The sequence below is a fragment of the Astatotilapia calliptera genome, chromosome 14 (genome assembly GCF_964374335.1).
Source record: "Astatotilapia calliptera chromosome 14, fAstCal68.1, whole genome shotgun sequence".
Classification (NCBI taxonomy): Eukaryota; Metazoa; Chordata; class Actinopteri; order Cichliformes; family Cichlidae; genus Astatotilapia; species Astatotilapia calliptera.
Genome location: NC_137435.1, coordinates 21,938,111 through 22,219,630, shown reverse-complemented (window position 1 = coordinate 22,219,630; position 281,520 = coordinate 21,938,111). Strand labels below are relative to the sequence as shown.

The 281,520-nt window shown below is 39.8% G+C and overlaps 3 protein-coding genes across 8 annotated transcripts; 1 reads left to right on the top strand and 2 right to left on the bottom strand.

The window, feature by feature from the left end:
- Positions 1–46,555: 46,555 nt before the first annotated feature.
- LOC113037023 (uncharacterized) lies at positions 46,556–56,371 on the bottom strand. 2 transcript variants are annotated; one of them, XM_026193725.2, is made up of 8 exons: positions 54,768–56,371; positions 51,941–51,969; positions 51,206–51,276; positions 49,977–50,270; positions 49,455–49,751; positions 48,272–48,379; positions 48,119–48,162; positions 46,556–47,931 (listed from the first exon to the last, which is right to left on the bottom strand). In XM_026193725.2, exons 1-7 carry the CDS (start codon positions 54,771–54,773, stop codon positions 48,119–48,121), a joined length of 849 nt encoding a protein of 282 aa, XP_026049510.1. In that variant the 5' UTR covers positions 54,774–56,371; the 3' UTR covers positions 46,556–47,931. The 2 variants fall into 2 exon arrangements, with proteins under 2 accessions (XP_026049510.1, XP_026049509.1); XM_026193724.2 differs by having other exon boundaries at positions 48,123–48,162; positions 54,768–55,241.
- A 4,605-nt stretch (positions 56,372–60,976) lies between these two features.
- Positions 60,977–187,399, top strand: dync2h1 (dynein cytoplasmic 2 heavy chain 1). 4 transcript variants are annotated; one of them, XM_080289270.1, is made up of 97 exons: positions 60,977–61,093; positions 62,025–62,228; positions 62,805–62,978; positions 63,108–63,246; positions 63,460–63,578; positions 63,916–64,060; positions 64,434–64,579; positions 64,997–65,083; positions 65,719–65,853; positions 67,302–67,415; positions 67,518–67,629; positions 68,080–68,204; positions 69,499–69,674; positions 69,944–70,139; positions 71,221–71,316; positions 71,684–71,845; positions 71,988–72,086; positions 72,356–72,495; positions 72,786–73,014; positions 73,724–73,851; positions 74,351–74,466; positions 74,776–74,903; positions 75,188–75,337; positions 75,450–75,655; positions 75,848–76,003; positions 76,125–76,239; positions 76,961–77,131; positions 77,671–77,829; positions 79,965–80,038; positions 80,247–80,396; positions 80,798–80,930; positions 81,024–81,141; positions 81,316–81,428; positions 81,626–81,739; positions 81,857–81,998; positions 86,434–86,639; positions 87,588–87,770; positions 87,986–88,168; positions 88,472–88,695; positions 88,967–89,082; positions 92,376–92,575; positions 92,687–92,818; positions 93,020–93,152; positions 93,413–93,620; positions 93,722–93,851; positions 94,114–94,269; positions 94,433–94,692; positions 95,619–95,865; positions 96,007–96,158; positions 96,309–96,453; positions 97,637–97,739; positions 99,494–99,658; positions 108,609–108,733; positions 109,167–109,415; positions 109,795–109,903; positions 110,620–110,733; positions 111,291–111,433; positions 111,775–111,856; positions 112,804–112,967; positions 113,439–113,576; positions 114,730–114,843; positions 114,994–115,154; positions 115,579–115,702; positions 115,874–115,995; positions 116,299–116,385; positions 116,904–117,030; positions 118,062–118,203; positions 120,697–120,806; positions 121,113–121,133; positions 122,117–122,215; positions 122,897–123,020; positions 125,774–125,937; positions 126,130–126,249; positions 133,933–134,067; positions 134,955–135,098; positions 138,412–138,501; positions 141,623–141,688; positions 141,802–141,852; positions 141,933–141,986; positions 142,263–142,394; positions 143,797–143,869; positions 147,793–147,953; positions 148,395–148,520; positions 152,691–152,801; positions 154,149–154,218; positions 155,413–155,498; positions 159,713–159,788; positions 160,013–160,233; positions 161,015–161,119; positions 166,718–166,834; positions 169,068–169,175; positions 169,716–169,817; positions 177,886–177,975; positions 183,542–183,651; positions 183,818–183,899; positions 184,985–185,101; positions 186,721–187,399. In XM_080289270.1, exons 2-97 carry the CDS (start codon positions 62,046–62,048, stop codon positions 186,880–186,882), a joined length of 12,921 nt encoding a protein of 4,306 aa, XP_080145396.1. In that variant the 5' UTR covers positions 60,977–61,093; positions 62,025–62,045; the 3' UTR covers positions 186,883–187,399. The 4 variants fall into 4 exon arrangements, with proteins under 4 accessions (XP_080145396.1, XP_080145397.1, XP_080145395.1 ...); XM_080289271.1 differs by lacking the exon at positions 60,977–61,093 and adding an exon at positions 61,159–61,397 and having other exon boundaries at positions 99,512–99,658; XM_080289269.1 differs by lacking the exon at positions 60,977–61,093 and adding an exon at positions 61,159–61,397.
- A 39,652-nt stretch (positions 187,400–227,051) lies between these two features.
- Positions 227,052–280,309, bottom strand: pdgfd (platelet derived growth factor d). Of its 2 annotated transcripts, none has more exons than XM_026192987.2 (7): positions 280,054–280,309; positions 248,609–248,819; positions 245,537–245,714; positions 238,199–238,258; positions 236,440–236,656; positions 230,578–230,795; positions 227,052–227,539 (listed from the first exon to the last, which is right to left on the bottom strand). In XM_026192987.2, the coding sequence occupies exons 1-7, from the start codon at positions 280,169–280,171 to the stop codon at positions 227,405–227,407; spliced, it is 1,137 nt and encodes a 378-aa protein (XP_026048772.1). In that variant the 5' UTR covers positions 280,172–280,309; the 3' UTR covers positions 227,052–227,404. The 2 variants fall into 2 exon arrangements, with proteins under 2 accessions (XP_026048772.1, XP_026048774.1); XM_026192989.2 differs by having other exon boundaries at positions 248,609–248,798.
- Positions 280,310–281,520: the final 1,211 nt, after the last annotated feature.

The window sequence follows — 281,520 nt, the reverse complement described above, 5'->3', positions numbered from 1 at the left end:
GTTGCATTCAGAAGATCTCACCCACTCAAGACAAGGGTTGTGATTCTACCAAATACGCCATAGTTTGTTTCAGAAGCATCCCAGAGGCAGCTTCCTGCTCCAAATCCCTAAAACTAGGTTTATATTTTATGGAAGTCAAGCTGCTCAGAGCAGATGAGGAGGGCAGGTAATACGGTCAATTATCCCAGGAAAACACCACGTACGCAACAAGAGCGCCACTTCTGCACCTGGTAAGAAACCGAGCAAACGAAGAAACACAACTGCATTTGAGTCTCGGCGTCATGGACATGCACTGGGAGTATTACCAGGGATATCCTCATCTCAAGTGTTTCCTGACTAGCCCTGACAGTGTATGACTATAGTTTACTTGATGTACCTACAGTCTTTTCCTAACCCTAACCGCACTGTATTTTCTGCAAATATTATAGAGCTCTGAACGTAAAAAAAAAATCTTTGACCATAATCTGGGGTTTTTCCACAACCATCTATTATCAACACTCGTATCGGATGTCAGGGCTTGCTGGAAAAGTATGATAATGATCTCTCAAATCTGATTTGCAATCAGATTTTACACCGATCTCTTCCTCCATGAAGTGTAGCTTTAGTTTACCCCAAATGAGCTCCACTAGTTGAAAGATTTTTATTAAAGGCAGAATCAGAGCTGTTGGAGAAGTTGACGGGATCCTCAAAGAAGCCAGGAGAAACGCCTGCTTGAAAACTGCACTTTTCAGCTCAATTTCAACAACTAACCCAATCCAAGTTTCTCACCTTCAGTACTGAGTGAGGCGGTCTAGACATTACAAAATGCTAAAACATATTTAGCATTTTGTACTTTGAAGGAGACATCCAATTATCTCTGTAACAATGGGAACATTTATTTTTTAAAAATGAGCACAATTAGAAAAGGGTCAAAGGGACCAGCTTGAGTGTGTGCTGAACAAGCTCTGTTTGTATTCTAAGAGCCCCGCCTCCTATCTCGACAACATGTGGAAGTAATATCAGCACAAATGTGTTTCTCATTAAAGCAGCATCAGCAGCGCGTATGAACATGGTCAGGATACACAGACAAATTAGCCCATTTCCCCCAACATGCACATGCATGCCTAAACACACACACAGCACACACACAACAGCACATGCACCCATGCATTGACACCTAAACACATGCAAGCACATACACTTTTTTATGAGCACATGCCTGCCTAATAAGCACTCAGCAAAAAAGCAACATAATGACTTTAGCTGTGTGTTGCTTAGTGTTCTGTGTTTCCTTGTAGAAGACAAACTAATTAAGCTGCTGAAAAAGTGTAGGAATGTGCTTACAGTTTTTTACAGACGCTAGGACACATTTCTCAATACTTAGGTCACGTTTGCAAAACTCCTCACACAGTGAGCACAACAGAAGTCTATGTGGGCTAAACTGAGGACCAGTTATCATTGTTTTGGCACAAAATGCATCCAATGACTACATCTCTCAAATTTCATGAATCATCTTCTCACTCAGACACAACAACTGCCAAAAACCTTTGTACGTACAGGACATTTTGCATGTGCTTACATACTGTTTTCAAAACTGTTAAACTTATGGCCAAAACAATAACACAATGCAAAACTTGAAAAGACAGCAAAATCCAACAGCAATATTTTATTGAAACATATTTCAAATCTAAAAATGCAGTTTAACCAGCCACAGCTGATTCTCATTGTAGATGAACATCTACACAGGTGTTACTCCTTCAATTTTTCAACTCCTTCAATTCTGGCAGCCAGAAGATTCTTTCCTAGGTGTATTGCCCTAGATGACTTAAGATGTGATGTGGATGAGAACCTGTGGCCAAATGGAGGAGACCGAGTAGATTAGCATTACTATTGTATGTGTATCAGTGGATGGTGTGTATACAAATTCTTGTATTTTGGGATTACTTAGTGCAAAAAAATAAAAATACATAAACATAAATACATGATGTCTGATTCATTCCAGTAACATATATTGAAATTATAAACAGAGATGTGTCCTTGTTTTACACAAGAAAACACTGTGTAATGCTACATGTTGTTAGTGTTTTTTAGGTCATTGTTTTGTGGGTGACAAAGTGTGTTTGTCGGCTGTCAACCTTTGCTAGTGTTCTGGAAGAATGAGTTTATTTGAGACCTGAATAAAGTGTTTTGGTAGTTGTAGTGCATTTTGAATGTGAAATGAACTGCTTTGCCAAGCTGACGGTCAGTTAGGAGGATTGTGTGAAGTGTTTTGCAAAAGTGACCTAAGTATTGAGACATGTGTCCTAGCGTCTGTAAAAAACTGTAATTATGTGCTGTTTGTCTACGTGTGTCTGTCAGTGGGGTCATGTAGAACCAGGCATAGCAAGCTTGGTATAAGAAAGATTATGAAAATCAGACTGTTTCAGCTCCACTTATTTCCCCATTGGGTGTGTGGATGAATCTACAGTATGTGTGTGTTGCATTTAAACGGAAGGGATTGGCTTCCTGTGTTCTGATTGGACAAAGTCTGAGGAAAGCCCCCTCTGGTCTCAGTCTCATTCACTGTTGTCACACTTTTCCTCCATAAAAGTGGCTATAAATATTACATGATTTATACTTGTACGTGGACAGAAAGTGCAGTGTGTGTGTGTGTGTGCGTGTGTGTGTGCGTGTGTGTGTGTGTGTGTGTGTGTGTAGGTCAGCGAGAGAGAGAGAGAGAGAGAGGGTGTGTTTAGATTCATAACTTTTATTACCTGTTCTTAAAACCTGGAATCTCAGTATAGTAACATTTTATGGTTTTCACATAAAATATGTATATGTTGATACATTTGGTGAAATAATCAGACATATACCATATATGTGTTTATCTATAATTGAACTTGGCTCACTCACTCACTCACTCACTCACTGTGGGCCCTGTCAGAGTCATTGTTGATCCTGGTCCTGCTCTGGGTGAGGGATGTTTGGATATCCTCTGAATAATAGCGAGAGACGAAAGCTTGGGCGGACACTGTAAGTATGTCTGGCGTGGTATTTTTTTGGAAGTACATTTGTACTCTTGCTGAGATGAAATCTTGGCCAGAGCTGCGAAAACAGAAAGACAAAAAAGATTAATGACTGACTAAATGTCCATTTTAGGTAGTGAGACTTTTGAAATCTTAGAGGGGGAAAAAGAAAATAGGCAGACCTGCAAATTGATTCATTTTTTCATATTGTCTTTCCTGGGAGACATTCAAGAAGAATGGAATGAATTCTCATTTTTATACCCAAATTTGATCCGACACATTGAACATAAAACCACTAAAAACTCATTTTTCTTTTTAGGAATGCCTGAAAATTTCAGCATTTTTTGTAGAATAGTATGGAGTGTGTACGGATAGCAAAAAAGCTTGCACATACTGGTGGATTATCAGGGCAACATAAAAAAAATGATTTTGGTAATTTCAAAAAATGCTAAATCAGGGTGTAAAACTTTACATTTATAGGTGGTTTTATGAATTTGTTAAGCTCAATTGTTCCATAAAGCATATGTGAATGTCAGAGGATTGGATGTTCGGTGTCAGATATGTGTGGGGGAAAAAAGAGGTTTCTGAAAGTATTTCACAATCACAGCATCCTAAGAATGAAAGTAAGGCTACAAATCACATAGAAATACCGACTGGAACAGTGTGATCAAAAGGCTTAAGGAGCCTGCCTGTAAAGATCAACAACAGAGACAACCTTTCCCGTTAGAGGTCATCTTCTAGGGTACGTCCAGATCGGCCTTAGCACTGCTGCAAAAATATATTACCACTTGGAAGATTCATTAAGAGCACTCCCACTTAGCCTCTCCAATGGACTCCTTCCTCGAAGGGAAGACCGTGAATTTTGTTTATTCAGACAGCACTGCAGAACTCTTACACTGAAATTTGTATACATATGAATGTATACAGGATCAAAAAAACCGAGACAAACAAGAAAACTCTGCAGTAATTTTGAAAGTTATCTGAGTGCTCACTATAATGCCATTGTAGTTGCTCAGTGAAGCTTGGGGAGGAAACCGGTTGAACCTGCTGCAGACGGACTCTGAGAAAGATGAGAGTGTGAAAGAAAAGTGAATATAGAGAGAAAGTTTAAAATGGCCAAATGTTACCCAGCTAGGTGCCTTTTCATAGCATCTAGTAATAGCTAAAAATAGTTTGAAAGTGACCGCCATGCCAACGTTATGATGTTCTTGTTAAACTCAACACAGCAAATGGGACCAACTAAGCTAACCCCAAACCCTCGGCCCCTCAACACTCAGGGTATAAAATGATGACATCACGATGAGCTGTATGGTGGCTTTCCAACATGCTAAGTTTGGCGTGCAACAAACGAGAGAGAATTTAAACATACAGAAACATTTGCAGCTTTAAATACTAGTCTATGTATTTGATGCTCTATTCACAGCCATGTAGTGACCAAATTAGCCCTATTTTTTTCAAAAAACAAAAAAACAGCTGCATTTAATTCTTTCAATCTGATATTTCTCTCTTTGACTGTCTTCATTCTACATTGTGTACGATTCAATTTTTTTTGCTGTGGTGTTTCTGCCGTGTACTGATGAAGTAAAACTTTTTCGCTGGTGTATAAATCCTGAGGCTGTTGTTTGCTGCACTTTTTTTTCTCCATGTTTAATTACCTGTGGACCAGCATGAAAAAATGAGGTGTTCAGGGCTTAACAGAAGCTTAAATTAGAAGAAAATACAAAATGTCACAGCCATCTTTCATCCAATTATTTTGTACTTACTGGGGCAATAAAATTATTTCAGGTTTGTTCACAAGTCAAGATGTTGATACTAAGCCAGGGAAAACAGTTGTGCAATACCTGCTGTGGCTCTCACTTTTTCCAAGTCTGATCGAAGGATCCCGCTGATGTCATTCGGGCTTGGAGGCAGTTTAATAGAAAACCTATGCTGCAAATGGGAGTTGTGGAGTTCATGTCAACAAGAAGACAGCACTGGTTCCATTATCCAAAATACAAATATGATTCATTTCTTTGATCGGTACATGCAACTACAAGAGAGGATACTGACCTAGCATTATTTCACTGGAGCTTCTTATAGTGTCTGCTTATGAAAGAAACCGTAAAGTACAATCAAATGCAAAGTCCTCCATTGCAGCACCATCCTCTGCAGATGTGTTTTGCAGATATTGTCTACAAGGTTGACCTTTACTCTGGAAAACCTCCCAGTTTTCCTTCTCAGAGTTGACTTTACAAATCAAAAAAAGTAGAATTAATCATTTGACCAGTGACGGGAAATGCATGTGAGCAGTTTGACAAAACACAAATGCACACATGCAAATACACACGTGCACACACTTAGCAGGGGCTTTATGGTTGGAGCAGGGGCGCTGGCTTATATATTCAGTCTGCCTGTTTTCCTAATCTTTGATAGTCCCCTGACGCAGGTCTAAGCCTCGTCACTGTATTGGTTCAAAAGGGGTATTAATCACATTTGGGAAACGTGCCCAAATCCTCTTTCCTTCCTCTTCTATTGTTTTGGTCTCCTTCTTTATCTGTTGCTTGTCTTCCTCTTCTGGATTTTGTCTTCTCTTGTCTGAAACGCTTCACTATCAGCCTCTACTGCCTCGTCCAGTTTTTCCGTATCCCAGGCCTTCATGTTTGTAAGCGTGTGTTTGCGTGTAATGTGTGAGCACACATAAGTCTACGCCCCCTCCTCTTCGGGCAGTGTCTTGTACTAAATACAATGCTAAACTCGCAACAATGACACTTTACCCTGCTTCTCTTATAGCCTTCTTATAGCAGGTGGACGGGTGTGTGTGAACAGAAACCGGAGACTGAATTGTATACCTTATGGTCACATTTGTAGAAGCAGAAGTAGAACAAGATCGACAAGCTCATGAGAAAAACAAACTGAAGGAAGTGGCTGATGAATATGACAGAGCTCAATAATTGTAAATGAGTACACCAAAATAGAGGAGGGGAGGTGGGTTTTATAGCCCCATCTGTCTAACTGAGTTAATGATCAAACAGATACTGGAGCTGAGTCTCACTTTAAGTCTCCCCCTCTGTCTAACGAGACAGGGGCACTCAGCCCAGACTAATGCAGCTTTTCTTCTTCCTCTTCCTCAGTCTGTTGCTTAATTAGTGGCCAAAGAGAGAGAGAGTGGGGGTGGACTGAATGAAGAAAGAATAGAGAAAGAGATTAAGAGAGCGATAACCTAACTTGTCACGGCTCCACCATTTCTTTGGCCCTGTCCATCAATTCTCACATCTTGTTTTCCTGTACACGACCACAACTTTCACTCTCTTCCTCTGCAGGAACCAGAAGTTTAGGTGGGAAAAAACAATGAGATAGTTTCTTGTAACCAGGAAAAAGTCTGCTTTCACACACAGCACCATGAATAGGGCTTGGCCAATACACAGTTTTAAAGTAAAATAGACATACATGAATACGTTTGCTCTGACAATGGCATTTCTTATTTACGTATGCACTCATTCAAATCATGTGTGACGTTGTGTCAATTACAGATGAGCCTTCTCTTTTGTTAAAAGAAGGATGCTGTTAAATGCCTCAGACTGCTGGTATAGTTCAGTCTGTACACAACTCCACTCGCCCATCAGCTCCGAGTGACAAAAACCTTGTCTTGCTTACTGCAAAGGAAGCAGATATGATTAGCCATTTCAGTTAAATAGCAGGGGAACTATGGAATTATTGGACATTCAAATCACTTGTTTTCAACCGTTTCCCCATTGTGTTCAGCAGGACGTAGCGATAGCAAAACAGCTGGAAGCACTGACGGTGAAAACCTGTGGGGATGTGATTGTTTCCCACAAAGAAACAAGCGGGAATCATTAGGAAATTGATGAGCAGAATCGATAATCCCTTTGATATCAATAAAAAATCAATTCCCTTTTCTGCTCGAGAGGACTTGGAGAGCTTGGCTTGATGATAATTGGGCTAAAATTACTCCACAGCAAGTCATCTGAGTCGGGTCGATTATGTTGTGAGTGGTGGAGCAGGAGGATAAAATGCGAGTCAGCTTTGACTTGGATGTACCTGGGGTAGGGTTTGAGGATGTGGGATTGCAACAATCTAGGTGGAGAATTGTCTGGATTTGGGTGCAGTCTGGGCATTTTAAGAAATCACTGTGCACAGTGGTGACTCCATGGTAGTTCTAACTGAAAGGCAATCCTGGCTTAGGTTGAAAAACACTTTTGTTATAGAAATATCTGCTGTAAAATGACAAAAATTGTCTTTTTTGTTCATTGAGGGGAATTATCTTAAAGGCACTGATTTCGCTAGTGCAGTTGGGTCCAGTAAGTGTTTAAAAAGAAGAAAAAAGTGATCTTTTCTATGGTGAGAGCCAATAGAAATGGATAAAAGAGTAAATCATTTTGGGTAAACTATGATCTCATGATCCAGTCTGCTCCATTCACCCCTTCTCCATCCTTCATCCTCCGATCTCTTTCTCCCCCTACTTTTCCGCTCTGCAGGATATCAATTGGTCAGACCACCTGTTGCTGTTGGCGACGGGGCCCTGACAGGAGAATGTGATTGGACGGCGAGGTCGTTAACCTCTGTGGTGAACCCTGGCAGGAGGGGGTGACGAGGACACACACTGCCATAATAAACACAAACACGTATACGCAGACGATCCCACTGACATGCACAAATACCCCCACACACCAAAATTATACACACCCCAAGGAAACCCAAACAAACACACACACATTTAAAAGCACTTTCCCCTCTCCCTCCCCCGTTCATCCTCCTCCCTTCCTCTGAAGGAGTATTTAGTAAAACAGCGATTGGCTCTATTGAGGACCAGTCTCTTTTCTCCTCTTCTCTTTGTCCTCAGCTGATTGGCAATTTGTCTGGAGATGAATCAGTTTGCTGGTTTCACAGGAGAGGCTGAATGGAATAAATTCCTAAAAGGCAAAGAATTAGAGAGCTAGTTAAGAGAGAGGGGGTAGGACAGAAAGGAGAGGGGAGTTGGGGAATGAGAGAGACATCGAGTGAACTAGAGGAAAAGTGAAAAGGGTGAATGAGAGTGCTGATTTAAATGGTGTATATAGCACTCCAAAGAATTAGAGCAGAGACAGAGTGCTTCGGGCAATTAAAACGGCTCGCTGCACCTCTGGTCCTGTTGTCATGGGTGGAGGGTCCTTTGTAAACCTCAGTGCTCAAACTATGGCTCCAAGGTCTCTGAAAACAAATGATTTTATCTAAACTCTTGAACGACTGTTGGTGGGACTTTTTTTCTTAACTGTAACATTATGTCAAAGCTAGATGGCTTAAACAGAAAGTTACAGTATTGTGCAAAAATCTTGAGTTACTCCTCATTTATACGATGCTAGGAAACTAGGAAAAAGGTGGGTGAGAAAAAGATCTATTGAAACGAGTGCAAATGTACATGGAAATACAGTATAAAGCAGCTTCTGTACAATTCTAATGAATTCAAAGTCACTATTTCACTTTTATTTTTTTGGCACAGTCCTTGAACTCTTTTAGAAAAGCTTTCTAATTATTTCTCTCAGCAGTCGTCAGGAATAGTTATTCAGGTTTCCTGAAGGACACTCAAAGCTTTTCTTTGGATGCTGGCTGCCTTTCGTTCAGTGTTCTGTCAAGATGATCCCACACTGCTTCAATAATGTTGAAGGCCAGGCTCTGGGGAGGCCAGTCCTTGACTGATACTGTTCCACTGTGTGTTTTTCTATTCAGGTATACTTTTACTTACTTGCCAGCCTGTTTGGGATCATTGTCATGCAAAAACAATGAAGCTGCTGCCAGTCAGGTGCTTTTCAGATGGGATTGCATGGTGGATAATTATCTGACAGTACTTTTCTTCAGTCATATTTACATCAATTTTAACAAGATCCCCGATACCACTTTGCGAAGAAGCATTTTAAAATAGTTTCTTCTCCTGATTTAGTTGCCTTTTTATGTTTAAATGATTCATAGATCAGTGTTAAGTTGCAAACAAACAAAACAAAAATATTCCTTTGAAAATGGTGAGGACAGGACTAAACTGAAAATAAGAAAATGTCTCATAGACCATCAGAAAGCCGGAAGAACTATTGTTCAAGACCACTATAAAAATTACAAAGTCTCCTTAGAAGCAAAACATGAAGAAACAAGGAACTGCACAGGAAGAGTACATTCTGGAAATGTTAAAATTACCAGTACCTTTCCAGCACCAAAGGATTTCTGAGGCATTTTGAAGCTGAAAAGCATCAGAGACCGCAAGTAAGAGAAAAAAAAAGCAAAAACTAATGGCGTATTAGTTAGTGACAATGCTGGATGTGTAAATATAAAACTTCTAACTCTGTTATCACATAACTGATGAAATGAGAAACATGTGCAGTGTAATTTAACATCTAAACAACCTTTCCAGTTGTCCAGTAAATGAATCATCAGCAGATGTCTCATAACTGTGTCTTCATCTTATGTGGAGCCATGGAGCCATGGAGAGGTGGGACACATCCAGGCAGCTATGGTCGTTTTCTTCGTAAAAAAAATGTAACTGGAAAGTAACGTGTAGCCAGCATGTGATTGTAGCTGGAAACAAACCACATGTCAACATGTCAACATCACAAAAGAAAATCCACAATTACACAAGTTATGTTTTTAATTTATAGCCATATTGCAAGGTTCAAATAAAACTTCACAAATGCTTGACTGTCACAATAAGCTACCGACAAATAGTCACACTCATACTCCCATGCACACAGACACAGACACACAAACACTTCCGTTGGGATGTCCCCTATTCTGTTATTTTGGCACAGTTGACAATATAAACCTTCCTAACAGACAAAGGCTCTTCCTGAAAGGCTGTATATGATATCCTCTATCTCTGTTTTACTCACATGCACTCTCACACACACACACACACACAACAGCATAAATGGACGGAGGCATAGATTTCCGCTGGGATGTCGTCTTCTTCTTTGTTTTGCGACAGTTGACACTGCCAAACTTCCCAAGAGACAGTTGCTTTAAGGCTGGACATTACATCATGACACACAAACACGTACAGCAACATTATACTGTACTCATGCACCCACACGACCATGGGTGTTTGAACAGAGTGTGATGTTCAAACTCTCTGTCACTTTGTTTTAATACTGCACAAATGACGTGATACATTTCCTGAAACCTTTCATATTTTCTCATAAGTGTAAACAGAAAACACGACGTGAAACTGGCCCAACCAGTCTCTTGAAATTTGTTTTATTCATGGACGTGGTTTTCAGATCATACAAACATACAGATGAAATTAAAAAATAAATATTTCTGAGGCTTTCTGACACTCAGCCATGTCTTAAAGAAAAGATTTGCTGTTTATAATTTTTAAAAAGCATTTTAAAATTTAAAAAATACCCAAAAATCTGTTGCAGTCACAAACATCCATCCATCCATTCGCTACCGCTTATCCTTTTCAGGGTCGCGGGAGCCAATCCCAGCTGTCATAGGGCGAGAGGCGGGGTACACCCTGGACAGGTCGCCAGTCTGTCGCAGGGCTAACACACAAGGACAGACAACCATTCATACTCACATTCACTCACAGATTCACACCTAGTGGCAATTTGGATTATCCAATTAACCTATCCCCACAAGCTGCATGTCTTTGGATGGTGGGAGGAAGCCGGAGTACCCGGAGGGAACCCACGCAGACACGAGGAGAACATGCAAACTCCACACAGAAAGACCCCGGCCTGATGGTGGAATTGAACTCAGGACCTTCTTGCTGTGTGGCAACAGTGCTAACCACCGTGCCCCCATGCTGCCCCCAGTCACAAACATATTTCAGGCATTTTTCACTATAAAGATAGAATGTGATACAGTAAAAATACAGTACTGCAAAGACACAATGTATATCACAACTGATTCTGCATCACCTCTTGTTGCTACACAGGATCTGACCCCATGTTTGATCCTCCCTTTAAAGAGTAACATTATACAATTTACTTTTGGTAGAGCATAGATGTTAGCCTTTATTTTATCTGAGCCTTCTCATTGTGGGGGCCACAGATAAGTAACAGATGTACTCTGTTTTACTCTAGTTTCTACTGATGTTGATGGCATTCAAGAAATTTTAGATCATTTCTCATCTGCTGCAACTCTGTTTGTGAATGTCTCAAAAACAAACTTGCACCCAACCCTGAGAAGAACCATCCACCTGACATACTGCTCACTGGGGCAGTGCAGTCACCTACACCAACTCATCAAACATTGAAGGTGAGAGGAGAATCCTTTCAGCAGCAAAAAGCTTTAGTACATTACATAAATGACTCATGACATCAGAATGGAAAGAAAAATCAAAGTGTATAGCGTGTTTGTTCTTCCACTGTCAACCAGTAAGCTAGCCAGAACTCAACTCAGACACCTGCAGCATGTACAGCAAATAAAGCGGGAAAAGAAAATGCCACATGTTGAAGTGCTTAAATGAGCCGGGACAGTCAGTGTGTTATCCCTTAACACAGCTTCTCAGCTGCGATGGACTGGCTATGTCAGGCCTGTTCTCTACAGAGAGTTCAGCCATGGACAAAGGAAACCAGAGTAACAGAAACTCCACCTTAAAGATTTCCATCATGTGAAGAATGCTGCGATAAATGACGACACCTGTGAGGAGGATGCCTTAGACTGAAATAAATGGTCAATTCAGGCAACCGAAGAAAAGCCACATACAGAGAATGTCAAAGCACTTCCTACCAGCAAAATCAGCACATAGACGCAACCGCTGTGGAAGATACTATTGATCTGTGGGTCTTGTGGACCACAAAAGTTCCTGCCAAAAAATTATATCTCCACACTGTCATCATCGAAAGTGGACTGCTGACGTGGTTGATTAGGAGACTGCGAATGAGTGTGTGCATTTTTCCAGTGAGATACCAAGAAAACAACTCAATCACTGCAGAAAAAAGATAAATGGACTGATACTTACATGCTTTTCTGCTATGACGGACCACTCAGAGCAATTTTCACTACGAGTGTGTTTCACACACGTAGGTTTTTGTAAGCACCTTGTCTAACATTGACACACACTCTCACGGATTCAGGGTTTAGTATCGTGCCAAAGGACACTTTGACATGCAGCCTAGAGGAGCCAGGAATCAAACCTCCAACTGTCCGATTGTTAAGCAACCCACTCTACCCCCTGAGCCACAGCTGCTTCAAAAAAAAAAGCAAAGCACTCACTCATCAAATCTTTATGTATGTATGTAACCCCCCGTGTGGAGAGATATGTGCATGTTTTAACGTTCACACAGAGGATCATCTCAAACCGACAGGTACAGTTCTGTCTCTTTTTGGCAACTCACACAACACCTACTGTCTAACTTTTAGGACACCTGAGAGTTAAGTGTTGAAACTCTAACTACACGTTTCTCCATTGTGGAATTTGATGTTTTTTTTCTGGGGCTCTTTTCTTTGTCTGTGTCTACATAGGAGTGGTAGTAATTGCACAGGTACATTTTTCAGATGTCTGCCAGTAGACCACCTCATTGGGGCTGTCAGCACATACAAGGCATGAAAACATACAGCAAGAATGAGTAAGGATGAGGGAGGAAGGAGAGGACAACAAAATTAGATGGGTACAGTGGCAGGAGAGCAGTACAAAAGGAAAAAGGTCAAGGAAAATACGGAGAAAGATGGAGAGGTGAGATGGACAAGCGACAGACAGCATGGAAGCATAAAAAAGAAGAAAGGGGGAAGAAGAGAGAGAGAAAGGAGAAAGGAAAGACGAGAGAAATAGACAGGGTGATTTAATGGAAACACACTGCTGTCATCAAGGCTAAAGCCCAAGAGATATTATACACATCCCTCATTATATATGGATTAAGCAAAGACAGACACATGGACACACACACACACAGTGCCCACACATATAACGCTTATAGCTGCACACAAAAATGTGCTCAAAAAGTCAAGCACACACATGGAAATGTTCTCATGGTCAAATTGTGATAGCCTGTCCCGATTTTGTTAACCTCTACCCTCTCTGCCTCTGAGGCATGTTTCCTAAAATGGTCAACTGAGCCTATGGAGTTACCCTCCTGTATGGAAAAAAAATCAGCACTTGGAAATCTCATCATTGCTTATCTGTGTTTGTTCAAGACCCTTTAAGGGCCTAGGCTAAGTGATGGTCTTATTATTTTAATTTTGCCTCATGCAGAAAGAAGCACTTCGTAGAGCTTTCAGATTCAAACATACAAAGTCGTGACTCATTGGTTGCCGAGTACATGAAACCGAAGAATGCATGTACAGACAGTCAAAACAAAGTCAGGCAGACAAATAGTCTGGCAAGCACCCAGCATCCCAAAGAACCAGAGAGCCGACAGCCGACAAAATCCCCGCAGTGAGCTATTCATACTAGACATGCATAACAGTATAGGCTAGGAAGTGTGTCACGTAACTTATTTTTCATTTGAGTATCTTCTTTGGTCTGAAGTTGGGTTTTTGGTGCTGGTTGTTGGACACTGGAACGTTATTTGTAAAAATGGGATCAGTTACTCATTAAAAAAAAATTAGTGGGTTTAATGGTATGGGTTAAATCAAAAACCGAAACTCATCTTTCTCTCTTTCTCTCTCATGTCTGATGTCAAAAATACTAACGAACAGACATTAATGGTTGATTCCTCACAGGCCCTTTGAAGGCAGAAAGTCCTCCCAGGTGTCCAGCAGGCATACGTGTAACAGTGAAGTTGCAAAGAGTAGAGGTAGTGAGTGACTTTAAATGTATGAGGTCAACAGACAGATGGACAAAAAGACAGGACGCCAAGCTAAAAATGGCAAATCTGATGATACCAAGAGTTTCATCAGGAGTAACCAGGATGGACATCAGAGGAACAGCTCAGGCTGAGCAGTTTGGAGGCAAAGTTAGAGAGGGTGGGCTGAGATGGTTTGGACATGTGTGGAGGAGGGATAGTGGATATACTGGACAAAGAATACAGAACATGGAGCTCACAGGCAGGAGGAAAAGAGGAAGCCCACAGAGAAGATTCATGGATGTAGTGAAGGATGACATGCAGAGGCTAGTGTGACAGAGGGATAGGGTGAACTGGGGGCAGACGATAGAAGACGATATTGCCACAGATAAGATAAAACACGGATGTAGCTTCCAGGTCCAAAAAAACAAAAAAACAATGCAGAAGCGCTTTGGTTCTTTGATTCTCCTCAAAGAACATAGATGGTGATAGTTGTGATTGCAAAAAGACTTCCAGTCCTACAACTTGACCTCTGTAAACACTTTCCTGCTAAACTTATGAGCTCAGTAGTTTAAATCAGGGTATATTGAATTAGATTTACAAGATTTTGTAAATCTTGGTCATATTGTGGTTTAAAATGGAGGATTATTCCTGATATGCTCATTGGACAATGACATATGAGTGACAATTCTTTAGCCAATAAGCAAGTGGTTTCACAGCCAACCCTCCTTAGTCACATCTGGTTTTGTCGAAACCAAAATAGTGACGGTGAAAAATGCTCAAATCTTTCATGGAAGCTCTGTCCATCTTTTATGGACATCATGTATATAGACTTGCAGGCAGGCTGATCTTACTATTTCAAAGTGTGGGCTGAGTTGGACTCCTGTGCTGCCGTGCCAGGGTAACACTGGTAGTCTGCCCAGTCCAAACTAAAAATTAGTTATCCACATAACCCCATGATGAGTGAGCTCTGGAGATCCTTATAGATGGATTTTGTTACCTTTTGGCAGAACAAGTTTAGCTGTCCTGTTGTCAGCCTTTCAGCTGCTAAGCAAACTGCACTGGCTGTGGTTTTATATTTGTCTTAAAGAAAGGTGAATAGTTTAAATCTAGGGCCTAAGAAAACATTGATTCATGTTTTTATTGCAGTATTTAAGATTTGTGGACATTATATCCCAAAACAGGGTCCAAAAATCAGTCCTAATTTTGAGGAACATCGCCCGTGCCAAAAATATAGGATTGTGTAACTGAAGTAAAGAACTATTTTCAGCAACAAGAAAAACATCACAGGTCTGTTTTTCAGTAAAAACATGACAACACAGAAATAACTGAGTCTGCCTGAATCCACAGAAAAAGTTCTTCAAGATGTTTGGAACCACCTGTCTGCCAAGTTCCTTGAAAACGGTGATCAAGTGGAGAAGAAATAGGGGGGGGGGAAGGAACATTTATAGTCAAATCAGGTTTAGATTTTTGAGTTTGCAGCTCTCTAAATCAGGGGTGTCAAACATAAGGCCCTGGGGCCAGAATTGGCCCGGCAACGACGCCACTTTGGCCCACTGGACAGCTTTGGGAAATATGAAGAATTGCATAAATTTCTGATCTTTTTGCTGTATTTTTATAATTTTTACAGCTTGTCCTGCTGATAAATAAAGATAAAGACCTCCTCCATAGTCATTTAAATACACCAATGTAGTTAAGAAACAGATAAACAGTTAAATGACAGAAAAGTTCCTGTTTTTCATTGCCTGGTATCAGTGTTGGGTAAGTTACTTTAAAATAGTAACTTAGTTACATTACTAGTTACTTCTCTCAAAAGTAACTCAGTTACTTCAAGTTACTCGTTACTTTCAAAGTAACTAGTTACTAGAGAAAGTAACTTTGGTTTTACTCAGAATTGTCTTGTTAATGTGTTTCTTCCATAACTTTGCCAGTCTTCTAGCTTGCTTACTCGCCACAGTGCACTGTGCCACCTACCAACAGAAAGGAAAAGATAATGTGCATATTTCCACGAGAGGAATCCCACGCCTGGACCGTCATTGACTGCTGCCATGATTCTAGCCTACGTCACAGCGTCATGTGCGTCTTTTACATCCAACACAAAAACTGCAGTCGTGGTGCTTTCGATTGTACTCAGAACTCGGAAATTCTGCCTTCTGAATAGGAAGATGTAGGTACCACCAGACTGCAGATGAGCTGCATACAGGGCTGGACTGGGACAGAAAATCGTCCCAGGCATTTTGACTAGAGACCGGCCCACCATTATAGGAAAAATCATAAAGCCTTTGAATGAAAACAAACACTGTTGTGACAGTGATGTGCACTGTTCTGATGGTATATATGCATCAATCTATCAATCGTTTGTTGTAAGATTCAGATAATTATTTAATAAAAGCGAGACATTTTAAATGAGAATAAGAAAGAAAAGTATTTCTTTGTGCCCCCCTCTCCCTGTTAATGCCCTACCTGGCCCCCCTGGCAACACTTTGCTAGACCCGCCCCTGCACAGTTACCAGCTGTCAGCTACTTAGAAAAGGATCCTGGTGTTATTTGTCTCTCAGAAACAGTTCATAACTTCAACTCATCCATGTCACCTAAAAGGTAAACCTGTTTCTCCAGCACCTGTTCAGCTCTGATGACTCAGTAAGGACATCTCCTGGTTTCATCTTCATGTTTCCCTCTCACCAGATAACCAAACCATATCATGACCAGCAGCTTTTTTACAGCTGTGGCTCCAGCAAACATCAGCTGATACTAGAAATTAATATTAAATTCTAACAACAGCTGATCAAGCTTAAACGTGCTGCTGTTGTTTAGCGCGACATCCGCTGGTTTCCTCTTTCTGGCGCAAAGTGGGCGATAAACACACAAGAGAGACGATCAGCTGATCATTGATCAGTTTCATGATTGAAGTAGAAACAGGAGAGAGAGAGAATGAGAGAAGAAGAGGCAGCTGTGCAGCAAAGACACAGAATAACTCCAGCTTTGTGTCTTTTTCATTGTAGCTGAAGTCCGGGACAAACTGTGTTTCTTTTCACCTCAATAAGAAACGCGTAATATTTTCTCTGAATACCAGGCGGGACGGTTGGCAACTCTAATAACTTATGAACAAAATAAGGTTCAACATCATTAACTTCATAGCACCACCCAGCTGTATAGAAACTCCGTCATGCTAGCTAGCACGCAGTACGGAAAAAGTCAGAATAACGAAAATAAACTCCACCTAAACTTGGTTCATATCTGACCCAGAGAGACTGCAGGTCATAACTTCTTACCTGAAGTTCAGTTCACACTTGGACCGGCGGCCGCCTCGGGTCTCTTTTCCTTCTGCGTCCCCTTTCCTTCATCCACCTGCTGGCCTCCACCACTTGCTAATGTTACTGAATCTGTGGAAGCTCCGCGATGCCACCACACGAAGTAACGAGTAACGACCCTATCTAAATCCCAGTAACGACTAACGCGTTCCTGGTTTTGGCATAATAACTAGTTACCGTGCTCGTTACCACAATAATAACGTAGTTACTGTAACGCATTACTTAATAACGCGTTAGTCCCAACACTGCCTGGTATGGACATTTTAGTTGAAAAAAAGACAATTTTCATCAACCAACAATAACTTTGTTTTATAAATGAACGACGGTCGGGGCAGTGATGTACCAGAGGTTTTTACTGTCATTTAAAACATTTAACACGTATGCTGTTGAACTTGAACTTCTCTATCTTATGTTAAGATATCTCAGGAATTAAATGTGTAGTTACACGTTTTTTAAGTGGAGTTTCACTTATCCGACACAATTAAGATTCAATGTAAAGTCCCTGCTCTAAATGAACAAATATATAAATATAACCCAGATTATTATGCTTTCTTTTTTAAATCCAGTCTTACTTTTAATGCCTGTACATGCACTGATGTTCCTGACAGTGTGGTGGCAAGAAGTTGGCATCTTACCAACTCAGGTTTAGTGGCACAAAAAGTGAAGCAGTGCTGCAAATAACTGATATTATGTTTAAAAAGTGTTTTGAATTCAAATGTTTCAGAGAAGGAACATGGTATGCAAGCACAGCTCGCTTTTGGCTTAATCTTTATAACTAATAAGAGCCAAAAAGTAAATGTGGGTATAACTCAGCAATTTAAAACTTTAAATGGTCATTAAATGCTGGATGGGTGCAGATGCTAGGTGCAAACAAAGAAACATTTTAAAAGTAAATTGTATATGTGTGGATGTGTCCTGAGTGTTTCCTCTCTCCTCTCATGTTTGCCCTTTGTCGTGTTTCCACCGTGTCTTTGCTGTGTGGGGAGCAGTCAGATCAGATCATCTCTTTCACTGGCTCTTCTCCTGTTTTTCACATTATCATCCATTATCCATCTCTCCTCCGCTCTTTTCATTCCCTTTGTCATGTGTGCCCGACTCCCCCTTTCTGTCTCAGAGAAACTCTCTCAGATTCTGCAGCGCAACAGCATCTCCCATGTGCACAGTTGCTCCATCTCCTTTTTGCATCCACCTTTTTACTACCTTGCTTTGTTTCTTCCTCCCGCTCACACAGACACACTTAGACGTATGATATCCCTCTCTCTGCCTCTTGCCCCTCTGTAGGAAACAATGCACAGGAATGGGCGTGCAGAGTGTGGAGGGGGGGTAAAGTTGCTTTTCAGAGATGTCAGGGACATCCTGTTACGCACACACACACACACACACACACACACACACACACACACACACACACACACACACACACAAAGAGGATGTCGGCCGGACAATGGATAGGTCTCAGGAGTCTTAGTGTGGAACGGAGGCCTTACCATACTTTCCACTCCTTATTCCCTGCTCTGTGTTTAAAGATCTTTTTCCACCATATTCCATCTTAAAGCATACATATTCTCTATGTCTTCAACGCCATACTGTCTGTCTACCATCAATAAAAGTAACAAAGAAGCAGATTTCTGCTACATGCTCATATGTGCGGGTGTGTGTTTGAATACAGGGCAGGTGTACGAGTGTGTGAATGAGTCTTTGTGCAAGCCAGGTAGGCAAGTAAAGCTGAGACAGAGTCAGAAGTGCAGCCATGGGGTGAAGAGTTCAGACAGAGAGTAAGTAAAAAAGCAAAGGGACAGAAAAAAGAGGAAAAATACAAAAACAGTAGAAATGTTTCTGAAAGGTTCGAATGAACATGTTTGTCAGACCATGTGAAAGACATCGGTCTGGACTTTCATAACATTCAGAAGTGGAACGAGGGGATGTTTACTCAAGACGTGAAAATCAAAACAACTGCTGCTGCTGCTCAGTGTCTTTTTGTACATTTTTTAAATGAAACTGCTGTTATTGAATTTGCTCTTCCACTAATTACAAAGAATCCTCACCGAGTTTCTGACTGACTTTGCTGCAGATGAAATTCAATCACATGAAAATTTACTGACTGATTGTAAATCAGGGAAAAGTGAATCTGTACATCAATACATAACTTCACATGTCTGTGTGAAGTTGCGTATTGAAACGTTCCTTTCAGTGACTGACTGTCTCACTATAGTTTAATGAAACACTGTATTTGTTCTCACCCCCAACCAGTCGTTGGAGATGAGCCTGGTGCTGTTTAACACAGGGTCTTTACCTTACAATATAAAGCACCTTGAGTTGTGATTTGTAAATAACATTTAATTGAATTGAATGTAACTTTTTGTTCCTTGATATTAACACTATATGCAGAATAGAACATTTTTATTAGCAACAAGAGACATGCCTATTTTTACCGGTTGATCTTGGTTGTAATTTTCAGTGTTTGTTATATTTGGAAAAAACAAACATTTTCCTTCAATACCCCACAAAAAATGTTCTTTTAATATGGCTCAAGAATGCACATTAAATATCATGTGGGCATTACTGGTTGGGGAAAGTGTGGGAAATTTCAGGGACATTTTTCCTATTTTTTCTTCCCTAAAATGTATTTTTACTCTCACAGCGCTCCACAGATGCGGTTCTTTTTTTTTTCACCACGTTTCCCATTTTTGTCTTTATGTTTTCCCGGGGCACTGAGATAATGGTGGAAACTTAGTGTGAGAGTCATCTAAGCACATGCTACCAAAACACATGATTATTAGGTTTTGTTGGCTTTTTTTTTTTTTTTCAGATCTAACGCTATGCGCGACAGTATGAGCCACGGATGAATGGAGCAGAGAGATGGGTGAGGAGAATGCAGAGAAAGAGCGTGGAAGAGCAAAAGAGAGCTCGAGAAGGAGCTGTGCCCAGTGCTATTGTCCTGTCTGTCAGTCGCTGGAGGGAAAGAACAAAGAAAACTGGTCGGCTGTGGCGTATCACATGTCTGCCTCACTCTTTCTGACTCTTTGCTCTGTTATTCACTCGCACTCTCAGTATTCACTCCAGGAGATGTGTGACTTCTCTGCATTTGTCCTGTCTTCCAACCTCCCCTCCACAATTCTTCTTCTTTTAGCCTAATCATCTCTCCTGCTGTCTCACTTTGTTTACCCCCTCCGAGATATAAACGTTCTCCTCAGAGGCAGGTGGGGTCAGAGCAGGTGGAAGGCAGGACTATAGGTAGGCACAGGAAGAAAAGAATGAGGAATGGTGGGGGGAGGAGACCCCGGACTACAGCACAGGAAAGGAGGTCGCTGCAAGGCCAGTACATCCCACACCTGTCCCTTGGTGCCAGGGAGGGGCAAATAGGAAGATTGGGGAGATGGAGAGGGACACACCTGTCCCATGAGGAGCTCACCTTTTGGAGAAATGACTGAAAGAGCTGAAAAGAGAAGAAAGGGAAAATGTAGAAAAACACACTCGTCCCCTGACTTTTGATGGGGGATGAGAAAAGCTGTGTGCTATTTGCAACAAAGGAGATAAAAAACAGAAGAGCATAGATGCTGGACAACAAAATTAGTCACTGGTAGCTCTTCACACACATTTTATTTCTCTGCCTTGGTCCACAGACCATCCTGATGATTCTCCCTGTTGTTTACTTCTACCATCTGGTTCCAAGATGGCATCTATATTCATTGGCCACCCAGCACCGTAACATGGAAAAAGTTAAATAATGAAATGTTTAACCAAATGGATCTATTGTTATGGTAACAAATCGGTGCTTGGAGAGACATGTGCTGGACTACTGCTAATTTCCATGACATAACAAACATTCTGCCTCAGCTTTCGGAAGTATAATGGCAAACTGGCCTCTTCTCTTCTCTTCTCACACTAAAAAAAATCTTTGTGGGAGATTTTTTCCCCTGTAAAGTTGAGGGAACATTTGTAGCTTCCAGAAACAGTCCAATAAAAACAGACCTCTGCCTCACTTTCTGTCATCTCTTGCTCCCTTGCTCATTTTCACTCTCTCTCTCTTTCTATTTTCTTTCAGCCCCATATTTCTATCGCAACTTGTCATCCCTTCAAAAAAAAAAAGATCATACCATTCTTGCCTCTCTTATTATGTTGAAACAGGATCACGCTGCTCCAATGTCAAGAAGTTGTACGACTGCTAGTGTGTTCTCATGCCTGGTGTTTATTCACCAAATAAAGATACCTCATAAAGGGAGTTACAAATACAATGAAAATGAAAAAGAATGTGGGACCTTGGCCCACACATTTCCAGTGGCCTTAAAGCTTGATTTGTAGTGCTAGGTTAAATCTACACTGCTGCCATGCCAGAACCATAAACCTTAAACTGCAGTCTACGTCAGCGCCTGATGTGCACCTTTCCAGAAAAGTAACTGTGCGTTACACCGATGCAGCCTACAACAAGTGTAACAAGTCCACCTTGTTAGCTATATGCTTTGTAAGCATGTGATCGCAGACAAATGCAGTTAATATGAGAAATATATAACCATCCCCTCAATGATGGTTTGAAAAACATTAAACTGGTTTTCCCTGTGCAGCCCTAAATCACATGCTGGCACCCAGTCATCATGTAGTAACTCCTGTTACAGGCTCTGTTGTCAAGGCAACATGAACGTGAACAACAGCATATTTACAAATAAGTGTCCTTACTATTATTCCTGACTATTCATACTTCTATCATGCTGCTTGATGCTTCACTTGCCCTGTTTGAGGCCATGTGAAGACAAGTCCTCAGCTTCACTGCTTTTTATTGGATATTTTATTACCTGGCAAAGGAACAAGAGCTGAACATTAGCCACTTAGATAACACTGCTGTATTTGCGGTGATGTTATCATCAGTTTGCACCTGCCCTATAAGTACTGTGGAAAAGATAAAGAATAAAAGGTGGTGGTACACAGTTTTGTTGTAGTCATCGACTGCTCAGATGCCCACATTTAAACTCAAAATGCCACAGATGTGATGATAACACAAACATGGCATCACTTAAGAAGCACAGGCTGGTTTAATGTGAGCTGTTTGAGGATTACTACTTTCCTATCTGGTCTTTCTTTGAGGATCACAGCATTTCTTTGTCATGTTAATCCAGTAATTCCCTGCACTCGCTTACTGGGGCTAGATCAGAGGGTACAGCTGGGGACACCTACCTCCGAGTTGATTACTTAGGCCTCTTGTTCAGCTGACATTACACGTGTTTGATGACAAAGGGACCCACATCCCAGAGAGGCTTTAACTGGTTCATGTGTACCTCCCCAGTCATCTCTCACTTTTTCCCTTCATCGTGTCGCGTGCGATTGATAATCAGGCTTCTTCACTCAATGGTTAGAGTCATTCTTCTGAAAACCTGTTAAGATTTCGAAGAATCTTCCTGAGGGACACAAGACAAACAAAAGCGCTAATATGTCACAATGTGTTACATAATGTTTTCTAAATGTGTTTTCATATTGAACTTCTGATGCTTTCTATCAGTGGAAATTAAGATTGATATTCACATTAAGCTTCAGAGGGGAAACCCGTCTAACCTAATTATGTGAGTTTATTATGTCATGCATGACTCCACTTTAATATACAGCATGAGTGTCGAAAATCACTGGCAAACTAGTCATAGCACAATGTACCTTACCTTTTTCTTATTGACCTGCTCATTCCCTCTATCTTTTGTACAGATTACTTAGCTCTGATGAGCGTACACTGCTCTGCTTTAAAAACAAACTGATCTATCAAATAGTTGACTGATCCCAAAGAGGATGAGAGAAGTGAATTTGTTCAAGGAAAAAGAAACTTTTTTTTCATCATCATCATCATCTCTTTTTTTCTGTTCCTTGTCTTCTCCACACCTTCCTCTTTTCTTTTTCTTTAACCGCTTGTCAGTGAGGCATTTTCTCAGTTTCTTTAGCGTTTCTGTTGAACCGAACTCTTCCTTGTAAGGCCTCACTGGTTGTCTGCCACTTTATTTCAGGGGAATCGGTTTGTTTTCTCATGAGTGAGTGGAAAAAAAGGCAGATCTGGTTACAAACTACTTCAAAAAGCCCCACACACAGTACATGGAACGTAGGACATTTGAGTTTTTGTTCACTTTTCAAAACATGGGATGATTATCACATGCTTAATCCACATGGTTTGGGGGGGGGGGGGGGGGGGGTTGAGCTCCTGGACAGATATCATGTCATTGTTATTCACAGAGAATCCAGAAGTGTGCTCACTTTGTAATCACTCCTAAACCACTATATGTTACCAAATCTCTATTAAATCTATATGTGGGTTAAGCTACAATATTATTTTCATAACAAATCGGCTGTAACATTATGATTTCTTATTTTGAGACTTTAGGATCTCCTAGCAGATTTTAGCTCTAATGCAGAATACTAAAACTACCCTATTAGGTTACCAACGCTAGTTTCCATTGTTACTGCCCGTATACTCCCTCATACCACAGCTAAGTAGTGCCAGGCCTGTGGTAAACCCCGAGGAGAGAACAGATTTACAGAGAGAGGTTGGGTAAGGATATTGATTACAGTATATCTTTTTATTTTACCCAAATCAGGAACAAAGACGACAACGGTTTGTTGTTTTTGACACTGCAGGTTTTTCTTTTGGTATGTCTATTACTTTTAAGTGTCATACTTTTAAACATAAGGGAAAGCAAGTTATGCATAAATAAGTATACATGGTTTTATGCTGGCTGATAACATCGCCCCACTGACTCTTTGTTGACAGGAAGCATTCTAGCTTTAACCTTTCACTCCTGCCACTGACCAGATATAATCTTTTGACCCCTCGCACTTTCTTCTTCCTCTTTCCATTTGTTCTGCCACAAAATAGACAATGTGAAAGAAAATTTCCCAGCTGGTGAGAGAAGAATGTATTTGTGTTTTGTTTTTTCTTCTAAAACATTAAATTTATACCATATTCCTCATCAGTTAATAATTATTTCTCTCTATCTAGACAGACTGATAGCTGCTTTACACACATGTCTGGTAATGGTGTCAACTGCCATAAAACATAAAACAGAGCTTTGTTTAAACAGTGTGTGCCCTTCATGTGTGAGTATAGTTTGTTGTTTGCATACACTCATAACTGGAAGCAAGAAGCTTGGATGATTTGTGGGTAGTCAGTTATTTGTGAGTTTCTTGGTGTGTGTTGTCAAAAACTCTGACAGCACTTAATAGGGGGTTTAAGAGGGATTTGGGTCAGAGACGAGGAGATGCTAAAATCAGGTGTAACAGCGCAGCATGTGGAAAAGACTCACTTAGAAGTTAAGTCACATAATAATTTATTTGGTAAGCTCCAGCAGATTTTTCTTTGTGTACAGACTGTTATCAGTTGACTTGTGCTGCTACTCAAATATTCACTGCTCTTAAAAAGAAGGAATGAGCTGATGTTACACAAAATATATGGATGATTTCTAATCTTTAGAGAGTATAAAGCTAGTGTAAAAGGTAAAATGGGTGAAACAACCTTATCATTATAAATACTTTAAAAAAAATGTATGTCTGCTACTCTTAATGTAATCTATCAACAGCACCCTACATGCAACCAGTCTATTATAGTGCATCACTGTAAACTTTACCACAAGACTGCAAACTAACCAGATGAGCCTGCACTGATCTGCCTGGTATTTTCATGCAATGTACTAAATACAAGACATTTCCAAAAACACAATTTAAATAAATGTAAATATATGTGTGTTTACGATGATGTGCAGGGATGATGTTTGACTCCTATTTTGACATCTTAATTTATATGACGGACTGTTCAGAACTCCAAGGCGCTCTCTTTTCAAATATTATTCAAAATGCCTTGATGGTCATGTTTGACCTCGAAAACTCCGATGCATTTCGATGTACAAGTTTTCATCCAGGAGTTAAACACAGTTTCTGAAAACTCTAGATGTTTTCTAGTGGTGTTCCAATAATAACAATCCTCTAGCTAACAGTGGAATATACCACCAGTGGTGCCCACCAAAGGAGGAAACTTTGAAACCTTGACAGGTGAAGGAGTCCAAAGGCATTTTGAATCATATTCAAAATGAGAGCGCTTTGGAGTTCTTTGATTATTAAATCTATATCCATCCAAAGAGCACCTGAAACCAAAACAATTTAAATCCAAGAAGTGCTTCGTCTCTGTTGAGACTGTTCTGCTAGCTTCTGTCTAGTAACTCGGCCCCCACATCCACACACCATCTGCATGGAAACCTTTTCCTCCCAGACAATGGACATAACGTTAGTGCAGATAGGATTGTGGGGAGAGCTTGATTGCTTGACCTATCATGAGATGATGGCCCTTCCATATATCTGACTGACTATTAACACTGTTTTGGCCTGCCTAAAGTTGGTATGGATGTTTGCTACCCACCAGTACCCACCCAGGATTTTAGAGTTAGGGTGTTTTCAAGTGTTTTCAAGCTGTGTTTAACTTAATCAGTGTCACTGATGCCTGATCTGTACAGTTTGTGGAAGAGCAGCCATATAACTAAATATGACTTACTGTCAGTGGAAACAAAAATATAGTAATCCTGGCTAAAAATAATATTTTGGAAATATAATTTTAGAAGAAAAATGTTTCCAACCAGTCTGCAGCACAGAGAACCAAATCATTCTTATATACAAAACAACATTCATCTAAGTTTATCAGAGAAATATGATGGAAAATATGGATGTTTCTGCTCTCCCTTCCTTTCTCTCAGTGGATAAAAGCTAAGACTTAGATAGTTAATACAGAAGAGTCCAGGGTCAGTCTGTCTTTATCTAATTCATCCTCTATGTGTGTGAGTTTGTGTGCATGCCCAAATGAGAAACACTTTATCACAGAGTCGAAATAGCTCACTGTGTGTGAGCACACGGGGTGTATTAGTGTTCCAATTATTTCTGCTGGGAGTGATTAGGCTTCGAGTCTACAGGAATCCAGGGGTCATATAGGTTACCACTCCATACTCCCCTATCCCACGCACAAATACGCACGCACACACACACGCTTATACAAACATTCCTTTCCCCATAACTCAAAGTTTTACCTTTCAAACTGCATTTTCAAATAGTCACTGCAACTCTCAAGATCTAAGAAAAACAAAAGCACGAGGATTAGAGTGGCTACTGTTTCCCTAGCAGCTAATCCTCAGCCCACACTGTGGCAACATTCGGGGGAGGTGGTCTGTTGAGGGGTCAGTGGGCAGGTCAGCAGGTCATGGTCCTGTTTGAGGTGAAGCTATGGGAGAGGATGATTGAAGCACTGACATGAAGGGACTTAAATATACAGCAAAGGGAGAGTGGGGGTGGGTGGGGGCTCTTTTTTTTCTTAACAGAAGAAAAAAGCGTGGGGTAACCCTTACAATTTAATGTTCCTCACTGTACCTCCTGGAGAGAAGACAAACTACTTACTTTGAGATAAGTTAGGTGGAGACAGGGCATGGGGGGGGGGGGGGGGGGTAAAGAAAGACACAAAGACAGATTCAAATGGATGAGAGGAGTGAGAAGGATGTGACGGTGGATAAGGACAAATAAAAGAAGAACAGAATGGCTGACCTTTCGATTACACTGTGGTGCTTTTAAAAAGATCAGAGTGACCAAAACCTGAGATTACAACTTTAACTGCCACTCTGGCCCTGCTTACGTGCCAGCACCTTTTGATTCATAGATTTCTTCTATCTTCTTTCTTGTGTTTCTTTCTCCTTATGCACTCAAACTGACTTGCTTTCAGGTACCTGTGTGTTCACGTGAAGGAGGACAGGTTGTGCAGCAGCTGACTGAGATGACAGCATGCTCTGCATTTATGTGTGGTGAAGATACAGTGGGGAAAAATGATTTGATCTCCTGTTGAATTTGTAAGTTTGCTCACAAAGAAATGACTCTAGTTTTTATAGTAGTTTCATTTTAATGGAGAGAGAGAGAGATGTATCGACCAAGAATTTAAAAAAAAAACACTACACATAAAAGTTATGAATTAATTTGCATGTTAGTGAATGAAATAAGCATTTGATCCTAAAGCAAGAAAAACCTTTGTTGCCAAGCACAGCCATAAGACATTTCTTGTAGATGTCACAAGGTTCTCATACACCTCAGGAGGGATTTTGGCCCACTCCTCTTTACCGAAACTCTTTAAATCCTTTAGTTTCTTGGCTTGCAGCTTTAGCTCCTTCCACAAAGTTTTCATAACATTGTGTTTTGGTGACTGGCTAAGCCACTCCATGACTTCATTGTGTGACTTTTCTTTGTATTTTGTATTTTGGGCCGTTGTCATGCTGGAAGACCCATCCACGTCCCATCTTCAGTGTTCTGGCTGAGATTTTATGGCACACGACCCCCATAATTGGACTTTGTGGTGAAGTCATCCAGTACCCTTAGTAGAAAAACAGTCTCGAAGCATAATGTTTCCACTTCCTTGCTTGACTGTGAGGACGGGTTCTTTGGGTCACACTCTGACCCACAGCACTTTCTCCCAAACATTCTCTGAATCATTTAGATGTTTACTGACAAACTTAAGGCGGGTCTGTACATGTGCATGACAAAGTACAACTGCAACAAAAACGTACATTTAATACAGCAGGGTTAAGACCTCTATCAACTTAAAGTTATGTTATTGGTTTGTTTCTTTATAATTTCAAGTATCGATGGTGTTGTGGTAAGAATTAGTACTGTTCGGCTAAGTGAAATGGAGAAAAAAACGGTATATATACACATGCACTAAAGCCTGGGAGCCTCTTAAAAGTAGCGGTGTGATGAGACAGCAATTGAAAATCCAGGTTCTTATGACTACACAATTGTCCTTGGAACATTGCTGAGTGCACACATATATTCATGTCTGTGGAAGCCAAAAACAAGTAAAGTCATGGTTGCCTTGACTGATGTCATGGTTGCAGTGGGAGTGGTGCCTGCTGACTTTAAAAGAGTTTTGTCCTCTAATCTCTGGGCTATCTGGAGCAATTCAGGGCAACGAATGTTAAAAAAAATATTACCTTAGCTTCCATAGAGACGAGTTAAAAATAAAATCAGTGTTGGCTAAGAAGCGAGGCATAAAATCATCATTCTTGTTCTGTGTTCAAACACAATGTGTCAAGTTATAAATTATAGCCTCCACTTTGAAAAGATCGTCTACTCACGTATCTCATGTCTGTTTGCTTCCACCAGGTGTTGATGATGTACAGCTGTTTTTTTTTTAAAGGCATGAGACAACAATGACTTGTTCGCTGCCTGTTTACTTTAAAGTACACTGCAGGGGTGTTTTAAAAACATGTAAAAACAAAAAATCAGGCTTTTAGTAACAGAAAATGGCCATTAACTAAGCTTTGCTGTATATATATATACACATACTTGATTTTTAAAGCTGAGAAACGTTGCCATACCAAATGTTTAGCATCTTGTATTTCTATGCAACCTTTGGATGAGTTTCCAGCATGAAGTCATAATGATCTGGCCGTGGAGTGAGAGCATTTAAGGGTAGAAGTGTGAACATGTCTCGCCACACACCAGTGGTTAGATTCAAAGACACGGGGTTATAAAATTACAACCTCGTCTGTTTAGCGCATGCAACAACTGTTGCCAGGAAGAACACACACTTAAACTCACACACACGCTCACACAATAAAAACAGTGCAGTTTGATATGTGGTACTAGGTCAGTCCAATCCAAGTTGTATAGTTAGGTCCATGAGTATTTATATAATGATACTACACCACAACAGTAGGTTTTAAATCAGGAATCAAAATGTGATTAAAGTATCAACTGTAAGCTTTAATTGAAGGGAGTTAACAAAAACTTTGCACTAACTTTTTAGGAATTACAGCCATTTTTTATACCTATATAAAAGAAAAAGGATCAAATTCAACCAATAAACAAATTAGCTGTATAATATTTAAACCCTTATTTAAAGACATGTTCATATAAATGCTTAATGCTTCGCATAGATCATTTTCATAGAAATTCATTACCTCTTGGTAATTTTCACATTTTCTTGCTTGAATCATATTTTTGATATATCTTTGTCCCTCCATCACTCTACTGCCATTTTTTGTTTCTGAGTAATATTTGTCTCTTCAAAGTAAGAAAAAAGTTTGATATCATGTTTGAATCCAGAATCACATGCAAAACCAAAATGGAATTTGGTTATTTATTTAAAAAGTGTCTCTTTTTTTTAAAACATGATTGCTTTTCCTCTGCCTCCAAAATAAAATCAAATATTCCAAGTATGACAGACAGACTTTTTTTTTTTTAATTATGTCTTAACAAAATGCAAGTATTGTCAAGAAAGACTGGAGGAATCTTGTCTGGCCATGGATTCAGCTAAGTGACAGCAGAAGTAAGATGAGGTTGTTTTGGGTGTTGTAATCCAACTTTTGGCTGAGGCCCAGTGCTCACCTAACCAAAGTGCCTGGGAGGTGTGAAAGATCAGATGCTTTTATTGGCTAATATTTCACTTAGATACAGGAAAATGTAAGTAATGACTAATACCTTTATACATAAACAAATTTATATAAAAACAAGCTTAAAATGTTCACACGAAGCACACTATTCAAGCCTGGGTGAGAGTGAGTAGATAAAGGAGATGGAGGAGAAAAGACAGGAGCCTCCCACACATTACCTGGAGGCATATTCCCCCTCCTCCCTTTAATTCATTCTGTCATCCACCCTCTCTCCCTGCCTTGTGGCTTTGAGTAGTTGTCACTTTGCCTGTCACATTAGAAAGACAAGAGGGAGGATAAGTAATATAATACATGAAAGCTAATACTGGTGTAGGTCATAGCAGTTTATCAAGTGTCTGTCATCCTGAACGGCAGCTGCTAAAGAAAAAATCCTGTGATTAAAGCTCTTCATGGTGTTGAAGGGAAAATCCTTCACATTAGAGAAATATGCATGCTATTGCTCCCCATCCCTGTATATACTGTTACTTAAATATAAAACAGCTTACCTCACTCCAGTCTCACTGTCAGATATTTCAAAATTTCACAGGAGATGCATCACAAAATGTTATAATATGTATATTACTGGAATAGCAATCAAAGATAATTCCAGTTTACAAAGTAGGTAAGATGTGGTGTCAAAGTCTGCTATTTTTTAAAATTAATTAATTGTGGTAACTAATCATGGATGTGGTGTCATTGCTAAATCTAGGGACATTTGATGCTAAAATAACACAGGCTGACTATACCCAGCACTTTAGCAAAACATGAAACCCCTTTTTAATACCCAGCAATGCTACTGCACAGCAAAACAGTGTCTGCAAACAACTACCATAAGTTAAAGGAAAGTGCTAATTAGCTTTGCTTAGCAACAAGCAGCACCGATCAGTCAAACTCAGCCTAAAAGTAACAACTCTCCACCAGCCTAGAGCTCTAATGAGAAATCGTGCTTTGGGTCATTTTAATTTTGATGTATAGTGTAATTGTAAAGTTTGAGCTAGATTAAACGTGCTGTTGGTGTTTCAGCTGTTTTGCTTCAAATAAATAATAAAAAGTGATTAATCGAACCCGACTGCATATAGTTCATCACTAGAAATCTTTGAAGTGAACTGCACAGACTGGTTTCATTCAGCAAAGCGATTTGATATTTTGATATTTTGTTGTAGACTGCTCACACTTATCTGCAATAATGCTTCAATTTCAAATCATTGTTCTTAAGTTGATCCAGGACGTTTAAATGTAATCTGTTACAACAGTAAGTACTTTATCATTCATTCTCATTTCCTCTTACATTTTTAGTTTTATGATCTTTTCTGTTGCTGTAGGATTCCCGGACCTAAGCAAATAGCTCAGGGATTATTCACATTCATCCTGCTGTGACCCGATAGTTTCTATATTTAACAGTGTTGAAAGAAACTTAAGATTAAAAACAAAAACTTATCAAAAGAAGTAGACTGCGAGCTTTTACAGCTAATAACACAAATGTGGTTTATAAATGGGGCCGATGACTGTGTGTGCAGGATAAAAGCAAAAAGAAAAAAGAGAAAGTGAGGGGAGTGAATAAAGAAAGAAACTGGTAGAGGTAGAGAAAGATGAGAGCAGTGGCAAGTCATCTGTGGTTCCCATGGTCCAGAGAATGAGCTGCTTGTGCTCACATGGTTGAATGTGTGTGTGCCATTAGAGTCCCCCCAGAGCGCTGAGACCAAAGGGGTCTCACTGTGACACCTATTATCCCCCGAAACATGACACACCACCAGGGAGGGAGACAAAAACAGAAAAGGCGCTTGAGCCCACATTTCACTTGTGTTATAGCGACTGCTTGCTTGAGCGCGTGTATGCAACTAAACACGCGTGTGCGTTTAAATGTTTCTGCATTTAGCAGCATCTGCTCCGTGTGTTAATGCGCACACATGCTGGCAGAAACTGTGACTGCACACAGACTGAGTTTATGTCTGTGTATGAACTCCCCGTGTGTATATTTCTGTGGTAGATGGTGAAATGCAGCAGATCACTGAACTGTGCCAGGTGTTTGCCTTGGCCACACTTCTAAGGCCCTGACACACATTTTACATAGTCCACGGGGGGAATGTTGTAAGGCTTTGGGGGGCTGTTGGTTTTGTATGCAGAATGAGCACAGTTTAAAGGAAAGGAATGAATTATTTTCCCTTTCCACTAATTTAACTCACATGATTATACTTAGGTCATGGAACTATTGTAAATGTCTTGATGCATTCTCAATGATCCAGGAAAGTAAATCTCCAAAAGTTGATTCTGTTCATCTGGACATCCAGATGACTTCTTCAGTCTCAGCTGACTGCAGGTTTCCCCAAATCTTATAAATAGTACATTTGCATAATGACTGAAACCAGCCCACTGAGGAACAATGGGCTGGGAGGTCAGTCCCTTAATCTCCCACAAAACGCTACGTCCAGATGAACAGAATCAACTTTTGAAGAACTATTGTAAATGTCTTTTCCTTTCACTTTCAATTAGATTTGGTAATCCTCTTGCATTTAGTTTAAGGTGGATTTTTTTCCATGAGAAGTCTCTGAACAGGACATATTGCACAATGAGACGAGGATAGGAGCAGCAGACACAATGTGAAAATGCTAAAAACAAAAACAACAACAACAACAAAAAAGAGGCAACTCCTAGAATGGCCACTTGGAACAAGCAAGATATTCATGGTAAAATTCCCAAATTCAGGCTAAAAACATATTTAGAACCAAGTACAACACAATTTGGGGTTTTTTTTTTTATCTAATGTCCCCCTTTTCATAGCTGTACTCATATGTTTATATATTATCAAAGTTAAAAGTTACAGTTTGGTAGCTGCTTGATAGCTAGTAGCCTGTTTGCTAGTCCTGATGCTTTTTTTGCTATTGGTTGTGCTGTTGTCTGTACAACAAGCCATGTTATTTGTCAGATAATAGCTAGCTGACATTGCTAACATGAATTATTATAGCACCACTGATATAGTACTAATGCTATTATGTACATAGCAGGAATTGTTATTTGTCAGATAACAGTTGTCTAACATTGCTAATGTTAGCTGATGACCTAGCTGTTTCTCCAAACGTGAACAAGTCAAGACTGAAGCACTAATAATGTAAAAATTCATTTCTCAGAGCCCATAAAAGTTATACTTGGCAAATGCATTACTAACCACAAAAATCTGCATACAGCTAAATTATGGTGTGCTATTAACCATGTATGTAATGTTTGCATATGAAAGAACTTATTATTAGACTTAATTAAGTCTATTCAAGCCATGTTTGTGCTTACTTGTGCTCACACCAGTGGGCCTGTCATTAGCTTTGATTGTGTATGTGTTATTTTATGATAGTACTGCAATTTCTGTCTGCAGTGCAAATGAAGTGCAACAAATTGCCTTTTATGGTCACATTATGTTCATTAGCAAAATATCTTACCAAGAAACAGTTTGTCAGTAACTAATAAAAAAATAATAGAGCTTTCTTTGAACAACTTTTACTGCAAAAAATTGCTTCTAAATAAATAGTCACCATAAAAATTGACCCCAAGCTGGCAGAAAATAAGAAAGCATAATACTAATGTTTGACTGAATTGGCCCTTTCACATACATTGTGTAAAATATAGACCATTTTACTTATAACCACATACATGATATCATTAAACCACTACCTGTAGCTGACTTGTCTTCTTCGTGATGCGCAGAGAATCCAGAAAGAAGTAATCAGAGAACACTGCATCCATCACCCAGTTTGTCCAGTTTTGTTATGCTTACTTAACACAAGCAGAATAACGCATTTACAGGACAATATTTATTATACTTATGATCACAAGCAAATTATTGTCTTAGTTCAATTCTCAATACAGAACATGTTAAAGAACAAAATGTGAATTTGCTGTGAATGCATCTGTCTGTCTGCAAACTGCTCTCACTCAATCAGGAAGTGAATGACCAAACTTGGCGCACAGGTACATCTTAGGCCTCTGAAGGTTTTATCTGTGTCACATATGATTTCATCGTGTTACCCAGCAAACCCCTACCAACAAATGGCATTTTGTTAGCAGTTCAACACCTTATAAAAGCATCATTTCGCCTTAATTTAACAACATTAAAATCTAACATTATCTATATAAAATATTATGATGTCATCACATTGCCCAGCATAGCCCGGAGACCAAAGTGACATTTATGAAGCAGAGCAGGACATGGGCATGGATATGTACTATAAATGCTTGAATGTAGATATAGATGAATGTAATGTGGATTAAAAGGAAGATTGGTTTAAGGCGATGCTGAGTATGGAGCAGTGTTTCTTTCATAGCATTTTGGGATGCATATGCAATAACTGTTCCCACCTCCACACTCCAGCCACAAGGCTCTGAAGTTGAAAACACACCCCGTGTTGCTTAAAGGCTTGTGTGTGTGTTTGGGTGGGGTACGGTGGTTGTACAGTAGATATAAGTGGAGGCTGATTGGAGGGGGTCGACTTCAGACATTTTAAACCCTGGCTCCTCTCTTTCTATGGGCCCTATCAGGTTTCCAAAAAGGCTGCCAGCAACAAAGCAATAGAGAGCCAGAAAAGAGATGGTTCACAAGTCAGAGGGGTGTAGAGTGGTTGCAGGGGTCAGCATAAAGGGGGGTAAAGTAGGTCTGGAGGGAGAGAGAAGAGGAGAAGGGGGGGAGAAAACAAGCAGAAATGGGGCGCAGTAGGAGGCGGGAACATATTTGAAAAAAAAAAGTGAGGATGTGTAAAATCCTAACAGCGCATAAAGTTAAACTAGAATAAGGAATCGACAAATGAAAGGTAGAAATAGGTTGAAGAAGGCAGAGAGCTAAAAAAAGAAAAGAAGAAAGGTTAGAAATAAAAGAAATTGTGTCCCTTTTTTGAAAGTCAAAGTGCTGCCTGTTCATCCATTTCTTTCCCCCTCTTATTTTTCCTCTGAAGCCATCAAAATAATGGATTGTCACGCTAAATAGCCGGATACAAGAGGGCACAGGGGTTGCCTGAATGGGGGAGAGTTGGGAAGGAGGGGTAATTGTAGGAGGCCAAGAGAGGAGGGTAGTCTGGATAGACAGGGGGCGGACAGACTGATGCATTGGGAATGCTTCAAAGTCAATTTATTCGCTATTAAGGAGCGCAGCCAAAAACAACATGAAAGACGATAATCATTCTGATTCTGAGATTAGGTTTTCATCAGTTTTGCTTTCCAGCTTTGGTTTTGTGGAAAAAAATGTATCAGGCTATTTTATTTCCTTTTTTTCTGATCGACGATTATGAATTTTTGATAAAGTATTTTTCTCGAGTTTGGCTCAGACATTTGTCATGCAGCACTCTCACTACATTAGAGGCACAAGGTTTTTACAAAACACAGAGACAGTCTTTGGTTTCTATCAGAATTCTACACTTTGTTCTTATGGATACAGCTTGAATAATTTTTCAATATTTTAATCTAAAAATGTGTTTTGACTGTTGCAGATAGTCAGCAGACTTTCTTGGAGCGAATCATTTTTAAAGGATTTATAAACGTTCTGGGTAAGATAGGCTTTGAATGCACAAGATAAAATTTAGTCCATCTGTAGCAACTGAATGTCTGCATATACGAGACAAACCCTCTACCCCACCTTCTTTATTATCTATTATGCGTACATTTCCATTGATTTTCTGCAGGGTGTCCTTATCTATTGTAACACTGCCTGTTATTTGACATTTTGGCTATTTGGGAACTTCTGTTAGCCAAAAATAAATCCCCCGTCCACAAAAAGATCACGTGGTCATAAGAAATTGGTCTCTATTGTCTTCCAGATGTTTCCAAATGCTATCCAGAAACCAAAGACAATATGGTGCTACAAAAAGATATATTTTTCCAGAATAATATTCTGGTGTCAGTTGTGCATTTTTTTTTTCTATATTTTAATTTTATTTATTTATTTAATTATTGGTTCTGCTTTTGCTAGACTTTGTATGGAGTTCTATTCTTTTCACCTTTGATATTACTTGCTTGTGTTTTTTTCCTTCTTTTAAAATCATGAATCACAGGGGTTCTTTGATTTATATTTGATGTATCTCAATATTGCAAAAATCAAGACATCTCAGTTCTGTTTAGTCTCCCCAATACAGTATGGCGTGCATGAGTGTTTTGACATACAGGTTTAGCTGTATAAAGCATAAAGGGAACATGAAAAAGATTGTTTATAAAAATGGTGACATACTGTAAAAGGCTTTAGGTGAGATCGTGTCAATAACACAAAAGATCTAAAGGGGCTATTAAAGTGTGAGATAAGAGAAAAAGTGTTTATTTTGCATCTGGATGGTTTCTGGAGGTTCCTGAAAGTCAATTTGCATTAAATCCATATACGGTGCTGCACCAAAAATTTCATTTTGATTGCTTCAACCGCTAGCAGGTTGCCTCAGTCACCCATAGTTTGCACAGAAGATAGCAACTCGGCTAAAAACAATAGAAGCTAATGGAGACCTTTAAAGTAAAATTTGCACCAACGTTTTCTGTTTCCAATTTACTTTTCACTTTTTAAGTTTTGCTCCAACAGAGTGAAATGGTAAGAGTTTGCAGATAAATTGGGATCTTTCATGCAAACAAAGGGGTGCCTGCAGCAACCTGCTTGTAATCAAAGCAATCACAAGAGTTTTAGTGTAGCACCCTCTTTCCAACTGATTTCACCCAGTGCCAGTGAGCAACCAGTCAAAGTTGGGATCGGGAAACACTCATTTTCCGTCACGACTGGTGGTTTCCAGATGGTCAATAAGTGCTCTTTAGGTCTGTGTCCCGTAGGCTTTAGTTGATTAACTTTTGTTGTTTCGGTTGGTTGTTGGTCAACACAGGAAGGGACGACATTCACGCAGTCAGTCAAAGGCTTTAAGACAGTACTTACATATGTCAGTCATGAGGTTGAGGTTGCATGTTCTCCATGTGTCTGTGTGGGTTTCCTCTGGCATATGTAGAGCATGAACATGGATATTAGGTGGGATGCAAAATGAGAATAGTGCTTAAATATTCAGACGAAAGTCCTTTGTGAATTTATTTGAGAAAAAGGCTGACTGTGTCTTACAGTGTAGTGTCTTTTGAGTGGCCAGTATGAATAGAACACCTCTATATAAATGCCAGGCCATTCCATTCTGTAAAAACAGTATATTTAAATTCATATCATAAACATGCAATGACTGATTGAGTAATCAACTTGGAATAACAAATACTCAACTAGGAAAAACTTTGGATTTGCACAGCCCAGCTACTTTATCAGAGCCCTTTGGCACACTCATCTGAGCGTAATGTCTGCCTACAAATTCATCTTACTCCCAGGGTTCTTTTTTTACATTGTGTTCTTCACATTTGATTTTTTCAGCTTGTGAACACTCAATCAACAGAATAAAAGAGCCAACAACAGAATTTCAACTTGTCAGCATCCTAGCCAGAACGTTAATGGTACCATAATGCTGCAAATAAAAAAATGCTGTGTCCTTCCTAAAAAAAAAATAATTGTGGTTTTCTGCTCTTTCATGCAAATACAGCATTTTATTCTATACCTTTAATAACTTACTAACTTGCATGGATGCATCAGGGGGAATTTAGGGTTCAGACACATCCTTGGGCAAGACCAGGGTGCATCGACATGAGCGAGATCGAATCTGCGTAGATGACCCGTTCTCCCTCGTGAGCCATCCTAAATACATGTACTGAGAGCTGAGAACACTTTGGGCTATTCAGTTTCTACCTTTACTTTTGGAGACTTGTTAATGTTCACAGATGTGGGTGGAAAATTCTCACAGGAACAGTTTAAAGAAAAAAAATTGATTTAAAGGAGACACAAATTACCAACGTTCCCCGCTCTCTCGTTATAAATTCTCTCACAATCTTCCTCCTCATCCTCAGGGCTCCTGATTTCCCCTGGTCTGTTTGCATATAACATGCTTTTGATTTACACCCAGTCCCCTGTGAATGTGAGTGCGGGCCTGTGTGCTCGATGTTTGTTTTTCCTCCGGCCTCGCAGTGAATGCTTGCATGTTTGGGTGCATTTATCTCTATGAATGTACATTTCTCAGCTATTCTCTGGGTTGTGAAACAGGAAGGTGAGCCTGACCACGTCCCATGGTGACGTGCTTTAACAATGTGTATTCTGCTTCCAGAAATTTGTCTCATTGGAGCAGTTGGGAGAGTTGGCCGAACATGCAGTGCATCCTCCCCCGATGCTCTGTTCTGCTATGAGAAAGATGAGATGCTGCAATACCTTTATAATGGATTGATGGTGCCTGCGGGTCTTTCAGTGATTTGAACTACAACCAAACATGGTCTCTGTGCAGACTTTCAAATGAAGATACTCCTTTTTTTTCTGGGCATTTATTCAAACGAGCATTGATTTTTCTATGTAAGGCTATGAAGCAGACCGAAGTCCTCATCAAGCAAAGGTTAGCTCTGACAAAGACCATGTGTGGTTAAAACTCAGCGCTGAAGAATCCACAGAAGAAGTATTAATCTACAGAGAATCTAGGGAGAGCGATCTTTCCCTTTGCCCCAAAACTCTTATCAAGTTTAACACCTGGTGACTTGTTGGTTCACAAAATTTATTGTTGTTTTTCACAGATTTGGATCCCGCTGAGCTTCATCTTTTTAGGGCACGCACACTTACACGAAAAAGCGGGATTTTTACGATCACACTTCAAAAGCGTTTTAGTATTTTCAGCTGTCTTCTTGTGTTTGATATCAAAAACATGGTCCACTCAGACTTAAGAATGGCTGAGAGTGATGCTTTTGCTTATTTATTATATTTGTGTTCATTTTTATGTCTCGAGGCAAGAGTTTGAGTATTATTCAAACAAGAGAATTGGCTTGCCCTTCTCGGAAGTCTTTATAGAGCTTGTTCTGAACCAAAAATTGATAGTAAACCATAGTTTTAAAAAAAACTTATAAGCATTCGCTTTAATGTTGCACGTTTACTGTTCCTTGCAGCAGGAAGGAACGGCTGAGTAAAAAGACTAGAGCTGAGAGTTAGATTTTACTGTGCTACTCTGCAACATTAAAAGTGTTTTGTACTTAACTGCAAATGTTGGCGACTTTATTCGCTATGTCAAGTACAATCGTGACATGGAGAATTGAGAGAGAGAGAAAAAAGAAAGGATCGGGGCTGAACTTTGCAAGCACTAAATATAACAAGAGCATGGGGGTTTTAAAGAAGCTGCCTCCAGCCATGCATGCTTCCTCTTCCTCTGCTCTCTCACTCTCTTGAAGATATCATCAGACCACCAAGACTAAACCTATCAGAGCATCTAGTAAATGTGTAAATCCAATAAAGGAGATAAAAAAAAAAAACATTTTTACAAGTATGTCCTAAAACTGAGAGAAAAGAGTTCCTCCTGGTGGCTATTTTAGGACAAGCACAGATATAGTGCAGGTGTGTGTGTTAAGAAGGATAAGCACCAGACTGTTTATAGACCAAGCTGTTTAAATTAGGTTCTGGTCTTTTATGGATGAAATCTTCAGGAAACATGTGACTATTTAAAACACTAGCTGTGCCAATCTGACAAACTCTCATGCTGCATAGCATGGCTTAAATGTTGTATAACTAATAGCAAAAAATGTATGTAATTGTCAAGTATATTTAGGTACATAATTCTGTGCTTTTGTGTGAGAAAGCGCAATTTTTACTACCACAAAAAGTGGCAAAAAGACACTTTGATGAGCAATGTTTGGACTTAATTATGCCATGACAATGTCTCCAATTGCACCAATATATGTCTATATGTGTTTATTCAATGTGAAAAACCAAACAAGAAATAGGACTTATTTTCTGAAGATTAGAGCAAGTTGTTTTTGTTACAAGGACACTTGTATGGTGGGATTCTCAGAGTCATCTCCCCCAGACGATGTCCTTGCCTTACAAGGTTTCCCGCATCCACAATTCCATAAACCACATAAAGATCCGAGTATCTCTTTCTACAATCACTGCACCGTCTTGTAAAACTTGTTCTCAAAGTAAAGAAACACCACACTCCATTAAAAACATCTGATGAGGAAGATTAAAACAACGAATCTGCAGATAAATATTTTATACTATTTACGTCCTCTACTATATGTTATTAGCTCAAATCTAACCAATTCAAACTCCTCATGTTCATTGTTCATAAAAGAAATCCATACATGCACAAATTAGAGCTCAAAGTTCTTTTTGAGCTTGAGAAACCACAATCACCCCTCTCAACACTCACATGAGTGCACACAGACTTCCCCCTTGGGTATTTGCATACATGCGCATGAGCCTTTTCACACGATAAATGCAAGCAGTGGCAAACAAAAGTATGGGTGCAAATGCATTAGGGCAGTCATGCAAACAAAGGCTTGTGCACTGCAAACAAGTGCACATTCCCTGTCAGTCTGTTAGACGAACGTTCTCCCTTGGCCTCCCCCTTGGACATAAGTACACACACAGCAAGGGAGTGTTTGTGCAAACTCTGTCCTCTCTGGTCTATTTCTGAGGCGATGAGAAAATGATCAAAGCTATGTGACCAGACTCCAGGAATGACCTTCTAACTGTCTCAGGTGTCAATTATTGCACACATACTGCACGCACACCTTCGTTCACTAAGACAAACGTACATGCAAGACAGATGCAAGCTCATGCACAGGGCTTCAATCTGATAAACTCTTCTAACATATGGAAACAAAATTCTCTGGTGGGTGCGTTTTTTGTTTTTTTTTCCACATTAGTGTCTGTACACCATGTCCCTCCTCAAATCCCTCAACATGTCTGGGATGTAGAGATAAATTTAAGATGAGGTTGTTGCAGGGACCCTTTGGTGTCAAGTATCCCCTGCTTGCAGAGCATTTTTCTTCGCATCTTTCTTCACTTTCAGTTGCTAATTATGTCCCCTTTAGCCCATGTAACACAAAAGCATACTTTTTTAAAACGGTAAAAGACAGCTTTCTCCCTCCTTAACTTATCACTAAGCAGTAAAAGTTAATTGCATAGTAGCTATAGAACACTGCCATCAACTGTGTTGCCTTCATATAGATTCTTGCTCCCAGAAGAGATGAAACTTCACCCAGCAACAGAAAGGGGAAAACACTTGCTGTGAAAAGAGGGTGAAGGGGGGTATGACTGAAGAAAATATGTTGTTGGCAGAGCACAGCTTAGTCAATATTATGCAGCAACAGCTACTGCCATGGTGCCATGATGAAGGGATGGCATACATCCATGCACTTCACACGCACAAAAACACACACCAAACAGCAATCATCTATGTAAAACTATAACCGACATATTAGGATTTCCCTATAAGTAAATTCGGCTCATCTACTAGCTTCTGGTCAACTGATTTGATAAAAAAAATACTAGCTCTATTTTTTTGTTTTTGTTTTTGTTTGAGGGTTGTTTTTTTTGGGGGGGGGTTTAGATTTTTCATAATTAAAGACTGGTTAAAAAGTTGAGTATGGAATGCGGTACATTTCTTACCCTCATTGGCTGCCATCTTGGCTATGTAGCTAGTTCATCATTTCAACTTGATAAGGTACCAAGAACAAAACAATAACACACATTTTTCAGGTTGTGCTAGTTTTCGTTTTACTCATATTAATAAAGGCAAGAACAAGCCAATACTCAATACACAGCTTATGGCTGCGCAGTTGTTGTATGCACTACAGAGCAATCCACAACACACATTACTAATACTTCTGGTAGTCTTTGATGTTCAGCTTTTGCAGAAACATGAAGCTGCCAAGTATCTGCAGCCAACTGGGCATCCCACCAGCCATTCCTTGATACTAGTTGCTCACTGGTCTCTCACACTATCTCCCCTCATAGAGTCTTCCCACAAGAGTGATCACCTGTCTGAGTGTTTCAGGCCGCAAACCAGTGTCTACTCCACACCTACCCTAGACAGATAGATGGCTACATAGATAGATAGGTAATATAGTCTTCTCTCTATATGTTTGCATGCATGAGTGTGCGAATGTAAAGGTCAAATCTTAAGCAGTACTATAAATATTCAAAGGAGATGTGACTCTAGTCAATGTCTGCTCAAATTTCGCTTATGCACACACACACACACTCACACACTCACACACGCTCATACATATACACACAAATGCACACTGCTTTAGATATTGGGTTATTGCCTAGTTAAAAAAGCCCTCGCCAAGAGCTCCATTGGTGGATCATCATTACAGAGGGGTGTTAATAGTTCTATTGAGCTAGAAGCCAACTATTTCTCACAATACTTCACGTTCTTTCAAATCTCTGATGATAACTAATGGCTCAACCAAACCAGGCCCACACATTTGCACCAGCAATGCTTTTATCCTCCGACTAAGAAATATCTTCATTAATGCACACTCAAATAGCCCGTACTGGATTCCAGCAGTTTCAGAAACCTGCCACTAGAATTTTCAAAATGCAGAATGAGATTCTTTACTCACAAATATGGACAAAAAAAATATGGACATTCTCATTTAATGAAACACTAAAAAAAAGTTTTTCAGTTTACGAATTTGGCTTAAAAGTGACAGATTGTTGTCCGGGTCACAATTTTCCTCATCTATTTCTCTATCTCCTCCTTGCTTTCTCCTTTTATGTTAGTGTTATTTTCCCTCTCTCAGGCACCAGCCCATGGGTCACAAAGCACAGAGGTGATAAATGCTTCCAGGTCACCTCTCCTGTCTCTGGAGGTCAGAGAGAGAGGGTTTCTGCAGTGACAGCAACATGATCAGTCAGCCTCAGCACCAGAGCTGAACCTCCTGACCTGCTTGGTCCCTCACTGCGACCGCTCCAACAGCCTCGTTATGTTTCTTCTCTGAGCACCATCTACAAAACATATCTAACTTAGGGTTCTCGATGTGGAGCCCATTTCCCTCAGTGGCTCTCAGTAAGGTTGTGTGCAGGCAGCACTGAATGAAAAAGAAACTGCCGTATATTTCCTGTAGCTAGTGTAAAGAAATGTTTGCTTCATGATGCGCCAGATGTTTTTAGTTGGTGGTTTCAGTTTCGTGTGGCTTGTTGAAATGTGCAAGGCCTTCCCTTAAAAGGATGTTGTGTGGATGTCAGTATATGTTGCTCTTAAACCTGTATATACCTTTCAGCATTGATGGTGCCTTTCCAGATATGCCAGCTGCTAATTCCATAGGCACTAATGCACCACTGTACCATCAGAGGTGCAGGCGTTTGGACTGTTAACAAACTGGATGGTGCCTCCTCCCTTTAGTTTCCATGTGTTCCAAAAAGAATTTCAGATTTCATTCATCTGACCACAGAACAGTTTTCTACCTTGCCTTAGTCCATTTGAAATTAGCAGAGACGTGGACTGACAGCCTAACCTCAAGAAATGAACAGATTGCCGAACCTCTACCCATGTTGAAAACCTGCCTCTCTAAGATGCTCTTTTTATACCCAATCACGTTAATGACTTGTTGACCATTAACCCGATCAGTTGTGAGATGTTCCTCCAGCTGTTTCTTTTTAGTACCACTTACCTTTCCAGCCTTGTGTTACTCCAGTTCCAACTATTTTTGTTGAGGTTTGTTATTGGCATCAAATTCAAAATGAGCTCATATTTTTATGAACGTGAAGTGTCATTTTAAACCTTTGAAATGTTTTCCATCTTCTATTGGAACTGGGGTTTAAATTGGCAAGTAAAAATATAAACTAAAAGTAACACTTGTAAACATAAGACAGAAGACCTAAACAGACCACAGACTGAGTGACTAACTAGTAGGTCCTTTATAGGCATGATGGGAAATGAGAGCCATTGGTACAGCCTACAGCCTCAAATGTATGTCGGCTTGTTTATTTAAAAAGCCGACACCAAAAAAAGTGCAAGGCTAGAATGAAACAGCTGGTCTTTTAGTAAAGGGACAGACATTAAGTCACCAACTTATTAGTGTTTTGTGACAGTTTATTTACATCAGCAATATCTGCAAACATACAAACATTTTCTTGTCCAATCAGAATACTCGATTTCTGGTATTACTTGACAATACCTACAAATTGCTGTAGTATTTTGGGCACATTTATGAGCACATTACGATTACTGATACTCCAATGCAATTCTAAAGTACATTTTAAAAGTACAGTTTTGAGCTGAGTTAAGCTGTCTACATTATTCTACGTTGTTTGCCTTGCTACACTGCACTCTCTGTGTATTTAGCAAACATTACCAATCCTCCTCAAGCTGATCAGCTCCCCTCTCCTGCTGTGAATTGATGCCTTTGTGCTCCAGCTCCCTCCACTAAAACTAATCTAGTTGACTTTCATAACTAGTATAATCTGATTATAAGTCCCACACAGAACAATGTGGCAGAGGTCACAAACCACTTGCTGAGAAATGCCACAGGCCTGTGTTCTGACTGAGAGCATTCTCCATTAAGCAGTAGATTACACGCTCTGCTGCGTCACTGGAAAAACACAAAAGTCTGCTTAGATTCTTTATGATGATCATAACTCCTCTCTTTGCCCTGACTCCTAATGTGTCTATAAAGACTTGTGCTTTATAAACAAAGGGAAAACTGGATAGTTTTGCTTTCCTTGTAGGCTAGCGTGTAGTACTATTAAGTGGTTTTTGTTCATTAAACAGAACAATGGAGAAGGGAATAAACTTTTTCCTATATACACCAAGACATTTTGTTTTCTAATTGTTGTCTATTCGGTGGTTAGTTTTACCATAAAATAGTAATTTCACTTCATACTGAACTTAAGTACCTCATATTCTTTTTCAGTACTTCAGATTGACTAATGTTTATGTTTAAACCAACTCTGACATGTGGTGTGTTTCTCTTACAATCACCAGAGAGGAAGGTCCTCCCTGGTTTGTTTGGGTTAGGCAGCAGAGGAATGAGAGGAGGGAGGACAGAGATGGGGCGGAGTGGGAGGTGAGGGGATGATGACAGGGGAAAGGGGGTGTGAGTGAGCGGGGACAATGCTCTGAATTTTAAAAAGGGGAAAAGAAAAACATGGGTGAGAAAGGGAGTGGAGGCTTGGCGAAGAGAAAGGAGAAAGGGTTGGTAAAGGAAAGAGAAGAGAAAGGTGGTAGTAGGAGAGAATGGGACAAGTGGGAGGGGGTGAGATGGCAGAGGAAAGGATGTTTCTGGGAGGATGGGAGTAGAAGAGGAAAGACTGGAGAAAGGGAAGAGTTGAGTCTTTGCAAAGAGTGAATAAAAAATGAAGGAATGGAAGGAAAAAATTGGGAAAGTTAGTGGGGAGAAAATGGAAAACAGGAGGAGGAAGGCACGGACCTTGGGGTTACATTCCTGAAGTGCAACGAGCCTGGTGCTGCTCTGCTGCGCAATGTAAACACAGGGCAGAGACGTGGACTGACAGCCTGTCACAGTGACTCATGATGAGAGAAAGTGAGAGAAAATCTGCTTCTGGAGAAATGAGAACGATAATGGGAGCAATAAAATGTAAAAAATACTGCCTGCCACTAGTACTACCCCCCAGCCTCCTGGCAGTAGTATCTTTAGGTGGGACAAATTCAGTGAAAAAAGGAATAAAGCACCTGGTGCTGTAGCAGCAGAAGACCACACCAAATGCCACTCTTATCAACCGATAACAACAAACTGTGGCTCAGCAAAATTGGCCAACAGAAGATTGGTCAAAAATGTTGGCTGGTATGATGAGTCTCAATTTCTGCTGCAACCGTTGGATGGCAGAGTCTGAAACTGTTATAAACAAAATGAAAGCATGGATCCATCCTGCCGTGTACAAACAAAGTGCTGTAATGTTGTGAAGAATAATTTCTTGGCACACTTTGGGCCTGTTAGTACCAACTGAGAATCACTGCTGACCTTCTGTATATATGTGCGAACACAGCGTACCCATCTCCTGACGTCTGCTCCAGCAGGAGAAAATGCACTCACAAAGCTGAATCATCTCAAACTGGTTTCTTTAAGATGACAGTGAGATCACTCTACTCAAATGACTTCAATAGTCAATAGATCACAATCAAATAGAGCATCTTCCAGGCAGTGTGATGATAGATTCACATCATAGATAGCATCTGATAAAGCTACAGAAGCTGTGTGATGCTACCATGTCATAACAGACCAAAAATCTCAGAGGAATGTTTGGAGCACTTTGCTGAAACTTTGCCATCAAAAATTAAGGAATTCCTGAGGGCTCAAGGGGGTCCAATGTGGTACTAGCAAGGTGTAACTTATAAAATGGCCACTAAGTATATAGTACTGTGTAAAGGTTTTAGGCAGGTGAGAAAAAATGATGCAAACAAAGAATGCTTTTAAAACGGCAGTATTAATCATTTATTTTCATCAATCAACAAAATGAAGTGAATGAACCAAAGTGAAATCTAAATTAAATCAGTATTTGGTATGACCAGCATCCATTCTTCTAGGTACACTTGCACACAGTTTTTGAAGAAACTCGGCTGGTGGTTGTTTCAAGCATCTTGGAGAACTAACCACTGATCTTCTGTGGATGTAGGCTTCCTCACATCCTTCTGTCTCTTCATGTAATCCCAGACACACTCGATGATGTGGGGGGCACACGATCACTTCCATTACTTCCTGTTCTTCTTCATGCTGAAGATAGTTCTTAATGACTTTGGCTGTATGATTGGGGTTGTCATCCTGCTGCAGAATAAATTTGGGGCCAATAAACAATCATTTATATTTCTGAAAGTGTTCTTTGTTTGCAGCGTTTTCTCCCTCCCGCACCTGCCTAAAACTTTTGCACAGCGCTGTAGGTACAAACTTGGTGTATATACAAAAAGACAGTTCAGTGTGACGTGTACACCATATTCACTTGCATCTCCTCTCTCAAAGACTTAATAGTGAGGGAATTACCCTATTTATGGCATGTCCAGTCTACTCTACAACACCTTTCTTGTACTGGGAAGGAAAGTGCAGACACTGATATAATTACACATTAAACACTGTTTCCTTCTTAGGCAGAAGGAAGTTAACTTTGTTTCACAGGCTATCTTAAGACAAGTGTGCTTGGGATCATGAGGTATTTCAGTAACATCCAAATGCACTTGTACACATAAACCTGAAAAAACAATCATATACGTGAGCAAGAGTCAGCTCAATTTTGTGGTGCTCGTACTACATCTAGTGGCAGTTTGACTACATTGCAGCTGAAGGTGAACTTGGAGGTTTAAAGCTGCGTGTGGTGTAGTGAAGTGCGAGTGTAACTCTTCCCACAACTTCAGTTAAATTACATAACTTTTATTGGTTGAAAAGGGACACAGACAGAATTTGAAACTCTAAAAACAAAAAGAAAAGATAAATTAGGCACCGAACAAGAGTGTTTCAAGCAAATTTAGGAAATGAAAACACCCTTTAGAGAATTTTTGGTAATTCCAGGGAATGGGGAATAACAGACAGGCTCCTCTTACCAAAAACTGTAAATAGCACAAACATTTTACCGATAAATATCTTCAAGGAAGTAAAAGTTAGACTGAAATAAATATTATGCTTAATAGCATACAAAAGGTTACATGTGATAACCTGAGAACAGTCACCTGAGAAAACGTCAGAATTGTGGAGAAGACCGCAATATCCCCCATTAGGGAACGTTTAACGGCCATTTAAATAAAATACAGAAAAAACACATTTCCCTTGTATTGAACATTGCACCTTACAAGGAAATCTGAAAATACTGGAACTTACTGCACAATACACAAAATTTGCTTAAAATTACAAGTTAATCTGCACAAAATGTTCTGAATTCCAGCTTTTCTTCATCCACATTTTTTCCAGTACATGTCAGTTATTATTTCTGACCCCAATGTAGTACTATTCTATTAAAAAATAAACAAAAACAAAAAAAATCAACACTAAGATGACTGAACTTTTCTTTTTTGTTTATTAAAATAAAAAAAATATATAGTATTTACACTGTTGTTTAAAAATCTAGGGAAAAAAACATTAAAAATTGGCTACAGAAGAAATGTACAGGAGGGGATTTTAAAGTGCAGCAATGACAGTATTTTCTTTTTTTTAAATGACTCATAGTCCACAAGTGACCATTGTAGCGAGTGTGCCAGGTTCTTCCCGCAGTGGTTGGTGTAACAACAAAGTACACATATACATAGTATACAAATACAAACATACATATGTATAATTCTTCTAACTTCTTGTTTTTCGTCTATCGTCACACGGCGTCAGGAGGTATTTCTGTCACAGTTTTCCAGTATTCGACAACAACCTAACCGCACACCGCTGATAAAGTCTGTTTTTTTGCTTTTACATAGTGAAGTCAGCCATTCTCACTTTACTGACGCACTTTGCTTCACCAGTAAAAGAACAAGATATGATACTTCCTCAAACGCTAAAAGTCACAAGTGTTGAGTGTGAAATGTTAATAGCATGTAGTTCCTGGTGATGGGTCACTCACTCTTGGCGAGGCCTGGTGAGGTTATTCCTATTTTGCGTGGAACCAGCTGATCACAGTGTGTAATTGACACAGAGGAGACGATATCTGTCCCTCTAGATCCTTGAACGTGGGTTTAATGTTGTCCTTCACTGGTTCACCCCTCAAGCAGCTTCTTTTTCTCCATTTTTTTCACAAAGTGATATTTCCACCCTGGATTAAATAAAACACAGAAGGAAATAATTAGGCAGAAGGAAAAAACAAGGAAAGCGAAAGCACTATCTGTTCTAATCTACAAGCAGAAATCAAAAGTACAATTTTGATTTCTATGAAAAGTTACACAGATTACTGTGTAATCAAAGTATTATGACTACACTATTATAGACAATTAAACACTTACTTACGCCTCATTTGTATTTACTCTCTCTAGCCTCATACTGCCTCCTGAAAAACAACACAGAGCCTGCCATGAGTTTCTGCACATTTTGAGTTATTCATTCTCTTATTTTCATGTCCCTGCAGTTTTACACATGTGTGCAATTTCTGTGCTCACCTGTCCGTCTTCTCCAGCACAAAACACCTGCAATCATGACCACCACCACCAGTATACAAATGGCTGTCATAATTACTATATCAGTGCTGCGTTGATCCTGATGAGCACCTATCAATGAGAACAAATGTATCAGAATCAAGATTATTACAAAGAACCCCACATGACAAGTATTATGAAATACAGAAAAAAAGAGTTATTATATTTAATTACCCTGAAGAACTAAAACAAAAAAGTGAACTGAACTAAAAACAAGGCATGTCTGCCTTTTCTTTTCCATGCTGGGGAACTTAAAGGTCAACTTAAACTATTTCATGAAAATGAACTGCCGAATGTTTTAACTGAATCGTTTTCCTTAAATCTGAATTAAACTGAATTCATTTCACAGAACTAACATAAGTACAAACCCCACTGTATGATTAAACTGTATGATTCTTGATTCAGGAAAACGTTTATAGCACACTCTTAGCATATGCAGAAAAGACTCGTTAATCTTTCTTTTTACATTGGGCACAGCAGTAATACTACACTACTACTGCTGTCAGTGCTGATATTGTGATGTTATCAACCCAGCAACCACAATGTATTCACAGTGTCACAGCTTCACTATTTTAACATGAAGGTAAATTAAAAACCACCAAGCAACTGATCAGAAAAGAAAAGGGAACAATCATTATAATTTAATATGTCAAAACATGACATATAGTAAAACTGCAAAGCTCTAAAAAACCTGGAACTTCCCCCACGCACCCACTCTGTTGTTGTATTAATAAACATATAGTAGGCTCAAACAAATTTTACATTTCCATAATACCTCAGTTTAAGAATAAATACAGCACGTAATTTTTATCACGTCAGTCTCAGCAGTAATTTGAGTTTGATTCTGCAGGAAATGCTTTGCTATTCAGTCACTTTCATTCGTCTTGCTGAAAAATGTAATCTAGTAGCCTCACATAAGTTTTAAAAATCTCAAAAATCACAAAAACTCAACCTAAACTGTTCTGTGTCAGCCACACAAATGCTGACAGAATAAGAGGATGTTGCTATGAAATAAAACAATAAAGGGGATATATGCCAAGAGATTTCCACTGGCTTTCAAACTTCCCAAAACTTGTCCAGTAGCTAATTGTGGGAACTACTTTGATAAAGAAATAATTGTCTTTTCTAAGATGAACAGGCTACTCACAGACTGAGAACTCATCCGAAGTGACGTCACCCACGGAGCAGCTGAACTTTATCTCCCCGTTCGAGCAGTTATAACTCACAGCGGTGGTAATGTTATACAGAAATGTACTTGGATTTGGGGAAGAGACAGACTTCACATGTTGCCATATCTGCCTGATGGTCTCATTAGTGCTGGTAACTATAGCCTGAACTATCATGCTGGATTCTGGGTATCCATTATTTGATGTACACGTTGTCTGGCAATTCTGGGTTTCCTCGCTGCAGACTGGAGGACTGAATAAAGGCCTGCTGTACTTTGCTAGAAGAAAGACACAAGGAAAGTGATATCAGCCTGGTGTTTCCAACATGTACAAAGGGACTGGCGTATATATGAATATAAACAAAGAAAACAGCTGTTTTCTTTGTTTATATTTATATTACATGCACATACTTTACACTATTGTAACGCTTCATCTTAAAGGTCTATTCACACTGACAGTCATATAAAAATGAACTTCATGAGATGAATTGAAGACATAAATACCTGTGACACTGAGGGTTATTGAGTCTTCATTAATATGCTGCTCGTCTTTGTACCGAATGTGACATTTGTATTCCCCACTGTGTGAGACCTTTAGGTTATCCATGAACACAGATGAAGTGTTGCGATCAAACTTTGTGTTGTTCCACGTTGCTGGTACTTTTTTAGATTCATAATAACCATTAACAAAGACGTTGTCTCTTTGGAGGTAAAGTAAGTCAATGTTCTTTACTGATTTACCAGAGCAGTGAAAAGTCACATTTCCACCGACCTCCCCTTTGAGAATAGCAGCACCTCCTGTTAAAAAAAAACAAAAAACACAAAAACAAAAAAGGAACAGGGATGAAGTTTTAGGGCATATATCTTTTATTAAAGAAAATATCTAAAGGGAGAAATGAATGCAAACAGTTTCTATTTTAGGGCAGACATGTGTTTCCATGCGGTTTTGTTTAAGCTCCTGCAGAGTTCCGCTGCATGACGCGGTAGGCTAATTTCACTTCTTCATAAGCCCCTTTGTCTTTCCTTTTTGTGCAGAATACACGGAGAGAACTTTTTTGTTTTTCCTGTTTTGAAGTGTGAGTGTTTTTGACTGATTATCTACCAACTCGTAAGAAAACATCTCTGGCTTTAGCTTCCAGATATTCAGATTTTTCTACTAATTGCATTTTCCAGCAGTTCTGGGCTGGACTGGTAGCTGGAAACTGAACAGGGGGCATTAAAGGGACTAAGACAGGAAAGCTATAATATTCTGAAGGAAGACATAGAAAATAGTTTGGAAAATGGGGTTCCTTGCTTTCTTGGTGAGAGTCAGATGAGAAGAAATAGTCAACACTCGTGTTTATACACTAAATTTGAAGCTAAACCCAAAAACCCATTAGCTTAGCTTGTGTTAGCATAGGGTGCTGCTGTAATGGCTGGTCCAGTCATGTGGATGGCAGCTTCCTATTCATTACAAAGATGTGCGAATAGCATTGATCTACATATTCACCTTTTACAAAGAAAGGAAATCTCCTAAAAAGTTTAACTTCTTCATAAGACCACTCCATCAAACTAAGAAAAAATTAAAGTTATGTAAATCTGAGTTGGGGGAGCACACGTTTTGCTTTCTTTCCTTAGCTAGTGATGTGCAACCAAGCATAATACTGTCATATCACACATTCTTATTCATGTAATAAACAACTGGTTTCTATGTTTAACCACAATGAACGAGTGCTGCTGGCAGAACTGCTCACCTGTGACAGTGAAGGGCCAAGTCAGTGTCAGAACAAGAGATAGCAGCAGATCAAGGGAAAACCTTTGAGTTCTAGGAACACAGAAAATGGTGAATCATTAAAGTGGCACGTGGAGATAAAGAATCACACACACTTTTTTTTGCATCAGTGCCTAAAGATGGCTGAGATAGCTGACAGTAACAACAACCAGGAAATAAGTGAGACAGTTCAGTAAACAACATCTGTGGCCAAGCAATGATCGTAAAACACAGATAATGAACTTGGGCCAGATTTGCTCTCTTCTGTCACCAACTTCTTGAAGCTAAAATGATCACTTCTCTTTTCAGTTCAAGTAACAACACAAGCGCACACATGAGATCAGTGGGAAGGCTACAAACTCATGTCTGGATCCATAAGCTTTCACATTAACCTTACACTGATGCCCATAACTAGCTAATATAAATAATTAATAATATAATATTTAAGTAACAGGAGATATATAGGAGGAAACTGCTTTTAAAATTAGAACACCAGAAAATTACATTCCAAAATTTACTTCCTAGTAATCCTTTTGGGCCTTACTTACTGTAAGTCTTACAAGTCCAGTCACAACAGTGGCACATGGATATGTATCAGAGCAACAGTTAATAACAGGAACATGTGACTGGGTGTTAAAATATCAAAAGTGCCCTAACCACACGCTGCCTTGTGCTGAAATCATGATAGGAATGAATAGAAAATCGAAGCATTACTTACAGGAAACGATACCGGCTCCAGGTGGACGCCTGTTAGAAAGACAAACTGGTTAATCACTGAAATGAAATGTAGTGTGAGATGCCATCAAGTGGCACATGTACACCTGAACACTCAAAAATAACTTGCATGCAGTGATTTCTCACCATTTACATTTGTCAGGAGAATGATAGTTTTGTCTTAAAATATCATTAATGCTACACAGGGGCGATATCAAACACCCAGTCCCGAAACCCACCCAATCCTACCCTTTCAGTGAACTAGAATCTTATTTGAAACATTTGACTGGCTCTTTACAGTCATGTTTTGGGGGAAAACAGGCTGTCTCATCCTGAAAGAACACACCCAAATGGTTTTCAGTATACAAGAAGCAAAAGGAAAGTCCCAGTCAGTATAAGAGAGGGCTTGTTCTAAAAGGGTGTATTCCTGTACCTGCTAGGAGAAAACAACATTCTAGTTTTCTTTTACTACGCATTTGGTATCATAGGAACCAAATGCTAACCACATAAGCACATAGCTTATTACATATCCTCCCCTGTCTTATATAAATTTGGAAAAATAAAAAATGAAATATAATAAACAAATAGATCAGTTTGTTTCGTCCAACAAGAAGCACAGACTTTATTTGTTTTTGATGAACTAGTTTCACTTGAAATTGTTTCTAAAACTATTCATGAGGAAGTGATCTTTTTTTTATGTGACTTTGCTGGCAGTGATCAGAAATCTCAGGAAATTCCCACTTGGAAAATCAAATCGGGATTGTTTCAGTTGTAGGATATGGTGTAGTAGGATAAAGCACAAAAAAAAAAATCACATATGCTTCTCTCCACATTGTCAGTAAATATCTAAAGTGAAGGTGTTTTAAAGAGGCTGACCAGTGGAAACACCCCTACCCTTCACGAGTGGCCATTTAGCAGCAGTGACTGTCATAAGTTGAAACAAAAACAGAGGGAAATCCCAAAGGTCAAGTAACTGCATGGTGTATTTGGTTTCAGGAATACTGATACAAAATGAACTGTGGAAGTGATACTAATGCAGATGGATTTCTTTTTTTTAAATCAAGGACTCAAATTAAGTGACAATTTTATCCAACTCTGATGTGGCCATTGGGGGAGGGTGGTTACATTTCCCTAATGAGACATGTGAGAGTAAGCTGTGAATAGCATTTTGTTTGATATAATGTTACATAAAATAATTTACAGATCTTTGATGTTAAAACAACAGGGCACACCTCCAAACTCTAATGCAAATTACAGTACTTACAAGTATATTTAAAAATAGAATTTCTGATTCTGTGTTGCAAATCAATCTGTGAATGTATTTTGTTTTCCTTTTTTCATTATTGTATTTGCAACTTCTGCTTTATCACTACACTGCTGTGCAAACTGAACAGCATTAATCAGCAAGGCTTTGCAGTACATGGGAATTCCCCTGACGTAATGATTGGAGAGAACACTCATTCTGCTGAGCTATTCTCATACACACATACTCTCCTCTAAACCCCTTTTGTCTTACAAATTAAAAACCTCACACCTGGTTCACACAATCAGCTGAATTCATCCAAATGGAGTTTCACGACTCATCTTCTTTTTAGATTTTTTAATCTAAATGATACTAAACAACAAGCCAGACTGTAAAGGATTCTGTGGAGTGCCTCTGTTTGTCTTCTAATGCTGACACTTTCTGCATTTGACCTTTGTTTTTCCCAGAGACAGCCAAAACACAAAAGTTACTTTCTCTTTCCTTTCTCATTCTCTTAATTATTTGGGTTCATGCATGGTGGACACACTGTTTCATACTAAAGTCGTTTTCCTAGAAAGGCTGTACAGTCACACAGACATTCAGTCGTGCTGAAAAAATATCTACATATAACAATTTAAGATAAGATAAGATAACTCTTTATTGTCATTGCACAGTCATACATAGTACAGTAGTACAATGAATTGGATTTCGATATATGTATATGAATGTCTATCTGTTTATCTGTGTTAAACGCTCAGGATTTTTTTCTCTGCTTTCTCTTTGAGAGCACATCTATACTAGTCGTTACCATTACCGTCACAATTTATACTCCAGAGCTTAAACACATTTCCTGAGAAGCATTCATCCCTCTATACAGCCATCCATTTTCTTCCGGTTATCAGCTGGTTACAAAGAGTTGTATTAGCAGTATATTTTTTCTGTCCTTGATGCAGTTTCCACTTTACCATGCCATTTTTGTTCTTTTCCATCCATCCAGCTATCCACCTATCTTTCACTTTTCCGGGGGACAGGTCGCGGGGGCAGCAGCCCTAAGAGGACGCCGAGACCTCCCTCTTTCCCCAGCCACCTCCTCCAGTTTATCCGGGGGAAGACCGGGGCGTTCCCAGGCCAGCCGAGAGTTTCTGTCCTGGGTCTACCCTTGAGCCCCTCTCGGACGGCTGAACTCCTCACCGTATCTCTAAGGGAGAAGCCACCCTCCTTTCGAAGAAAGCCTATTTTTGCCATTGTATCCGTGATCTCAGTATTAGTTTCAGTTGAACACTTAAAGTTTTAACTTGTATAAGGATTCAGCTCAAGCTACAACCGAACTGTTAATTTGTTCACTGCTCCTGAGGCAAGCTAGAATAAAGCAATGTAAACACCGAGACCCTGACACACATGCCTGCACACTCCGCTTCTCTGTCACTTTCACATAGCCTCGATTGTTTACACAGCAGCTTACATTATTGAGTGACTCACATTATTATTATCATCTAGCATAAGCATGAACGATGATGGTAGCCCGAATCAATTCAAACACTGTTTAAGTATGTGACATTATCAAACTTCAAATGACGCAAACACTCACCATCATGCCGCCGTGCTCTCTGTGTTAAAATGAATCGCTAAATCAATGTAAATTCTTCAACTAGTCTGGTATGCTGAGGGGGCGGGGGGAGGAGGAGCCACATCTCAGTTCCTTTTTCATATGCTAGTAACAACTGATAGCAGTTGTTACTAGCATAAAGGCTAAAGGCATGATCACTGACTGTTTTGAAAATGTAGTTAACGATAACTAGAAAATCTAAATCAAATCGTTGCCTCTTTCACTTGGCAAAATCAACAAGCCTTATAAAGAATTACACAGCTGTGAAGATTTTGATTGTGTGTGTGTGGGTGTGTGTGTGTCTGTGCGTGCCTGCTTTTTTATGTGGTAATACAATCAGCCTAAAACACTTCCGTATGCATCAATTTCTGGCTCATCTGAACATGTGACAGAAATTCTTCTGAAGAAATCCCAAATAGTTCTCCTGGTAACAGACTGTATAAATGAGAAATAAAGAAACTAAAGAGCAAAGTTAACCTTAGTTTATTAGCCCTTTTAAGGTATTGTTCTGGCATCGACTTTATCTGCTCCACTACATGCCAGGAACTAGAGATGGCACGATACCACTTTTTTATGTCCGATACCGATACCGATATCATAAATTTGGATATCTGCCGATACCGATATGAATCCGATATAGTGTTTTTTAATCAACAAAACTGTTTTTTAAAATATCTTGCTGCATTTTGCAAGTCTGCAAGTTCATACTTAAGTTTAAAACAACAACTACACTAAAGCTATTTTGTTATACCTGCATACAAAAAAAATATTTCATAGTTCAGCAATACTGATCAATCTAATAAACTTAGACCTACACCATCCTCCCTATTCTGGTATTTTAAAGAGTACTTAGCGTAAATATTAAGCAACCTAACTAATAGGGTTCCAACTCCCAGCAACAACAAAAATAAATAAATAAAAAATAGGGAACCACCCCTCACGCGCCACCTCATGATGCTTAATCGACGTAATCAACCTTAATTTGATGCAGTGTGAAAAAAAAATGCACAGAAATCAATTATTTTTCAAGAAATATTAAATAGATTCAACATCTTTCTTCAACAAAATTGCAGACTGCACAGATGGTACCTTCCCAAAGGAAAAAGCACTATAGCTTACTAGGGTATTAGACTTAATAGTCACTATATACAGTAATTGACTTCTATTCATTTTACATCAAATTAAAACTTTGTGTGTCAGATAATTATTTATTAAAAGCTAGACATTTTAAATGAGAATAAGAAAGAAAAGTATGTCTTTGTGCCCCCTTTTCCCTGTTAATGCCCTATCAGCCCCCCTGGCTAAACTTTGCTAGATCCGCCCCTGCACAGTTACGTCAGCTGTAGAAAAAGATCCTGGTGTAGAAAGTAATATTAAATAAATTCTAACAACAGCTGATCAAGCTTAAACGTGCTGCTGTTGTTCAGCCGCTGGTTTCCTCTTTCTGGTGCAAAGTGGGCCAAAAACAAAGATGGACTCACGACAGAAAAGCCGATCAGCTGATCATTTAAGCAGCCGGAGAGCTAGAGGCAGTCGCTCGTTAAGCTTAACGCAGGAATGCTTTACAAACATTCAGAGATGGACTTACACACTTGCTTTACTTCTCTCGGGGATAACTTTGTCGGAGATGAAATGCCGGGTTGCTAGCAAAGCTCCAAATGCTATCCAGACCACAGGTCCCGCATGCCACAGCCGCTCTATCACGTGATGCATACTGCTCCGACATGCTAACGTTCTGAGGTGAGTTACGGCCTGTTGCAAGTTTTGTGAGGTGCTTTCGTGATATTTAATGGATCGGATTACATTTTTTATTTTTCTCCGATCCAGTCATTTAGGTCAGTATCGGACCGATACCGATACGTAATATCGGATCGGTCCATCTCTACCAGGAACATCAGTGCGCTTCAGTCACATTTCACCAAATGTAGGAAAAGGATATTTTCTTTCAGGTTGCACAGTAACACAGACATAAGCAAGCACCCCAGTTTTATTGTTGTAACACAATAAAAAAAATCACATTTTTAAAAAAGGCTTTAGATGAAACACCATGCAATATTCATTATTCATTATGATTTTCATTTTGAATCTTAGCTAACATGTGTAACTTTGTTTGACAGACTACAGTGAATGTTTCATTGTGCCACCTATGTGACTATGTACTTGGAAACCTATGTACTTGACATTCGCTAAAACTGGTTAACGCACACAAACACAAAGACTGTGGCTTTCTGTGTGGCCAAGTTATGGACTTTCTCTGTGGCTTTTGACGTTTTATTACAGGCAGTGACCTGTGAGTGTACAGTACACGCCCACCTCTGATTTTTCATATCATCTCTTTGACTAACCACAAAGTGTTTCACATTGACATTATGTTTTTTTGAATTCTTGCCAACTTTTCTAGAACTTCTTTTGTTTTTCTTGTTAAATAATTACAATGTGTCTGATGACACAATTATTAGTTGATTATTTCCCCATATATGACATTTCCAGGTGGACAATTTTCTCATTTCTAGTGTATTAGAAAGGTTATTGTTTAATTTAACATGTAAATGATAAAGATTTACACACAAAGCATTTCCCTTCAAGTGACCTTTAGCTCAATAAAAATTTTGTTCATACGAAATTATTTGGGATGTTTCTTGTAAAAGTTCTGTTTTCCTTTGCATTGACCTTTTCAAAACACGTTGGTTAGAGTGGCCTCGGTTAAAAGGGGGAGTGTCTAGCTGCGAGGAATAGGGGGAATACCCAAGATGGGCCGGCAATTTCTCACGAGGCCATGAGGTCACTGACACACCCATTTAGAGAAAAGAATTCTCCACAGCACCTGGCAAATATACTCGGATTTAATAACGAAACAATGTGGAAAAGATTTATCAGATAATGTGGGAATTTTTTAATGTATCCAGGGAAAATTTAAGAAACTGCAGTATTGTTTGTAAATGACTCATCCTTATGCTTTTCATTTAACATTTAGATGACAAACCTTTAATGAAAAGGAATATTATTTAATGCACATAAAATACAAAATACATTTTTCTTACAACTTTCATATCAAGATCTTCTACATACTACCTTGAAACTTTGTCTTACTTGCTTGGTGAAAAAGAAACGTGCTGGCAATGAGCACTATGTGGGAGGAAAGGCTCTAAGATTTGAAACAAGACATTAAACAAATCAGCTCGTACCATGTGTGAAACTCCCCTCACACCAAGCAAAGGCTGAATATCTCTGTTAAAATAATTTTACAGGCGTCCCTGCATAAAGCTGCATGTTTATGGCAACAGTATAAGCCATTTAAATGTGCTTATACTGCCTAAAAAAATGATGACCACGATTTACACATTTCTACCAGTCCAAGTCAGATCATCTAATTCCATCTCACCCCATCTCTAGCATCCTCGTCTGTCACACCAACCTCCATCACTAAATCCATTAATCTTTTATGTGGCATTCTTTTTTTCTTCTCCTGCCTGGCAGCTCAATATTCAGCATCCTTTATCCAATATATCGACTTTCCCTCCTCTGCACCTGTCCAAACCATCTCAGCCTTGCCTCTCTAACCAGACCGCTCAGCCCGAGCTGTCCCACTGATATACTCATTTCTAATCCTGTACATTCAGTTCATTCACAATGAAAATGAAAAACAATTTCAATTCTGCCACCTTCAGCTCTGCCTCTTGTCTTTTTGTAAGTGCCACCTCTCCGAACCAAACGTCACAGCAGGTCTCACTGCCCTCTTGTAAACCTTCTCTTTCACTCTTGCTGCTATCCTTCTGTCACAAATCACCCCTGACACTCATCTCCAGCCACACCCTGTCTGCACTCACTTTTTCACCCGTCTTGTGCACTGGATGGCTGACCCCAGGTATTTAAACTCATCTACTTTTGCTATTTTGATCCACCTTTCCACCTGTCTCTCTCTCATTCACATACATGTAATCAGCCTTGCTTCTACTGACTTTCATTTGTCTTCTCTCCAGCACATGCCTCCCCCTCTCCAGATTCTCTTCCACCTGCTCCCTATTCTCACTACGTATAACGATGTCATCTGCAAACATCATAGTTCACAAAGACCCCTGCTTGATCTCATCTGACCTCATACACTACTAATCAAATGTTTGGACACACCTTCTCATTTAATGTTTTTTTCTTTATTTTTACTACTTTCTACATTGTAGATGCATACTGATGATATCAGATAATGAAGATAATATATGAAGCAAGATATATGGAATTATGCAGCAAAGAAAAAAAAGATAACTCTAAAAATGTCTTATATGTTAGATTCTTGACAGTAACCACCCTTTGCTTTGTTGACGATACTGCAAACCCTTGCCCTTCTCTCAATGAGCTTCATGATGTAGTCATCTAAAATGGTTTTCACTTCACAGGTGGGCCTTGTCAGGGTTCATTTGTGGAATTTCTTGCCTTCTTAATGGGCTTGGGACCATCATTTGTGTTGTGCAGAAGTGATCTAATGAGTCCAAATTTGAGATCTTTGGTTCCATCCACCATGTCTTTGTGCAACGCAGAAAAGATGAACAGATGATCTCTATATGCATGGTTCCCACCATGAAGCATGGAGGAGCAGGTGTGGGGGTTCTTTGCTGGTAGCACTGTTGGAGATTTATTCAAAATTGAGGAACACTGAACCAGCATGGCTAACACAGCATCCTGCAGTAACATGCCATCCCATCCGCTTTGTGTTCAGTTGGACCATCATTTATTTTTCAACAGGACAATGACCCCAAACACACCAGGCTGTGTAAGGGCTATTTGACCAAGAAGGAGAGTGATGGAGTGCTGCGCCAGATAGTCTGACCTCCACATTCACCTGACCTAAACCTGATCGAGATGGTTTGGGATGAGATGGACCACAGAGTGAAGGCAAAAGGGTCAACAAGTGCTCAGCATCTCTGGGAACTCCCTCAAAACTGTTGGAAAACCATTTCAGGTGACTACCTCATGAAGCTCATCGAGAGAATGCCAGTACTCAAAGCTGCAATCAAAGCAAAGGGTGGCGGTTTTGAAGAATCTAAAATATAAAACATGTTTTGAGTTATTTCACACTTTTTTGGTTTACTACAAAATTCAGTATTCATTCATTCATAGTTTTGATGCCTTTAGTGAGAATCTATAATGTAAATAGCCATGAGAATAAAGAAAAAACATTAAATTAGAAGGTGTGTCCAAACTTTTGACTGGTAGTGTATGTCAACCTGTCCATCATTACTACAAACAAGAAAGGGCTCAGAGCTGCCCTTGATGTAGTCCCATCCCCACTTTAAACCAATGTGTCACTTATATTGTGGCACTCACCACTATCTCTCTGTCCTCATATATGTCCTGTACCACACTCACATATTTCTTTGTCATTCTTGACATCCTCATATAGTATCACAGTTCCTCTCTTGCCACCCTGATTCATCAGTCCCACTTTAGGGTCTTTGCACGTGCTGTATTAGTAACTGAGTGATTGAAGACTGAACACAAAATTGACTTGAACTCGTATAACGGAAAAGATTGCTTTAGACAGTGATTTGAGAAATGTGTGACCACAGATTTGATTGTCAGTGTTACTAGCTTCTCAGCATTAAAGATAAGTTTGCAATTTTGTAACATACTTACTTTCATATATAACAATATCTTCATTCATGATGTAAATGCGCAACGCGATATGAGCACAGTGTGTGCCAAATGAATCAACGCAGAGTCAGTGAAAGAAACGAAACTACTTACAGAAGGGAATCCCTATTTGTGAAGTGGTTTTTGCCATGTTTACAAGTATGAGTTCCTTATCCAAGACCGAAAATGGTCAGTCTAGGATGAGTAATTTATGTCTGGCAGGGAATCTTTGTCTTAAAGAAGAAGCTAACCACATTAGATAAAACAATACTGATTCAGTTAACACAGCTTACTTACATTGTTCTTAAATTAAATTGTGTGAAAATGAAAGCACACAGCAAACGTGGAGGGGGGGGGGGGGGCAGCATACACCTAACGTCTACAATGTCCCACTTTCTTTACTAAATAAGATAAACAAACGCGTCATTATTGTTTTGAATCCTTTGCAACATTATTCTTACACAGAAGCATGCTTATTTAAGGTTTCTTACCTCAGCAACTCACACTGGCTCACAGTAGGCTACCTGACCATTTCCTAATGCTAATATAAAACCTACACTTTTTCTGCCCTCGCGGTTTCGCTCAGTTCGCTTCACGGATTGATAAGATCTTTTAGTTTGAAAATCTAAATCTGCTTTCGTAGCTTCCGGAATGTCGCCGTTGAAACAGTAGCCGAATCGCAAGTATATACTACTCTACTATTAAAGTAACAAGGCAATAAATACTATTGCATTCTAACATTTCTATGTGGTAAAACAAAGCAAAACAAACATTTAATTTAATGTGGCCGCATACGTAAATGCCGCATAAAAACTACGTAGGAATAGCTGTGTCACGTGAAACAAAATCTCGTCGTTGTTACCTGGCAACGACACTAGCATTGACGAACTCCCTTACAAACTGAGAGGGGCAATTTTGCTAAAACTTCAAACCATGGATTAAGCATTCAGAAGCTTTCGGAGTTTGGTTTCTTTTCGAGACATAACGGTATGAAACCAGATATTCTGTAGCTTGACTGTGCGCCGAAAGTGAGCCAGCGAACTGATGCACTGCACTTTAATCTACACAGGCAAGGCTAGTGTTAGCTATTAGCTGATGGTTTACTCTGCCCGTGGCCATTCCTTTGCCACAACCTGGTACTGCTGCTTTCCAGGCATAAGTCTGATTTTAAACAAAACGAAAAAAGCTAGTGGTTTGATGTGCTAACGATGTTTCAGCGCAAAAACAGCTACTAATTTAGCAGGGATGTCAGCACTGGGTCAGTTCAGCGACTCTAAATACTACCCAATAACCTCTAGCTGGACACTGAACCAGTGAATGTAAAAGGTTTCGTGGGTTTACCAACGGTAGGCTGTTCAAATAGAAATTTAGTTTGATAGTATTTGATATTAAGGCATATTTCTTGCTGGATAAAACAGCAAAAAGGCGAGATTATCCTGAATAACCATGTATATCAAAGCCGCTCGTTATGGTTACTTTTAATTATTGTTATTTTTTTATTTAGTCTCAAGATCTATGCTTGATAAGCAATACAATTGTGTTTACTCTTTAAAGACGCATTCCTTTACAATTATTTATCCCTACATTTGGATGTCTTTGCTTTCTTGCTGCCAGTATTTTAGTTCCAGCAGAAAGATGCCACATGGTTCAGATGATGTCCGCAAGAAGTTTATTCTGACCACAACTGGAAACTTCTATGGATTAAAGCCATCATCATCACTGACTGACAGCCCAGAGCTCAATAACTTCTTAGATGATGGAAATGAATTTGTCTTATCTGTCAGCAGACATGACAATGACCTTCGCTTATCAAATAAGGTAAGTTTTCTTTAAAAAAAAAAAAAGTTATTAAAAGGGTCACATTACACATCGATAGTTGTTGAACTGATGCAGTGTTTAAATCTATAACATCTTTCAATCTAATCCATATTTAAAAATGAATTATCAATAAATATATTAATGCAATTAATATTTATATCTCTAAATATCAACTTAACAAAGAAATTGATTTGGGTTTGTTTTTTTTTATACATGATTCACTTTCTCCAACTTATCTGGGTGTTCATCAAAGAGGCAGCAGAAGTAGAGATGTTAGACATCCCTCTCTAGATGGTTTGATTAGTCTGCCTGTCAGTGTCCTGCTCCACTCTCCCCTCACTTGTGAACAACATCCGATATACTTGAACTTCTCCACTTGAGGCAGAAACTAATTTCCAACCTAGGGTGGGCACCTTTTTCTGGCTCTGAACTGTGGTCTCTCACACAGAGGTGCTAATTGGAGGGGCAAATAACAAAATGTTATTTGACGTTCTGTACAGTTACCTTCCATGTGTTGACTTGACGGTTTAGTGCCTTTTTAATAAAAAACAACAACAACTCCATCCTTTGACACAGATTGAAGCTGTGGGGGAGACTAGAGAGAATGTGCTGGTGTTCTTCAAGCTGCGTCCCACAGTGATCACAGAAGATAACCTTCATCACAGCCTTCTGGTTTCATCCATGCTGGAGTCTCCCATTAACACCCTCTATCAGGCTGTCAGACAGGTTTTCGCACCTGTACTGCTAAAGGTGAGTCTGTCCCTGTGCATTGAGAGGTTCCAGATATGTTACATGAAAAATCATTATCTGTAGTTAGACTAAGAAAGAAAGTTTTTTTTTCTTTTTGTTTTTTTTAAACTTTCCTTTTGTTCTCTCAAGGATGAGCGTTGGCGTTCTGCATTTGACCCTAAACTGGCTGGCCTCCTGAGTGAGCTGGAGCTGGGTCTGGGTTCAGTAGTTCGCCAGTCTGGGACACAACCTTCTGCCAAGAAGGGTTGCACAGAGGAAGATGTCTTGGGTATGCGCACATATTGTTTGCAGAGTATATTTTAGCAGAAAGGGTGTTAATGAATGGTTATGGTAGTTTTTTAAATTGTTGGATTTTGGAGCGATGTAATCATATGCATAATGAGTGGTAAAACGTCTTGCGAGTATGTGTATATCATTTTGTATATCACTGATTACGTTATGACTTTTAGACATTGTACATCATATTTCTTACACTCTGCAGGCATCCTGACTCCCAGCGATGAGTTCCAGTACTGGGCAGATCTCTCAGAGTCTGCAGAGAAGAGTAGTTTGAGAGAAAGATCTCAACATTTCACTGAGCACTTCAAACCAATACAAAAGGTATGAATGCATGTATCAAGACTTACTCATTTAAAAAATGAATACAAATAAAAATGAATACATTTATATGATGCTAAATATAGTTTTTGTACAAAGGGGGGAAGGTAATTAAACTATGAGATGAGAACTGTATTCTGTTACTGTACTAAGCAATAATTCTATAAATAAGCTGGTAAAGCAATGTTATTTACAATATGACAAATTTAGACATTTAAAATCTTTAAAGCTTAGCACTATATAAGTGCTGTTTTCAACAGTAATTTGTTACTATTACATAGCTGTTAACACACCGAGAGGAAACTAAAAATGATCACTGATCTCTTTGTGTTGCCACCAGGAATACGATGGTCTCGATAGCCTGTCTATGTCTGATGTTATGGATCTGGTGGAACAGAGCAGGGACGCTCTGGATGACATTTGGAGGCAGACTGATTACGACCCTTACCCAGAGACACGCATGGTCCGCCTCATGGATGTCATCGGTAGGACTCTCAGACACACACAAACCAAAAAGGGGAAATGAGAGAAAATATTTGCCAATGACAGTACTTACTTACTCCTTATATTACAAAGTAATAATTGGCCATATTTTGGGAACTGAAACAAATGTCCTTTTTTGTACTTGCTACGCACTGCAATTACGTACTTTATGCTAAAAATAAAATGCTTACATGCTTTAGATTGCAGTGACGTACTATCGAGGTCTCTGGGTTTTGGATAATATGTTGCCAAATATACCTGTTATGTGCCTGTGAAATCTTTTTTAAATTGTTGGGTTTTTTTTAATATGCATATGCATGTAGCAACTGTATTCTTAATCTTCTTTTTGCATTTCTTTATATCTACCTGTACAAGGCGGGGCCCTGGGGAGATTTGTCCAGAGGAAGCTGAGTGGTCTTAAAATCTTTGAGGAACCATTTGTATTAGTGAGAGAGAACCTGAGAACGGGTTTTGCCATCTGTGAACAGTGGGTTGTAGCCTGTGAGCATTTAACTGGACAGGTATGGGAAGCTTCAGAAAATGAGAAAAAATAACAGTGCATTTGGAAAATATTCACAGGGCTTCACTTGTTCTACATTTTGTCACGTTACACATTTTTAATAAATCAGCTAAAATTTCACAGAAACCTTTTTCACTTTGTCATTATGGGGTGTTGTCTGTGAAATCTTCTGGTGAAAACTGAACTTAATCAAGTTTAAAATAATGATGTAACGTGACAAAAAATGGAACAAGTGAAGCGCTGTGAATACTCTCCAAATGTACTGTATGGTGTAAGAAATATATTTTCTTCAAGCTGGAAATAGTGTGTAAAATTTGACAGATACTGTTTCTTCATTTTGTGAATTAAAAGCCAGATGAAGATGATTTGTGTTCAGTCCCGGAAACCTGTTAAATTATTTTTGTTATTTTTTCCTCAGGTGTGGAAGAGACATGCCCCCCACCCCTGGAAGGGAAACAAACACTCCCCGGAAACCCTGCAGTGCCTCGCAAACAGATTGAATGAAGTAAACTGTGGCTCTGTTCCAGAACACTTCTTGTTTACTTTAATGAGAACAGGCAGAATTTTTGTTTTGTTTTGCTTGTTCTTGCACAACCTCTTTGTTGTTTGCTTTGAATACAGCGATTAAATGAAACTTACAGACACACTTTTAATAATCAGTTTCCTTCTTGCTACTTTTTTAGACGTCACATTTAGGTGGAATTTTCCCTCGCATGTTTTCTACTGAAGAACAGAACACAAAAAAGTGTAATATAAGACCAGTAAAAGAGATTGGCCCTTAAAATAAATAGATAAATAGAAAAAAATTGTTTTGGAGCTCTTGTTAAAATACATTCAGGCCTAAGTTTTGTCATTTCATAAGTTGTCAGTCTCTTATAAAGAAGACCTGTTATTAAATAGAGTATTTGATTATTTTTGTTTTTAATTTCAGAAAGGTTTTATTAATTGAAACACATGTAGCCACTATTTCCTCTTCTTTTTTTCTGACAACTATATTTTATCTGCCCTGTTTTCCATGGATGGAACATGGATGTTTGTTACTCTACACTAAGAAGTCACAAGTCATATTGTTGACTCTTGTGAGAATGGATATTGGACACTGATGTGCACACTGTACACTTTTCTGTTTATGTTTTCCAGGTTGTGACTCTACGTGTGGTTCATGAGAAGCTGCTGTGTTTGCTACCAGGAGCGAAGCAACAGGCTCTGACTGTAGAGCGTGTTTTCGAACCATTCTCTGGGCTCAACCCTCTGCATTACAACCCTTATACAGAGGTTCGATATAAAGAACTTCACGTGTCTGTGTATCTTGTTTCTGTCATCTATATGCAACTGTTGTGGATTGTGGTAGACCGAGTGGTAGCAGTTCAAGTGAATCATTGGTATTTATCACTTCTGAAGAATCACAGTTTAAACCACATTTACCACTGAATAGGCTCTGTGTGGCAGAGACGTGCTACCAGATGGCTGGGAAAGTACAGCTGAACTGGTGATAGAAACCAAATTCCAGGAAGATATTTAGTGTGTTCAGAACCAAAGAAGGAAGATAAAGACACTAGGTGGTGGAATGAGGAAGCACAGGAAAGTATTCAAAGAAAGAGGTTGTCCAACAAAAGTCAAGTCAAGTGGCTTTATTGTCATTCCAGCCATGTGCAGTGGTACAATACACAGTGAAACGAGACAACGTTCCTCCAAGACCCTGGTGCTACATATGACATATAACAGACAATCAACAGAGGATTACATAAAGTGCAATGGGCATAAATTGAAAAAACAAAACAAAAAAACAAACAAAGACAGTCCAACACCCAACAGAACAGGATGATACAGACACAAAACAGTGCAGACACAACAGTGCAATAGAAATGTGCAAAAGATTAAGTATTGTGCAAAAAGTCACTTGGTTCATGAAGGTGTGCGTGTGTGTATGAGATTCTGCAGATAAGTGATTGGTAGTGATGTGTATGAAGGTATGTGTGTGTGTGTGTGTCAGTCCAGTCACTGAGTGTTCAGGAGTCTGACGACCTGGCGGAAGAAACGGTTTCGCAGTCTGGCAGTGAGGGCCTGAATGCTACGGTACCTGTTGCCAAAAGGCAGCAGGGTGAAAAGTGTATGTGACGGGTGTGTGGGGTCCTCCACAATGCCGGTGGCGTTGCAGATGCAGCGGTTACGATAAGTGTCTGTGATGGAGGGAAGAGAGGCTCCAATGATCTTTTCAGCTGTTCTCACTATCCGTTGTAGGGTAGTGCGATCCAATTTTGTGCAGTTATCATACTAGACAGTGATGCAGCTGCTCAGGACGCTCTCAATAGTCCCTCTGTAGAAGGTGGTGAGAATGGATGGTGGGAGATGGGCTTTTCTCAGCTTCCACAGGAAGTAGAGATCCTAGAAAAATTGGGATTGTCAAGAAGAAGAAGAATAGTAGACAGGTAAATGAAAAAGCTTATAGTGAATTGTATGTAAGGCTGGGTGCTAAGGAAGATTAGATTGGCTTGAAAGGATGTGCAGCAGGTTAGGATGGTTAAAGATGGAGCTGTGAATGTATTTAAAAGTGACAGGAGTGTGTTAAGAAGATGAAAAGAGTACTTTGAGAAGCTGATCAATGAAGGAAATTACAGTGACAGGAATAGATAGAGAAGGAATGATCATCATCAGTGATCATGAAGTGCAGAGGATTAATAATAGCAATCAGTGCTTACTCTGATTTTTTTGTGCTTTTATAGCCTCTTTGGAGAGCAGCAGTGGCTCAGTTTGAGCGTCTAATGGCTCCATCAGAGCAGGAGGTTGCTGGCAGACTGAAGAGCTATATAGCTGATGTACAGGACAACCCACAACAGGTAGTGAAACATCACACTTCAGCTCAGATTGTGAAATATTGTGTGGGTGTGTGCTGATGAGTTAACTTACTGGATTTGCCTGAGTGTGTATTTATTTCCCAGCTATTACAGGTATTTCTGAAACATAAGGAGCTTATAAGACGTCCCACCATCCGCAAAGAACTGCAGTCAGAGAGAGAGACCCTACTGGCGAGATTACTAGACGACAACAAGGGTACATAGTACACACACACACATACATACATACATACATACATATTTTTCTCAGTTTTTGACTTTACAGTGATTTGTCTAAACACTGGAGGATAATACAAACACCTTGAATAAATCCTGTTTATGCATGCTGTATATTTATGTGACAGTGAATGCTGAATTAATGTTGTTTTAACAATGTTATTGTCCATAACAGCTGATTTTATTGTGTAAGGCTGGGAGAAAGAAATTTAGAAAGGATTTTGTTTGAATAGAGCAATAAAATTCTATAGATGTTAGAGTGAATGTCCTGAGAGCAGTATGGTGAGTGTCTAGGAATGCTGGTATTAGTTCAGTGTTATATGTTAAATAATATGTCTAATATGTCTTCTCTCTTTTGGGAAACTAGGTGGTAATACATTGTCACTTCTGATTTCTGACCCCCCCTCTTCTTCTCTTTTGGTTTTCTCAGGTCTGAAAACTGACTTTGAGACACGCTGCCATGGAAGTCCTGGTGACAAGTCTGGCCCTCTTATTGGCCGAAACCTCCCTGAGGTGGTCAACAAAATAGTTTGGGTGCGGCAGCTCCTACACAAGGTGACTGGTTCATTTACAGCTGCCAGAATGGCGATGTAGAGTATGGCACCAACATGTGAGCACACCTCTCCTAACCCTACCTTACTGGCCAAATAGCACCAAACCCAGGCTTCTCCACAGCAACCCAGACTGTCAGTGGCAGCTCATAGATTTACCTGACATTAAAAAAAACTCTCAGTCAACTTTATTGTTATGACACGACATTAATGTCAAAAATTATTGCTACTGGAACTTTTATGGCCCTACACTGTAAATGCCAACAAAATGTAAGATTTACATGAGGTACTGTGTTTAAGCTGGTGATGTACCACTTACTTTTGCTTTAATGATGAACAATTTCTTGTTCATTTACTTTTCTGCATTCATAGTTCAATCAAAATTTTCAACCTCGCTGGATGAAATGCTGCCTCCACTGTTTTTTTACAGATTACTGTAGACACTTACTGCTATATCTACCTCCTGGCCTCCTCCTTACATACTGATGACAATGAAAAGCAATGTGAAGCAGCATTTTCAAATTTGGATTAATTGCTCCATAAGACCTGCCACTGATTTTCAGTCTAATTTTGTGTAATGAGGCATATTTCGGCTGTTTCTTCCTGTTCCCCTTTTGACAGCCACCCTTTCACTGAAACCGTTTCTGATGAGCCTTCAGAAGTCATTTGGGTCATTTGATAGTCCAGATGCATATCTCAGTTCCTGTGTCAGCTCTTTGCTGGATTTTTTCGTATTTGTTAAAGACAAGGCTTTCAGATACTGTTGATGTGCTGTAGATAATTTTAGGCCTCAACTTCTTGAATTTCCTAAAATATTCAAGTCCTCAAATTGCCCAGTTTCCTCAAAATGCCCAAAGATAGCAAATAAAGTTTTCTCCCATATGTAGACACAATGCTGGCTTATATATTTAGTTAGGTGCCTTTTTTTATGCTGGAATAAGTCATAGGTCAGTGTTAGGAGCTTAAAAACATAAAAAAAACCTTTGAAAATGGTCAGGTACAAGGAGTGGACTGAAAATGAGTGAAAAAGCAGCTAATCTTTAAAGAAAAACTTTGGAAAAACTTCAGAAAGTCTGAAGAACAATTGCTCAAGACCACTTTAAAACATTTTGAGACAGTCTCATTCTTGAAAGCAAGATATAAATAAATGTAGAGTGCTCAAGACTTTTGTACAGTGCTATAAAACAACTGTTACATTTGCAGTTTTTTTTTGTTTCTAATATGTCAAATACAAAATAATTTCTGTGACAGTCAAAAGAAAATGTATTTTATTTTCATGTCTTTCATTCTTACAATAGGTGGAAGACTCTGTCCGCCTAGCTGAGGCTCTGCTTTCAGATCTCTCTGGGTTCAAAGGGTTCCTGCATTTCTGTGATGACCTGCTGGAGATTCTGAGGGCCTATGAACAAGAGCAGTTTGAGGACTGGTCAAGAGATATACTTTCTGAGCTGACTGACCCAAAGTCAGGGATCAGGTCTGTAATATTTTGACCTTAGGTTACAAAATCCTAGAAATGAAAGTGTAAAGAAGAACTTCAGTTGAAGCATCACAGAAGAGTATGTTGGTCATTAATATACAAGTTTGAAAGAGGCATGCAATTCTACAATGTTATTAAATCCTTTTGCAATTGTATGCTGTTTTTTTGTATTTTTTATTTAATCATTTAAAATACCCAGAGTGGAACGAATATTGGCTTGAATGGATGTTATATTTTGCACTTCTCTATTCTCACACCCTGTATAGTCTTCAGGCCAGTAACCGTGTGATGGAGCTGGACCATGATGATGGCAGACTCAAGATTCAGTACTCAGACAGACTAGTCAGTCTGCTCAGGGAGGTCAGGCAGCTCTCTGCCCTGGGCTTTTCCATCCCAGCCAAAATACAACTGGCTGCTAATACTGCAGATAAATTCTACAGACAAGCCATTGTCCTAAAACAGGTGAGAGCGGAAGCTAAGACATGCAATATTTTTTCTTTCCTAATTTATTTATATACATTCAGTTGCCACTTCAGTTGTTACGTGCAGGAAGTCCTGAGTTACATCCTGGGTTTGCCCATTGCCCAAAAAAGGTGCTCTGTTGGATTGAGATCTGGTAATCGTGGAGGCCATTTGAGTACAGTTTATAAAGTGCCTAATCACAACAGCAGTTGCCTCAAGGCACTTTATGTTGTAAGGTAAAAACCCCCCACAACAATCAGGTCAGGTGACCCCAAATGAGCAAGCACTTTGGTGACAGTGGGAAGGAAGAATTCCCTTTTAATAGGAAAAAACCTCCGGCAGAACCGGCTATGGCATTTAAATGATGATCAGTATTTAATATGGAGCCTAAGTGTGGCAAGAACATATCCTTCAGACCATCACACCACTACACCAGCACCACGGGCCTGAACCACTGATATAAAGCAGGATAGAGCCATGTTTTCATGTTGTTTACACCAAATACTGACTCTGTCATCTGGATGTTGCAGCAGAAATTGAGATTCATCAGACCAGGGAATGCTTTTTCTAATCTTCTATTGTCCAGTCTTGTTGAACCCATGAGAATTTTAGTTTCAGTTTCCTGCTACTACCTGACAGGAATGGCATGCAGAATGCTCTTCTGTTAGTAAAGCCCAATATAGCAATAAGGTTTGGTGTGATTTGTGTTCAGAGATACTCTTCTGCATACCTTGGTGGTAACAAATAGTTATTTGAGTTCCTGTTGCCTTCCTGAATTAGTCTGACAAGGTCTTTTTAGTTTGCTTGCTGGTGTTTTCTCTCTTTTAGACCAGTCTCTGTAAACCCTAGAGATGGTTGTGAAGGAAAATCCCAGCAGATCAGCAGTTTCTGAAACGCTCAGATTCAGACTTAGACTAAATTCATTGAGTTGGTGCCATGTGATTGGCTGATTAGATATTTTTGTTAAAGAGCAGTTGAGCATGTATTCCTAACATAGTAGCCAGGGTATATCTGTGTATATCTTTATGAATATCTATTGCTTTTTTTATGCTCGTACTGTTACATATTACCGTTTTCATAGGTTGCTCATTTCTACAACACCATTGACCAGCAGATGATTCCCTCTCAGAGACCTATGATGTTAAATCTTGCCCTGGCCTTTGAGCATGTCATTAAGGTACAGCACACATTTGAAAGTATTGTTTTATAATACTAATTGTACTCATTCTCTTTTCTATGTGTAATGTTATAAGAGTCAAAGTTGATGAGTTGCCAGTACCTTATATATATATATATATATATATATATATATATATATATATATATATATATATATATATGTGTGTGTATATATATATATATATGTGTGTGTATATATATATATATATATATATATATATATATATATATGTGTATATATATATATATATATATATATATATATATATATATTATATATGGTGAACTTTGTTCACCTTGAAAATTTGCCTGCCATCAATTTTGTGTCTTGACGTGGAGATAATCGGTCTGCTTGTCTTTGTAAGAATCCTCGTTCTCAGTCAAAGACAACAGGAAGTAAGCTGCAGATCACCTGGGACAACCCCAAAGAGTTAGAAGTCTACATTGGCAAGCTGCAGGCTGCTGCTGAAAAACTCTCCACCGAAAACAGGAAGTTACGAAAATGGCACACTGACTTCATTGAGAAGGTGCTAGCAGAGACACAGTATTTAAATTTTTGGCCTTTAGTACAGTTCTTTGCAACAACACTTCCCCACTCAAATTGGAATAAGCAGCAAAAGTCTTACTATTCTCTTTGTTCTTCTCCATATCTGTGGGTACATTTTTTAGGTCGTGACACTGATGAATGTTGACCTACTGAGACATCAGCAGCGATGGAAGGATGGTCTTCAGGAGCTTCGTGCTGGTTTTGCCACTCTGGAGGCTCAGGTATTGACTGGAGATGTCTTGGATGGAATGTGTCGCAGATGTTTTGCCTAATAGGATTTTTATTTTGTGCATAAAATATTTTTTTACAAATAGTTGCGTTGATTTGGCTATAATAGTAAATAAAAAAAATTAAAATACGGAAGTAAATATGTCTCCATGTTTTCAGCATGAAAACATTCTTATTTCAGGATAAATCATTCTGGATAAATAGTTAAAATATTTTTTGTATAGGAAATAAAAAGTGTGTGTGTGTGCGTTTGTGTCTGTAGGGCTTCAGGTCTGATGACATGCGGGCATGGCGTCAGCACTGGAACCATCAGCTGTACAAAGCTCTTGAACACCAGTATCAGACTGGGCTGGAAGCACTGAACAAGAACTTGCCAGAAATACACATTGATCTCACTTTCAAGTCAGTGCCCAAAATTTCACTTGTCCAGGTTTTGCTTTCTCTCTCTGCCCTCTAACTCTTGTCATCTTTTTTCCCTTCTCTGCATTTTCTCTGCATCTGCATTTTCAACTTCTCTTGTCAATAACAGCAACTACTGACTTTTCCCCACACCTCTCACTTCTCACCCTTGGTCATATCAACAGTTTTCTCTAACTCTCTATCACTTCCTCTTTCTTCTAAAAGGGTATCATCGATTAATGTGGATTTAAGAGTAAACCGTGGAATCGTTTTAATCCTGTTCTTGTTAACAGGCAGGGCCGCTTACAGTTCTCGCCACCATTTGAGGAGGTGCGTGCACGCTATTTTAGAGAAATGAAGCGTTTCATCTCGATCCCAAACCAGTTCCGAGGGGTCAGCACCCAGGGGGAGGAGCTCATCTTCAACATCATGATTGACAGGAATGCGTCTGGGTTCCTCACAATTTTCAGCAAGGCTGAGGACCTCTTTAGTCGCCTGGAAGCTATACAACACAAGTTCAAGGTGTTTTGACTTTTATAATTACTCTGAGAGTGATTTGTTATTAACTTTCCTTTAAGAGAGCCTCTGTATAGTGTTTTATGTACAAAAAAGAAAATTTGCATGTTGTGTAACTCTTTGACACCTGGACCGGATTTGAGGCTGGTCAAATTCGGACTCGAGATTTAATAACTTCCGATCAGTTATTTGGCTCAGCACTTAAATCTTTAGTATTATCATCATCATGGTTCTGACTTGATTTTAGTTTCTTTCAGTAGCGTACCATTTTATATATGTACGTATATTTAAAATAATGAAACACTTGTCACAAGTTTCTCACTGAAGCACTGCACTGAGGAATAACTGTATTGCTGTCTTTGAAAGAATGAAACCTGGATCAGTCATTGTTCTCTTTTTTTTTTTTTTTGTACTGAAGCGCTGTTGTTTCACTGCTGTGTTCCCCTGCATACTACCATGACAGAACAGTTTATTGTCTTTTCCCTTTAGTCTGCGATCATGCATGTATAAATTGCAGGGGGAAGCCCTCCGCCCGCACCAGACTTCTCTTTTATCTCATCTTCTCTTTACTTCTCTTTTTATTTAGTCATCTATGTCTTGATGGATGATATCGTTACTGTCACCTTTAACATAGACACCTTTAAAAATAGGAAATATGCACTGCACCCCGCCTCACTGTGATCCTGTGTGCGTGTGTGTGTGTGCGTGAGTGCAGGAGTGGGTGGTGTTGGGACAGACTGATTTAGAGAAGTTGATCGAGAAGCATTTGAGTTCTGTGCAGGACTGGGAAAGAAATTTCAAAGCCCTGAAAGCCAAGGGAAAAGAGTCAGAACGTTTACCCAGGTACACATCACGTATTAACTAATGTAATTAAACCTGGTGAAATGAAAATGATATTTATGCTTACACATAGGGACAGTAAACATTGCAAAAAGTGTATAGACTGTATTGTTATATACTGTTTATATAACTAGGTCATTCACAGATTGTTTTGATATCTTAAGTGATTTTGTTTGTTACAAGTTAATTGTTAATCGAGTCCTCTGAAGTGTTTTTCTCTGTAACAGCTTGGGAAGGTTTGTTTAATCATACCAGCAAAGATCACACATCAAATTCATAACTTTTAGAAAATGATGCACTCCAGAAAAGCCCAAGGCATTATGTTCTGTTCTCTACTAAGAATTTGTCTCACTGTCTGAGTCAGTGACCTGCTTTATCCATTTATAGTTTTACTTATTATATTTCTTTATTGGGTACAGTTTGTGCAGTTAAAAGTGACCTTACACCACAAATGTAACACTTAACAACTGCATTTCTGTCACTGGCCTCCGTTCTTTGTCAGTCAGGAGAAAGTGGACTGTATCACCGTCAACTGTGAGCCTGTAAAAGCCGCCATAGATGACCTGATTCAGAGGCTGTTTGACATGCTGCTCCTCTCACTTAGGAAATCTATACAAGGTAAACACAGACACCTTGATTTTCCTTGTTTTTTCCAGTATGTAATGTTTGTGGCAGAACGAAAACACTCTAGCCAAGCCCCCACTTTGTTTCTCTCTTTGCATCAATAAATGCTTTTATATAAAAGACATTAAGTGTATCTCACCAATGAAAAAACATTGTTTTATTTCTCTTTCTCAATTTTGTGTCTGTGTTTTGAAAATTTGTTTTCCATTTCTTCAGCTCTAAGATATCCCCTTTGCTCTCACTTTCCCTTTCCTTTTCTGTTTTCCTTTTTTGAAAGTATATTCTCTTCCTTCTTGCTTGCAGGCCACACACAAGCAATAGAAACTTTTGTGACAGAATCAATGGACGCCTTGTCCACTCGACCAGAGAGTATGGAGGAAATTGGTGCGGCTAGTGCCAAATATAACCAGATACTTGCCCGCAAACCTGAAGTAAGACACAAGCACTCCTAAACCCAGCTCGTTAGGGTTTTTTGTAAATTTCTTCCTTCCTTGTTTGTGGGTAATTTTAGAATTCAAGGTTAACTTTCATACACCTAGTAAAACATTTTGCTCCCTGTCAAAGAAATAAAAGCTTTGTCTTCCTTAATGCATTTTACAGTATGTCTCGTCATATTTCTGATTGATTTATAGCATTGGTCCTATAAGTCCACAAGGAACCGTCTAAAATTTAACCATGTCATTTGAAACAAACTGTGCTTCATGTCTATACACAGATTCTACCTCAGTTCCAATTTGCTGAGGAGAAGAACCGCTTGCTACGTGCGGTGGCTGGAGCTGGGCTGGACTCTCTCTCTTCACTCAGGGCCAAGTGGGACAAGCTGGAGCTTGTCATGGAGAGCCACCAGCTAATGGTCAAAGACCAGGTGACATATACTCATACAGACACACTTAGATCAGGTTATTGCTCCAACTGGTTTTTCAGATCCTATTTTCCTCAGAATGACTCCTTCTTTTTCATGCATGGTACTCTCTTAGGTGGAGGTGATGCGAAGTTATGCGGCCAGTCGTATCGATGTTTACAGGGCAGATCTGGAGCGGTTTAAGGCACGCTGGGACCAGCTAAAACCTAAAGATGAGATGCTTGAGACTGGTGATCATGCTGCCCTGCTTGTATGTCTTCAGACAATCAGGGACAAACAGCAAGAGTTTGAGGAGCTAGAGCTTGTGCGCACTAAGCTGCTGTACGTTTATTTTCATTCAGGTTTATTCACTAAGAGATTTAGAATGTTTAAAGTATTTGGGATTTTTATTTCCTTTATCGTGTGCCACATGAAAAACTTGTACAAGATCATTTTCAGTTATGACTCTGGTGTGAAGAGATCGCATTTAGTTCAATTACGGCCAAAAGTCTGACTCTCCTGTGCTCTCCTCAGTGAAGACTGTGCCTATTTCAATCTGGAGACTCCGTCTTTCTCTGTGGCCGAAGAGACAAAAAGAGACATGGAGGAATGCAGCCAAATGTGGGGTCTGTATGAGGAGTGGCACCAAGGGTTCTCAGAGAAGGCCCAGGAAGACTGGATATCATTCAGGTAGAGGGGGGTCATGTTTAGGGCTCATATCTAAACTTTTACGTAGAGTACTGATTATGTTTTTAATCAGTACTATGTGTTTAGTCATGTAATTGTGTGTGTTTTTTCTTTTAATTTACAGGAGTAAAACATATGTATTTGAGGAGTTTTTGTTTACTTGGCAAGAAAGACTAAGAAAACTAGAGCAACCCACTGTGATGTCTGTTAAACTACAAGGGGAAGTCGACAAATACAAGGTATATACTAGTACAGTTCAAGTAATAATATGTCGCTGCCTTCTTTTCGTATTCAATTCAAGTCTTCTTATCTGAAATATGTGTGTATGCTTTGGCTGAGTCAGATATCCAGAAAACTTATTCTGGTTCTTGTTGGCGTTTACTCAGAAAATGTCACAGCAATTAGCTGCTACATTTTCATATACAGTTTGTTTAAGTGGAAACATGACTTAAAAATGTACACAGTTCCATCCTTTCTCCTCGTTTCTCCTTTTTGAGGCAGGGTACACCCTGGACAGGTCGCCAGTCTGTTGCAGGACTAACACATAGACACAGACAACCATTCCCACTCACATTCACACCTATGGGCAGTTTAGAGTTTCCATTTAACCTATCCCCACTAACTGCATGTCTTTGGACTGTGGGAGAAAGCCAGAATACCCGGAGAGAACCCACGCAAATGAGGGGTGAACATGCAAACTCCACACAGAAAGCCCCAGCCTGATGGTGGAATTGAAATCAGGGAACAGTAAGTGCTGCCCTGTCGTACCACCATGCCACCCCCGAGCGGGAATCCCAGCAAAGGTGGGATGTTCCCTCGGGGGCTGTGACGTCTCATTTGAATCTACACGGCTGTGAGGGAAATCTTTAATCTGACTTTATAAGTGATCTAATTACAAATCTTGTTTTGTTTTCTTGTTTTTTGTTTTTGTTTCCTTTTCTTTTTCGTCTCAATATCTAGAACATGATTCCAGTGCTGAAGTATGTACGTGGGGACCACCTGTCTCAGGACCACTGGTTGGACATGTTCCGTTTACTAGGCCTCCCAAGAGGGATGACTTTAGAGAGACTTACCTTTAGTGATCTTCTTGCTGTGGCAAATACCATCATAGAGAAAGCAATGGAGCTCAAGGTCTGTACAAACACACTTTTGAAATTGTATATAAATGTCTTTTTTAGCGCCCTAATCTTTAGGGAATCAGAACTCAGTAATTTTCAGTAATGGCATGATAAAGATCGTAACTGATATCTATAAAGCTGCTTTGGCCTGCATTTGTATATTTGGATTGGCCCGAGTTTCGCCTTAATCATGTGTCGTGCAACATGTAGTATACATGGGGTAACGAGAAGCGATTAACACCTCACGACCAGCTCCCGATCAAGAAAATCGCAAGAAAATCAAACCTGTTTGAAATCCTGAGGGTATTAAAGCAACCTCTCACACGGTGCACGCACAAACACAGAAATGGAAGTGAAAAAGTCAGTACATCACGACTCGAAGCTGAGAAATGTTAGTCTTCCAGGTTTTTTAGAAAAAGTTGGCATGTTGGCAGATTTCAGTGATGTGTTGGAAATGTAATGAGGCAAACGGGCGGTCCAGACGCAAAACCCAATATGACTGATGCAGAGGCGTGTGTTTTTTGTGTGTGCATGTGGTGCACATTGATATAGGATCTGAACAGTCGTGCTCAGGCGGAGGTGACGATCAGAGAAGCTCTGAGGGAGCTGGATTTGTGGGGAGCTGCAGCTACCTTCACCCTCACTGAGTACACAGACAGCAGTGGGCGCACTCTCACCCTCATCAAGGACTGGAAGGATATTGTCAACCAGGTAGATGTGGAGCACACATAAAAAAAAGACATCAAGTCAGCTGTTGTGTACAAATATAAAATGCAGATTTGGTTCACAATGCCACACTGAATCTCTGAAGTTTGACTAGGAAAGTAAATTGAGTTTTTTTTTAATTGGTTAGAGTTGACCATAAATCATTTTATGAAAAATAGTCACATCTCCTGGATGGACCTTGCACCCCTCCCTGGTTGTCTGGTTCTCTTTTATGGCCCTCAAAAATCATGTTGTATATGGTGACCCAGAATTGAAAGCAGGTTGTCTGCTATTCAGAAGGTCCATGTTTCGATCCTCAGTTCCTGCAACGCTAAATTTAAGTGCCTTTAGGCAAGATCCTGAATCATCAGTACCATTTGATGCCTCCATCTAAGTTTGCAGGTGTTACATTAAAAATGCGAGTGTAAAAAGGTACTGTATAAATTGTAGTTCATTTATTGTGAACTAAACTAGGAGAAGGTTGAACACAGAGATCTAATGTAGTTAGATCAGGTGCAGTTAGCCTATAAGAAATTGCTGGGCAGCACAGTGCTTGAGATAGTTCAGAGAAATAAGCTAGAAATTAGCTACTTACTTATAGTAAAAAGAATACAAATCGAGATTAAAACCCCTGAAATGTATCCACTTGTTGAAATTCACTAAAGAAGCACTTGTTTGCTAAGATGGAAATGATGGCCAAATAGGAAACTTTAGACATTTTGAACATTCAAGTGGCTAATGAGATTTTTCTGTTTAATGACTCCAGAGGGACAAACAGGCAAATCTTGGCACTTGCATCCCTTTTTGAGAAACAGCTTCAGTTATCTGCTGCGCTCATTCATCCTCATCTTGCTTTACATTTGTCCTGCTGTAGTTAATCTTTTGCCTGTCTAGATTGGATTGTTTTAGATGTTCTATATTGTTGACTATTGAATCTGCGATGGCCTCTAGATATAATTGAGCTTCATTATATCCTTGGATAGGGTGGGCGTGAGTGAGGGCGACTTTTACGAACTATGCACCTCAGCACTTGGCACTCTGACACTTTGTGGCTGAGTTTCAGTGGTTTCTGGAAACTTCCACTTTGTAGTAATGCCACTTATTGTGAAATATTTACAAGGGTAGAAATTTCACAAGCTGACTTGTTGCATCAGTGCCACACTTGAATCCAATGAACTCTTTAGAACAGGGGTCTCAAACCAAAATGGGCTGTGGGCCACTGCTGGCACTGTCATCTCATTGGAGGTCCACTTTAGTGTTCAAGTAATACAAAAACAAACAAACAAACAAACACAAAAACACCCACAAATATTTCCAGAAATATAGTGTTTTGCTAGTTTTCTTTAAATGTCAAATATTGTATAACAAGACAAATCTGCAAATGTGAACGTAATTTTTTTTCCTCACTCTTAACTGAGGCCTTTCAACTGCTACTACTTTGAACTATCAAATAAACAAATTGTTACTGTCTTTCTGATCAAACGCGTGGCAGCACTTCTACTCTAATTTTGTTTGTATTTAACAAAATAAAAATGCAGACGTAAGTGTACACATTAGTTTTTGACTTCTAGTGAAAATTGTTTTCTTTACAAATAACTCTCTCACTGAACCAACACAGCCAATCCCTCAACATGTTTGTACTCTCTGCTCATATTGTTTTCATATTAAATCATTTTTTGCTTTTTAAAGAACTTATTTCAACATTGCATTCAGCAACAAACAAATCATGCCTACAAAAAAAGTTCAATATGTAATTGCATTACATTTCTTCACGTCAAGTAGGAGTGACGTGGGCCACAAGTGGCCCCCGGGCCGAAATTTTGAGACCCCTGCTTTAGAATGACCCATACATAAGGTTTGTAGAGGCTTACCAAGATAGAACCCATTGTGTCTGATTGTGAAACAGTGTTATTGTTTTTAAAAAATTTTTTTTTATATAATTAGTACTTGCTTCTTTAAATGTTGCTGTCCATATTTACATGCAAATGTTGTTTCAGTACATCAGTGAAATGTTATGTCAGGCAGTTCAAATAAAAGAGCATACTTGACTCAATTGTTAGGGAGACATAGTTGACACTAAATGCCTAAATGACATCTTATGTATTAGGTATTACGTTTTCACCATTTCTCTGTCTATCTAGGTGGGAGATAATCGCTGTCTGCTGCAGTCGCTAAAAGATTCCCCTTATTACCGCAGCTTCCAGGACAAGGTCAGGTCAAGGTCTTTAAATCTATGAATAAACTTTAAGTGCTTAATTTTTTTTATGTATGGAAAAAGTACTTTTCACATACCTTTCTCAGCTTGTATTGGTACATGCAGTTTTTAAAAAACAAATTTGGTTCATTTATATATTAACATTTAATCCCTGATGAAGAAACTGTGACAAAGGTTTGAGTATTTACTCCACGTATATCCAGGTCAGTCTGTGGGAAGTTCGTCTGTCCGACTTGGATGAGTATCTGCTCAGTCTGAATGCCATCCAGAGGCGCTGGGTTTATTTGGAGCCCATTTTTGGACGAGGAGCATTGCCCCGAGAGGAAGCTCGCTTCAAACGAGTTGATGAAGACTTCAGGTACAGTGTGTGCAGCTCTGTGTAATAACACAAATGAAGCGTTTGCCCATTTAGGCACAATGGTGGCTAACACTGATACTTCACAGCAAGAACGTTCCTGATTTGGACCTTTCCTTCTGGTGTTTGAATGTGCGCACTCACTACGAGTGCATGAGTTTTCTTTGGGTAGTCTAGCTTCCTCTGACAGTTGAAAGACCTCCATGTTTGCAATGTATAGAATAAAACACTATTTGACTGTGTGGTTAAATGTGGCTTGTAGTCTGACGCACTTTGAGTGTTCAGTAAGATTAGAAAACCACTATATACTACATGTGATAATATACCATAAACTACATGTGGCTTCTCTTTTGCTGACAAATAGAAACTGGCATAACTGAACATCTTCTCGCTCCGTGTCTTAGGTCTATAATGTCAGACATCCAGAGAGACAACAGAGTTGTTTCTCTGAGTTCGAGGGCTGGCATCAGAAACTCCCTCGTCACCATACTGGACCAACTACAGCGCTGCCAAAAGTCACTCAATGAGTTCCTGGAGGTGAATACGCACGTGTGAGAAGACATTTGCTTTCTTTCACATGGGTTTCAAATATCACCACTACCTAAATGTGGTTTTGTGTCTGCATCACAGGAGAAACGGTCTGCCTTCCCACGGTTCTATTTCATTGGGGATGATGATCTGTTAGAAATTCTTGGGCAGGCAACCAACCCTAGTGTCATCCAGTCACACCTAAAAAAACTCTTTGCAGGTCAGAGACATGTGTGTTCTTACATTCTGTTGTTGCTGATGATCGTTTGCATTTATCTGCTGTCGCTCTGTCTTCTGCCTGTTTTCCCCCTTTTGTTATATTTGTTCATATTGTTTGAATCATAACGGTTGTATTGGATAGTGAAGGTAGTCTGCATATATATTCCCTTTGCAGGCATCCACAGTGTTGTGTTTGATGAGCAATGCCAGCACATTGTCGCCATGTGTTCTTTGGAGGGAGAAATTGTGCCACTCAGAAATATTGTACACATTTACAGCCTTGTGGAGGTAAAGCTATGAATGTATATAAATGGATAAATAGTATTATCATTGTTGGAGGTCTAAGGAGGTACTTGTAGTATGTTTATCCTTTTTAAAAATGTATTCAAAGCAACACAAATGTGTATTCATTTTAAACGTTTTATATGCTTTTTCTTTGAACCTTCCTTTGTGGTTCTGCATAAACAGTTTTCCTTCGTTTCTAGGTGTGGTTAAGTGAGCTGTCTGTGGAAATGAAGGAGACCCTAAAGCACTTGCTGTATGAATGTGTGTCAGCAGCAAAGAAAGGGGAAGTGGACCCCTCTCGTTATCCATCACAGGTGCACACACTCATTTATACAACTGCTTTTTAAAAATATTCTTTAAAGCTTGTGATGTAAAAGAAAATACGTTTTTTTTCTCCCCAGCATTAAACAATGTTGCATTTTTTCGTGTAGATCCTGTGTCTGGCTGAGCAAATCCAATTTACTGAAGATGTGGAAAGAGCTATAAAAGAACAAAATTTGCATCAGTTGGAGTTGGAGCTTAACAGCAAATTAGAAGTCTATACCACAGTGGACACCAGCTCTGATAACACAGGTAGGGAACACATTCGTGTTTAAGCATCGGGGAAGATAAAGTATGTGTGCCCATTCAGACAGGTGTAACGTTTCCCTGGACGGCATGAAATTCTGCACACGTGATATGGATTTTATTTAACATATACGTTTAGCTTAGTGTGTGCATACAAGGATTAAAAAAACTTACAGTTAAAAGCAATTTATAACCAACATTAATGAATAAACATCAAATCTGTGATTATTACAACCAGCCAGTTTCTTTCTTCTTCTTCTTATTTCCACTCCTCCCTTTAGGGATGGCCATAACAAGTCATCTTAGGCTACGTTCACACTGCAGGCGAAAGCGCATCAAATCCGATTTTTTTGACCCTATGCGACCCATATCCGATCATGGTATGACAGTGTGAACGGCACAAATCCGATATTTTCAAATCCGATCTGGGTCACTTTCGTATGTGGTACTGAATCCGAAACATATCCGATGTTCCAGAAAGCGACTGCTGTGTGAATGGTCAAGTCGCATTAAATCCGTCTTTTACGTCACTGACACAAGACAGACACCAATTATCAGCGCCAGAGAAGCGCCTGATAATACATCGCGAACGCTTCCTGGCCATCCGGTGAAACTGCTGGGAAGACAACGTTGGAGAAACGTTAACATTTGATTTGGACTGCATAATCTGCAGATTCTGACAGAAATGTGCAACTATCATTTGAAGCACCGCTCCTCTAAAACAGCAATAAGGATCATTATTAGGTTATTTACATTATTATGTAAATAACAAAATAACTTATAGCAAAAATTGGGAAACGTAAAGTCCGAAGTCTTTATTAAGGGCCATCAGTCAAACAATATTGTTTGCTCTGGGTCTAAACAGAGCGCGTTGTGTGTGACATCTTCTTTTGCGCATGCGGGCCGCTTTGAGCGTTCACACTAGAGAGCGTTTGCTGTCGCATTTTATTTGTAGTGTGAACGAGCAGACAAAAAAATCGGATTTGATCAAAAAATCGGAATTGAGCATTAAGACCTGCAGTGTGAACGTAGCCTTACTCTCACTCTATCCGTAGTATCTTCTTCTGTCACACAAACCCTCTGCAGGCCCTCCTTTACTTCATGCCTGAACCTTTTATGTGGACTTCCTCTTTTCTTTTTGCCTGGTAGCTGTCTTCAACGTCCTTTGCCCAACATATCCACTACCTCTCTTTTGCTCATGTCCAAAACAGTCTCAGCCTTGCATCTCTGACTTCATCTCCTATCCCAGCTGACACAGGGCGAGAGGTTGGGTACATGCTGGACAGGTTGCCAGTCTGTCACAGGGCTAACACATAGAGACCGACAACCATTCACACTGTCATTCACATCTGAAGCATATTAAAGCCAATCACCAACTAACCTAACCCTACTAACATGCCTGTCTTTGGAGTGCTTGAGGAAGCCGTAGTATCTGGACAGAACCCACACAGACACGAGGAGAACAAGCAAACTCCACACAGAAAGGCCCTGGCCAGATCCAGGACCATCTTACTGTTCGGCTTTGAGGCAACAGTAATCACCATGTCACTGTGTTCACTAGTGTTTCTACAGTTTTTCTTCCTCTAATCCAAGTATTCAGCTAAACGTAGATGCTAGCTTTAACATTATATATAAAGTGATACAATATAACTGATATATAATAGCAGGGCTACTTGAGTGGAGTCCTATGACCCCTAGTGGCCATATTGGCAATTAGAATTGCCAATATTGACTGGTTACGATCTCTGACATAAGGGTAATGCACAGAAAGACAGAAGAAGTTGTGATAAACAGGAACTACACAATGTTTTTTCCCCAAGAGGTCTTAAAATATTCACGTCTTTGCCCCACACTTGATGTGTGATTTTTCTCTCTCTCTCTGTGGTTATTTCTACAGCAAATTTCACAACCCTTATTTTAGTTTTTGACCTTTCTGTGAGAGTCCAGATAAACAATTGCTACTTAATATGTGTACTTAATCTACATCAGATACTGATCCAAATCTCAGGCTTGGTTGAATCTGTTGGGATTATGAGATGAGTGGGAAATTAATTCCAAATGAGTGTATCACTCATAGTCTCCTAGGAAGCTGCAAAGGGGCAGTAGTACGCTTTAAATCTGTAGGCAACATATCTGACAGGCGAATTTAATGACCCGGGGATGAATATATGGCTGCATAAAGCATAACAGCCGACTTTTGCCTCAGAACTCAAATCTGCTTTACTTTTAGATTTAAACAAGTTACTCATTCATGAGATGAAAGCGCCAACAGTACCGACATTTCACAGGACATTGGCGTTCTGGGAAATGGTCAAATTCCAAATCTCTTCTGTCATTTTCTTCATGCTTAACTTCAGCGTGTGGGCTAAATTTGTAGTTGTAGAATACCTTTTATTTTAGTACAGCACTGGATTATATTATATGGAAATATTATATTCTTACATGCACACCTTTTCCATTTATGCCTGTAGCAGTTATTTCCATGATAATACATTATTAAATTACTGGCTTCTGTGTAAAAAACCAAAATATATGGCAATGTTTCTTAGAGATTTCATTAGATAGGACTGACACGCCTAGGTGGTGATGTACTGTAATATTGCAAGTGCTGTTTCTTTTAGCTGTTAAAGAAAAAAAAGGCGGCTTTGGAGTACGTAATTCACTTCTTGTGTCAGGATGGTGCCGGGGGAAGTTTTCATTTTGTCTTCTACTGAAAATGACAAGCTGTATCAAATTGGGGGCTTTTGATAGCTGAAAAGGTTATTATGACTAAACCAGTGTAAAGGCTGCAAAGGCTCATTTTGGACTATTTTGAGTGGTCGTGTCGCTTATTAGTTTTAACTTAACTAATAATGTCTTACTTTTGCTCGTTTATGATTCATTTTGAGAGGAAATGATGGATGCAGGACACCGTTGTGAAAAGGGGTTAAAAAGGGTAAAATCCCTATGTGATGTGCTTTCTTTTAACACCAGTTTGTCTCAAGTGGTTATAAAGTGCTGGGACTGATTAAAGCAGCAAAAGTAATGGCAAGAAAGACAATCTAATTACCCAGTCTGCCTAAAATGTCCATAAATGGTAAATGGCCTGTATTTGTATAGTGCTTTTCTAGTCCCTAAGGACCCCAAAGTGCTTTACACAACCAGTCATCCACCCATTCACACACACATTCACACACTGGTGATGGCAAGCTACATTGTAGCCACAGCCACCCTGGGGCGCGCTGACAGAGGCGAGGCTGCCGGACACTGGCGCCACCGGGCCCTCTGACCACCACCAGTAGGCAACGGGTGAAGTGTCTTGCCCAAGGACACAGCAACTGAGACTGTCCAAGCCGGGGCTCGAACCGGAAACCTTCCGATTACAAGGTGAACTCCCAACTCTTCAGCCATGATCGCCTCATAAACTCCACAGGAAGTGAGGAGCCATTTGTTGGTGAGGCAAGACAGGATACATTTGGCAGGATACATTTGGCATACATTTGCTGAAGTAATTTGTATGCATCTCTAGCTAGGCTGACACTATTGATGCATACATGTCAACAAGACTATAAAAGATGCCTAAAAGGTGGCTTGAAGTGGTAAAAAGGAGTGTAGCCATAATTGATTTTGGGGGGTTGCTAGGCAAAAAAAATACACATATAAACAGACCCAGAAGCACCAGTGCTCTCTCTGGGCCTTTGTTCGGACTGAGGGAAAGCAGAAAATATTCCTGTGGTCTGACAGGTCAAATTTTAAAACTCTTAGAAATCCTCCAGGCTAAACAGAAAGGCCATCACTCACTTGTTGTAAGCACACAGTACAAAAGCCAGCATCCTCGATGGTATCAATGCGCATTAGTGCACAGGGCACGGGCAACTTGCCCATACTGAGAGGCCCTTTTAATACTGAATGACATGTATGTGGTTTCTTTGGCCTTTAAAAGAACATTTACTGCTTTCCAGCAATGTCTTTTTGGGGAGAAGGCCTTGCTTATTTCTGTTATATAAGCTCAAATGCTATTTTTTAATACAAATTACAATCCCCTGAAGTCAAGAACTGACACCTGTTTGGAATGATCACCGCTTTACCAAAAGAAAGAGAGAGAAATCCCATATCAAGCAAGAATGTAAAATTCAGGGTTACAGCTGCTGGTCTAATCAGTTCCATAAAACTTGAACAGTGATGAACTAAAGAGGTAATGCAGCACTGTTTTTAATGTTTAAATGTGTTGCCTGAGTCATACTGAAAAAAATCATATTGTTCATTTCAGAATTTCTCAGTTCTACACTGTGGTTTATTCAAATTCAATACACTATTGTAACAAATATTAACTATTTCCTGGCCTGGTTAAATCCAGCACCCTGCATTTACAGATACAATGCTCTTTTATGTCAGAAATGTGTTATTTGTGTACTTTTACAGGTTCTGACACCCTAAAATTTATGCATGTCTCCTTGTACAGAGTCTAGTGTCCTGCAATTGAAGCTGAAGGCCTTGATCCTGGATATTATCCACAACATCAGTGTGGTGAAGCAACTTAACCAGGCAGGAGTTACCACTACTGACGCCTGGGCCTGGAAGAAGCAGCTTCGGTTCTATATGGGGCCGGACCAATGCTGCCACATACATATGGTGGATGCACAATTCAGCTATACCTATGAATACCAGGTGTGATATAGTGCAAACGTGTTGTATATGCGTTCCTCTTTTCAATTACACAAATGGAACAAACCAAAACATTCAGTGATGTTTCCTGCACTCCAATTAATCTTTACTTGACATTTTGTTTTTCTAATTAAGAATATTAAACCACAGGAAATTAAATCTGCTTTCTTAGCATTCATTTTACAGCACATTGACTTGCAAGGGAGGAAAGCAGCAGACATTTTCAACAGCAAGTTGTGCCATCTGTATTAGTCTATTTTTACAGATGATAAATGACTGACATCATGTCTAATTTTATAACCATAACAAAAATTATTATATTCATGTGTAACAACCAAAAAAAGGAAACCAAATATCTAAATCTAGCCGAGGGTTTAATATTCAGGTGAAGCCCTATAACATTTTGTTCATTCTGTAGCTACTTTCAGTATGACCCAGGTAAGGTAGTATTAGGAGAACATGCATTTTCTTAATCCCAGTTTATATCAGTAATAATTACACTATAGGCAGGAGTTTGGGGGCTGGATCAGCTTTATCACAAGCTATTGTTAAACAGTTTTTGCAGTGTGGCAGGCTGCAGTATCCCGCTTATGGGAGCTGTTGTGTAGGTGTTAATCAATGTATTTGAACCTATTTTTTTTTACCTTTGGGGGGCACTGTTTATGCAGGGATAAGGAGCACGTGTAATACAGTGCCTTCTTGCATTTCCACTCTACAGTTTTTTACAACCACATCCAGACTCCCGTTTACTTTTCTTTTCTTTGCCCGTCCATCATTCATTTGTCACGTCTATCCTTTTCCATTCATTTCCTTTATTTTTTTGACAAGTTTGTTTCAGTCTCCATCGTGTCCCTTCACCCATATCTCTGATGCTGTCTGGCCACCATCACTTTCCTTTGCTGTCTTTATTCCTAATTTTAATCTTTAATCTTATCTCTTACTGCCTCCCAGGGGAATGTGGCTAAGCTGGTGCACACTCCACTGACTGATAAATGCTACCTGACTCTGACCCAGGCAATGAAGATGGGGCTCGGGGGGAATCCTTATGGGCCAGCCGGCACAGGCAAGACTGAGTCCGTCAAAGCCTTAGGAGGGCTGTTTGGACGTCAAGTGCTGGTGTTCAACTGTGACGAGGTGTATAGATGCTTCTGTGAAAAGCAAAAAATATATACAAAGCGAAAGCTACAACTAAAGACGTGGATACAATATATCCATGAATCACATATGTGCAGTAGTAGACACACACATACACTAACCTTTTGATTAGTCCACACACATGCACAAACAAAGTAGGATTGCAAATTGAGTACAAATGACAACGACTGCTTTTTTTTTGGTCTGTTTTCCAGGGTATCGATGTGAAGTCAATGGGACGGATCTTTGTGGGGTTGGTGAAGTGTGGAGCATGGGGCTGCTTTGACGAGTTTAACCGTTTAGAGGAAGCAGTACTGTCTGCAGTTTCCATGCAGATTCAGGCCATTCAAGACTCTCTCAAACACCATAAGAACACATCCGATCTGCTAGGGAAGGAGGTCAGAAAATAAACAAATGCAGACAAAAACAATAATGCTGAACACCAGGTCATTCTGATTTCTCAAGCCCACCTCAGTAATTTATGACACTTTCTCATGATATACAATTATTTTTTCTATTTTTTTTAACTGTCTTTCAGTCAAATCAGTCCCACAGTAAATTATTTATGTTTTCATATATGGCGTAAAAACTGGATTTGTCATAATTCAAGAAGGAACTGCTTAAACTTTACTAATGCCAGTTTTAAAAAATCATACCGGTAATATTGAGAAGAACATGTTCTTCCTTTCTTCATCCTCTAGGTGGAATTGGACCCTAATTCTGGAGTCTTTATCACATTAAATCCGGCAGGAAAAGGCTATGGAGGCAGACAGAAACTTCCAGACAACCTAAAGCAACTGTTCAGGCCTGTGGCCATGAGCAGGCCAGACAATGAGCTCATTGCTGAAGTCATCCTCTACTCCGAGGGCTTCAAAAATGGAGAAATACTGGGATGCAAACTGGTAGCAATCTTCAACCTGGCAAGGTAGAATTAAGTCATTTTTGGTTTGGATTAGGGTCAAATTGACATGCAATGTGCTTCACCTGTGTAGTTTGATGTCTGTGTTGTGTGTGATTTTTGTGTTTCACGTGTTATTATTAGACGGACTTTCCGTTTTAGCATTAATAGTATGCAGTTGCTTGATTTTTGTGGATAAATTACCCTTTCTGCTTCCCACCACTGACTGTTACAGACAATGCTACCGCCAACTGCGAGTGTGTGATGTGTAAAAATGTGCCTTTATTTCTTTCTCCAGAGAGTTGTTGACTCCTCAGCAACACTATGACTGGGGTTTGCGAGCTCTAAAGACAGTGCTGAAGGCCTGCGGCGGTCTCCTGCAGCAACACAGAAGGAATCGCAACAAAGAAAAGAGTAAGACCCCCTCTGGGTGTTTTTCCTTTTTTTTAATATAGATTATTTCTGTGAGGCATTTTTATTTTTTCTTCTCCAATATTGTGTCAAGAAAGTTTTGAGGGGGTGCCAGTATAGCTCACTGGGTTGAGCAGGCAACTCATATGCCACAAGGTTATTCCAGAGACCACGGTTTGATTTTGTACCGGGCCAATTGCTACATCCCTTCCCCCTGCTCTCCCCAACCTTTCTTGTCCACCTTCAGCCTGTCACATCATTACAATGGCTAAAAAGGCCAAAAATGTATTTTAAAAGAAAGTTAGGAGGAAATGGGTTCATTTTTGACTCAAAATCAAACTCTTTGCCAAGTACAAAGGGTCAAAACTTTAACAATGCAAAGTACTAGGATTTTTATAAAATACACTGTGTTTTATTCGGGTTTATAATTACACATTAATGGCAGACTTTCATTATATTCAAGCAGCACCTGATGACTTGATTAATGATTTATTTCTGTCTGAAGCAGAGGTTGTGCTAATTTGTGAAATCATTTGGTGGGGTGAGAATGAAATCTATACTTAAGAGGGAGCTGCACATAATCTGATAAATTGTCTTAAGCCACTTTAGTCAACACTGATTGAGACTACAAGTCTGAAAGTTATGGGCTGCATATTTGTTTAGCCAATTTACACATTCTTTATGCTAGTCCTACAGAGGAGTTACAGTGATGTATTGTACTTAACAAAAATAGGCATAATTAGAAAGAACATCCCTCTGGGTAGAGTTTTGAAAGTCTACTGTTGTATTCAAGACATTTCTCATCTGGAGGCTGAATTTAAACAAACAGACACACTTTTTTAGGTGTTCTTGGCTGTTGCTGTTTCTCCAGCTAACGAACTTTTTGCTATGGGCTCCTCTCACTTCCCCTGTGGGCAGCTGCTGCACAGATGCTTCAAAGCTGCCCTGGCTAATGATGACCTTGAGAGCTAAACAAAAGGCCTTAAGTTACCTCGATGCCTCATACTGGGACCACTGGTCTGTTGTTGGCAGAGGGAAACATTATGATGTGTGGTTTTCACACTCCTGACAAGATTTCCAATGAGAAATTAAAGTCAACATTTCATCCCCTGGTGTGTCACTCAGCTGGATCCAAGGGATTAGCAGTGACTTGGGGGTAATTGTGATTGGGTAAAGTTGGGCCATTTAATTAACATAAAAAGCAGCTATGTGTAAAACTTCTGCTCCTTGATGGTGAACACATATAGTATGGGATATCATCGCCTCTGTCAGTGCGCCCCAGGGTGGCTGTGGCTACAATGTAGCTTGCATATCACCAGTGTGTGAATGTGTGTGTGAATGGGTGGATGACTGGATATGTAAAGCGCTTTGGGGTCCTTAGGGACTAGTAAAGCGCTATATAAATACAGGCCATTTACCAGGCCAGGCCATCGTATCCCCTCATGGTATATGTCAAGAACAGAGTGCAGGTCCTCAGATTATTATTATTATTATTATTATTATTTTTTAATATCAGTTGTTCACCCTAACTCTGGGGTACACCCAGAACCTATAGGAGAAATTATATTTTCCGTATGGGAATACTTTGGGGTACAAGATCCCTCAGGAGTAACTGAGGGATCTCAAAGTGTCGAGTCTCACTGAGTGAGAGGATGTCTGGTTAGCCTGCTGCCACTGTAACATGACTTCATATAAGCAAAAGAGGATGGATAGATGTTAAAAAATATATAGTTCAATCCATTGTGTTTATTGGAGACCGGACTCTTGTCCTGGTGAAGGATCATTCAACACATCATAAATAAATATATCTCAAAGGCAAAGTAAGCGTAACTGTGCTGTCATGTAACATCCAAACCACGCTTTTAATATCATCTGATTGTTTTAATCGACTAAAGTTAAAGGAGCCCAAAAGACTATTGACACTTTTAATAATAATAACACCCTTTGTCAGACTGACATATTTGGCTCATTGGGGTTATTGAAAAAGAATCCACAAGTAAACTTGTCAAAGTTTTAGCCTCTTTAGACTTCTTAACTTCTTCATCCACCACAGAAGTAGATGAACCTGTAACAGAAATCTCGACGCAGTCTCTGATAATAAAAAAAAAAAAGTAGCAACTTTTCTAAGTCTGGTTGAAAATCTACTTTTTGGAAGTGCTGAAACTGCTATACTGATAGCAACCTTTGGACCTGAGGGATAGAAAGTTTTCGAGTTGACGTAAAGCATCGGAAGATAAGGTTACAGTTAAAAATTTGACTGGTCTGGAGATGCTTATCCTTTGCTCAACAGAGATACAATAAAAGTGCTTGGCTTATCTGTGCCTCTTTGTGTGGATATCTATTGAATGCAGCCGGATAAACACCACGAGTATACTTAAACAGAAAGCTTTAGTGTCCAGCTCTTTTTCTGTGCACATGCTGCGCTTGCCCTCTAAATATTCTAGTACGGACATGCCATGAATTGACATTTAGCTCAAGCACTTTCCCTAAAAACTTTTCTTCCCTCGGGTTTTTCACTTGTCTGTACTTTTGTCCTTCTGCATTCTCTCGTCCTCAAAACACTTTGCCAGAGCGTTGTTGTTTACCTCTTCAGCATTTCTTCCTCAGTTCCTGCTCCCTCCTCTAACCTCTTGTTAGCGCTCTCTTTCTCTGATACCTGGCTGTCGATGTTGCTCTCGTCCCGCTCGTTCGCAATCGGTGCCCTCTTTTTCTCACCCCAAAGGTCCCCTTCATGCCTCTTGTTTTCAATAACCTCCCACACTTCTACCTTGGTTTTACTCACCCTTTCCCAGATTCTATCATTCTTTCCTTTAAATCTTTCTCTTCCTCCAGCACCCACCTTTTATCTGTCCAGCACACAAACACACACACACAGATTCACAGACACATTGTGTGAACCTCTTGTCTGTCGATGAGTCCCTGAGGTTTTTCCTTGTGTTTGTCTCTGTATGTAGTCTGGCCAAGTGCGCTTCTCTGCAGAAAGACAAGAGATCAAAAGTATTGACAGTGTCTTAAATCGTGACAAGTTTTGGTAATTAGCACATTTTTCACTGGGGACATTTGCAAGAGCAAACCAATACTAAACTTTCCTCCCCTTGTTTTTATATCATTTTCTATTTTTTTTTCTTTTCATTCAGCATATTGCCTTTTTCATAGTTTATAGCTGTTTTATAGTGTTAACCATACTCTTATTCAAGTATTTTTTATGCTTATCCCTGTTTTGGATTGAAATTAAATTTATATTAATTTCTTTTCTTTCTCTAACTCATTTTCTCTCTCTGTCCATCTACTTGCAGTTGAAGAGAGTAGTATGGTAGTGCAGGCCTTAAGACTGAACACAATGTCCAAGCTGACCTTTGCCGATTGCTCTCGGTTTGATGCTCTGGTGAGAGATGTCTTCTCTGGGGTTGATTTCACTGACGTGGAGGACCAGATACTAACACATGCACTGGAACAAGTTTATAAGGAGGCACAGCTTGAACTTATACCCAGCCAGGTGTGTATATGAAGAATTCTAATAAACACTATGTGAACTGACGTTGTTTGTTAGAAAGATGGTATAAGAAAATCAGAGATAGTTAAATGGAGTAATTGTTGTCATTTATAGCTAAAGAAGGCATTGGAGCTAAATGAACAGCTAAGACAACGTATGGGCGTAGTTGTTGTCGGGCCAAGCGGAGCAGGCAAGTCCACACTGTGGAGGATGCTCAGGGAGGCTCTCGGCAAGACAGGAAAAGTGGTGAGTAGAGGGAGAACCTCCCCTCTTGAATTTAATGCTGTAACTGGAAAAAGTGATGTAATACAAGTCCTCTAAAATTACATTATGCACTGTCTGAGTTCCAGTGTTATTTAGCATATAAAAGAATCTAAAAAGCGACATTTTCAAAATTAAAGAAATTCTGCCTTGAGTTCTTGCCAATTCACTTTTTTTGTTTGGTAGGTGAAGCAGTACACAATGAATCCTAAGGCCATGCCCAGACAACAGTTGTTGGGACATATAGACATGGACACCAGAGAGTGGTCTGATGGCGTCCTCACCCACAGTGCCAGGAACGTGGTCAAAGAATCTCAGGGTAATAAGAGAGGGACACTGCTGGTTTGTGATTAACCAGACGTTTGACATTATTGCCCACTGAAACTGGAAAAGTGTTTGGCCATCACCAGAATCATCCAATTTCAAAGTGCTTTAATTCTGCAATGTTAAGCACTTGTGAACAAGTTTTGTATGTAAAACTTTTGAAATCAGATGATTCTTTCAGACACACCCCGTATCGTGATTAATATCCTGAATGCATGCGTTGTAAACATATGCATGTATATTTGTGTTTTCTAGAGGTGAACTCTTGGATCGTATGTGATGGCGACATTGATCCTGAGTGGATTGAGAGTCTGAATTCTGTCCTTGATGATAATCGACTGTTAACCATGCCCAGTGGCGAACGCATCCAGTTTGGACCTAATGTTAACTTCCTGTTTGAGACTCATGACCTCAGCTGTGCCTCACCAGCTACCATATCCCGCATGGGCATGATCTTTCTCAGGTCAGTCAGCCTATGCAGAAAGAGTTTTAAGCATTTATTTCTACCAAATTCCACCTTTTCAGTACTTGTCTCACTGGCATTTTACTTCCTCATATCTAAAGTGATGAGGACATTGATGTGGGTGCCTTGGTGAAGTCGTGGTTAAAGGGTCAGCCAGAAGAGTGTCACAATAATCTTGAAAACTGGCTGGGCGATTACTTCCAAAGATCTCTGGACTGGGTCCTCAAGCAGGTCAGCGTCCCACTGCTACACAGTGCATGAAAAGCAGTCACATCTTTTCATATATTTAATTGGTAACATTATGAAAGTGCAATCAAGTAACTGAAATGACTTGTGACCTTTCAGCTCAATGAACAGATCAATTTAGTATTTCCTTCTAATTTACATAATCCTTACAGACTGGATTTTTCTTTTGCTCAACCGGTTTATTTGAAAATCGTAAAAGATCTTTGATCCTTACATCTGTATGCTGTTCTTTCTCTCTCCTCATCAGAATGACTTTGTGGTGGAAACTAGTTTAGTGGGCACAGTGTTCAATTGCCTGTCTCACCTCAATGCTGTGAAGGAGAGGGGCCAGTTCATCGTTGGTCTACTGAGAGGTATGGGAGGAAACCTCAACCTCAAAACACGACAGGAGTTTGCCAAAGAGGTGAGGACCTCATTTTGTTCTCGTTTGGTATCAATAGAGGTTGAATTCAAGAACAGTTTTATGTTTGGATTTAAATTGTATTCATGTCTTAATTATAACTGCTGAAAATTATAAGGATGGATAACTTGCTAATGTTTGTCTTTATGTCTTTTCACTCCTGTAGTTGCTGAGCTGGGCCAGGGAAAGCCCACCAGACCCCAGAAAACCATTGGATACTTACTATAACACTGACAGTGGTCATCTAGCAAGTTACATGTTCCAGCGTCCTGAGGGTCTCACGCTGGAGCAGTTCTCTCATACACACATGCTACCTGTGATTGAGACTCCAGGCATGCAGAGAGGTCTGCAGGGATTCTCTCCTTGGCTCACCACACAGCACAGGCAGCCCTTCATGGTCGTAGGGCCAGAGGGTTGTGGAAAGGGGTAATTACTTCTGGATCCATATACAAAAACACATTAAAAACCATTTAGCCCTTCACAAAGCCATGATTGCTGAACAACTGTTACATTACCTTCCATTATCCTGACTTAAGATCAAATGGCATTCTGCGGAAGCAATTCACAAAGGGTATTTTTTTATTCTATCCTCATGTTAGCCTTTAGTACAAAAATCACTGGTGAGGTCAGAGTGTGCAGTGTGGTTTGTGAGACAGAGGCACTCAAATAGGAATACTCAGAATGACACAATCACATAATCAACAGTGAAATCAAAGCTGCTTTTATTCAAGACTTGACCTTTCTTGTAAAGGCACTGAAAGCTCAGAATAAAGATCAAATCTTTGGGTGTGTGTGTGCGTGCTGTTTGTGCTTGGGATTGTGTACGTGTACACATCAAGTTCTGAACTGCCCCACAAGTAATTGTGTCCCTCCCCTGGGTATAAAAGAGCAAGGGTCCCTCAGTTTGCCTTTTACACTCCACTTTTGTATCTCTCAGTCTTTTCTTTTCTCATCCTCATGCCCTGCCTCACTTTGTCTGAAACGTTACGGTGCCAGTAAGGCACGGGATTTGTCAACTTAGTCTTCTGATAAAAGTACAGATTTTCTGATAATGACTGTGCATGCCCATGAACACGTCATATTTACTTTCTTTAATTTGCCTTTGAGTCAAAGGTAAACAATTTTCTTGACGTCCCAAAAATTTATTTTTTTGATTAATGTGGCAGTAACACAGATTTCATCCTCTTATCCTTTCTTGCTGTCCTTAGATCAGCTTAAAAATGGGTGAAGCTGAACTGTTTAAAACATTTAAGCATATGGATGAACTGTTGCCATCCTCTGCGCTCATGTCTCACCTCACGTACTTTGAGTTCTTGTGTGTTTCCTGACCTTATTCTGTTCGTCCTGTTCAGCATGCTCCTGCGCTACGCCTTCTCTCGGCTGCGTTCCACCCAAGTTGCTGTGGTTCACTGCAGCGCCCAGACATCATCACGCCACGTCCTACAGAAACTGAGCCAGACGTGCCTGTTGCTCAGCTCTAACACTGGTCGAGTTTTCAGACCCAAGGACTGCGAGAACTTGGTCCTTTATTTAAAAGACATCAACCTACCCAAACCGGACAAGTGGGGGACCAGCAACCTCACTGCCTTCCTCCAGCAGGTAAAAAGACAGATAAATTAAAAAGTCAGTCAATGGCTGGATGTGTTGGAAACAGTTTTGATACAAGTGCCCACTCTCAGAAACTTAGACTGTTTCATGTCCACCACCAAGCATCACAATATATATTAACCTTTCTTTCAGGTGTTGACCTATAAGGGGTTCTATGATGAAAATCTGGAGTGGGTCAGTCTTGAGAACATACAAGTGGTGGCTTCCATGTCCACAGGAGGTGCTGTTGGGACACATTCACTCACAACCCGCTTCTCTTCTATAGTACGCATCTGCACAATAGAGTAAGTACAAAACAAGCAACATATAAGTAAATACCAGTAAAACATCACTTTGTCATTGTTCCCATCTCTCTCCGTTTCTCTGCTTGGGCTCCTTCAAACTTGACAGTGATTCATTCTTGTTATCCTACTGTTTACTTTACCTGACTTTAGTTATCCAGACAGGGAGCAGCTGCAGACTATCTACTCAGCTTACCTGCAGCCAGTTCTCCAGCACAGCCTGGGCAGCCAGGCAGCCTGGGCCAGCACAGGGAAAACACACCAGCTGGCTGGGTCTCTTGTGCAGCTCTATGAACAGGTATTGCATTTCACAGGGTGTTCATTCAAGTTTATAACCAGGTTTGTAAAAACACAGTTTTCCTGAGATGCAAAGAGCATAAAAAAGGCACAAAGAAATCTGAGTAATTCCAGATTAAAACAGTCTCTATGTGATGCAAAATCACACTGTCCAAGTCCTTGTATTTTCACAGATATCCATTTTTAACTAATGGGTGTTAGCCAAGTTCTCTCCAGTCTTTTCAAAAGCACATTAGGTTTTCACATAATTCGTGCCGGTTTTATTACAGGTACAGGCATTACATTGTAGAGACTTGTGCATAAGATAACTTGACACTCAGAAATGTGTCCAGATGAATGCTGAGATTTTGCTTTCATGATGTTAGAAAATATCAGTTAAAGAAATCTGTTGTGTTGTTATTCGCCTTCACAGTAGCTTCTTACTGTTTTATTGCAGCCACAAATGTCAGATATTCTCAGCAATTGTGACATCTTCAAGTTATTATGCATTTGTGTACGCACTTAGGGGGGAATGTTTGTTCTGTTGCTATTTTGATATTGCTCTTCACGCCATTGGATTATTAGGATTATAAATGCAGCGTAGTGATAAATGTGGAGATTCAGGTGCTTATTTTTAATCGTGTCATCTTTTTGCATATCTAGTTTGCGGTAGATAGAAATGTGTAATGAAAAGAGGTTTTATCTGTATCTATAGATATTTACTCACAGCCACTTTATTAAGTCAAAGTCAAAGTTTGTTTATATAGCACAATTAAAAGACTAGTGTACATCAAAGTGCTTCACAATAAAACGGCAATGCGGGCAGAACAAAGAACCTTTGAGATGATTTGAGCTTTGTGGCATGGTGCTTTATCCTGCTGGAAGCAGCCATCAGAAGACACATACATTGTGGTAATAAAGCATGTGTACAAGGTCAACAAAGAAAATATCCCCCACATCGTTACACCACTACCATTAATAGAAAAAAACGATGGATCTGTTCTATGTTCAAAATCAATTAAGTCATTTTTCTCCCTGTTCTGATGCTCGGTTTGAAGTTCAGTATATGCCTAAATGCATCAATTTGCTGCCATGTGGTTTTTTGTGTTAACAATCAGTTAATTAAGTTGATTAATAAACTGTCTGCTGAGTGTATAATAATATAATATAATAACCCCTTTCTGTATTTTCTTCTTTCCTGTTAGGTAAAAGCCAAGTTCACAGTGGATGACCACAGCCATTATGTGTTTACACCTTGTATTCTCACAGAATGGGTTCTCAGCCTGCTGCGGTATGACCTCACTGCAGGTAACTAAAATCAAACCAAAAATAGATCGATATAAATATGTATGTGTTTTAGAAAACAGAGTAAGATTTATGAGGTTAAAATTTTTCAAATAACACGGCCCAGCCTTCTCTAAGTTAAAAACTTAGGGGACTATTTTGAGCGACTAGTCACTACACATACAAAAGCAGAAGGTTGAATTTAATGACCCACTACTAATTTCTTAGTTTATTCATATTGCTGAGTAACATTAATAATTCCATTTTAATGCCAGAATAATACAAAAAAATACAGCCCCACAGAGTTAGTTACTCGTCTGTGTTCTTTCAGCTCAGAGCCACCGTTTCTGTCTCTCACCTTTTTCCTTCTTTCTGTCGGCCTCTCTCTGATTCCTCTCTTCTCTTTCCCCAGTCCCTTTCTGCCACTCGTCTGTCTCTCACTCTTTCATCATCCTCTCCCTTTGCTGTCCTTTCATCTCTCCTTCTGTCACTCTTTCTCTCCTTCTGCAATGTGTTCCTGCTGTGATAGTGAGTCCAATCATTTATTTTAATTAAACACGTCAGCAGAGAAACTTCCCTTTTCCTGTCCTCATCAGTTTTTACTTTCTTTTTTTCTTTCTGAATTCTCTGCCCGGTTTGCTGCTTACCTTCTTTTTGGTATGTAAAAAAAAAATCCTTATTCTTTATATTTCTTCTGTGGCTGCGGTGAATTTGAGCTTGAATAAAGTCCTTTAGGCAGTGTTATCTGTGCTTCCTAGTTTTATTTGATGTGTTTTAGAGGTGATGGGTTGATACTGAGACTGGATACTGTCACAGATGCTGACATATCACTTTTACAATTTCACTAAAACATCAGTGTAAAAATGCCAAAAAAATAACATATCTTTGAGGCCATTTAAGAACATCTGTTGCCGTTATGTAGAGTATCCACAAGAGAGCACTGACAAGTTTTAGATGGATGCAGCTCGTGGAGCCCATTCTGTATATACTCAGAAATTTACAAATTATAAATTAGAATTGCTTTTTGTTTGTTTTTGTGGTCATTGCTTTTTTTATTAAACAACCAATATTGTTAATTATTCATATTAACAAATATCAATATCAGTGTTTGCCTTAAAACTCCAAAATAAGCGAGGATTTATTTGCCTTACTGCTGGTGGCGGAATCATTATAAAGTGGATTTTGGAAATCAAAAGTCATGGGAATAAAAAAAAATGCAGGAAAAATTTACATTTATTTTTTTTTCCTGTAATGGTTTTTAGAATTTAAATTGCTAGGAAAACCCCAGAGACAGAACTGTGTCTGTGTTTGTCATGTTTCAGTATTTTCAGGCACCGTTGAAACCAGTGTTCCATAGTATCACAAATCTGGCTTGTCCCTCCAGTTTTCAGCAAGTAGCACTCTGCTGTTTCGTGGGGAAATTTATTACATATGTGTGATCCAGGGAGGTGATTTTGTCATACTGAGCATTGTCAAAAACAGCCCTTTGACTCATATTAAATCCTGAGTAATAGTGTGATTATTATGAAACTAAATGCCAGGTTTAGGCAGACTAAAATTTGGATTGTATATTTAACGTATACATTTAGCTAACACCTGGTATGAGATCACCTAAATATTTAAATTATCGGGGAAGGGGGGGGGTCTCTAAAAAAATGAATAAATCTTAATTTTGTGTAAATGTGTAAAGGTCTTTTTTTAACTATATTCTGTTAAGTCTTAATTCATATATGTGTGTGTGTGTGTGTGTGTGTGTGTATCTCACTTGTTCCCTTTAGCTCAATCTAATGTGACAGACAGCGTGTTGGAGGTGGTAGCATACGAGGCCAGGAGGCTCTTCAGAGACCGACTAGTTTCCTCCAAAGACCTTCACACCTTTGATAACATCCTCTCCTCCATCATACGAGGGGACTGGAGCTCTGATGCTCTAGATAACATGACTGGTATGGGATGGCTGTGCTCTTACTTCTAAGTCATAAGCCAAATATTAGGTCTGACCATGAAAGACTATTACTGAACGAGGCTTTTAAGCAGTTAATGTCAATATTACTGGCTGGGCATGTCTGAATGAAAGCAGTATATGATTAGAGCCCTTTTTGACAGCTCTGCATATATATTTACACGTGGCAATATCTCTGTTAATGGTCTGTTTTGAATACTAAACTAGTAATGATTTTAATTATTGATTTTTTTTCCATTTGCTTTGCTTGCTTTCAGTGTGTCAACAGAGCCAACTCTGTGCCTAGTAGTATGTCTTATTCACTGATTGATAAAGTTCTGAGATTTCTTCTGGATAATACCAGAAGGTCATCTAGTGTTGTCCATGTTGTACACAAGCTTTACTTTGGACGCTGTGATATCAAAAAGATTAGAGTAAAAGATAAACCCCGACACTTCTGTTCCCTGAAGGAGAGGAACAAGGTACAGTACAACACATAAGTATGGGATATCACCCCCTTGCGTGTCCTGGCTGAAGAAACCTTTGTTCACGCCTTTAAAGCAGATGACGTGTGATGACATGCGCAAGGCCCTAGTAGATGAGGCCCTAGCGCTCTGAATTGTCGCTATCACACTAGGTGGCAAACCCTTAGCAATCAAGGCAAGGCAAGTTTATTTGTATAGCACAATTCAACAACAAGGTGATTCAAAGTGCTTTACAGAGACATTAGAAACAAGAACAAATAAAAAGCATGATTTAAAATTGATTAAAACAAGCAAATAAACTAACTAACTAATTAACAAACAAACAAACAAACAACAGTATATAAAATCAAAACAGATAAAATCAGAACAGTAGATAAAATCAGTAGTTAAATGTAAGTTTTGAAATTTAAGCTTAAAGTGTGGATTTGGTGCTTTATTCAAATGCAGCTGAGAACAGGTGAGTCTTCAACCTGGATTTAAATAAACTGAGTGTTTCAGCTGATCTGAGGCTTTCTGGGAGTTTGTTCCAGATATAAGGAGCATAAAAGCTGAATGCAGCTTCTCCGTGTCTGGTTCTGACTCTGGGAACTGATAAAAGACCGGATCCAGATGACCTGAGGGATCTGGATGGTTCATACTGGGTCAGGAGGTCATTGATGTATTTTGGTCCTAAACCATTCAGAGCTTTATAGGCCAGCATCAGAACTTTAAAGTCTATCCTCTGACGGACAGGCAGCCAGTGTAAAGACCTCAGAGCTGGACTGATGTGGTCCACTTTTTTGGTCTTAGTGAGGACTCGAGCAGCAGAGTTCTGAATGAGCTGTAGTTGTCTGACTGATTTTTTAGGTAGACCTGTAAAGATGCTGTTACAGTAATCAAGCCTACTAAAGATGAATGCATGGACTAGTTTTTCCAGGTCCTGTTGAGACATCAGATCTTTTATCCTTGATATATTCTTGAGGTGATAGTAAGCTGACTTTGTTATTGTCTTAATGTGTTTTTCTAAGTTTAGGTCTGCATCCATCACTACACCCAAATTTCTCGCCTGGTTTGTGGTTTTTAGATGTATAGATTGAAGTTCTCTGGTGACCTGTAATCGTTTTTCTTTGGCACCAAAGACTATTACCTCAGTTTTGTTTTTGTTTAGCTGGAGAAAATTGTGGCACAACCAGTCATTGATTTCCTCAATGCATTTACCAAGAGCCTGTACAGGGCCTCGGTCTCCTGGTGACATTGTGATATATATTTGTGTGTCATCTGCATAGCTGTGATAGTTTATTTTGTTGTTGTTTATAATCTGTGCCAGTGGGAGCATGTAAATGTTAAACAGAGGGGGTCCCAAGATGGAACCTTGGGGAACTCCACATGTGATACTTGTCTGCTCAGATGTGAAGTTACCTATTGATACAAAGTATTTCCTGTTTTCTACGTATGTTTTGAACCAGTTTAGTACAGTTCCTGAAAGACCTGTCCAGTTCTCCAGTCGTTTGAGTAATATGTTGTGGTCAACTGTATCAAATGCTGCACTGAGATCCAGTAAAACTAGGACTGACATTTTTCCACTGTCTGTATTCAGACATATGTCATTAAACACTTTGGTCAGAGCGGTTTCAGTGCTGTGGTTCTGTCTAAAACCTGACTGGAAGGCATCGTAGCAATTATTCTGTTTTAAGAAGTAACTGAGCTGTTGAGAAACTGCTTTTTCAATGATCTTACTTAAAAACGGGAGATTTGAGATCGGCCTGTAGTTGTTCATTTGTGTCTTGTCAAGATTGTCCTTTTTCAGTATAGGTTTGATTACAGCAGTTTTTAGTGATTCTGGAAACACACCTGATAATAAAGAAAAGTTGACGATCTGTAACAGGTCTGACTCTAAAGTCTTTGAGACCTTTTTGAAAAAACTTGTTGGCAGGACATCTAAACAGCAGGAGGAGGAGTTCAGTTGACCTAAGATGTCCTCCAGGTCTTTGCTGTTAATAGGTTGAAACTGTTTCATGGTGTTTAAACAGTTTTTTGGTGGACACAGTACATATCCTGGATCTGCTGTTGATGTACCAATTGCTTGTCTAATTTTTTAGATTTTTTCAGTGAAGAATTTGGCAAAGTCATTGCAGGCCATGGTCGAATGAAGTTCAGCTGCCACTGACACAGGAGGGTTTGTTAGCCTGTCAACTGTAGAAAATAAGACCCGAGCATTATGGCTGTTTTTAGTGATGATGTCAGAGAAGTAGGACCTCCTTGCATTCCTCAGTTGTAAATTATAATTGTGAAGTTTCTCTTTATAAATGTCATAATGAACCTGGAGGTTTGTTTTTCTCCATCTGCGCTCAGCTTTCCTACACTCTCTTTTTTCATTTTTCACCAGTGTGGAGTTTCTCCATGGAGACTTTTTCCTTCCAGAGATAACCTTCACCTTAATGGGAGCAATAGTGTCCATTACATTTAACATGTTAGCATTGAAGCTATTGACGAGCTCATTGACTGACCCTCTGGACAGGTCAGGTGTTAATGGGAAGACCTGGTTAAAGATCTCACTACTGTGTTCAGTTATACACTGTTTTGTGATCACTGTTGTTGATATATTTGTGTGGGCTGAGATTTTACTTTCAAAGAAAACACAGTAATGATCAGACAGGCCCACATCAGACACAGTAACCTTTGAAATGCTCAGGCCTTTGGAGATCAGTAGGTCAAGAGTGTGTCCTCTATTATGTGTGGCCTCTGTTACATGCTGAGTCAGCCCAAAGTTGCCCAGAGTGTTAATCAGGTCTTTAGTCCCTTTGTCCTGAGGGTTGTCCACATGAATGTTAAAATCCCCAGCAATAATTACACAGTCAAAATCAACACAGATCACAGACAGCAGTTCACTGAGGTCATTAAAAAAGTCTGTGCAGTATTTGGGAGGCCTGTAAACATTAAGAAACACAACTTTGGATGGGGCCTTCAGCTGTAAAGCCACATATTCAAAAGACTGAAAACTTCCAGGAGATAGCTGCTTACATTGAAATGATTCATTAAATAAGACAGCAACCCCTCCTCCTCTCCTGCTCGCCCTGACCTCACTGATAAAACTTTAGTTAGGAGGGGTCGTCTCGATGAGAACAGCTCCACTGTTACTTTGGTCCAACCAAGTTTCAGTTAAAAACATAAAATCAAGGCTGTGCTCAGTGATTAAATCATTAATTAAAAATGTTTTCCCAGCTAGAGATCTAATGTTTAATAAAGCCAACTTAAGTGTTTTAGAGGTATTACTTGTCCCCTCGTGTTTGGGAGCAGTCTGTGGCACACAAGGTATGTTTACTATGTTTAAAGATCTTTTAGAGTGCAGCTCTCTGTGTTTTGACCAGGCCACATGTCTCCTGTCACCTAAAAGTACAGAAATTTTAAAACCTTCTAGTAAACAGGGTCCCAGCTTCTCCTGGGAAAAGTCATCACTGCCATAATCCTCACAGCCCGGACCCTTCACACATCACGCATCAGACTGCGGAGACAGGGCATGAAGAGGAACTAAGGGGGGCGAGGCTGGGCAATGTGACTTCGATTGCTCTGTTGAGGGTGGGGCTCGATGGCGAACCTTTGGCCGCTCTGGTGGGGGGTTTATGGGGGACAAAAAGGGATTGGGACGGGGGGTAGATCTGAGCCCAGCATTGACCCGCTCCATCATCTCCTCAGTGAATTTCAGGTGTGGGGAGGAGGGAGAAAGGGAGGGGGAGGAGGGTGATGGCCTGTCAGGGGTTTGGGGGACTGGGGAAGGTCGTGGTCCCTTGTCCTGGTCGTTGGTGTTGTTGAGAGAGTTGGAGGCAAATAGGGACCCCTCTTCTTGCCTTAGATGTCTCTCCTTTCTGAGGCTCTTCCTCAGATGCCATGGATGTCTCTCCTTTCTGAGGCTCTTCCCGGGTGGGGGCAAATGGAGCTCCTCCTCAAGGTTTCTGCTGGGCTTTGTCTGTTCTTGGAGTACTGTTTGTTCCTCTTTATGAGATAACTCCTTGTTTATCTCAGCCTTGGCACCAAGCACGGATGGATGACGTATGGAATAAAACAAGTTGGAGGTGAACAGTTTCACCCCTGACTTGTTAAAATTAAATCCATTTGCTTTGAACAGATGCCTGCGTTCCCAAAAAATATTAAAGTTGTCGATAAAATGCACTGAGTGGTCAGCACATGCTGATATAAGCCATTTATTCAGTGTAAACAACCTGCTGAATCTCTCGTCTCCTCCTCTGACCGGCGGTACAGGTCCACTGATGAATACAGCTGCATTCAGAGAGTTTACAGTATTTAATAATCCAGTAAAGTCCCGTTTCAGAACCTCCGACTGTTGTTTGGACACATCGTTTGACCCTGTATGCAGAACAATGTTTGTCACAGTTGGATATTCATCTGCAATTTGAAGAATTCTCTCCTTCAGGTTGTTGACCATATCGTTAGGAAAGCAGAGGACTTTAGTGTTCTTACCGCACATCCTTTGTACATCCTTTACGGCAGAGTCACCCACAATCAGAGTTTCAGGCCTAGCCTTTAGCTTTCCCTGTGGCCTTTCACTTTTCAACAGATTTTCAGACCTTATTTCGCTGCTTTTAGATGGATGGTTGTCCGATATAGATCCAGGGTCCTTTGATAGTGGAGCAAATCTGTTCTGCAGTTTCACATTCAGTTGTTTTGGAGGTTTGTTGTTAACCTTCCTATTCACGGTTGTCCAGTCCTGTTTCCTCCCGTATACAGGGGTAGAAGAGCTTCTCTGTCTCGTAGGAAGTGAAGGCCAGTCGGTTTCAGAGATTTCAGCTCGCTGTGCCCTGCCTGTGATACGTCCTCCCCCTTCCAGGAGACATGATTTATGTCTTGGTTTTGCACCAAGACAGTCTAAGGGGGGATTATCACTTGAGGATTTATAATAGTGCACAGAGTCTACTTTCTTGGTCATGTTATCTGTGCTCCTTAGCTGTGTACTAGCTTGCTCATCGCCATTGTTTTGAATCAAAGGCAAGGTTGTTTCATTTCCACACAGTCCATTTACCTCCACGTTTACTTCTAAGCGATGAATTTTTGTCTCCAGTACTGCAATCTTCTGCAGGAGGCTGTGGTAGTCATCTGTGGAGAGGGAAGGCATCTTGTTGCTAGTTAGCCTAGCGGTTAGCACCTTTCCAGGCTATTGAGGCTGCTCGGTGCCCAGACGCTGTAATCAGGCTTCAGCTGTGTCTAGGCCACAGACACACGGAGCGCTGTGGACAAGGTAACCATAAAATGTTGCTGTTTCTGTTAAGAACACTCTAGTCCTAATGATCTACAAGTGTCCAGAAGTTATCGCAGGTAAGCTCACACGGAAAAAAGGGAAAAAATCAGCATAAAAATCAATAAAAATCAATATAAGAAGCAAAGCATTCAAGAGCAAAGAGATGAAGCGTCCACACTCACAAAGGGGAGGAGCCTTTGTGAGTCAAGTTTAACCTCTCAGCAGGTAAGCATGAAGGCGCCACAGATCTGGGCGCGGATGAAACACTTCTCCTCCCGCCTGAGAGAGGAGATCCCTGCGGAGAGGAAGCTGCCAAGGACTCGCTGCTAGCAGGCTGATTATCTCTGCATACCACGACCTTGTGGGCCACCAAGGGGCCACTAGAAGCAGAGAGAGAGTGACTGCCGACGCACTCTCTCTAGAACTGGAGATATCATTTCCACTGGGGGAAATGCATACAGGAGCACATCTGGCCATTGGTGCGCTAGTGCGTCCATGCCCAAGGGTGCATCGTGGTCGATTATGGAGAAGAACAGGGGGCAGTGAGTATTTACCCTGGAGGTAAAAAGATCTATTTGCGCCTTGCCAAATAGATCCCAAATCTGAGCCACTATTAAAGGGTGTAACCTCCATTCTATCACCAGAGAGAATGGAGGACCCCCCCCCATGGAGAGAAGGTCTGGCCCCAGGTTCAGGTGGCCCTTAGAGACACAGCTCTAAGTGGTTGATGTGCAGCTCGTGCTGGGCTGCGGACCAGATCCCTCTCACTGATGCACCCTCACACAGCTCTCCACACCCTCTTAGGGAAGCATCTGAGGACACCATTTTGCAAAACAACACCCTCCCAATCCAAGAGCCCTGATGCAGCAGCCCGGGCTCCCTCCAAGGACGGAGAGCTAGCATGCAAGATGCGGTTACCGTCAGCCTGCTCCGGAGGTGACGCAATGCAAACAGGCGGTGAGAGAGCGTCCAGTGTTGAAACGCTCTCATCTTTAACTGTCCAAGTGGCACTATGGCGATCATAGATGACATCATGCCCAACAAATGTAATATCGTCTGGAAACGCAGTCTGTGTCCCAGCTGAAACTGAGCGAGGCAGCGATTAAACCAGCCACTCTGTTCTCAGACAAACGTGCTGGAAAGTGAGCATATTTCCAAACCGAGGAAAGAAATCAGCTGACTCGGGGTTAGCGAGCTCTTTTGAAAGTTCACAGAGAACCCCAGAGTCTGAATGTGTGACAGAACCAGCGACAGCTGTGTCTCCGCCTGCTCTCTGGAGCAAGCTATGAGAGCCCAGTCGCCTAGGTAGGCTAAGATGCGGATGCCTCTCTCTCTGAGGGGCGGTAGCGTTGCCTCGGCACATTTCGTAAAGGTGCGAAGAGCGAGCGACAGCCCGAACGGCAGCACTAGGTATTCGTAGGCTATGCCCTCGAATGCAAACCTCAGAAACTGCCTGTGTTTCGGGTGTATAACCACATGAAAATAAGCATCTGTTAGATCGATTGTTGCAAACCAATCTCCCGGGCCGACTGCATTCAAGAATTGTCTGAGTGTTAGCATCTTGAACCTGTACGTCCGTAGATATGTGTTCAAGACTCGCAGGTCAAGGATGGGACGAAGCCCTCCACCTTTTTTTGGAACAACAAAATAACGGCTGTACCAGATTTTGTCTGTCTCCGAAGTGGGGACCACTCGTATTGCTCTTTTCTGCAATAGCGCCTTTATTTCGTCTCTGAGTATCATGGCCGCCTCTGTGTCGACAGTCGTGTTTACGAGTCTCCGGAAACGAGACAGTTTGACCCGGAACCGGTAACCCATGGCAAAGGTTCGCAGCACCCACAGAGAGGGGGCGCAAGCGCGCCACTGAGGGAAGTGAGCAGCCAGCCGGCTGACCTGCAGCACTGACGGCGGGGCGTTGTTGCCCCTCAGTGTGTCTGCAGGGGACTGCACCACCTGCCTGACCTGGCTCATTCTGCCTGCAGGCTGAGCATTTGTGATTGTTTGAGAATAAACAACACTCTTTATTGACTGTAACATGGAAACATGTACATTCACACATTTTGTTGGATGCACCTTTTCTGGGGCACAACAATGAAAAACAGCAGGAACACTTGATGTGGTCACCTGAACATTTAACACACCTGAACAGGGAGTTACAACCTGAGGCATTTTGTGTGCAGGGGGTTTGTGCTTGGGAGAGTCAGAGTGTTAGGACATCGACTGGATAATCCTCGTCTTCAGACTCAGAAAGGAGAGGGTCATGCCGTGCGACAGCCAAGCGTCCCAGCACTTTTTCCACAAACATCACCCATCTTTCCAGGGTCAAGCGCCCGAGCTGGCGACAAAACGCACAGGCTTTGGGCTCCGTCAACGCTCTCCTAGTGTGGACGACCCCCAGGCAGACAGGGTAGGCATCGTGCTGTTTGCTGTCGTGCAAAGAGAAACCGCATCCCTCAGGAGGGACCATGCACATGTCATCACACGTCATCTGCCCTGAAGGTGTGAATAAAGGTTTCTTCAGCCAGGACACGCGAGGGCGTGATATCCATATCCATATCCATACTTATGTGTTGTACCGAGTGAATCGACTGAAAGGGAACCAGCTCACTGTGTTAGCAATAATACTATGTATTGTGTTTAATAATGTGCTTTACAGCAGTCTGGAAATCTGTGAAAAGATGTAGCTTTTGCTAGCTTTTGTCATAAAAATAGCACTGAAAACCCTTATAGAGAAAACTGGCTCGGTTACAAAGAGGCAGACAAATCTAATCTAAATCTTTAATCTAATCAGCTTGTAGATTGCCTTGTATCCCCAGTGAGGAATGCCTCTCCCAGACTGTGGCCACCTGGAAAACAGGGATTGCAAAAACAAAAATTTCTTGTGCACAAGTTGCTTATAAAGGCACAAACTACATTCGAGAATACAATTTGATGTCTGTTTGTTTGTCAACAACATTGTGCAACAATTACCCACCCTCATTTTAGGAAATCTGGTGAAGATGTGAATCATGGGCAAAGTAAAAACCCATCAAAGCTGATTGCAGATCTGGATCACTTTCTTTGAACTGACAAAATGGGCCATTTAGCCCTGATGGTGGATGCACTCTCTGCACTTCTGTGTTTCATACACAGTTGATTGCTAGTACAACACTGTCTATGCTGCACTTTTATTTTTTCTTAGACAACCTCCATGTAATTTAACATGTCCACTAATAGTCTGTTATTTTGTCTGTTTGCAGATGGTTTCTATGTGACATGGGGAGCGTCTGAGGGGGCTGTGATCACTCCTGGCCAGTCTCTGCCTCCTCATGGCAAACAACTGGGACGCCTGGACTCTACTGATTTAAAACAAGTTATACAGAAGGTACGCAGTAAGAGACTGTTGTTAGACTTGTTGGATTAACTGTGGACAGAAAGATGTGTCTACACAGTGTTACAGCAACTATAGGGATTTTCTCTTTATTCTTCTTAGCTAAAACACTGATATGGTCCTTATGTGCAAATGCGCTAATACAATAAATCATCAGTATATCAATAGCATTTTAGACAGGATAATCTGCACTAGTGTCATATTTTGCTAAAAAAGCTTAAACTTTTTACCTAATTTAAAGTAAAAGAAATGGTACTGCCACTTTGCTTTAGTAAATTTATAAACTTCTGTTTTTGTGCTTCTTTTTTCATCGTCATGTCTAACTCTGTGTTTGCATTTCTTTGTCTTTGTTTTCTTATTTTCACTTCACTGTGTTTGCTGCTGTGTACCTCCTTCACCTGTGTGTCTGTTCCTCGTTTTCCTCTAGGGAGTCGTGCTGTACAGTCGAGATAACAGGGAGCTGGATCTTCTCCTGTTCTGGGAAGTGTGCGACTTTGTGTCCAGGGTAGATCGGGTCCTAAGCAGACCTGGTGGGTCTCTGCTTTTGGCAGGGCGCAGCGGAGTGGGTCGGCACACAGCCACGTGCCTAGTGTCACACATGCACGGATACACGTTGTTTACTCCAAAAATCTCCCGTGGTTACACCCTGAAGCATTTCAACAGTGATCTCAAGACGGTAAGTGGATTTCCTTTATTAGATTTTATCTCTTTATCTGGTTCACATTATACTTTAATAAATTGCATTTGCAAAATGCTCTTAGAGATAATCACACGTTACACACTAATCCTGCAGGCTATATGGTTCCTATTCTGAAGAACTCCCTGTTGAGCATTTGTGTGTTTTTTTCAGATTGAGTGACACCTATAATTACCATTAAAAGTGAATAGTTACTGATAAAAGAATTGTCTGTCGTTTTAGTTGATTTTTATGCATTAAATCAGTACCCATTATCATATGTTGACAGATGTCTCACTTTGCGGAGGTTTAAGCATAGACTATGTAATCTCAGCTGATGGCACTATATAATATATTTGTGTGGATACTGTGTGATTAGGTGATGCAGCTGGCAGGTCTGGAGGGCCAACAGGTGGTTTTACTATTAGAGGACTATCAGTTTGTCCACCCAGCTTTCTTAGAGATGGTGAACAGCCTGCTGTCATCAGGTATGTGTTGTGTTTATTTATGCTTTTGCCTTATTTTTTTATTTATAGAAACGTGAGTTATTGGGACTCAAGAAATTGTAGCTTCATTTAAGAGTTAATGTTTAAACTGCGATTGTCACACTGCAAATCTTAAACAGTATTTGCAATATATAGCTGGACTATGGTTTTAGATGGGTTTATGTTCTGATAGAAGAAATTATTTTGACCTTTGGGTTTAGTCAGACCAGAATTTTCTTCCTGCTCACAGACTTCATGCTAGGCTAACCATCCAACCATCCCCCACTCCAGCTTCACTCTGAGCAGACAGATCTGAGTGGTTATTGGGTGATATTGTTCATCTTGCGTACAAAGTCTTGTCAAATGACTTTCAGCTCTAATTCAAGGGGTTTACCAAAAGTATTTCATTTACTGTTCAGGAATCATTTTCAGAGTCTCAAAAGTAACTGGGCAAACTACCAAAACTTTAAATATGAGCATTGTTTTTAATGTTCAGTTTCATCTGAAAAAGTGTGCCTTGTTGGGTTGAGATCAGGTAATCATTGAACATGTTCAATGATTACCTGACACACATTTCTTTCTTCTTCTTGCAAGAAGAAGAAAGAAATGTGTGTCTCCTAAAATTATAAACTATATATGAGATGTGCATTTGAATATGGATCATACACTCAAGAATTTTCTCTGTTGTAGTTCTAATGTATCCTGGGGACATTTTTCAGGTGAAGTTCCAGGTCTATATACCCCTGAGGAACTGGAGCCACTCCTCTCGTCACTGAAAGATGGTGCTTCCCAGGATGGATTCACCGGACCTCTCTACAACTATTTCTCTCACAGTCAGTATTGTGGTTTTATTGACAGCATGGTCCCTCTGTCTTTCTGTTGTTCATTGTTCCTTCATTAGGGCCTCTTCTCACTGTAAACCTCTATTATATGTGACATTTAGTTACAGAGATTGTTTTTTCTGTTTTTCTCCTTGATTATATCCGACTGTGTTCTTCTGCTTCATTGCTGCGCACTGTTGTTGGTACTGTATAAATGCTGCAATGTCACAGAGGTTGCTGCTTGTGAATCAAATCAATAACCATTATTGGCAAAGTAAAACCACTAAAGAGCTTACTCCTCACCTTTTCTCTCCAACTCTGCCAGATACAAGTTAATAAAGATGCTATTATGAATATGAATATTCTTTATTGTCATTGTCACAAGTACAATGAAATTGAAAGATGTCTCCGGTCAGTGCAACATCACGAAAGATAAATACTTAAAAACTATAATATATATTGGTATTATTAGTGATAATACCAATGCCTGTCATTGTCCCACACCGTGTCCACCTTTCATCAAAGTTTCCCGATGAATTCCCTTCACCACTGTCTCACATCCCACTCAGGAATCCAGCAGAACCTCCACATTGTTCTGATCATGGACTCCTCCAACCCTAACTTCACCATCAACTGTGAGAGCAACCCAGCTTTTTACCGCAAGTGCTCTGTCCAGTGGATGGAAGGATGGTCTGAAAGCAGCATGAAAAAGGTTAATATCAGAACAGCAAGATCAAAATGGGCATTAAATCATCAGCTGTTAATAAAGCTCACGCTAAGTGTTGCTTATGAGATTAGCAATGCACATTCCTTCCAACCTTTAAAGACAGACCTGTGTAATTCTGCTCTACTAATGTCTGTTGACCTAATACAGCAGCCCTAATAATGAATTGGTTTTCTCTCATTGTTGGAATTTTAAAATTGAAAACTTTTTTTTTTTTACTTTACAGGTTATTTTTAAAAATCAAGGTGTTGCGGTCATATTTGTGCACACACCAGTTCTTTTATAGTCACATTTGCAAATCTGGTAAACCTAAATGTGTTGCTTGTCAGATACCTGAGCTGTTGTTGGCAAAAACTGAGCAGGGAGGGGAGGAGACCGAAAGAGAAAAGGGCAGCAAGAGGAAAAGCTCAGGTAAGCACATGAACATTAAGTCACAGTTCATGAATGATTGATGATCTCTGGACTTAAAATGTTGTCAGATAGCTGATAAATGCCAATGCAGAATTGTATACACGCGAAGCTATCACCTTCACAATGTGAGTGACTTTGAAATAGGAGTGATGACAAAGTGCATTTGAGCCATTTTATAGTTGTTCATGCTGTTGGCATGATTAATCACATTGAAAAACGAAAAAATTAGAACTGGTCAATGTTGTTTAAACAAATAAATAGATAATCAGTCTCGTATTTATTTTCTATTTATCTACAGTGTAATAGTACTCACAGACTGCACAACACTTTGTTGAATCACCTTTGGCAGCAATCAAGTCTTTTTGAGTATGATGCTATAAGCTGGCGCATCTATTTTTGGGCAGTTTTTCCCGTTCTTTGTTGTAAAACCTCTCAAGCTCCATCAGGTGGATAGGGAGGGTGTGTCGATGCATAGCCAGTTTCAGATCTCTCCAGAGATGTTCAGTCGGGTTTCGGTGTCTGATTCCCTTCAGACATGAGACTCTGCATTCAGGCCAAAGAGTTCAATCTTTGTTTTGTCAGACCAGAGAGTTTTGTTTCTATGGTCTGAGAGTCTTTCAGGCAAACTCCAGGTGGGCTATCCTCTTACTGAGGAGGGGCTTCCATCTGAACTGTCTACCATAAAGGCTTTTATTGTTATTATTGTTATTATTATTATTGTTATTATTATTATTTATTTGTTTGTTTATTTTATTTTACTCATATTTCCATTTAGTCACTACCATGTGATAAATTAAGATGAATTATCTTATTTTATTAATAGTAGTAGTATCATAAGCTTATAATACTTAGACATATTTAATGGCTCTATATTTTTAGTGTAATCAGAATGACTTTATATCAACTTTTTCTCTTTGTGCATCTTTTTTTTCACCTGTGACTCTCAGGAGGGTCTGGGCAGGGGGATCTGTGCCGATTGTTCTTGATGGTCCATGAGTCATGCCGCGAACACGGTGCAACACCGAGCAAGTACATGGCCTTTCTGCATGTTTACACCGCATTATACAGTCGGAAGCAAAAGCAGCTTACTACAAGACAGCAGCATCTGCAGGTAAAATTGCAAATCTACCCTGTGATACAGAATTATAAGTAGTATGAGTTTTACTACTTCCGTAAGAAGCAACTTATTTTTGGAACAACTGATGAGAATTGTTTATCCTAGACTTGAAAATCGATAGATCTACACATAAAATAGCTCTTGATTTGACTTTTAGTGACGATAAGGGTTTTAAAAGAGCCTTGCGGTGAAAACGACACACAGCAAATAAAAGACATGGATTAGAGAAGTTATTTGGTTTTTGGAACTGTATCCAGCCCTGATAGATGAGCTTGTGCCCAGCATTCATCCTGTGTAGTATTTTATTTAAAGTTTTACTGCAGTTTTACACACTGATATGAGAAAGTACAATTACAAAGCAACCGTAAATGTTGTTGGTAAACATTGCACACACAAATTCCATTGAATCTTTAAGAGGAAACAAGTTTGACATTACTTGTAAAGTAATACATGTTATGTCTACAGGCAGGCGTTTCTAAGCTGAATGAAGCTAAAACATTGGTTGATGAACTAAAGAGGCGGGCTGCAGAGCAGAGCGAACTGCTGAGGACTAAACAACAGGAGGCAGATTCTGCCCTGCAGGAAATCACAACCTCCATGCAGGTGTGTATGTCTGTGCTGCTGGTGCATTGTCCGCTAGTGACTGTGTATTGGGATGGGTGGATGTGGGTATACGTGTGTGGCTCAGGACAGTAGTCCTGCAGGGTTTCATGTCTTTTCTAACTTATATCTATTCTATGTCTATCTATCCAACTTCTCTCCTCTCTTCTCTTCTCTGGCTTTCTTTTTCATCTGCATTGCATTATACAAAAAACTTTCTGCCTTTCCCATGGCAATATCCTCCCTGCTGTGAAGACACTATTTATTTAGTTTGTGTACGTATGTGTATTTGTTTGTTTTGTGACTTTCCTTTCATTCTCATCTCCTGATACCCCCATTTCCATTTCCTCCTGCTGGGTCTGTCTCGAGGATGGATGGTTGGATAGATGTGTGGAGGGGGAAAAGGAGATGAACCTTGTTCATTAGTTATGATATCCTTCTATCTTTCACTCTGTGGGGATTGGGTTTGTTGAGTTAGAGGGCGGGAGGAAGAAAGGAGATGAGAAACAAAAATAAGAAAGAAAAAGAAATAACTGTCAGAGGAGTCAGTTTTGCAGAGTGATAATTAAGAACTAGACTCATCCCTTTGGTCTGTAGTAGCTATGTCGCCTGTGGGGATGGAGACAGCAGGGAGAGAAGCGAGGAACACTGGAACAACGATGGGAAGAGTGTAAACAAAATAGATGGAAGACTGACTGAGGCTTGGCAAAGATGGAAATATTAAGAGAGCCGTTAAGGAAGAATGAAAATAAGGTTTGGAGCAGAAAAGGGGAATATATGTGGCATATAGCAAGACCTGGAGCCTTGACTATGGAAGAATTATAGGGATGGGAAAAAAAGCCAATGTTGGGATTAGCTTTAGATGAAAATGTGATGTGATAAAACTTTCAGGTTTGAAGAGGTCAGAGAGAGGACCTGTTGGAAAATGATGCGGCCAAACATTTGTCCTCACTGCTTTTTCATCATCAGTGTCACAATATTCCTAAAAAAATCCTATAAATGTAAAATACAATACAGATGATTATATAGAAATCATATATTCAGCTGCTTACTTTCAATCCTGATTAAGCCTTTTTCCCCTAACTTCAGTACATGCTAAAAGCCTGTTTTTTAATCTAGTGTACTGAACATTTTCCTTATTTTTTGGATTTTCCAGAATGCCAGTGACCAGAAGGCAGAGATGGAAAAATTGAAAGGGAAAATGGCTCAAGAAGTGTCCAAAATTGAAGAGAGAAAAGCCAAAATCGACGACGAGCTGAAAGAAGTACAGGTAAGTGGTTTGTTGCCTGTTTTTGTGAGCATGCCCATTTCTGTAAGTTACGAGAAAACATCCCCCCTTTTCAAGGCTTGCAATCCCCATTGTGCTTATCCTTCACGTACTTGTGCATCTCTCGCTGCCTTTTCCCCTGCTGCCCTCTAGCCTTTGGTAGATGAAGCAAAGCGTGCAGTTGGAAACATCAAGCCTGAAGCGCTGTCTGAGATCCGCTCCCTCCGCATGCCTCCCGATGTCATCAGAGACATCCTGGAGGGGGTACTGAGGCTGATGGGCATCTTTGACACCTCCTGGGTCAGCATGAAGAGGTGAGAGAAAAGAGATAGGAAGAACGTGTAAAGGGATGGATAGGAAGATGAAGAGTTACCCTGTTGGGAGTAATTAAATTGATGAGGATCTTCGACACCTCTCGGGTTAGCAAAAAGAGGCATTAGGAGGTGATGAGGTGTTAGAGAATGGGTGGGAAACGAGGAAGAAAAGGGAAGGATAAACAAAGCCTTTCTGCACTGCTAATGAGCGAGTGTAGGTTGTGTGCGTATATTTGGGCGGGGTGGTGCTGGGGGTGGGGGGGGCAACTGTTCATGCTTAATTAAGGAAAAAAAGGCTCATATTTTAGGCTTGAATTAACATTAAACTATCTGCTTTATGGGTTAATTTGATCTCTTTCTGATGATTTCATCTGTGTTTGGCTTTAATGTTGAACTCACACATGAAAACTCCTCTCTTCTCTAGCTTTCTAGCTAAACGTGGTGTGAGGGAGGACATAGCTACATTTGAAGCCAGGAACATCACTCCTGAGATTCGCCAGAGTGTGGAAGAGCTACTCAACAGGAACAGGGCTTCTTTCGACCCTAAGGTCTGCCTACCATAGTAGCAGAATCAGAATTAGATGTACTGTTGGAGGTTGTTATTACAGCTTGATTGTTTTTTTTGTTGTTGTTGTTGTTGGTTTGTTAGTGTGTTTGTCTTCTAAAGAAGTTATTATGGCTGTTTCACTGATTTGTAATGCTACTGTTGTTTCATTCAGAATGCAAAGCGTGCAAGTGCAGCAGCTGCTCCTCTGGCTGCCTGGGTCAAAGCCAATGTCCAATACTCCCGCGTCCTAGAGAGGATAGAGCCACTGGAAAGAGAACAGGCTGGACTTTTGGAGTAGGAAAACACACAAACACAACTCTATAAAAGACCGAAAATGCTTTCAACCTGTAAAACGCTGTATGTTTAAACAAAACAAAAAACAAGAAAGTTGAAGTTCTTGATTAAAAAAATTAAAAAGTTGCTAAGTTTTGTGAAGTAATTTTGATCTAGATTGTATTATTTTAAACAAACTTGTGATCACTGACTTCATCTAATTCTACTCAACTCTAACTCACGCTCAGTTTCTCGATGCTACACATGCAATAAATGATACATAAAGTAAGTCAATAAATCAATGCGTGTGTTGTATGTGTCCAGAAACCTGAGGAAGACTGAGAGTAGGAAGAATAAACTAGAAGACCAGCTCAGCACTGTTGGAGCCAAAGTCAATGAGTTGAAAGAGAAGTATGCATCCTTCCTTCACCAATTAATCCTTCTATACTGTGTAGTTTGGGTTTTGCTTCTGGTTTTTGCGTGCTGTTGTCTTAAATTGAGATTAGGGTTGTAGTTTCTTTTAATCTTGAACTGTTGATTTGTTGATGCGATGATGAGCCACCTAAAAATGAACAACAACAGCAACAAACATGGGCAGACATTTACCAGCATCAGTGTTTACGACATCAGAGCACAACAAAGGGTCGAACTTCACACTTTACATTAGTGTCACTGAGCTCCCTGCGCTCTGTCCTCTTTAGTCTTCAGTTTTCCTCCTCCTCATCCATGTTCAATCATACAATACAATCATCTTATAACTGAAAGATGTCCTACTTTCACTACACTCATTTTCTATATGACTCTACCTGCTGTAAATGTCATAGAGGAAGCCTCACCTGTTATATTTACAGTGCATCTTATCGTCTTGGGTAAATATTACAATACATCTGCTTTCGGTTGGCTTTTCTTTCTCCTTACTTTCTCTGCAGGTTTCAGTGTCACACTGCAGAGGCAGCTAAGTTGGAGGCCGATGTGTCAAAAGCTCAGGACACGATCACTGCTGCCCAGCAGCTTATATCACAACTGGACGGAGAACACACACGCTGGAATGCACAGGTAGTTTGATGTATGGCTGTGATGATATATGTATTGGTGGGGGAGGTTATACACATTTACTCAAAAAGAGGCTCATTTGCCATGTAAGAGCAACAGGAGCCGTGAGTGTCTAAGAGCTCGTGGGTGTGTGTGTGTGTATGACAGGGGGGATGGATCCCGGTGTCTTGGGTCCCTTCTGGCTGTTTTTACTCCTCTCCACAGCATCTGTCTGCACCTTAATTAAAACACTCAATCTCTTCCTGACACGCTCGCTCGTACACACACCCTCAGTCCCACCGTCTCCCTCAAGGACTACACCAGAGAGCCAGTTTGCTCTCCACTCACGTATTACCATATACTTTCACGTGTACACACATACACTCACTTCAACGCTGTACAGTAGCTGTAGGTCACTATACATCAATACTTCTAAGCTGTTTTAGTGTTTCTCAGGAAGGGAAAACCAATGAGTCAGGTGTACACAGCTACAGTGTAAGTGAAACAGATGCAAGTTTTTAAGTAGGATGTATTAATGCAGTAGACTAGAGATCTCAAGGTCATGAAAACTTGCAACCTCAGATGTGGATATAAGTGGGGAAAAGGGTTAGCAATTAAGCCTGATGTTTAAGTATTTTACAGAGATGTGCGGGTGCGCCCGTGTTCCCCTGACATGCTATTAAAATACCTCAAAGGAATCCTGATGAACCTGGAAGTCTTTACAGCTGTGTCAGTAAAATCGGTGCAGAACAGCAAGTGTGTTCCAGGTCCTGCACTTGTGGGTTAGCATTTTTTCGTCTAGTTAAACATTTTATGTGGTCATTTGGTATTTATAACTGTGTTTAGTATTAAAGAGTCATTAGGAAGAAAACCAAACAAAAACCAAACATGTTTTGCACTGAGCCATATTAGCAACATATGAGCAATGTACCAACTTCAGTTCTCTCCTTGCTCCACCTTCTTTTCTCACATCCACGCCTTTTCTCCCGATACTGCCCGTCACTCTAATGTGATTAGTTTTTATACTTTGTTCACCTACCTGTATTTTGTCCTAGATGTCCGAGATAAAGAATGAGTTGGATACGCTCCCTGTTAGAGCCTTGCTTGCGGCAGCCTTCATCACCTACCTGTCTGCAGCTTCGGAAGACCGTAGACGACAGTGTCTGGACTCGTGGATGGCTCACTCTGGACTACAGAGTAAATATATCACTAGTTCTTTTACCACACTAGCAACAGCATATGGCAAGTCCTGTCCCAAGCAGCCTACTCAGACACCGCTGCCCACACACAACATAACGGACTCTACTGTTACAACATGGAACATACAGACGTTACAGCTCCAGGGTCTTCTCGAAGAGCTTGTTTGCCATTTAACTAAATAAATGGTAATTTTAATTTTAATTTATAATGATGTTATGTTTTAATCCCAGGCTCAGAAAGCATCACAGTACTTGATAATCCTGTTTTGTGACTTTGTGTTTTTTAATGATATGATACTACATCAATAATCAATACCCCAGTAACTGATCTCCACTTCATATTTGAACTATAATGACTTCATATTTGAACTATAATGACTTCATATTTGAACTATAATGACACTCCCGAAACATCAGCTTCTGTTCTATGGGAAGCAGGGAAAGCTGTGATGAGAGGTAAAATAATTTCTTTCTCATCACATAAAAAGAAAAAAGAAAACAAAAATATTCAGGAATTAGAAAAAAACATCAAATCACTAGAAGAAGCCTACGCGTCCCACCAAGATCAGGAAACATTGAACAAAATACGCAAAACAAAACTAGAATTAAATGAGATAATTGATAAAAAAACAAAATTCTTAGTACAAAGACTACGCCTACAAAATTATGAACATGGTAATAAATCCGGTCAATTTCTAGCAAACCAGCTAAAAATAAATAAAGAAAAAACAACTATATGTGCTGTTCAAGATTCATCTGGGAACACATTATATGAACCGATACAAATAAACAACATTTTCAGGGATTTCTATAAAACGTTGTATTCACCACAAATAAACCCATCTAAAAAAGAAATTGATCAGTTTTTGGACAACATAACTCTTCCAAAATTATTGGACACTCAAGCAATGGCACTGGATTCACCACTGACACCAGGTGAACTCCAGGAAGCCCTGATAAGTATGCACAATAATAAGGCTCCAGGTCCAGATGGCTTTCCTGCAGAATTCTACAAAGAATTCTGGTCGATTCTAGCACCAGTTTTCTACAGAACGTTGTTGGAAATTAAAGAAAAGGGCAGACTTCCATCAAATATGAATTCTGCAAACATTAATCTCCTGCTAAAACCAGGCAAAGACCCTGTATATCCCTCAAGCTATCGTCCAATATCCCTTATAAATGTAGACCTTAAAATAATCTGCAAAGCTCTCTCAAAGAGACTGGAGAAAATAACCCCCCTCTTAATTCATCCTGACCAAACTGGTTTCATAAAAGGTAGGCACTCATCAACAAATACACGTAGATTACTTAATTTGATAGACTACTCATACAGTAAAAACCTAGAAACTACAATATTCTCTTTAGACGCAGAAAAAGCATTTGACAGAGTTAACTGGAAATTTCTATTTGCAACTTTACACAAATTTGGTTTTGGATCCTCTTTCATAAACTGGTTAAAAATATTATATAATTCCCCAACAGCTTGTGTTAGAACAAATGACCAGACATCCTCCAGCTTCTGTCTCTTGAGGGGCACCAGGCAGGGATGCCCACTCTCCCCTTCACTATTTGCAATTTTTATTGAACCACTAGCAGCAGCAATTAGACAGAATTCAGTAATTAAGGGCATAAAATGCAAGAACGTGGAACATAAAATCAGCCTTTATGCGGATGATGTGTTACTCTTTCTCCAAAATTCACAAACCAATATCTCTGGGGTGATTGAATTGATAAACTCTTTTGCAAGAATATCAGATTACTCAATTAACTGGTCAAAATCTACAGTCCTACCGATTAATTGCTCCTTCCATAATTCCTCTTCTACACCACTGCAATCGGGAAATATAAAATATTTAGGTATTAATGTTTCTCCCAAGCTTGCAGATCTAACTAAATTAAACCATATCCCACTTTTAAAGAAGGTAGAAGATGATCTGGCTAGATGGAAATGTCTACCCATATCACTCATGGGAAGGGTTGCCGCTATAAAAATGATGGTCTTACCAAAAATAAATTATTTATTCTCAATGATCCCAACTAAACCGCCACAAGATTGGTTCAGATCTCTAGATTCATGTATATCGAAATTGCTTTGGAAAAATAAACCCCCACGTATAAGCTTAAAAACACTACAAAAGACCAAGGATAAAGGAGGACTAGAACTGCCTAACTTTCAGCACTACTTCTTAGCCAACAGGCTTCAGTTTATCTCAGGTAATTTTAATTTTAATTTATAATGATGTTATGTTTTAATCCCAGGCTCAGAAAGCATCACAGTACTTGATAATCCTGTTTTGTGACTTTGTGTTTTTTAATGATATGATACTACATCAATAATCAATACCCCAGTAACTGATCTCCTCTTACGTTAATATAAATGCATTGAAATTGTACATGAAAAGCACTAATTATTATCTCAGTGATATTTAAACTGAGGTATGGTGACAATAAATACAAATAAAGACACAAGCCTTTTTGTTGCTTGTTTCAGAGTTTGACTTGCGATCATTCCTGTGCTCGGAGAGTGAACAGTTGATCTGGAAGAGTCAAGGGCTGCCATCAGATGATCTCTCAATGGAGAATGCACTGGTTATACTGCAGGTTAGACTAATATTTCAAATCTGCATCTACAACGTGACACAGGGATTTACTAAATATAAACACTAATTTCAGTCTCTTTTTGCCTACTTTATATAAGGATGTTATTAATACTATTTATGCATTGGCTTGCTTATTTCACATCACTGTATAAAATATTTAAAAAGACATTAAAGTACAATACAAACCCAGCATTAACATGATAAAACAAGTCTAGCTGTACCGAAAGTTGTGTCCTTGTTGCCATACGTCTGTGCTCCATTTGGTTGTATCGTGTTTGTGTGTTGTTTTTATCATCGCCACCACCAGATCAATGCACTCAAGTTGAAGGTAAGAAGTCCATCATTCATCCTCGTAGCTGTTTCCTACATAGCTAGTTTATTTATTTAGTGTTTCTTTGTCTCTCTGTTTCTCTTTTGCTTTTGTGTTTGCCTTGAAACTAGTGAGAAAGAGATGTGCTGTCACTTTATTAGGTACACCTAGAGAGTACCAGGTTGGACACCTTTTGCCTTCAGAACTGTCTTAATTCTTCGTGGCATAGATCTCGCACATCCCAGACGTGCACTATTGGACTGGGATGGTGACTGTGGAGTCCATTTCAGTCATGTGAACTCATTGTTATGTTCAAGAAACATAACAATGAGACAGTTTGAGATTATTTGACTTTTCTGACATGGCACATTGAGTTCATGCCATGTGGTTAGAAATTTGCATTAAGGAGCAGATGGACAGGTGTACCCAATAAAGTGTCTAGGGAGTATATGTACGCATACACTCTCGCAAAAATGACATAGATCATATAAAATTTTGGGGGTTCTTGGAGACATCAAATGGTCCGCTCTCTCGCTGAATGTGCCGTAACTACTTGTGGGCAAATTGTCAGTGGTTCCATGTACAAGACTTGTAGATGATTTGCCTCAGAACTGATTTGTCAGGCTCATGAGCATTCACAACCATTTTTTTCCTAAAGGCATTAGAGATCTTTTTATATTGCTGCACACTTCAGCTGGTACAAGAACAGTGGACCCTATCCGGATAGAGATTTCAAAAACACTGGTTTCAGCTTTCACTGTATAAACAAACTGTAATCCTTGGTGTGTATGTGAGAGGGAGTAAGAAAGACGGCGAGAGAAAGACTCCTGTGCCTGATATAGGAAGGTGGTAAGTATGATAGCACTGTGACGGGGCTAAACCATATGCATACACACATGCAGTGCACATCATTTTCTAGGTGAGTTGTGTGCTTTATAAGTAAAACTATCCTAAAACAACGTCAGCTGAAATGTCCTGCTTTCTCCTCATTTCTGACTCAGAGTGTTGCGTGTCCATTCCTGATCGACCCATCATCCCGAGCTACAGAGTGGCTATGTACACATCTCAAACAGCACAGATTAGAGGTTATCAACCAGCAGGTAACAACACACAATCAGTAACGTGTCGTGGAATGGAGGGTCATTAATCTGTTAGATTTTGCAAAATCCTGTGCACACACTGGTGATGTGCTTTGTTTAATTCAGTTAACCCTCATTCTAACCCGTTCTTTCTTCTTTTTCTAAATTTTCCGTTAGACATTCTTGACTGATCAGTTTCTTCTTGTCTAATGAATCCAAGTTTCTCTTCTTTACTAGAATATCTTAATCATTTAGAAGCAAGCCTTAACCATACTTTGATCGGTCCAGGTAATGATTTTAGCAAAAAGTTATGATGATTACATTAAGTAACACTGGTGTCCATTACTTATCACTTAACTGTTACATATTAATTACTGCATTAGTGTCATCAGGTACACTGAAAACACTCATTTAATTATTTATTTTTTGTATATGTATTTAAATTGGTTGGTTTTTGCTTAATAACTTGTTAAAACTCTCTAGATGCTCTAGATGTAAATGCTTTGTTTAGAAAGAAAATATAAGATTTATTCATCTTCCAACTGTAATTTTTTTTCTTTTTTTTCTTTTTTAATCGTAATCGTACTACAACTATAATTACTCTTCCATCCACCAGATACACGAGAGAACTGTGTTACCATCCACCTCTAGAATTTAATGTAATCTCTTAGTACTGGGTGTCTGTGTGGCTTCTCTCTATAGGATAATAACTTCATGACATCCCTAGAGCTGGCAGTCAGATTTGGAAAAACCCTTATCATCCAAGAGATGGATGGAGTTGAACCTGTGCTCTATCCGCTGCTGAGGAGAGACCTAATAGCACAGGGTACTCACACATTCTCACAAGCACAAACACCAATTTCATACAAAGTTGGGCTGAAGAACTCTTTTGGGCATAATTCAGAGGCTTAAGCAACCTCAGGTTGCTGACTACTCACCTCTATCCAGGGGCTACTTTTCTGCAGCGTAGTGAAATCCCATTCTGAGGGATATTGCCTCAAAGTTTAATTAACCAATCCTGACTAGTGCATTGGGCCATCACAGTACTTCTTCTCACTCTCAAAAGCCTTACTCTGTAAAATATTAAGTAAATCAAATGGTTAAACATTGACTATTCATGTTTTATTTTATATTCAGACAAGACCTTTCCACAATACAGTCACAGTAAAGGGAAAGTTAAAAGAACTCAGCCAAAATGCAGAAGCACCCCTCATTTCTCTATAATTTACTTCAAAGTTGCCAGACTTCTAATATGTTTTAATTGGTCTTCAGTGTTTTAGTTTTGGACATGGTTTTTTTCCACTCATTTTCAGGCCTTCTATCTTACCATTGTTTTTTGTTTGTTCGGTTGCTTAACACTGTCCTGTGAATTGTTTACAGATGACTTGATACGGAACCAATTAGAAGCCTGATGCAAAAACACATCATTTGTTTACATTTCTTTATAAAATGTCTATGTCTGCCTTTATGAAATTAATCTATGAAAAATGGAAAAGATAAAATAGTTTTACAGGTATAAAAAATAATATTTTTCTGCTAAAAAAGGTGATTATTGAAGAGCTATTTGCTGAAAACATGGCATATATCAATATGGTGTAGACTTTGTCCTTAAACAATTTGAGGAAACTACAAAGCTGGTCACAAAAGATGAAGTGGCAGGCTTTAAAAAAACAGCCTACAGCAGATGAGCAGTATCATAAAGTCATGTCATCAAGAAATAGAAAAAAGTATCCGGCAAAGACCTGACACAGGACCTCAGAGATGCATCTGGCCCTTCAGTCAATTCATCTACTGTTCACTGAAGCATCAGCAGAAATGGTCCCATTGGAACGGTGGCAATTAAGAAGCCATTCTCAAGGAAGGCAAAAGGGGAGAAAAGGCTGAGCTATGCTGAATTACTCAAGAGCTGGACAGAAATCAGTGGTAACAGCTCTATAAAACACGGTGGAGGCTCTGTCATGGTTTGGGGCTGAATTTCAGCCAGTGGTGTTGTGGATCTTATCAAAGCGGATGGATTTACAAACATAGAAAAGTACCGTCAGATCTTGATCCCCCTCAATTCCTGTGGAAGCAGTTGTAGTTTGTTTAAATTTGTATGTTGCCAGCTGTAAAACCTGCTAAGGATCAGATTGTTTTTACTATGTCCCCATACATAAAACCTTAGAATTTAAATAGTGTGTACTTAATTTTTTACCAAACTGTAGATAATGATTGAAAGCCAATAGATTCAAATTAGTGTCTCAAGCCTTACATTTTGATAGTGAGTCTTGATGTCAGTGATATTAATAACTTATTAATAACTTGCTCCTGACTTACTTTTTTTTTCAACAAACGCCTGTGAAACTTTGTACCATGTCCATTATTTTGAGTGTTAGTTATATTTGAAAGAATTAATGAGCATACTGTGGGCGAGCATTACAAATGAAAAAGAAAAGTGTGAACGAAGGAGACGGTGGATAAATAACAATAAGTGAAAAAAGAAAACAGGTTTGCTGCATTATCACACTGTGGTACATAAGAAGTAATTGCTTTCCGTGTGTCACTTCTCATTATTTGTACAATCACAGAAATGGACCTTTCAGGTAAAGTGTGGTAGTTTCTCAGTAGCAGCTCACTTATTGATTTTCCTTGAATTACCTAGTCTTTGTTCCTTGCCTTTTTGGAAAGGCAAGAGAAACAGCAAAGAGAAAGAGCACATTAGACTTTTCAGTTTTGAGGGTTTTTTCTGTATGCATGAGAATAAGATGCTGTAGAACCCTGGTGTTGTCTCATTTAGTGTCCATAGGTTTATGCAAATCTCACACATGAGAAACATGCATTCACTAGACATAAATATCTCTTATTTTACACAAGGACTAGCCTGTATGTACATAATATGATATTAAAATCCATCCATCCACCCATTTTCTTCAGTTTAAGCCTAATGAATTCTATGTAGTAAAAATATCACCAATTAATAGTCTCAAAATCTCAAAATGGTAGTTATTTTATCCACTTAATTTTCTCAAATACTTTGCAGCTGTTGGATATTAAAATTGTCCATAGAAAAAAAACATGCAGTGCAGTCCTTTGGTCATTCCATTTTATGGATGAATACTCTTTGAAATTGTCTTACAAAATTGGACAAAAAAAAGCCCCCAAATACAGCGTGTATTCATAGACGACTGGTTTTTGAAGCGTCTTCTATAGCCAGTAATACTTTAGTTTCTCCTTTTAGTTAGTTGCATTCCAATCACATATATAAAAAACAGAGGTTGAAAACATACCTGTAAAAATGATGTGTGATTCATAAGGCTCTGAATCATCCAGGGAGAGGCGGTTCGCTATTTGAAGCAGAATTGGAAAGAGCGGGGGCAGAGACAGTATGTGAAAGGGCAAGTTATCCACTTAAAAGTAGTGTTGAACAAGAAAGATTAAAGTGCTGAGACAAAAAATTTGACAGTTCTGCACTGCGGACATCTAGACGACAGAAGGGGAAGAAAGTAGAGGGAGAAAAGTAAAAGGACGGAAGGTAGGATAAAGTTAAAAGTTGATGTGAAACAAGGTACCTTGTTAAGAGACACATTTGCACATGTGCAGGTCCTAGATATGTGGTCCAGATAGGAGACAAGGTTATTGATTACAATGAGGACTTCCGTCTCTTCCTGGCAACACGGAATCCCAGTCCCTTCATCCCTCCTGATGCCGTCTCAGTGGTTACTGAGGTCAACTTCACAACAACTAGGGCAGGCTTGCGGGGACAGGTAACCCATTCAACCAGCACACAAATACAAATGCATATAAAATGTACAATGCCAGTAATTTAAAATGTACCTATTGAGCATAATCATGTCCAATAATAACTTTAAAGTTAATAACACAAATACATGGGATATATACTTGATGTGGCCATACAGTGTGCCCACTGGCTCTTTATTTGTGTGTCTGTATGTTAGTTGCTAGCCTTGACCATCCAGCAAGAAAAGCCAGAGCTGGAGACTGAGAAAACAAGGCTACTACAACAAGAGGAAGACAAGAAGATACAGCTGGCTCAGCTGGAAGAATCATTATTGGAGGTACTCATGCTAACATATACTGTGAGGGAAATATAGACAAGGATTCTACAGGGTGGGCCATTTATATGGATACACCGTAATAACATGGGAATGGTTGGTGATATTAAAGTCCTGTTTGCGGCATATTAGTATATGTGAGGGGGCAAACTCCTCAAGATGGGTGGTGACCATGGTGGCCATTTAGAAGTCGGCCATCTTGGATACAACTTTTGTTTTTTCAATAGGAAGAGGGCCATGTGACACATCAAACTTATTGGTAATGTTGTGGTGGACCACTAGAGGGCTCCACTCACACCCAGTGTTGAGGAAGTGTGTTGCTGTGTTTTGTGGCACGATGTGTTCAGTTGATGTTGGAGAGGAATAAAGAAGGAGTGAGAACTGAGAGCTCTGTGTTGTCCATACTTACCTCCACATTGGTGACCCCTGACTCGAGCATGCTACGGGCCGAAGATAACACAGACTCCGCTTTGGATGCGTCAGCGGCCGCCGGTCCTCCGCCTCCGGTTGCAGCTGTGGCGCTGAAACTGCCACTAGCTCTGTACCTATTTTAGGTGCTGATTTTCTGTGTGCTCATGGACTGCTTGTCGATGTTGCTAACAGACGTTTAATTGATGCTCTCTCGTTTTCTTCGCTACCCTGTTTTACTCGGGCCGCCGAGCCCCTGATTTGGGCTAATGTAGTGACCTCCGGGGATGCTTTTCAGCGTTTGCTTTTAGAGTTTCCATAGCTGTCTGTCCCTAATTTCTCTAGCACAGTAACGAAACACGGGGTGGAGCATTATATTCCCACGGTCCCACGGTGTTCGCATGTGCGCGCCGCCTCGACCCTGCGACACTGTCCATCACTCGGGAAGAGTTTGTAGCCATGGAGCGCCTTGGCATTGTACAGCGTTCAAACAGTGTATTGGCCTCTCCGCTTCACATGGTGAACCCAAATCGGATGGTCGGTGGCGGCCATGCGGAGATTTCCGCCGTTTAAATAATGCCACGGAGAATGACCGTTACCCCATTCCCCACATTCAGGATTTTTCGGCCAATCTCGCCGGAACCTCGATTTTTTTCTAAAATTGACTTGGTGCGGGGGTATCACCAGGTTCCCGTGCGCGCCGAAGACGTTCCTAAAACCGCTGTCATTACCCCCTTCGGCTTGTTCGAGTTTTTGCGCATGCCGTTTGGCCTGAAAGGTGCCGCCCACTTTCAGCGGCTGATGGACTCCGTTTTGCGCGGGCTGCCGTTCGTTTTTATTTACCTGGATGATATTGGTGGCCAGCTGCTCAGCGAGCCAGCACGAGTCCCATCTGCGCCAGGTTTTCCAGCGTTTGGCAGCGCACGGCCTGATCATCAACCCTTCCAAGTGCCAGTTTGGGTTGCCTGTTCTGGATTTCCTCGGGCACCGCATTTCCGTTGAAGGTGTGGTTCCATTGCCCGACAGAGTCCGGGCCATTTCGGCTTTTCCGCGTCCCACATCGGTTAAAGCGTTGCAGGAGTTCTTGGAGATGATAAATTTTTACAACCGCTTTCTTCCCAGAGCTGCCCACCTGCTCTATGCTGCCTTAAAAGGTAAAACAGACAAAGATCCCGTTGACTGGCTGCCGAACGCGTCCAGGTGTTTTCCGCAGCCAAGTCTGCGCTGGCTGACGCCGCCCTTCTGGCCCACGCCGCCCTGCTGGCCCACCCATTTCCGTCGGCGGAGATCGCGTTGACCACCGACGCGTCTGACGTGGCAGTGGGTGCCGTGTTGGAACAGCGGGTTTCAGGTCTCTGGCAACCGCTCGCCTTTTTCAGTCGTACGCTCCGGGATGCCGAACACAAGTACAGTGTTTTCGACAGGAAGTTGCTGGCCCTGCACCTCGCGACACGACATTTTCGTTTTTTCCTCAAGGGTCGCAACTTTACTGCATACGTCTACCACAAACCTTTGACGTTTGCCATGTCCAAGGTCTTTGACCCATGGAGCGCACGCCAGCAGCGGCAGTTGGCGGCCATTTCAGAGTTTACCACAGACATTCAGCATGTGGCTGGTAAGTCCAATCACGTCGCTGACTGTCTCTCACGCGTGTTGGTTTCTCCGGTGTATGTCGGCGTGGACTACGCTGCCATGAGCAACATGCTGACCCGGACATCCTTGCCCTTCAGTCAACAAAAACTGGCCACGTGCTGGAGGACACCCCTGTGTGGGACGGCGGTCCGCACCTGCTTTGCGACGTTTCCTTTTTTTTTTTTTTTTTTTTTTTTTTGTCTGTCCCATTTGGTTCTTTAGCCATCAGAATTGTTGTCTGAAGACCAACAAGGATACCCAATGGATTTATTTTGCCAAATGGATCATCGTGGCATTGCCGTATTGGTCCATTTGATGGACCTTTGTTTTTATTATTTATTTTATTTTATTTTCAGTTGTTACAGATGGGACAGACATGAGTGAGGGATAGGAAAGGGAGAAAGAAAGAGGAAGGAAAAGAAAAACAGAAGGGGAGAGGGACAGTGAGAAAGGGGGGAGAAAAAAAATCTCCTGGATCACCTGTTGAGAGAAAAAGAATAGAAAACAAGCAAAAAAACCCCAAAGCAACATACTAAACACAACACCATCGCATTAATCTAGCTAAGTGTAAACAGCAGTAAATACTAAATATTCAATGTTGCTGTGCAGCACGCAGGACAGACAGCGCACAATGTGCTTTGAAGTAGCAGCCAAGAAAGGTGTAATTTAAGTCTACAAACAGTGAACACCCGTGTGCACACCTGTGTGGATCAGCGTGCTTGTATTCAAATGGTTTCCACATGTAATGGTCTGCAAAAGGATGTAGAGAGCCATAGCCCCGTCCCCCAGGGCATGAAGCAGGCATGGAGGAGATCCAGGCCCCAGACATCCAGAGGCCCAAAACCCCCCCCCCAAAAAAAAAACATCCAGAGGCCCCAGAGTGCGAGAGCCCAAGGAGGACCACTGGAGGGGCATCCGTGCCACCCTCATGGGAAGGGCTGAGGATCCCCAGACGAGGCGTCACCCAGTAGCCACCGAGCAGAAGCTAGAGGGGGCTGCATCGGTGTGTCCACCGGCTCTGCCAGCAGCCAGCTGTGCCAGAGTGAACCGAGCCGCAGGCCCAGAGGCTGGAGGCCCGAGGGCCCCCCGCACCCCGGAGGAGGCCTGACCGAGCAACAGCCGCCAGGCCCCGCCAGGTAGCCACCGGGAGTGAGCTGGTACATACCTGAGCGCCCAGCCCCGGACACCAAGAACCACCAATGCACCGACCCCTGAGGGCATCAGTCACCGGCAGGGAGTGTGGTGAGGGGAGATAGGCCTTGGAGGGCCTGGGAGTTCCCAGAGAGGTGGAGTCTAAGACCCAACCTCACATATAGACACAGACAAACAGGCACACACAGACACAAACATGCATTCCCACCCTCATGCACACATATACAAACACTCAGCACTCACCCAACGTAAGGATTGACATAAATGGACATGTACACACAATCACACTCCCCAAACATACTCTATACCCTGGGTCCAGGTACCCTCGCCCCCAGAGGGGGAAACAGAACCCAGACCCAAGAGATGTTACCCTTCCCCCCGGGGTGGAGGCAAGCAGACCGTCCCAGGCTCCGCAGCAGCAGGGAGGCCAATCGGACAGCCAACATCTCCTCCCAGCCCCCCCGCCCCGATGGCTAGCAGAGAACGGGGGTGTGTGAAGCTTTGCGACGTTTCCACCGGCCACCCCCGACCAGTGGTTCCCCTTTCATGGCGTCGTCGTGTTTTTGACTTGGTGCATGCCCTCTCTCATCCTGGTGTCCGGGCCTCGGTCAAGCTGGTCAGCGCCAGGTTTGTTTGGCCGGACCTTCGCAAAACGGTGAAAGAATGGGCGGCGGCTTGTATCCCATGCCAACGCTCGAAAATCCACCGGCACACGCAGGCACCCCTCGAACCTTTCCGTGTCCCCGATAGGCATTTCGATCACGTTCATGTGGACCTGGTTGGTCCCTTGCCGCAGTCACAGGGTTTCACGCACCTTATGACTGTGGTGGACCGCACGACCAGGTGGCCGGAGGCGGTACCCCTGGCGTCCACGACAGCGGTGACGGTGGCCAGAGCATTTTTGCCCCCGTGTTTCGATACCTCTGTGTTGCCTTCAGATGACCCCAAAGATAAAAGTCTAAGGGGGTCAGATCAGGAGACCTTGGGGGTCATTCAACTGGCCCACGACGACCAATCGACTTTCCAGGAAACTGTTCATCTAGGAATGCTCGGACCTGGCACCCATAATGTGGTGGTGCACCATCTTGCTGGAAAAACTCAGGGAACGTACCAGCTTCAGTGCACAAAAGAGGGAAACACATCATCATGTAGAAATTTCAAATATCCAGTGGCCTTGAGGTTTCCATTGATGAAGAATAGACCCACTGTCGTTGTACCCCATGTACCACACCAAACCATCACTTTTGTTGTTCCAACAGTCTTGGAGGGATCCATCCAATGTGGGTTAGTGTCAGACCAATAGCGGTGGTTTTGTTTGTTAACTTCACCATTCACATTCAAGTTTGCCTCATCACTGAACAAAATCTTCTGCGTGAACTGAGGTTCCTGTTCCAATTTTTGTTTTGCCTATTTTGCAAATTCTGTGCGTCGATCTGGGTCATCCTCGTTGAGATGCTGCAGTAGCTGGAGTTTGTAAGGGTGCCATTTGTGAGTAGCTAATATCTGCCGAAGGTTCGACTAATTTCACTCTCCAGTGACGTGCGACGAGTGCCACGCTGTGGGCTCTTGCTTTGATCCCCTCCTCATGTGTTAACCCCTTCGACATGTCAATCGCTGTGAACAAAGAAAAACTTGTCAATAACTCATGAAAGAATAAAGTTACGTTGAAACCAAGCACACCATTGTTTTTCTTGTGACATTACCAATAAGTTTGATGTGTCACATGGCCCTCTTCCTATTGAAAAAACAAAAGTTGTATCCAAGATGGCCAACTTCTAAATGGCCACCATGGTCACCACCCATCTTGAGGATTTTTCCCCCTCACATGAACTAATGTGCCACAAACAGGACTTTAATATCACCAACCATTCCCATGTTATTACGGTGTATCCATATAAATGGTCCACCCTGTACATAATGGAGTACAAAGCTATAGGTTGTTGAGTTCATAGTATTTGGATGTTGGCAAAAACATCCTCCTAGCTGTTCTGATATTTATAATTTATTTTAGTTTGGCCATTGAATATTTCCTAAAAAAAGAAGTAATATTTGAAAAAAAAATCACCCGAATAGAAGATAAAAGTCTACATTCAAATCATGTGTTGATTGCTTCGCACCAAATCTGCTTTGGCGGTGTGCAGAAGCAAATTCAGAATTATGTCAGAGCCCAAATACCTGCGGACCTGAATGTGGAGATGATGATTTCATGTTGGTGAAACCTCATTTTCTTCCAGTGTGAATGCTCAGTTTTCTCTGCACTGCAGATCTTGTTTTTGCTCCCACCCACTGATGAGGACTAAGCCTGAGGAGGGTATGGTAGACAAAATAGAACGGTGTGTACAGACTGAGCAGGAGGAATTGCTGCTGTCGCGATCAGTTTCCCTCCCCTGAACGCTGACGCATATGTCTGATGGAGCACTTCATCATAACCAGAAGCTGTTATTGCTGAGTACTGAAGTTTAGTTCAATGAATCTGTGAAAATTGACTGACCAAATGGAAAACTTTGGATACAATGTATCCACTGGAGGGGCTGCTTTCTGATGATTTAGCCTCTGTAACTAGTGATATCTTAATCATCAGTAACTGGGCCAGTTATTCTGTATTCTCGTCATTGCAGATAAATATGAACACAACAATTACTGACAACACAGCGTGTTCATTTTGTTCTCAACACAGATAATTTAAATAGCTACAGCCAAAGCCCATTCAAACCTTCTTCTGTCCAACTACTTGAACTGCATAAAGACTAAAAGCAGAAAACAAACCTTCTATCATCATCATCATCATCATCCCATCATAGTTTAAAAAACTGAAAATATCCATTGAGGAGAATGGGCAGTCTGCTTTGAGTTGACATAAAAGCAACAGTAACTCAAATAACTACTAGGCTGAATGCTCATCGCTCTTCTTCAACATTGCTAATTTGGCAGCATTATACCTGCTGCTTGTGTTAGATTTGTGCCTCACTGCTACACCATTTATTGAAATTGGCACAGGTACTCTATCCTGCAGGCATGTTTGGTCCCTCTAAGCCAGGAGGATGGCCATGACAGATGTCCACTGTGTCTTGGCATTGAATATCTCAGGCAGGCTCTGACAGATGATGTTTGCATCAACTCCAGCTGTATGCCATTAACTGAGAGGACCACGAGGCTGGCCTGGTTTGACAATACTTTACTGAGGCTGACTTGCCTTTTTCAGGGGTGTCTGCATGTAGCTCCCCTTTACCTACTCAACACCACAAGCTTGCTCAAGGCCATGCTGCTACTGATAATATCTCGAGATGAAGCCCTCAGTCCCAATAAGCATTACTTGCGGCCACAGGTTAGAATCCCTGATAATCTCCTTACCACAAGTTATACTATAGCGACTTACATGGGGCATATTGGGAACTCTTCTTCCCATGTGGTTTCAGCTCTGTCCCAGACTCTCCACGCTGCTGTGGCTGATGTCTTGACAGTGGTACCACAAAGCTCAAATCACCTAATCCTGGTTTCTAGAACATGACAGTGTACTGAAATGGCCTCCACAGTCACCAGATCACATTACAAGAGAGCACGTTGATGTGGTGGAACAGGAGATTCAATGAGCAACCATCAAATCTACAGCAACTGTTTGATGCTGTCACGTCACATGGATCAAAATCTCAGATGAATGGTTTCAGCAGCTTGTTGAATCTGTCCCATGTGGTGTACCTAATAAAGTGGCTAGAGTGTGTTCATAAAGACTGCTGGTTTAAGAAGATGTAGCCATAAGAGGGGGTGAGCATTGTGTGGACATGTCATTTTACACATATTGTAATGACAGTATAGAGCAAAACATCAAATTCTTCCTGGCCAAGTGCTTCATTCCAATGAAGATTCCTTCATTTCTTTACTTTCACACAACAGCTCAACAAAAGCTTCATGCATACAGTATACAGTCAGAGAAACGTGCACACATCAGCGATGGACATTGTGGAATTCACCCTAATGATCTTTTTTTTTTTTGTCTAAGGGAAATCTGTTCACACACACACACACACACACACACGCACACACACACACACACGCACACACACACACACACACACACACACACACACACACACACACACACACACACACACACACACACACACACACACATACCAAGATGTCAGTGCTTCAGTGGTACTAGACATATAATTATTCTTGAATTGTAGGAGCATATTTGACTTGACATTTCCATGCTCTGCTGCTTTCTCATCTATTGTATTTGAATTTATTTGAATACATTTTATCACTTGGTTTCAGAGAATAGATTCCACAGGATTTAGTGGAAGACTCTTGACACCCAATGAATGCTTAAATACAACAAAATAAATAAAAACCCCACATGATGCAAACAACTTGTCTTTTCCTTGCAACTTTTATCAGATCAAAGATTTTATCCAATTGAACTCTCTCTATGTAATTTAAATTTCTCCTTATTTCCTGCTGATCTTTTGCAACTTGTCCTTTTTTGGTTGTCAGACCTTGGCTACAGCTCAGGGGAATATTCTGGAGAACAGGGAGCTAATAGACAGCCTAAACCAGACCAAAGCAAGCAGCGCCCTAATCCAGGAGTCACTACTGGAATCACATAGGCTGCAGGCTTCCTTGGACCAGGTATTTCAACCACACACACACACACAACCCATGAAAATCCTATATACTAAATACATTTTTGGGGTTCAGTTTTAAAAGGAGTAACACTTTGGGAATCAACAGTATGAGTTATGTTGGCCTTCTACACGGATGTCATACCTTGATGTTTGTGAGGCAAACTCTGACTCTTCATAGTTCAAATGGCTGTAAGTGAAAATCGAAAAGACTGTAACTTCTAATCTTTGACAGATGACTCCTGAAAGCTTCGCTAGCTGAGATATGTTCTACTTTCCAATAAATGATTTGAGACCCTGTAAAACAGTTGCTAATTAATTATTAAAACAAGATATTTAGGTAGATGTAACATGCTGTCAATTTCACAGAATGTGTACCTAAACAAGTAAGCCAAATGTATATTAAATGTAATAAAATGAGCAATATAATGCTGCAGGCATCGGACTGCACATATGTAAAAGTGTAGGCACATTGTAAATGCATTATATACTCATCCTCTAGGGTGCAGTGTTATACCAGAACTGATTTTGCACTTTACTCTTTTTTCTTTTTTTTTTATGTGTGTGTGTATTTTATTATTTCTCCCCGGGTCCCATGCACATGCACCTCTTTTTTTCTCTCACAGCTCCTTTCTCATTACAAGTCATTGAGTCCATCCTAATTTATCCCTCTATTCTTCCATTTTGATTGAAATAAACACCTGTAATTGCTTTTTCGCGCATGTTATGTTTTCTGCATGTCAGTGCAATTTTCTGTCTTCATCCATCCATCTGTTGTAACTCCACAACATATGTGGTCCTTCTTTCACTGTTTCCTTGTTTTGTCCCTTATTTCTTTTTGACATTGTTTTCTCTCTCTCTCTCTCTTTCTGTTTTTCTTTGCTTTTACTTTAGGAACGGGATGCCTACCTGCCTCTTGCAGAGAGTGCTAGCAAGATGTATTTTGTTATCACAGACCTGTCAAAGATCAACAACATGTACCGCTTCAGCCTCGCCTCTTTTCTGCGCCTCTTCCAAAGAGCTCTTCAGGCCAAGAAGGTAACTAAATACTTTTAGCTCTAACTTTAGCTAACTTTAGCTCTAACCCTTTATTGTTACTGCACAGTCATACTTTGTACAATAGTACAATGGAATTGGAGTACTGTCCCACACTGGCGGTAAAAGAAATACAAGCAGATCACCATACATAAATAATACATACATACAATACAACAAATAAAAAATATGTATACAGAAATGTATACAATGCAGCAAGAAATTCCTCACAGCTCTTACAGTACTCACTCATGTTTTAAGACACTTTTAATAATTGTGTTTAATAAACTCTTGAGGTGAAATCAGCATCAACAAAACATCTCCTTGTGACTAAACAAAAATTAGTTCAACGGATTAAAAAAAGGTTAATACCCACACTTCCAAATAGTCTCACAATCAGGGCGTAAAATTAAACTGTTTAAAATAACAGTTGACTGTTTTCAGTGTGTGTTCATGTGTTTTCAGTCGTGGCATTGTGTATTATTGGATATATGGACAATCCGTGGCTTTTTATTAATATACCAGCTAATTGATGCTTAGGCAGTTTAGTGTAGTTGATGTTTCAGTGGAGATGGACCATGTGTGTATGGATGAAATAGTATAAGTTCAGCTTCAAAGAATAGCTTTGGACATTTTGGATAATGCATTTATTTAATTTCTGGCAAAGAGTTGAGTGAGAAAGTTGACACCTCCTCTTTTCTGTCAACTAAATATGAAACTATCACCAACAGCTCATCAGCTTAGCTTAACATAGAGACTGGAAACTGTCCTAGCCCGACTCTGTCCAGCAGTAAAAAAAAAAAAAAAAACCCTCTAAACTGCTCGCTAATTAACAAGTTTTTTTTAACAGAGGGTCTCTGTGGTTGCCTGGCAACTGCTCATACACAATAGATATATATGCACACAGCTATTGGGCAGAGCTATGCACAATGCTAGCTCTGTTCAAGCGATAGCCTAAACCTCTAAATTAGCAAAGTGGCCTGGGAAGAAACGTAGAAGGAAATTTCATAAAAGCCTGTTCACTTTTTTCCAATATATAATAACAGTTCTGCTCAGTGCATTGTGTGCTCTGACCAGATAGTTCTGCTTCTTTCTTCAGTTGGCCTTTTACCTTTCGACTAGTCAGCCTCATACGTTGCCCAGGCGGTTGTTGGGCAAGTCTAATGACGTAACAACCACTAAGAGCAGAGCAACTCTTCGATTGTTCTGATCAGGCACGCACCCTCAAAGATGGAAAAAAAAAAAAAAGCGTCGCATCATTACAGATCTTCTGGGAAAGGCTGGTTCTGTGACATAGAAATTCATTTACAAACTGTTATCGGGAAAGAGACTATACGGGAAGGTCTAATTTTCTTAATTTCCATCACAGCTCAATTTACATTGATGGTAAAAAAAAAGTGGTACTTATGTAATGCATTTCTACTCAGTTGAGCACTCAAAGCACTTTCTTACTGCAAGTCTCATTGACCCAATCACACACACATTCATACAGCGCTTTTATCTACGCTTTGTAGTATTTACACACATCAGAGGGCAACTTGGGGTTCAGTAATTTGCCCAAAGGCACCAATCAGACTGGAGGACTCTGGGATCCATCCACTGTTCATCTGATAGGTAGACCCCCCAGTGTTTCATACATTAAAAAAAAACTGCTTTGCAAACTTATTCACAATAATATAAACTGCTGTTTTTGGCATGTCCAGAGTAAAGCAGTTTTGCTACTGCTTATTTTTTTTAATACATTTATTGCTCATCAGTACAAGCATGAGTGCAAGACAATATGTTTACACTGAAGCAGACTGCAAAAGATATATGGTGTCTGTAGTTATTTAAGAATATTTTGTCTAGCTCAGTTTAGTTTTGATAAATTCAGCTTAATTTACTTTGTTACATTTTTTGAAGGATCATTTTTGTGTTCTTCTGCAACCGAGTATTTCAGCCTGACCTGTACAGCTGGAGCACATCGTGCATGTATCACACTGCTGTTTCCCATCTGAGCCCTAAGCACTGTCTGATAACCAGAGTGCACACATGCATGTGCACACACATGCACACCAACACACATAGAGTGGGTTGAGAGACTGAACACTAACTCTCCCAAATCCTGTGTGGGTTGTTAGAGCCAGTGCTGCCATCCAAGAATGTCACCAGGCAGCAGCTGGTCACTACTCTTACATGTTTCTACGTATGAGTGTGTATGTTGTCTTACAGTCAGCAGTATAGTCAGAATAGTGCACTGATTCATGGACTCTCTATCTTTGCATCCATTGGTTTGTGTGTTGAATAAGCAAGTTTAATTTGTCACAAAGTGCAGATGGCTTCTGAAATCTAACAAGAGAATTTTGCCCTCTCATGGCTGACAGACACACTTCTCTGTAGATTCACACAGTCACACTTTAACAAGCATACCCATGTGGAAAAGAAACAGGAAAGACTTGTGTTATATTTTAAAAAAAGAGTTTTTTTTCAAATATAACTATATAACAGAAAAAAAAATGTCACACACACCTTGAGTGGAAGCAGGTTACGAAGCCTAGATTCGCTTTTGCAAAGGTTTAAAACAGCAGAGATTCAGATAGGAGAGGCAGAAGGACACATACATGGAAAGAAAAACAGATGGGGCAGAGTCCATAAGATAAGATAAGATAAGATAAGATAAGATAACCTTTATTAGTCCCACACGTGGGAAATTTGTTTTGTCACAGCAGGAAGTGGACAGTGCAAAAGTTATGAGGCAAAAATTAGAATACAATAAGAATAAATACAGTACACAACTGTACAGAATAGAATAAAATAAAATACTATATACAGTAGAATAAAATAAAATAAATATACAATAAGATAAAAATAGAATACAAATACAAATACTATATACAACTGAGTAAAAATACAACGATGACAGAAAGGATTATTATTATAATAAGTCCATCTGGATTTTTTTTTTAATTATTTATTTATTTGTACTATTTCCATTTGTTTCTTTTGTGTCTTTCTCTATATGTGTTATTATCATGGTGTAATTGCTGCACATGCACTCCAGAATAGCCTTGAGACAATTGGGTTCCTCTGATATGACAGAAAAAAAGAACACACTAAAATAAAAATGCTGTTTTCAATTATTCTACTTTTGGTAGTACATCTAGGACACAGTTATTTATTATAAAATACAGTTACAGACACTTTTCCTGCTTGGTATTAATAAAAACTTACTTTATGACACGACATCATTTTGTAACATGAGTTTGTCCTCTTTAATGTCCAGTGTCTTCTTCTTCAGCTCATTTATGTCTGTGTGTTTGTTTGTTTTACATTTTAGGAAGAAGAGAATACTGATGCCAGGATTGCGGCATTAGGAGCCAACTTGAAGAATATGGTTTATGAGTATGTCTGTCGGTCTCTTTTCAAGGTAAAGCACATATTTATACAGAACTACAAAGCAAACGTTGTTCGGATAATTTATTTGGGTAATTTTGGTGATTTGTATGTTATCAGTGGGTAATATATAAAACAAATGGACATGGTCATGTGGGCTGTGGCATTTAAATGATGCTCTGTTGGTACTAAGGTGTTAAAATACTAAAATTAATTAATTAATATATTATGATGCCATTTGACCTCCTTTAGCTATTTAATGTTTTCATGGTTTTTACAAAATATGCTCAAAGAAGATGGATGGATAGATAGACAGCTAACAGGTGGTCATAAAATATTAAATATATATTGTGTGATGACTTGCTTAGTTTTTTTACTTACTGAAATCTAGTTAAATTCCACTGTAGAATGAATTGACTTTATGAACAGATTATGAATGTGGGTTTGTATTCTAGTTCTATTATTCTGAATGTGAGAATTTAGATACATCTCTTGACTTGGACAAGGCACTAGTTTCACTTGTAGTAGCATATATGACATATAGTCAAGGTTTTACAGTCTACCCGGGGTCTTTACCTGCTATTATTCTAGTATATACTATACTAGTAAGAGACTTTTATGGTTTTAGACTCTTTCAGCTTCATTTCTTTCTGACTTAGAGCACACACTACAAAAACATGTATACACACAGATTGACACATGCACACAGAAATGTGGCACATTTTTGTGCTTTGTGTAATCAGTCATTTTACTCTTCAACTTTGTGTGTGCACAGCTGTACAGTATCCACTGCTGCAGCACTTCAGTAGACGGGCTTGAACTTTGCAGCTTGGGGTAAATCACTTAGACATGGATGAAGAGATGAAGCATAGAGAGGGTTGGACAGAGGTCATGGCTGTTTAGATGTCTGGTCTAAACCTGAAAAATTAACTTTGCTACACGTCAAGCTGGGTCATCATCTGGTTGGTAAAAGTACAGAATATAGTAGGTGACAAGCAGAGATGTGTTAGGAAGGTTTTTGAAGATGTGGACTATGTAAAAATGCTTCATTTTCTTTTTTGATTTATTTAGGTTATTTACAGGTGGGGCGTGTGGATGTGTTGTGTCTAACAAAACACTTGCATCTGATACAAAACAAAGTGAAACTCAGTCACAATAGTCCTGTAATTACCAGGAAGCTCTCAGGAAAGTAAACCTGTGATATCCTGCCATATCTTGGTGGGGACATGTAATTGATATAATGCTTTCCCTAGCCGCTTCCCCTAATCCTTGGCCCTTAACCATAACCTAATTGCTTTTTGTCCCTATAAGGGCTGTTGGTCCCGATAAAAATAGTAACATTCCAATTTTTGGTCCCCACAAAGATATGTAAACATGGTACACAGATGCACGCACACACACACATACCAGGCTCTGGTTACCTAGGTAACATTCTAATTTATTTACAACCTGTCAAATATCAACTAAGATTATCCTTCATGCTGCTCTCTTACTGGTAGTCGCTTCAATCTCTCACCTCAAAGTTAAGAAAAGTTTACTTTGTGTTGCTCAGTGCTGTCCATAGGTCACAAGCATTTCTATTGTCTCTGGTTGCCACTGCCAGCCACTTCCTGTGTGGATGCCCCTTTGGGAGCGACAAATGAATAAATAACAACTACTTGGTCCTGACAAAACAAAGCGCTGTATAATATAATTTCTTCACTATAACTCTGGTTTTGTTGCCAGTGGTGCTTAGTTTATGGGGCGATCGTGGCTCAAGAATTTGGAGTTCGTCTTGTAATCGAAAGGTTGCCGGTTCGAGCCCCGGCTCGGACAGTCTTGGTCGTTGTGTCCTTGGGCACTTCACCTGTTGCCTACTGGTGGTGCTCTTCCTTTGTCCAACCCTCAGAGGGCCCGGTGGCGCCAGTGTCCGGCAGCCTTGCCTCTGTCAGTGCGCCCCAGGGTGGCTGTGGCTGCAATGTACCTTGCCATCACCAGTGTGTGTGAATGGGTGGATGACTGGATGTGTAAAGCGCTTTGGGGTCCTTGGACTAATAAAGTGCTATACAAATACAGGCCATTTACCATTTAGTTTAAAATGCACCCAAATTAATTTATAAATAGATTCTGGAGCCCTGTGTGCACCTCCTCTTTTGCTACCATGCGTTAGATAATCATCCAATAAATACACCCAAATGATGAATAGCTGTTCTCTGACAGACTACAATCTTTGCATCTGATAGCAGTGACATCAGCTTCTATGAATAACCCGGCTGAATTGATTAACACATTTAACCTCTTTTTGCCCACTTTATAGAGCATTGAGACTTATTACGGACAAGCATGCTAATTCTAATGTGGTTGCCCTTGCCAGCTGTTAAGTGCATGAAATTAGATTAACATAAATATGTGTGGCGGTCACAGAAGCAATGTGGGTGTATTCCACTGTGAATGTTATTAGGTGCATTGTGTGTTTGTTTATTGAGTACTGTGGTACTGTTACATGCAAATGATGAGAATTCAGTAGAATCAATAGATTTATATAATGCCAGTTATGGGCCATTTATACCACCACAGACGTAAGATGTGAGCTATATTAGAAAGTCGTGACTCATTGAAGTCTTACATTAAGCATGTTCGAAATGAAAGAACTTCTTGAGAGTTACTGGTGCAACTAAGTTACTATAATTACTTTGTTTCAAACTGGTTTATTTTTTTTAATTTTACATGTATTTTTACTATTTGCCTTTATGTACGTACAGAATATATTTCAGTGTTATTTTTTCACTTTTATCATAGAGGGCTTTAAACTTGTTAAAAATTGTCCTATTTTACTTTAAAAGAAGGTGATTGTGCATCCTTCATCTAGTGTGTACTACAGTGGCATGAAAAAGCATTCGCCCCCTTCCTGATTTCATATTTAAAATTTAAATATTAGACAAAAATAACACAAGGGGGAACTTGAAACTTGAAACCTGAAAAATAACAATTTGTACTTTGAAGGCTCATTTCGTCGGTTTTGAAGCATTTGGCTGAATCTGAGCAGAAAGTATAGCCCTGTACATGTCAGAACTCAACTTTTATCACTAGTGATAAATAACCCCTTTTTTTCCCACCCTTTCTCTCTCTCTCTTTCTCTCCTTTTCTATCACTTCCTTTCATTACATCTGTGGCAGGCTGACCAGTTGATGTTTGCTATACACTTTGTGAAAGGCATGTACCCCGAACTCTTCCTCGAGAACGTGAGTCATTTTGTTTGTTCATTTTTAGGATTTTATTACCTATTCCAATGACAATCGATTGCTATGCTTTTTAGCTTTCAATGTGTTAATCTGAACTCTTCTGCTTGTTGTAGGAATGGGATGTCTTTACTGGGTCCATCGTAGGAGAAATGTTTAAGAAAGAGGTAAGAATTCAACTTTTTCTTGTAACAACAAGAAGACCACATATTTTTCTGTCTATCTAACGTCTCCCCTGTCTTGGTAGGAGTTCCCTTCTTGGATTGATCAGGAGAGGCACGGAGCAGTGGCCATTTTAAAAGTAAATGCACTGATATTGAAAATAGCAAACAAAGCATACATGCTCAGCTCGGATAGAAATGGATTTTCTTTTAAAAGTTCCATGTTAACATCATCTACCGTCTGCCGCAATATGTAGCACAGACATAACAGTAGAATATTGCCTCCTGACATGAAAAATGCATTTTTAAAGGTGTTTAAATAGATTGCCAGTGAACCAGTCCTTACCAAGCTAAAGATTGGATCTATTCATCTTACATCTCTCACCCTTTTAACTTTTGCCCCCTCTCTTTTGCAGGCTACGTTCCCGGCTCTCTACCAGACCCTCTGTTTAAGTGACTCAGACCTTTGGCTGTCCTTCTTGCAGAGCTCGCACTGTGAACAAGAAATCCCATCTTCCATTGCCAAGAAGATTACTCCCTTCCAACAGGTCAGCTTTCAATCAACTTCTTTAGCTGTGAGCCACAGAATCATTGAACACCCGCATTTGTTGGTTCAAGATGAACCTTTCAGCATAGGTCACTCCTGTTTCTGCTTAGAAACTGATTGCTGTTACAACAACAGACAGCCTGCTATTTTAAACATTTTTATTTACCCTCCAGATATAATTTGTATCTACTTCTTCTTATTTTGATAGTTATTATCATAATTACTTAAAAGGATAATATGTACAAATACATAATATTATGGTACAGAAGTTATGTATGTATATTAACTTGGCTATAGATGTAATTGTTTGTGTAATCGATTTTTGCTTTTGCATACATACAGTACATTTAAGATCTAGGTTACATAAACCTAGGACCCCAGAAAAATGTGTATTAGGTTGGCAGGTTTTTATTGAAGGTTGCTGACTGTCAACAAATGTCACAAAGTGATTGCTACACCAAAAGCTGCCTTGTGAATGCTTTGGTCACTAGCAGATTGCCGAGCTCTCCCATAGTTTGCATGAAAAATGCTGACTTGTCTGTAAACACTTGCCAAATGCCAGTTGATCACCAGAAAACTAAAAAAGGCCAGTGGGAACTTCAAAGTAAAAGGTGTGATTCACTGCTAAAACCAACATGTTTTAACAGATACAGCTATTACTGTGAAAGCAAATAGTTTCCATTTCAAGCTTGCGACACACTTTTCACAATTTAACTGTTACTTGAATATAGTTGCTGAGCACTTGCAGACAAGTTGCGATCTTGCATGCAAACTACAGGCAACTTCCAGCACCAATCACAGGGAAATGTTCAGTGCAGCACCTTTATACCTTTTTATGACCAATTTCCCTTTGCAACTACCCAAAACCTCAGACAACCGCTCACCAACCAGTTGGGGAATACAAATTACTCCTTGCAACCAGTGGCTGCCAGCAGGTTGCCAACCCTCTCTGGGCCTGTGTGACTGTAGCCAAAGTGATTGGGCAGCTTCAGATGAGGACCTCGCCCTCTAATTTCTTTTAGTATAATAAAAAAATTCTTCAATCTTTCTTTGTTTAATCCATGGTCAAATAGAAAGAAAAAAAACACCATTCCCCACCTGGTTCCAGATTGAATAAAAAAAATTACCCATTCTCAAGACAAAGAAAGACACTGGAAGCCACTTATCTGTAAAGTCAAATACATGCATTACATGCAGGTGACATACTCGTTTGCATATATATTTCATTCTAAAATATATTAAAAAGAAGATCTCAAACCCTCACCCTGTGAGTCAGACTGTGGATCTATGAATAATTTAGGGAATTACTTTTTAATACCTGACTCTTTGGAATATGTCGCATACTGCTTTGACATAAGGTTTTTGTTTTATCGGTTTGTGGGGATTTTTTTGTTTTTTTCCAGCTGTTATTGGTTCAGGCTGTCAGACCAGACCGGCTGCAGAGTGCCATGACTTGTTTTGCATCTCAAACCCTAGGTAAGTGTTTCAGATTACTACTGTGTGTTCTTTTCATATTTGCTGTGCACCTGAATATACATAAAAAATAGGTTCCCAGTTAAAAACAACAAATTCACAGTGTCTTTCATCTTTAGTGATGCTTACAAGATTTCTTTTTTGCCCTAATTAGTCAGACCAAGATCATTAAAATAAATACACCAACACTCTTTATTCTCTTCTTATGCAAAATATAATGCAGATGTTGAAAGTAAACAAACCAAAATGTGACTGAAATGATAAACTGAAGCACATTGAAATTTATTGTGATTGCTGTGAATAATGAGATATAAACATATGAAGATGTCCTCTTTTATTCCTTTCAGTAAAGTATTTTTCTGCTTTCACTCCACTATATAGAAAGGTGCTTTGTTTTTCAAGTGCACCTTCTGCTTTCACACTCTACTCAAACAAAATATTCTCAGACAAGGCTTTTATTCAGGACTTCTAAGCCGTATTTTCCCACTTGCCATCAATGGTGTGATTTTTATAGTTTTTCACAATAGTCCTTCGCATCCTCTCTTTATTTGTCTTTCATCATTGCAAGAATGTCACTGTCCTTAAGTAAATGCCACACGCACACATGCACACAAATCTCTGTCTGTGCTCTTTTTTCATCTCTCTCTCTCCTACTGACACAGACGCATCCAAAATATCTTTGTAACTCTTGTTTTGCGTCATGTTTTCTAACACGAGGATAGCCAATACCTTAGTTTCAGACCAAAACGTCAGCCAAAACAACCAAAACTATACTTGAATTCTCTGTTTGACCTGTGAAACCACACAGTGGAAATATTGCACTTAAGCAGTGTGATCTCTGGGTACAGCTTTGCTCGCTCTTTGAGGAATTCACTAGATTGTTGAATTTAAGGTCAGAGTTATGCACTGTCCTTGTGCTTATCTGTCAAAGTTTCCATCGATGACCCCCATGTCAAGTCTGAAGCACTCGTCCCTGTAGTTTGCTTTCTTAACCAAATATCTATCATAACAGAATGTCTGCTTGGTTGTGCAAACATTTCCAAGTCACCTTTGCACCGGTGCATTAAACTATCAAGGAATGGATGTGGACCCCTGTGGGTTTTCCATTTTCTGGCATTGTTGTTAATTGCAGATAAAAATTTTACACTGACAATAAAATCATTTGAATTCATTTCATTTTGTTGTCAGTTCCATATGATCAGAATGCAGTGAATGTCAAACATTTCCAAAATAATTTCCTAACTGAAATGTATACTCATTTGCCACTTTGTTAGGTACACGTATTAAGCTATAATCAGTCAATCATATGGCAGCAATTTGCATTTAGGCAAATTGCTGTATGATCACGACGACCTGCTGAAGTTTAAACTGGTCATCAAAATTGTGAGATCCAAGCCTTGAAGGTAGAGGTCAGACTTGAATGGCAAGACTGCTACAAGCTAAAGGAAACCAACAGTAATTCAGATGACCACTTGCTCCAACCAGGTTATGCAGTAGAACATCACTGAATGCATAACACATCAGTCCTTGATGCAGATGGACTAGAATAACATAAGACCACACTGCGTACCACTCCTGTCAGCTAAGACCTGCAAACTGAGGCTGCAATTTTCACAGGATCCCTTAAATTGGACAGAAGAAGATTGGAAAACCCTGCTGGTCTGAGTAGATTTGATTTCTGCTGCGTTATTTGGATGTAGGACCAGTAATCAATATGAAAGCATGGATGCATCCTGCCTTAAATCGGCAAGCTGGTGGTGTAATGGTGTGGGAAATATTTTCATGGAAAACTTTGGGCCTCTTACTAATTGATTAATTGAGTATTGTTGCTGACCACAGCCATCCCTTTATGACCACATTGTTCCCATCTTCTGATGGTTTCTTTCAACAGCTCAAATAATCTCAAACTGCTTTCTTTGAAATGTAGTGGAACGGCAGATTCTCATCATGGATGAGCAGCTGGCAAATCTGCAGCAACTATGTGACCAAATTCTCAAAAGAATGTTGTTAAATCTTTGCCATTAATAATTAAGGCAGTTCTGAAGGCAATACTTGCAAAGTGTACCTAATAAAGGGTCCGGTGTGTGTATGTATTTTCCATCTCTCTGTCTTAGTGGTGTTATTTTCTGTTGTGGACTGAGCTTATTTCTCAAACACAAGTATCACATCTGTGTATCTATTTTTATACATAGGTAGACTTTTAAAAAAAATCACTATACAGAGTTCATCTGCACAATCCTTACACGCGCAGTAACCCACTGATAACAGTGTACTGCGTGTACAATGGATGAGGTGGATAATAGTGCATGTATATTTGAAAGAGCTTGAGCGACAGACAGATGAAAAAGAAACAGAAGAGAAGAAGATTTTGTGTCTATGTGTATGTGTTTTTGGCAGTAAATCAGTATGCTAATGAGGCATGGTCTGTAATCCTCTTACAGCTAATCTCACTCAATCCCTCCAGTCCAGGCCTGGGCACTGCTCTCACACACCCAGGCATGCCTGAGTGAATACAACAGACACACACACATAGAGACTCGGTGCTTGCTCATACAACTTCTCAAAACACACAAAACCTCTTTCACAAAAATAGTGACTTTGACAGAAAGATAATGAAATTTTTATAGAAAGACTTGAATGCTCATAATGCCAAGGATTGTATGTGAGCACCGTTCTTTCACAGTCGCTCAGTGTTTCCTCAACAGCACTGTTTGAACCACAGAGAGACCAGTACTGTCCTTTTCCAGGCTCATCTTAGCCCTGTTTTTTGATAGCATGTTGTAAAGGCCAAGGTGAACTTTGCTATTCAGACGGAGGATGCTGGTCTGCAGCATGAATACTGATTACCTGCGCACGTCAAAGGTAGTTGTGTATGTAATTGTGCAGGCCCACGTTCTGCCAATTCTCCCTTACTTTGCAGAGAGACATCACAAGCCATGTGGTCGGAGAACTGTTTTTCTTAGTGTTGCCATAGCGATGCGGCAAAAGGTCACTCGGCGATGTTCTCCACTAAGACCTTGTGTATGTGCATGCATGTGTACTTCAGTGCAGCAGATTGCATTTGGCAGCAGACACCAAAAGAATGTTCAGGATGGGGCAGCTGCGCCAACCAGAGAAGACAGCACTGTGCGTGTGTGTGTCTGTTTGTGTGCGCACGCTCGTATCTGAAAGCAATATCTGCTGATACTTGCACAAAAAACATCACAGAGGAATTTCTAACACAGCCACTCGTGCTCGGCGCGCCTGGATCATTGCATGTGTGTCACTATTAACCCATATCTGATATGTGATTCAATATATTACAGCGGGATTAGAGTTTAAGTATTCTCAATAAGGGGTTGCACACCACACGCACACACACACACACTGATATAGTAAGAGCTTGGCTTCTCAACACCAGGGGGCTGAAAAGGTGTTCTTCTCTGTGTGGTGAATTGTGCTGCATACCTAGTACTCAATATGCATAGCACATCACCCTCCTAAACTTTCTCTCTCTGTCTTTCATAGTGTCTTCCTCTTATTCCCCATCTCCCTTTCTCCATTACCTCCTTCTTTCCACTTTCCCTCATCCTTCCCTTTTTTCTTTTTTACCCCAGACCTCTCTTCACATCACCACCCCTTTAGGTGCTGTCTTCCCCTCCTTCTCTCTGTCTCCCTGTCTATCTCATCTATGTCTCCTTCTAACCCATCTGCCCTCACCAAATACCGCTTTGCTGCTATGTACTAGCATTTCCCTCTATTTCTTCTTTCCTGCTGTGTTCAGCCCTTGCTCTATACATTGCTAGTATCCTCCCTGCACAATATATCCACTTACTCTGACTCTGAGTACCGTATCAAATTTGAACGTAATGTTGACACACATTTTACAGATCCTTTTTCTGACTCTTTTTGTCATCTTCCTACTCCCTTTTTCCTCCTCTGTGCAGCTATGAAAGAGCTCTCACCCCCTCCTCTGAATCTGCGGCGTCTCTACACCGAGACAATGGAATGGGAGCCAGTGTTGATCATCATCTCTCCAGGGGCAGACCCTTCCCAGGAGCTCGCAGAACTAGCAGCCGAAACTGTTGGCAGGGACAATTATCATGAGGTAGCGAATAACAGTATAAAATGGTAGAAGTCGCAGCAGATTATCAAGTGCAGGTGGATTTTTTCTTATCATAACAGCAAGATCACAACTATAGAATCTAGCCCATTCAATTTAGTCTAGCCTGGAATCTAGTAATATACTACACACCTTAAAGGGGAAAACAGAAGGTGCTACAAAATGTCCTGTTGCTAAATAGTTGTTGACATATGTTTATTTGGCATATAAGTCTGAGAAAAGATGCTCTTACACAACTGAAGTAATACAATGTGGTTATTATCACAATTTAAAAGCTGAAACTCAGTGATAATCTCACTTGAATCAGATATGTGCCTAACTTGTGAGTTATTACAGTGTAGTAATCAAGTTTCATACCAATTTCTCTGTTTCTCTCTCACCCCTCCATCTCTCCCCCCACTTCTCCTGCTCTCCCTCTCTGTGTAGATCTCCATGGGTCAGGGGCAGGCTGATGTAGCCTTAGCTACACTCAGAGAATGCTCCCGAAATGGAGACTGGCTTTGCCTGAAAAACCTTCACCTTGTCACCGCATGGCTTCCCCTCCTGGAAAAAGTGAGTACTCTGTCTCAGTGAGTTTTTGTCTGTGTTAGTGCCAGAGGATCAGCCGTTAGCTTTTATCTGTGTTCATGCGTCTGAGTGAGGTTTTTTTTTTGTATTTTGAACTATTTTTTGGGTTAATAATGGTTGAACAATAGAACCTGAAAAGGGGTCAGTTAGTTAGTCTGAATAGATTATTTATTCATGGATATGAACTTGTGTCAGTCAACAGCTGGACTTTATTAACTAGCTCTGCATTAATGTAAAATTATATTACATTACATCAACGTGTGTGTGTGTGTGTGTGTGTGTGTGTGTGTGTGTGTGTGTGTGTGTGTGTGTGTGAGGGGGGTGGCGGGGGGGTTCACTCCAGCTTGTAAGTGTTTATCTGTAATGTTACAAAACTGCTACATACAAAAACAAAGCCAAGAACACATTCTGCTGGTTGCCCAAATTTCCATATCTAAAATTACCTTCTGTCCTTTGTCTACACATACACATTTTGTATTCTGCTATTCTGCCTGCCCACAATAGACTCTTTGGTGTTGTTTATGCCGCTGTGTTTCTACATTTGTCTCTCTGGACATTTACGTGTGTGTGTCTATGTGTATATGTGTTTGGATCTTGCTTTAAGTATGTGTGGATTATCATGTTGTGATGTCTTGTATATTTTAATTTCAGGGAAGATGGGCTTTCATCTTACAATAAATAGGATTCTTTTGTGTCTTGCAAATTTTTGGTTGTTTCTTTATTTTATTTTTTCCCGGGGTTCAGTTTCATTTTTTTGTTGCTGTAGCAGGCCACATCTGTCAGATGCCAAAAAAAAAAGCGATAATGGGAAGCAAAGCCCAAAGCAGACAGTTTCAAAGTTTAGCTGGTTTATTGACTCAAGGAGAGAAGATGTCATCGTGCAGAGATCCAAAAGACTGAGCAGGTTAGTCACTGGGAGAGGAGTAATTTGTAAGTCTGGGAATGATTGGTTTTAGTTATAGGAGGTTGGGCAGGCAGGCAGGTGAGTTGAGACATAGACTTCTTCAGTGAAGTTGAACAGACCTGCTCGACGGAAACAGGCGAGTTGCACTGAGTGGGGAGCCACTCTTTGGCCACTGGGGAAGTACTGAAAAGCAGGAAAACAAGAATATTACACTAGAAAATCTGCGAGAATGCTGGAGAGCCATAAAAAAGCCCGATTACCACTCTGAAGAGGCACACAACCTGGTGTCCTTAAGTAGTGGTTGTTGATAACAGTGTCGAGCAACAGGTGACCAAACCGAAGAGTGGGAATCTGAGTCTCCTCCTGCCTAACCCAACGGGGACAGTGCAGGATGATAACGGTACCATATCGAGAGGAACCACTTCATGCTGTGATTACCCCCCGTGTCTGTGTTTGTTTGTGCATAGCCCTCACCTGTATATGTGTGCCTGTGTGCGTGCCTTGGAGATAGCCAAGAGATCCCACGTGTCAGCTCTGCGCCCCCCTCCCTGAGTGTGACTTAAACCATGGCTTATTACAGCTCTCCTCTACTTCTTCTCCTAATATTTCACTTTGCATTTATCTGCTTGTTTTTCTATTTGTTTCCAACTCTATAACCCAGCCATCTTCTCACCAGGTTTTCACACCCCTCCCTAAATTTTACAAGTATAACTCTTTCTTTCCGTCTCTCCCTTTCTCTCGCTGTTTCATTGTTTCCCTCTTTGCGCAGCTACCGATGTAGTTGGGGCCTCAGCACTCGAGCTTGAAATGAAAAGCTGACGCAATGTGAGGAACGAGGGAGGCAAGGAGCGTAGGAAAGAATGGAGAAACTGAGGATGAAAATAGAAAAAAAAACAGGGAAAATGAACTGAACCGCAACATTCTAACAAGAGAGGGGGTGTGTTTTAGTATACGCTTCAGTTTCTGTAGCTTCGTCCTTTTGCTTACCGTTTCTCCCGCTCTATGTTTTCCAGCTTCTTTTTCTTGCCCATCTGTCTCTCTGGTGTTTCCTTTCTTCACTAAAGCAGTTGGCCATTTAAAGAGATGGAAATAGAGGTGGAGAGACTGCAGAGAAGAGTGGTCAGTGTTCATAATCTGAGTTGGCAGGGCAGATGTCCTCTCATTGCTGTCTACTCATATTCTTCCACTTGTGCTATTTTCTGTCTCATTTTTTACATCAGTCACTCCATCTGTCTACTTATGGATCCTTCCCTCACTCTTGCAATCAATTTGCTTCTGTCTGTATTATTCCAGTATGAGGAAACAATGGCAAAATTTGATCCACACTTTTTATGATAAATCAGATACCGCCAGTGATGTGTTTCAGAATATCTGCTGTGATGTAATTAGTAACTGATCGAAATATGATATCTGTGTCTTTACAAGGATAATTCTTATCACTGGTGTGCTGATTCAGAGCCTATTTAGTTTATCTATTTGTGCATGAGTGGTTTGGCTTTCACACTCTGGACAGTGTGGATATATTCCAACAAAGAGAGATTTTGATTTGTGAATACTAAAATAGATTTATGCTCTCCACACATCTACACATTTTCTTTTCTTCGTTGTTTTCTTCTTGGTCGTACACCATCCTGCAACGCTATAATCTGTTGCAGTGGAATTCTGATTGACGACGCTTCAGACAGACATATGCGTAGACACACTTACGCAATACACACCCACATACAATGGGGGACATCAAGTATTTCTTCAAGGGACATCAGTTCTTGTGGTCTTTGATTTTTTTGGGGATCATGTGAGCTGTCATGAGGATGACTTGAGCTCTAAATGATGCAGAAACACATTGATTACAGTTTGACTGTATGTGTGTGTGTGTCTGTGCTTGTATGAGATCAGATGACACAAGACCCTAAGGTGCCAGCAGGCTATTTTTAACCATGAGTCTTTGAGAAAAATAGAAAGAGATGGGGAAGGAATGTAAAGGGGAGACGTGAAAGAAAGAAAGCTAGAAATTGAGAGAGTAATGGAGTCAGGAGAAAAAAAGATGCTGAAAGAAGAAAAAGAAAAGTGAATGTGAAGTGAATGGGTTTGTCATTGTGGAGAATTTATCACAGTGCAATGATTCTAAAAGAGAAACAATTACATAAAAAGACAGACGGAAAACATGAAAGGATGAAATGTATTTACTTGAAGTATACTGCTCAAAAGTCTAGTTTAATTAGTATAATTTCCCTACATGGAGCACCTTGCAAAAGTCTTGAGGCACCTCTCATTTCTTTATATTTTGCTAGGAAAATAAGTGCAGTGATTTCTTGAAATTTGCAAACATACAATATAAAAGGTCAGTATTTGGTATGACCACCTTTATTCTGTAACACAACCTGAACTATTTTAGGCAGGCTTTCTTGTAATTTCTTTAAGTAGTCTTCAGGAATAGTTCTCCAGGCTTCTTGAAGGACATTCAAAGCTCTTCTTTGGATGTTGGCTTCCTGTTGTTCCGCTCTGTCAAGATCATTCCATACTGCTTCAATAATCTTAAATTCTGAACTCTTGGGAGGCCAATCCGTGTGTGATAATGTACCAGTGTGTGTTTTTCTATCCAGCTACGATGCATCTCCAAGCTCCTGGGTCAGATCTTTGCTTATTTTTTTTCAGATTTCTTAAGGACATAACTTTCAGATCCTATCTGTGTGCTGTAGATGTAGATCTTTTAGGCCAACCATCACTTCTCTGGTCCTCTACTCCTCTCTTTTTATTTATTTATTAATCTTGGCACACCATACCAAACTGTTTAATGACACACAGCACACCAGGCTGGTATATGCCAAGTTTTCAGCTAATAGCTCTTTTGGAATCACAGTGTTTATACAAAAATACAATTTTTATGCCTGTCAAACTGTGTTTTAGGCACTTTTCAAATATTCAGCCAAAGAAATTGAAAGTAATGAGTTTTTTCAACAACATTTTGTGCCTAAAGATACAATTTAACATTGGTTCTGTGCTAAGTTATTTTTTGCATAGACACAACACTGGCGCATTTCTTGAGTTTGGTGCCGTTTTTAGACTCTTGCACTCGTTTCATCATGTCAACCACTGAGTAAGGTTTATAGTTTGAAATATTTAAGATTTGCACAGATATGTGGGTTGGGAAGCAGTGGTGCTGGATGCATGTCATAAAACTCAGATTTCAGCATTGATTTATTGGTATATATATTAATCTATTTAATGTGCACACTCTTTTTCCTCTATAGGAGCTAAATGTGCTACGGCCCAAAGCAGGCTTCCGTCTTTGGCTGACAGCAGAAGTTCACCCCAGATTTCCCCCCATTCTGCTGCAGTCCAGCCTTAAGATCACTTATGAGGTATACACACACGCACACAAATACACATCCAATACCATAAGTTTGGTGTTTTAACCCACTGCACAAATTAGAGCTGTTCCAACACATTTTTGCAGGCATTCTGTACACATGCTTACATATCCTTATACTTATTACCACTTTTTATACAGTATCTCAAATCATCCTTGGAAACAGAATTTATCTATCTGTATCTCCCCTACTCCATATAATACGCCAGGAGATACAGAAGCCTGAAGTTTGTGTGTTAGTGACGCTGCTTTAGTGCTCTGTGTGTTTCTGATTCGAGTTGTGCTCATGGGGTTAGCTGCTTCAGCAGCCAAGCATGCTGCATGAACTTCCTGTCTGTTTCCCTATTTTCATCTTTTCTTTTTCTTCACAAACACTTGGAAAAATCTGTTAGTTTACATGTGTTTATACACATTATAACACAGTCTGGCTTACTGCAATACAAAATGTCTCGGCTCCAGGATAAGTGTTAACATTAATATCTGAAGCTATAAACTGATATATGTATGTAATATTTATTTAAATGGGTTAACTGGTTGATTTGTGCTACACCTAAACAAATATATCTAATCTACTGATTTGGCAACTTATCCAGTACATTGATCAACTTTGGCAAATTCTGTGTACGCCTTACTGGCAGTGTGCATTGTGAAACCCCCCAGATGGTGTACAAGATCTTCAGCTAAGCTGTTTATGTTTGAACAAAGTCGATGTATACTGATTGGTTTTAACTCAAATGGGCCATATTGTTGGCAGAGGAATGAAATGTTCAGAGAACTGTTTAGAGGAACAATATGTGTTGGATCATGTGGCAGATGCTTCAGCTAAATTATACCAAAACATTTATATAATTTATATTCAGTAGTTATGTGCACATGTAGTAGTTCTGTGTATAGTCTAATCTGTTCTTGCAAGAGTACCAAAGTACTCTGTGTCAAGAAGCTTCTGTTCCAGTCCTTCCTGTGGTTAATTATATGTTCAACACTGTCGAACTAAAGAATTATTTTTATATTTAATTTAGCTCTTCCTTTTTTAAATAAGTCAGTTGATGGGCTACAAATAACTTACCTTACAGTTAATAAGTGCAGAAAGGATTTTCAGCCTTCCTGCTATGATTTTTTTTCAGTGTCTCGCAGTTGTCATACTTTGCCAGATTTTTGCTACGGTCATAAGTATTTTGTGTATGAATGCATTTGTTCAAAATATTTATGTGTTTGGAGCTTAGGATGTTTTTTTATGTTTGCAATTTTAGCTTTGAATTTACATGTGAATAATGTGCAGGATTAACACCTTTCACACTTTCACTTTTCCTCCTCCAACATCTTTCTTTCACAATTCCAGGATCCTCCTGGATTAAAGAAGAATTTGCTGAGGACATATGAGTCCTGGACTCCAGAGCAGATCAGTAAAGGTTGTCTCTCGTCTCTGAAATTGATACGTCAGAGTAGAATATACATCTCTGAACTCATCATGTGTCAGCCTTTTGAGATAGCTGACAAGTAGACCTGATGCTTACAGTGGGGCAAAAAAGTATTTAGTCAGCCACCGATTGTGCAAGTTCCCCCACTTAAAATGATGACAGAGGTCAGTAATTTGCACCAGAGGTACACTTCAACTGTGAGAGACAGAATGTGAAAAAAAATCCATGAATTCACATGGTAGGATTTGTAAAGAATTTATTCGTAAATTAGGGTGGAAAATAAGTATTTGGTCACCTCAAACAAGGAAAATCTCTGGCTCTCACAGACCTGTAACGTCTTCTGTAAGAAGCTTTTCTGTCCCCCACTCGTTACCTGTATGAATGGCACCTGTTTGAACTCATCATCTGTATAAAAGACACCTGTCCACAGCCTCAAACAGTCAGACTCCAAACTCCGCCATGGCCAAGACCAAAGAGCTTTCGAAGGACACCAGGAAAAGTATTGTAGACCTGCACCAGACTGGGAAGAGTGAATCTACAATAGGCAAGCAGCTTGGTGTGAAAAAATCAACTGTGGGAGCAATCATCAGAAAATGGAAGACATACAAGACCACTGATAATCTCCCTCGATCTGGAGCTCCACGCAAGATGTCATCCCGTGGGGTCAAAATGATCATGAGAACGGTGAGCAAAGATCCCAGAACCACACGGGGGGACCTGGTGAATGACCTATAGTAAACGTTTGACCTGTTATTGCCAACAAAGGTTATGTTACAAAGTATTGAGTTGTATTTTTGTTATTGACCAAATACTTATTTTCCACCCTGATTTACGGATAAATTCTTTACAAATCCTACCATGTGGATTCATGGATTTTTTTTTTTCACATTCTGTCTCTCACAGTTGAAGTGTACCTCTGGTGCAAATTACTGACCTCTGTCATCATTTTAGGTGGGGGAACTTGCACAATCGGTGGCTGACTAAATACTTTTTTGCCCCACTGTATATTATAAATAATCTGTCTTGTAAAATGACAGTTCACTTTCTTTGATTATAATATAAGTACGTGTTCTTGCACTAGTATAATCACTGTTTGTGATATCACTGCCTATTAGCTTTAGCAGCTTGTCATGTGAACCAGAATCACAGCTTCTGTGTTGTGACGTCGTGACTGATTGTGTGCAGGAGGTATTCTGGCCAGAGCCCAGTCTCTTTTCTGTCTGGGTTGGTTCCATGCCGTCTGTCAAGAGAGACGAAACTACATCCCACAGGTAAAATACTTAACATAATCATAGTTCTTAGTGCTTAATCGTCATGTGAGTGAGTACTCCAACCTTGTCATTGTTACTACGCACACAGCACATTTTCAAATTCCAAATCATTTGAAAATGATTTGTCCCTCTGATGAGAGAGGGTGTCTAACCCATTTAATCAAGGTGTACAAAATGATTAAACAACTTTAAAGAGGCTCTTCTGTTCAGAACTGAATGAGAACTGAAACATCTAAACAAACTTGAAGAAGTTGAGTTACCTTCTTTTTTTCAAGCTTTTAAGGACTACCATTACCTGGATGACTGAGAACCTACTCAGACACTGGACAATTAAAAATATTTGTTGTGAATAGTCAACATGGTTCTAAACTATATAAAATATAATTAACCTGATAGATGGGCCTGTAGCCGGATTAACGATTGATAAAGGATGTCACATTAGAGGGGTGGTGAAAGGTTGCTGCTATGAGTTTCTAAAATTTAGGATGACCAAAATTCATTCCCAGACCTATCAGTATCTGGAAAATACCTTTTTCAAATAGTGGTTTAAGATTAAGCCCAGTATTCAAGGAAGGCATGAAATGATGGTTAATTTAAGACAGACTTCAAACAACAAGAAATACGAAATATGTTAATATAATTAATACCTATTAAAGCAATAATAAAAAACATGAACAGATCAATTACAAATTATAAAAGAGAAAAAAGAAATGCAACATAGCAATAAAAATAATCTTTGAACACATTTTTATGTAGAAATGTTTTTCAAGAAGGGATTTAAAGCAAGTCACTGACTCTGCAAGCTTTATCTCTGCAGGCAGGTGGTTCCTAAGATGAAGGGTCACCTTTAGATTAAATCCTTGACTTTGGGACAGCCAGAAGGTACCCACCTGAGGGTCCAAGGCTCCAAACCAGCTTATATTGAATCAGCATCATTGCTGTGTAGTTCTTGGGCACAATAAATCAGTAAAATCTTGAAATCAATTGTAAAACATACAGAGATGCCATCTGTGGGACAAGGATTTTACATTAGATTCCAAAATGCATGTTCAGTGGGTTTGTAGTATTGAAGAGTATACAGTGGGAGAAATAACTACCTGATTCCCTGCTGAATATGTAGGTTTGAACATGAATGAACATTTAAAAATTGTAAACCTGAAATTAATGTGAAATAAAAACCTACAAAAAAAAAGAAATAAACAGAAAAAAGCATGACAGCTCTGTTAGGCAAACACACAAACTGAGTCTCTCTGTGTGTGTGGGTGTGTGCATGGCTGTGTGCATGTACCCATGCATGTGTAAATGTTTACATCCAGCCAATATAAGCCTTTGTAGTAACCCAGTCTGCTGGCCAACACACTGAGTTTGGTCAATAAACCCCACACTGGTGAGGCACCTGATGCTTGTCATGCATACTGCTTATAGAGCAATGTGTGTGCTATTTCTAATATAAAAGACAGTGAAGTATGGAATACTTTTGATGTTGGTGGCCAGTCGAAAGGAAATTAAATTGTCTCAACTCTGTCTTGACTCATGGCACATAGTGGAAGTAGAGCTTTTTTAGTCCATGCGAGTTCAGAATGTGTAACGTATATAAAAGCATTTAAGCAGTATTGAAGTAGGAACACGTGCTGGATTTGAGTCCTTTGAGGTGCTCTTGGAAATGGTCATCCAGGCTCCCAAAAGAAATCCAGATAAAGGCTGGAAAGCACAAATGCCCAAACTTGAGATTTTTAGGTTAAAAATGACCATGGCATGAGAATAAAGGCATCTGATATGTTATTTAAAAGCAAGTGCTTAGAGGTATTTATCAGTATTTTATTGTTTAATTTCTGTAATCACCATTTCTATAGATAAAATCTGGCTGTTTATTTTCTCAGTTTCGGGCATTGATGTATTGAGGTCATTCCATATCACTTCATCAAATCCCTCCAAATGACGATCTCTGATTTGACTGAAAACATCTTAAGGAATGATACACTTATTAATGATAATTATACAAAATTTCAGAGCCTCAGGCCAAAAATAGGAAAATGAGAGAGAATGCCATGCCAAATTTTGGATGTAATATTAATAGAAACTTGCATTTTGTAAAAACATTCTGGGAATGTCACACTGAAGATGGATGGAAGAATGTTTTATCTCATAATCAAGCTTTAATATCTGTTAAATAATTTACCTGATGTTGACTGTGTTTTTTTAATGTTATGCACCTTGTCTATGAGAAGCTGTAAGTAAAAAAAAAAAAAAAAAAAAAAAAAAAAAAAAAAAAATCTGCCCACCCAGCCTACCCACAACAATCAGGTTTCCACAGGCCTTCAAATCTGCTGTCAGAGACTGGATATGGAAATATTCTGTAGACTTAAAGCATCCATCTTTATATGTTAACCTGAGACACTCCTGAGAGTCCATATTCATACAATCACGTACCCTAAAATATTTGAAGGACCTAGCTCAAGGAGTTTTTTTAGATATTAGAATTTTAAAATGCCAAAATCCCAAAACAGCTTTAAAACGTGTGTAAAAACACCAATAACAATTTTTTAATCAACAACTCCAAAAATGTATTTAATTCTTGTTTTTATATTTCATGTATTAAATCAGAGTTGAAGGTTTAAAATGTCTGCATGAATGCAGAAATAACCCATAAAAATAGCTTTCGTAAAGTGACAGTCTGACATTCACTGCTACCTCACACAGCTTCAGGTGTGCGGGGGAGAGAAAGTAAGCATGTTCTTGCTCTTTTCTTAATGCAGCATTGTGACTTTTGTACCCTTTTGACGTGTACAGCTGAGTACAACATTATAAAAGAAAAAACCGAAGGTGTGTATTATTATGCTTGTTCCTTTCAAATCCTAACGAAACGAGATTCACTGGAAATCAGTCTTGGCTGATTCTTACCTTTCCTTGTTTCCTCGTGTGTCCTTATGAACCAATCAACTAAAAAAAAAAAGCTTCTTAACTTTAGAAGTGCTGGTTTGTTTGACATTAAGCAATCTGAGTACATTCTAATGAAATATAAAGATAAAAAGAGACTTCAACAAATTTAAGATGTCATTTATGTGTCAGTATATGGTACTTGATGCATTTCTCAAATTTAGGACCAATCATAGAATACCTCGTCTGCCAGCATTCCCCTTTATTTAAAATCCATTTTCCTTTCCGGCCCCCGATATTTGTTTTAGCCTGTCTGCAGTTTTCTTGTCTCTCTTTTGCTGTTTTTATCTCTCTCATTCTCCTTCTTGCTCAGTCACTGAATCTCTGGTAAGTGTTTTCATTTGAGATGGTAATGTTGTTTCTCATCCAAGAACATGATCACCTAATTACTGAAACAGTCGCAGCGCCTCTTGTCCACTCCACCATCACTCATTTTCTTCTTGCTTCATCTACTGTTCTTCTTCCCCATCTCATTTATTCTCTTGTTTTCATCCTCTTTACATGCCACTGCAAAAAATATTTCTTTTAAAAAGACAAAGGCAGTAGAATTAAAATGAAGCAAAGCGGACAGGCTTCTATTTCCAAGGTTGTGTATATTCCTAATGAAAGGGAATCTGTAAAGTTGCGTCTGTGTGTGTGTGTGTGTGTGTGTGTATGAATGATTAACATTTGGCCAAAGGACAACAAGCTGACTGGTTAGCTATGTCTGGTAAATTACTGATTTTATAGCACACCATCTGAAGTGCTTACAGTCAGTAAGCACAAATATAACCCATACATTAAATTAAACAGTGGCTCAATAAGCAGCATTTTCTTAATACAAAAGCCTACAAACTTGTGAATGTTGACACTTATACTGTAAGCGAATTTATTAGGCCCTGCGAAACGTGTCCCACAAAAGTCTTTGAACGCACATTCAGGCACACAATTGCTGGACAAACAACATACACTTAATCACTGAAAGATGCCCACACAGTTTTCCTCCACCTCTCACCTCATCCACCTACAGTGGGCAGTTTACAACAGGTGATTAAGTGAAGTGATGTAATCAAATTAAAAAAATAAAAATGTTTTTTCATTTGTTTTTGTTTTTACAGAAATGGTCAGTGCTGTGAAAATGTGTGTTTTATCGACTTATTAAACTTTGTACTTTCAGTTCCATCTGGATTTTAAATTTCGATGGAGTTTTGGATCTAAATAAAGTCCAGAGGTTTTTTGTCACTTTTCATTTGTCATTTCTGTACTGACTTGTACGCTTATCTCTGATTTATCTGCAGGGCTGGACAAAGTTCTATGAGTTTTCCTTGTCAGACCTTCGTGCTGGCTTTGAGATTATCGACAGGCTTTTTGAAGGTAGGACGCTGATGAAATGTGTAAATTCAGCAGAAAGCTCTGCATTTTTGTCTGCACATGATAATCTCTTGTTTCTTTGATTGCCTTTTATGACAGTGTTTCTTTGACGACCAATTATGAAAGAGCATACCCTGGGCAATTCAGCATTCGCATCTCTGTGTTATTTACCTTCTGTGTGGACCCTGCTTTTTATTTGTGTATTTATATGTCTCGATATCTCTAAGGTGGTAAACAATTTCAGTGGGAGTTTGTCCATGGTCTGTTGGAGAATGCTATCTATGGGGGACGTATTGACAACCCGTCTGACCTCCGCATCTTGCGCTCCTACCTTGAGCAGTTCTTTTCTGCACGTCTCCTTTCATCCTCCCACTCTGCTGGACAGAGAAAAAGCAGAGGAGGATTCTTTCCACCTCAGATAAGCCTCCCAAACTCTTGTGCCATATTGGTAGGTTTTTGGGAACACTCATCATGTAACACCTAGTTGTACATATACTTTTTATTAAGATATATACGTGCATTAGAAATATATGCATCTTTAAGCTTAAGGTGAAAGTTTATATAGTTTGTTTACATCTTCATGAGCCCACGTCCAGTGACAAAGAAGCAAAAACGGTTGATTAGATTCACTAGCTGGGGTTTGTGTTTAACTTCTGTCTGGTGTTAGCTTCATTTTCGCTTGGTTTATAAAGTAGCCACTACAAATAAATGTCAGCAATAACTCTCAAGTAAGTGGTTATGTGGTTCTGTTTTTCTGCTGCTCTGCTTTCTGTTTATATTTTCTTTTCCAGAAGTTAGTTCATTCCACAGAATCACTGAGAGGTCATTTGTTTAAAAAAACAATCAATATAGAAATCTATCATTTGAATTGACAGTCTATTGCTAGAATTTAGCATTTAGCAGTGAGTGATGAGGGAGATCAGTTTAGTAATTTAGGCTTTTAAAGCCCTATTCAAGGCAAATATTTGTTGTTAAAAAACCTGCATCAAACTGTTACAAACAACACACCCTAATGAGCTCAGTATTGCATTATTAATCCCATACACCCACACAGAAATCTAACAAGCATGCCACAAGATTTTACTTTTCAATTTGATATCGTTGCTTAGAAATGGAAAAATGTATTTTGTCTTAAAGCCATGATATAAATTGGCAGAATGCTTTCATTTTCTCTCTCTTTATATGGGTGTGTCAATGTGTGACCTGTATGGGTCTGCGTGTCTTCCCAGGACTACCGCAGAGTAATAGAGAATCTCCCAGAGGATGACAGGCCAGCATTCTTTGGTCTGCCTGCCAACATAGCGAGATCCTCCCAGAGAATCGTCAGCTCCCAGGTGCACCCACACACAGCAGTCTGCCTATTCACACAAGCACATGTGCTCATATCGCCTGCAGCTCACATCAGTCTTGCATGTATACAGATGAAAAATGAAAAAAAAATCAACTCAAATTGTCTTAGTGAGGTGTTGGGTCAACATGTGTCACTAGAGCAGCTTCAGTGCGCCTTGGCACTGATCCCATAAGTCAGTGGAACTCCACTGGAGGGATGGAGCAGCAATCCTGGCAGTGCTGGCGTAGACTCCACATGATAAGCCATGTTATCTCAGCGTGATTTGACAGTGTTCCAAAGAGCTCCTTGTGATGTCAGGAATACTTGGCTTTTTCCACTTTTTCAAGTGCCGCCATAGATGTACAGTTGAGGTCAGGTGACTGTCAAAAAGTCACAATCATTGAAGTCAGTCCTCCTCTTTGATCTTCAAGCAGAAGGTGCAAAGCTTTGAGGTTAGGGTCTTTATTCTGCTGCAGCATATATCCTTCTCCACAGAGAAGCTGAGCAGAAGGTGTAACACAGTTTGGAAAAATAGAGTTCAGGGCAGTCTGGTTAAAGATACCCCTTCTCTTACTGCTAACTGTTGGGCGTTTGTTTCATGTCTGTTTTCCAATCATCCAATGACAAATACCGCCTTTGCCCACTGGCTAGGGTTTTTAGTTGATTTAAATATTTTATCACCATGAATCATATGATTGCCCGTTCGCCCTGGTGAATTATAGCAGATGTTTTAATCTATTCTACATGTATTTTAACAGAATTTTACCAGTATTCGGGTGGACAAATATGCTCGCTTTATTCACATGTATGTTTATTATTATTGCAACATTCCAAAACAATGACAACGAATGAGAATATTCTCCAGAAAAGACTCAAAAGTACCGCATGCTCATAAAAAATGCCCAGTACACTTAAGCACATACCGTACTCTCATGTAATGTAACTACCTGCAAGCTGTAAGTACTCATTTAGCTATGGTTGTTGAAAGTTTGTGGGGATAGGTTAATTGGATAATCCAAATTGCCACTAGGTTTGAATGTGCGAGTGAATGTGAGTGCAAATGGTTGTCTGTCCCTATGTGTTGGCCCTGCGACAGACTGGCGAACTGTCCAGGGTGTACCCCGCCTCTCGCCCTATGACAGCTGGGATAGGCTCCAGCACCCCCCGCGACCCTGAAAAGGATAAGCGGAAGCGAATGGATGGATGGATGTTGAAAGTTTGTTGCATGTAGAATTACGTAGATGTCTCATTTAAAACTTATCAAGCATAGTCTGCTTTTGGCCTAGGAGACGAGGGATCTGGGTATTTGAGACTCAATGTACTACGGCGCTAACTTTCACATTGACAGTAAATACAAAAACTTTTGTTCTCGTCAAGGCAACAAGTCATTGACAATTAAAAATGTTTAATATTTGGTTAATAGTTAGTTTGTAAACACTATCAGGATGTCATTAGAAGTTGCAGCTGACATTTATAAAACTGTTTATACATTCATTACACAGTATTTATTAAACATTAAAATAAATGAACCCTGGATATTATAAAGTTGAAACTTGTATTTATGATACTATATAATTCAGTTTAAAGAATGTATGCGTTTGTTGGTGGTATGGCAGTGATAAAATCAACTGTGAACCATCTGTTTAGTTTTGATACCATATTAATATGACTTATAATTAATAAAATATTTTTCTTACATAAACTAATTGCACAAATAATAACATTGATAATATTTTTTTCCTAATTTTGTAAACCATAATTTCATTCATTTCAATATCATGTCTCATGCAAATCTCAAAATAACATTTTTCACAATATGATGATTTTTGCATGTAGTTATCATTTTAAGGAACATTTGATAACATCAGAAAGTTGACGTTTATCATCCGAACAAGTGTATGGCAATATTTTATATATTTTGCATCAGATAAGATTGATGTGTATCTGTGTTAGCTCTTGCGTTGAGCTATATAAGCAAACTCTGCAAAAGCTGCACTCAATCTGTTTTGTTCATTTACGACAATAAACCGAAGCAACTTGAGGGTTTCTAATAACATTTCAGCCGTAAATACATTTACCACTACTTCACAGATATTGAGTCTGACAGTTTGTATAGATGATTGTAGCTGATTAAAATGGATGTTGGTGTTTTTCAGCCTATGGAGCTTTGAGCAAAATCTGCATAGTAAGTTGAATCTGCCAAGTACTTTCTTCCTTTATAGAGGATGGAAAACCCTGGTGTGTATGTGTGAATGTGTTTAATGGTTTATGGTCACTGCAGATTCTGATGTAATACAGTGTAACACAGTCTCACATAAACACACAATATGTTTTATTTCAGTGTGTGTGTGTGTTAGTGTGAGTTTGAGGGAGATGAAAATCTTAAAAGACAGAAGCAGGATATAGACTGAAGGTTGCATGGCTGCATTGTTCACTGACTGTGAACATATCATTTGAATTTTGCAATATTCACATCTAATAATACAAACTATATAGTCTATGTAATATATGAATCTGTGTGTAGTGTTTGGATAGAACCTGTCTTTGGTGTTTACTTTACACATTCAGGTAATTATTTTTTTCAGGCTGAGACTTATTGATTTTTATTCTTTTACAGATTTTCTGTGAAGCAGAAAAATATGTTTTGATTTGATTCTGCCACTTGTGATATTGTGCAAATGTCGAAATGGTAGAAAGGTTGACCTATAATACATGTGAAGGAAGCTGCATAAGAGCCAGTTGTCTTTGAGGAACTGGCCTGGACTTTGGCCAGATGCTACAAAATCTATAAGAGGAAGCAAAATCCAAGATCTTTTTAACCCTAAAGGAAAGATGAAATAGTATAAATGTGACACACACACCACAATTAAACCTTGCTTGTTGCATGCACTAGAGGAAGAGTTGTTTTTTTTTACAATAGCATGTTTGTTATCATTGTCGTTTGTGCAGAAAAGAACATGTATATGTTTTTCCATTGTTTTCCATTCAAGCCTGGTATCGTTGTTAAGAATTCATTTTTGAAAATAAAGATGCTTTAGTGTAAATTGGATGAGTAACCAAAACATGAGCACATATAAGGGTTCATTTATTTTAAAGAACCAAATCATTGTTTTCGTAAGAAACATGCTGATAGAACCAAAGCAAGAATGAAATGAAAATGGAATACGTGACATTGCGATGACATTACAATGAGCTCGTTTTGCTGCGTTTTTCTGTTTGTACAAGGTATGATCTTTTTAAAATCTTGCTCATCCTACATTCAAGATCATGTTCTGGGACATATCCAGAGAGCTTTCAGCTATTTTTAGATTGCTACTGCCACTTCCTGCTTTATGCCCTCTGTGATTTTACCACTGACATCAAACTTAGAGCTAGCATCATCTTCTTGTTAAAACTGACCCAAATTTCATGTGAAGGATCGTCACTGACTGTGACCAAGCGGTTTTCTGTTGAAGATTTTGCAGTTTCCAAGCTCAAAGGCAGCATTCAGTTGACCCCCAGGATGAGACTGTCAGTGTAAAGATCTACTGTATCGTCCTGAGGAGTCTGAAGGAGAACATTCAGATGATCTTATCTTGTGCCCCTTAGAGTCCACTGAAAATACTGAAGATTTTAGGTCAGTGTCTGAGATGATGACCTTCAATGTGAGATTGGCCACATTTACATCAGGTAGAGTCTCAGTCACACAGATCCGGAGATGGTCAACATTGCATTAGGGACAAATGTCTATTCCCTGACCAGTTGGCGACTGGTTGCTGGCTGTCACTAGGAGAGATTTGCTGCACCAAAGTTCTCCTCATAATTGCTTTGACCGATAGCGTAATTCTGTGGTCGCTGGTGGTTTGCATTGAAGATCTCTACTGATACAGATACTGATTTCTCAGAAGATTTTTACACTTTGCATATCTTGTGATTTTAAGTGATTCCACACTGTCGGAGTTTACAAGCAAAAGATCCATTCATTCCAGGAGATGACCCAAATCCTTCTGGACTCGGATGAGTAAGGACATCCAGCATTTAAAAGAAAAAAAACAACAACTGTCAAATCAAACATGTGGAACTTCCCACTGTGGCGAAACCTTGTGAATAAGTGAACAGCTGAAAGTAGCTGCTGCTCCTTTTTTTGTGTCTTCTGATTGTAATTATCCTCAGTTCAACCACACGCAACCTTTACAGATTGTAAGGACAATCCCCATGTGGGTTTTAATACAATTAAATTCACTCATAGCGTGGTCTCCTGATCACTGGAACCACCAACCTAGTTTAATTCATACGACTCCCACAAGACCACTTATGTGAGTCTGTTACTGTGTCTCTTTCTCTACCTATCTCCCCCATATGTCATTGTCTCCCATCCTGGTGTCATTTGTCACTGTCACTTTCATCTTCTCTCTTTTTCTCTCCCTTTTCCCCAAAATGTGTCCCTTCTTTACTCTCACTGTATTTGAGTTCTGCTGTTAACCACATACACTAAAGAGGTCCTGGGGAAAAGTCTGCAGATTTTGTGGAAACCATTAAATATAAATGTCTAATCTTACCAATTACCTGACACGGGTTTGAAATGTCTTTACAAAAGGCTTGAGGTATGATTTCCTGCATTCATAGTTTTTATGCACAATGTCAAAGATAAGCACTTTGGATAAAACTAGCATGTGAAAATGTATCATTGTGCCATTACAACTACAATAACAGAAAAAAAAGACATTAAATGCAGAGAGATTTATTTCTCCAAATCTTGCATATACATATAGAAGCTCTCTCGTATACTGCTTCTGTTCATTTCTGATTATATATTTAGATATAATGACATCTGTGCCTTCTGTGGCATCTGTGATTTTCACTCTGTTATGCTCAATTTATCAATCAGCTTGACTTATTAACAACCCTAAACTAGAATACTGTTATACTGAAATAATGTGAAAAACTGAGTAAATTGACTGCATGAAGTTGTGTAATGTCCAGTAACTTTTTATCCCCAGACAATTATGGCAGAAATTTCAGCTTATTAAAATCTTGGTTATCTTAATATATTTAAATTACTATTTGAATCACCTTATATTTGATATCAACCTCCTTCATATTGCTGTCAATTCAATTTTAGATTAGGATTTTTTTAATCCTACCTTCATCTCCCTCTTTGATGTACTCGAACAGACATGTGTGCAAATGCACATATATACCCTTTTCCTCCTGAGCAGAGAAGATAAAACAAATGTTAGTAAAGCGTTCTCCTGGACCAAATGAAAGTCATTTATCAGACAAGCTGCTTTACTTGTAACGCAGACATAAGTGGAAACTTGCACTATCACAAAACACACACACAGACACACTGAGTCTAGATAAAAGTACTGTCCAAGATTCTAATCCTGAAGCTAAGCTTGGCTGATTAGGTATGTAAGGAGGCGTGTTTATGGTTCTCTTTTCTTCTTCTTTTTTTCAACATTACAGGGCCTGAAACAGTGTTTTGGGTTTTACATATGGGAGTCAAAATTCATGTGCCTACTTCAAATTATATGGGTGGTGTTTTAAAAAAATAGGCCGTTTATTCTTACAGGAGCACATGCAGCATACCACTGACTCTTTGTGTTTTAATTGTTTACAGGTAATTTCTCAACTGCGCATCCTGAGTCGCTCAGTCGCAACAGGTTCAAAGTTTGACAGGGAGCTCTGGTCAAATGGACTGTCACCTATCCTGAACTTATGGAAGAAACTCAACCAGGTTAGCTGTCTTTACCATTTCATATTGACTTTTTATTGACCCATTACTTTTTGTTGCCCTTTTCCTGCAAACCAAATTGGAAAGCTGCATCTGTAGCTTTTAAAGGACTTCATTTGCCTTGATTTAGTTAACTTTAAAAAGTCAAACCGTACTAATACTGCAGCATTTCTACTGTCACTGCACATCAACAACAACTAGTTGTAATATCAGAAATGGGTGGAGGTCCAAAGTGCATGACTCTGAGGCAAATTAAATAAAAAAAGGAAAACTATTGAATGATCAAAAATTGGAGAAACACACAGTCCAGTTGGCAACAAAAAAGAACAATACGTAGATATACAGGAAGTAAATGGAGAAGGGGAGAGGCAAGGCTATATGCACAGACAGGGCAGATTGTTCACATTTGAATACAATCAAAACAGGTCAACATGAGGGTCACAGCAGAGGGAAAGACCCAAAAGCAGGAAGTAAAGCCACGGTGAGACAACTAACCTTCCAAGTAAAACAGCATTACCACAAAGACAATTAAAATAACTGAAGCATGAAGACTAACATTAAACATGAAGACAGGGGACAGGGAATACAGAAGGCAGGGGGGTAATGGAAAAACTAGGAACACAAAGGGACTTAACAAAACCAACAGACAACAAGGGTCGTGACACCTAATTAAAAGTTGTGGGAAGTAATCGGATATTACTAGTGCTGTCAAAGGCTGTCACACACAGTGGCTTGCTTGGCCAAGAAGTACTGCTGTGTGCAGTTGCTTGGAGACTGGCACGTTTTCAAATTAAAAGGACATCTGCCTCCACCTTTAACAATTTAGTCACCGTGTATCAGTCTCCTCTCTCTGCCTCTCATGCTGTCAAGCACACATGCTTACTGTCTCCTCTCTCATTTACACTTATGTCTCCTCTCTTTCTGTCTCTCTTCTTGCTCTTTCAGTCTCTTGTAGATGGAGTTGTTTTGTACTTACTGAAAGGAAAATGGTTAACTGTGTTAATTGTTGCCATTATGTCACCAGCAAGCTTTCCATAGATCACAATCAACCTCTGGCTGCTTTCAATTAACTATCCCTTTGTCATCAACCAACCTTGTTGTTTGACCCTCAGTGGATCTGAACTTCCCAGTGTGCCATTTAAATGCACGTACTTGCACGTGTGCATTGGTTGTGTGTGCAAACCTTTATGGTTTGTGGAAAATATGTGAGAGGTGTGTGTGTGTGGAAATGTACAGACACATTTATTTTTGGCAAATCATTATGTAGTCTGGAAAGACATGGGCAGAGCATGATACAGCAGAGACTGTTTATTTGGCTTTTTAGTTACATTTTTAAATGGAAACAATAGCTTAGCTCTAGTCAATCTGAATCCCGTCCAACCAGCTTTTTTCTTCATTGTCTGTCTTCATCCCTTGGTCCTGCTATCCTTCTCTTCCTCTCTTTTTTTGCCTCTTTCTCTAACTGAGTTGTTGCAAGGAAAGCGAAATAGAATCCAGGTATAGAGTGTGATGGTTCTAATAGATTACAACAAAATCCAAGCTTTTCTATTTTTTATTTGTATATTTTTTGTAACCTATTTGTATACTGTATGGTATACTTTGTATACAGAACACAAAGTGTTTATCTAATGTAAACAAGTGCTCAACCTCCACCCCTGTGTTTGCACTGTGTGGAGCAAGAAAATAAATTCTGTTTAGTAATATGATGTTACTGTAGGAATTTAGTATATGCATATATACAATGATCCATATGGAAATCCATAGATAATATTTTACCATTGTACTGTATAAGGGGGGAAAGATAGCATGCTAATGTAGCAGGAGTTCCTAAAGTGAACATACATCTTACTCTGAGTATTATGTAGACAATACATGTTGCAAATGAAATGAGAAATCAACATTAAGTTCCATACACTGAACTAGAACACATTAAAAGCCCCTCAGAAAGTCTTATGAACTCTACTGGGTGGAACCATCCCCTCATTCTGTTTCGATGATTGTGGTACAGAGCACTGTCATTTCACGTCAGTGCAATTTATATACAGTTAACTACAGATGAGAGCATTGTAATCTTGAAAGAGAGCACTCGTCAGAAAGAAATATTTTTTTCATAGGATGAAGGTGATCACGTTGAACAACTTCACATTGATGTACAGTGATCATTTCTGTATTGGAACAAGTAGACTCAAATAGCTATAGCTCTCTCATAGTTTCTCTCATGTCTCTCATCTATCAGGGCTCTACACTAATCCACCAGAAGGTGGACCCACCTACAGAGAGTCAGAAATCACCAGTCCTTTCATTCATTTCTCTGGAACAGTTCAATGCCATCCGCTTGGTCCAGGTGGGTAAAAACATTAGAAATGATAGCTACATTCAAAATGGGCTACCACATAATTACAGTATCCGAATACTTTTTTTTTTTTGGGGGGGTTAGGTAGTGGTACCCACCGTGTTTAATTCAACATGGAGTAAAAGACTGAGACTTGTATGTAAATAAAGCTTGCTTTGTTTCTTCTGAAAAAACTGATTAAGATTAAAAGCCATGGAGATGCATAAGCTAATTTCCCTTCATTGATTGTTTAAGTATGTTACTTATCTCATGGAATAGTTTTATTCATTTCTAGACACTCACAGTTATCTGTTTGTTGGGGGGGTTAAATGAACCAAGGCAATCAGTGGAAGCAGGCTTGATCACTACCTGCATCCAATAGCCATTTGCCTCATTATGAAACATACAGTTGTGGTCAGGATCATGTGAATGAATGTCATGGTATTTTGGGGCTTGAGTGTACAGCATATATCTTTAATGAGTTTGATGACTTTAATGATTGTATTTTTTTGCACAGTATGTACTGTATGTAAACTGTAAGTGTCATCACAGAGTATACACCAGTCTCTGGCCGCACTGAGCAAGGTCATCCGAGGGACTCAACTGTTAACTCCAGAAGTCCAGAAACTGGCCACTGCCCTACTAAATCAAGAGGTAAGACAGGCAAAAGACAGAGAAACTCAACCCTAACACTCTATGTGCTATTTTATGCTTTTGAGTACATGTGTTATCTAGAGTTTTTTTAATGTTTCTCATGATGATTTATTAAATGGGGCTTAGTGCAATAAATGTGGAATACAATTGAAAATAAAATGGAAGGCCTTACCCTGATAGTATTACAAATGCACACAGAGTCCCAAATGCTGTATGCAATGCATCTTTTAACTCACATTTATCTTAAATCTTTCTACAATGCTGCTGAAGGTTTCTAACTCTTACCATAAAATACACAGTTAGCTCTGTCTTCAGTGACAGTGACAATGTAAAGTAAAGCTTTCTTTTTACCATATTGTTTTAGAGGGGGACTGCAATTCTTTTTATTCTGTGGTGAAATGAAGGCCACAGGGACAGGCCCATACACAGTATACAGAGCTGACATGTAGACATGTAGCAAACACAATATGTATCCTTGTATGTCCTCAGGCTGAGTTGGGGACAAAGGGGATATTATGAGGTAGAAAAGAAGAGACACATCCAACCTTTCACTCCTTCTGTGTGTAATCTCCAGAGAGAAGCCTTGGGCATAATTCCTGTTTCGCTGCTTGCCTTCTCTCTCTTTTTGTATTAATCAGCAGGTTTTTTTAGTCGTATCTCCGTTGCCCTCTCGACCAGCTCCAGTCTTTATCTGTCACATTTTCCAATCTTTGATTTCCTTACATTTTCTCTATCTTGCTAGCTTTTTCTTTTAATATGCAGTTATGGTAAAAGTAAAGTGCACCCTCTGTCTATTCTAAGGTTTTTATATTATCAGGACATAATAAAAAATCATGTGGTTCTTACCAGGCAAATTAGGAAAATGCAACTTCAGATAAACAACAGCAATACAACAATACAAAGGATTTGACTGTCAACTCAATGACTTCAATATGCACAGGTCCTGTGGCTTCAGAACAAGCCAAAATTATCGCCCTTCTGTCACCATTCTTGACAGTTAGTGTTTGTGCCGATATACTGTGTATGATTTTCTCCAAACAAAATTATGGCCAAACATCTCGACTTTGGTCTCATTTATTCAAAGAACAACAGATAATATTCTGAAACCTATAGAATCTATGATCCAACCCTTTTGCAGTTTCTCTGAGCATTGCACGGTGTGATTTTTGTGGGAAGTTGCTGAGATGTTCACTGATGGGAAGATTGGCAGCAATTTTGAATGTTTTCCACTTGTGAATAATCTTTATCAATAAATAGACTTTAAAATCTTTTGAATTGCCTTATAACTCTTCCTAGATTGATGGGCAACAACAAAAGCTTCTTTTAACATGCTCCAGACCAGCAAACTGCCACAACCTTTGCTTTTATAGAGGTGTTCGTTAGGGATGGGTATCGTTTAGGTTTTATCCGATACCGGTGCCAAACCGGTACTTTTGAAACGGTGCCGGTGCTCAAACAGTGCTCAAACCGGTGCTTAAAGAATGGAGAACACAAAATTGGTCCAAAAACCTCTCATGTTCAGCTGTTTTTTGTAAAAAGATAACAATGTTAGCCTTTTCTGCAGCTATGGGGCATATACAGTATCACTCTGGAAGCAGTGCTTAAACAATGGAAAAAACACAAACTTTGTTCAAAACCTCTCATGTTTAACTGTTTTCCACTTTTTCTTTGGTCATTTTAGCCTTTTTGGCCAGGGTGAAGGGAGTATCTGCCATCAAACAAGAAGACAGCCGCATGTAGCTATGATGATGTTTGCTAGTTCACCTTACATGCATTAATGTAATAACGTGGTTAGCCTACTCAACGTAAATTAGCTACTCACGCAGAGAAGAACGGCTGCTGCCACCATCATCCGTCATCATTTCTGCTACACTGGCAGGGCTAGGGGCCAGGACTCTCCTCTTCGTGTTTTTGGGGGATGTTGCATAACAGGCAACCCACCCGCAGTAGATGTGCTCGGTGTGAGGTCTCGCAGCAAGCTATCAAATACGGTGCATTTCTGGGCTTTTAAAAAAAACGCTATGCGTCGCCAGGTGTTTCATCGGATTTGAGGTGTTACCTCCTTTGACAGTATCACAGTATCAGCTTAAAGCACTTGTTGCAGGCTGCTGAGTTTGCATATTTTGCTGTGAAGTACAGCCAGACTTTTGACCGCTTCGCCTTGGACATTTTTAATCTGTAGCTCTGCTCTAAAAGAACGTACGTACCTGGGCCCGCCTACTATCCTCGGAAACGTAAAATGATTGGCTAGAAGTGTATCACAGCTCAGGAAAAAAAAGCACCGAAATAAAGCACCGAAATGTGCGCTGCTTTTCGGTCTGGTTACTACCGTTTATGTCAGAACTGGTGCCATCATGGCACCGGACACCGGTACCCATCCCTAGTGTTCGTACTTGCTGATGACCACTATGCATTGGTTTATTACCACCTTGCTGGTACTGACCCTCTTAATTGCTATTGAAACAAGAAGGGTCTACTTCGTTTTCCACACGTCTTCTACATTTTGGGTAGTTTGTTTGTTTTAATAAATGTCACTGTGTAATGTGTAATGCTTTGTAGTTCATCTCAGGTTATGTGTACCTTATAAGACCTACTAAAGACTGGACTTTTTATCATGTTCTGATATTTAAAATCTATTCCGAATTTCAAAATAATAAAATATGTTAGTGGTTTAAAAATATATGTAATTACAATTAAGTCAGTTATCAATGGGAACTGTACAAATGTATAAAATAAAACAAAGCCATTTGTTTTATAATTTATAATTATATCTCTAATATACATCTAATTTATATCTCAATTATAATTCGGTATCACAAAAAACCCCAAAACACTGTCCATCAGCTTTTAGCACACTATGGTCTAAATAAAAACTTTTTTTTTAAAGTCTGATTTCCACTTTTAAGTGTTTAACCTTTAACATTATTTACATTGTTTTCCTAAAAGATCATACCTTGTCGTCCATTTTAACTGACCTATGTAACTCCTCAGTGCTGTATATGAAACAGATGCAATCACAGTTTTTACACAAGTTTTATAAGAGTTCTGTTCAGCCTATTCTGAGCCTTTTCCTTTATGGCCTGTCTAAAGATTTAATTTCTGTAATATGCATAATCAAGATACTGTGTTTTACCTTTTTGTTAAAGACAGAAATGCATTTTGTTAGCTGTATAGATCAGGAGAATTTTTTCAGTGTCATAACTTTTTATCATAGCTTTTTTCTTTTTTTATATTAAAAAAAGATCATTAAATTTGACCCACAATATTGTTTGAAGCTCTCTGATGTGAAGCTTCTCCCAGAGAGGGAGCATTGCTTGACAATTAAATCAGAGTTTTGCCAAAAAAGATATTGCCTAGAGTATAAAAAGGTTGTTGAACCATAGAAAAAGCAGCAGCAGCTGTTATGTTTCTCGGCATACATCGAATTTACTGGCAGCTAAATTTTTTAACAAACACCTGATGACTTCTGTGACCCTAGCTGGCAGTATTTTTACATCACTGACAAGAAGCCCCTGAGTGAATTGGCCTAAATGCGATTCTCCCTGCAATGCTACAGTACGTGACTATAATATTTGGTTCTAACATTATTTTAAACCTCAGTATTTTAAAGAAACTTTATCACTGTCCAAGCAGTAAGTAATTACGTATGTACAGCTTCAGTTATTTATGACTATATAAAGCCAAGGTTTCCAGGGGGGCAAACTAAACAGACAATGATATTCTTCCCTCACACCAAAAGTTCAAGGCAGTTGGCTGTCCTCCATGTGCCTGACTGAGGAGTTTTTCTGTCTCACTGTGGCCAGGTTTGGTGCTGAGAAAATCACTGTTTTGGGGGGGGTTGTTTGTTTGTTTTTCTTTTCTTTTTGTTAAAGTTCTTATGTTGCGACTGGGCACTACTACTACTACAAATGTCACTGAAAATTGAACCAAACAGAAGCATTTTTACACAAGCAGAAAATTAAAATATGAGATCAGATATAGCACTGGTAAAATAAAAGCGGGTGCTTCTTAAGGTAAGGCCTTGAATTTGTATTACACATTAAATTTTTTAAATATTACTGGAAAAAATCCTAATTACATACAACAGATACACAGTTAAGTGAGCATTTAGTGTCTTTTATAACAAAACAGAATATGAATTAGATTGGAGTCTTTACAGGAAATACTGTTGCATACAATGAGCAGATCACATGGATTAATGCCATTTTGCATTTGGGCTTCTATTATAACCGACTGTTACTAATTAACCCCATTTAAATCAGAGAAGGTTAGAATGAGCTGATGATGCGATTTATGCATTTGAAAAATGCTCCATTTATGGTTGTGATAATGTAAAAGTGTAGCAGACACAGTTCTGAGGGGATCAGCTCTGCTGCCCTTTCTCTCAGCTGTGCAGTAAAAAAATAATTACATGATTGGAAAGAACCCAAACTACCTACTTTCTGATGGGGGGCTTGGGTTGTATGAGAGTCATAAGCAGTGCTGCAAGACAGAAAAAGTGTTACCCCTACCTTCATTTGGTAGAAAGAGCATGATTATCAGGACATGGTGACCGATGAGGAAATGGCTTTTTGATTAAAGGTGAAGTAATCTCTGGTATCAGTTAGATTTTCAGTACCACTTGTAGTAATTCGCAGGCCAATACTAATAATCATCATAGTAGCTTGGGTTTGTAACCAAAAAGTAGTTATTCAACATATTATCAACACATACAGTGGGGCAAAAAAGTATTTAGTCAGCCACCGATTGTGCAAGTTCCCCCACTTAAAATGATGACAGAGGTCAGTAATTTGCACCAGAGGTACACTTCAACTGTGAGAGACAGAATGTGAAAAAAATATCCATGAATCCACATGGTAGGATTTGTAAAGAATTTATTTGTAAATCAGGGTGGAAAATAAGTATTTGGTCAATAACAAAAATACAACTCAATACTTTGTAACATAACCTTTGTTGGCAATAACAGAGGTCAAACGTTTACTATAGGTCTTTACCAGGTTTGCACACACAGTAGCTGGTATTTTGGCCCATTCCTCCATGCAGATCTTCTCGAGAGCAGTGATGTTTTGGGGCTGTCGCCGAGCAACACGGACTTTCAACTCCCGCCACAGATTTTCTATGGGGTTGAGGTCTGGAGACTGGCTAGGCCACTCCAGGACTTTCAAATGCTTCTTACGGAGCCACTCCTTTGTTGCCCGGGCGGTGTGTTTTGGATCATTGTCATGTTGGAAGACCCAGCCTCGTTTCATCTTCAAAGTTCTCACTGATGGAAGGAGGTTTTGGCTCAAAATCTCACGATACATGGCCCCATTCATTCTGTCCTTAACACGGATCAGTCGTCCTGTCCCCTTGGCAGAAAAACAGCCCCATAGCATGATGTTTCCACCCCCATGCTTCACAGTAGGTATGGTGTTCTTGGGATGCAACTCAGTATTCTTCTTCCTCCAAACACGACGAGTTGAGTTTATACCAAAAAGTTCTACTTTGGTTTCATCTGACCACATGACATTCTCCCAATCCTCTGCTGTATCATCCATGTGCTCTCTGGCAAACTTCAGACGGGCCTGGACATGCACTGGCTTCAGCAGCGGAACACGTCTGGCACTGCGGGATTTGATTCCCTGCCGTTGTAGTGTGTTACTGATGGTGACCTTTGTTACTTTGGTCCCAGCTCTCTGCAGGTCATTCACCAGGTCCCCCCGTGTGGTTCTGGGATCTTTGCTCACCGTTCTCATGATCATTTTGACCCCACGGGATGAGATCTTGTGTGGAGGCCCAGATCGAGGGAGATTATCAGTGGTCTTGTATGTCTTCCATTTTCTGATGATTGCTCCCACAGTTGATTTTTTTCACACCAAGCTGCTTGCCTATTGTAGATTCACTCTTCCCAGTCTGGTGCAGGTCTACAATACTTTTCCTGGTGTCCTTCGAAAGCTCTTTGGTCTTGGCCATGGCGGAGTTTGGAGTCTGACTGTTTGAGGCTGTGGACAGGTGTCTTTTATACAGATGATGAGTTCAAACAGGTGCCATTCATACAGGTAACGAGTGGGGGACAGAAAAGCTTCTTACAGAAGACGTTACAGGTCTGTGAGAGCCAGAGATTTTCCTTGTTTGAGGTGACCAAATACTTATTTTCCACCCTAATTTACGAATAAATTCTTTACAAATCCTACCATGTGGATTCATGGATTTTTTTTTCACATTCTGTCTCTCACAGTTGAAGTGTACCTCTGGTGCAAATTACTGACCTCTGTCATCATTTTAAGTGGGGGAACTTGCACAATCGGTGGCTGACTAAATACTTTTTTACCCCACTGTACATCGATCAGGCATGACATTAAGACCACTTACAGCTGACGTGATTAAGACAGATTTTCTCTTCATTATGGCACCTGTTAGTGGGCGGGATATATCAGTCGGGGTGCTTATGCTGACCCATATCCACTGCTGAAAGCCCCAGCAATGGCACATAAGTATCAGAACTAGACCATGGAGAAACGGAAGAAGTTGGCCTGGTCTGATGCATATCATGTGCATGACCCGGGTGTGTGTTCACTGCTCGCTTGGGGAGGAGGCACCAGGATGCAGAAAAAAGGAAAGCCAGCAGAGGCAGTTTGCTGCTTTGGGCAATGTTCTGGTAGGAAATCTTGGCTCCTGCCACCTACCTAAGCATTGTTGCAGACCTTGTACACACTTTCATTAACATATCAGGTAATCCCTGATGGCTGTGGCCTCTTTCAGCAGGATAATGTGGCATGCCACAAAGCAAAAATGGATCAGGAATGGTTTGAAGAGCACAACAACAACAAGTATGAGGTGCAGACTTGGCCTCTGAATTCCCCAGATTTCAATCAATTGAGCATCCAGGATTCAATTGAGTAAAAGGGGTGCCAATACAATATTAGGTAGGTGGTTATGATGTTATGTCTGATCGGTGTATATTGATTGCACTCCTGTATACATTTGGTTTGTGTCTCTGTTTTCTGCCACCCTTATCTTGTTAAAAAATAATAATTAAAACAGCATTTTACACTTATTTGTACCCCACAAATGGCAGTGACTTAACTTAAACCAGCACGTTTTTCCTCCTAAGACACTTCAGTGCAACACACACACATACATACACACACCCATCCCCGCAGCAGGAGAGTGAGTGAGTGAATGGTTGACTTGCAGCTGAGAGACATGCAAAGTCTCTTTTATTTCCATTATGGCTTTCATGCCTAAATACCACCAAATTCTCAATTCTCAGCCTCCTGCTGTGCATGTTTGTGCATGTGTGTGTGAGTCAAATCTTTGATCTCTGTTTAACGGTAACATACACGGCCTAACGTGTTCAGGAGTTAACATTCTTCTCTTGAGAAAGCTTTCCTTTCCCAACCCTGCAAACATTTTACATTTGTCTGTGACTTCCAAATTAAGACATTACAGATATTGCTGCACAGACAAGACTGTCTGTGGATCTGCAACAGTTACTTACATCAGGAGACAGACAGACAGTACTGTTTATGAACACAAGAGTATTTTTCACTTGTAAAGTTTAAGTTAGCATTGTAACAAGTCACAAATATATTCAGTATTTTTACAATATATAAAATAGTGCCTGAGATTTATCTCAGTATCACCCAGCTGTAACTGTTTTTGCATGTCATGACAGAAATTGAGGATGTCACCAGTGACATCACAGAAACTTAAATATAGATTGCATTTTAGCTGGACCACAGTGAGGATGTAGCTGGGCGCAGCGTGCCCTTCAGTGACTTACACATATTGTTAAATTTGTATTTTGAATCGTGTCAAGGCAACTCGACAGGGGCTGATGTTGCTGCAGTCCTCCTGCAGATTAACTGTGGCTTGGCTGCCAGCATGGTTAGGAGAAGGACATAGAGGCAGGTTCACATAGTGGCAGAGTAAACCTGCAGAGTACCCCTGTTTTGTTTTTGTTTGTTTTGTTTTTTAAAAAACATGGTTTACATCACTCTTTTGCTTATACTCATTTTTGTGATTTTTGCTTTTATTATTGCTTGCATTGACCTTTATTCTCTGTGCTTGTTTCCTCTTGTCTCAGTGTCCTTTAACATGGCAGAATAAATGGGAGGGACCAGAGGAGCCAATGCAGTACCTCAGAGCAGTCGTAACACGGGCCCTCGCCATACAGGTAACACGTGATGGATGGTATAGCAAAAAGACATAATCTGCTGTCTTTCTTTAGGAACCTGCTTTTCACCACAGTCACAAAAAGAATATTTATAAAAAGCAGACAAACATCTATTAACATGCTATGCAATACATGACAAATATAGTGCATTCTTCGTGCGTGGGTTCTCTCCAGATACTCTGGTTTCCTCCCACAGTCCAAAGACATGGAGTTAGTATAATTGAAAACCCTAAATTGCCCCGTGTGAATGTGAGTGCGAATAGTTGTGTGTGTCTATATGTTAACCCTGTGACAGACTGACGACCTGTACTAGATGTACCCTGCCTCTCGCCCTAAGACAGCTGGAATAGCCTCCAGCACCCCCACAACCCTGAAAAGGATAAAAGAAAGAGAATGGATGGATGGAAAAGTGCAAATGTTTTGAGGCTTAATGCTACAATGGGAAATGGGTGCCGAAATATATGGAAAATCAGTACATAAGGCAAAAAAAAAAGAGTTGGCACAAAGCTCAGTATTTGTTATGGCCACCTTTATTCTGTAACACAGCCTGAACACCTTTAGGCAGGCTTTCTTGTAATTTCTTTAAGTAGTCTTCTGGAATAGGTCTCCAGGCTTCTTGAAGGATATTCAAAGCTCTTCTTTGGATGTTGGCTTCCTTTTGTTCTCTTCTCTATAAAGATGATTCCACACTGCTTCAATAATGTTCAAGTCGGTATTCTGGGAATGCCAGTCCATCACTGATAGTGTTCTACTGTGTGTTTCTACTCTCCAGGTATGTTTTTACTACACTGGCAGTGTGTTTGGGATCATTATCATGCTTGAAAATTTAAACTGTTGCCAATCAGACGCTTTCCAGATAGTATTGCATGGTGGTTCATTATCTGATAGTACTTTGCAGTGTTGATAATTACATAAAATTTTGGCAAGATCCCAAACCCCACTGGCTGAAATACAGCCACATGTCAGAGCTTCAATCATGTATTATAAATGGCTATATACACTCACTGTTGTCCAAATTTCTAATTTGGATCCATTACTCCAAAAGACCTATTGGCACTGATTTTCAGTCCAGTAATTTAGCATACCTAAGCATTTTCTCCCTGTTTCCCTTCCTCAAGAATGGCTCCTTGATAGCTACCCTTCCACAGAGAGCAATTCTGATGAGGCTTCAGTAGATGGCTCAACTGAAGGGTCAGATGAAATAGAGGACTGTGACAGTCCTGTACTCTACTTACCCAGTTCGCTCAGGCTTTTTAACGAAACTCTATACACCGTTCCGAGATATGGCACGTTTTTGGCTAATTGTTCTTTTGGAATCACCTTGTTCGTGCAAATATATGTGTTGTCTTTTTCACTTTTGTAAATAATGTGTTGGTTCTTTGCACAGGTTTATCTCTTAATGTTAGGTGTCATTTTCTACACATGAATGAATAATAGGTCAGTATTTAAGTGGCTTGACAACCAAAAAGTAACATTTCCCTGAAAATGGTCAGGCACAAGGACTGGAGTGAAACTGAGCGTAAAAGCAGCCAATGCCCAAAGAAAAACACTGAAAGACCTTCAAAAAAATGTGAAGAACTATTGCTTGAGATCACTTTGAAAAATGAAAAGAAATTGTGGCTCCATAGAAGCAAAAGAAAAAGGCTTTGCACCTTAGTGTGTAACAGTTGTTATCATTTAGTTTTAATTATTTCTTCACGGGCTGAAATTCACAAGAGCCCACTACTATAAGAGCACCTTTGTCCTCAACAACACATGGTATTTTCTGATGGCCTGAGTTAAAAATTGAGATGGCCTTGAGAATCCTCTGTAGTGCTGCTCTCAACGGAAGGAGACTTAAGAAGTATAAGAGTTTTCTAATCAGCCTTTGAGGGATCCATTTAAATTCATCATGCATTTATCCTACCCGGAGCTTTGTCATTCAGCAGTGATGAATATTAACAGATTTCTTTTCTAAAAATTTTAATTCCAAAGGATTTAAAGAGAACCTCGCATTTCAGAGATCATAAAATATGAAGTGGAATTCCACTTTTTATAAACGGATCTCAAAACAACAAGAGGCCTTTAAGCTGAATTTGCGGTACTTTACGTTATGACATACAGGGTGGTCTAGGCAATGTGTTTATTAAAACGCTGCCAGAAAATTTCTTGTTGTTTTCAATAGGGGTACATAAATAAAAGGGGATTATTCTATAAAAGCAGGAGGTTCTGGGAAGTGTCAGCCTTAGGTTGGTGCCAGGAAATAAGGGTTCTGGCGGAAATTCCTCTCTATCTCTGCTCAACTGTGTCTGACTGTACTTCAATATGTTCTGGCAGACTAGAATGCACACATACACCCTCACGTTCAGAAATTATTTCTGTGTGGATGCATTTCATTATCTGCGTGGGCGAGCCTCCCTGCCTCTGTCTGTCTGCTGGCCTGCCTGTCTACCCATCTGTTTGCGTGTATGTCTGCCTGATACTCGATTTTTGTTTTTTCTCTTTTTTTTGCCCTGTCTTCTAGCCTCCCTGTCTACCTACACTCCATCTGTCTTAGTATGTGTCTGTCTAGAGGCTGCGCTGTCCTTAACTGTCTGTTTCTGCCCATCAGCACTGAGTGATATCTCTGTTTGCAGCATGTCTGTATTCTATTAGCTAATCAGCGCAATAAAGGCGGACTCTTCCAGAGCTGCAGCTGTGTGGAGCTGCTGAAGAATAAAAAGCCAACAGCACAGCAGTGCACCCAGACGAACAGGACGACCTTGACAGCACTCAAATGCTTGCACACATACAGTATATACGCACAAATAGCATGAGCAACATCAGCACAACTCGGTTCGCTTTATTATTAATGCACCCAAATCTTTCTTGGTGCATGCCTCGCTTTGATTATGTGTGCCCACATGCGCCCGGTTGCAAGTGTGTACTTGTGTGTATGTGAAGCTAGGATTTATGCACATTTCTTCTTGACATAAAGCTCATCTCAGTTTATCTCTAAAGCCAGTGCAGACTGATTCTGTGGTAAAAGTGAATCTATTAATAAAAGAGATTGGATCTCTATTGGACAGATAAAATGTTTGCTCATTCTGCCTCCATTTGTCAGCATTTTTCTTCAGTTGACATTAAATCTTAGAGCTGAAGCCAATCGGGCTTAAATAATCTTTTGTATTTATAAAGTTTAAAAGCACAGTGAAATCAGTTGTGCTCTGCAACATTTACCAGTAATAAAGTATTTTTGCTTGCCACACAATTTAATAATTTTTTTTATCCCTTTTTGTTGTGACACAATAGATGGCCGACATCTAATCAAAGCAGATGTTGCTGAATATAGCAGACTGCATCAACATATTGGACGGGGCTAACAAAGCTCCAAGTCCATCTGTGCAGAGTTACACAAAGAATTATGTTTAACATCACTGTTTGTCTGGGTTAAGCATTTATTTTATTTTACTGTTTTTGCACAAAACCCAAGAATCTGGGAGTGTTTCCAGGATTATTTTTAAAGTTGGGGTGGCAAATCTTAATACTTGATTATAAATACAGTTAAGAAATTGCTGTAGAAAATATTCTGCATGGTTTTTGGTCTCATGCGCAGACCTTGTACAGATATACTTTGGGAAAAGCAGCACTGCACCTTGTTTTGTATTTAATTACTCTCTTACAAAGTGCTGAAACACATACTCATTACTTAAAAGAGAAGGATAGAAATAGAAATGGCATTACATAGAAATACCTTAATCAAGTACATTAAAACTGTACCTCAGAATAGTGCTTCAGTAAATGTACACCACTAACCCTGTCCACGCGCTCATAAAATGGCGTTGGGCTTTGCGAGGTTTGTGGGCGTGCGTCTGTATGTGTATTATGTTCCCATTAGTGCATAATTGGTGTTCCAGTTTTATCAGCTTGTTGATGCGGTGATAAAAAGGTGAGGCATTAAATGGTCTATTAGCCACATTAGGCTGTGCATTTTATTCTCTCCTTTGTAACCCTTTGGCTTCACTTTACAAATACACAATAACTGAGACAAAAATTACTCTGTCCAATTTAGGAACCATTCCACTGAAAGATACATGCTGGGTCCATGTGTTTTTGGACTGTGACATTATTTATTATTTTAGCTGTTCACCAAAATGTGGTCAAGTTACAGTTACATGATGAATATGAGTTTGAATCTCAACCTTTCACCTTTTATTTAAAGGTTTGAATGAAAATATTAGCGGAAATGTTTTTCTGAACAGTTCGGTGTTTTTAGAGGTTCAATATGTAATTGGACAAATCAACATATTAATAAATACTTTGTAAAAATCCTTTTCTTTAAATGATCCCCTGAAGTGTGGCACTCGTGGCCCTCCCCAAATAATGGTTTTCCTGCTGTGTGTGTGTATGTTTTTGGCCATTACTGCTGCTCCATTCAGTTGTTGTTGATCGACTCAGACCAGGTGATTAACTCTGCAGAATATTCCGCTAATTTACTTCTCAAAACCTGATGGATTGCAACTATTTGCCCCCTTCCTGATTTCTTCGTTTTCTTTCATTTTTTTTATTTTTTTCATATTTGTCACATTCACCTGTTTCAGATCATCACAACAAGCTTTAATTTTAGAGAAAGATGACCCAAACAAATATAAAATGCAGTTTTTAAATGAACAAAGTCCTACGCTGTGTTTATGGAAAAGTCTAATATGTTCTTTCTGTTTTGAGGCTGGTGACTGGTTTGCATCTTGTAATGAATATGCTTCTCTTTATGGTAGACCTGGATAATGATATGTCCCCTCCTGGAGACTGTCCTTCCACTCGGCTGAATGTTCTAAAGGGTTTTTTTCATAGGAAAGGACCCTGTGGTCATCTGGCACTGTTATCTTCAGTGGATGTCTAAACCTTTTTATGTTGCGGTGCTCACCGGTGTGTCCCAAATGCACTCAATTCTTGATCTGACCACTCCTAAAGTCCCTGCTACCTCTCTGTTGGATTTGTTTAGTGTATATAGCCTGAGGACGGCCTGTTCCTCCTGCAGTGAGTGCTCCTTTGACAGCATATTTTGGATTAACCCAAACAGCTTCCACTCTTCAGCTTATATCCGGACCTCTGACCTACCTAATTTATGAAAAAATGTAGCCCACACTTGGCCATAAAACAGCTTTATAATTATGTATCCAATTACATCTGAGCCTCTGTTTATAAAGACACCTACTGTGGTTCATGCACTTTTTGTTTGTGTTTGGTTTTTTGTTCAACCCCTCCAATTAAAGCTGTGCTACACTTTAAGCCCATAGTCATTATTTAACTGAAACTAGAATAAGCTCTGGTACACACACAAAAAAAACCCAAAAGCACATGGATCTAACTGTATGTTTTATTTTATGAGAAGCACAAGCATGTAACGTAAACACGTTTTTTAGAATTCAAATCTGTGTCGTATTTCCATGTGACATAAAACTGTGTGACGCCTTTGTGTAACAGATTTTATGCCTGCATTATGTGTTAGCTTTGAGTCTTTATTTGTAATTTGCAAAGTATTTGGGTCATTAATCTTTGCGTCTACACATCTCTCTGTTTCTGTTTCTCTGTCTTTCTTTTCATACAGAGTTGGGTGGAACGTGCAAATAGACAGGCACTCCTGTCAGACATCCTAGATCTATCTGAGCTATTTCACCCTGATACCTTTCTTAATGCTTTGAGACAGGAAACTGCCAGGTAACACACACACACACACACACACACACACACACACACACACACACACACACACACACACACACACACACACACACACACACACACACTGGACACCTTCATAGGGGATTGAATAAGTGTATATATCAATGTTAAAAATACATATATTCATTTTGCTTTTTTTAAGGACCATGTCCTGTTCTATGGATAGTTTGGTGTTTGTTTCGTCATGGAGGAGTCCAATTGCACAAGCAAAACTGCAAGTAAAGGTAAAGCCAGTCATCTACTGCTCATGCATGCAAACATCAGATCCTCACCTCCATCTACAGAAGAATACAATTGCTATAACCAAGGTACACTGGCTGAGTGATAATTATTGGAGGAGAAGACAGCAAGAATAGATACAGATGCAGGTAAGGAGGCAGGAGTTACAAGACTGAAGAAAAAGGAGAGACTGGGGGTAAAAGAAAAGCAAAGAATTAGCCATTGTGCCAGAACTCAACTCTTTAAGAAGGGTACGTTACCCAGAATTATGCCTGATTTTGGGACATGGGGATCACTCAGCTAACCCAAACTGCACTTTTGGAAATGTGCAAAGATCCCCCTGGTGTGAATAAAGCCTTTATTAGGGACAAGGCCGCTGCTGACAGCAGCCAGCTCAGGTCTCTGGTGCGTTTTGGATATATTGTGTAATTCTAGTCCTTTCTGACCAAACAGAACTGTGCAGCACTCCTCTCAGTCATCAGTTATTCATTTTATGCTCTGATTTAAGGGTGATATGACTGTCTTTAATATAATACTTTGAGGCAATACTTCTATTTCTCTCATGCCAATAAAAATTGGCACAGTTTGACATGCGCTTAGTTAAAATACACAAAGAGAGAAGGAAAGGGTGTTGGTGCTGACAAAGAGGCTGCAGCTGCAGGGAGGGAAGGGGAAAACACTCAGACGTCTGACAGAGAAAGTGAAAGGATATAATTGTTGTGAAGCAATGAGCTCTCTCTCACACACACACACAAACACACACACACACACACAATATGTAAAAACATTTTCTGGATTTGTGTCTTGCTCTCACTCTCTGGGTTTTTCTTTCCCAGATTATGGTGATATAGTACTTGTATGTGTGTGTCTGATTTGACGCCAGAGTTCCCTTTATTGTCTGTCCTACTGTGGAAAATCCCTGAGTCACTAGACTGACTTCACTTTCATGTAGTATGTAGCATGCTAGTTAATCTGGGAAGGGCTCCCACCAGTGTTCAGCGTTTAAGTCACAGAGTAGCTGTTTTCCCGTTGTTCCATTTTCGCGTGTCTGTTTCTCTTGTTCATCTTATCATTTGCATTTTCTTTGTAGATTGGAGGTCTCCAGTTGGAGGGTTGCAGTTTTGATGGTGTCCATCTTTGTGAGAACCAGCATGATTCTCCCAGCGTGTCAGCTGTCCCTACGTGCTACATGGCCTGGGTTCCACAGGTATGCATGTGTTCTTAAAAGAGAGAACCACACTGTGCAGCACCTGACAGTAATCATCTTAAATGTTTTGTTCAAGATTTCCAAAGCCCACAGCAACGTCGTCTTTCAAAACCCAAACATGTACAGTTTAAGCTAATAAATTGTAGAAAACAGAATTCTTTTTGTTTACATTTTAGGGTTTTGGCAGCAATTGTTTGCAATTTTATTTGAAAAGTGACACAAATGACTAGATCATTTTTTAAACAGTTGCCAGGTGCTCTCATGTCAGTTGACTACTCTGTTAATGAAGTACTTGTTCTTTGACCTTGGATGTTGCGTTATGGTGGAAATATGAATTTTTATCAAAATTACACAAAGTCTGGAGGACGCTCTGGGGATTTGTGCAGATGTGAGTTTTTTGCTGTTTAGGCTTCAGTCACACAGGTAGAGCCCAGCCAAATATCTGACTGATATGGCTGATATTTGCTAACATGTAACAGCTGATAAATACTAATTTAAAAAGTAATGAAGAGACGAGAGGATCGTCTTTCAACTGCGTTAGAACATTTTTCAGTGTTGATGTTGCATAGTTTGTCCAACAGAGGGCGCTATACAGCTTCAGTGTTGACATTGAGACATGTTTATTTTTAACTTGGATTGTTAATTATTTTAGTAACAATTCATAAATAACATATGAAATAAATAACATTTGTCTGTTTGCCATATTTGTAAAAGACCGAATATTAGTATTGGTCTTAAAAATCTTCTGTCAGTCCCTAAAAAGAATTAGTGGTCATCGTCGGCCTCTCTGGCTTTTTATTAGCACTATTCATGTGCAACATGTCTTTATGGTCAGTTTTTAAAACCCTTCCACGTAACTACAGCCCACAGACTCTTGGTTTGCCGGACACCAAATATATGAGTGCTCCAGAAAAGAATCGCTCTGACTAAAATTTCAGTGTGGACGTCAAGCTTAGGTTTAAGAATTGTTCATAGCGAGTCATCCAAACCATGCAGCAGCATATTAATGTCTAAACTCATGTTGTAGATGGATCGTCTCAGGTCTTCTCTTGCTGAAGTTGGGTCAGTTTTTGGCGTCTTCTTCTTACCATGTGATTGCATTTGTCTCTGCCTATCGGGGACCCGCACATGAACGTTTATTGAGGGGAAAAAAGTTAATCCTCATCCTCCTTCTTTGCTGGGCTAAGAAATGGCTAATGATGTCAGACTTAAGAGGTTGACTGGGCTCTACAGGCTGGTCTTGAGACCTTTCGACTGGTTGGCGAGTAGTTGCTGTGAGATTGGTTGCAAAGAGGCTACACTGAAATGCGATTGCTTTGATCTCTCTTTGCGACTGATTTAACCTAGAGGCAGCCAGCAAGTTCCAGCAACCACTCGCCAACTGGTCTAGGAATTCACATTTTCCCTAGTGACCAAAGTTTGCCAGGTCTTCACTGACCAATGACTGAAGTTTTATATGTTTTATCTAATCAGTTACATTGCAGTGGCAGAAAGTTGTCATTTATTTGTTATCACGTTTGTGAGATATGTCAATTTTTAATCATTTAGCATGAAACTCTGTGACTATACAGTATTTGTGCATACTTACGCTCATACACTAAATTTCTACTTCATCCTAGAACTCTGTTGCTCCCTGCACTGCAGCAGAGGAGAGTATCTGTCTGCCTCTCTATACCAGCTCTGAGAGGGTGAAGGTGGTCACGCACATCTCTCTGCCCTGTGGAGCGAACCCCAACCAGTGGATACAGTGTGGAGCTGCTCTTTTTCTCAAACAGCAGTAAGAGGACGGGATCTGGTTGTGGCGAGAGTCACAGAGAGAAAAAGGATTTTCTGTGCTCAGTATCTGACCAGGGCAACAAATAAACCAGATGGATTGTTAGCACTCTGATATGTCAGGGTAATTTTTCAGTGACGCGCATTAGCTCATAGACCAAACCTTTTAAAACACATTTGCTTTATATCATATCATTTGTATAACAGAGTACAAGGGAAAGGACCAGAGTGAAGGAAAACAGGACCAAAGAATAACTGATGCTTTCTCGGGTTGTGCTACGACACTAAAACTGAATAAAAAGCTAAAAGACAAACAGCGGTGATACTGTTAATAAACTATACATGCATTATTATTTGGATCCCAAGAAACACTACTACACTAAAACTGTCAGTAAGTCTTGCTACTTCCAGTCTCACAAGAAAATTGTGTTTATTACATATTAAAAAATGTTTTTTGCATAGGCATTGTATTCCCTGCTGTACTTTTGGACGTATTTATTCAAAATAAAGGTAAAATAAAAACCATCTTTCCTGCCTTCAATAGAATAACATTGCTAAAGTACTAAAAGAGATGTGTGTGTTTGTGCGTGGTGTTTCAGAATGGCGCTGACCCTCCGTCACATACTATTAGTAGTCAGAACTGTTTGACAGTGAACTGTACAGATCTCAGTTCACTGTGTTCTGCCTCTCCCACAGCTCTGCTGAAAGGGGCTTTACAGACATGATGCACTTCAGTGTCAGTTCTCTTTCTGTAACGCAAATACACACACATGCACAAGTTAGTCCCTAACCTCTGTGTGATTGGTTCTGAGTTGAGGTTGAACGGAGTCAGTGAAGCTGTGATGGATGGCCGCTGAGCTGCAAGTGTGGGCGTGCGATTTGGAAGGTGTGTATGGGCGCTTGTGTATGAATCCAATCATAAGCATCAAGCTTGATTGATGGCTTAATTAAGATTCCCCCCTCCCCCACTCACTTTTTCAATTTTTCTCATGCCTTTGCGCAAATGTCTGTTAATGTCAGTGTATGAAAGTGTGATCACATCTGTGTGTGTGTGTGAGGAGACGGAGAGGAGAGTTGAAATTAGGGAGGAGCGGGTATTGTGTGTGCACTGCAGTGTGACAAAATGGGAGTGAAATGGAACAGCAGGTTTAAAAAAGAGAGAGGATTGGATTTCAGCGAAACATGGCCCTCTGGGTCAGAGAGGGAGAGCGAGCGAGCGAGAGACAGACAGAAGGATGGAGGCAGAGGAGGAGAGAGGGAGGTGATGATGCAGGGACGGGAAAGAGCGAGAAAAGGGCCGTAAAACTTGGGCGAGAAAATTGAAGAGAAACAGGAAAATGAGTGTGGCTAAGGTGACAGGGTTTGGGAGGACAGGTTAAAGGGAAAGATGGATGGAGGGAGTGAGGACAAGTAGTGAGTGAGTTATGGGGAATCAACAGGGGAGGGAGAAAGTGAAACACAGGGAGCTTATAGAAAGGTTTATACCTGCTACGGTACTGGAAACACTGCCAGTTTGTCCTGTATTTCCTTAACAGCATAAAGATCTTTAATGTTTTCATTAGATTGCACTGTAACAAGTCAAAATGGGAATCTAAAGGCTGATTATTTTCTCTCTGCTCAAAAATGAGACGTTGAAATTGGATTCAAAACAGTGAGCACTGTTTCACAACTCTTCCTCGCGTTTTGATGACTTCTAATCCTGTAGGCAGCGGTGGAAAATTAACATCAGCATTGCAGCAGAGGGGGGAGAAAAAAAAGGCTTTTGCCAAGGGCTTGTTTCCAAGGTAATGTGTTTACAGAGTTTTGTCTTTATCTCAAATTAGCATTCCAGGTTTGAGAAACTATTGTGATAAAACTCCTGCTGCGACGGTGTTCAGCAGCTGCCTTTGCAGGTTGTTTGTTTGGAGTTCTGATCACAAACCCACACGACATGAGTAATCCGGTGAAACGTCAGAGCAATGATGTAAACGCGGCACGCTGCAGATTCCTGCGATAGACAGATTTCTGATTTACCTCAGCAAAGCATTGTAATCCGTTTGTAAACCGCCACGTTTAGTGCGCGCATAGCATTCAAAAAACTCCCACTTTTCAATAATAATAAAAAAATCTTGGCCTTTTCTTTGCCTTTGTCTTGACCCGCCCTCCATTCTTCCCGAGCTTCCTCCATGACGTCCACAAGTGTTTGGGGATTTTCTGTGTTGTTTAAGCAACAATACAATAATGCTTATGTAAACCGTGCATATGTGAGACATAAACATTTTGTTTTCTGTCTGATAATGTCTCTAACACTTGTGGGGGGCTTTTTCGTCCAAATAAACATGAGGAAATAAACAGGAATGAACAGGACCTTGTCATTTGTTTTCCTATACTGTAAAATATACAATCAGGCCTCCTCAGATTGGAGTCAGGTTTGGTCTACGTTTAGTCTTCCTTTCACGGCGTGTCGAATGGTATTTTAACTTTTGGCATTCAGCATGCTAACCAGGCCAACATGTGTTGGCTCGCCATAAAACAAGGCTGATAAAATATCTGCTTCCCAGATTTTAAAATGTTAGAGACACTCCCTTATTGGGCACTTGCCATATTTTAATAAGCAGTACAGGACTGGAACCTTCATGGGCTTCACAATTTGATTCAGAAGTCTCACTGCGCTGTTTTCCCAGTAAACGACAACAGAAACGCTTCAGTGTGTCCAAACTCAACAGAGAGTTTTCTTCAGGGGTGGGAAGTGAGAGGAAGAAGCCAACACAGTCAAGCCGGATGGAAACATGCAGAAAATACACTGCAGGAGAGCAAAATGGAGGAGGTGTAGAGAGAGATGCGAACACTACTGGCAAGGAGGCAAGAGAGGAAAAGTGGGATCTACCTGGCAGTGAGCAAGTTCGATTGACCCAAAGGCAACAGCAGCTGAAAAATATTGTAACAAGACATGTTTGCTTAATGCACGCTCTGCAGCTGTATATATAGTGTCTGTTTATCTTTAAGCGATATTAAAGTTCCTGGTGATATGAAAAGACCACTTAATACTGTCATATTTAATGCTTTGTACTATTTTATCATAGTGTCAGATCCACTGGTTTCAGACTGGGTCTGCCACACCCCTCATCACAAATACTGCCAGTTGTTACCTGTTAATTGTCCGTTATCTGTTCAATTCCAGTGTTAGTGACTGAGGAGCCAAAGATAGTGGTTTTTGATTGATTATGTAGGATATTGAGTTTTTGTTATTAAATAGTGTGTCAGGTTGTATTTTATTATTTTGGCCCTGGAGAGCTCGACACTTCCTTTTTTATCCCTCAGCATAAACATGCCGACTGGGGTGTTGTCACCATGCCGGCGGGCGGGCAGACGGGGTGGACAGTCAAGTTTGTGGAAGTGGTAACTCGAGAACAAGGCGATTAGGATTTTGAAATTGATACCATGGATTCATCTGCTAAACATCTTGGACCAGTTAGAATCTCAGTGACCTCGACCTCAAGGTGAAGGTCAAAGGTCAAGTTTTCTTGAGCATCTGTTGGGTGTTCAGAACTGCCCTTCTGCAGACCTCTAAAAGTTATCAAACCTATCTGACATTAACTGGCCAAGAAACAGCTTGTTGATCCATTGTCCCATTCATTTTGAACTTCTAAAAAAGGGGGACTGTAGATTCAAATGTCTGTAATTCTTCAATTCATGCAAAAAAAAAAAAAAAACCCCAAAAAACCCAGAGCAAACAAACTTCTAAAACCCTTTGAATTAAAGCGGAAAGTCTGCACTTTAGTCTGCCCCATATTGATTGTTTGATTTACAATCCACTATGGTGGTGTTACAGAGGCTAAACTACAAAGGTTATGTCTTTGTCCCACACATTATGAGGAGCACTACTTACCTCATGCTAGCTTCCTCTCGTAATGGGCCTTTCCTTGCCACAGCGCTGCCATCCAAGATGAGAGTACAAGATATAATGAGACAATGTATTAGTGGTCAGCTGCTGCTTTAGCCAAGATGATCATTTCATTCCTCTCCTAATAACAACATAGGATCCCCAGAGCCCATTAAAATAATTGCAAGGGACCCACTGCGAAAAGGTTTAAGGCCTAAGTGATCTTAAATATATCTTATATATCCTATATATATATATGTGTAAAAGAAGCTCTGGCCTCGTGCCTTGAGAACAAATACAGTGTAATCATAGGAGGGAAAAAAAGTTCAGTATTGTAGCTAATGTAATTTCCTTTGATAATGTGTAGAGCCATTTGATTTCTGGAGCGACTGCACAGAACATGAAACAAACGTTTTCAAAGAGACATTTTCCTTTTTACATTTGTTTTTTATGTGCATAAAATAGTAATGAAAATTGTTCACTGTTCAGTTTTCTATATACATTTTGAGTGGTGACCGCAGGCTGATGGTTTTCATGATTACATGCTGATGAAGGGCACGAGATGCAGTTTTAACTACTGCCAGATATCCCTGTCCCTGTCTGAAGTCCTTTAAAATCAGTCTGTTGGCCTGTGCACGATATTACATTTAAAATATCTATAGAAAAACATGTTTTCCTCTCATGTGAGTGTCACATATGTAAAACTGTGCCTGTGTACAAACCTCTGGGAACCAGTATGAGACAGCCTAGTACAGAAAAGTTGACGGCAGCAGTTTTTTACAGTGAAAGCCTTCAGGATGTGACATGAAGCGATCTTGTTTGTTCATTGCAAAGAGTGCAGTCTCTCTTCAGTTGCCTCACAACACGTATTTTGTGTTGTGCTCCAAATGATTTCATCCTTTTTGTTTTGTTCCTGTGCAAACGTGTGAGTGAGAATGTGGGAGTATGCATATGTTCTCCTCAGTATACTGTACGATGGTTTGTGAGTTCAAGTGTGTGCATGCGTGTGTGTGTTCTAGTGTGTCCTTTCCCTGGAGAGATATCCTGCCTCCAGCATAGTCAGAGGGGCTGACAGATGACCACAAGGTCACTCATCTCCTCAATCTGTGACCCTCTCAGGAGGCACAAACACCCATAAGAGGGATTTCATTCCCCTTTTTTTCCTCTTTTTGCTTTGAATCGCTTCTATTCCTCGCTCCTCTCCTCTTCTGCTGCCTTCAGTCTCAACTTTACTTTGTTCTCTTGTCATTTGCACTTATCTTTTCCTCCTTCACACCTCTTATTCTCCCCTCTGCGGTATCACCTTTTCCCTTTTTTTTGCCTCACCTTCTGAGTTTTTTTTCTTTACAATTTCTAATTTTGCACTCCCTTCTTACGTTGTTGCCCCTTTCTCACTCGAATTAATGACCTCTGTGCAAACTATTGAGATTATTGTATTAACTAGGTTCCTTTGAAGACCTCATGCAATCTCTGATACAATATTTGAGACCTACTGTGTGGTTGAACTGGCTCAGATCAAAAGATTTCTTTTTTTTTAGGTCATGTTTTGTATGAGACTTTGTTACCTGTGCCAGGGAGATGGGGTTAAAATTTAGTGTTGTAAACTAGCTTGAAAAAATGAGATATTTTAAAGTAAAGTATGTGAGTATGAGTTTGTGTAACTGTAAATCATAAATGAACTACTGTCCTCTGATGTTTTATGTGAGATCTTGCCAAAACTAAAAGCCAGCTCATGCAAAAATACTGACAGCTGTGGACTTGAACTCAGACCAGTCAGGTTTCTAATTTTTATACATATGAAGTGCACATATATGCATGTATGCTAGAAAAAATAACATGAGGAAAAATTGCTTTCTCAGTTGTACAGTTTGTGCATTGCAGACAATCCACATGATCAAAGGTTTTGAGCTACATGCACAAGCACTGGCGTGCACAGATAGAGACGAGGTGGTGCTGAAGCACTTGCCCTTTTGCCCTCAGTCCAAAAAAGTGCCCTTTTGAAAGACGTGATTTTTTTTTTTTTAAAGCTGCGCGATTTAAAAAGGTGTGAAAATAATGGCTTGATTTGTGCCCCTTCTTCAAAGACACCCGAACCCTGTCGCTTTTTCACTGTCACCGTGTCACGTGAACACGCTTGCAGTTCATTTGTTGTGAGGCGTGTAGCAGCGGCATGACACAGGACTACTTGGAGTAGGCATAGTAGGCTAACTATAGCGACTGGGAGCCACGGCGGACAACACGGCAGCTCTTTCCCTTCCCAACCAGTCAGGTAACCCATGAATCGAGTGAAATTATTCTGTTTGCCCTCTAAGACCAACCTGCAATTGTTTTGTTGTGAAGTAGCCTGTCAGAAACTGCACATGACAAACTTTGCCAGCTTACCCCTCCATCTATCCATATGGATAAACAAAAAAACGACACATTTAAAATGTAACCTAAACCATTTAGGCAACCCCACTCTCCATCAATTCCGACCTTTTTGCATACACTATTGAAAATATCACGTTATGCTATAGGCTAAGGCTACATGCCGTTAGGCAGAGGGCTCTTTTGAGCCCATTTTTCGTTATAAATTTTAGGATGATCTCACGGAAATCTGTGAATAAATACAAAGTTTTCAAACTGAAGTCAGTGACGGGAAGACATCACACTTTTTAGAGATGGAACTGCAGAAAAACCTAAAACCTTGACATGATTATGAATAATAGAATTATGGACGTTTCTCCGTTTTTGTGGATTAGCCTTTCCATAACTAACGTCAACTACTGTCCTACTTTGGTAAGATTGAAATTAATGTCTTTGACTGTCTTTAGTAGGTGTCTCCTGTGAGAAAGTTAGAACACCGTCCAACTGTCTAAAGATGCAGTCTTTAGCCTAACTGGTTGTTACTGACTCAGCGATGCTCGCAGACATTTACGCACTGTGTTGTGACCTGATTGTGACAGAACAGTGACGTTGTTATTGGTAGTTTGAAGGGTACGGTGTTGGGGGTGGTGCATGTTAAAAGTTTTGAGAAGCACTGGTTAGACATGTTAATTTTTTTTGGTGTAACATATTGGCAACATTAACACATTAATTTGCTAAAGGAAAAATATGCAGTTCCCAATTGCCTGTGAAAACGACCATTCTGCCCTGTTCTTGTAATGACCACAGTCAGTCTTATTCGTTCTCATACATTTTGGTCTATTTATTTACTAATTTCAGCAAGCATAATGCCTAGGAAAGAGAGGCTGAGAAAGGAGAAAATAAAAGTCAAATCGCATTTAACCTGTGCGATTTTTTTATTATACAAAGAAAAGGTTTTCCACATATGCAAAAAGTGCCCTTTTTTCCCCCTGGAGCACTTGCCCCCCAAAATGTCTGTGCACGCCACTGTGCACAAGTCCACAGAGGGGACGGGAAACAAGAAGCGACCTGCAATCACTCTGTGGTTCGTATTAATAATGTGAGCAGCATAGATTATTGATTAACTGATCAGGAAGAAAATCATCATTTTGAGTCTGCTCTGTCATAAAATGTACATAGAAAATACTCAATACTTGTGAAAAAATAAAAAGAATGACATGAAAAACATTTACTCTGCTCTCGGCTTCAGTGTAAACAATGTGATGTCTCACACTGACTGCAGTTTGGACCCATGAACGATTTCTGCCCTCTGTTAATACTGGGGAAATTTCAGACGCCCACCGCTTTGGTTCGTTTTACTCTCTGTGAATAACTCAAGGGATTTAAACTTAAATGATTTGATTTGGGGAAGTATCGCTGTGTGATCAGTAAGCAGCACTGTGGACTGCATCCTGATTTCTAGGCAGCACAGAAAACTTTCAGAAACTCTGGCAGTGGTAGCTCAGCCCTCACCCAACCTCACCACAAGGTGTCTATGGCACATTTTAACTCTGATGCACTCTGATGCATCCATTCACTCAATTTTTCCCTACTAATTCAATTGAGGGTCACCAATTAAGGGGCTGGAGCCTATCCCAGAGGTCCTGGGGCGTGGGGTGGGGTGTAGTCAGTCTGCAGCAGGGTCAGCACAGAGACAGCAGAGTTTTTTGAGCAGAGGTTGTTTCTTTTTCTAATGGAATTTGTTCTGAATCACAATTGTTTTTATGTTATTTAATGTTTTCTTATTTAGTTTTGCTCCATTTTGTTTACAATGCTTTTTGACCACTTTTTGTAAAAGGTACTTTAAAAATAAACCTTACTTTCTTACTTACCTAGCCACTGTGGTGAGAAGCCAGATTACACACAGGTGCAGGCAGAACATGCAAACTCCACACGGGAGGGTCCCAGGATTCAAACACAAAACCTTTTGGTTAGCAACACTGGTAACAACCACACCACTGTACAGTATATTACTGTGATCCAAACAATTTAAAATAAGGATACTTCGAGGGGCGTTCTGCTCCAGAAATAATTTTTTTTCTATTGGCTCTATTTGACAGTCCTTTAAAAGCTTAGCTTCTATATCAGACTTAGCTTACTTATATAGGTATAAGTCATAGCTTAGTTTGGTCTTATCTAAGGAAGCCTGCTAAGATAAATTACTTTACCTTACCCAGAAAATCCTTTATCAATTTTTTTTAAAGTATCTTGTGGTTTCCTTCGATCAGTGTTTTAAAATGTTGCCAGAGCCAGTTCCTCTTACAAAATAGAAAAAAGTCACATTCGTTTTCCAAATAGCTTTCAGAGCAAATGTCCAACTATCTTCTGTTCTGACGGCTATTTGCACAGGAGCTTAAAAATATGGGTTGGAAGTTTTTGCACTTTGCCCAGCATCTGTCTAAAGTCAGCTACAGTGGGCTATGTAGTGGTCATTATGGCCAAAATTATTGTGGTTGTAAAGACATTTTTATGAAATGCATGTACTCAATAGATGACCCAGGCTGTTGCTAAGAGCACTTAGCACCAGGGTATTATTTTGTACCTATTCAAAACAACAAAAGTTAATGGACGCCAGCACGACTTCCTGCTATAAATTCTCTTTATGGGTTGTATAGAATTGATATGAAATTAATTCATGCTAATCACAAGCTGCATTTTCAGTGTAAATGTGTTTGATGTATATCACATGAAACAAACTCGCTGAGAACTTTCAGCTGAGGTGCTGTTGCCAACATAATAGAGATGGAGTCCATTAGGGTATATAATGGTGTAATAACCTCTCAGAGGAGTGTGAAGTCACATCATCTAAATGTTTTTTTTTCCAGCAAACTGTTTCTCTGGACTTGGTTGTTCTTTTTCTAAGATCTGACACTGTTTAGAAATCCATTTGAAGGCGACGGAGACTTTCATCACAGATATTGAACTTTCGGGCAAACTATTTGCTGTGTTTTTCCCATCTATGATCGATCCCACCATCACAGGCCACACACACCATCTAAAAGCTGTTTTCTGCATTGATTTTACATACGGTCTTCAGTCAGAATCAATCAGAAATCATCTTGTGACCACAATTGGCATCTGTCCATACTGTACTGCATGTATCACTGGAACATTGAATAGCTTTTCTGTGCTCAAATTAATTGTAAGAAGCACACTGGCTCAGGGGTTAGTACTCTTGGCTTACAGCAAGATTGTCGTGCGTTTGAAACATTTCTGACGGAGCATATCCTTCACTTGCTTGCGTGGATTTTCTTTGGAAGCTCCGGTGCTGGGCACAATATCAAGAATTTGACATTTTGGTTAAATAAATGGTAAAAAAACACAAATAAAGACATGTCAAACCTGAGAAGAGGTCACATAGAGTTCTATATTTGAGGCATGTGGATCACACTAGCCTAATCCTCTGCATCTCAGGTTGTGTAGCCAAACTGTATTGCAATACAGTCTGCAATAATTCTGCTAACCAGTTCAAACGAGTTTGTTCTTGCTGCATTATTGAAATGCAGAGCAAGTATGATCTTCCATCTTCGACCTACCCGGAGACCGTGCTGCATAATAAACAACAAAAAAAATGTGAGAGGTTAAAAGATGCAGGACAGAGAAGATGTAGTGTTTTAGTGGATCTGGTTGGGCCCCAGTGATCATGCACTCGCCATCTAATATTGAAGAATGTTCCATATTAGAAAGCTGACAGCAGTTAACTGACCAGCTGCACTAACCCCTCCCCTCCGCCGTTACAGCCAATGGACCAGCATAGATTAATGACCCTCCCCCACCACTCCTCAAACCCTCACCCAGTGACCAAACTGCTCCCATCTCCAATGAAGAATACCCTTGAGGAAGCTCGCAGGCACACATTCCAGTATGGATAGACACAAGCACGCACAGATCCACACACTCACCACTTAATTCAGCCTCCTCTACGGACAGCGGGCCGCTCAGTGGCCGTGTTTATGGCTTCTCCAAACCTGCAAATCACCGTGGTTACAGCTGGGCATATTTATGACCGCGGCCTGTCTACCAGCCCTTAGACAAACCGTGGATCACTGGAACAAGCGCACACGGTCACGAGTCTTACAGTGGAGACGATACACATGCTCAGACAGCATAAAAGGCCTTTGTTGTGTTCGCGTGTGACCAACCGTCACATGCAAAGAGATCCAATCTGCATGTGTCAGAGAAGCATTGCGGTATTACAGTTGATGAAATTCTTTGGATAATAGAATTTACACAAAAAAAGTGAGAAAAAAAGTGACTTAAAAGTTGAGAGCATGCAGTTATTTGAGTCTAATGAATCTGAGGTTTGTCATTGCTGGCTTGTGTAGCAGTAGAGGCTTTAAGGTGCAATATCAGACCCACTTCTTGCAGGATTTAGCAATTTATTTTGTTATTTCCACATCCAGAAACCATGATTTCTTTCTGTATTTTTTGTGGCAAACTGTGGAACTCAATAATTTTTTTCTTTTGTGATAAAAGTATCAGAAATTGCCAGCTCAAAGGGGATCTAACTTTGTAACAGAGCATGGCGCAGTGGGGGGAGTTTGCACCACCAAAGCGTTGTCATCACCTTTTTTTCCTCACCTGTGCCCATTTTGTTTCTTTGTTTGTTTGTTTTTCTATGACGCAAAATGACCTTGGCTGCTGTTATGTCAGAGAGGAGTCACAGTTGGGGAAGTTCTGTGTCAGTAACAATCAAGCAGTGAATGCCTGCTGTGGGCTGACATTGGCCAATTTGACTCATGAATTTCTGAAAGAAGAAGAGAAGTAAAAAAGCGCCTTTGTTCGGTGAACAGAATTATTGACATTATCATCTTGAACTGTCAGTACTCACCACAATACAGTCTGCTTTCCTTAGAAATATCTTTTCCCTGATATTCTTGAAGTTCTTCTTTTACATTTTAATAGCATCAAATGTCTTGTTTCTGCTCCAATTCTACTAGAACATGTTCCCTCACATTTATTTAAGGTGAGGTGTGATGATTTTGCACTTCCCACATTAGAGTAAACTCAGTTTCTTGCTCAGTAAAGGATTGTTGTGCTGTTGACACATGTAAATCATGACTATTAGAGCTCAGCCTTCAGCTCAATCACAACTTAGCCCTACCAGTTAAAATAAAGCAACAACTTTGGCTCAAATTAACTTCTCTTAATCATGTATTGAACTTTCCTCTTTTAAAGTTGGCTTAAAACATCAGTTTTGATTGCAACTGTGTGCAACAAACTTGCAGTCTCGTTCCCTTTGAAATGGTTGCTTCAAAGAGGAGGACCGGTCTTTAACCTCTTGCAGTCAACTGATATCTTCAAAGTGCGTCAACACAGCGATAAAACGGCAATAAGACAGTCAGCATGCTGTAACTGTGGGGTAAACCCCCCAATGGTGAAATGTTCAAATACATGGAAAAACTGTTGTTGACATAACCGCTATGATACTTTGAGATTTTCACATTTTCATAGTTGGTGTAAATGTAGATACAGTTACATGTAAAGTGTTTCTGTGTGTTTGTTTCAATTGCCCCAGCTTATAAAAGAGAAAAAACACTGGGGAACAAGTAACTGATGAGCAAAAAGGACTATGTTTCCCAGAGCGAGAAGTAGGATCTTCTCTGTTCTTGCAGAGGAATTGCAAACACTCAGTAATAATTGTGAATAGCCGGTTTAGACCCCTTCATATCGTCCACTGAACCAGGCTGAGGCTAAGCCTGATACAGTCTGTGGGGAGGGAAGTAATAACTCAAGGTACTTTGTGCAGCGATGGAAGGATGTGTAACCTTGATTTATCTGCGTGAGGGGGAATTGATGGTATTACACAACTGTCAGAGGACTCGACGTGGGAGCTATCCGAATGACCTGCGAGTCCAGCGATGGGGAGGATGCTAAGAGTATTCCTGTTGCTAAACGAGCTGTAAGCCCCATGATTTGTCTGAGTTACCAGGAACCAGCAGAGAAAAGCCTCCTGTGATTATTCACAGAGGGATGAGAGTATGCATCACCAAGGTTACAGCAGATGTAATCCCTGGTGCGCCTTCATCTTTGTAGTGTTTCACAGTTCGCTGTCCCAACCGCAAATGGCAACGAGAGAGAGAAGAAGACCTGTTAGACCTCAGAGTGAAAAAGAAATGACTGGTTGGGACATCGATACATTTAGAAGAGGGGCAGTATAATCCAGTGTTTACCCATGAACTGAGAACTGAGAGAGACAGAGAAGAGTGGGAAATAGTGAAACATAGTTCGGCTCTTGCTCTTGGGCAGACCAACGTTGCTTTTTCATGGATGCAGAGTTTGGCTGTGTTTTTTCTTCACTGCCACTGTGGATTGTTGGACTCTTAGTAACTACAGTATAAAGGAGCATTGATTGCCTAGGGTGAGAAACCCTGTTATAGCACTGCAAGTGAGGAAGGATGGTGTGCTCGCTTACATGCAGTACATCATACTCAGGCCTGCAACGAGTTTATTTGTGTTCACTGGGTGTTTTACTTTTTCACACAAATGTAAATGTATTTGTAAAACTAGTAATAGCTTAACTGTGTTATCAGTGCTGAATATGTTTTTTGCAGGTTTTACCAATATGCAAGTACCATACCCGTGATTTTTAAAGCTTTTTTGGTTACCCTTTTTGCCAAGGGAAGTTTGTTTTTGTTTTGTTTAATTGATGGGAAAGTTGCATGAATGAATGCCTCAAACGAACACCAGAAACTCAATTTTTTGTGTTGCTTATGTTGGTTAAATAAATATGATCATTGTGCACAATTTGCTTTTTTTATTGCTCAGGCTAATAGGTAGATTTTTAGAAGGGGAAGGGGAAATAACATAAAACTTTGCAAATATTTTACTTTAATCTAGTTAATCTAAGCGTCTGTGGGTTTTTGTATGATAACAGTTTGCAGTGTTACAAACAGAAATGCACGTTAACTACGGTACTTGCATTTAGAGACCAGCCAGAACTTCATAGATCTGATACAGAAATTCAGAATTTCCTTCACAAATAGTGATGTAATTGCCACAGGATGGTAGTTTAACAGTGAAATCATGCAGGTGCTCTGTAACCTTTATATAGGAATATAACCAGAATATATCCATCTGATAAGGTACCTGTGGAATTGTCTTGCGACTGCAAAGTGGTTGTCAAGATTTCTGAGGTGGAAGTTTGCTCTCCTATTTTCACTTTACTGTGACTGAGCTATTAGACTTAAAGCAACATAGCACTGCACTTCAGGAAGCTCTACCCACTATATATCAAAATAAGATTGATAAATTTGCCTATTACTTTGTGAACAAACACAGCAGGCTCTCTGTCCCTCTATCCCTTTTATTTTTCCAGGAACAAAAAAAAAAAAAGGATTGCGTTTTATAACTAGATTGTAATATGTCAGGTGAGTTGCCCTTTAATTTATGAAGCGAGCTTGATCGAAAACCAGGTTAAAGTTAAAATAATAATGGTTATTAAATGAAATCCAGCTTTAAACAGGATTGGGGAATCCCAAATGCCCAAAATGCTTTAAAGGTTCACCCTCAAGTCATTCTCAGTCTCAGAAATCATACACATTCTTTTTCAAGACGTGTCCATTTTTTTTGATTGACTTAACAATGAATACAGTGAGGAAGGTGTCTGTCCATTGTCGTCAAACCCTTTTGTGAATTTTGCTTCTTTTCCACTGCCTGTCGTCAACCATTTCCTGACAAAATTCTAATTCCTGTGCATGCTAACATATATTATATATTTGTGTATATGAAACAATAATTATGTAGCTTTGTGTCAGACTGAGTCAGTAATGATGCTCATAACTGTTTTCTTGTGTGCATGTTCCACTGAATCTCAGTGTAAGACACTGCTATCTTTGACTTTCGTCTATATCATCAGGATTGCATCAGCAGAGTGTTACTGAGACTTGTCCCACAGTATCTCTTCCCAATCCTCTGTCTTGAGGAACACAAAATTGTTGCAGTTGTCCCCAAATGCCTCGAAAACTTTGATATTTTATTTGTGATTAAGATATATTTAAATCATTACCATAAATCCTTCTCGCCAGTTTGCTGAATGTTGTTGGGATGCTAATATTTGAACTTCAGATAACTCAGATCAGATCATGCAACAGAGTTTAGACAGCCAGCATTAAACTGTCTTTTCAGTTGTCTTTGCAATTCTGCTCAGTGCTGTAGCCAGGGAAAGATTAGCTCAGCATTCCTGTCACTAATATGCTTCATTAGTAAAGATAAACTCAGCCAAGCAGGCAGACAAGATGCAGTCTGACAAAACAGCTGAACCAGTGAAGAATGAGCTGAGAAATGTGAGTATAGACATGCAGTGAATTTAGGGTTGGATTATATTTTGGCATCTTTTGAATACATTTCAGCGATATCAAATACTGAGATGTGCAAGTATTTGTTAATAGCCTTCTTGTGGTAGGCTTTTAGTCCATCAGGCGTGGAGAAAGTAAAAAAGGTTAAATGTCAATGTCTTAGCACAGCTAAGCATTTCATTGTCACATTTCTTAGCATAAAATTGAAAATGGGAAAATATTACCGGTGCAGATAGAAGATGAAATAAGAGCATAACAAGATAAGATGAAAAGTAAGAATTAATATGATGGAAGACAAGGGCAAAACACTAAGGAGAAAGAATTTCAGGAGAGCAACATGGAGAGAGAGAAATTGATGGAAGCTGTGAGTCAGAAAAAAATAATATGCCTGAATAGGGCTCCTCTAATGGAGGAAAGAAATGGGAGAATGTTCACATCTGCCTAGAGTTAGACAAATATGGAGAAGATGGAAAGAAAAAGAGAGAGGGATAGGCTGAGGAAGATGACAACTTCTTTAAGGGAGGAGTGTGAAGTTGACTCATCGTCATCCAACACAATCTCACTCTTTCTGTTAGAAACAGATACACAGTCACAGCACACATCAAGTCTGAAAGAGTGTCAGACTGTATTGCCTTTAAAAGACTGTGCAGGGAGAGAAAATGGTGTTAATGGCTCTGAAATGCTTTTAACAGTCCTACGCACACAAGTCAGATTTCTGCCTTTCCCGTCTTGCTTTTTGCTATTACAATTCTCAGGACCTTGTCAGAAACTTAGGATGTTCCTGAGTGGTTCCACAAAGTGCTGGAAACGGCCTTTCAGCCTGTTTCTGAGTTTTGAAAAATAACTTGTGTGTCTGTGTATTGGACCTAGTAAATCCTGTAGCCATTGACAGTATCCACCTCTTCATTTCAGACAAGGTGTTTGAACTGAACTTGGTTGAGCTGAACTCAGGGTGAATGAACTTGCTTGAATTAGGCTACGCTGGCTTCTAGATCTGGATCAGCTAGATTTGCTGGAGCCACCAGTTTTGGGATCACTGCCCCCATGGTTCCAGTTACCATGGGGACCGCTGTTGCTTTCGGTCTCCATACCTTCCCTAGCTCCTCTCTCAGCCCTTCCTATTGCTTGACCTTGCATGCTCCTTCTTCACTTGTTGTAGCTAAGTCTTTCACTGCAGCCACCTTCCTCTGCTTGTCCACTGCTACTATGTCTATGACTATGTATGATTAGCCATCACCAGTTTATCTGTCTGTATCTGGAAGTCCCACAAGATCTCCGCTCAGTATTTATGCCCTGCCTGCTAGCATCTTGCACCCTGCTATTATGCATCAAGTGCCTCTGTGCTATACTGCAGTCCATCTTTGTTGAGTCACTGGTAGGATTTTGTTATATCAGCCACTTCTTCTATCTGCAGATTGCACATGTAGAATTGCATCATCAGTGTTGAAAGGTATAAACAGGCTTTAGAGCAACATATACTCCCATCTAGACAATGTCTTTTTTTCATGGAAAGCCTCGCATACTCTAACAAGACAATGGTATATATACTGCATCTATTACAACAGTATGACTTCATAGTAGACAGGTGGAGAACTAGCTTGTTTGCAGTCCAGCCCTTTCACCAAATAAAAACATTTATTTGATGAAATATTTACCAAATAAATGTTTATTTACTTTTCTGTTTTTCCTGTGACAACACTAGACTTTTACACAGCTGTTTACTTAGCAATCACACAGATAATATGGAAAACATTTATTATTATGAACATTTATTATTAATTATGGAAAAAAACATGATAAAAAGACAGGAGAAACACTTCAAACTATGAGCTGACCTTGGCGAAACAAGGTGACAAGAGTGCAAGAGAGCTCATATAGAGAGCTCATAGCTTGAGAGCTTAAGAAAGGAAAGCATATTACTCAGTGCTTTAAAGACAAAAGGAATCTTCTTGATTTCAAATTTGGTTTGAAAAGAAAGGCAACTGAGTCATGTAAAGATTACAGCTACGAGCTCTGTAAACAATGGTGGCTTTAAAAGAAAGAAAGTTGTTTTATTAGGACTTTATTCTGTATTCATAAAGCATCTCACAACAGTTGCAAACATGTCACTTTCACATGTTTTAACAAACAAACATAGTAACAAAGCAGAAACCATGTGAAATATAAAAACCCACCTACGTACCCTCTCAATCCACACTGTACCAGCATACACAACATGCAGTTAGCATATATACCGAAACCTTCTTGGTGGAAGGAATTCCGAGAGTGTCACAGCAAGTGGTTGACTGGATATAGGAGGCGGCTCAGGAGGTAGAGCGGAAGTTCAACGATTTGATCCCTGGCTATTCCAGCCTGTATGCTGAAGTATCCTCGGGCAGGTTACTGAAACCTGAGTTGCCTGTGATGGATCTATTGGAGTGTGAAATGTTAGGTAAAAAGTGCTTAGGCATAGGACACAACACTTGTGTGAGGGGGTGAATGATGCACATTGTAAGAAAAGTACTACTAGTGCCAAAATTGAGTAAAAAGCACAATATATGTATAAGTAAAAGTAAAAAGAGAGAAGGGTAATGTGCTTTTCTAAGTGACTATAGATCTTTTACCAAAATACAACTGTGTCCTTACCAGTAAATAATGCCACACTCCCCTGGGAGTATTGTGATCTGAGTAGGGGATTACCCCCTTTGAAAATCTACACTATATTGCCAAAAGTTTTTACTTATTCATCTAATTCATTGAATGCAGGTGTTCCAACCACTTTCATGGTCACAGGAAAGTAAAATTAAGCTACTAAGCATGCAAACTGCTTCTGCATATACATTTGAAAGAATGGGTCATTCTCATGAGTTCCATAGTGGTACCCTGACAGGATGCCACCTGTGCAATGAGCCCAGTCATAAATCTACCCTAAATATTCCACAGTCAGCTGGTAGTGGTATTGCAACAAAGTGGGAGCGATTGGAAATGACAGCAATTCAGCCACAAAGTGGTAGGTCAGGTAAAATCATAGAGGAGGATCAGTGAATGCTGATGTGTATAATGGGCAGTGGTTGAGAACTTTCTGCAGAGTCCATTGCTGCAGATCAATCTTCATGTGGCCTTCAGATTAACTCAGGAACAGTGCGTAGAGAACTTCATGGAATGGATTTCCATGTCCGAGCAGGTGCATGCAAGCCCCACATCACCAAGCACAATGCAAACTGCAGATGCAGTTGTGTAAGACACGCCACCACAGGACTCTAGAGCAGTGGAGACATGTTCTCTGGAGTGATGAATCACGCTTCTCTGTCTGGCAATCCAATGTGTAAAGTTTGGTGGAGGGGGGATTAGGGTGTGGGGTTGGTGTGTTTCAGATGTTGGGCTCAGGCTTTAAGTTCTGGTTAAAGAAACTTCATGCTTTTGGACATTTTTGGTCAACATACTACTGTCCGGTGTGAAAGTGTGGTTGACGGGCCTTATTTTGGTTTAGTATGCTGTACAACATCTAGGAGTAATACATTTCTCTTATTATGGCTTTAAAGGCAGATTTAATTAATGGCTAAGAACTGTATCTGTCCAGAAGCTGAAGTCTGTTCAAAGTTGCCTCATTAAAGTATAAATCTGTCATTTTTACAAGATTTCCCTCACACCGTGAATCTGTTGCTACGTCGTACATGTATGCATTAAACATCTGAATGATACGCTATGATGCGAATGAAGTCTTGCACATCACAGGTACAGCACAAAAACATCCTGTCTGCATGTTTTATCAAGTTCACCATAATCACAGTTTTCAATAAAATATGGAAGGGTGATGAATCTTGACAGCAAATTACCACAGGGGTAGATAAATCATACACCATGCCTTGTCATTTCTTAAAGCGCCGTTAAATTATATTGCCGATGTCAAGGTTTGATCAAACAACTTGGTTGTTAATACTAACCACCGCAACTGAGAATCAGCAGCTGGGCCTCGAGCTCGGTTTATCACACCACATGATTGACTCCCCGCACTGCAGAATGTGGTTGCAATTATCTTAGATAAACACATTTCACATTAGAAGCGCCAAGTCAAAAAAAGCCAAATAAACTTTTCCCGTCAAGCACATTGTATTACATTCGAATAAAAAAATGCGTGTCCCTGAGTCAGGATTCTGTACAGACATGAATAATGCTCTGCAAGTTTCCACCAACATCATCAAAAACAGGTCAGACACTCGCAGACACTCACCGTAAATTATGTAGCTGAAGGGCATTCAGGGCAGCCAGTCTGGACTTTATTTAGTGGAGTTGTGTGTGTCTCTCTGACTGCCTCTGTTTTTTAAATGTGTGTTGAGCTGAGTGCATTCATTTATCGTTATCTGCACACTGTATCTGTTGTGTGTGTGCCTGTGTGTGTGTTGTGGCTGCTGTAAGTTATGAGTTATGGCAGTCACGCTGAGGTGTCAGAGAGCAGACTTCCTTTCATAGGGCAGATAACCTGTCCGCGGAGGGGGGGGGGGCTCGTGCATTCACACACAAACACACACGTAGATAAGCAAAATGCCATTACAGTATTCTGTAACATGCAGGCTGATTATCGCACTAAGAATAAATGCTCACATCCAGGTAATAACAGCAAACAGTGCAATAATAAACTGTAATAACAGTTATCATTACTGAAATGTAGGTAAAGCTGTCATCGAAATGACTGTGTTCTAACAATACAGATGATGGGAAACATCTTGTCTTACAATAATAAAAAGGGCATTTTTGGCTCCACCCCCACAGCTTTGTGCAATGCCCACACAGTTGGAGAATAGACTAGAGGAGGTTGTGGTCACCTAGCCCTCCAAATGGCTTTGCACAATTTGTTTGAGCTTTGAGGTCTGTCCTCTCCATCTTTTTTTTTTTTTTTGGAGTTGCTTTGCACAAAAAGGATTTTGACAGCAATAAAAAGGAGGAAGTGATTGCATTTTGGAGATCTTGTCAAAAAGCCGATACTGGTGGGGAAGCATAAATTTGTTGTGCAGAGGGGAGTGTTGCTCAGAGGTGTTCAGTTTGTGCCGGTTGCTTAGGTGAAGTCGTGTCTGATTTGTTTGGCCTTGAAGACACTTCTGTTCTGGAGGAATGGTCTATTATGGGCAAGCTGTTCTGAAGATGCTTTTCAATTTTATCTTGTTAGGATCTGATGTAAAGAATTTCGTTTTTTAATTATGACAGCAACGCCAGTAAGTGTTTGCATATTTTGTACAATTGGGTATTTGCAGCATTGCACTTCTGATATAATGATAATGTGATGTTTTGTTGTTGTTGTTTTTAAATACTTTTATTAACCAGAAAACTCTTGAGATTAAAAATGTGTTTTCCAGGAATGTCCTGGGCTGACAGGGGCAGCCTTAACCTAGTGTGGTTTTCAACGGCACACTCCACACCGAAGGGCCCTACTCAGGTTTCAAACCGAGAGTTCCTTGATGTGAGGCAAAAGTGCTAACAACCGAAACTCCTGGATTACTGCTGTCTTGTATTTTTTAATTTTTAATTTTTGTTGACTTCTGGGCCAACCTCAGCAGCTCATAAGGGTTATAGAGTATAATATGAGCAGCCTGAGCTTGTAGCAGCAGAAGTAATAGAGGGTTCAGAGTCATCTGACCCAGCCCTAACTACAAGCTCTATCAGAATGCTTTGAGTCTAATCTTAAAAGTAGAGAGGGTGTCCGTCTTCTGAATCCAAAGTGGGAGCTGGTTCCACAGGAAAGCTGAAAGCTGAAGGCTCTGCCTCCCAGAACTCAGAGTCAGAAGTGAGACTGCAGTCTGAGAGCGAAGTGCTCTGCTTCGATTATAGGACACTATGAAATCTTTAAGATATGATGGGGCCTAAGTGTCTAACTTTCAAGAATAAGGATTTAAAATCAAATCAATTGAAATGAAATGAATTAAAGAATGAATAAGAATTATTATTTGCTGTATATTGATGCTACATATATTGAACAACAGTCATATTGAATCAAGTCTCCTTAGGAGACATTTCACCTTCATCCTGAAACTCTACATAACCATTATTATAGAAAAACTCCACTGCATTCTTTCACAGCACCTGCTGAAATACCAAAGCCCAAAGTAAACAGGGTCTGTAGTGCGGTTAACTTTCCCATAACATGAGTGGCTGTGTGTTTATCCCCAAAGTCAGGGAAACAACCTTGGAATGTAAAGGGTTTTTAGAAGGTAGCCAAGGATAAAGTGAGATGCTTGTTGTGTTTACTTGTGCAAAGAGCACAGATGTCTCTGCAGCTGCAGTTTAGATGGAGTTTTTATTCACTGTTTATTTAGCTGCTTATAGAGTTTTATCAAATAAGTCTCAGGCTCATTCAAGCATCATGAGGTGTACAATGCTAGAACATAAGAGCCACTGAGTAAAAAGGCTTTTTGGTGCAGATCCTTTGTATTTAAGGTAAACTCAAGACTTCAGGACAGGACATTCTTCAAGACTTCTTCAATATTAAAATGCATTCCTAGTATATGAGTTGTTGTCCTCCAAACAGCGATTTTCTTATGACAGATCTTCCATGTGATTTAGTAAAATCAAAGTTGAAATTTGGGGCAAACAGGAAGGTCCCCAACCTTTTTTGCACCATGGACCAGTTTATGCCCGACAATATTTTCACGGACTGGCCTTTAAGGTGTCGCGGAAAAATACAACAAAATAAGACTAGTACCGGTACTGAAAAAAAAGAAGAGTTATTCATAACACACATGAAAAGACCCAGGAAAACCGAGTTAACGATATAAACGATAACAAAATAACGCTGAAAACCGATAAAAACCCTGAAAACCATACATTTCACACCTGAGCCTCAACTCTCGTGGCCCGGTACCAAACGACTCATGGACCAGTACCAGTCCGTGGCCCGGGGGTTGGGGACCGCTGGTTTAAAGGACATCGATGTGATAATCTGAATGATCAGTGCTTCCCATCTGTCATTTCATGCCTCAGTCATTCACTAACATACACTGCTGCGTGTAGCTGATCAGAAATGCCTCCTTGTTAAATTTAATGACATCTTCTATCTTGATGTGATAAAGTTGTGCATATTTTAACTATAATCTATAATCAGATCATCAGTGAGTATAGACAGCACTCGAGCATTTGAAACTGAGCAATTGGGAATGTAATTGCAAACCTATGAAATTCGTTACACTGCACTGGGATTATTCAGTTTATTTTCCCTGAAAAGGAGAGACCTACCCTTGTAGGTAGGCAGGAAATGGCAGGAAATGTACTATTGGTCCACCATTGGTCCAATTTCTGGGTACATGTATGCAGGGTGTCCAGACAAATGACTGTGGTGATCTCTAGATTTGTTCTGTTGTTGTTTCTGGGCACATAGTAAAAGGAGTTTGCAAAGAAAAGCGTCTGGACTTCTTTAAGTTGCTTGAAGACGTTTCGCCTCTCATCCGAGAAGCTTCTTCAGTTCTAAGGTCAAATGGTGGGGAGTCCCAGATTTAAACCCAGTGGGAGTATACCCCAAAGAGGGACAAAGGACCCCCTGATGATCCTCTAATCATATGAGCCAAGCTGTGAAAGCGGGTGTGGGACCTAATCAGCCAGGGTTTCGGGTGAGCTCAATGTGAAACCTGGCCCCACCTTGTCATGTGATTTCCTGAGGTTAGATGGCCCAGGATGTGAGTGGGGATTAAGGCGTCTGGGGAGGGAACTCAAAACTGGATTATAGATGGCAGACATCTATAATGTCTGCCATCTCCCCCCTCTTTGGGGGGAAACTCCCACTAGCTTTATATCTGGGACTCCCCACCATTTGACCTTAGAACTGAAGAAGCTTCTCGGATGAGAGGTGAAACGTCTTCAAGCAACTTAAAGAAGTCCAGACGCTTTTCTTTCCAAGCTCCTTTGACTACAATGACCTGGATGACTGAGAACCTTCAGACATATTTCTGGGCACATGTTACTACAGCTGTTGATCCCACAACAGGGCTCTAGAGTGCGACCAATTTGGTCGCATATGCGACCAAATTTTTCAGTGGTGCGACTAAAAATATATATTTGGTTGCACCTGTGCGACCAACTGTTCGGGTAGCAAAAAAAAAAAAAATCTGCAACCTTCCCTGTGGTCAACAACAGACACACATTATGCCCCTATCGTGGACTAAACCAATCAGAGATAGTAAAGGGCGGGACCTCTCTGATTGGCCGCGGTCCAGTTGAAAGTGCAGGTGGAAGTGGGAGGTGAGTAGCTTGAATAAAGCGATATCAATTCATTAAATCCTGAATGGACTTTTAAATATAACTGTGTTTGGCCAGAAACGCCAGATTCTCAGATTAAAGCTCACAAAACCATTTCAACAACAACCAAACAGCAAATGAGAGCAGGTACACGGACTCCACACAAAGACGTGTTGTTGGGTGCCATCTCCAACAACGATGAGGCGGCCTACATGGATGAAGTGAAGAATCTGGCATCGTGGTGCCAGGACAACCACCTCCAGCTGAACGTTGGCAAGACCAAGGAGCAGGTGGTGGACTTCAGAAGGGGTCAGCACAGAGACTACAAGCCCATTATCATCAATGGAGCTCCAGTGGAGAGGGTGCAGTCCTTCAAGTATCTTGGTGTCTACATCTCCTCAGACCTGACATGGGCTGCCCACATTCAGGTCCAGACCAAAAAGGCTAGGCAGCGCCTGTATCACCTACGACAACTGAGGAAGTTCAGGGTCTCTCCAAAGATCCTCAGGATTTTCTATACAGGCGCTGTGGAGAGCATCCTCACACAGAACATGACATCGTGGTTCGGGAACAGCTGTGTGAAGGACCAAAAAGCTCTCCAGAGAGTGATCCGTACAGCAGAACGCTGCTGCAGGATTGCTCTCCCCCCGCTTCAGGACACCTACACCAGGAGATGCCGGACTAGAGCAGCGCAGATACTGAAGGACCCGTCCCATCCTGGCAACAAACAGTTCCAACTTCTGCAATCTGGTAGAAGGTTCCGCATCTTCCGGGCAAGGACAGAGAGACTCAAGAGGAGCTTCTATCCCCAAGCCATCCGTGCCCTAAACACACACACCCGCCCTCTCACATCATCTATAATTGACTGAGACAGGACTCTTCCAGACACTAAACCAAGGCACAATGTACATTTCAATTCCTTTAATTTTAAATATGTTTATATTGTCTATCCTGTAAAATAGTCAGATATTTATTCATATTAATGTACAGAATTCACCTGCTTGCTGCTACTACTGCACATTCACCCAGTGTATATACTATATATATATATATATATATATATATATATAAAATGTTCTTCCTCTACACCCCCCCCCCCCCCCCCCCCCAATTTTTGCACATGTCGAGGAGCGTGTCAGGCTACATTTCACTGTGTGTTATACTTGTATAACTATGCATGTGACAAATAATAAAGAACCTTGAACCTTGAACCTTGAACGTAAACACAGAACGGACCGACACATCAGAATCAACTTTGTCTTTCTCGGGCGGCCCGTAGACGGACACGCTGTCGGAGCTTAGCGATTCTGATGCGTCCGGTCCGCGCTGTGATTACGTCTTTTTGCGCTGATTCTGAGCTGCAGGTTTTGTCTCTCTCCAACCAAAATCCACCGAGCCAGCAGCAAAAGAAGCAGCAAACTGCGCTTCACATTTGATCAATGTCGTCATGAATTTTGCTGTTTTGCTTCCACGACTATTAAAATCACACTTCATGCACAGCTAGCTCTCTCTCTCTCTCTCTCTTTACTTCAAGAACAGTTTCCCGTCTCCAATCTCTGTTTTCTGTATTATTCATTCGCTTATTACCCACCAGTCTACCGTTGTTTTCAGCGCTGTGGCTGCTGTCTTTTTCTTTTCTTTTTTTCACTTAAATGACCTCGGACAAGAAAGCCTATTTTTTCTGTTGTTCAATACTGAAGAAATTTAAACTTTATATGCAGAACATTGTAGAATATTTTTAAGGTTATCTGCTATAAAAAGCCAGACCAGGAAAATCTCCTTCATGTTTTTCTGTGTTTTATTCTCAGTTACTTTCACACAAAGGCATCTGCTGTGATGTTCACAATTCTGAAGAAGTCAGTACTGATAAATGATCAGAATTATAATATTTCTGACTGTCTGAGGCTAAGTTGAATCGAATCGGGACTTTGAAAACCGGAATCGAATGGATTATAGAAATCAGTGATGATACCCAGCCCTAGTGAGCAGCCTAGGCACGACAGAAGTGGATGTAGCTGTAATAGGAAAAGAACTATTGCTAACTTTTCTGTTAAGTTAAGGCCTGATCCTTCTGAAATTCATAGCCAGTGCTCTGACACGGTGTCATCAATCTTTGAATGCTGAAAAATCACAGTGTATCCAGAAAAACACATTATATTATATAAATTATTATAAAATTTGTGTGCGCCTAACTTTTGTGCCGGTACGCCTAACTTTTTAAAGTTAGGCATACCGGTACGCCCATGGCAAAAAGTTAGTCTAGAGCCCTGCACAAGTATCACCAGAAGAAATCCTCCTCCAAACATTATCAGGCTGAGTATGGATGTGTCATCTCATTTCATGGTGGTTGCTAAATTGCTAAATTGCCATAGCTGCTGGCTGGTAGCAGGTTGTCTACCAATCAAAAAGTTTGCGATTCGATACCCGACTACTCCAGTCTACATGTCCAAGTATTGGGCAGGACACTGAACCCTGAGTTGCCTCAGATCCATTCATCGGAGTGCTTACATGGCAGACAATTTGTTAAAGCATAGAAAAGGCGCTTGTGTGAATGTGTGTGAGTCGGTGAATGAGGCTTGAAAAAAGTGATTCGGGTGCTCAGTGTATAAATAGTGTATAAATATGTATCAGTCCATTTACTATTTCACATGGTTAATATTTAGGCACCTAAATTACTTTGCAGAATTAAGAAAAGATTGTAGTTTGGACTAAAAAACATTCATTTATCTGAACATGTATTAGAGAGCTCACCTTCAAAGTTAACCGGGTAATGACTCGCCAATGGACCTGTTACATATTTTCCTATCACAAAATCCAATACTAACCCGCTGGTCTACTGTTATTGCAGTGACACCAGCACACACATTCATCTCCCTGTTAAGGTGAATCCTCATCAATTTGGAGGTCTTCTCACTTCAGTTTATCTAATACCTTCAAAAATAACTGGTCCTTTATGCTTCCCATGCGTACCTGATTTTGCTATCTGTCCACTGTGTGTGTGTATGTGTGTGTGAGTGTGGGGGGTCCTGTGTCTCCCCAGGGTTTTGGCAACCTGCTCCTCCTGGTTCTCTAGCTCTAGCATCTGTCTCCAGTCAGCTAATCAGTCACATGCTGCATTTAAACCCTGGCTCTTTCTCACACTCGTTTCCAGATCATTCTGTCACTCGCATTGCTCAGGCTCCCTCGTGAATCTCTCCTTCTCGGTTTTGTGTATTGATTTTTTGTTTTTCGTCTGAATAACCTTGGCTCTCCTGTGCCCTAGACCTTTACTTTGTGCCAGCAAGCGTCTCACCATCAAGTGCTCCGTTCTAGTTTGGCATGCCCACTCTGCTGTACTCACAATCCTTGGCCTCTCGATCCAGCCACCCTGAATTTAAGTCGGTCTGAATTATTGTCATAAATCTCTTAAGTTAATTCCAGTGTCCCGTCTTCCATCAGTGTCCTGGGAGTTCTGGTTCAAACGTAACACAACATTACCATTAGCGTCAGCTGTACTTTGTGTTTTTGTACACATTATACCTATTAAACATTAGCATATTAGCATTTTTCACTGACAGTGGTGCACTGAGCCAGAGCTGCTAATCTGCTAATGGCCCACAGCTGGTGTGACAGTAGGATCTCAGTCCTGCTCTAAGTCCTGTCGCTGATAAATCGCATTTTTCTTTTCCAGTTTTTGGTATCAAACAGATGAGGCGCAGTGCTTCTCACATTTACCTTACCTTTACTTTGATGTGATAGGAGACATTGCTCTGTATCTTCTGGGTTTCTATTGTATGAATCTATCAACACAACCCTAGGGCTATCAAAACATTCTCAGAATACACTGTGTGCAATAGATACTCAAAGGTGAGCTATGTAGCCCCTGCTAACATGTGTTTCCTGTTTTTTTGCACCTCTTTTTTTGCCTTTTTTTGTCTGACCTAATCTCCAGGATGGGTTTTCCAGTGCACACAAAAATCATTTCTAATTTGTAGAGAAGCCACATACCACACACACACACTCACGATTGTGAGATCATCAAAGTGTTCTTTTTGAAGAGCTTTCCTTCTATTATACTTTTATTGTGGTAGTCTTCACAATGTTCCCTTTGTTTATCTGCAGAAGTGTGTGTTTTTTTTTTGATCAAGGCCTTTTTATTGAACAAAGAATTGCTTCCAACAACAATTATGGCAATATTAACAAACAGTCGTGCCCCCCCCCCCCCCCCCCCCCCCACCCATCCAGAACAGTGTAACTAAAACCCAGCCAGAGAGGAAAGAAGAGATAAAATAAAATAAAATTACAGATACAAAGTAAATAATAAAATAAATGAACAATGGCAAGGAAACCCCCCCCCCAAAAAAACCCCAACAACAACAAAAAAACAAAAAAAAACAAAAAAAACCCCACTCACACGCACATTAAGCAATAGTATCCGGACTTAATCTTTCAAAGTAAGTAAGAAAAGGTCGCCATGTGTCATAAAACCTCCGAACCGAACCTTTTACAGTGTAGCGGATCTTTTCCAGCTGAGTATAGTACATGACACCCTTAACCCATTGCCCATATACAGGTGGAAGTGGCTCTTTCCATTTCAATAATATCATTCTATATATCAAAAGAGTGCAGAAGGCCAGAAGATCAGAGTGTGATTTGGAAAGACTGGCATCACAAGGTGTCACCCCAAAAATAGCTATAAACGGGCAGGGTGCAATTGGAACATCAAATATGTTGGACATGGTTTCAAATATGCTTTTCCAAAAGCTACCCAGTTTTGGACATGCCCAGAACATGTGAAATAGGGAAGCAGGCTCTCGTTTGCACCGGTCACATGTGGGGTCAAACCCATCCTTGATTTTGCTCAGTCTAGTTTTAGACCAATGGAGACGGTGAACAACTTTGAACTGAATCACCACATGTTTAAGGCAAATAGATGACGAAGAAATTCTATTGATTATCTTATGCCAAGTGTCATCTGCAATCCATTGGCCAAGATCACTTCCCCATCGTTCCCTAAGTGATTGCAATGTGGACAGCCTAAAATTACTTAACAGCTCATAAACATCACTTATAACCCGCTTAGCATTTGGTTTAAAATCAAAAATATCATCCAAAAGGGATGGAGGTGGACAGGACGGAAAGCAGTCAGTATTAGAAGCAACAAAATTCCTGAGTTGTAGATACCTGAAAAAGTGTGACTGAGGGATCTTGAACTTGTTCACCAGCTGTTCAAATGAGGAAAAGATATTGTCCGTGAAAAGAGCAGTCATTGATGTTATTCCAAGCTTTGTGCATATGTTAAATGCCTTGTCCATTAAGGATGGGGAGAACATGCAATGTCTATGCGGTGGTGCATTAAGAGAGAGTTCAGTCTGTTTAAAGTGCCGTCTGAGCTGATACCATAATTTCAGTGAGTGGACAACAAGAGGATTCGTGGTGAAGCTGGAGATCGGTCCCGCCAGAGGTAATCTGGCACACAGCAAAGACCTCAGGGAGGATTGACTCACCGACAGCCGCTCCAGTGTTACCCATGATGATGATAAATTATCATGGTCTTTTATCCAGTACAATAATGCTCTTATATTAGCTGCCCAGTAATAAAACAAAAAATTTGGGAGTGCTAAGCCTCCTGCGCCCCGCGGTCTTTGTAATACACTCTGATTCAGCCTAGGTGGTTTTTTGTTCCAAATGAAGGAGGAGATTTGACTATTTAGATTATTAAAAAATGACTTAGTTAAAAAAATTGGAAGACACTGAAAAAGATATAGAAATTTAGGAAATATAGTCATCTTAATGATATTTAATCTACCACCCAGCGAAAGAGGCAAGGACTCCCACTTTCCAAAATCCTCCTTTAGCTTAGACAATGACAAATGTGTGTTTGATTCTGTTTTATTTGATATTCTTTCCTCAAGAGAGAGATAAACAAGAGTATGATCAGGGAAAACATGAATATTTTCAGAGCTTGGCCAGAGTGTTGAATGGAAATATGAAAACAATGATAGGGAGGCGTAAAGTCTTTTTTGTGTCTAATGTGTTCAGATCTCACTTATAATTAGTAAGAAATATAAATTCTTACAAGGAATTTTATTTCTTAACTTTTTCCCTGTTGGCTACAAACAATTTTATGATTTTATTCTTTGATAGGTAAAAATATATGATCCTAAAACTGACCTTACATCAAATTTGCAAGTAGACTGATTCTGTATTTAAAATCTGTTTTTAGATTTATTCTTCAGTTTCTCTCAGACTGTTACTGGGAGACACCGCTGAGGCTGCAGCTGAAGGAATAAGCAATATAACTGCCTCTTAAACACTAATGGAATCAGATGCTCATTATAATCCATCAGTTTCTCCCGTGTCTTAATAATAGAGTTCTGATACTGAGAAGTTGGTTAACTTATACAGGTAGCATTTTTGCTAGCTTTCTTTCCTAGCCTCAAATAGGCCAAAAATATTATTAATATAGTAGTTTTCTCCAGTCTTACTGACTCACACGCTCATAGAGCACTTTTAACTACTGTACAGTGCTTTTCTTCTTATATTGCTGCTTTGTCTGGAGCAGCTGTGTTGATTTCAGTCTGTATTATGTGTTTTACTACTCCAACCATCCATCCATCCATCCATCCATCTTCTTTCACTTGTCCGGGTCCAGGCCATGGGGACGTGCAGACCTCCTCTCCCCAGCCATCTCCTCCAACTTTGCTTTCATGATTAACTCTCTCGTACCAGTGTACCTGGGATACATTTACCGGGGCCCCTCCCTGGAGCCGGCCCTTTGTGCATGGGCCCCAGCCCAAAATAACAACATAGGCCTGGCCACCTGTTGGCTTACACTTCCAGGAGTCGCTGTAAAGGCTGGGTGCAATGTATGTTGTGCAGCGGGGGGCCATGGTGGTCCAATCTCCTGTTATTGAGGCTAACTATTGGGACATGGAATATCACCTCTCTGGTGGGGAAGGAGACTGATATAGTTGATATATAGATGGGCTCACCTCAATGCACATTTTGGGCTCTGGAGCCAGTCTCATGGAGAGGGGATGGACTCTGTGCCAGTCTGCAGATTCCCTCAGTGAGAGGTTGCAGGGAAGATGGGTATTCTTGCATCTCCTCGGCTTGCCACCTGAACTTTGGGGATTTTTCCTGTGGATGACAGGATTATTTCCCTGCACCATCAGGCCGGGGAATGAGTTCTGACTATTGTGTGCTTATGCAGCCTTCTTGGAGTCTAATAGCTTCATATTTTTCTAATATTATAATTTAATCTTTATTAGTGAAATCAGCAGCTCTGCCGAAAGTAATTATCCATGTTTGTGATTGGTCAGATGCTGCCAACACTACCTCTTTCATCTAAACCCGTAGAGGAAACCCTGAGCTAACTTTTGATGAGTCGATATGAGTTGAGAAATAAGTTGAAATTAGTTGAGCATTGTGTATTATCCTGACTGAAGATGTTGGGGTAAGTGCATGCAGATATAAAGATGTTAAACTTATTTTATAGCACAGGCTCAGGACCAATGCATGTGCACTTGAAATGTACTTTGACTCTGCAAGTAGTTTTCATCTGTAGTTGCTTGATAGGCATCCAAAAGTAGTACACAAAGCACTGTTAACACAGGCATGTGGTATAAAAGAAAAAAGCAGTTCATTAACAAATTCACATCATGTATGTTTGTATTCTGTGTCCAGGCCAAGCCTTGTCATTCTCTGAAGAGAGCATAGATCAGCAGTTACCAGATACACAGTGTGGAGCTTCACATCGAGAGTTTCATGTTGCCTCGTGCAGATTGCTCCATCCCTTCAAAACAGGGGTCCTGATCAACCGCTGGCAGCCATACAGTGACCAGGACATGACTGGCAGTGTTCCTATCTGCAGTCACTGCCAACTCTGTTTGTTGCACGGGCCGAGCCAAATACATCGCTGCCAAGATTTGAACCTGGGTGAAAGCACGTTTATTTTAGCCTTATTTCCTCACAACATGAAGGATCAGGGTGCAAATCCCCCTGGGGATTTTTGCTCTCAACATCCTGTCCCCATTAAACAAAGCAAAGTCCGTGTTCACATATACAATTCAGAGTAATTATTTGAACAGTTAGCAAGTATGTGGGAGCACTTTACGTTGTGCAGAGAATTGCAGAATTCAACTTTACAGTTAGCCCTACATTTAAGATCATTGATTCACTAATAATTGAAATATTCAGTGTTTTGGCTAAATGTGAGTGTACAGAATACTCATATATACATCTTTTAAATAATCATTAATAATAATAATTGTGTTTTTTGTTTGGCTGCAATACATGCAAATCAATAACAGAACCATCAGCAGGTCTGGCAGATCACGTTGTTTGCTTTGGGATGAGATGCTTCGTCTTATCGCCACTTTCCGCGTGAGGCTTGTTATCTGAGTATAGAAATGACTTCTTTTAGAGTTTCTGGCTTTTCTGTTTTTGAAGCTTACAAGTTTGTAACTTATGATGAATTCAAGTGAAAATGTCCTAAAGAGCATGTGTAAAAGTTATTTTTTTTGTTGCATATAAGTAACATTCTTGTCATCCAGCCTTAATCCTTTCTACATGCCACTGCTAATGTAATGTACAGGGTAGGCCATTTATATGGATACACCGTAATAACATGGGAATGGTTGGTGATATTAAAGTCCTGTTTGTGGCACATTAGTATATGTGAGGGGGCAAACTCCTCAAGATGGGTGGTGACCATGGTGGCCATTTAGAAGTTGGCCATCTTGGATACAACTTTTGTTTTTTCAATAGGAAGAGGGCCATGTGACACATCAAACTTATTGGTAATTTCACAGGTCTTAAAGGGTTAAAATTTCGCCTGAAGATGCAGCTTAAAATAAGCACAAGGATAGGTGTGATAGCACATGTTCACGTCAGTGTGTTGTTGCCACTTCACAGCTTTCAAAAGAAGATAAACATGCTATAATTGGCAGGTGTTATCCCTGTACAGCAGTCTCTTACAACCATATATACACTCAGCTGTGGCTAATTGAACAAAAACTAATTGCAGGTTTTCTGCAGGTTTTCATGGAGGTACCAAAAACTGCAGTTCTTGGAGTGACCTCTTGAGGCTGGTGAGTAAAGCGAGTCAATCCCCATAGACTGCAGTGTTACAATGCCCACATTACAAGCATTAAAGACATGTAGTCTGTACAAAAAGGATTGCATTAACTAAGGCTATCAACTTTTTAATGACTCATCCATTCAGGTGCCGCTTAGACTTAAAGTTGCAACGACTCTGTGACTGGCAGCTGTCTGCTAAGTTTCATGTCTGTTATGAGCCAGTGAACAACGAGGTTTGTTGTGTGGGATTATGTGGCAAAAAATCAAAGCCCGCTGTGAGTTACAGGCCAAGAGGTCAGAGCACCAGTTTTGATAAGAGAAGTTATTAGCTTATTTAACATTCACTAGCAGGTATGTGCGACTGTGCATAAATGCTAATGAATCTATGGATGCAACTTCCTATCCTTGTAAATATGATCACTCTTAGCTCCTTAGAAAACAACAGGATGGTGGCCAAAATCAATTGGTAATATCATGCTGATGGTGTCCATCCTTTACATACAGTCCGATTTAAAATAAACTGTAAAGTTTGCAACGCGGTTGCAAAATTTGCTTCTGTTACAGAAATAGTTCACTGGCATGTTTTTGAAAGCATTTAAAGTTGACTCTGTGTTCTTTCTACATGCCACTGCTAATTAAACAGCAGTGGCATGTAGATAAGGAAAGGTTAGTTTAAAAGATTATTGGGATTTTCCAGAGGCACTGAGTCACACTTGACTCTTCTGATTTGCATAAAGACATAATGATTATGCAAATGAAGAGCTGTGCAATACATTCCATGCCAGAGCATATTGCATAGCTTGTTACAATGAGGAGACACATGGATATGATTGATCCTGTGAACATAATGGTGACTTGTGATTAGGGTAAGTTCCCAACTAAATGTATGAGAGTCAAAGTAATGTCCTCTCAAGCTCCAAAAACACAGCAGAGTGTGTGTGTGTGTGCACCGGATAATTCAGGTAATTGAATAGGCTGCGAGAATCAAGTGTGCCATGAGGTTCCTGCCAGAATGAACTCTTATAAGTAATACCTACACACACCTGTACACACACACACACACACACACACACACACACACACACACACACACAGCAGTGAATCACTTTTATCAAATTTGAGTGTATCCTGCGCCTTGGGGCTTGTGTTATTTGTTTTTTCCTGTACCCTCCTCGCTCTCCTTTTTTCTCTGTAATTCCCTGTTCTCTTCCAATATCATGCAACTATAAACGTAATTTCTCAAACCTGACTTCTCGAGAACTGAAAAAAGAAAGTCTGATATTTGTTTTTTGTCTCCATTCTTTTAGAAGCCATGTGTGAAACTTTTAATGCATTCCACCGCCATAATGTCTAGAGAGCACCAAGCACCATAAAATGTCCCAATAAAGAAAAAAATCGGTGTCTTTTCACTAACTGCTGTAATATGGTATCACTCAGAAAACACAGTACTCTTTCTTCGCAGTATATCAGAAAGAGCTGCAGTTGCATCGCAAGCAGACACCTCCAGTTTCCCACCTTTTGAAGCAACACAGTGTACAGAAAGACACAGACCTGAATTCTTGCCTTGCACTTTAAGTAAATCATTTATTTAATGGGACAGTTTGGATGTGAGAATGTCATTTTTATTGGACTATTTTAAATGTGCAAGTGAAGACCCGCGAGCAGGACTGTCCTTTTTTCTCTCTATGTCTGCAGATTCCTCACATAAAGTCTCTCTCCATTATTCAAAGGAAATATCTAATATTCATACCTAAATGAAAGCTGTTCTATAATGTAGTGTGAAAGAGGGGAAAGATGGGGGCAAGGGACAAGGAGGAAGAGCTGCAGGTCGCGGGTGTTTGTATGTGTGTGCGTATAAGTAAAAAGGGTAATTAGAGGAATCAGTCAAAGGGAAGAAAAACTGTGCAATGTTTTCCAAAGTGGCCAAAGGACAATCCTCACCCACGTGTGGGCAACAAAGTAAAACAGCCACATGTTACTCTGTGAGTGATATAAGTGGCTGAAGACTAAATACTCATAAAGAAGCTGTTTTGTTATCTTGGAAGTTGTCTGGAGAAGAGGAGACAATTTCTTTTTCTTTTTTTTAAAGAAAGGACAGATTGACAGCGCTCCTCCCATTCGTCTCTGCTGCATGTCAGTTCACACTGTGTGCGATGTAGGGCAATGCTGTCTCACTACAGCGTGTCTCAGTTAAGGGTCATATTCTCACCATTCTTTGCTACACGCCTCAATGACTTCATCAGCTATCCTCCACCTCCTCATCATCTGCCCATGTGTCGCTTTTTCTCAAACGCTCACTTCTGTCTTAAGGCCTTTTTTTTCTGTCTTCATGAGTCTTCTCCTCTCCGTCAATTCCCATCAGTTTGCCCCCTCAAATCTTCCTGTCTGGCGCTGTCTGTCTTTGTCAAGTGTATTTCTCTTCTCACTGAAATCTGTTTGTCGCTTAATCAGTTCACCCAACTCTTTCCATCCCCGCTACTGTCCAGGCTAATTAAGCACAATTCAACCTCCTCCCTAGATTAAATCGTGCTTTCGACTCAACTTTAAGTTTTGATAGACAAAAACGCACTCAGTGTTGACAAGTTTAACAGCACTGCAGCTCGTATGAACACAAAAATGTTAAAAAGCAAGCTTTTAAAATGACCATGTGCTCTCTAATGCTAGCTTTGTCAGGGCAATAAACCAAAACAAGCTTAAAGACGCTCAACATTTCAGTAGTGCTGAAGGGCCACTATGAGCAATACTTTTACAATTTAATTTAGCCATTTGATTGACCTTTAAACTAGAAAAACATGGGTAATTGTAATATGACTAAACATTACACATTACACAAACACATGGAATGAATAACTTCAAGTCCTGTGAAATAAGGCGGGAGAGCAGCAGTTTAATCTGTAACATTGCCTCTGCTTTTGTCAGACTCCTCAGATCTTCCAGATTAAATCATCAAGGATTACCACCAGTCAGCTGAGAAGGAGATATATATATAAATCAGTTAGAGCACAAGCACGGGTAGGTATTATGATCGTAAGATACTAACTCTATTATTAATAAATCACAAAAAAAGATTGAAAATTGACAGCCTCCTTACCATTGCTTCCAGAAGTACACTTAAACGCCATTAGAGAAAGGGAGATGACAAAAGGAATATAAAATATACAAGAAGTGGCAGGAGAGCAATATCATAACAGAGGTTTGAATGAAGGTCCTTGAATGTTTCCCTCCAGGTTTAATTTCCTGGTTTCTCAGTTAACCGCTGGGTTATGATTCCTCCTGATGCTGTGAGAAAGACAGAAATCATTACGCCACAAAGAGGGGAGACTGAGTCAATGCGAATAAGAAGGAAATAACAGAAAGACCGCGTGAAACACACCTCGATCTAAAGGAAAGTGCTAAACGAGTGTGAGCGAGTGGAGTAGAGACTGAGTGGAGGGTTAAGGCACAGATGAGGAAGCAGAGAATCAGGTCAAGAATGAGAAAGCCTCACTACTGGGGCTGCACGACAGTCATTTAAATGTATGCATGTTTAAGAAAAAATGAAAATAGCCCGAGGGCAGCCTAATCTGTAAGACAAAGTGAGTTGACATTTTGTGTGTGTTTGCCCACAAGGAAAAGATAAGAAGCTGCTGACAGGCTCGAAAATGGCCGTGTAGGAATGATGGGCTCAAACAAACAACATGCCCCGTCTCTCTCTGACCTTCTCTCTCTCTCTTTTCTGATTGATCTGCCTTTCCCTACAGTCTCTCTCTGTTTACTTCACTTTTTTAAAGCTCAATCTTAATTCTGGTCACTCTTGTTTATCTCGCTCTATGTTTCATATTCAGTCTTTTCCGTGTCCATAGGGACTCAGAGCAGTGTACTTTGTTGGATTTTTTCTCTCTCTCTCTTTGGGTAATTCAAAAACTACTCAGGATGGATGGATGTATGGTGGATGGATGGACAAATGTCTGGCTGTTTGTACTGGGATGTGACTGTCGGGCTGTATAAGGGGAGACTGCTGTTTAACGATAAGAGCACAGGAAGGGTTGCCACAGCAACAACTGGGACAGGAAACAGCCTTAAGATATGTAAAAAAGACTCGGATAAAATGGGAAGGGTAGCAGTATTACGACTTGAAACAGCAAACTCTTTTCTACAGATGAATCCAGCAGACAGTGTGCATGTTTAGCCTTGTAGTGGCAGTGACAGTGCCATGGGTCACATTAGCTGGTAGCCCTTGTTACTGATGACCTAAGCATTCTACTTTGTTGTTGTGAGGTTGACCTGTATAATATCACACACAGTCGATTTGCTTTAATCTGCTCTGTGTGATTACCACGGCACCTAATAAGGGTCATAGCCCACTAATGTTACACTATAATACCAAAAGTAATCGCTCACCCATCAAAATCATTGAATTCAGGTGTTCCAGTCACTTTCATGTCCGCATGTGTATAAAATCGGGCACCTTGACATGCAGACTGCTTCTACAATCATTTGTGAAAGAATGGGTCGCTCTCTGGAGCTCAGTGAATTCCAGCGTGGTACAGTGATAGGACGCCACCTGTGCAAGTTCAGTTGTGAAATTAAATACTAAATATTCCACAGTAATCTGTTAGTGGTATTATAACAAAGTGGAAGCGATAAGGAACAACAGGAACTTAACTACAAAGTGGTGGGCCATGTAAAATCTGACACCGTGTCTGACTGCATTGTGCCAACTGCAAAGTTCAGTTTGGGAATGGCCCCTTCCTGTTTCTACATGACTGTGCACCACTGCAGAAAGCAAGTTTGGTGTGGACGAATTGGCCGGACCAGAGACCTGACCTCAAACTTGAAGCGTGACCTGCGTTTGCAGAACGCACTTCAGTTTAACAGCAGCTGTTTAACGATCCTCAGCTGGGAGTGATGGTAGCAAAGAAATTAGTCATGAAGAGACTGCTAAGAGGTCAGGCAGCAAAAACAGTCTTGGAGGTTTTGGTCATAACATTTCCTTTTAGCACATTAATCCTGCATGATGAAAGATTATGCTTACCTGGTGTGTTTACCATGATTCAGGTAGTAGCATAGAGAGGACGTCGGCGGTTCAATTCTCAAGCTTCTATAGTTCACATGACAAATGGTTTTTGGTTAAACTACCACTGTGATAGATGTTTAAAAATAATAACACTTAAAGCAATGTGTGAATGTGCCTTTTAATATAGAAGTTTGAGCAGCATTAGATTTGGTTTATATCCCCAACATCTTTTTAATATTTTCTGAAGTTCAAGTTGACTTCCTGGTTAGTTCTAACTAATACTTGTTATGATAGTAGCAAACTAAAGTAAACTAACATGTCCATAATGTAACTGTGAGCATATTATGTTGGAAAAACAACCACACAGACAACATTACAAAATAATTTGTGCCAGCGTTACGAGAAGTGTTGATGAAACTGATGCAGTTAAATTACAAAATGCATTGTTATGACAAAATATGCATCATTGTGAATTCAACGTAACATCTGTCCCTCAGCAACAGGAAATAAAGCTGCAATGAAGAGATTTTGTTTTTCTATTTTTATTTTTCCCCAGAGTGAATGACGAAGCGGGGAAAAAAATAAAAGCTCAGTCCGATTATCCAGCTGTCCAAATCTTTCCCAAGTTGCTGGACTGCAGCTGAATCACCAGCTCAGAGAAAAGTGGAGGCGTTCCTGAAAAGTGATTGTGGAAAACTAATAAACACTCGATTGGCTCAATTATTTAGCCCCTCCTGAACCTACTAGTGTTACATTGTTCTTAAAAATTGCATTTGCGGTTTCAGTGGTGACCTGTGCGACCTGTGTCCTGTGTGTAAGAAGGTATCTGACAGCTTCTTCTTATGTTTGCGTTGGCTCTTTGCAGTTCTCAGTGTTTCTCTACATCGGGTGTGAGGTATCCACTACAAAACAAAAGAACAAACAAAAAAAAAAAAAACTGCCACAGATTTGCCATTGCTTTGCACAGGTGATCAAACAAGTCATTGTTCCATATCATATCAAACCTGGGCAAAGACCTGATAAAATCATTTTTTGGCTGGGGAAAAATAACACAAAACAAAGCATTCGAGCCAGTAATGCTTGAAATATTTTATTTATCAAAACCAACAGACTGATTTTTTTAAATAAAACAACAGAAAAAGACAATAAATTATTTAGGTAAAGCATACAGTTTTGTCTTTAATATATTTTGAATGGAGCAACAGAGGTTGACTTTTGTTCGTTAAAACAGACATCAACAGCTTTTCTCTGAGTTAAAACTACTTAGCCACCTGTTGAAATTCTGGGAAGGGAAACTGAAACAAATCTCTTTGAAAGGTACGATACTCTCAAATGTTCCCAAAGGCCCTCTGTTTGTGTTTGACCTAAGAAACTAGTTAAAGTTTTACGCTGAGATACATGTGATCTCATATTCAAGAGCTGCAGGAGAAAACAAAACAGCTACATGGAAAAAAGAGCATGTCACTGGTGCATGCAACAGTGGAATGTGCTGATAACAGCAGCAAACTGGCAGACACAGGATGCACACGCTCACACACACACACACACACACACACACACACACACACACACACACGGGTGCACAACCACAGGTCCTGCTACGTTTATAATACATCAATTTGCATGTAAAAACTATTCCTTTATTTTATATGCATGGTCCAGAAACTGCAGCAGCCGATGTCCTTATGCACTCTAAAAAAACAAACCTCACTACTGTTGGTTTTAAAGATTCTGCTTAAGTTGGATTTATTGGAGAAAGTTAACTTGAGTCCCTTGTGTTACTTCAACACAATACTATGCATTTAAAAACGTTTTAGCCTAAAATGTTGACCTGGCAAAACACAGCATTTTGTTGAAATAACATAAATGACTTGAGTCATTGTGTGTTGACCACACAGCATGAATTTAACTTGCAGAATGTGATGTCTCTGATATGCTGATTAGTGATGGTGATGACTCTAAGCAGAGTCAATGAGAACCCAATGAGAAGCGATAAGAAAAACACTTTTCTGAGTGTACCAAAAGTCTAACAATGAAATAACACATAGAAATTAAAAAATATTTATTAGCGATTCAGAGATGATTTGGCTTTTGTTTAAAAAAAATCATAATTTACGTTTAGATGTTTGTTCTGTAAAGTATCTGTAGTCCCTTCTAGTCCCTTCTACATACACCTGTACACTTTTCCAGCAGAGCGCCTCAGAAATCTGTCATTTTACCTAAACTTACCCAGATTTGTCATCTATTAATAATAATTCAGTGTTACAATGTGAGCGTTTCATTTAATTTCTAGCTTTGCTGCTTTGACTCTCCATTAAACCGACAGCTACACACACATGCACACACAGTCACATGCTGAGCATTCACATGCTTGGATCCGCTGCCAGCTCTTACAGACTGTTGGTAACCCTCCACCCTTTAAACAAAAGGACCTCTTCCTGCGCTGCTACAGGGGGACTGACACGCATACACACACTCAAGTGCTGCTTGTGTTATGAGCAGAGATCAAGAACATCGCTCACGGTAATTCCCACAGATCTCTGCAAACTTACAGGGCAGCGTGTGAGATTGTGACACACACGAGCATTTAGAAAATTCAAGAAAAAATTGGAATCTATCATAAAAGCATCGTGCTCCTCTTATCCCGACGTGCTGGTGATCTACAAATAGAAGGCTCGATTTCCCCTTTTCCATCAGCCTCCTCTCCTATAAACTTCCTGTTTCCCTCTCTCTTTCCTTTGCTGTGCGTTCAGGGTCTAAGTGTCGCGGTTTTATCCGCGTTAGCAGAATTCCGCTTAGCAGCTGGAATGCCAGGAATGCTTGGAAAATTGGGCACGGGGCAGGAGCCGGATCTGACATTTTCTTTGATGTGTTCGACTCGGAGGCAGCGAGAGAGAAAGAAAAGAAAGACGCATGAGCTGTGTGGATGGACGGACAGATAACGAGGAGCGTGATATCCAGACAAAGTAGAAGAAGCCTCAGGATCCTGTATAAATAACTACAGTTTTTTGGGTTTTGGAAGCCTGGAGTGGATGTGTGTGCATGTAAATGTGTTAATGTGGAGGGCTGTAGTTAGCCTGGAGGTTGTAGTTCATATCAAGTGTTATTTTTGTGTAAACTTCCTTCAACCCATCCCCCCTCTCTCCCCCTCTCCCCTTCTGTTTCACACTCACTCATCTCAGCATGCTCGTGGCAGTTGCCTGAAGTTTCTAGAAACAGTCTTATTTAAAACAAAAAATGCAATAAAACATGTGACATAAAAGTAAAAGACTTCTTTTCTAGGGCTTGGAGAAAAATTCAGGTTCAGTTCAATCAGGCTGGCCTCCCTTAAAATCCTTTCATCAAAATGTAAATTTAAGTTTACAACAACGACGGTTTTAAAATTTGGGAGGAAAGAAATTGGACTGAGTTTAATGGGGATTTCTTTGGAAGACGTTAACACTCATACCATACATGTAATGTTTAAATGCAGCACGAATAGTGAAGACAGAAATACCAAGTTGCAGGAATGGTAAATAGCAAACATTGGGATGGGAGTTGCGTTTACAGGATTTACAGGTTTGGCCCATAGACAGAGGAAAGGTAAGTCATGACGCGAGCTGCAGTTTACAAGTCAATTGTTACCTTCTTCTTTGTTGCATGTTTGTCAGCGGTGCTATTATTATATGAAGTCCATTGCAAAATAGATAGAAAGGACAACTCGTCTAACAGTTCCAGATGTGCCCACCTCAGCGAGGGGGCTGGGAGGGACACGCGCACTCACACTGTTCATGATGTGAGAGGAAAATTTCATCAATGACCCAGCGAACCTTTGGACTCTGATGGCGCTGATACCGAATGGGGTCTGGAGCATACTTCAGCACCTAGAAGAGGCACAGAGGGAAAAAATGGTAAGGACGCAGAATGGGAATGAAAATGGGCACAAATTATTTCTTGTTTTCCGTCTCGTTGCCAGACGTTGTTTTGTGTTGTCAAGTGATTGTATTTGTTGAATCCTGTTTGAATATAAAAGAGGAAATATCAAGAGGAAGCACACCAGTTGGGACAAAACACTACAGGAGTTCAATAACAACAACAAAAAAGAGGAACTGCTACCTGAGAGGATTTGAATATGTCAGAAAACTTGGCTTTGAAGCAAGTGGGCAAGTCAAAAATGTAGATTACAAAGTCGATGATGGGGTAGTCATGGAAAATCATCTTCTCCTGGCTTTTCGGGAGTTTCTGTTCTCCCTGTTTATTGTAAGTGGCTACACTAAAAATCTGTTCATGTCTTAACCTGTCTTCTTATTTGTGTTCAGAGTCTTTGGGAGCAGGAGCTTTTCCCATTATCAGGTAATAAGGAAAACATAAGTTACCAAAAGAAATGTTTACTGGGAAATACATAGCACTGAAATCATAATTTGATTTAGTCACCATTTGCTGCATTTCCTGTTAATGTAAAAATACAGCAAAGGTACAAACTGTTCCACAAATGATGCAGCAAATTTGTTTTCCAAAGCTCAATGAAAGAGACGCGACCAATGATTAATGTCAGGACTTCCCAGAAGTGAAACGTTAGTGTGAGTAATAACGTGTTTCTAGAGAAGTTAAGTCACTGAAGGAAGCAGCTACAGGTCCGTGATTACCGGCAAGGAGAAGAGTGAACAAAGGAAGTCACAGTCTCTGTACCCTACTCTCTCTTAGACACACAAACACACTCATGAGAACCCAAACTGCAGTGGTTCTGTACTCTGCAGTGCAATGTGTACCGACACAATACACTTTTTTTTCCTTTTCACACACATAGCACCATTACAACCCCAAATCCCACTTTTGTCTAAACTGTCATTGTATGATTTTTAACAGTGAGAGAAAGAGAGACAGTGAGAGAGAGCCCTATGGACTATGTTTCAATAATGATGCTATGCAAGAACAAAGACACAAAGAGATGGAGGGAAGTGACAGAGAAGAATGAATGGCAGGCTTAAAGAACAAGAATGGTGGATTGCAAAGGGATAAATTGAAAATGGGAATTGGGTAGAATGAAAGGATGATGGAAACCCAGAGAGAGAGAGAGGAAGGGAGAGACAGAATGCTTACAATGGAGATATGGAGAGATTAGAAAGAGAAAGACAGAGGCGGCATACAAAGCACTGAGAAGAGAAGTGGGGAGAAAGCGCGAGACTGATGGTGCATTGCTGTTTCATTGTTGATGCAGCCCTCGCTACTACTCGCCCAATTTCTCCCTGCTTGTCCCTCACTCTGCATCTAAATCACTTCCTCTCAGTCCCTCTTTCATTCGCTCACTCTCTTCCTTCCGCAGCATCGTGTACCCAGCACGATGTGGAACTTTTAAATGTCGTTCTCGTGCTTGAATAAATCTGCTTCACCTTTCTGTAACATTTCTGTAACCAGACTCGCTGCACCATACAAAAAACAAACCTAAATTAATGATTTTTATGGCCTAATTGATGTTTTTTTGTTTGGATTTGGGAGTGCTGATAAAAAATAGTCCTATTAGTGTAATGCCAGCTCAGCATTTCACTGGGCTTAAAATGTTGCTATGTATCTGAGGATTTTCATATATCTGAGTAACACAAAGAAAAAAAAGTAGAAAGAAAGTATCCTATTAGTCTACGATGGGCCTGTAATTTGATATGATTCATGTGGTATTAGTCTTAGTTCTGATATATTACATTTAGCAATAAAAGTGCATTATAGGAATGTTTTTCTTTGTTTGTAATAGACGCAGTAATATTCTTACAGAACTACTGCAGATAAATCTCAGTGCTTAATGATACGTTCTGTGGAACTAGCTCCCAGTTTGGTTTTGGGAGACTGGAACCCTCTCAACTTTTACAGTTTAGTTAGGTCTAGGCTGCTGGGGGGTTTCCCATGATGCACTGAGTGTTTCTTCTTCACCTTCACCTTTCTTTTTTCACTCAATACGATATCATACAATTGTTGGGATTTTCTCTGTATTTTATACCTTAGAATGTAAAGTGCCTTCAGGCAACTGTTGTTGTAATTTGGTGCTACATGAATAGAATAAAGCTGAATTGAATTGAATTTAAATGAAGTAATGAGCAGAAAGGGGTGAATGGAGTTAAAAAAGATTTCACAATATATATATATATATATGCCGTTTGTATTTCTGGACTTTGTAAATATTACAGTACATTTGTAATTATACATTCTGTCCATTGACTCATTCATCGCCATGTGTGACCAAGGTTAATATGATTTGTTGCTCCCTCTCAGTATTTAATGAAGACAGCAAAAGTGTGTGAAGTGTGAGACATTTTAGGGCGATTTTTTGCTGAATTAATTTTCAGACTTTTTAAGAAGAACCCTTAACGATCCCATGTACTGCTGCATAATTACAGCTGCAATATGCACAAACATTCACGGAAAAATATTGAGTACATTAAACTGTTTATGATTTGAACTATTGTTTTTATGGACAAGAAACTTTTTTCTCTTTTGAAACAGAATGTATTGAAAACAACAGTTTTACTAACAAACAGTGTAATGGTTGTTACAATTTGCTTCTTCTGGTGGACTCATCTAGTTCCATCATAGTTCAACAGTAACAGTAGCAAAACCATCTCTTACACCAAAAGTCTCAAATATCACATGAGCCATTATGGAAAACATCTTTGAAAGGCATTGCTCACCAGATAGACGCAGTAGAGGGAATATTTAGCAAATTTCCCTTTCACACCCTCTAATTTTTCTGCTCTTTTTCCCCATATAAAAAAGATTTCTGCTGGTTTACTGTGAGATCCAAATATCTTAGTGTGCCTGTGTGGGTGTCTGTATAGCTTGCACGTCTTTTCTTTCTTTCTTTGTGATGCTGTGTGGTCTGGAAATCTGTAATTATCTGAACTCGGTGTGAGTGCCTCCATGGTGCTAAACCTACCTCGTGCAGTTTGAGCGTTGTTTTGGAGGCCTGACAGGTACAACCATTATTCCAGTTAGTAGTGCCACAGCCACAGTTGCCCCCGCAGCGTTTCACCAGCAGACATCGAGGGAAAAAGACGGCGTTGGTGGTCTTCAGCTCTTCTCGCAAGTTCACAGAGTAGTTGCGAGGAGTACAGCTGTACCACTTGACATCGTTGTGAAGCCGGTTCAGATCAACTTGACAATAATGCAGAAAAGTATCAAATTAATAAACGATCACATTTTTTTCCCTCTCGCTTTGTGCTTTTTATCAAGACTTACTAATTTTTACAATAGCAAATTACCTTCTCTTTTTTTAATCTGTTGTGTTTTATGGTATGACAGAAATACACTAAGGAAAATAGCTCTTTTTATACTGTGTTACACTGCAAAGTTCCCTTTAACACTAAGATTGAAAGAGACAGGTCAGTTATTGCTTTATGTGATGATAAAGACAAATGTTTGGGACAGTGGAGGCACAGAATGAAGAATGGCGTGGAAGGACGGGAGTGATTTACATTAAAAATATCCTTAATATTGACTGAGTGAAAATGGTTGAGAGGTGGAGACACTATTAGTTATGGGGACAACTTCAATGACAAGTGACTGTAGAGATGGAGAGAGGATTGAAAGAGATGCAGTAAAAAAAGCAGGGGGCATTCATTGATTGAAGATCACAGCCTTTCTTTGTGTCATCACTTTGAAGAAAAATCACCTAGTTAGCACACACTGGACCTGCTGCAATGACTCAAAACTCATTTTGAGGGAATTAAGGCAATTATTTGACAGGTGGACACTTAAAATAATTAATTAAAGCACTTGTTGCTAAAGATTCAGATCCAGGAGCTCGACTAGAATCTTTATACGTTTATTATTCACATAAGTCTGCTCGGTGAAAATGTAGAAGGTGAATATTTGTTCTGATGCCAACAAACAACTGTGATGAAAAGATTGATTTGTAATGTGGTTAAGCAGAGAACTACAACAGTTATCTCAGTTATGCACAGACAAATGAGAGAAATGAAACCGACACTCGTGCTGTTTTGTCTGTGAAAAACAGCACGAGTGTTTTAATTTAATCTGGGAGCAATTCAGAGAGACCACAGGCAGTTTGAAGGCAAAAAGATAAGAGGAAGAATAGAAGAAAGACAGCAGAAGCAGAGCAACAATCAGTGGTGGTTTGATTGCTCACTGATTGTGGTCATCAGCAGAATAATAATCATTGCACTTTCCATACCAAGGGCAGTGAATCTTTACAACACACGCGGCATAGAAATCATAAAGTGGATAAGAACACAAGTTTTTTTATATTTTTTAAAGAAATTATTACACAGTTCACTTTCATTTACTTATCGCATTGATAAAAGTAGATGTAAAAGTTCTAAATGTTTATTCAGTGGTCTCCTAGAGTTTGCTGGAGTCATACTCGAGTACCAAAGCTTCAGCACTTATTATACCACAGTCCGATGTTCCACCGCCTGCAGAAACCACTTCAGGGATGCATGACTGAGTCGGAGCTTCGCAAAAGCAACATAACAAGAAGATACTGCTGATACGTTCACCTTTATAGTAGAAAGCAACTGTCCTCCCTGAGTACAAGGAGAAAGCCCTAAACTAATCAAGTACAGTCGTGGCTTAAGCACTCAAACCCTAGCAGAGCTTTTGTCCATATATATGTACTTGAAACAATTTAAAGGTAAAACTGTCAGCATTAGCAGAGCTTCATTAGCAGTTCAGGTAGTGCTGTAACCCCCCCCCCAAAAAAACAAAACAAAACAAAAAACAAACCAAAAACACTGGCAGCAAGACAGCATGGCTGCCATTAGGAGAGAAATGTGGGGAAAGATTTTATCATTTCCTTTGGCAGGGCAGAGAGAAGGAGAAGTGAAGGTAGATAGCGCTCTATATATATTGCATTTATAACACTGATGATGGTTGTTTTAGGCCTCCTTTTTCAGTAAAATGGTCATAAGAAATTAAGAACAGACTTATGAGTTATATAGAATAGAAATGCATCAAATGAAAGCTATCTCTAGTTGAGGTGCTGCACACGTTTGCCTCTTCCTTTAAAATCCTCGATTTCTGTCTTACAGGCAGCTGATATTTGCACATCTGCGTCAGACTAAATGAAAAGTGGATAATGTCAGCGTTTGTGTGAGCATTAGCAGGTTAAATGAGGACAACTGTGTGACAATATTGGATAAGTAGAGAAGATAGTGTGAAATCAGTTTAAAGCTATCTGCTCATTTGAATAAATCTTATTATACATATAAAAATGTCAGGAAATTAAGAATAATGATCATTTGCTACTCAAATTCTTTCTAACAAGGGAAAGAACTGCCATGTGGAGCCTGGCACCTCGCAACAAAAAGACTCCTGGTTTGAACCATCTGGTTGGATGGGGTCTTTTGTGTGTCTTTACGGGTTTCCTTTGGGTGGTCCCCGGTGCTCGAACATGCTTGTCAGGTTAACTGGTGATTCTAAATTGGCCCTAGATTGTGGATGGGAGGGAATCAGGTTATCTGTCAGTCCGTATTAGCCCTGTGATGAACTATCCATGGCGTATCCTGTCTATTTCCCCTTACGACAAGTGGATAGGACCTAGCCTCCCACCCACAACCCTGAATTGGAGAATGGTCAAGTGTGGATACAGCTGAACTAAATGAATCTACATTTACAACCATATTATAGCCTTTATTCCTTGTCCATGCTTGCAAATGACAGTGAACCCATCATGTAGGTAGTCTGCGATTTTACTAAAGATAAAAAAAGACACATTTTCAGCAAGAGATAATTTCATGTCTGGTGACAGAATTGTGAGGTAATGTTTCTTTAGATTGTACAATGTGACAGCAGCACATTCAGACTTATGCTACTGCATTGCCTCTAATGAGCAAATCCAGTAAGTGTGTTTGTGTACTTTGGGGGTAAGGCACATGCTTTTACGGTTGACGGTGAAGGCACGGGGTTCTTTTTTATGCTGTGAGCTTGCAGGTGTGTATGTGTGAGACTTGCAGGTGTCTGTTTAAGGAGAATGAGTATAATCCCAGAAAGGCACTGGTGTGGAAAGGGGAGGGAAAGAACACAGAGACAGATGAGCAAGCAACACTCCAAGAATGACTGTGTCACTCACACAGTATCAACGTGAACACATCATAGGGTCTGAGCACGTGTGGAAAATCATAAAACATATTCTGCTCCAGTGTTTACCCCTCAGTTTCTTTGAAGATTAGTTTATTTGTATTAGCATTACGACGACTTCATTTGAAATTGTTTGAGGCTGAATATGTGTGAGTTACTTTACGGACCTGGAGCCGACCCAATTAATATTATCATCTGGCTCGCTGTCTTTCATGAGAACAGAGGTGGGTGTCTTTGTATGTGTGTCTTAATGAAAGCAAAGCCAAGCTGCTGACTGTGGCAGATTTCTGCTCCACTGCACAGGTTGAATTCCCAATTAGAGAGAGCTATACTTGTGTATCGAAGACCTGCAGCATCTATGCAGCTCTAGGTAGTCCTGCAAAATGCACTAACTGCCCCTACACAGAGCCTCGTCCTTGTGCCAATCCAGCATGCGCACGCACACGTGCACTAATAAATGAGATAGATTTGCTGTCAAGTACAAATATTTACTAAGGAACAGGACAGCCCTCGGGTAGAAAGACTGAAACAGGAGAGAGATGGCTCAAAAGCACTGCAAATGCTGCAAGCTTGAACATTTTTTTACAGACATGCACACACAAACACTCCCTTTCTATTGTGTATGGAATAAGCATATTAATTTTCATATCTAGTCAAAGACATCTGCAGTCTGTATCCCCAAGGATAAAATCTGCTGCTTGAATGACTGCAGGTCGCTGGCATTGACTTCACAGTAAAGAGCTGCGTTGTTCTGTCTCGCCTTAAACTTGTCACTGACTCACTATAAACCCTCCCAAAGGGCAATTCGATGATGCAACAACTTACGGCAATACTTTTGCACATAAAATGGAGCACCCCCCGAAAAAAACATCTCTGGTATTAACAGAAAAAATATTTTAAAGTTTCCTTTTTCAATCATAGTCAATCAGACTTCTCTTAGTTGTCACCGTTACTTTGATCACTATGCTGGAAGTGCATGTGCGTGTTTCTCCTGCTGTTATATATTCCTTCCTAAAAGCCAAATTAAATATTAATGCACTCACCTACTAGAAAGCCTAATGTTACAACAGATCTCTTTCTTAAGTGACAGAGGCTGGCTAATACACCTTTTCATGGGTTGTCTTTGGCTGTCATCTGCGCTATATTTGAACATCCAGCAACAATTTTGCTCCATCAAAGTTATTACATGACTAATTTCCTTCAAATTACAGCAGCAGACGTCTTCTGCAGTGGTGTAGCACTGAGTTTTATGTATAGCTCGGTATGTTAGAATGGGCCTCCTGCTGTTTGGGTCTGTCTGGGTCAGCACAAGGCTTCACGCTCTTCCCCCTCCACTTCAAGCTACCAGAGACCGACCGCAGCGGCACGAGGAGGAATACTGTGCACGCAGCAGTGATTTTGAGGATCACCATCTGCAGAACAATAAAAAGGGATGACTTTCATCCTACGGCATCAAATGAAGCGAAGCCTGCGAGGTGGTTCAGGAACTGCACTGCGTCACACAGCACACGCAATAAAAAGCCTCATCGTCCTCGTGTCATATACCAGACGCCCTGTTTCAGCTGCAAGATTTCCCATCTCTGTTTCTGACATAGCGCCACATTTGTCTGCTCTTTCAACCCCTCCACCACCCCAGCATCCACTTGTGTGCTGACTGTCTGACTGAAGATAAACTAGTTCATTATTACTACTAGTTAGCTGGTCTCATTACAACACATAAGTCTACAAAGACACTATATAATGAGCAGTGGTGTGAATAATGGCTACTGTCTTGTGTAGTTAGTGTGTAGTGTTGTGGATAGTTTTGCGTTGTGTGTCAGAAGAATGAGGCGACTGCTGTCTCCAGGTAGAAAAAGGAGTGATACACCTGCTGCTGTCAGACCTGCAGGTATCAGGCTGTGATGTTCTTCTTTACAGTGGACAGAAATTATTTTTTGGAGTGGCACAAATAATTTGTGTGGCATCTTATTGAATGCAGAACAGCTGATTGTTCTGTAAATAGTTTGAATTTGTTTTTGTTTTTTAAATAGGGTAAAAGGTAAATGGCTGCAAATAACGTTGTTGTTTGCAAAACTTGATTTTAAAATTGACAATTTATATTTGCATTTAAAGTTATGAAATATGATTCATTAAACATTTATACCAATTATTTATGCCAATTATACCCTGGACCCCAGAGGGTTAAACATTTTTTTAAAAGTAATGCAATAGTTACTTTTCAAGTAATTAATTACTTTTAGAATCTTGTAACTCAGTTACTAACTCAGTTACTTTTTTGAAGAAGTAACTAGTAACTATAATTAATTACTTTTTCAAAGTCATTTGCCCAACACTGATAACAGCAGAGAGGTGTTCAAGGTCACCTTAATGATTTATTTGTAAAAGATAATAAGCTTATAACTTAGAAACTATGATTTTTACAGGTGTGGTTTGTATTATCAACATATAAAGATTTAAAATATCATGTCACATTTGACCTCTGACCTCTCCTTCAAGGTCAACAGATTGATTTCAAGGTCAAAATGATAATAATGCTATACAGAGTATTCACAATTATGTTTTTACTGCCACTGTTTATACTGACAGCATATAGGCATATAGGGAATTATATATGGGGATTATAAATATAATCTTAATTTGGGCATCTGACCTCTTCTTTAAGGTCAGATAAGGTCAAACTTTCATAAGATGTAAAACTTACCTTTATTATGTCTGCCTGCCAGGTGATAGGCCCTGGATCTATAATGTATGTGTGTTTGAGTGTAGATGCTGTCCAGGTCCTGTCTCCATGTGTTTGGGTTGAGGGATCTGAGAAGCTGCTCCACAGTGTCAAAGGCAGCTATGGTTCTGTCTAAATCATCGAGTGAAAAAGGTGCCTGCTCTGTGACCGCCGCTGACACCTTCCCGCCACCACTGTCCTGCAAAGGTCAAGAGTAAAACTAGTTCTTTAATTCTATTTAAATTATCCTAAATTCCACAGTTTATCCTAAATTTCCACAGTTAAAGGATTACAGCTGAAGCAACAGCCATAACTTTGGAGCTGTTGTTTGTTTCTGATCAGAATTCTGTACAGATTTCTGAAAAATCTGAATAAACATCAGATTTATAAACTTAGCAAAATCTGGATTTTAAGAAACTCCATTTACTATAATGTAAATGCTCACTCTTTACACACACAGCGCTTCTGCTCAAATGAATGAGTGCATCCAGGCCTGTAAGCACTCTTGAGTGTGAGGCTGACCTTGTATCAAAATTGAAAATGCTACCAGTCATCACATGGTTGAACATGAGCATTACAGCATATATTGCACATATTAACAATACAATGAACCCTATTAAACCTCATGTGAATATTGTTAATGCCAAAATCTTTGCAACAATGCTTTTTAGCTATATGTCACCTGTTTGTGCATATGTCAACCTACTGTCTGAGATATACACATGTGGGGAAAAACATTAAACACAGAATTTCTGCTATTTAAAAACATGTTCTTATATCGAACATACACTCTTGAAATCACAATCTCCTTCTTGTCAGTTCTTCCCAACAATAGTCAGGACAGGGGTGCACAAAACGTAGCACCAGATTAAACAAAAGATATTTGGATGACCACTACTCTAGGAGTATAATTATTATGACATGTTGGACATTATAGGTATGACACTGACTGCCCTAATCAGCAATGACTTTCATTAAGGTCAGAGAACATGGGTCCTAATGAGGCTTCAGCAATTTAAGGGGGAAACGTGGATTCATCCAATGTAGAAACAGGCAAGAGCCGCTGAGATTTGTTAAGATTTATTGTAAGCTCTTAAATAAAGTGGCTTAATAAGTATCCTATAAAAATGATAATTTCAGTATCAGTAAATCTTCCTATCAAAATGTGAAACAATCTCTTATAAAATAAATGTTCACAAGAGCTCAACTGAATATTGAAATAAAATGTTTAAAGCCCCTTTGCATTGTTGTTTAAATAAAGACATTGTCATCTGTTACCATTTGTATTAGCTTTTCTTTTTGGATTATCTAATCCTTGTAAGAGTATAAGAGTATATGTACTAGTGTAAAACGTGCACCCACATACTTATATAACCAACCCATATGTATTAAAATTTCCTCACAGCCAGAAGCCCACTTATTATTAATTATTATGATCAGATAAGTCAAAGAACATACTCTTACAGAAATTACACTGATTTCCGGAACGTACTTTAAACATTAGTTTAAGGAAGCAAGTCATTTGACACTGTAAGGTTCATGCATATTAAATACAGTACATGCATGCAATAATGTATTCTGTGTGGGTGAGTGTTGGCCTATGCAAATGGTCCATATGTTACAATTACAAGTCATTGTTCCTGGTGTGCTTACAAATGCATTTATGCACGGGTTGGAAGTGTTGGAAGGCAGGCTTTTTTACTAATAACTCATGAATAAAGTTTGTGTGAGAATGGCTTACCAACATGGGCACGGTGACAGCCTCCCAGTTGGTGTTCGATGCAGGCAAAGGAGACTCATACTGCAGAAAAAGAAAATGGAAATAACTGGTGTTATTGCTTATGGCTGAATAAGCTCCTAAAAAGTCTGCACACAGAGGCTACATGGATATGACACGTGACACATCAAAGGTGACTGACAATGCAGAAATGTGGATACAACTGAGTAAGTTGAGGTTAAGATTGTTGGGATGAGATGAATTACCTTTAAATGCTGCTTAAGAGGACATTAAACATTTTCTTTATTGGCAAAGTCTGTAACATTTAGTAACATTTTCTAAGCCCACCCAGTCACTGCACCATCCCCTGTGACCTTTTGCAGCATACGCCTCTAATGCATGGTTTGCTATGTGAAGAAACCTAAGTGTATCTGCTCCATGGTGTGAATGACTGACCTATAACCACTATTGGTATGTATTTCAGTGTAGTGATAATGCCACCTAAGTGACCTTTTCTCTTAAATCTCTCAGACATCACAGTCATACTGCACATATTTCCACATCTTCTCAAACTGTGTTTTTCTTCACATATCAGCGAAACTACAGTTATTGTAAGTGATGATTGGATTTGAAGTCAGGCAAATAAAATCCTAGGTAAAGGTTAGGAGAGGACTGTGAAGATGAGTGAGAATGGAAACTCTGCTTGCTAAAGGTAAATGCTTCCATCTATCAATTCAATGCTCTCACATTTTTACTGTTCAAGTCGCTGCCCTTGAAGTCAACTTGCAGGATACGGGGTGGAGCGTTCGCATGTTTTCCAAGACATTCAGGTATCTGCCTGTCCAGATGGTAAACTGTCAGTGTGTCAGTGAAATCCTGAAAGAATTTTCAATGAAGCCGGTCACAGCATGCCTTTGTATGTGCATCTGTCTGGGAACGTAATCAGACTCTGGTCAAAGCATTTTTTGACGCGAAACGCTCATCCGACTGAATTATTTGGCACTCATTCACACATTCCTTGTCTTTTTTGCCCTTTTGTTTTCACACAGACAAACACACGCACACACGCACACACTGTCTGAGAGATCACACTTTTTACACACACATAAAATCTCTCTAGCTATCGAATCCCTCTCCTTGAAGAGTCTTAAATACCATCCCCAGTCAATGTGGAACAGTAAATCTGTCTCGACTGGACTTCAAACACACAGCGCCCTCGCTTTGTCTTAGTGTGTGCTAGTAATAGAGTTGACATCAAAGATAGTCGGTGTGCAAAGGTTTTTTGTTTAACAGATTCTTCCATGTGGCCTTTGGATAAATGTACTCATACAAATAACTGCACACCCAAACCAGCTGTGAATGAGGTCAGAAGGTGTAAGAGCATGTGTGTGTTTGCACTCATATTACTCATGTTATGAGGACTCATACTATGAAATTTTCATGGTAAGGTTAGGGTAAGGTAAGGTTTATGTCATGTTTGGTTACCTAACGCCTGGTTAACAGACAACAGGAAATGAGTGTACGTTGATGCAATGTCCTCTGCAGTGATAAAAACACGCCTGTGTGCTTGAGTAAATGCATGTTTAGAGACGCCTAGTCCCGTTTCCTTTTAAGATCAAAAGCTTCATGTCATCCTTAATAGGATTGAATAAAGAGACTTGACTCATCACAGGGCATGGACAGAGATAATTCTTTTTAAAAATGTGTTCTCGTGCAATGGAAACAAATTTTCAGTACTAGTAAAAAGTAAAAAGATGAAAAACAGAATTTTTTCAACTCAACTCAAGGTCAATGTCATATTAATGCAGAATGCATTAATGTTTCATTATTTATTTGTCTATTTGGTATTTTCTTTTATTGTCTAGCCCTTTCACCAGTATGAGTCTCAGTACATTTGATGTACTGGGAAGCTATCTGATCTAAGACCATTAACAAGAATAGTGGCCTCATACAGGATCTTCAAGCCATCCACTATAATTGTCCTCAAAACCAAATTTGTTAAAGCAGTGAATTAAAAAGACCATTCAGCTTGGTCAACAGCTTTCTCAGCATCCAAAGAGAGCACTAAATCATCAACCTGTCTATTTTCCTGAGAGGAAACAGTGTCTTTCAGTTTAGTCTAAGGAGTTTGAAAAGAGAAGGACTGGACTTCTTGAAGAAGAAGTTCACCATGATCTGGTTGACTGAGAACCTACACAGACATCTTTCAGTGTAACTTTCTTTTTTTTGTCCACTGCAGAGGACATAATGAATAGGTTCGGTCTCACGAGGGTAGGAGGGAATTCCTGGATGATACTGAAAAGATATCATTAATTTGTGAACTGTAGCAACAAAATGATGCATCTGCAGTAATGAATGATTAAATAATCCAAATTCACTACCAAACTCATCAGGTCCAGAGGATATTTCTTTCTCTAAAGTTCTCATATTGGATTAAACACCTTTTTTCTGGAAATGGGAGCATTAAGAGCAGATTGCTGCTATGTTCATATGGTGGGAAGAACTTATTCACTAAAACAGATTTTGAATTGTAGCACTATTTTGTTGCTACAATTCAGTCCAGAGTGTACACCACCTCTTGCCCAGTGACAGCTGGAATAGGTCCCAAACCCTCAGTGACTGTGAATTGGATTAGTAGATCAAAAATGGATGAAAAGATGGATGCTTCACAAATGTTTAAGTCACGCTTTATCAGAAAATCCTGCTTTGTTTTTCAGCACCGTATTTTTTTTATAACATTAGACAAGCCTAAGTGATTAACATAAAAGCAGGCCAGGTCATTATCTTCAGATTAACTGATTAAAGTTCTGCAATGTGCCCTGAACAATATATGTTAGCAGATCTAAATAAGATTCTTTGTAAATATCACGTGAATAAAGCAGAGAAGAGGAAGTAAAAGTCAGGAGAAAAGTTTCAATTCTACAGGACACACAGAGAGGAGAATCTCATTTTCCAACAACAAAGTAATGCTAATCATGGAAGCAACGTTAATATTTCAAGGCACTCTACCACATTTTCTAATGTTGAGAGGATGCAGTCTTATTTACAGTAGCAGCCCAGGGCGGGACATCAGGGAGCTGCCCTTTTCAACCTCCATTTTGTACAGTTGGACAGTGGAGCAGCTGAGGATTAAGTGAGCAGTAGATGGTGAGGAGGGAGAGAGCATTTTTCTGTCGACTTTTACCCTGCATGAGCAGCTATCGCCCTCACAGCCAGAGGACATTTAAGTTAGAAGTTAAGTCACACTGACCACATTTTATGCTGTCTCATCTATGTTTGAGTCGTGAGCTAATGTTCAGCTTAGAGAACTGACAAGACTTACTGTTACAGTTCCTTGTTTAATTTGTATTTATTTATTTCTCTTGTTTTTTGTAATACATATTCAACCAGAAACTAATGCAGTTATTCCTGCAGCTGTGTCAATGGAGGTTTGGTTTGTGGATCAGTGGCAGGAAATTTTAGTCCATGGACCCCACACGGCCTGTTTAGATCTCAAGTGATTAAAACTCTTCACGAAAGATTATACATAACAAACAGGTGATGTCTTGTCCGAGAAGCCTCGAGGGAAATAAGTGCAATTCCAACAACACGTCTCAGATTTTCCACATTCAGTATTTTGTTTACCAGAAAAGCTATTGTTGCAAAGCAAATTAACATGGGCAAAGCTCTTTGGCTTTACCACCTGGCTTCTGTGTGGCATGGCAACCCACAGGTAATGCCTTTGTCAGCAATGATGACTCACACCTCTGACTCAAATGAAATTTGCAGTTCAAAAAACCCACTCACTTTTACTGCAATTTTTCTACTTGGCAAAAACATTCAGTGGGCCAGATTGGACCCTCTGGTGTCACTCCTGATCTAGGAATAATTCAGGCTCGTACTTAATGGATTACAGGAGTTTAGTCAGTATGCAAAACATATGTCCTGTCATATGACTCTATGCAGTGGCTCCTTACTGTTTCTGTAGGATTTAAAAGGGTAAGTAGCAGCCAGGTGCTGATAATCAAATGCACTTGATTAACGGATTATCAGCAAGTCTGAGCACCTCGATAAAAGCAGACGTTTTAGCAACTTGGTGGTCTGAAGCATTTAGATGTGTGCTACAAGCAAATTTAGCCCAAGGTTGGACCATCCTATGTTCAGAGAAACTCCCAAAAATCAAAGAGTTGCATCTGAGACTCTGTTAGCATAAGAGAAAACCAAAATAGAGCTCTTAGGCCATAACGCCCAGCACTACGTTTGGTGAAAACCAAACCCAGCATATTAACTGCACAAACACCTCATAACAACTGTCAACAAAGTGGTGGAGGGGTGATGACTTCAACTGGTTTTGCAGCCACATGACCCAGGCACCATGCAGCCACTGAGTTGACTCTAAACCCCTCTGTATACCAAATTACTCTAGAGTCAGATGTGAGGCCATCTGAAAGCTAAAGCTTGGTCTCAATTGGGTTATGTACCAGGACAATGATCCCAAGCATGGCTGAAAAGAAAAGACACAAAGTTTTGCAACTGATACTCTCTGTGCTTGACGTACCTGCACTTACTAGGAACACTACGAAAAACAATGAAAAAAAAGAAAAAAAGAAAATCAATAATATTCTTACAAACATAAACAAAGAAAAGCTTCCCTTCACAGTAAATAGATGGCATATTCAGATGCTCAAAGACATTTTTGGGGCCTTTATAAAAAGATTCTCTTGTACAATGAAATGCACCCTTTGCTTCATGTAATTCTGCAGTGCAGGTGGTGAGTAACACCAGTTTAAAACAATGTTTTAGGAGGAAACAGTGACTGACATGAATAACAAGTTAGACCTCTGACTGCAGTGATGCCTACAGGGTTTTATTTGTCTGTCTCTCGTTTGGGTGGTTTAGCAGATGTGAAATAAAGACACACATACTCACACACTCGCATATCAACTGAAATTTGACCCAAATGATGGAATTGCACTCACAATTGCTGTTTCAATTTTAAGAATAGAGTAGAAATACATTTCCATGTACTTCTGTTTATATCTAGCCACATAAATACCCCCATTGGACAAACATTAGCAAGATATCCAACTTTTTTTTGACTTGTGCTATTTTTGTGCAGCACTACCTCATTTAGATCAGCATTTGACATACTGATGGTTCAAATAAGCACCAGAAAGCTAGTTTAAAGAAGGAGAACATGAAGCCTAACTAATTAATGAGCAGCCATATAGGCTCATTATGAGCAGCGATGTGCCATTTTTCCCACATGTCACTGTTTAAGAATTTTCATTTAGCTTTAAAGAACACATTTTTCTTGGGTTCATATTGTGACGTACACACAAGCAGAATTGCAAGTGAGTTTGCAGCAATCTACTTCGATAGATCTGTAAACCCAAGATGTGGCAATGGATCAACACCAAATATTCAGCTAAATTTATGCTAAAGCTAAAACTATGGTTCGTTATCCTTCCACAACTCCTCCAAAGTAGTCACACTTATGGAGGACTGAGTCTGCTGCTCTGCTTGCATGCAGCTTGGCCAAAGTTGGGTCTTCGTATCTAAGACATTAGGACCAAGGAAGGCTTTTTATCAAACAAACTGAGATTAAAGTAGGTTTGGATATAAAGTGTTTTAGGTGTCAACACAGCAAGAATTTAACTTTTTTTCTTTGTTTGCTTCCTTGTGTGACTCTGCTTTACCTTCCCCCAATTATACCGACTGTTTCACTTTCCCTAATGTTTTTCTTTTATCTAATCCACCTTAGTCCACTTCATATAACTTACTTCTTCACAAGAGTCTCTCTCTCTCTCTTTGTCTCTCTCAGTTCAGGTTGTTTTAGTCATTAGCTGACATGCCGATACCATCTCAGACACCTGTTCTCTCCTTCCACTGCTGCTTCTCCTCGTTCTCTGCCTGCCTCTCCCTGCCTCTCACTTCCTCCTTTCCTCCCTCTGCCTCTTCTCCTCCTCCTTCTTATCTGTTCGGCAGGTCTGGAGAGAACAAATTAGACCTGCTAAATTAAGCCACACACAAAGCTCCAGTCTAGCTGGAGGGAAACTGTGTTTATGTGTGCGTGTGTGTGTGTGTGTGTGTGTGTGTGTGTGTGTGTGTGTGTGTGTGTGTGTGTGTGTGTGTGTGTGTGTGTGTGTGAAAGACGGAAAGAGACAAACACACACTCAAACATGGGAGCGCTTTGAAAAATGGGTAAAACTGATTAAATGAGATAAGCCTCTGGAGCTGGATTCTGCTTTAAATGTACAGAGGGGTGATTATTTGACCAGAGGAGAAATAACAAAGACTGAGGAGGGAGGGATGGCAGCGAAATGCAATGAGAGTCTGAGAGGGAGAGATAAGAGAGCAGTTTGTGGTTTACGCCAGTGGTAGGAAGTAAGTAGATACATTTAGGCAAGTGCTCTATTATGAAGTGCTTTTACTTCATTGTCATTACATTAGGTTGAATGACATTGCTGTGTAGTGTTTGCAGTCGAGGTAGTTAAGGGCTAATTTAACCTAAACACCCTATACAGTTTATGGAGAGTACAAACTGTAATAACAGCAAGAGTAAATAAAAGTAATATGAAAATGGCACTAGGAAAGGGAAGGATCTTCAATAAATACGATATCTATCTTTTCCTCTCTCTGCCCGCTAAGACCTTTATTCCTTCTGTGTTCACACCACTTTTTTCTCTCTCTTTTTTCTCAGATAATAAGCAGTGCCACCAGTTCAACCCTGTCTGTGATGCTGTGTCTCTTCCTCTCTCTGTCATAAATGAGGAAGTCTGGGAACATCTTTAAATGTCTGTGCGTCTCTCCACTGATCTTTCTCTTCCCCTTTCCCCTCTGATAATAGGGTGGGTGAACATTTCATATCGGATTCCCTCACTTTCTTCTTTCCTCTTGCCGACAGAATGACAAAGCTAATCTCCTTATCAATTTGTTTGACAGCCTTTGAGAGAACATGTTCTCATCTTTTCCCCCCAACCGTCCTGCCCTCCTTCACCTATCCCTTCATCTCTCCTCTTTTGTTGAATGGACATGTGAGAAAAGCACGGTTGGCTTACACATGTTGGCAGTCTACTGACAGCGTTACAAGATCCTGTGTTTTTTCTGTTGCTCCTGACTCTCCTATCTATTTATCTCCATCTCATGCCTTTTCTTTATTGCCGCCACAAGTAAAATGGTCAAAGAGGCATTTTACCTAGGGCACTGCTGTGGTACTGAGTCTGACACTGATCGGATTTAAAAACAAAAACAGACTTGAATGAAGGACTTTATGTTGTGTTTCAAATAACAGCCAATAATTCGTCATCAGCCGTGTGTGTGTGTGTGCGTGTGTGTATGTGTGTGTGTGTGTGTGTGTGTGTGTGTGTGTGTGCCCCTTACCAGTGGTGAGTAGTAGATTTTAAATCCTGGCCTTGCAACAAAGTAATCATCAGACTTGAAGGTGACTTTGAGCTTGTTGGTTTTCGAGTTTAGACTGGGTGGTGCCTTCTGCCCGCACCACCGACCCCAAATTATAGTGCTGGTCTCCGATTGGTCCTCCACTTCAACAAAGTCATACCTGCAGTGTGAGTGAGAGCAACATAGAGGTATGTTAATACGTAGGAAATAAGAGAGACTGGCTGAGGATTAAAACTGTACACACACACAAAAAACTATGTTCAAGTTAAGCACAAGTACCGGTAGTTAGATTTTTGGTGCTTTTTTGCACATTATTTCTGGAAATAAAAAACGTATTCTTGCTAAGGTCATGATTAAGCAGCCAGAGAGCTGGAAAACAGTAAACAGCCATCACAGTTTATAAACCAATTTATCTTCATATAATATTCTTGTATTTTCTCCTGCAGGGACGAGGATTACTACTGTCAAAATTTCAGTTAACTCCTGGCCTCTGTCAACACTTTCCTGCTGAGTTTATCAGCTCAGTCACTCGTTTTGAGTCATACTGAATAAATAAATAAGTCTATTTTGTAAATCTTGACTGTATTATGTTTTTGAAATTAGGATTATTTAGTGGTATGAAACTAAAGATTGACTTACGATCAATCACAAGAACGTGCAGTTTTATAGTCAAACGTGTTATTCCTCGTCACATCTAGGTTTTTCTAACCAAGATGACGATGACAGAAACGCTCATGTCAAGGCTTCGAACTGGGACTGGGTTACGGTAGCTACGTCCATCTTTTATACTGTTACATCAGAATTTCTGTAACTTGTTTTTTATAAAGATGAACAAATAAAGATGATTCTGATTCTGTTCATTTTAAATAACATGCTATGACAATAGCCAAAATAAATATGCCCAAAGATTAAAAAACAAAGCTAATTATTCGCTGCAATGCTAAAAGTTCAGTGATTTGTGGCAGAATTGATGCTCCATTTTTGCTAGCACAGCACACGTGGCCACAATAACAATTATGTCACTTCTAAGGTTTTGCATATAAGGACATTAAAAATGATCAACTCCTTACCAGACTAACAAAAAACTTGACATATCACATCATGTCATTATTTATTTTATAAAAACTAAACCAAAATGCTGAAGCAATGTGTGAAAACAAAACACCTCCTGATTCAGTCGTTATAGCCAGGAACCCTGGCTCACTCTTGCTTCAGTTCATTAAGATTTGTGGGCATTTGTTTATGCACAGCTCCTTTAAGGTTCTTCCACAGTCTTCAGTCGGGTTAAGGTCTGGAGTTTGCCCTGCTGTATTACCCAATTGTGGACAAGCTTTAGCTGTCAGACAGATGGCCTCACATTTCGGTATATAGAACTCATGATTGACTCCGTGATTGCGAGTTGGCCAGATCCTAGGGCTGCAGTAGTTGTAGTGATGGTCATCTCCAATTTGGTTCATCAGTCAAAAGGACATTGTTTGGTAAGTCTTGTGGTTGTTCAAGTGCTAACCCTGTTTAGAGAGAAGAGGCTTTCTCCTGACAAACCTTTCAAACAAGTCATAGTTGGCAGTCTTTTGCTGTCATGTGTCTGCAGAGTCTGAGATATAGCTTTTTGGTTTTCGCTGTAGTTTGAGGATTTAAAAGTCTGACCTTGGCGTGAATTTGATGGGACATTCACTCCTGGAACGACTGGCAACTATCTCGAATGTTTTCCACTTGGGAATAATCTTTCTCACTGTAGAATGATGGACTATAAATTGTTTGGAAATGACCATATAAACCTTCCTAGACTGAAAGGCAGCAGTACCTGTAAGGTCACTGCTGATGTCTTTCCTCCTTGACTTTTCGTTAACACACACCTAGATGCTCCGGACCTACAAGCTGCCGTTTTTCACTCACTGCTTCTACATGTTAGCTTAGTTTATGTTAAATACATTTTTAAGTCCTTCAAATGACCAGCTATTTTTTTTTATTTATCATATCCTGATATATGATTGTCTATATGACATCACCATGGCTATAACTAGCCTCACGGGCAAAGCTAGACTTTGAATATTTTCATGACATAAAGGCTGATGAAGCAATTTTAAACGAGTCACTGACGCCAACCATGAAATTATGTTCCAATTTTGTGCCAATCTCACAAACAGCTGGTAGATAGATGGCTAGACTGAACGCAGAGCATAACAAATAACACCAACTTTGGAATAAAGCCTAATTTTTCTTTATGGACACTTCCACCACTGTAATGGTTCAGGTAACTTTTAGGGTTATGAGGCACTTTGAGTAATCAGACTTGTTATGATAGAAGTTTATGATGAGTTCTCAGCCAAGCAGACCATCACCATAAACTGCATGATGATAAGCCCACAAAGATACACACACATAATCAATATGACAAACAAGATTTGAAAGACTGGGCAAAGCTCTCTCTCCTTCTTACTACCTTTTCAATTGTCTCCTCCTCCTCTCAACCCCCCCCTCCCCCACCCCCTGCTGCTCCCCCTTGTCTTTTCAGGAAAGTGCTTACAAAGATGGCTGAGTTGCATATGGGGATTAAAAAGTCTATTTTCTCCCTGCAGCCCTCAAGGACAAACTTCTTATAGTTCTTGCCAAGAAAGCAAACTTCAGCTATCCATCTCTCCTACAGTGATTCCAGCACCTTATACCTTTTAATATTATTTTCTCTCAGTTCATTTAAATTCCAATTTATTGTGGAGCCATGTGACTACAGTACCAAATAATTCACACATATTTTACCGTTGCTATTGTTCAGACTCGAGGCTTTTACACAATACACTTTCCTGTCCTCCCTGTCACACTTCTCCATCAGTCTATCTCCTGCTCGGGTTTCTAAATCACTCTTCCTTCATCTGATGTTTCTCCTTTACAGCTGCTCAGAAATGATCAGTGTTCTTTCTTCTTTTTGTTCACTGCCTTAATCCTTGTTTCCGGTATTCTACTTTTTCTACTACTCTTGTCTTTTTTTTCCTGAATGGCTTTCACGTCGCCCTCCTTACTTCTCTAGATCGCGTGCTGTATTGTGTCAAGTTTTACCTGCACATTCCATTCTCAGCCTCCTCCAGTCCAAACTGTCCGTCAAACTCCAGGTGTATGCGGCTCCCTGGTGGTGACAGCAGTTTCCATGACAACAGCAGGTTGCGAGGGTAAGCGTTGGGATAGCGTGGGCTGTGGATGACTCCACCCTGTGGCGTTACTGTGATGTTTTCCTCCTTGCGGTACAAGTCTGTGGTGAGGCGATTGCTGTCTGTTAGTGGTTACAGCTAATCAGTTAGTTAGTCAATTTAATAATAGAAGAAGAAGCAAAGCAGATTGTTCACAGATGCAATTTCACACCCAAGAGAAAAACTTTTTTAGACGTCGGCACCCACAAAGACATGCAAAAGAGGACCGCTAAACATATAAACAACAGCTCATACAGAAACAATCCTCAGCAAAGGACGAAAGACTAATTTAAATAAGAGCGTGCCGAGCACACATATTGAAATGGATCACGTAGATTTGTTTGGGTTTATCTTTATCTTTGTTTTCTAAGTGAGACTGCGGTAGTTACCCAGCAGGCCATTTCACAGTTCGAAACTTCTCCCCACTCTTTGTATCTGAAATCTTTAAACAGCCGTCTCCATACTGCAGTTTTATCTACTAATCAGCCCACATATATACTATTACCCAAAGACTAGCCAACTATAATACATCAAATGTCTGTCTGCCCGCGATTTTCTCATACCTGATAAAGAGACCACACTTCAGTGGGCAGACTTAGCACATGGGTACGTCTTAATATTGTGACATCATCATGTTGTTGAGAAACCACCTGCTGATGGCAAAAGTGAACCATCTTTACCATTTTTGCATCCTATTAACCCTTTTTACAAGCAATGCATCATTTTGATGTCAAGATATTTTATGTCTACAAAACCTAATTATGACATATGCTCATACTGCGCTACGCTAATACTGATCAGTTGACAGTGGAGGCCGTTTAGCGCAGCAAACTCATCATCATGTTCAAGGAACCAGTAAAAGATCATCTGAGTTTTGTGACATGATGCATTATTCTGCTGAAAACAGCCAAATGAACATGGTATACTGTGGTCATACAGTGGTGCACATGGTCAGGACATGATAATTAAACAGTGCTCAGTTAGTACTAAAGGGCCCAAAGTGTGCCAAGAAAATATTATTCCAACAAGATGAACTTCAGGAGGTTGTTTCAACCATTTCTACAAATGCTTTGAATTCCATGTAAGGTGGAACTTAATACTTAATACTGTGGACTTAATAAATGTCTAACAAGTGTACAATGAGTGTGTATAATATAACATGTGGGTTTTAGTATGAAAAAAGTCTGATATCTTTCAGATAGGGCAAAGACTTGGTTGTGTTTCTATCAAACATGTATTTATATACTGGTGTCCATCAAATAACAATATTATTGTCTGACCTTTTCACACCGATTACATTTGAATATTTCAGTTCAAGGAAACATTTGTCACTAACTAAATTTGGCTTGCTATTATTATTCTGCGGAAAAGGTCAAAAAATATTCACATGCATTCCCTGAAGGTCATGAATATCAACAATAACTGGTCCCCCACCAAAATCATTCAGAATAATTCTCTTGGAACCAAGAGTCATTGCTAGTTTTGGTAGCCGGAGACCGAACCGTCAGGGTCTGTGCCCTGGTAGCCATGATGCGAACGCTGTATCGGTCTGTCGTGGTGAAGAGAGAACTGAGCGTAAAAGCAAAGCGCTCAATTTCCCGGTCGGTCTACATCCCTACCCTCACCTATGATCACGATCTCTGGATAGTGACAGAAAGAATGAGATCGTGGACACAAGCAAAAATTAGCTTTCTCCAAAGGGTGGCTGGCCTCTCCCTTAGAGATAAGGCGAGGAGTTCAGACAATCGGTAGAGGCTCAGAGTAGAGATGTTGCTCCTCCACATCGAAAGGAACCAGTTGGGGTGGTTCGGTATCTGAGTAAGCTGCCTCCTGGGCGCCTTCTAGGTGAGGAGTATTATCTGTGTGAACACATCAATCTATTGTAACAAAAATACTTAAAGTATCTGGAAGAAATATTCTTGCTTCATGTTTATATATAGGTAACAACTTTATATGTACAGAAGCTGTATGGGTAGGTTCTAAAGTTATGCTTTAAGTAAAACGGCTGCTCATTGGTGGTGAACATGAAATTACAACCACTCAAAATGCTGCCACAACTAATCAATGCAATCATAAATCTATTTTTGACATTTGATAACAATAATCATTAATTGGCCTCACAAATCTAAATCTATTCCCGAGCTCCTGAAAATTCAAGAGGGGAAAAAAAAAGCTCTTACACACACACTCCCTAAGGTCAGGCTGTGTGCTGAAGTAGGCTGACAGGGCTGTATTTTGTGAGTGGTGTGTGTTTTTTAGAGCACTGAATGCATAATCAAGGCACAGCCTGCACCCCTGGGAGTTGATGGTGATGATGAAGCTTTGGCCTCCTCCTCCTCCACTTCACTCTGAGCTTCTCTTAATTCCTCCTCTTGCTCAGCCCCGTCTTTACCTTTCACCTCCTCTCTGTGTTTCTCTTCTCTACAGTGCTGCAGTTCCGCCTCAGTCACCGGTCATTCTGCTCTTTTCAACAGTCTGCTAATTCCGGCTCCAACAGTTAACACAGCACTCCAGTGTGTATCATGGGCAGCGGGCATTAATGCAGCATGTACTTCTAGTCTGGAGCATGTGTGTAAATGTGACTGCATGTGTGTGCTGGGGCACAATTGTATTTGTAATGAAATTCTTCCACTTTGCTGATCAGAAGCCTGGCTGTGTAAGTCCACTCAGTCAAAAGAAGTGCTTATATGTGAGGAACTCTAACCTAACTATATCCCTGGTGAACAGAGTATGTCTGTTTCTGTTCTTTTCATAAAGAATTTGCATTAAATCTCATGTGACTGCAAGTGGTCGCAAGCACAGCGTGTGCATTGCTTACAATGTCCAATACATATAACCGTAAATACACGTTAGCGCCACTTTTTATCACACCATGAAGCATCTGTCTACTGAAATACATCAAGAGATAGAAGTCAGTGCTTCTGACCATGAAATAATCCAGCACATAATTGCTGTAAAACCACAACCCAATTAATGCACCCATCCATTAATGCACCTGTCCATGCGCACAGGTATGAGTCTATCTGTGTGCAAGAAGAGGGCAGACACTAAAATGAGGAAATATGCAAATGTGCTTGAAAAGCAGTGAGCTCTTCTGGATGATGTTCTGCAGTCACATCATGACCTTAATATAAATCATGCAGTGATGTCAGTGACACTGTTGCAAATTAATGCAAATGATACAGTGATTAGAAAGGAAATTTCTATTAAAGATCCAGTCCACAGAATCAACAGTGGGAGAAACTAACTGGTGCAATTTATCAGACTGCTGAGGATTTTCGGTAAATGGCTCACACGGACTAAGCAGAATCCGGAAACCAGCAGACATATCAGCGGGCACAGATGGATATGCAGTGCAGTCTGGAAATATTAGGACAGGGACAGATTTAGCTCAGGTTTTCACAGGTTTGTACTTATATTTAAAATTTTCATTTTCATTTTCTGATAAGATTAACTTCAATCTGTTTCCACGGTGAGGTAGCTTTGTTCAGTGTAGGTTCTATTATTATTATTATTATTATTATTATTTAAAATATCAATATTAATAATTTAATTAGTGATTATGGCTGTAGGAATGTGAATGTATATAGGGCTCTTTGTGTTAGTCCTGCGATGGACTAACACATCTGCCATTAACTATTATTATTCCTTGCTGTTGTTATTTCTATTTTTGCAAGACATAAGCCTCAGTCACATTATAACTTATTGATTATAGGATCTTTAATCTAAACTAGTCATATAATTTATATGAAATGAAATTGGGCATGTGTATTTGACAGGAAGTCAACATTCTGCAGTCACAGAAAATGATATTGTGCTGATAATATCACTGTCTGACTCAAATCCTACATTTAGCCACCCCCTCCAACCCCCACCATCTTGCTCACACACACAAACACGCACGCACATTGTCGTCTGCTCCACACTCACAAACTCACCACACAGTCACGCAGCATCATTGTCACAGTTATTTAAGTGTCAGATCAGGAGTCTGAGAGTTTAATTGGCAGTCAGTTTCTGTGTGTGTTAATCATTTTGCGAGGACCTACAACCTGCTACTTTATGGGTCTGTGTCTTCCTTATGAGACAAAAAAACAAGTACCTTAAATTTAAATCCTTCCCTTTCGAGATGAAGAGCTCTTTATAAAGTTGGCTTTAGATTAGGGTTTGTCGTAAAGCATTAGCGTTTTGATAAGGTTAGGGTACGTTTCTATCAGATGAATGGAAGTTAATGCAATGTCCTCTGAAGTCATGGATACATGGCTGTGTGTGTTTATGGATGTGGCAGGTTACAAGAAAAAGGTTCAGACTATACATGTGTGTATTTGGATGCATGCATGTCTTGAAGGATGTATGTGGTTAATTTTTCCCTAATTAAATTTAACTCTCTCACATCCAGTGTCAGAGTGTAATGTTCTCCATGGTGCTGAAATCTATTTCTGATCCCAGTGCCAATCACACTCTAATCACCAGCAACATGATGCATCACAGAAGGAAAAATAGCTCTTTAGAGAAGTTGCTCGGAGGGATCTGATGTTGAAGCTAAGATATGAAACTTTTATATTTCTCTCTTAATTAAAATCAGATTTTGGTGAAGTCACAGGTGTGCAAAGAGTAAATATTAAAAAAGTAAATCTATTTTTTAGTTTAAGTGTCTGTTCTGTGTGAAGCAAACTCTGTTTTTCTTGAGTGACAGTTTACATACTGTATGATGAATTCCCACACAGAGACACAGTCCCAGAGGACATTACCTATAACAAGGCGACCCCATTTCTTACATCTGCCATCCCCTGTCTAACATATCCTGTCTGACTTTCATCTCCTAACAATGAATTCTCATAACTTTCACACACAAACACACACATATACAAGAGAGCAGGACACACGTAATGGATTCACTTTCAGCTGTGAAAAACTACCCAGAGATTGCTGTTTTCATTCAAGGTGGCATTACTCTTTTTAATAAAAAAAAAGCAGGTGTTTATTTTTGATGTGCTTCACGATTATTAACTAAGTATTTACGCCTGTTTCAAAAATCACAGTTAAGTATTTAATGGACAGGTCAAAATACTTTTTTTGGGGGAAAATGTGCTTTACTTGCTTTCTATCGGAGAGTTAAGATGACATAGTGATACACTGTCTGTTAAAACTACAGCCAGCAGCTGATTAGTTTATTGACAGCAGAGAGAAACAGCTAGTCTGGAAAAGGTAATATATGCATCACTTCAATTTGCTGAAGCATCTCACCTTGGTGTCTAGAAAAACATAAAAAGATAAGAATAAAAGTGTGTAGAATTGAGTAATGCTAGCCCTGGACTATTTCTGGACTGAGTACGCAAACAGAGCAAGGATATTATAACGACAGCACCATGAAAGCACTCAATGATCAGTTTAGACAGATGTGCCTCAAAAAGTATAGCAAAGGAAACACTAACAATAAACCATTCAGTATGTTGCGTAGTACTTTGTATGCAGCACTTTGGCCAACTGTATTCATACGGTGACAAAAATACTTGTCATAGTATGAATAAAAAATATGATCTTTCAAATATTAGCTTAAAAAACCCCCAAAATATTTTGACGACAGACCCATCTGCGTTATCTGCTGAGTTGTTTATTCATCTGTGTTTGGTAACAGAGTGTACTGCCCATTAACAGCAAAACTGCTGATAAACACAACGAGCATGTGTAAATGTGTGCGTCTGTGTATTCGTTTTTATCATTAGTTGTTTATGTGTATGCAATAGGTTTATATGGGCATATCTGTTAGGAACTGGGGTATATATGGGTCACTGTTTCTGTGTTTGTGTACATGTGAGTGTTTATTGGTTGTGGATGTGAGAGCTGCACTTACATGCTCAGAGTATTTCCACCCATGAGAAATAACCAAAGCCTTTTCCATCTGGCTAAATGCTCATCTGGCTAAATGTGTATATATATATATATATATATATATATATGTGTGTGTGTGTGTGTGTGTGTGTGTGTGCTTCACTGTAATGCTTATGCAGGCTCATTGTTTTACCACTTTCTCATGACAAATCAGCTGTAAACATGCCCCTTTGTTTCTCTGTCATGCTCAAAACACAAGCACAAAGGCATGAAAAAGTCACACACATACACATATATATCCTGGGGTGAACAGTGCATGCCAAGGGGTGTCAGCTTTGGTCAGCATCAGTTCTTACCCCACATATCTACTCCCTCTTGGCTTCTTCTCTTTGCTCATTTCTGCACCATCTCTGTTTCACTCTGTTTCTAATCACGATGAATCACTTTTTCCTTGTTTCCCTAGTAATAGATGCCTAATGTAAAGTCTTAAATTTAACATTTAATAATATTTCATGAATCGTGACCAGGTCAAACCTCTGGTGTATGTAGTTAAAAAAAAACAACTATAATTAATCAGTATATTACATCTTTTTCTGATATTTTACATTTTCTTTACAATTATTACTGGCCTACATTAATTTGTGCCATTTTCTTTTATTCAAATTGATGCATGCCCTCTGCATTCATTGTCAAAGTGTGTGGTGTTGGGATATTTGTGTGGACTGATTGCACTATGAAGGAGGCAAAGACAAACGGCTCTTAGTCGAGGCAGATTGCCGCCCCTCCCAGAGCCTGGTTCTGCCGGAGGTTTCGTTCTGTTAAAAGGGAGTTTTTCCTTCCCACTGTCCCCAAAGTGCTTCCTCATGAAGGGGTCATATGATTGTTGGGTTTTACTCTATATCTATTATTGTAGGGTCTACCTTACAATATAAAGTGCCTTGAGGTGACTGTTGTTGAATTGAATTGAATTGACTGAGAGAAAAGACGGCAATCATTTGATATAACTTGTGAGATGATCAAGAATGAAAATATGTGTTTAATAGAAGGGTGTATGGGACTGCATAGTGTTAACCAGCCCACATGGAAATGCATGTGCCAAGGCAAATGTAGTGTGGACACTACATTTATTATCTCACACAAAACAGAGCTTCTGCCATATTTGTAAGCAATCAAGTCGTGGTTAGAAAGTATATCGACCAGCTTTAGATGTACTGCGTATTAAAAACCACCAAAGAATATGTGCATTAATATATATAAGAATATTTGCATTTAAAGTGCTTTAAAAGTTACCAAGGAGTTAAGAGGTTCGGTTCAGTCACTACAGAATTAAAAAACTAGAAATAGATGATCATAAAAAAGTCACACTTGCACAGCTTTTCCTAAGGGTAAAAGACCAAAAAATGTTTGTACCAAGCTGCAAACATGTCGGCTATTTTAAGTGTAGTGTCTTACTTTGTAATGACATAAAAATAAATTTATAATGCAGTAATGCCAGTATTGCAATACTGTTTTTACTGTTGTAACTATTGTTACAATGTCTGCAAAATGGGCAGATTGGAAAATAACATGCCCTTTTTCCTTCACACTTGCTAATGCAAACTTCAGTGAAGGAGGAAAATAGAGGAGCATTCTACAACATTTGAGGAGTGGAGAAATTATTTTTATTTCTAAAAAATGACGAGAACATGAAGTGCAAACTGTGCCCAGGTCAGACAGAGCAACCTGCTGCTGATATCACAACACTGACTCTTCTGAAGCGTCTACAAAGACAACACACTAATACAAAATTAGTAGTGAAGAATCTAGAGTGATATTAAAGATAAGTATGCTGACCCCATCACGCAGCCTGTGTGATCTTCAGCAGGTAACCAAGCAGCAGTGATGAGCAGACAGGCCCATAACCTCGTATTTCTACCCTGACCTGTATCTATAAAAGAATCACTGTGAAGTGCTCTTTGGGCTTCATAACTTACTTAAAGACTTAAAGAAAGATCCCGTTTGTCCTCATTATGATAAGGTTTGCTGATGAACTGATGTTCATGTTATTGGCCTAATATAGCTGAGTTTTCTTCTTTTTTTGTACTTTTTTTTATTGTTTCTGAAAAGGACTTTGTAAAGTTATATATATATATATATATAAACTTTATTATTATTATCATTAACTGGTAACTAGTAATGTAAGAGTAATGTCCAATGTAGAGTCAACAATTACTTTGTCAAATGAGTAATTTAGTAATGTCATGCATCACTTAAAAACAAAAAAACTAAAGTAATACAATGTTGTAATATATTATTTTGAGTAACAGCCTCAACACATATGGGTACTGGTTCCCTTAAAGCAGGTTTCAAGCTGCAATTTTTACACCACATTGGCTTCATTTTTAAGGCCCACAGGTTAATGCTTATATTTAACATGAGCTACATCTACTTGCTGGAAAACAGGGGAAAATATCTTGAGATATACTCGCTTACGATGTAGTTACACGCTGCGGAAGACGACTAAACATCTCTTGCAACAACCTGTCATTCAACTGCTTCCCTGTGACTTTGCTCAAAACTATGTACAATACCTGCCAGATCATCATACTTTCATTTTGATTCTTTTCAGGTAAAAAGTGAGGCAAATACTTCGTCTGGACTATAAATGTGTGCAACACACTAACGTTTGACTTTTGAAACATTTGCTAAGAAAACTCTTAGTTGCTAGGCAACATTATCAGGCAGAACTTTGTATTTCAAAGCTTTTGGTGCCTGAGTCATATCAGTGTCAGGGCTGTAAATACATTGATTTACATGCATATTTAACTTTTCACATGCAAACATCATGCTCTCACTCTTTTTTTCAGATTCCTGCAGGTAAAACTACAGTGTGTATCAGATCCATCCATTTTTCTTGTCACTTGTGAAAATGCTTATCATGACCAAGCTTATCATGACCAAACCGACAGGGCACTTATCCTTATAACCCCCTGCCTGGGGGCAATTCCAAAACACTGTCGGGTGTTCGCCTCTCTCCATTCTCCACTCGCAGCAGTAGTTACACCCACTGTGAGTGTCTGTGTGGGTGGATGTTTTCAGGGTGACAGCATGAGTATTTGAAACAGAGCATAAGAAAGAGTTTGTGAGTTGTAGGGTGGATTTAGAAGTTTTTTGTTTTTTTTTTTTCATTTCAGGGAATGTGCACGTGTGAATATGTGTGAGAAAGAGTTTCGTGGCCCTTTGAAGCTGAAACAAAGGCGTGTCCTGTGACACGGACAGATGAGGTTAGACAAACAGATGTGAACAAATTATTGTTAACTGAGCTAGAAAACTCTTTGTGGACATCCTTGCAGGGAAAGACGGTAGGGTGGGGAAGAGAAAGATATGGGATGCAAAACAATAAGAGAGATGGAGTAGAGATGAAAAAATCTGGAATGGGTGTGAGAAAAACTGGGAAACTCTGGGATGTTGAGAAAAACAAGAGTAAAAGAGGAAACGATGGTCAGGACAAAAAAGGAAAGATGGAGCAGTGGCCACGACTACTGTGCAGCGAAAACAACAAGAGAAGCCCCAAGATATCTCAACACATGAAAACTGTGTAAGTTACACAAAAGAGCATATCTGAGTTGGGCTCATAAATATGCAAAAAATGTATTATTATGTGTGCATATATATATGACTCTGTGTGTATGTTTGTGTAAGTGTTCCACTTGCTTTGTTGTGATGTGCACAGATTTGTGCAAATTCATCATTATCTTGTTTTTTTTCCCATCTATTTCAAAGGCATAAACAAAGACAAAACATCAATGCAAAGCCATGACTCGCAACGCATTTAAATTTCCTTTGGTACTGGAGCTTTTTAGCTGGCCCTCACATCTTCACCAGTGAGTTTCAATGATCCTTTTAGGCCTTTGATTAGCATTAGCATCCACTTAACTTTTCCAAGAGGCTCTCAGGCATCTATGACTCAACACCTGTTGATGAGGGCAAATTAGTCTAATGGATACAAAGAAAAGGGACAAACAGCTCTCAATGATTTGTGCCTGAGTGAGTGAAAATCAGGGATTAAGTCTGAGTTGAAAAGATAATATGTTAAAATGTCTTAATGATGTTTATTGATATGTATGATAAAGGATGTTAAGTATTATACACAAACCAAAAAAGTCATCATATAACCCAGTATTCTGTGGATGACACTTTTAAGGATAAAGTTTGGTGTTTTGGCATTAAGGGTACCCACCTGACGGAAAGTCCAATCTAAAAGATCACTCTGTAAAGTTGCCTTAAAGAGAAGGGAGTCCTAAGCTGATTTTGTTTTTTGGGGGGTTTTTTGTTTTGTTTTCCAGGCTGAAGACCTTTTTATTTCTTCTTTAACACTAGAACCACCAACATGTCATTTTGACCCACTGGGATTTTAAAGTCATGTTAACATTGTTAAAAACCTTGTAACTCTGTTAAAATCAAATCCACCATCTCATAACTTTTACTAAATCAGACTTATTTACCAAATTCTGAATTTTGGGGTGTCTGGAAGAAAACAATTATGACAGATTTTACCTAGAATCACAGCGGACGTCATTTTGACCTGATAGAAATGAATCTAAAACCACTACTGCAGGATTTCCAAGCAATATAATTGTTGCTATAACATTAGTCAAAGCTAGGTGAATATGATTGATTAAAAAAATAAACAGGGGACTGTAGTTGTTTTTTATGCCTTCCGACAGGGTCAAACTGACTGCCCTCCAGTTCTAGTGTTAAAATAAAGCCCATCAACTGATATTACGTGACTTTTTTCTAAAATGGTCTTTTGTAAAACCACTGATAATGTTTTTGACTACATAGAAATCAATGTTAAATGCTGTGCTCAAGAAAAAATAAGAATTGTTTACACATTTGGATACGTGGAGAAATGGGTACATTGCTGGCTGTGCAGAGCAGCAGGGGAGCTATAGTTGAACTGAGCAGAGAGTCCAGGGTGTGGAAAACTAATATGAACTAATAATAAAGGAAATCTGAAGCAGGGCAGCCTGACGGACATGTGTCAGGCCTGAGGAGCAGAACTGAGGAGGGCTGCAGACTAAAGCAGAGCAGAGGGAACAGTGGATGAGAGAGAGACCTCAGGTCTGGTGATCAGGAGATAGATGTGGATGATAAACCTCTTCTGTTCTGCTTTTACAAAAAAAAAATTTCTTTTATATTTTGTTGTATCCAACTGTGAGATCATTTTTAAAATGTAGGCAGTGAGCTGTTCAACCTGTCTAACAGTGAACTTGTTGTTTTTTATGCCTTCTGCACAATTAATCAAATTTTAATCTCCATCGTGATTTTGGCTTCCCACAATAAAAGGAACATAACTGACTGATACTGAAAATGTGTGCTCCGCCAATTGAACACAAAGTCAATCAAGCGCTCCCTAAATCACCGTGCCGATCACATCTTCTCTGGGTAGCTTTAGGTTTCCTGGACTCGCCTGGCCAAGTCAAACTACATTAGGAGACAGACTTAAAGCAAAACTCTAACATCTGGCAAAGCAGAGGGCAAAAAAAAGTTTGTCCCTGAAAGTGGATCATCATCAGTTGTTTGGAAATACTTTGTGATGTTAACCAAAGCACTGCAAAGGCAACTTATTCAACCATCTAAAAAGCACACCATAAAAAGTATAATCAGTGAAGGACTAGAAAAACAATGCGGTGTTTGTTGCTAAGGTGAATCATCAAACATCAACTCACACATCCATAAATGTGAGTCTGTACAGCCCATTGGTGTATTCTTGTAGCTCACAAAGATGCAGTGAAATCACCAACACAATCACATACTGTTTGTTCAAAGATATGTGTCCACTAAACTCGGACAGTAACGATTGCTTCAGGAGAATGGCCAACATGCCCCTAATGCACTTTTTCTAAAGCAGCAGAAACCAGCGCTGTACACAAAATAAATGAAAAATGTGGAGGGATCTCACAGCTGTGGAGTGCTTTGCTACAGTGTTATTCACATCCATCAAGAATGAAAGACTTTATATTTTATTTCTACTAGATCAGGTCAGGTGACTAAACATGTTATTTCCCAGCAAAGATTTTTTAATTAACAGGAGTGGAGCACAATGTGAAGGTGAAAAGATTGCCCGTGGAATCGATTTTGAATGAGGTTTTTGTGTAATTCTTTTAAACACATGATCTAAAATTGATTTTAAACTCTTCTACAATAAATGAATTATTAGGATGTATAAGGTTTTGAGTTTTTTGTTGTACCCTTTGTTTATCAGTGGATTCTAAAATGCTTTCACCTTTACAATCTCTAAATAAAACACCCATTTCTGTACAAGAGTCAAAGCCAGCTGCTGGGCATGCTTATGTCTTTTGCGATGTCCAGGACATTACTGAGAAACTTTTATGACACATTGATGGCTTCTGCAATCATTTATGTAGTTGTCTGCTGGGGTGGCAGCACAGAGAGGAGGAGGAAATGACTTTGTAGACTGGTAAAGAGGGCCACCTCTGTCCTGGCCAGTCTCCTAAACTGAGGAGGTGGGTGAAAGGAGGATCTCAGCCAAGTTAATTTCCATTATGAACAACACCTCTCACCTGCTACATGAGACTGCAGTGGCCCTAAACAGCTCCGTGCAGCCAGCATGTAGTACCAAGCCCTATCATAGGTACTTCATTCCAGTCGGACGGTACAATACATGCTTGCTAAAATATACATGTTTCACTTCAACTGCACTTTATGCATATAAAAAATCTCTGTGTATGTAGGTTACTGCATGTATGAGTTTATCTGTGCACTGCTTTTCTTATTTATTTTTCTTATTTATTTTTCTAATATATCTCTAATTTGCTTTGTTGTACTGTGTGCTGCTGTAACATGTAGGAAATATTACTTATAATTAGAGCTGGGCGATATGAGATTTTTTCATATCACGATATGTTTTTTTCATTTCAGGCGATAACGATATCTATCACGATATAAGCCAAATAACTATATTTGTAAGATTTAAATGTGCCGTTGCTCACAAGTAAAATGTGAAATAATCAGCAGCTTGTTTTTAAATATTTATTTCCCATAATAAGTTCAACAGGGTAGATGTACTTAAGGAACATGAGACTTTTTCAGATAAATAAAGGCAAATATTGCAAACTACACAAAAGGCAGCCACTAAAGCGTTTAAGTTTCAAAATAGAACAAACGAAACAGACGACTAAATTGTCAATTCCACTTAGAAACAAAATATTAATTCTAAAAATAAATCTTAGTTTGTTTTACAGAATAACAGACAAAACTGACTAACTTTTGTCAATATCAAATAAACTGAGAACTTAAAGGAAATTCTCAATCTCTCCTTGTTGTATAGCTTAGCTTTTCAAACAGTGTTAACAGTTACTTTAGTCTGACAAAAGCCGAATGACGAATTAGCGCTTCCAGTCAGAGACTGAGGCTACGTCCACACGTACACGGGTATTTTTGAAAACTGAGATTTTCTGTTTTCGTTTTAAAAAAGAATCCCGTTCACACGTAAAGGCAGAAATGAAGGAAAACGCTGCTATGAACATGCCAAAGCAGCAGGTGGCGCTAGATTCCTAACCGTGCAGAAATGTTGGCCAATCAGAAGTCTAGAAGCCTCGGTGGGAAAAAGTAAACAAAGCTGCGGCATAGAAGCAGAACCGAGTCGTATGTGTGGAGGGACAGTAACTGTGTGTATATGTTAATATTTAAACACTGCAGAGAGTAGAATTAACAGTAACAGTATTGTAGAAATTCATTTCACTGAAACAATAACGTGGCGCACAGTGTGACGCATGCACCAGTTTATTGTCAGACTTGAAATAGCTGAAATACCTTCACACTACGGAACTTCTATGGCTCTTCCGTTCGACAATCTCTCCGGCATTGGAACCATCATCTGTTTTCTCTTCGGTCACGCTCGGTTGATTTTTCTAGTCGGCACACTCATTTCCTCCATTACGCGCTGGCTCCATTACCCGCTGGCTGCTTCCCAAACAAACACACGTGCGGCTTGGCACTTGTGCTGTACGTAACAAGTCACGCGACGTGACGCTGAGGCTGTGATTGGTTCGGCTCTGCGCTACTTAATTTGGATCGGCTGACCTTTTTTTTTTTAATTTTTTTTTTAAGAGGACAAGAGCGGCGAGGTCTATCGCGATAGCTTAATTTCTCTATCGAGTAAAAGTTATATCGCGATACATATCGTTATCATTCTATCGCCCAGCTCTACTTATAATTAAAAGGTTCTCAGTCATCCAGGTCATCGTAGTGAACCAGTTTTTGTCTGGTAGACAAAAACTGGTTCACCCGAAAGACAAAACGCCTAAACACAAACTTAACAATGTGGTGTATGCTGTACAGTGCAGCGAGGAATGCTCAGACCTCTACATTGGAGAGACCAAACAGCCAATTCACAAGCGCATGGCACAACATAGAAGAGCCACCTCCACAGGACAAGACTCAGCAGTCCATCTGCATCTTAAGGATAAAGGACACTCTTTCGTGGATGCCAATGTTCACATTTTGGACAGAGAGGGCAGATGGATTGAAAGAGGAGTGAAAGAAGCCATCTATGTCCACTGTGAGCGACCATCTTTGAACAGAGGCGGTGGTTTACGACACCAACTGTCTGCCATCTATAATCCAGTTTTGAGTTCCCTTCCCAGACGCCTTAATGCCCACTCACATCCTGGGCCATCTGACCTCAGGAATTCGCATGATAAGGTGGGGCCAGGTTTCACATTGAGCTCACCCGAAACCCTGGCTGATTGGGACCCACACCCAGTTTCACACCTTGGCTCATGTGATTAGGTAGGGGATCATCAGGGGTTCCTTTGTCCCTCTTTGGGGGGAAACTCCCACTGGATTTATATCTGGGACTCTCCACCATTTGACCTTAGAACTGAAGAAGCTTCTCGGATGAGAGGTGAAACGTCTTCAAGCAACTCAAAGAAGTCCAGACGCTTTTCTTTCCAAGCTCCTTAGACAATTAAAAAAAAACTAGATGAAAAAGAACTTAACTTCTTTCTTCAATACATGGCTTCTTTGTCATTGCTGCTACTATTGTACTTCTACTGTTAAGATGGGATTTTAATGTGTGAGTCATGGGACTGGCTTTGATTTGCTTTTGGGTCACTCTTACAAGTGGCTCTTTGTGAAAACTGCCTCATTGTTCAGTAGTGGAGAACAGCACCTTTAAGTTGTAAACAACTTGAATGAGTAGCATTAAATCAACAGTGAAAAATGTTATTTCCAGTCTTCATGCTCCTCCTGATTTGCACACAAACAATTTCCACGCTTTTTCAAACTAAAATCAAGACAAGCCAGTGTTTCGGGCGTTTAAAGACACATTACTTGTTTTTAAGTCCCTTAGAGAATCTTATTTTGACTGTGACAATCTCCCACATTACTTATGCATTACATAGAAGGATAATGTATTAATCTGAATTAAATACTCAAGCTGATTTACCTGATTTAACATCCGTAAATCCAAACAGGATACAGCTTTAGTCTTGTTTCTATAGCACTAAGTTAACATCTCTACATTCTCTTCGCCTTTTGCCAGTCCACTTAGCATGCTCCCATCCTCTGCAGTGATGTGCTCCTGTTTAACACCTTGGCTAAGCTCGCTGAATAATGCAGTGGGGGGAACAACTCGCTGAATCAGCACTGAGGACAGGTCAGCGGAGACACTGTGGTTTAGCGGCTCTGGCAGCCTCGACACATGAATGCAGAGGCAGTCCGCATAAGCAGACGCGACATATTCACATAAACACAGAGATCGTATTAGGGAGATGGGGCTCAAATGCATAATCAATGCAGATTAAAGCATTTTTCATAGTCAACACATTCCAACCACTTCACCAATACATCTTGACATACTAACTACACATATTAGAGCCCAATTTATGTCAGTAACTTCAATTATATTTGCCTCCTTTATTAAATACAATTCAAATAAACACAAAAATGCAGCATTACTAAAGCCAAAAACATTTTTATAACTTTTACATTTACTTTACAAGAACGTAGAAGTGTAACAAGCTAACTAAACTAAAACTTGTGGGTATTTCCATCAGAAGGTTTTTTTCTCCGACATCTAAGCTGAATACAGATTGTGGCTTATGCATAACATGAATAAATCCTTTTCTGGCCACAGTGTTGTACATGCTGTGTGGTGCCATACACAAATACAGTGCGGCACCAAGTGAAGGATGGAGAGGGAATCACAGCATGGTGTCTGATATCTTTTCCCATCTTGCTAAATAAGGAAGACGAAGCAAAAATTTCCTTGTAATTATGTTAAAAGTAAGACTGACAGGAGGAAAGAACTAGAATGTTGGAAGGTTGACGACTGAGTGAGACACGAGAGGAATCTGTGCCTGCAAGCGGGAGAGAAAGTGAGAGGAGAAAGCAGGTAGGTGAGGAGAGTCAGCTCAAGTTGTAACAACAGATTTTAAGGAGGTTCTGAGGGAGGGGTGGGACAGGGAGAAGGGAAGGATGAGGGATGAGAGGGGCTCGTCCCGACGTGGCCTCTAACTCCTTGATGCAGAGCATTTACTAAGCCCTCATAAGCAATACCGTCCCCATTGATACAGAGTTTTATTTGCCATTTTCATTATATTCCATTATACTCACTTTGTTTGATGAGGTACCTTTACAAGTAACATTGTGAACTGTTGGTTACTGTTTCTTGAAGGCAAATAGAAGGTAAACAGCTCAAAACTGATTCTTAAGATAAAATCCGTCATACAAATACAAATGGTAAATATTAGGACTGACATCTGGTTTTTATAGACCTCTTAAGCTGTCTGCCTGCATGGATTTGTATGTCCTGTGACTCTACATTTATCACAAGTCTGTGCATCTCTGCATTAAGAGTTAATGTGATAATGCGTGAGCTTGTGAGAATATAAAAGTGTGTGTTTGTAAGGCTTGTTAGAGAAGCAGTTGGCTCCTGCTGACAGCTACTGCAGTCTGAACAGCAGGGCTGACGAGGACAATCAATTAGCCCTGATTTGCCCACATACATACACACACAGTGATAATTGCATACCGATGCGCACTGATCTAAACACACCTTATACAGTATTGTATTATAAACAACATTATATACAACATGATCAACATCTAATGAATTTTATTTGCAAAAAAAGCATTTTTATCTTGAAATTTCGTCACCGTTCCAAAAAACACTCTAACTTTTCTACTGTATGAAAGAAGAAATGAGGAGACATAGTGCTGGGCTGTGGCACTATCTGCCCGTGTGTGTCTGTGCGTGTATGTGTGTTTGTTATGCCCCAGCTGGAGTAGCGCAAGTTTATTAAAAATCAGACTCGATCCCTCTAGGGGCGGCTTGGATGCTGTTTGCTCGATGTATGCTTGTGTGTGTGTTTGCTCTGAGCGCTGTGTGTGATCCTGAGCAGATGCTGATGTTTTGACAGCCATCCTGCTCTCAGTCTGTCCGCCTCACGTCAGCTGTGTGTGTCTGCAAATGTGCATTCGTGTTTGTTGTAGAAAGCATGCGCGCAAGCACAAGCCGTACGTGTGTGCACGTGTGTGTGTGGTCTTAGTGCAGGGTTAAACAGTGGTCTCACTGTCAGTGAGTATCTGACCTTCTATCTACCACTGGGATCACTTATCCTTCTGCAGGCTCCACAGTAGCACACGGCACCATCCTCCTGTCATTTCTTTCTTAGTTTCTCCTTCTTTCCTTTTCTTTTTCAACTTAATCTTTCTGCCACTCTCTCTCATTTTCCCTCTTTGATAGCCCTCTAACAATCCCATTTCCCTTTACTCCTATCCACGTCCCCTATCCCCATTTCTCTGCACTAATAAGTCCCTGCTTCTCCCCCTCAACACTTGCGGCTCCCTTCTCTTCGTTCTCTGCTGCTCAGATACCAATATTCATAGAGTTAATGATGAAATGAAAACAGAGGAGGAAAAGCTAATGAAGAAGAGGGAAGACAGGGGTAGAGGTAGGAGACAGTGTGAGGAATGCTGAGATACACAAACTGAGAATCAGACAGAGAGTGAATATGGGGCAGAAACGCTGACAGTAGGGGAAGGAAGGATAAAAGTGTTTGACAGAGGAGGAAAAAAGGAATCTTTTTCATTTGTGTCAGCGCGCCATTGTCAGAGTAACAAAGACATAGCTCTCACAGTGCACTGGAGGATTTGTCAAACACACTTTCCCTTTCGCACACTCAAACACACATATATATAAAAAGCACGAAACATAAATACACAGGGTGTTTATCTCTTTCCTTCAGCAGGGACGAATCTCCTGGGGTGAGAGCAGCTCCTGCTCTCATCTTTCTGCAGTGTCACTTCTGACATTTGTCATGTTCTCCCCCTCATTCAAGTTTCAGCAGGCATTGAAAACATCTGAAAGACTTTATACCTTTGTGTAGTTTGAGAAAATAATCTAACCACCATTTACCTACCTTTCACCCTCAAACGTGACCCATAAGCAACCCTTCACACACGATTAATGACTGGAATGCTAAATTCTGCATCATTTTTGCACAGCACCCTGTATGAGTTCTCACTGTACACGATGCTTGAAGTAAATTCTTTTTGCTGCCCACTGTTTTTTTTTGTTTTTTTTGGCCAACTGTATTGTAAAGATTTGTATGAACACAAGTCTGAAAAAAGATAACTTGGTAAGTTGACACAGATTGGTTTAAGAATACAGGATATGTTGAGTTGATTATTGGTCTCAAGGCACTGAGCTCATTAAACCACTGAAGGATGCTTCAGGGTCAGCACAGCAGATATTGAGGAGTGATGGGAATAATTTTTCCCCAAGGATAACCCAGCCCTTAAGAGAAATAGGTGGATAAATGGTAGCAAATAGGCTTTGCAAAGCTTTAGGATAGTAACACATTATTTTTGTACTGTTGCCACCACAGTGGGTTTTATATCAAACAACCAAGATGTGACTGAAATGCAGATTTTCAGCTTTAATTTACTGGGTTTATCAAAAAGGTATTGCATTAGCTGTTTAGTAATTGCAGCCATTTATATACACAGACTTTTCCAGTTCTGAGAAGTAATTGGCCAACTGACCGACAAGTAGTTGGACTGCCAAGTGAGTCCTGCTCTTTCACTATTTCGTCACAACCTAAGAAGATAGAAGATCTGGAGTTCATTCCAAATGTTGAGCTTGTAGTTGGTAGCTTTGTTTTCTGCTGAAATTCTAAATTTGAGGTCCAGTGGTAAAATTAGTCCTTTATTAGTCCTAAAAAACAAAATAAACCTATCAGATAAAAAAAAGAAAAAGAAATAGTGTACTGCCCAGCTGAATATAAATACAGCAAATTGCAAACCACTGGTTACACTCAACAACAAGAAGGTCACAAACTCTTTCCATGAAACCAAGATAAAGTTACGAGAACAGAAAAGTATTATGAAGAGAAAGAAACAGCTCCTGATTCAAAACCACAAAACGTTAGCAAGCTACTTGACAACCATCCTATCATTTCAGTGTGTGTGTGTGTGTGTCAAATATGTTAACATTTTTAAAGTCTGTCACCACCATGTTAGTATTATAAACTATTTTCAATAAATAAATATATTGCATGTGAATGTTGTGCAATTCTACTGATATTGGTATTGACTATTAAATTTCTGCTACTGTGACATCTCTAATGGATAGTATGCAATACAGTACAATTTATGCACTTCATGAAACCATTCTACATAACTCACCATTGTATGGCTGTCTTCACTTTCTTAGTTATAGTACAATAGCTGTAGTCTTTGATTTGGAAATAACTCAGGAAAGATCAAAAACAATTATGTTTTAATTCTTAATCCCATGTATAAAATGACTCATTAAGCAATAAGCAATTTGACCCAACTGTGAGCAGTTTTTAAGTCGCAAGTTAACCATTTATGCATTCATGCTAAAAACGTACACCTTATATTACCTAAAATACAATAATTAAACCCTACAGAGCCATAAGGGGAGAGGTCTGTGATGGCAAGGTCAAATTTTGCTTCAAAGCAGCTCAGCAGGAAATCATTTTCACTTGGTTTCAGTTCTTGTTGTGCCAAACTGAGGATGTTGTCATCTTTTGGTTTTATGCATCTATGATCTGCAGCGTGATATAGATCAGCAGCTTTCCAACTCAAGTCCAAATGACTGCCAAATAGCTGCACAACAGACTCTTTTAATTGCACCCTCCATCCCCTCAGAGAGCATGTTTCAAAGTACCACCTTGCACCAAGGGACATCGATGTAATTAACACACCTGCTGCAAGTACAACTACAGTGGCGTTGTTAATTAGAGTTCATTTGTTTGTGTAAATAGGAAGCAGAAGCTGTTCTGACAGGTCGTGGAAGTCAGGCGCCTTAAGCAGGCATTTTATGTTTTTATTTATTCATTTTACTGCATTTAATACTTTGTTCCACGTGTTACTTAATTACTCTGTAAGCTTTGAACATGTAAACTTCACTTTTCCACATGTTATAGACAACATTTGAGCTGAAATGCTGTTTTACAGGTGAGTAGCTTTAGGGAAAATGAAGGGATGTAAATCTAGATCAATAAATAAAACTTTTAGAGCCCAGTAGGTATTACTGGACTCATACCTACACAGATGCAGTCCTCCTCTCTTGTATCTTTAACACACTCATACAAACAGATGAGAAGTTTTCTCATGCATGAACTGTTGACTCACATTAGCTTTGTTTGTGAAGGACTGGAGCAGACTAAATGCCATGAGAGAAGCTCACCATCCAACTAATCTACTACCTTCAAAGTACACACTTCCATTTCTTCACACTATGTTTTCTCCCTATTAATATTCCTCATTCTTATTCATCTGCGTTTCTCTGAGGTTGAGGGGGTGCTGTGAATCTTTGTTCAGAGACTCCCTCCCTCCTCTCTCTCCAAATTTTTGTCTCCTCCTATCCTCTTCTTATCCCTCAATCTCTTGTTTATCTCACATTCACTGCTTATTCAGCACAACCCTCTCCCACTCATACTTCTCCTTTTTGATGCCATGCACTCTATATCACTCTTTTCACACCTCTACAGTCTCTCTCCATATCAATCACTCGGTTTCTGTTGTCTGAAGTTATCCCTCTTACTTTCACAAGCTCTCTCTTTCGTCTGCTTGTCAGCTGTTTTTGTAACACACTGGCAGAATGCAGCATCTCTCGCCACCCTTTTTTGAGCCTTTCCTCTTTGTTTTACCCCAGTCAACCTCTTACCTTCTATATAGTTATACATTTCTACTTGTTTAGCTTCCCGTCTTCCTTGTTTAGCTACCTTCACTTTATCTTATTCAACCTTCATTATCTTCTCTGTCTTTTATTTGAATCTGTTCTTTTGTTTCACCCACTAGTCCAACTGCTTTCTGTTTCTGTGCACCTCCACCTCCTTGCTCTTTCCCTCCTCTGTTATTTGCACCCTGCTATTTGGCAGTCCGATGGCTCAGCTGCCAAGACTGACACTCTACAAGGACTAAACATCTGTCTCCCTTTCTCTCTACCTCGCTCTCTAATTCTCCTCTACTGAGTCCCCAACTCAGCTCATTTTCAAAAGTGCATTGCTGGCTTGTAAATTCAGTTATTACAGCTAAGGAAGACAATGCACATCAACAGAGATAAATGATTCTGCACAACTCATAACAAGCTTGCATTAACAAGTGCCATAGTTGCCAGTTATGGGAACCCTAAGTAATCAAAGTCTATACACAGTATAGACTAGAAAGTATTACAAAATATTCTACCAATACTTTTGAATTATCCCACTTTTGGCATGATCGCACATTAGAGTTTATGTTTTCAGCTCACTTTGGCTGGAGGAACATTAAATATGTCAACTGTTTTCATACATATATCACCTCTTATGGGGGATAAGATAAGGAAAACATCAGAATATAAATATTCAAATGGAAGTGTTGTTACTCAAAATAGCAATCTATTACACATTAATCGTTACTTTCGTAATAGTAATACGGTATATTTTCTGGATTTTTAATTTGTTACACTACTCGTTACATTATATTATGATTACTCCATAAAATGACTTGAAATGCATTGACACATAATTTTGTGGTTCGTTTTTTTTCTTTCCGCCCCACACCTTTGTAAGCACCTTTTAAAGCAAGTAATAACATAGTTGTAACTGTCATTTAATTACTGGATTTAGTAAAGTAATGCATTGTAATGTGTTACAGCCAACACTGCCATATGACAATAATTTAAATTATGTATATTCATTATTTTGGTAATTCCCATGCATCTAGCACTCTCACTTAAACCATCCAGAGCATTTTTTAGTAGTAAGAACACAACTGATCTTCTTTTGTGTGCAACCTTCGAGAAAATGTCTGCAACTGTGTACAGGGATTCCCCAAACACTGTAATATGTTCATGTGCAAGAAAGATAAAGATAAATGATCACATCAGAAAAATAAAGCTAAAATGAAAATGTTTAAGCTTGGCATTGGTACAAATACAAACAAGCTATTTCACTCGACTGAATTAGATTATAAACATGCTCCTAAAACTGTAACATTTACTGCAAAACTTTCCTCATCACCACTTTTTTGTCATCGCGTTTTTCTAAATTGTTACAGTATAATCACATTTCTGCAAGACGATGCGGTCATGGTTAATTTTTTTTTAAATCATGAATTTACAGTTCTTGGGTTCTCACATTGCTGTGGTTAATGGAGCGTATTAGATCCTGTCATTGCTTCTTTTCTTTCTTTCTGTAAACTCCTGTAAACTTTGGATAATATTGGGGAATTCATTGTTCTTATTTAGACATTAGTATTTTAGAGAAGGGGTGAAAGGATTTTTTTTTTTTTTGCTGCATCATGCAAGTTTTAATCAAATACTGAGATATCAGGTAATCTGCTGGTGTTTGGCACTGTTCTTGATCTTGACCCCCCTCCCTCGTCAGAAATAGCTTATCTTTCCCTCCTCTATCAGTTCTGCTTACCTTCATCTTCTCTGTCCATTTGGCTTGCAATTGGTTTCACTATATATCTTTGGAAGCTGACGAGGCAGAAAAGTAGAAGGACAGGTCTTTTAACTTGGCATATCTCTCTCTACACACCTTTTCCCCGTTCTCCTCCTCTGTGCCCTCTAAGCTTCCTTTAAAACTACCACTTCTCTCCCACTGCCCTTGCTTCCTCCTCCTAAAATATGAGCACCATATCATACGTGACTCTACACCTAGACCCACTCAATTTTCAAGCCATCATTTCACCCTTTGCCTCTTTCTCTCCCTTACTCTCTCTCTCTCGCCACACAAACAGCACACACTCCTCTCCCACTACACTGTCCAAGTGGTCACCGCCCTATTTTCTTTTCTGTGCAGGGGAGGAAAAGACCGTCTGCCAAACATTTAGAGGTGGGGTAACTTTGGCTCATGCAAAGTGTGTGGCAAAGCATGCGTGTGTGTGTATGTGCGTGATGAAAAGTGTTTATTGGGGGATTCCCTTGAAAGGGAGATCCTGTAATTGTGTTTGATTCAGCCTGGGTGGGCGGGTGGGGAGTAGCTTCATGTTGGGTGTCCGAAATGTGACTCATGAATTCCAAATAACCTCAGTCATAATCCTCCCTGCTGTCACCCCTGTGTTTAATATAGTCCCAGAAAAACATTTGGAACCCATTTACATCCTGTCATTATTCAGTTTCGCCAGGCTTGTGTGATATCACAAGTCGGTGTGACATTGTGATGTAACACACAAAACAGAATCACTGAATTTTGGTTCCATCACTATCCTGATGAAGCATATGTCTAAATTCAACAAGGGAAATCTTTCACATCTCTATCTTCATCTTCACCACCACCAGCATCTAGACTCCTATCCTACTTCCTATCCTATTCCTGATCTGAGTCTAATTGCCAAATAGCTTTTTTAGACATGATTTTGATTTGAGAAGATATTAATGTAAAGTTCCACAATAGCTAGTAAATGAACACTAGAGAGGATATATTTTCACAAGTGATGCTTAAGAAGGTCAAGTATGTACAAACTTTGCATCTCAACTTTTAAGCCAACACGAGTAAAAAGAAGCCGAAAGTGGTCTAGGAAATGGAAAATGGAATACACAGTTCCATAAGAATGTGAACATTTGGAAAAGCTCCAAGACATCTACCAACGGATATAGAGGTGAAATTGTTTAGTCAAACATGAATCTCTACTTTGAACTGTTCTTCACAGGGTTTCCACGAGTGTATTACAAGTCCAGCGGTGCACCAAACCACAAGACTGTTTTGATGGGAGTGTGATTGTACCTCTGTGTGTCTGTGCTGTGTGTCCCTGGCCACACTGAGCACTCATACACACTGAGGGCCCGCAGGACATCACAGTTATTGATAATGCAAACAGGTGAGGACATTATCTGTACCAATATCTAAATGAATTGCTGTGGAGCTTGTGGCTTTTTGCTTTTTTCTCATAATCTATGCCCTTTTTTCAGTATACAAAGGTAAATAAAGGTCTATCAAGTGCATCCATAGTGTCTGATAGAATACATTTGACTAAATGTGTTATCCTTGTGCAGGTGTCTCTGTTTTGTCTTAGTATGCCTGTCTGTGACACTGTTTGTCACATTGTATTTGCCAACAGAGCCAACGGGGTGAAATAGCTTTTGATTAAAAACAGCTGAAACAGATGGGTGAAGGCTGAGAGATAGAGACAGACATGAGAAAGAGAGAGATTGAAAGAGGAGGATCTGCAGAGATGAAGTGATATGTAGTGAGGCGCAGACTGATAAGACGGCACTGAGAGGACGGCAAAGATAAGAATTATTGGAAGAAAGAGAAGGATTCAGAAGGATATGCCACGACTCTTCATAAAAAAAAAATATTGTGCTCAATACAAGATGCGTAATTTCTAATCTCTGTCCGCCAAAGTGACCCGTTGCACTCCATGACTAAATGATGGTTTTATGACAAAAACAGAGAAACCTGTATGTCTAACCTGTTGCTAGTAGAGAGCTGGTTATCACTGCAATTATGGTTACTCTCTATTTTTCATACTCCAAGTATAATAACTCTGTATGTGGTGCATGTTAGCGTTCGTGCTAATGGCTCAAACATAGTTGTGCTTTGGCCCTACACAGAGCCTACGCACAACTTTGCAAATCATCCACATGTTACAACTGTTTAGTGTCACCAGGGGGCAGTGTTACAAACAACCAATCTGTGGGCAAGTCACACTTCTGTTGTTGTTAGTCTTTCAATTGGCTGCATGTATAACATACAAAGAGCTAAAGTGACTGTTAAAAACAAGGAAAAGTGTCCATCATAGCCTCTGCCTGTGCTTTTCAGGCCCTTTTTGTCTCCTTTGAGGATTACATGCAAGCAAAAGGGACAAGAGTGTACAAATGCAGTATAATACAAGCCCCCTGAATATGTAATATGCTATCATATTAAGCTTCAAAGTGTAACTTTAATCCTGAAGCAAACAGTTAAAAAGAAGATATCAGTGCTCTTATATCGCTAGAGAATTTCACTTTACCGCATTCTCTCAAAGTCACATATTGTCTGCCTTAGACTTCAGTATGCTAAGTAGCTAAACACACCATGGTACATTTAGATTAGCCCAGCTGCACTAATAAATGTAATATTACAAGGAGAAATCTTAATATAATATATATGGCGTAAATAACTTAAAATTACCATTTTGACATTTTCATTACAGCTGACGTCAGCAGTTTTATTTTACACGGAAAATAAATTTTAGGCTATGATATGAGGAGTCTCACAAGGATTGTTGATGGTGTATTAAAAAGATTAATATTTCACCAAATGTCCCTCTCATTTTTTCTGTTTTTCCACATATACACAACATATCTACACACACACCATGTACACATGATTTAGACGACCTGCTGAAGTTAAAATCAACCATCTCTAAGGTTTACAGAGAAACATCTGAAAAAGAAAGAATATCCAGTGAGCAGCGGTTCTCTAGGAGTAAACACCATGTTGATGTCTGAGGAGAAAAACCCGGCTGCTTTGAACTCATAGGAAGGCAACAGTTACTTAGATAGCCACTCATTGGAATCAATATATGCAGAAGAGCATAAGGACTACAGCCGATAAACTACAGCAACTTAAGACCACAGAGGGTGCCACTCCTGTCAGCTACAACTGGAAAATGAGGCTCCAATTTGCATGGGCTCACTAAATAATGGGATAATAAGATATTGAAAAAATTATGAATCTCAATTCAGACGACGGGTTCAGCAATTGACATAAACAACATGAAAGCATGAATCCATCCTGCCTTCAATCAATGGTGTAACGGTGTGGAGGATATTTTCTTGGCACGCTTAGGGGACTTTGCTCAGTACCAGCTGAGTAACACCGTACCTGGGTACTGCTGCTGACCCTGTCCATCCATTTATGACCACAGTGTATCTATTCTGCAGGTTAACGCACCATATGAATCAGCCTAAATAATCTCAAATTGGTTTCTTGAATGTGACAATAAGTTCACTGTACTCAAACAACCTCCACAGTCACTAGATCTCAATCCAATAGAGCACCTTTGGCATGTGGTGGAACAGGAGGGGATCATCATGGATCTGCAGGCAACAAATCGTGTGATGCTGTCACGTCAACATTGACTAAAATCTCTGACGGATGCTTCCAATACATTGTTGAATCTATGCCATTCTATCATGTGCAATTCTATGCGATGTCGGATGGGCTTTGCATCCATCTGCTGCATTCTCAATACCTAAGGATATCATTTCTCTGAGATGAATACTGAGAGACGAAGTATTCATCAGAGACTGGCGCCACCAGGCCCTCTGACCACCAGTAGGGAACGGGTGAAGTGTCTTGCCCAAGGACACAACGACCGAGACTGTCCAAGCCGGGGCTCGAACTGGCAACCTTCCGATTACAAGACAAACGGCCAACTCTTGAGCCACGATCGCCCCTAGTTAAGTTATACCTCTGTTAAAAACCAGAGCAGAGCAGTCACCTTTTAGAGATGGACCGATCCGATATTGCGTATCGGTATCGGTCCGATACTGACCTAAATTACTGGATCGGATATCGGAGAAAAATAAAAAATGTAATCCGATCCATTAAATATCACGAAAGCACCTCACAAAACTTGCAACACGCCGTAACTCACCTCAGAACGTTAGCAGTCGGAGCAGTATGCATCACGTGATAGAGCGGCTGTGGGGACCTGTGGTCTGGATAGCATTTGGAGCTTCGCTAGCAACCTGGCATTTCATCTCCGACAAAGTTATCCCCGAGAGAAGTAAAGCAAGTGTGTAAGTCCATCTCTGAATGTTTGTAAAGCATTCCCACGTTAAGCTTAACAAGCGACTGCCTCTCGCTCTCCGGCTGCTACTTCAATCATGAAACTGATCAATGATCAGCTGATCGGCTTTTCTGTCGCGAGTCCGTGTCTCTTGTTTGTTTTTGGCCCACTTTGCACCAGAAAGAGGAAACCAGCGGCTGAACAACAGCAGAACGTTTAAGCTTGATAAGCTGTTGTTAGAATTTATTTAATATTACTTTCTACTCGAGGATCTTTTTCTACGTAGCTGACGCTGGTAACTGTGCAGGGGCGGATCTAGCAAAGTTTAGCCAGGGGGGCCGATAGGGCATGAACAGGGAAAAGGGGGCACAAAGACATACTTTTCTTTCTTATTCTCATTTAAAATGTCGAGCTTTTAATAAATAATTATCTGACACCCAAAGTTTTAATTTGATGTAAAATGAATAGAAGTCAATTACTGTATATAGTGACTATTAAGTCTAATATATATACCCTAGTAAGCTATAGTACTTTTTACTTTGGGAAGGTACCATCTGTGCAGTCTGCAATTTTGTTGAAGAAAGATGTTGAATCTATTTAATATTTCTTGAAAAATAATTGATTTCTGTGCATTTTTTTTTTCACACTGCATCAAATTAAGGTTGATTACGTCGATTAAGCATCATGAGGTGGCGCGTGAGGGGTGGTTCCCTATTTTTTATTTATTTATTTTTGTTGTTGCTGGGAGTTGGAACCCTATTAGTTAGGTTGCTTAATATTTACGCTAAGTACTCTTTAAAATACCAGAATAGGGAGGATGGTGTAGGTCTAAGTTTATTAGATTGATCAGTATTGCTGAACTATGAAATATTTTTTTTGTATACAGGTATAACAAAATAGCTTTAGTGTAGTTGTTGTTTTAAACTTGAGTATGAACTTGCAGACTTGCAAAATGCAGCAAGATATTTTAAAAAACAGTTTTGTTGATTAAAAAACACTATATCGGATTCATATCGGTATCGGCAGATATCCAAATTTATGATATCGGTATCGGTATCGGACATAAAAAAGTGGTATCGTGCCATCTCTATCACCTTTACCATCAGTTGCTCAACATTTCGCTGTATTATTAGTCCTGCATATTAACAAGTTCTTGTAAATTGTTATTATAATAATAAATATCTTGAGCAATAGTAGAGCGGTTCACAGAATACAAGCAGTATGGGAAATAGTTGAACATCTGTGATATTTTATGATGTTTTCGATGGTAGCAGCCGAGTCTGTGTATATGTTTGTGCTTGTGTATTAGTTTTTATTGTATTTGGGTCATCTGGTCTTTTCAGTGGAGATGACAAATTCCTCTGAGCAGAAAGGCCAAATAGTGTTTATTTTGTTGTATGTGTTTACATGTGTATTTTTGTGTTTCCTTCTCTACAAAAATACGCCGTCTCCCTGGCTACCCCCCCCCCCCCCCCCAATCTCCACACCACCCAAACCCCTTTAAAGCACACGTAGACTCACTTCAATAGCAGGCAAAAAGAATGAGAAAAATGCTGAACAAACACGGGAGGAAAATAAAACAAAACCTTGGCGGGAATTCCTTGAAATGAGCTAAGACATTCTGTCAGAACATTTACACACAAATACGCACATATGAGCACATTCGCAATGGTTAATGGATGAAAGAAAGCTGTGGAGGCCCTATCAGCTTTAGGTTGGAAACAACTCTAATCAGCTACAGTCAATCAAATAACAGAACTAAGCTCTCATATTCCACATAAGCTGGTTGTTTTGGCAAAAACTAGACACAAACACACAAGTAAAGATAACTTTGTAGCAGTGTATTATTTTAAGACTCTGCAATGGATTAAAGAGCTGTTGAATCTAAACATCTTGCAATCAGGCTGACTGGACAGCAGCTTCGGTTCCACGTGACTCGACTTCACTTTGATCATATCGGTCTGATTTGGTATTATTAGAAAATATGGATGGTTTGACAACTGTGTCAAGAGGCTCTCTTATCGAATGGCTGACCTCATCTCATTGAGTGTGAGTGTGTAAAAAAAGTTAGACTGATAAGACGCTGTTGTTTTAGTGACTAAGGAGTTTGGATTACAATACATGGGAAACAATGAGACTCTAGTATAACAGCTATTTTTTAAATGTTAGAGTAAAACAAGTTTGTGGGAGAAAAAAACAATTTACCAATTTATGAATAATCTCGCATGCATGTGTTGTATGTGTTGACTTGTGGGACTGATTTTTAAGCTTCAAACTTTTTATCCTGACTTTGTTCATTTAATAGTTGTAACAATACAAAGCTGTTGCAAAAAGTATATAGGGACCTCTAAAGCAGCGCTGGATTTGCTTCATTAACCCATTTTAAAGCAGATATAAGTGAGAAAAATCTTTTATTGTAAACATGATATGCTGGTATCATAATTTCTGTGTTTGAAACTTGAGGTATTGCAGCAAACCTCCCTGGACAAGGATTAAAGCTGAAAAGTTCCCCAAGACCATTCAATGGTTAGCTATGTTATTGTCAAAAAATTTCAAGAAGGACAAGAGCATAAATAACAGTATAATGTACAATGATGTCTGGAGTTCGACTGATGTAGGAACTTTAAGACTGATACTGTTACCAGTCGTTTGTGACTTAAAAATCCAATGTAATGGATGATGTTGTTTTTCTTTTCAACAGATGAAAAGGATTTCCGTAACAGTTTGTATGTGAATTTATTCATATGTTCTTACAGAGATAATATGACAGTGCATTTTAAAAATAATCTTGTTTTAATGTCACCACAAGGCTCTACTTAACTCATATCAGCTCGTTCTTGTGTTTGTGGTGTTTCAACAAATATGCTGACGCTGATAGTACGTTTGGAGGGTGTTCCTCCTGTTTCTTTATTTTTTTAATTTTCATTTATCAGCTGTTATAAATGCTTGTTAGAAAATAACTGTAAATATATTATTAGAGGTCATGAAGGTCAAAGACTATTATTAAATACTGTGTCTGGAATACTAAAAGAGTAGAACAACTGTGTTTACAATTGCAGTCTGAGACAGACTTCAGTAACATAAAACTTGAAAACAATAGCAACAATAGCAACCACCAAGGGAGATTTTCTACAGAGCTGTAAAAAGAAAAACAAAAGTTGGAACACGTATTAAAAACACAGATTTTAACAGTATTGTGAAAACTTACTCCAGTGTTAACGCTGCCTTCTTCTGATCTTTGCAGCTAATACCGTTTCTTTTCCTGTTCTGTGAGGGAACAAACACTTTTCATCCTGCTGCTATTTTGAACCTCGCCCAAAAAGATCTGATGCAGCTGCTGTCTTTTTAAAGCACCAACTTTTAATCTGCACCATTTCTTCCATCACTTTTCTATTCCGTCTGCTTGTCCTCATAATGCTGCTACAGCTCTGCAATGTTTGCCGTAAATACATGCATTTATCTAACGGGGTACAATGAAACGTCCTTCGGGTGGATGTTACACTGTTGGATTCAAATGATAAAACTCAAATACTGACCGTTTTGTTGACAGGTTTGGTTGAGATGATTCATAAAATTGGAAATGATGAAAAAAGCTAACAACAACAACAATAATAATAAACTAAAGATAGTTTAAGACGTGTCTAATAGGGTTTTATTGTGTCAGACTTTCATTCATGGCTGAGCTCCCCATGCAACCTTGTGTTTTCTACACTCACACAGGAGAGAGTTTAGTCAAACAGGCCTCAGGGGCAGCTATCCAGGTCAGAACCTAATACAGAGGTATTTTCATGCTTTCCAGCCAAAAGCAACGCTGCAGCTGTTTGGGTGTGCGCGCGTGGTACTCAGCGCTACTTCACCACGACTTTGCCCTCAGGCACGAGCGCAAAGTAAGCATGGCACACATCCAGAAATTTATACAGCCACGAGACTCTGAGAATCTGAAGACCTTATCTTAAATTATGTAGAGATGCATGATAATTATGCTACAAAAGGTGTTTAACACCCAGTGGGACAAAGTGATGCCCGTTCTTTATTTCATTTTCAAAAATTTCAATTGTTATTCAACGGAATTTATGCGCTTCCTGTTTCTCCATCGCTCATTTTTAGATCACTTAACTTTCACCACCAAGTCAGTCGTTTGCACACAAATCCACGTACACACTGTGCACCACAAAACATGTTATTACAGCTACATCGATATTAAAGCTAAAGAAAGTTTAAAAAAGGTGATCTCACCGTCTCTTCTGTTGTTGCCCCTCATCACTTTGGTCGTAGAGACCTGAGCCCTCACGACTCCTGTTAAAGTTCCCAAAATTAGAACCGTCCACATGTGGAAAAACACTGGTCCTCTCATGTTGCTGAGAATGATGCTAGGTTAAAAAAACGACAGCGGTAAAAATGAGTAAATGTCCTCTTCGTCTTCTAGTGGCTTAAGCGAAAAATGATGTACTTCAAAAGTTATCTAAAGCTTTCCATTAACGTTTGCAATAACTGCGAGCTTTGAGTAGCTCTCTCCTTTACCCGTAAATTGGAATCACTTGTTGATTCCAACGCTTGAAGTCTGACGCACTCTATGCCCCGTCTTGTTCCAAAGTGCCAAAAAATATGGAAGTCTTTGCTTTCTTTAAAAAGTTATGCGCGCACAGGCGTACCAAGTGCAAAACTCTGAAATAGCTCAGCGCAGGTGGAGGGTAATATAGCCACGCTCACGGTCAGACTGGAGACTGTAGGCGCCGGACGTCTTATCTCTGTGGAACAACTAAAAAAAAATCTATTCTGCCACTGAGAAATATCCCGCATAGTTTTCCAGTTTCTAATGCATCTGCACTTTTAAAGTTGGGGCGTCAAACTTTGCCAAATGAGTGGCGCGTGCGCACCGTGTGTGAGCGTCCAGCTTGCTGTGGGTGTGCGGGTGAGATGCTTGGGTGTAAAGTTATACAGGATAATTCAAAAAAAAAAAGAAAAAGAAAAAGAAAGAAAGAAAACCTTTCAAAAGAAACATCGATAAAATGTATGTAAAGTTTTCTTCGTATCTATTCTTTCTATTGATCCATCTTTTGCTTTCTGATTATTGTAATTAAGTACCTGATTGTTAAAACACACTTTGGAAAATGGAATGAGGAAATGAGCAAACGCAAATTTTTTCTTTAATTTTTATTTTTTTTTAGAAAATCCAGAGGAAATGGGGGGTGTCACCAGTTACATGAAAGGAAACGTGTCATGAACTTGTCCAGGACTTACTGGGAAATTTACTTTCCTCAGGTCTTAAATGTTGAATCATGCTGACGAAATATGAGATACAAGTAAATCCAGGGGATGAGATCTGTTACACAAGTTTTAACCAAGCAGTCACAGTAAGTCACAGCATTGTGCAATGCATGCATGATCATCTGGGTAAGGAAAGCTGGACCTGAGCATCTATGTTGTGTTTTTCAGTGTGAGAAACGTTTCATCACTTGGCAGTGACAACATCACTTTGCTCTGCCTGAGCGATGTTAATGTCATATATTTTCTGTAATTCAAAATGAGGTGTTGCGACCCATCTAAGATAACACAGCACATGTGATAAATCTGGAAATGAACTGTTTGGAATCACTCCCTAACAGTGATCTAACCACCACCGTAAAATATCATATGAGTGTGTTTCTGACTTGACTAATTGCGAATCACTGTTGTTTTTATCACTTTTTCCCTGGTCACACA

What these genes read in the sequence shown, in the direction of transcription:
- dync2h1 (XM_080289270.1), top strand. Translation starts at nt 62,046, where the DNA reads ATGCCACATGGTTCAGATGATGTCCGCAAGAAGTTTATTCTGACCACA. An exon ending in TGCTCTAGATAACATGACTG is followed by an intron (nt 99,659 to 108,608) that starts GTATGGGATGGC and finishes GTCTGTTTGCAG; the next exon opens with ATGGTTTCTATGTGACATGG. An exon ending in TGGAAGAATCATTATTGGAG is followed by an intron (nt 126,250 to 133,932) that starts GTACTCATGCTA and finishes TTTGGTTGTCAG; the next exon opens with ACCTTGGCTACAGCTCAGGG.
- pdgfd (XM_026192987.2), bottom strand. Translation starts at nt 280,171, where the DNA reads ATGAGAGGACCAGTGTTTTTCCACATGTGGACGGTTCTAATTTTGGGA. An exon ending in GCTGAGAATGGAATGTGCAG is followed by an intron (nt 245,715 to 248,608) that starts GTAAAACTTGAC and finishes CTCACACTGCAG; the next exon opens with GTATGACTTTGTTGAAGTGG. An exon ending in CTGTCACCGTGCCCATGTTG is followed by an intron (nt 236,657 to 238,198) that starts GTAAGCCATTCT and finishes TGACCTTTGCAG; the next exon opens with GACAGTGGTGGCGGGAAGGT.
- LOC113037023 (XM_026193724.2), bottom strand. An exon ending in TTGGCCCTTCACTGTCACAG is followed by an intron (nt 50,271 to 51,205) that starts GTGAGCAGTTCT and finishes TTTTTTTAACAG; the next exon opens with GAGGTGCTGCTATTCTCAAA. An exon ending in AATAACCCTCAGTGTCACAG is followed by an intron (nt 49,752 to 49,976) that starts GTATTTATGTCT and finishes TCTTTCTTCTAG; the next exon opens with CAAAGTACAGCAGGCCTTTA.